Source organism: Halichoerus grypus, chromosome 10 (assembly GCF_964656455.1).
Source record: "Halichoerus grypus chromosome 10, mHalGry1.hap1.1, whole genome shotgun sequence".
Classification (NCBI taxonomy): domain Eukaryota; kingdom Metazoa; phylum Chordata; class Mammalia; order Carnivora; family Phocidae; genus Halichoerus; species Halichoerus grypus.
The window spans coordinates 131,180,222-131,468,579 of record NC_135721.1 but is presented as its reverse complement, the minus strand read 5'-3'; the positions used below and the strand labels follow the sequence as shown (position 1 = coordinate 131,468,579).

General features: G+C 40.8%; 1 protein-coding gene and 1 non-coding gene across 3 annotated transcripts; one reads left to right on the top strand and one right to left on the bottom strand.

Annotated features, from left to right (window-relative positions):
* Positions 1 to 9,781: 9,781 nt before the first annotated feature.
* LOC118522032 (U6 spliceosomal RNA) lies at positions 9,782 to 9,884 on the top strand. Its single transcript, XR_004910419.1, has one exon. It is a non-coding gene; the product is annotated as a U6 spliceosomal RNA (small nuclear RNA).
* A 51,239-nt stretch (positions 9,885 to 61,123) lies between these two features.
* On the bottom strand, positions 61,124 to 210,734 carry DOK5 (docking protein 5). 2 transcript variants are annotated; one of them, XM_036070852.2, is made up of 8 exons: positions 210,714 to 210,734; positions 140,649 to 140,756; positions 111,013 to 111,127; positions 110,808 to 110,927; positions 107,839 to 108,028; positions 94,589 to 94,724; positions 68,937 to 69,057; positions 61,124 to 61,606 (listed from the first exon to the last, which is right to left on the bottom strand). In XM_036070852.2, exons 4-8 carry the CDS (start codon positions 110,890 to 110,892, stop codon positions 61,542 to 61,544), a joined length of 597 nt encoding a protein of 198 aa, XP_035926745.1. In that variant the 5' UTR covers positions 110,893 to 110,927; positions 111,013 to 111,127; positions 140,649 to 140,756; positions 210,714 to 210,734; the 3' UTR covers positions 61,124 to 61,541. The 2 variants fall into 2 exon arrangements, with proteins under 2 accessions (XP_035926745.1, XP_035926742.1); XM_036070849.2 differs by lacking the exon at positions 210,714 to 210,734 and adding an exon at positions 210,003 to 210,378.
* Positions 210,735 to 288,358: the final 77,624 nt, after the last annotated feature.

The following is a 288,358-nucleotide window of genomic DNA, read 5'->3' as shown; positions in this document are numbered from 1 at the left end:
GCTTAGGTCAACATAAAAACCCTTAACCTGGTCTATCAGATGGCCCACATTCTGATTCATGCCCACCTATTCTCTTCATCTGTCTAGACTCCCCCTACTGCCTTACTCTCTGGTTTTTCTCATTTTCTCACATGAGTTCCTTCCAGACTCAGGCCTGTTTACTCTCTTTAATCTCTTTCACCTGGACAATTTCAATTTTTCCTACAATCTTGGCTTACAGTTAATTTACTTAGAAATTTTCTTTGGCATTACTAAATAATTAAAACTTCTCATTTAAATGTTAATTAAACACACTATATATTCTTTACATTTCCCATAATCTTTCAGTATATAGTTAATGTATACATCTTTCAATGTTTGTTTGCCCACTGGTGTTTAAGCTATGAGGTCAGGGCACTTGTTTGTTTACGACATGGTCCCAGCATATAGCAGGTATTCAACAAGTGTCTTTAAAGAATTAGTAAAATAAATGGCATGTCTAGAGAAGCGAAATAACTTGCCCATAGCACCAAAAATGTTTTCGATGTTTCCATTTTTTTGATCCATAGATTCCAATGACTCTCTGGCATTTGTTCTTAGTGGTAATGAGAGACTGACATATATGTATGTATAAGTCATGGATGTTTATATACACTGTAATTTCTTTTCAATTTTCTGCTAATTATATTAATGTGCAACTGTTTTAACAATATCATGTTATGAAATAAAATATAAAGAAAATATAACTGAAAGTATCAGAATGTACTGTATGTCATAAGGTGGATGTTATCTCATATACTGTTTTATACAGAATAGATGTGTCTATATTCTACATATATACACATACATATATATATACATACACATATGCAAATATACACATACATACATGCACATCTATAAACACATGTCTGCGTACAGTAAGTCATAATACAAAATATATTTCTCATTATGAATTTGCTTGAAAATCACTAAATTAGTCTTTCAATAAGCCCTTTTAGCTTCTAATTCTTCAAAAGCATTTTTTTCTCTAGTCCACCACCACACTTAGAAAAGTCACTATTGGTATTTTGGGGTGCCCGGGTGGCTCAGTCAGTCAGGCGTGTGACTTTGGCTCAGGTCATGATCTCAGGGTCCTTGGATCAAGTCCTGCTTCGGGCTCCCCACCCAGTGGGGAGTCTGCTTCTCACCCTTTCCCTCTGGCCCTCCCCCCAGCTCCTGCTCTCTCTCTCAAATAAATAAATCTTAAAAAAAAAAAAGAAAAGTCACCGTTGGTATCCTATCTTGTATTTTGTGTGCTTTGTTACCCAAAATGGTAGAATGAACTTGGGATTCACCGCCAACTCATATTCATGGAGAAAAAGCATGCATCCTCACTGTCTGAAAGCACCTTTCAATATCATGAAACCACAGCACGATCAGTAATTCAAAGCACATGTTCCTGAATCCATCCAAAGGCTTAGAAGTTCTAAGTTTTCTAAAAGAAAGTATAGATACACACACTCACACGCACACATGCACCACTGAATATTTTTTTTCCCTCAGTCCCTCAGGGAGTGGCTGCCCACAGAGAAACTAGTTCATAGCTCAAGTGAAAAAACATGGACCCGTAAGTCCGGGAAACAAGTCCTTCTTAGGTGAGGTTTGGGTGGGGGGACTCAACAAGGAACTTTAAACGAAAGAAGAACAAAATCCTGTGCCTGAAAATCTGTTAGGAATCTGGCTCGTATTCCCAATGACTCTTACGTCTCTGTTGTCTTTAAGAGCCAGGCTCTAGAATCTGTTGGATCTTAGTTGATCAATTTTAACCAGACCTTTAGTAGAGGCCAATATATGATGAAAAGGAAAGAAAATTAGCAATGGCAAAGAAGGCGTTTTCTAAGACCAAACTGCCTGAGTTTAAATTCCAGTTCTGCCACTTCCCACAAGGGAGCTCTTCACCAACGTACTTGAGCTCACCTGGTCTCAGATCCCTCATCTGTAAGGGGGACACTGTCAGGGCCTTGCCAGAAGGACAAGATGCGGGCATCCAGGGAAAATTATAAGCTCAGCAGCTGGCTCATAGAAGGAGCCAGTGTGTATTTGCTACTGTTGTTACTTCTGTTCTATTTATGGTTACCATTATTAAACCTAGTACAGTCTTCCCTGACTAAAACACAGCTCCTCTGATTTGTCATTGTATCTGCATATTTCAGTTTTATGTTCCTGTTTCTTCAGTATGTTGGAAGATCTAAGTTCCAATTCTATTCAATTCAACACCAGACATATTTGCTGAGGATCTACTATGTGCAAGTCAATAAGCAAGAGTATTAGTGATAAAGACATAAGAAGACACAATGCCTGTTTTCTTAAAGATTCCCTTTAACACTATATTCTTCAAAAACTTCTGGTATGATGGCTGATGGTACATACCATGTCCACAGTTTCTTCTCTTTCAGAAAGACTGACATTCAGTAAATACCACTGTAATATATTACCCATATAACAGTGTAATAATATTGATCAATTCAAAAAGTAAACAGTTGCTTAGCTACATTTTAAGCAAAGCTTTACTCACCACAAAATGAAATATACTCTGTTATCAAAGCTTAACTTCTCAAAATCATTAAAGCCAAATGAACAAATGAACATTTTTAGGTGCTTTCATCAAATTAAAAAAATAATAAAACTTGATATTTGAATTAAATTTTAATAAGAAACAGGACATCTGAAGGTGATTTTGCCCATTATTTGATTTCACAGAAATAATTCAAAGTTCATTTCTACAACTAGCTAATTTTTTTTTAAGCACTTATTTAAAAATAAAACTTACACAGTTATTTTTCAGTGAGTCATTTGAACTGACTGAGGGTTTCAATATCATGGGGTCAATCCACAATGTTGAAAGAATAAAAGTAACTAAGGATGGTAAAAAGCATATAATTAAATACATCACTTGCTTCTAGAAGGATCAGAAATCAGTCTGTCTTCAATAATTCTTTTATCAAATTTCCCAGGGGGAAACATGGTATGGTCTGCTCTGATTCAGAACACAGATGCTCACTTTTCAAATACTTGACCTCGTTCCCCAACCTGCATGTGGTATAACTGGGCTGGGTGTTCTGGAAAGGGAGAATGGGAAGACCAACATGTTGGAAACCCCAGCCCTAACCTAACTCAACAGCTATTATCCCACCTTACCAATGAAGCTGCTTGATAGATCAAAAATCTTGGCCATCTCTTTGTAAGTAAAATATGCAACATGGTTAGCCCACATTTTTACTTAAGATGATCCACTATTGGGGCACCTGGGTGACTCAGTCAGTTAAGTGTCTACCTTTAGCTCAGGTCATGGTCCCAGGGTCCTGGGATCGAGCCCCGCATCAGGCTCCTTGTTCAGCAAGGAGCTGGCTTCTCCCTCTCCCTCTGCCCCTCACTCGTGCTCTCTCTCTCACTCTCTCTCTATCTCAAATAAAGAAATAAAATATTTTTAAAAAAAGATCATCTACTGTTTTTGCAGTTACTATAGTTGGATTTTCTATATTCCTTAGCAAGGCTTGAACCTTTTTTGGAGCAGCCAGTTGCTGAGGGGAGGAAGGGGACAATTAATTAAGCTAGAAGTAATCACAGTGCAAGGGGCTCAGGCCAACTGGAAAAGCCACCAAGATGCAGAAGTGCACCACCATCCACACCAGGACTTCCCCCATGTGGGAAAGCCTCCAGCTGGAATAGACAAAGAAACCCTCATATTTACAACTAAACCCATTCCCTCTGGATCTTATCCTGTGTCCTCCACCCAAACTTCTCCCAAATTTCCTCCAACACCATTGGAGCCCAAATGCCCATTGCTCTACCCAATTACAATTTACTAAATTTTCATGTGGCCTTCTCTGGACCATCCTGGCATGAAGGGGTGGGGGAAGGGCATCCCATAACATAGACATAAGATCCCATAACAGAAACAAACAAGGAATGGGCCACACAGGCTCAGCTTCACCTCTCTTCCACCTGGTAGAAGCACTCTCTTGTCATCACAAGACTGTAATGATTTTGCAGTCTCTCCTTTTCCATCTTGCTCATTTTTCTCTCAGTGTTTACATTCTCTTTAATTCCCTTTTATTTCAATCAATTAATGTGTAAAAATCCCTAAACATATTTAATCTCATAATTACAAAATCTCATGATCTACAAAATCTCTTGCCAAAAAGGGCTCTATTGAGAACCCTACATGACAAGAACTGTTTTGAGAGCACCCATGTATTCAAATAATTACTTCTTACAAAACTCTCATGGGTAGTTACTACTATTAACTCTCGTTGTATAGAACTGAATTAGAGGCAAGAGAGGTTAAGTCACTCTCTCAAGGTCTCACAGCTAGTAAGCTCTGGTGCTGGGCTGCAAATGCAGGCATTTTGAATGTAAAACCCACACCCTTAAGTGCCATAATTACATTCCATATATTAAATTCCTTACTTCAAATACATAGGAAAATTCCAAATAGCATTATTCATCAAACAGTAGGGAATCACGTGGAAGGTGAGCCTTGGTACATCAGATGACCAAAAATCCAAATTCATGCCAGGTAATATCCAGACAGGTGGATTAGAGGCTGCCATAATCTCTTGCACTAATCACTGTCCCCCACTTCCTTACTCCTCCAGGGGAAGACCATTTCCCATCCTCTCAAAGGCTTATTCCCAATGGGCCCTGACAAGCAGGCAGAACCCCATCTGACCTCACTGCCCCAGGATCACCAAGGACTCCAGTTAGGCCCTTTAGATTCCCTACCCCAGAGATTTTGGAATTGGATTTAAAAGACTCACGTGGGCTCTGAACTTGAAAAGCTATGTACTGTAGGTTGGGATGGCCTAGCTGTTATAAAGACAGAGAACAAATTATATCTACACAGACAAGCAGAAATAGATTCCATTTGAGTCGTGAAAGATAAAGAGAGTAACTTTAGTTTTTAACTTTATAGTTTCTGGTTCCATTCTCTCAAATCTCTGTATATTTCCTCCCCCTGAGTTCTTAAGACACTCTGATCCTCCCAACATAGTTATACAAACACAAACATGTGCAAATATATTTTTTTCTAAAACTTAATCAAGTTGCATTAGGTTTCTGTCACTTGGAACCTAAAATTACCAGAAACAAGAATCAAAGTTATTATAACAAAAATAGCAATGAAGCTAATTGCTCAGTGGGTTCTACTCTTCATAAATAAAACACTAATATTTCTATACCGGCAATTCAGTCAAAAAAATAACCACATAAAAAATCTAACTCCCTATAATTTACTTTGGCACCTAAACTGGCCACATCTCTTAATGACCTTTATTTCATTAAATAGACAAATTTTATGTTTTCCTTGCATTGGTCCCCTGGGGCAGAGGTCTTTGGGTAGCTTCAGAGTCACAGATTAGGACTAGGAGGTGATACTGGATCTAGCAGATCATGTAAGAGTCATAAAATTCATAGGGCCAAGACCCAATAAGTTAGCAATCTGAAATCAGAGATCTATGCTAGCCACAAGAATCCTATGGCCCAATGCCCTGTGAGCCCCTGTGTGTATCTGGTCCCTAAGATGTTACTCACAGGTCACAAAGGGTTGTCTCGGGAGAGACGTGGTTTCCCCAGCGAAAAATGCAAAGTTCTCTTAGGACCCTGTGCTGCTCCTTCAGTCATTAAATGGTTCAGATCCTTGGCTGCATATATTCCTAGCCATGTGAGTCTCCTAAGACCAAGAAATTCTGATGTGGAACTAAATGGGCTTTCTCATAGTCTCCTTTGGAGAATGCCACTTGCCGTTAAAGTTACTGATGGGCCATTGTTTATTTCTTAAACAGTGTTGTCTGATCAGGAAAACGTGCTGATTTTATGGGGTGTAATGTTTGAGACCTGAAAGCAGGAAGCCTAACACCACTTAGCTTGTCTAAAAGACAATATTGACACTTGGCTCAGGTTGCCCTTGGGACCTACAAAACTGACCTCAGGGCAGGAACTCCCAGAGCAGAGAAAACACATAATTTTAGAGACAGTATCCTCCTAATGCTGTTGACCATGTTCAAACTTCACATTACACAACAGCTTTCCTGCATTTCCCTGTGTCATCCATTCATGTCTTGTGGTTAATATTTGTATCGTTTCCACTGTTATTCTGAAAACCAGGTGTGAGGTCATGTGGCAGGTACACAATGACATTTTGCTGCTTTAATCTCCAGCACATTCCCTAATTAATGTGAAATGTTTGCTCTGGGAGAGGACATTTTCTAAACGAAACCAGCGATAATCATTTCAGAGATCTGTTCTGAAGCTCATTTGCTTTATCTCTTTTGAATTAACTATTTGCTTTCTCTTCCCATACTGTTTCAAAACACAATTAATTCCTTTCTTGGGTTTGGCACAGTGGAATATGCATTCTCAATGTGAAAACTCCACTGTTGAGAAGCTACATAAATACGAATACCATCTCCATTCCTACCATTCAGTATTCATCTGCCTGCAACTGTTGAATCACAGGTGGCCTTCTGCGAGGTGGGAAACCCTACAGCGGAACAGGTGGACCAATGGGAGCAGGGTAGAGCTCCATGGAAGAATTCCATATCTGAAAAACAAACAATTTATCCCATCTCTCATCTCCACTTCTACGAGGACATCAACAGCAAACAACTAAGTTCTCCTTCCATTCAGAGCAGCTTATGTTTATGCAGAAAATGAACCAATGCAGAGTTACATCCAGGAACCAGAATACGCTATGACCCTTACTAAGGTACATCTTTAAAAAATATTAGGTTTGATGTCTCGTTGGATTAAACAGAGTGAATCCAATGTGCCACTTAAAGGATTCACTGAAGGTCAGAATTTAGGATTGGTGACAAGTTCTAAGAGGAAGAGGAGCTGGAAGCTAGGACTAAAGCTTGCCTGGAAATGTTAAAGAGGAATAGAAATTTTATCTCAAACATGGAGAAAATTAAAAGTATGTACCAAAGACGATCACCACTAGCTTTATTGCTATCACTCCTGAACCTATGGGCCAAAACTTTAAGGTGGCTTTACCCATGGACCCCTGATTATTTCATGGTCATTGTCAAGTGTTTGCAGCATAGCAAGCCTGCAATCTTTTCTCCCCTTTATTATGGATGTCTCAGAAAAGAAAGTAAAGTGTCCTGGTCAAATCTTGAAAATAACGCTGATGATCGATCAACTGGCAAATTCATGAGTGATATTCACTAGTAGGAGAATCTTTATCTATGAAATGCTTTCCGTAGAGTGTACCTGGTCTGTTTGGGGTTGTTAGTGGTAAACAAATCTGGACTCCATGGATCTATGGGACATGGTTCCCTGAAAAATGCTGAATGAGCTATGTAGCTATCAGAGTATAAAGAGGAGATGTTTGTGTAAGTCATGTACCCGCATACATTTCTTAGACACCTTGCATGTGAAATTTGGCTGGAGCGTGCCCAACTATAGCAAGAAAGGACCTGGGGAGCTACACTTGGCTTCTCCTTGCTTCACCTACACTTTATTTTTTTTTTAAGATTTTATTTATTTATTTGACAGAGAGAGAGAGAGAGAGAGTGAGAGAGCACAGGCAGGGGGAACAGCAGAAGGAAAGGGACAAGCATGCTCTCCGCTGAGCAGGGAACCTGATGCAGGGCTTGATCCCAGGACCCTGGGATCATGACTCGAGCCGAAGACAGGTGCTTAATCGACTGAGCCACCCAGGTGCCCCCACCTACACCTTATGATCACTTGTGTCCTTGAAGTAATCAGGAAAGCTTGATACTGAGTAAGACCTTAGTTTCTGTGCTCACTTAACAATTTAATCAATGCCTCAATATGCAAAACAATAATGCACTATTCAATAGTATAAATATCATTACTGTACTTTCATTAGTTGTTTTATATAAACTCAGAGTGAAATGCAGATTTAAATTATTACAGAATTGGATATATACTAAAATACCATTTATTAGAAAGTACACATGCACACACACACACACACTCTTATAAGTACTTGGGAAATATCAAACTATTATAAGTAGTGGCTATTGTAGATTAAACTGAGTGGAGGAGATTTAAGAGTCTCTTTCTTCTTATATTTTTCAAGTATAACCATGTATTATCAAAATAAAAATCTAATATAGACACATTTATTTATTTTTTTTTATTTTTAAAGATTTTATTTTATTTATTTGACAGAGAGAGAGAGAGACAGCGAGAGAGGGAACACAAGCAGGGGGAGTGGGAGAGGGAGTAGCAGGCTTCCTGCCCAGCAGGGAGCCCGATGCGGGGCTCGATCCCAGGACCCCGGGATCATGACCTGAGCCGAAGGCAGACGCTTAACGACTGAGCCACCCAGGCGCCCCTCTAATATAGACACATTTAAAGTAAAAGTATTTTATATGCAATGCAATGGCTTAGAAGAGCACAGCATATTTACATTGGTGCTTAGAAAAGGTAGCTCTAGGGATGCCTGGGTGGCTCAGTCAGTTAAGCGTTCAACTCTTGATTTCAGCTAGGGTCATGATCTCAGGGTCGTGAAATCAAGTCCCTCGTTGGGCTCCATGATCAGCATGGAGTCTACTTAGAGATTCTCCGTCCTTCTCTCCCTCTGCCTCTCCTCCTGCTGACTCTCTCTCTAAATAAATAAATGAATTAGTTAAAAAAAGAAAGAAAGAAATGGTAGCTCTAGTCTCCTATGATTCTTATCATCCAATTTATTTTTGTTTTCTGCACTGCATACCCTACAGTAGCAAGTCAATCCTGGGTTATACAGATAAGCAGATCCAAATGCTAAGGCATTTTTCAATTTCCTTTCAAACTTTAGTCTTCAGTTGACTCATTCAAAAGCATAAGAATGAGGTAGTAATCATATTTGTTTCAAAGTTAAAAATTAAGAATATCTAATAAATGCTTGATTTTGTAAGAATAAATATAAAAGTGAGACAAAGAAGTATAGCCCAGCAATTCCATTCTTACATGCGTACCCTGGAGAAGCTCTCACACATTTGCCTAAGGAGATGTGCACAGCCACATACCCACTGCACCGATCTTTGTACGAATGAAACATTGTAAGCAACTTATATATCCATCAAATGAGAGAAGGATAAATTCATTGGGATATATTCTTACAACAGTATTACTGCACAGCGATTAAATAAATGACATAGGGATGATTTAGTAGCCTGAATAAATCTTCAAAAAAAAAAAGTTGGGTGAATAAGGGAAATGATCAGAGGATGCTGCAGAAAGATATATTTAGCAAAATATTATTTACCTGGCTTAAAAACAAAAATATGATGCAACATTTTAAATATTGGCCTGTGGACCGTACATTTATGCTAAAACATTAAACTCAGAGATGTAGAAGATACACAGCAGCTTCAGAATAGCATTAACTGGAGGTGGGAAAAAGAGGCAGATAGGGAAGGAAATGGAACAGAGTAGAAGAAATTGCATCTGTAGTGTTTTGTTTCTTTAAAAAATTAAACAACTTTTAAAGTTAATATTTATTCTATCTGGGTAATACATACATAAGTGTTGATTATACTATTATCTGTATCTTTCTCTATTTTTGAGATATTTCACATCTCAAATGATATAAAATGGTATTTTATAGAATATATACATATGTAAAATACATGTATCTCCCACTATTTGTATGTTTATATATTATAAAACTATTACTCTATTGCAAATGTTCATATATTTGTACATATACAATATAGGGATACTTATGAAAGATACTTTACGTATAAAAGATATATAAAATATATAATGTATTCAATAAATATATATAATGCAAAATGGGAACATTACAGTGCTCACTTCAGTAGCGCATCTACTACAACTGGAACAATACAGAGAAGATTAGTGTGGCCCCTGAGCAAAGATGAAAAACTCGTGAAGCATTCCAAATTTATGAGTATACTTATCGTGATGAGCACTGAGCAATGTATAGAACTGTTGAATCACTATACTGTACACCTGAAACTAATATAATACTAGAATTAAAAAAATTTTAAAAAGAGAGGGAAAATGACATAGTACATAACATACATTACAATCAAATGAGAAACAACAGGAAACACCCCCAAAATAATATGATAGCATTCTGAGAGATGTTATACATTTCCCTGTGATCACCTGTCCTTGCACCAGTAGCTAATGATATATACAGTATCATATAGATAGGGTGAGGGCAGAGCTGCAAACTTTCCAAATTAATGTTGCATTTGCAAAAAGTTCATATAGGTGAATGAGATGGCAGGTTAATTCTGAGCTCTGCACTGCAGTAGCTGCAGTAACAAATAAGACCTGACATCAATCTTGTGTTTCCTATGCACCAGCCTGTTACCTATTTAAGTTCATTCACTTCTTTTTTTTATATATATACATATTTTTATTATTGTTATGTTAATCCCCATACATTACACATCATTAGTTTTTGATGTAGTGTTCCATGATTCATTATTTGCGTATAATACCCAGTGCTCCATGCAGAACGTGCCCTCTTTAATACCCATCACCAGGCTAACCCATCCCCCCACCCACCTCCCCTCTAGAACCCTCAGTTTGTTTTTCAGAGTCCATAGTCTCTCATGGTTCGTCTCCCGCTCCGTTTTCCCCCCCTTCATTCTTCCCCTCCTGCTATCTTCTTCTTCTTTTTTTTTTTTAACATATATTATTTGTTTCAGAGGTACAGATCTGTGATTCAACAGTCCTACACAATTCACAGTGCTCACCATAGCACATACCCTCCCCAATATCTATCACCCAGCTGCCCCATTCCTCCCACCCCCCCCCCACTCCAGCAATCCTCAGTTTGTTTCCTGAGATTAAGAATTCCTCATATCAGTGAGGTCATATGATACATGTCTTTCTCTGATTGACTTATTTCACTCAGCGTAACACCCTCCAGTTCCATCCACGTTGTTGCAAATAGCAAGATTTCATTCCTTTTGATGGCTACATAATATTCCATTGTGTATATATATCACATCTTCTTTATCCATTCATCTGCTGATGGACATCTTGGCTCTTTCCACAGTTTGGCTATCGTGGACATTGCTGCTATAAACATTGGGGTGCAGGTGCCCCTTCAGATCACTACATTTGTATCTTTGGGGTAAATACCCAGTAGTGCAATTGCTGGATCATATGGTAGCTCTATTTTCAACTTTTTGAGGAACCTCCATACTGTTTTCCAGAGGAAAGAGAAATTAAGGAGTCGATCCCATTTACAATGGCACCCAAAACCATAAGATACCTAGGAATAAATCTAACCAAAGAGGCAAAGAATCTGTACTCAGAAAACTATAAAATACTCATGAAAGAAATTGAGGAAGACAGAAAGAAATGGAAAAACGTTCCATGCTCATGGATTGGAAGAACAAATATTGTGAAGATGTCAATGCTACCTAGAGCAATCTACACATTCAATGCAATCCCCATCAAAATACCATCCACTTTTTTCAAAGAAATGGAACAAATAACCCTAAAATTTGTATGGAACCAGAAAAGACCCCGAATAGCCAGAGGAATGTTGAAAAAGAAAAGCGAAGCTGGCGGCATCACAATTCCGGACTTCCAGCTCTATTACTAAGTTCACTCACTTCTTACAAAGCTACATGGGTTAGGTATTACTACTGCGCCCATTTCCCAGATGAGGAAGTGTATCACAAAGAACACAAGCAATGTGCCCTATCACACAGCTGGAAAGCACTAAAGCCGCATCTGAATCAGGCCCTCTGGCTCTAAAGTCTAGATTTCCTAACTAAAGAGTTCATTTGGCAGCTTCACTCACTTTCACTGGGGCTTTCAAACTACCTTATGCAAGTTTTAAAAATAAAATACAGGGGGTGCCCAGCTGGCTGAGTCCAGAGGACAAATATTCCTACTTTGGGTTTCTAAGCTCCAGCAATTAGGACGGAGCACACCTCTCCCCCACCGCTCGGGCAAAGACATTAGAGCATAGGGGTGTGCCTCGGCTTGACCCCGGCCTGGCCATGTTCCAGGAAGGCAAAGCTGCGGCGCCCTGGGCGGCTTTAAGTGGATGACCCTGGCAGACCGAAGCCAACTAACTCGCAGGTGCTCACCGGGGTTTGGGCTCGCTCCCTCCAGCCGCAGGCCGTGGTCCTCCAAGTTCAATTCCAGCCTCCCCGAAGCAGCCCGGCGGCGCACCAGGCCCAGCAGAGCGGCTCGCAGCGCCTCCCAGGCCTGTTCTCTTGTCGGGAAAGCCGCGAGTGGAGGGGGCTGGGAGGTCAGGGAGGCGCCGTGACCACCGCTGACCCGCCAGCGCCGGGCATTGGAGGCTCCCGGCCCCGCCGCGTCCGTGGGGTGTGCGCCTGCGGGTTGTCGCCCTTGAGCCATTTTCAAGGTGAAAATGAGTGAGCGCCGCGGGGTTGAGGCCCTCTGGACAGTGGACATGGCTGGGCCGCGTGGAGGCCTCTGTAAACCTTCAGATGCTGGAGGGCAGCGTGGAGCTGAGATCTCCTGATCTCCCGCCCAAGATAAGCCTCTTCTGCCCGTTCCCTTGCGGCGCATCTGGAGTGGCTGCCTGTGACTTGTGCTTCGCCTCGCAGTGATGGGCTGCGCGGCTGGTTTCCGACTGCACCCCACTCCCACTGTTGGAACCAACACCAGGTTACACGAGGTGGAGCCGATGCCCCGAGGGAGGAAGGACGGCAGGTCCTCTCTTAGCAGGTCCGCAGAGCTCCCCTACCCCCGGGCCGCTGTGACTCCCACTCCCTAAGAAGATGCTCTGGTGGCTCATCTTCTAAGGACCATCCACTGCGACGCTGTCTCTTTTCCCAAGCTCGATCGTCGGCCTTCTCGCCACGTGCCTCAACTTTGATTCTACCCCACCGGTACTCTCCATCCCTCTCTGCCGCGACCCACCTTCCGAGGCAAAGAATCTGATGGGACCAGTCGCCACCTCCCCGACGCAGAGCATCCTTCCCAGCAGGACTCCTCCAGCCAGGTGGTCCCTGAGGCTCCTGCAGGGCTTCTCTCCTGACTTGGCCACTTCCGGGTTTATGTCGTCTTAGGAAGTTCCTTACACTCCCTGTTCCTCAGTTTCCTGTGTATGAAAGAGGAGTTATCACAGCATAGTTTTTCAAAGACATGATACATGGGGAGGTGTTCAGGTGGTGTAGGCTGTGTCCTGTGCCTGAACCAGGTTGTCCAGGCGTGTCCCAGGTCGTACCGGTCGCCCCAGCACAGTATTAGTGAAGCCTCTCTCTCTCTCAATATTAGCATAATTTTGACCATGCGTTATTTGGGCATCTTAACCTATGCCCATGTTATATTTACTTTTGGAGCAGACATCAGCCTCTAATCCAGGTTGAGATGGCTGGGTATCATAGTCCCATGGCTCAAAATCTGGCTAGCAACCCTGCCAGGTATTTTGTGCGTAAGGACCATGTAAGTATAACAGATTCTCAACATGTCAGACTCCTCTCTGTGACACCCATGAGTAGTACAAACCACTGATTCCAGTCCTCAAAGAACAAGCATTTTCTATAGAGAAGAACCCAAACTGCATTTATCTCATAGAATATATACGTTAGGACTTTTATTTTTTTTTAACGCCCTTAAACTTTTTTTTGTTAACAACAAAAAATAGGTGACCTCAGTTTCTCTTGGTTGATCTGAAAAATTATAAGCCATGCCTGGATTCTCTTGTTTTTCTGATAGATTAGTTCTGGCTCTTCCTAAGGCACAGCTAAGATCCAGATGACCTTTCTCCTAGCCCTGGGCTTCTACAGACCATACACGTAAGAAATCAAAAGCCGAGGAGAAAATGTAACCCGACAGTCTCTCCATGCAGAATGTCGAGAGGTACTCGGAGCTGCTCTTCAACTGTTAAAGGCTTCAGGATTCCAAATGGCCAGATCAGTGCAAGGCAAGTCTCATGCAGTACTTAGCTTGCCATGGTCCTTTGGGTCAAAAGAAATTTCCAGAGAAAGATCAACAAAGTCAGTGCCTTTATGCCAAGATTCAAGAGACCAGAGCGAACATAACCATCTGTACTTCTTTATTGAACTGGGGAAAGTGGCAGAAGGAGAGACTGGCAGCTACATCTGTTGTCTAGAATTTATTAAGCTCGCATACACATATAGAGAGTCTTGAAGTTAATTTTTTTCTTGTGACTGACACATGCTATAATGATATCCTACACTTACTAGAACACAATAGCAATGTTCACATACACCAGGAATGAATTTCACATACCAGACAAATTTCTAAGAGTGGAGAGATTAGACAAGCCCTGGAAGCAAGTATTCAGCAGCTAAAAGAGCTGCTAAAATAATTGAAATAGGGTATTTTTATGTCTCTTCAAGGAAGTATTGAAAACACTATGCATTATTTATTTTTTAAATGGTGTATTTTTTATTGTGTCAGCTAAAAATATTTCCTTCATCCTGCTGATAAAACAACAAGCACTACAACAGAAATGATCCTTCACAGAATCAAAGATATAAGGAACAGAGGAATCTGATTATGGTGTCTAGCTTTCAAATTCTCACCTACAGTTTGCACTTTGTGCTACACTTGCATGATCTAAGTTCAAGTGAACAGAAAGCGAATAAGAAGAATCACAAAAACTGGCTTTTGACCATTTGTTTTGACTTTGAGATGCAACCCTCCTCTGTGTTCATTCTATAGGCTTGAAGAATTCAAGCTAATAATATCCTTTAGAGGGAAACTGAAGAGAATGACAAAATATTAATATGGAAGTCAAGATGCTTAAAGAGGTGATGATTGCTGCACTATTTGAGATACTAAATTCCTGAAAGAAAAAAAAAACACCCCAAAATAGCAGTGGCTTAACCAATTGCTTGTGTATTTCTCTCTTGGTGTGTCCAAATTTCCTCTTCTTAAAATAAGGGTACCAGTCAGATTGGGTCAGGATCCACCTAATGATCTCATTTTAACTTAATCCCTGTTTCAAATACAGTCCCATTCTGATATACTGGGGGTTAGGGCTACAACATCTGAATTTAGGGGTGCAGGAGAGAGACACAATTCAGCCCATAATGGATAGGTACCATATAAGCACCAAACACGTGTCCTTGGCCTCCTGTTCTTCAGCAAAAGAATGGATTCTTATTTGGAGTCCACTTTCTCCCCTCTGGGTCTACCTGGATTGAGGAAAGGTCCAATACTAGCTTCAGCACACCATGTTCTCCAGGCCACAGTAATGGGTTCAGGCATGAATCCAATCAGAGTGGATCTCGGGAATTCTGTAGGAATGAGTGGGGGCTTGCTCTTTCTGGGTAGACTTTAATCTATGAGGTTGTACAGTAGCCAATTTGCCATCACTGAGAGAGAGCCTGGAATGGGGTGGTGGACAGCATGGTACACCACACGGACATTGACCATAATTTCAGTCCTACTGAATGAAGCAATGAGAGATCAAGAGAAAGTTCTATTGACATCATGTGAATCCTGAATCTGGCCACATGCCTAGAAGCAACAAGACCCTCAACTTTTCAGCTATGTTTTCCAAAGTGAATTTGAGTTGTTTTTGTTTTTGTTTTTGTTTTCTCTTGGAGCTAAAAAAGTCCTAACCAATCTAATAGGTACCCTACGTTATGGAGATGTTAAACTTTGAGTGGTTGCACGGGCATTCTCTTTCTTAGAAACAAGAGGAAAAAATTAATGACATGTTCATGTCATAGAACAAGTTTAGGCATTAGAAATGCTGCTAAAGTTCATTGAAAAATCACCTTGAGTTCTTTGAAGCCATGCCAGATCAAAAGCCCCATCTTTCTGGTAAGTAGCAAGCATCTCACCAGACTTGAACACATCTATGTCTCATGATACTGAGACATTCTGAGGACCATTTTTGCCATCCCCCTCAAATGGTCAATGATCCCGTGATTCTCCCTTGAGTGTTTATAATAGGCTACAATTCTCTACAAAGCATAGCATCATGTTGTTGTCTCATCCAAGGTCAACATTTTGGGCAAAAGGCTTCAAACACATTGAAACTACCATTCCAGCAACTTCAGAATCAAGGATACCTGCCTTAAAAATGAATGTGCAATATTGTGCACACATAACTAGCCTGTTGCTTTGGAAACTTAATGAAGATAAATGTCATTGTTATCAACTTGGTATTGCACTCAGCTGGCAAGACAAGCCATTCTGGTATAAGCCAAGCCCTGAGTGTACATTATGGGAGGATGTTTATTTATGATGCACTTCACCCCAGCCAGAATGCTACCTTGGCGTTGCTAGTCTCTAGGAGGATACCCCAAAGCAATTGGCCTCTACAGACTTAAAAGATAAAACAAAATAGAATAAAAATGAAATCCTAGAGTCTCTGCATAATATATGTCTGTGAGAGAGAAAACACCCCCATTAAACTGCAGCCTTTCAGAGCATGATGTCACAAGTCAGATCCTATTAAAGGAAGCAGAAGATGAATGTTTGCTCCAGGCAGCTGGAAGGAGTCAAAAAGAAAATACATTGTAAATCTTTCCACTGCGTGCCTAAATTGTAAAAGATGATTTTCAGCATCACACAGACTTCTTCCAATGAATAACTTCTTCCCAAGGAAGAAATTCCAAACAGTCAGTAAGTATAATATATGGATAGTCTGTCACCCAGCCACTCCATCCCTCCCACCCCCCACCACTTCAGCAACCCTCAGTTTGTTTCCTGAGATTAAGAATTCCTCATATCAGTGAGATCATATGATACATGTCTTTCTCTGATTGACTTATTTCGCTCAGCATAAGACGAACCATGAGAGACTATGGACTCTGAGAAACAAACTGAGGGTTCTAGAGGGGAGGGGGGTGGGGGGATGGGTTAGCCTGGTGATGGGTATTAAAGAGGGCATGTACTGAATGGAATATTGGGTGTTATATGCAAACAATGAATCATGGAACACTACATCAAAAACTAATGATGTGGGGCACCTGGGTGGCTCAGTCTTTAAGCGTCTGCCTTCGGCTCAGGTCATGATCTCGGGGTCCTGGGATCGAGCCCCACATCGGGCTCCCTGCTTGCCGGGAAGCCTGCTTCTCCCTCTCCCACTCCCCCGCTTGTGTTCCCTCTCTTGCTGTGTCTCTCTCTGTCAAATAAATAAATAAAATCTTTAAAAAAAATGTAAAGAAAAAAAAACTAATGATGTAATATATGGTGATTAACATAATAAAAATATATATATATGGATAGTCTGATTAGCAGAGGGGGACTTGTGTGTGATACAGTTTATTGCCCCAAATCAAAACCTGACTGAATTTTGAGGAAGAAGAAGATGATACCTGGGGAGGAACCAGGGAAGTGTTAGAATCCACACCAGATGAAGTGGATGGGTTAGAGCATCCAGAGTGACTTGATTCACACAGACACCCCAGCTGAACACATCATTTTCTCTAAGGGTGGAGATGCACTTGTGATATTTCCCCCCAACCAGACTATGTGTATGATTACCCCATCTCTCATGCAGGTGATTTCATGCAGTCACCTCTGGGAACCCAGAGCACTGGTTTCATTATCTGTAAATGATGTTAATGGAATTTGATTTGGAAAAGTTTTAAACATTAAAATTAAGAATGACATTGGGCCTGTCCTCCAGCACAATTTTGTGGGCACACATGGAGACAAGTATGCACCCTATACCACTAGTGTGTTGCCAGGGAGAAAGGAGGTCCTCCAGTAGCCCAATATATGGAGGAGGGAAGCCCTCTTTGGAATAGGACCAAGAACCAAAAATCAAAGCTACTGTAGAATTTCAAACTATCGCTAAATGTCTCTCGTATATTATACACACAGACATCTGCACACATCTGGGCAGACAGCCACAGCATATGTCTTTACTTCCATGAGTGCACCACAATGATATGTGCCACAGAGCAGCTTAGGTGAACGCAAAGTAAAGGCAACACAAAAAGAGTGGGGAGAGAAAGAAAAGAAACACGAAAGAACAAAGTGAAAAGGAAGTATGTGGAGAACAGAAGTACTGAGAAAAAGATATGGATGGAAAATGGCAGCGTTGTCAGTTTGCTTTATTAAGCATTGTTTGGCATGCCTCCAGATTAGAGACCCATACTCTACTGAGTTGAAATTAATGAATGACTGCCATATTGAATTGCAGAGGTATTGGATATTGGACAGAAAGTTAGTTTGAATTTAGAGTGGGAATTTAATGTTCCAATTTGTCATTCTAAGACAACAGAATTACCCTAATCCCCTAGATCTATTGATTGACCTTAACATCTTTTGGGAGGAGGAATTCTGCATTATAGATTTTCATATAGCATTGATTACAACTTTCTAGATATCCACCTTTAGATTTGAGAATGGCTGTTAAAAGATTCAGAGGGACTATTTTGCAAAACTCCCAAAGTTTAATCTAGCAAGTCTAGAGGTATCTTTCTAAAAATACTGATATTAGAACATTGACAAACTACAAGGATTTACTATATAATATTTGATAGAAGAGGGACATGTGGACAGATGCCAAAAAACAAAAGAGCAATGAGAATAGAATCAAACCCCAGATTTGGGAAATCATCTACAGACTCATGTGTGAAGGAACTCTACAAATCATCTCACCTGGGCATGACAGATATTCTTCAATTTCTATGTCAAATCCAATTCCAAGTCATTATCTGTGTTAAGAGGGATTCTGAGGCTAAATGGGAAAACAGCTGGCTTTCCTTTATTCACACCAATTCTGACAACAAATGTGTGGGTTTTTCTCCCACTGACCAATTTTTCAACACCAGCTGGGTGTCCTACAAATCAATTCAATTCCAACATTATCTACCTGGAGTTCGCATCAGATCTCACAAGTTAAGAGCTTAATGGCAAAAGATTGCCTCTATTTCAGATGTTAATCACAAGTTGGAGCCTCCCATACTTCTGACAGACTAGTTACAAATTGGAAGTTCCCAGGATCTCCTCCTCAGGTTACTATAATGGCTCAAAAAACTGAGGGAAACACTTACTTATATTTACCAACTTTTTATATAATACAGGAAATCCTAAAGATTACAGATGAACAAAAAGGTATTTAGGGTAAGGTCCAGAAGGGTGCCCAGCTCAAGACCTTCTGTCCCTGTGAAGTTGGGGTGCATCACCTTCCCAGCACATGGATGTGTTCACCAACTCGGAAACTCTCTGAACTCTGCACTTCAGGGATGTTCATGGAGGCATGACTGCTTATTAACTCAGTCTCTAGCCCCTCTTCCCTCTCTGGAGGATGGAGGGGAAAAGAGGCTGAAAGTTCCAAGCTTCTAATCATGCTTGTTCTTTCTGATGAACAGCTCCATCCTGAAACTACCCAGGAGTCCCCTAATTAAAACAAAAGACACTCCTGTCACCCAGGAGATTACAAGGGTTTTAGGAGCTCTGTGTCAGAAACCATGGTCAAAGACCAAATGATAAAACAAAAGAAGCTCCTAGCACCTCTATCACTCAGATTATAAGGATTTTAGGAACTGTGTCAGGAACTGGGGGCAGAGACCTATATATATAGTCATGAATATAGGGAAGTGACATCTCCACCTCATTCACGGGTGTTTCTGTTAGAGTTAAAAAAACCGAAGCCCTTATCTTTAGAAACATTAAATAATTTGTATAATGTTTCAAAGTGAATTGCTAGAAACTCTCTTACAAGATCCTAAGTTTCAAGATATTCTTACCATCATCAGTATAGCATTTGTTGCCAAGCTGTGTTACCTCCTACATTGATGGTCTGGTACATTTAATATAGAGTTGGATCAAAAATGTAATCAACTCAATACTTACAACAGCAGATGGTCCATTATGAGCAACCAAGTTATGAAAATTTAACCCAGCCAAGCCGTCCAAAACATGACCTCACTAGACAAAATGGCTACCAAGAACTTTTCTGAGTTATCATCTTGAAGAGGAAAATTCCCAAACCCAAATCAACTCAATTCTTCCTTTACTTTGTAGTTTCCTAAATTATAGTACAAGGAACTAGAAAGAGAAAAGGAGACGTACCACACATCTTCAAGCAAAAATGTCAACCCGTTGGCTAATTGTGAACTTGTGATTAACCAAAACCTCACCATTTTTCGAAAAATAACCTACACACATACAGACATCAAAGAGACAACAAAGGCAGTTGGGTTAAGAATGTGGCCATCTATACATGTTAATAAAAGGATTTGTTTTAATCTAATTGAACTTTCACTTTTATGCCTGTTCCAGGTGGTCTTTTTGGTTTGGATCTATCATTTTATAATCTGAGGTATTTTTCAATGTGATTCCATTGAAAGCCCTTGCTAAACTTAGGTCATTTAAAAATTTGAGAAGCATGGCTTTAGAATTCAAGTTGACATTCAGGTAAAAAGGCAATTTGGAATGCCGATCTGTCATTTAAGCATCTAATTTAGCATGTAGTATCATAAGAGATTAGAAGTTATCTCATACTATCAACCCAATGTGGACTCATCAATTAATACACATTGGCCATTGTTAAGATAATCACATCCTACGTAATTGTGCTATTATTTAGCCAATTTCTTCCTTCTGTCCAGTAGTATATGTTGAAAAAATTTTGCCAAATATTTTCTGCAATCTCAATATATCTTCTGTCTATGCCACTCATCTCTTTTAATAATTTGATTTACCATTTTTTTAAGTTTGACATTTATTTTTGTTAACTCACACTAGGGAGTAATCAATTCTTAGTGTGCCTGCTTGTTTAATAATGCATTCCAATATATTCCAGCGATTGATCGCAAACATTCTGGTCTATGGTTCCCAGAAGTGACAATTTACCATCTTTTAGAAAATTACTACACGTCTGTCTCCAAATTTGATCCTTCACTCATCCAATACCATCTGTTATGGATGGATGGCAGAGTGATTCCTTAGCCATGTGTCCAAGTTTTTCAGTATGTTATTATACTTAATAGTAGAGAATGTCATCTCACATTGAAAGTGACTAAGTAATCTCTTCTTTGAACATCAGGAAACTATGGCCCATGGACCAGCACGTATTTTTATAGTGCTCGACAACTAAACATTTTCTATAAAATAGTTCTAAAACATTGAAAAAATTAAGAGCAGAATGACCTTGCATGACATGTAAAAGTTACATGAAATTCAAATTTCAGTTTCCCTAAATTAAGTGCTACTAGAACACGGCCCCACTTACTCATTTATATATCCTATAGGCAGCCTTTCTGCTGTGACAGCAGAGTTAAGTAGTTGCCAGAGACCAGGCTCCCTAAGCCAAAACTATTTAAAAATTCTAGACCTTTCCGGAAAAACTTTGCCAACCCCGGATTTATTTTAAGTTGTAATATGTCTTTAAATGACTGAGCCACCCAGGTGCCCTGTAAGTTGTAATATGTCTTTAGTCCTCCCCTTAATGATGCTTGTTTGACACTTTCAGATTGAAGGTCAGATTTCTTGGTAAAGAAGATAGAGACAAAAATGAATGAATGTGCCACCATTTCACTTCCCATTACGCCCCAAGCAGATGTGCTGATTCCAATTTGTCTTCTTGCCTGACACATCACTGTGAAGCATTTTCCCCTTTAGATAATATTTCCACAAGGTTTAATGCATCACGACCTTCAGTCTTCCTATAGATCCTATAGATCTGTGATGACTTCCCCACTCTGCTCAAGTTCCTGAACACTTCAGACATCGACCTGCCCGCTCACATTGGCTTCTTCAGATCTTTCTTTCCCACATGACCAGATAATCACATATTAACTCTAAATACCTGGTTATCACCTTTTAGTGACAGTATGTTTTAGAATCTCTTTTCGAGTGATTGTCCGATTTCTACTTCTTTTAAATCTGATTTTGTACAGGCAAGTATGGGGATTGAACTTAGGTGACATCAGCCCTCCACTCTGTAATTCTTTGTACATCCCAGACATTGCTACAAGTTGAACATGCTATTCACTTAGCCCCCAGCCCCAATGTGATCTTAGACCTCTGATTGAGCAGGAGATTAAGAGACCAGTCAGAGTCTGGAAGCCCTGAGTTAATCTCACAGCCTGAGAAGCAGAAATCCCTCATTCAAAACCAGACTGATAGTATTTATTGAAAGTTGCAAAGTTTTTGAATTACACATCTGGTTCACTAAAGTTCTATAGCCTCAAGATATTAAAATATATATATATAAAGGGAAAATACCTGCTCAGGATTTGCTAAAGTGGAAATTGTAAAAACCAAAATGTATTTGTTAGGAATATAATCTCTATCTCTCAGTGTAAGAACATGAGAAAATGCAGTCTGATAAGAGACTTCTTCCAGATTGCATGTATATTTTTTTCCAGTGAAGAAGAAAGAAGGCATTTGAGGAGAAATTGATCCAGATTCTCAAGTTATTCCTGAGAAAAGGAGTAACCCAGCTGCCCATCTGAGCGATGTATCATCTGCCTTGTACAACATTCTGGGGGAAAAAAATGAATGATAAAGCTTCCTTTTTTCCTTTTTAAAAATTTATCTAGTATAAGTGGATGTGTGATACATTCACTAACAGGTATACAGAGCAAAAATCTCATCTATTAGCTGAACATATGAAATTACTGATATTTGACAATTTTTGATCATCACAAACTATAATTTCATGCTTAAACCTAATGTTTTAGAATGACCCAAGTATGAAACACAATCAAACCTAGAATCATTATGAATGGAGCTTGAAGTGAAAAATCCTGATGACAATATATATGGATTTTTTTAACCAAAGAATAACTTTGGAAGCTCTGCTTGCTACCAGTTTCTTTATTTATTAAGACCAAACAGACCCCTATCAGTTCAATTATTCCATATAATAGTTTTTAAAAATTAGAAAGATTAAGTTTATTTGGAGGCCCCTGTTTAGGTTCTTTGAAACATATCCTAAAAAAAGTGATAACAGGCCTTCAGGAAAGGATGTACTCTAATGATGAGCACCAATCATCCACCAAGATCTCCAAAGAAATAGCCCATGAAACAAAAGGCAGCTTCAGGATTGAAAACAAAGAAGGTTTGTCATCCAAATATGCTGAATCTCCAGAAATTACTATGAGAGAGTACATGGAGTTTCCGTAGTTTTACAGAATCCTCAGAAAACCATTCTCTTTCTGTAAAAGAGTATATTGCCTGGGATACACTAAGTGGAGATCCTGGAAAAACCCCACTAACATGAAGCCACAGGATGTGCACGCTGAACTTCACAACTTAAATATATTTGCTGGATGGAAGATGGAGAGGAGAGAGTGGTAGAGAGAGAAAGAGAGTAAGGTAGGAAGAGAGAAGGGAAAGGAAAGAAGTCAAAGGTTAGATGAATTATAACATCAAAAGTAAATGAAATCAAGGAGGGAAGTAAAATAATGTAAGATAGCTACATTAAACACTACAAAAGATTACTGAGATAAATCAAAGAAGAACTAGATAAATGGGTATATATACCACTATTACGGGTTAAATCACCCAATAGTATTACAACAACACCAGTCATAATTCTATTGGTTTTTGGTTTGTGTTTTTTTTTTTAATTGAGCTGAGTTTAAAATTTATATGGAAATTCAAAAAAAAATATCCAAAGAAGTCCTGAAAATTAACAAAGTTAGAGAACTTCTGTTACTTGACTTCAAAGCTTACCATAAAGCTAGAGTACCCAAGACAGTGCCATACTGTGAAACTCGATTATGATTTATTGGTCAATGAGCCATCTACCCATCCATTCATCATTTATTATAATGCATGCCCTGAATGCAAAGAAGAATTATACACGATCTAATTGTCAAAGAGTTCTCAGTTTAGTTGGTACTTTCAACATGGACGATATAATTAAAATACAAATATGTACACATATATAGATAAGTTTAAATACATAGCATTGTTGGAATATAGAGGAAATAGTAGAAATGCCTTAAACTGTGTCTAGGAAACTGACTAGGCATGTAAAATGTGGATAATGGAGAGAAGGTACCTCTGGAAGAGGAATGGGCGTGGGCAACATGACGGCCAGTGTTGATAGAGCAATGAGGAGTTTGAAAAAGGATTCAGTAGACACAAAGGAGACCAGGCTAATAGTAGGATGCGACCAAGACACAAAAGTTGTACACATCCTCAAAGAAGCTTTATGCAACAGAGAACCAGTGTTTAGTTTTTTTGTTTGCTTGTTTTGGTTTTATAAGTGGATGATATGACGTAGTTGGTTTTGTACAAAGGTAATTTGGTAAGATGAATCAGCAAATTTGCATGGAATGGTTAGAAGCAGGAAACCAGGTACTCCATTTAATATGTAAAAATATCCCCCGGATATATTTTCTCACTTGAACACTGGCAAGACAACTGATAACCACTTAGAACTTGGGAAGAATTTTATTTCCCTAAAATGTATTAATATACATTGCCATCAGTAAGTAGAATATTGAATGATTGGTTATAAATTATTCTGTCATTGTGCAGCCATCAGAAGGCATTTCTGAAGCATATTCCCATTTGGGGGCTCCTAACAAATTATTAGTGTGTCAGCACGCTGTGGTAGCCACTTTTTCCTCAAGCTCCAGTGAAATCTGTGTGATCACCATGTGCTTACTCTACCATTGATGCTTAGAGACCAATACCAGGGAAGAAATACAATATGAATGTAATTTCAAGTTAATTCAATTAACATTTTTCATTTGCCTTCTGGACCCAGATTCCTTTTTGCCATACGAAAACTTACATAAATAAGCAATGAAAACATCAGATATGACTTGGATCTATCACTCCCCTTGTAGACACTAGGGAAAGGAATTATATCTCAGGAGTCCCCTCAGTCCTGCTGGACTACACCTTCACAGGCTGTGCTCCTTAGGGGCTGTATTAGTCAGCTAGGGCCATCATAACAAAATATCACAGACTGGTGACTTAAACAGCAGGAATCTATGTTCTCACAGTTTGGGAAGCTGGAGGTCCAAGGTCCAGGTGCCAACAGGGTCTGTTTCCTCCGAAGAGGCCTCTCTCCTTGGCTGGCAGATCCTATGCGCTCACATCGTCTTTTCTCTGAGCGCCTGCATTCCTGGTGTCTGTTTTTCTTCCTATCAGGACACCCGCCCTATTAGATGAGGGCCCTTCTGGCCTTATTAACATCGGAGCTCAGGGCTTCAACCTAGGAACGTTAGGGGGTGGGCTGGAGGCGGGAGGGAGACAATTCAGCCCATAACAGGCACTTTACACAGATCAGCTTAAACCAACACGGGAAACATTTTACGACACATTTTACAGAAAAAGAAACAAAGACAAGGGCAACGAGCCTGTCTGCCTAACGTCCTACTGCTAGCAAGTGGGGGAAATGGGGTGAAAACTAGGTCGGGTTCCAAATTCTGCCCTCCTTCCTCTCCACGGGGCTGTCCCACCAGCTCTCTTCGTATTTTTCATCTGTGTAATATTTGTATTTTTCAAGTGTGTAAATAGCATAGTTACTCAAGAGTCCTAAGTGGAAGCAAGGGCATCAGGGATGGCATAGTCACTTCACATATCCACCCTCGGTAACCCTGTGTCAGTTTGGGACTTCTACTGTCACACGTGACCACAAACTCAAGGGCCTAGAGCAACTCACATTATCATCCCACAGTTTTGTAAGTCTGGGCAACTCTCAACTGGCTTCTCCGCTCAGCGTTCCACAAGGATGAAGTCAAGGTTCAGTCCGCTTGGGATTGTAGCTGAAGGCTCTGGTGGGGGGACAGGCCACCTCCAGACTCATTCAGGTTGCTGGCAGAACTCAGTCCCATGTGTTTGTATGACTGAAGTCCATGTTTCCTTGCTGACTGCTGGCCAGGAAGATTGCTCAGCTTCTAGAAGTTTCTGTCCACATTCCTTGACTTGTAGCCTCTTCCATCTCCCAAGCCAGCAAGAGTGTATCCATCCCTCCTCTTGCTTCCAATCTCTCTGAACTGTTTCTGTTCTCAGTCAGGAGAAAGCTCTATTTTAAAGACCCACATGGGGACACCTGGGTGGCTCAGTTGGTTAAGCGTCTGCCTTCGGCTCAGGTGATGATCCCAGGGTCCTGGGATCAAGCCCCGAATCGGGCTCCCTGCTCAGCGGGAAGCCTGCCTTTCCCTCTGCCTGCCACTCCCCCTGCTTGTGTTCCCTCTCTCTCTTTGACAAATAAATAAATAAAATCTTAAAAAAAAAAAATAAAGACCCATGTGATTACACTGGGACCACTCTGATAATCCAAGATAACCTCCCTATTTTAAGGTCAGCCTATTAAGGTCCTCCCTATTTTAGCAAACTTAATTGTATCTGCAAAGTCCCTTTTACCAGGTAACATAACATTCTCAGGTACAAAACTAGGGATATCACAAGGGCCAAAATTCTGCCTACTATACCCACCCAACACACAAACATACATGAGCATAGGTCTTCACCACTCATGCTAATCTCCAGCTCATGGAATTGATGATAAACTTGGAAATGCATATAAAACTACAGGGGAATGGATCACCTCTGTTCTAGAATTACTTTTTTTTTTTTTTTAATGCATACAGGATCTGATTCCTGGTATGAAGGGAATGCAGGGGGATTGTGTTAAGGTGGGAAAGGTTACGTGGACATGTGTGCAGTAATCACTCACTCCAAGAGGGAGGTAGATGGGTTTTGCAGAGCTTGAATCATCCACCTGAATCAAGGAAAATCTTGTATATATACAGTTCTAGAAATTTCCATAAAGTTTGTGGACCACAGGCCCTTCTGTCCAGAGGTACTTGCAAGAATAAGGTAGGTTTCGGGGCGCCTGGGTGGCTCAGTCGTCAAGCGTCTGCCTTCAGCTCAGGTCATGATCCCAGAGTCCTGGGATCGAGCCCCGCATTGGGCTCCCTGCTCCGCGGGAAGCCTGCTTCTCCCTCTCCCACTCCCTCTGCTTGTGTTCCTGCTCTCGCTGTGTCTCTCTCTGTCAAATAAATAAATAAAATCTTAAAAAAAAAAAAAAGAATAAGCTTGGTTTCTTCTCCTAACCCTAATTGCTATAGCCCTGGTATTATGGTAAACTGAATAATGCCCCCTACAGTTTTCCATGTCCTAATCCCCAGAACCTGTGAATGTTACCTTATGTGGGCAAAAGAGACTTTGCAGATGTAATTAAGTTAATGATCTTGAGATGGGGAGACTCCTGGATTATCCGGTGGGTCCAATGGAGGGTCAGAGACAGTGATGTGGAACAGAAGTGGAGGCCAGAGACAGAAAGATTTGAAGATTCTGGGCTGCTGGTTTTGAAGATGGAGGAAGTGGGCTTTGAGCCAAGGAAAGCAGGTGGCCTCTAGAAACTGCAAAAGGCAAGGAAACAGATTCTTTCCTAGGGCCTCCAGAAGGAACACAACCCTGCTGACACATTGATTTTCAAACTTCTGACTTCCTGAACTTAAGATAATAAATCTGTGTTCAGTCCCCTCACTGATGGTGATTCACTATCACAGCAATAGGGAACTAATTCATCTGGCCATATGTTTGAGCCATGTAAGCTCCTTGGCCTCTCACCCTCCATGTTTTCCTGTTCCAACAGAGAGATCTTCTTCCCTCTCGGGATAATATGTGAAAAGGAAATATTTCAAGGTAGACATCGGATAAAAGTCCATTCCCTTACCTGACAGACAGCCCTCCGTCCAAGAGAGGTCCCCTGCCTCTCCAGGCTACATTTCTCTTTCTTCGCAACTGCATTTTTAGGGAAGACACAAGGAATGAGAGGGGAGACAAAAGACTCCAGAATTTTGTCTCATTTATTGAAACTGTTTTTGATGGCTTCTGTCCTTTTATTTTGTTATTCGACATCCCTAAATCGGTAACAATATGAATAAGCGAAGATAGGTTTGTGCAAATGAAGTCGTGGGAAATTAACATTTTATTACACGTAAGAGCACACTAATGTCACATAAAACCTGCCACCTGAGCACTAAACATCTGTGCAAAGTACAGGATGGAACGTGGCAGGTGGACACCAGGCAGCTTACCTGGGAACACCATCGCCAAGTTCGGAAGCCGAAGCCAGAGAAAGAAACCATTTTGCCGACGGTGATGCTGAAACATCTTCCCGGACCCTCTGGTCCTGAAAAGCCTTTGCTGAATCCTGAAGACTCATTGAGATTTCATTGCTTTTTGTCCCCGCCTCCAATTTATGGTCCCCTCCTAGCAGAAGCTTAAGTGACAAGCTCAGCTCTTGCTATCCCACCTTCACATCCGGTGACAGCTGACAACCAAGAGCTGAAACTTTCTCACCACGAAGTTTATTCCCTCCTGATGGCTCCATTGTGTTTTAATGCACATCCAGCTGAAATCACAAATAGAAACGTAGCCCAGGTTCTGGGAAATGACATTTTATTCTTTGGCTCTTCTCTCTGGTAACTGTTTTTGTTATCCTATTAGCCAGATGCAGACAGACTCTGAAGTCATCTACCCAATGCTTATATTCTTGTATCATCTTTATGAAAACAGGTTTTGTTCCCTTTCTTTGTGTGAGGGAGAAAAAAGATTCTATTAATGGTTTCAGACACCTCTGTGGCAAAAATGCAGAGAGGCCACAATTAAACTTCAGTGGAGGATAATCATCGGGAAGTTGCAAATAAAAAGCAATGCACACCATCATGGATAAGGAACTGAGGTTGCAAATAATCTTCAGAAAGTTGCATTCTCTGTAACTTGGGCTAGACCGAAGCTGTGACTCAGTCTTCCTCATCCGGTAGCATTTCTTTTTTACTTTGATTTTGGCTGTCTGGTTCACAGTTGTAGTGATAACGAAAGCCTTGCAATTTAAAAGCAATGAAATTCTCAGTTGATAGGGCCTGGGAAGATATAACCAGCGAATCTGATTGTGTTACAAACAAGTTCACTCTCAAAAAAGGCAGCAGATGCCAAAGCTGCCCAGCAGCCAACCCAATCCCCACTGAACTCCACATCTACAAAGATAATTAAGCTGTAATTAAATGCTCTGTACCCTTTTAAGCAATGGATCATGCAATTTAAGCACTCTTCCACTGTGATGGGATAGTCACGTGTTCTGGGGACAGAAGACGACTTTGAATTGATTTTGCTTCACTGTGTAAACAAGTAAATGAAATAATCCATCTGAGAAGCAAATGGCGGGAAGTAACAGGCTTGGTCCACCCCAAACCTGGTCTAAGTGACATATGCATTGCATATGGTTGCCTAAGATCACTTGCAAAAATAAATGATAGAGTATAGCAGAGGAAATCACCCCCAGCCAGGGAAGGGTTGAGCTGGTTGACCCTGTGAACAGAATCTCAGTTTCTCAAGAAATTGATGGTAAGAAAAAGAATATTTCAAAAGTAGAGACTTAGGGCTATAATAACTTTCCCTCTGCCAATGTATGCACACACACGGACACACACACACACGATAACATACACACACACACACACACACACACACTTTTTCCCTTCGGTCCAGTGAGGATAGGAAGATGCTGTGATTTGCCTGGAATCACACTGCCCAGTTATGGAAATCTAGCTTCCCATCCCTGACCTCTGCACTCTGGCTCACACATTGATATCTCAGTGTCCATAAGCCTGCTTCTTCCAGCTCCAAAATGTGGGTGTTTATTGAAAGACTATCTAGACAGATTTGTGTCATTAATTATGAAAGGATACAAAAACTAGGAGAGATTATTGCAAGCATATCTGTCAGGTTCTATTCTTAAGACTTGGTATGCTCAGTTAATCCTCATAACAACCTTCCAAAGCAGATTTTGCCTCTGGTATTTACCTCCTCAGAGGGGCCTCCTCCAACTATCCTTTCTAAAATACTTCCATTCTACTTGTCCCTCTCCACTTCTCACTAACTGGTACCATGTTACACAAGTACTTGTTATTTCTTTATTATCTCTCTCTGCCAGTGACATCTAAGTTCCTTAGTCACGGACTTATTTTATTTTTGTTGAGTCGTCTAATGAATTATGATCTTTTTGCTCCAAAATGTGTAGTGCCAAAGGTAATAAAGTTAAAGTGGATCTAGGATTCCAATTGGAGTTCATCTGAATCTTCAGCCAATGTTTTAAATTACAAACCAGTCTTGTCTCCTTAAACATGGCCTGCCACTGCTCTGCATAGATATTACTTTCTACTAAATATGGTTGGAAAAGAATTGAGAAGCAAGATTTCAAAAGACCAGAGATCCAAGTACTATATTTAACTCATGGTCTTCTTAATCTCCCAAAGAGAGAGAGAGAGAGAGAGAAAAATAGATCCATATTTAAAGAAATATATATTTACTTCCCCAACTACATTAGTCCTGCCTCTCCTCAGATTCAATCTAGGGCATTTATTCCAGATGTTTACAATAAGCAAGATGGTTTCCCAAAACAACGACCCATAATGTTGGTCAAGAAGGTTTTCCCTAATGTTTATAATGATGCTGAAGGTACTACCGCTGCTGGCAATGCTGGGCCCGTGTCATACCTACCCATTCAGTACATTCAGAGCCATTTATCAGGCACAGGGTTAAGGAATTTACATGTATTATCCCATAAAATAGTCACAAATACTAAATAAGGTGGGCGTTATAGTTATAGAGAAAAAACAGGTTTAGAGAGGTTGAAAAACCACCCCCAAGGTCTCAGAGCCAATCAGTTGTAGAGATTCAATCAAACCAAGTCTGTCACTTGACCTATCAAGCACTAGTCTGTGCTATAATCCTTTACTTGGGGCTCTGAAGCTAATACATGGTTCTATATAAAATAAGTAAAACCCAACAATTAAAACTCTTAAATACCTCCAAATGAGTGAGATAGATAAATTAGAAAAATAGCAACCAAGGGCACTGAAGAGCTGATAGTCTCATATACTGTTGGTAGAAAGAGAAAATCTATAGCCCTTGTACTGTGTAATTTGACCACATCTTGTAATAGTGAATTATACTTACCATTTAACCTAGCAAGCTGTGGTGGGCACACCCTAAGTGACCCCCAGTGTGTCATGCCCTTATATAATTTCCTCCTCTTTAATGCAGGCAGATCATATGGCATGCTTCTCATCAGTAGATTAAAGAAAAAGTGATGGGATATCACACCCATGATTATGTTAACAGAGCAAAGGGAGAGAAATTTACCTGTTTACCTTGAAGGAGCAAGCAGCCATGCTGTGAACTCTATGTGTACAGGGCCACATGATAGGAGCTATGGGCACCTCTAGGAGCTAAGAGGGGCCCTAGACCAATAGCCAACAAGAAAATGAGACCTCGGTTCCACAGCTGTAAGAAAATGAATTCTACCAACAGTCTGAGTGAGCTTGGAGGTGGATCTTTCCCCAGTCCAGTCTCCAGATGAGAATACATCCCAGAAGATACCTTCATTGTAGTCTTATGATAGCTTGAGCAAAGGACCCACTTGACCCATACCTGCCCCACAGAAACTATTAGATAATAAATGCATATTGCTTCAAGTAGCTATATTTGTGGTAACTTGTTATGCGGCAATAAAAAACTAGTACAAACCCAATTTGGGGACTCTAACCTATAGGAATGAAGTAGAAGCACATGAGGATATATGTTCAAGGGTATTTGTGGCAACATTATTTATAATGGGAAAGGTGGAAATAATCTGAATATACATCAAGAGTGGAATGGTCGAATAACTTGTGGTTTGTTTCATATTATGGATTATTACATAGATTAAAAATCAATAGGTTACCAATTTCTATTGAACTGGAGGAATGCTTTTGATGAGTTAGTTTTAAAAGGGGATTTGGAATAACATTAATAATATAATAGTTAAGAAAAAGTGAATATTCTTGTTTGTTTATATTGAACATAGAGAAATATTTGAAAGGATACCCTCTATGCTATTAATATTAGGTATCTAGGTGGGATAGAGGGAAGCTAATGGAAAGATAGTGGAGGCAGAATATGGAGGTATATTTCATCTGTGTCACTCATTCATTATTACAACTGATATTAATTGAGCATCAATTATGAGCCTTGATCTAGGCATGAAGGTAACTTTAATCATCTTGCTATAGGAGGAGCCAGACAACCAAATTAGCAAATAAATGAGCAAGATCATATCAGGTAAGAATAGTTGCTATAGAGAAAATAAAATAATAAAGTGTGAATCAGATGGGATGGTCTCACTTGTCTTAGTGAATTCTTAGAACTCTTTCAAGGTGTCTTATGATGCTAAGCTTCCCACAGGGATGCCATTCAGTTTTACAATTTTGAGTTTATTTGTTGTCTACCTTTAGAACACAATTTAGGGCTGCCAAAGTTTTAAACATATACCCCAGAATTGAAGACAAAATCTCATTCCTGTCAAATGTTGCCTGTGCATTTACTGATGCATTACTGCGTCTTTGATGCTGAATGGCAACCATCTGAAGGTGTTGTTTTATGTCACCATTTGTGATAAACATGCTTTATTTGTATAGTTTTTAAGAGTCCTGTTTTTAGGAGCATCTGGGTGGCTCAGTCAGGTAAGTGTCCAACTCTTTTTTTTTAAGATTTTATTTATTTATTTATTTGAGAGAAAGAGAGAATGAGAGAGAGAGCATGAGAGGGGGGAGGGTCAGAGGGAGAAGCAGACTCCCTGCCGGGCAGGGAGCCCAATGTGGGACTCGATCCCGGGACTCCAGGATCATAACCTGAGCCGAAGGCAGTCGCTTAACCAACTGAGCCACCCAGGCGCCCAAGCGTCCAACTCTTGATCTCAGCTCAGGTCTTGATCTCAAAGTCATGAGTCCAAGCCCCATGTTGGGCTCCATGCTGGATACAGAGACTATTTAAATTAATTAATTAATTAATTAATTAACTAATTAATTAACTAATTAAAAAAAGAAAAAGTGCAGTGTTTTTAAACTAAGAAAAAAAAAAACCTACGGGAATGACAAGAAACGCCAACCTTGAGAATGTTGAACTAGAACTCTTCCTCAATCGCAGAGCTTTCCAGGACTGCCACGCACCTGCCTTCCTTCCTCCCACACATTAGGTCTGGTGACCGACTTGCATGCTCTTCCAGTTTGTCAGCTGTGTACATGGTAGAGCTGTTCCTCTTTTATTTTCCACCCCTTTTTACACACTGGGAAGGACTCAGACTGCTGGGAATGTTTCCTCACCAATACCTTTCCTTCTTCCCTAAATTTGTCTCTCCCTGATTCACCCTCAGCATGTAGGCATATCACTCACAGACGCAGGGCCGTGACATGGTTTTTTGTTTTTTGTTTTTTTAAGATTTTATTTATTTATTTGACAGAGAGAAATAGCGAGAGAAGGAACACAAGCAGGGGGAGAGGGAGAGGGAGAAGCAGGCCCCCCGCTGAGCAGGGAGCCCAATGCGGGGCTCGATCCCAGGACCCCGGGATCACGACCCGAACCGAAGGCAGACGCCCAATGACTGAGCCACCCAGACGCCCCTGTGACATGGTTTTGATGTCAAGATTCAGAGCCACAGAGGACTTCAGAGATCATCACAGGCAAAGGTAGCATTCTACAGAGGAAAGAAACAAGAACTCAACAAGCAGAATAAAAAGGTTGACTGTGTGGCCTTTGGATCCAGACCCTGAGCATTCCCATCTGAGTTGATCTACTGCCCACATGACCTTGGGTACCATTTGGTGTGTCGTGGATTCAATTCAAAATCAACAGACATTCAGTAAACACTGTGCTGCCATAGGAGGTGCACTGAGGAAAAGCAGATGGGCTCTTGTATGAGGCGCTTCATGGACTTTACCATCTAGTGGGTAGTGTAGTAACTGCCTCCTAGTGTGGCTGTGAAAACTAAGTGAGGAATATTAAGAGAGTATTTAGAGCAGTCTGTGGCATGTAATAATAATGATAATACAATGATTATAATTATACCATCATAATAATGAAAATGTTGTAACAACAATTGTTGCTGTTCTGTTCTTATTTAATAATAATAATGTATATAATCACCACATCATAGGGTCAGAGTGAAGATCAGATAAATAATTTCTGTAAAATACTTAGTAAAATACATCTAGAAATCATTCGATGCATTTTATCTATTATGATTATGGCTGTGCCAAGTGGTTTTGCCAAAGGCACAGAGTACTGGCAGAGCTGAGCTGAGAATTTCTGCCACAGGCTCAGGCCATTTTGCATACCTAACAGGCTGTCCTATGGTTAATTGATTTCCTGCCTGTCTCCTCCAGTCAGCCTTGAACCCTACATTTTCTCTGGCTCAGACTCCTCGTGCCAGGCCCCAAGTGGGATCTCCACTCACCACGGCCTCAGCATGAAAACAAACATGATCATTTTAGAGACCTTCTTGTACCTTTGGGGACCTTTTATCATTATTCATTAATTCAACATTCACTTAATATTTTGTGAGCTCCTAATCAGCACAACATCCTTCCAGCTGAAGTAAAACCCGAGGACTGTACTTTATTCCTCTCCTTGTTTTGGTCATGACCCTTACCAAAATTTGCAATTATTTTAATGTTCGTCTGTTTACGTGTTTCTGTCTCCGCAAAAGGAATAGAGAACTCACAGAGGGATGGGTCTCACGTATTCACAGACATCTCCTCAACATGTGGTGTATGATCAATATTCATGAACTGGACAAACATGCCAGGTCCCTGCCCTCGATAAGATTAAATTCTGGTAGAGGAACACAAACTTATTGATTTGATTCCAGCTGTGATAAGTTCTGGGAAGGGAGAGTTCAGGGTCCTGATCGCCTACCGCAACCGCAGTCTGAGGGCAGGAGGTCAGGAAGAGCATCTCTGGGAAAGGATGGTTTAAGTTGAGTTTGGTTGGGGTAGCAGAAGAATTATTAAGGGAAGGATAAGAGACACACGTTGTGAGAGGCTCAGGCATGAGAATGAGCGTAGCCGGAGCTCCAGGTGAGGCCAAAGAGGCCAAAGAGAGCCTGGGATGACAGCCACAAAGGGCCTTTTAAGGACTTAGTCATGTAAGTCATTTTGGACCACCACCAACGGCTGCAGTGTGGATAATGGGATTAGATCAGGCAGCTGGGCAAGAGTCCCTGCAAAGACGCAAGAGGGAGCTGTCCTTAACTTTTAGATGGCCTTGGTTTCCTCCCCTAGTTAGCCAACGGATGGGTTTTACATACTATCCCCATAGAGACTGTTTGACCAATATCCTGTTCATTGCTGGTTCAGATCACATTAGGAAGAAATCAGAAACATGTCTGCTATGCAAGTCAGATTTATAAAACATTTTTTTAAGATTTTATTTATCTATTTGAGAGAGAGGGAGCGAGCACAAGCAGGGAGAAGAGCAGAGGGCGAGGAGAAGCAGACTCCATGCTGAGCAGGGAGCCAGATGCGGGACTCGATCCCGGGACTCCAGGATCATGGCCTGGGCCAAGGGCAGATGCTTAACCAAGCCACCCAGGCACCCTATAAAATATTTTTAAAAGATATTTATTTTTAAGAAAGAGAGAAAGAGCATGAGCAAGAGAGGATAGAGGGAGAAGGAGATAGAATCCCAAGCAGACTCGTCACTGAGCATGGAACTCAACACCGGCTGGATCTCACCACCCTGAGATCAGGACCTAAGCCGGATGCTTAACCCACTGCACTACCCAAGTACCTATATATAAACACTTGAATCCAGACAAATTTGACTAGAGAACACAAGTTCATCACCTAATTGAAAGACTTCAAAGAAAGCCTCCTAGAATTTCCCCCAGAGCTCAGATAACCCCACCCTCACCAGTAAGCTGAAGCCAACTTTCAGGAGATGGTCCATTAAGAGCAGAACAATGGGAGAGAGCCCGGGTTTGCAGCCAAGCCTTAGAACTGTGGCCAAAGATACCAGGCAGATCCTTGATCTGGACAAGATACACTCCACAGACACTCACTCAGATACAAAACCAGATTACTTTGGTTGTAGGAGAACCAAAACATCCATTTTCAATAAGAGTTATTTTTTGAAGAACTCCCATTTAAAAAACATTACACACACATGCACACACACACACACGCATCCTATATGAAACATCCTGTGGTCTCATTATGAATTATTTCTTTTATTGTCCCTCATTCTTCCAAAAATACACACAGCACTTCATTAACGCCAGAAGGCTCTCTCTTGAGTCATTTTACATCAGTAGAGAAACAAGCATTCTGTGTAATGAGAGCACCAGCTTTTCCCAGCACATTCTTACAGAGCCATACAGTGATCAAGGACATCTTATAAATCATCTTCCCTCGCCTGTGTTTCATGTTCCTTATAGCCTTTCCCGCCCTTTCTCAAGCATCCCCACTTCTAGCTGCTGGTTAAGAAAAGGGAGGGTATGGGTCATCACTCTCTGCTAATATGTCCCCAGGGAGGATAGGTAGCGGGTCAGAACCTCAAAGCGGCTTCCACAATGACTTTCTTATTGCAAATTAAATGGATTGTGTCCCCAAATTGTACATATTTACATGTAACTTTATACACGTGCATATACACGTGCCATATTCCCCTTTAGAAAAACAAGGAAAATGGATGAGCCTCTTAAAATGTTGAAGTCGTATTAGATAACACCTCTGCTTAAAATCCTCCAGAAGCATCACATTTCACTCAGAAAGAAACGCAAGAGACAGGGTCTGCAAAGCTTTTTATGGCCTTTGTGATCCCCACCCTCATGGCACCAACCTCCTTTGCTACCACTTTCTTCCTACTTTGTCAGAGCCACACTGGATTCCTTGCTATTCTTCCAAAACATTCCTTTCACTTCTACCCCAGGACCTTTGCATGTGCTGTTCTCACTGCCCAAAATGTTCTTTCCCCAGAGAACTGCTTTGCTCCCTCCCTCAGCTCCCCACCAAATATCATTTCTATCACACAGCCTTCCCTTCTCACTACCCTTAATTTTCCCTCCTAACCTTATTGCCACCTGACACATTGTGTATGTGCCATGTATCCCCACTCTAATGAATTCTCCATGACAGCAGGAAATTTGTCAAACTCATCTCAGAGCCCCCAATGCCCAGAATGGTGTTGGGAGGCCCTGTAATGTTTGCTGAATAAATGAGGCTGGTTTGATCCCATTGGACTAGACTGTTGCCAATCACAAAACTTAGAGCTGGAAGGGATTTGGAAATGGCAACTCATGAACCCTGCCTGCCAGGATGGCAAGACCACACCCACCCATCACACCCAAGTGAACCTGTGCCCTGAAATCAAAGTCCTGAGAAACCCATCGCGGTCCTGAACGGGCAGCTCAAAGAGCCAGCTTCTAGCAAAGGGCCCTTTAAGCACAGACTCTGGGGAAGGTTCTAGATGTCACATCCTTACCAAGCCGGTCAGTGAGGTTCTCAGAGCTGTGGCTTAAATCTGTGGTGCCCAGCGAGGAGGAGCAAGCAGGGCTAGGTGGCTGCATGCTCCTTTGTAATAAGAAGTTTCTCCCTGGTTTTCAGGCTTGCTGTCTCTCCGGGCAGGTTGGGCTGAAACCTCCCGAAGCTAGGCCCACTGATAAAAAACCTGCAGCTTAAAAATCAACTTCAGCCAGCTACCCGCAGACCAGATGGAGTCTTACACACAAAGTGCATTGCAAAATGATATAGTCTGCTGAAGTTCACAGGGCAGACTGCGGCCAAGAGGAGGACGTCCTGGGCCCCCGGGCCCTACCTGTGATGCCCCTTCGGGAGGGAAGTAGCAGGCAGGCCACATGCGCTGCCCCCGGGGAGCCCAATGCTGAAAGCAGCTCTAGTCTGCAGCTCCTGCTCTCTCCCCCCATTTTTCTACCCCATCTCACCCAGGGTGGGGTGCAGTCCACCCCAAAGAGATGTTCTTTTATGTAGAAAAGGACCAGTCTTTGCTCCCTTTTTCATGGTGGGAAACCCAGGAGGTTTGCGGGCAATGGGTGCACACGATCACCTTCCCATCAACGAGAGGAGAGGAGAGATGCGGAGAGGCCAGCGGCAGAGGGCCGATGGAGAAGGCGGAGGAATGCGCCAAGAAAAAAGGAAGAAATGATTTATTCCCATTAGAGGAAGAGAGGCAGATTGTGAATGGACAGGTATGAGAAACAGAACTGGACAGCGGAGAGGAAGAAGGGACCAGAATTGGGGCGGGGTGGGGGGAGGGGGATCTCTGTAGAATAAATAGATTAAATCTATTAACACACCTTGACCTCCAAGGAGAAAGGGTTAACACTTGCTGAGCACTCCATACCTGCCGGCCACAGACAAGCATTTCACAGGCATTGCATCCTTCACTGGCTTGTGCACCAGCCCCTCGGGTCCCCACGATGATACGGACCGTTGTAACTCTCACACGGAGAGCTGACCATGAACTCCTATTGACGTGCCCTGATTCAACGCTGTCACTTGGGGGTTGAGGACATCTACACGGGGTCTACCCCCCCATCTATGGGGTCAAAGAAACAAATGAATAGTTTAAAGTCTGCCTGCTGGGTGTTCTCTCTCTCTCTCTCTCTCTCTCTCTCTGTCTCTCATCCTCCACCTTGCCCTCACAGCTCTGGTATTTGCACCTTGCTGACTGTTGTGCAGAAACAGCCATTCACTTCTGATTGGGTGCTTTTGTGCTGAGCTTCTCCAAATGGACAGGCTGGGGAAAAAAATCTTTTAAAAATGGTTCCATATCCCATCACTTTAAATGGCTCTTTGGGCAGCAGACCTTCTGTGGGAATCCACAGGTCTTAGAAAGCTGGAATGGAAGCTACAGCTTATTTTTTCTACCCTCATCCTCCAGAAAGTTCTCCAACCATCTATGTGCATGTACTTTTATTCTATTCTTTCACTTTTGCAGCAAGCTTCTAGAGAGGAGGCCCAGAATAATACAGACGTTCCCCCTTGTATACGGTTTGCATAGCAATTGCTACAGAATAAATATTATGGTCTTGGTGTGGCAAGGATCTAAGGAGAGTACCCTAAGATAAATAAAAAAGGAAAAGTGTGTAAGCTATTTTTACTTTATGAGCGATAAACCCTGGCTTAGGCAGGAATCAGAGAACCCAGCAGACATCATTAAACAAAAAGTTGCTCATGCTTTTGTTCTCTTTTCCTTTTTTTCCAAATGAGAACATCGCCACCTGCTGGGAAATTTCTAAATCGCCACCTGCAATTTTGGAAACCGTCCCGAGACAGAATTTAAACCCAAACCCAACCCCAGAGGTCAGCTGCTGACAGAAAGAAGGAACTGTAGATAATAGAAGGAGCACAGATTTCAAATTGCTTGCTGACCTTTTAGAGTCCCTTATATATGACTTATTCTCAGGAGATCGAACATCTTCCAAATCCTCCTTTGTTCTACAACTCTTAACTTCCCTGCACACGGTTGCCCAGGTCTTGCGGCATTCCTTGCTCCTGTTACTCAGATTTTCCCCACTATTTAATGCCTGATGCCTTACCCATCATATCAAAGAGTGCAGAGACCATCCCGGTGGTCCATGTTGGAGTTCTCCCACCTTAGGCTTCCCCATGGAGCTCATTCGCCATAAGACATACAACTTGACAAAATAATCTCATTATTTTATTGCCCTGGGCTGTTTCAACTTTCTCCTCAACTAAGGTATGAGCCCCTGGATCTCTTAAATGTCTATGCCAAGGTCTCTAACTGGGGGCCACAGAGACAATCCAGCCTGGAGATAAGTTGGGTTTTTGACAAGCACATTATAAAAACAAACAAAAGCCACTGTTTCAACATTAAAAGATTTCCCATAAGAATTTGGATTTCCAGGTTTACCAACAGAAATCTTAATATCTTCCAGAGCTGGGTCCACACGGAATAGGCATGTTCCTATTTTTCCACAGTCCCCACCCCACCCTATTGTCCCATTAATACCAGGTGTGAATTTCAGTTGCCACTTACCATTACGTTTGCTCTGAGTTTTTTTATTCAAGAAATATTTTTATAATCATGTCTCTATTAAAAGTGGGGAAATAAGTAGTAGCCCAAGCAGAGCATATATTCATAAAAACCAATGGCAGAAAGTATAATTCTCTGGGATCTTACCCATGTAATACACAAACATACAATCCACTTCATCTATTTCTGTTACTTGTCTGGCCTTTGTGAGCCTTGAATTTCTAATCTCTGGTTTGCTGTAAGCAGCTAGGTTTTTGCTCAACCCAAAATGCTCTCCCCAGTCAGCCCATCCATGCGTTTCTCTCCCTTTGCATATAGAACAGAGGCTGGGAAATCTTTTTCCTTAAAGAGCCAGACAGGAAGTATTTTTGGTTTTGTGGGCCATACAGTTTCTTTCACAACTCAACTCTGCTGTTATAGCATAAAAGCAGCCATAGATAATAATGGAAACAAATGAGCATGTGGGTGTGCCAATAAAACTTTATTTACATAAACAGAGAACAGGCAGCCAATCACTGCAATAGGCTCTCTATCCATCCTTGGATCCTCCTTTTGACATTATTTCCTCCAGCTTAGATCAGGCCTTGCCTGCAGTATGTTCTCAACGAAATAACTCTTGGTTTCAAAACTGTTCTTCCCTGCACCAAACCCCAAGGCCAGGGGCTCCCGTATCTGCAGGGCCATCGGCAGTCACAAGATACACAAGGATGGAGCTGAAGGAATGACCTTGAAGGACGGCAGGTGAGGGCTGGAACAAAGTCCAAAAAGCTTCGAGATTGTGATGAGATTGAAGTCGGCTGCTTCTCTCTCTGGTAACACATCTGAGCAGAAGCACTTCACAGCTGATATGGGGCTCCTCCCGCTGGATCAGGGACCCAGGCTCCCCCCAAATTGTAGTTCTGTCCCCTAAGACATGACACCCAAGGGTGTTGTCCAGGTGGCTGGACCAGTTCCCACCACCATGCTCGTGTGACAAAGCTTAAATTCCAGAGCATGTTTCCCAAAACATAGGCGAATGTCAGTGAAAGTACATGGAAGAGGTCATATCGTGAAACTCTGCCACAACCCTTTTTATTTTACTTACTCATTTGTCTATTAAGTAAATTCTCAATAATAATGAATTATTGTTACAATTCAAAACATGCCCCCACTTCAGACTTCTGCATTGTTGCTGCCTGGAATGTTCTTCAAGATTTCCTATGACTCCCCTCCCCGTACACCCAGGCAACCCCTCCCCCTCCCATTCTCTATCAGTTTGCTCTCATTTTTTTTTCATAGAACCTAACCTGATAGTTCTATTTGCTTATTTGCTTACCATCTGTCTCACATTCAAGAGTATAAACTCCATGAGGAAAGGGAGGGCCCGCTCCTTAGGAGCCCTTCAATAAATATTGATCAGTAAATGAATCACCAGGGGCACCTGGGTGGGTCAGTCATTAAGCGTCTGCCTTTGGCTCAGGTCATGATCTCAGAGTCCTGGGATCGAGCCCCGCATCGGGCTCCCTGCTCTGCGGGAAGCCTGCTTCTCCCTCTCCCCCTCCCCCTGCTTGTGTTCCCTCTCTCGCTGTGTCTCTCTCTGTCAAATAAATAAATCTTAAAAATAAAATAAAATAAAATAAAAATAAATAAATAAATGAGTCACTGCTAAAGAGAATTCCTAGTTCTATACAATTCACACAGAGAACTGAACAACCCAAGGCCAAGCTCACTCTGACAGTCCCGGTTTGCTTTGAGTCCAGCAAGAAGAGAAATATCCTTACTCAGATCACACCCACTGCCCACATCCTGTTGCCCACAGATCCTGCATTAGAGGTTTGCTTGTGACTGCTTCCTCTGCTAATGTGTGTGCGGCTGGAGTAAAGATCAATGTGTTAATCATCACAGGATTCGCTAGAGAACCGTGAGCTCGATGTTTAAAGAAGACAAATGTGTTTACTTATGTATATGCTCTCTCTCCAAAAAGGACATTAGTGGGATGTTGATTGCATAAAAGTGAAGAGTTCACAGAGATTAATTTCTTTGACTTAAATATATCCTCTTTTTAATGAGAGCCACCTCCATGTCATCTGTCTCAAACAGGGACTTCTAGCCTTGCCACAATTTTCTATTCGCCTAATGTAGCATAGAATTAGTAGAACCTGGACGTCAGAGATAAAATAAGAAGTGAAGCAGAAGGTATCTCAGCACTTCTTAGTGCTTTAACAGAAGACCCCAGGACCTTTGTACAACCCAGGGGAGGCACAAGCTCTGGTGGTAGCAGAGAAAGAGATTTGCCTATCAATCCATCTGGATGGGGCCCCAGAGAGAAATGTAATTGAATTGGAAGGAAACTTAGAAATGTCATATTACCTAGCCTTCTTGAGCTTGCAGACCCAGATCCATGCCTACCATCCAATCTGGTCAGGGAAGGATGTTTCCACGTAGCTAGCAACCAACCTAGCACCAGACTCATTCCTCTGCCACGCCAACAGAAAGCAGAGTACCAAGAGCAGGGATATCTGCACCTCCCTCGGGGAAAAGTACGTCTTTCTGTTTGCGAGGCACAGAGCTGTGAGCTGGGCTGATTGAAGGACAAATGTACCCAAGCAACCCCTCACCTGGGGGACCAGAGCCATCCCCTCACTGATCTCCACACTGTCATCCTTCTGCCCTAGCTTCTCCTCTCCACAAAACAAGGATCCTTTTAAAACGGGACCACTCTTCTAAAACCCCCAATGGCTTCCCATCAAACCTGGGAAAAAGTTACATCCTTATGGTTACCTTCAAGGCCTATGGAGGCCACCCTGGGCTTCCTGCCACAGGGTCTTTGCTCTCACTGTTCTTGCTATCTGAAATGCCCATCCCCTCAAAATTTCTCCTGGCTGTCTTTCTCACTTTATTCAGGCCTCAGGAAGATCGTTCTTGCCTAGTCTATTTAAAATAGCCTTTCTTTACCATTCCTGCCATACTCTCTGGTTGCCCTGCTTTACTTGTCCCATAGTAATAATCATACCTGACATGTTAATTATTTATTTGAATGTTGTCTGCCCTCTCTCTTAGAATACGGCTCTTGGAGAACAGGGGCTTGGTTTTGTCTACACTTGTTTCCCTAAAAAATGGCCTGACATAGAGAAGGCACCCAGTAAAAACTATTTAATGAGTGAATCCATCCATCTAAGCATCCACCCACCCATCTACCTTCTAGTACTTTGTTTCATCAATGGAATGTTCAAAGAGGTAGTGAGCTCACCATCACTGGAGGCATCCAAATGGTGTCTGAACTACTCTTGGCAGATTTTGTAGTGGAGATTCTGGTATTTGATATATAAGAGCACTGAGAGGAGGTTTAATATCCTAAGATGCATGGACATCTACATGAATAACCTCAGGGAGTCTGAGATCTTGTAGATTATCTCAAAGTTTCATGTGCATGGTTGGATTTTTCCAAAGAGAGAATTCTAGACATGTTTGCTGGCTATTCATCAGAATGGTCTCCCTTTGTTTCTATGGAGCTCTGAATGGTGCATAATAACGCGACTGCTCCAGGCGCTCCAAGCCCGGGGTCTCCCGGTCATATCCTCATGTCCTCATTAACTTTTACAAGGACAGATTCGGGAAATGCAGAAGATTCAGGAATGAACAAGGCAGACACAGTGGCTGCCCTCGTGAAGGTTCAGGTCTAATGGGGTCAATAGATGACAAAGAGTCCAAAAAAGTGCTTGGGATCCCTAACTGAGGAGTTCAGGGGGCCATGGCAGGAGCACTAAAATCAGTCTTGGGAGTCAAGGAAGTGACTTTTGCCTGAAAACACAAGAAACGATTGGACCAGCTCAGGTGAAGTTGGAGACCAAAGAGGTCTAGAAGAAGTGACCTGGGAGACTCCTTCCCAAACATGGCAGAAAAGCAGGCCCCAAATGGCCCCGTCAGGTGGACGATACTCACACTGTTTAGAGCTAACTCTCCTCGCTCTGAAAGGCAGGAATTATCATTTTCCTGCCAAAGTCTGTCAAGAGTCAAGACACCAAATAAGGCCTACAAGAGTGGTGCCCGCAGAAACGCATCATTAGCAATTAGCGCCACGGAAGATGAATCTGTCCTTGTGAAAGTTAATGAGGACATGAGGATATGACAGGGAGACCCCGGGCTTGGAGCGCCTGGAGCAGTCGCGTTATTATGCACCATTCAGAGCTCCATAGAAACAAAGGGAGACCATTCTTTGCTATTCCGTGTGAGTGCAGGGGGGTTATTTGTATGAAGTCTCCAGAGCCCCAGATGTGGAGAGCTTACCATGTGCTTAATGGACTCTCCAGCCCCTAGGAAAGGCTTTGCACGAAATGACGCCCTTCCGCTGGTAGAGGCCGAGAGGACCCACTGAAAAGAGTAGTTTCACGTGAACCTGTCAGAGCCTGGGGGCCTGGAGAGCCTGCCCTGAACTACTCAGTCTCCAGAGCAGTCCAATTAACTTCCTCAAGAAAGCCAAATGCGGGCGCCTGGGTGACTCAGTTGGTTAGGCGACTGCCTTCGGCTCAGGTCATGATCCTGGAGTCCCGGGATCGAGTCCCGCATTGGGCTCCCTGCTCAGCAGGGAGTCTGCTTCTCCCTCTGCCCCTCCCCCCTCTCATGCTCTCTCTCTATCTCATTCTCTCTCAAATAAATAAATAAACTCTTAAAAAAAAAAAGAAAAGAAAGCCAAACGCACTTTGTTTTAACCATCTCAATTGATAAAATCAAAGTCAGAAAAAAATGCCCCAGAAAAAAACCAAGAATCCATATTTTATAAATTTTAGGTTTTCCAGACTATAAAAGTGTTATTCCCTGCAGGAATCAGACAATATAAATGGACATTCATTAAAAAAAAGAAAGTTTAAATGTACACTAAACCCCTCAACCTAGATGTTAATACGTAATGTATAGGCTCTGTGTGTACCCTCTGAGCTGTGTGTGCGTACACATGGACTCATTGCATACACATTCATTGCCTTCACTACTCACACACATGAGGTCATATGACCTCACTGATATGAGGAATTCTTAATCTCAGGAAACAAACTGAGGGTTGCTGGAGTGGGGGGGTGGGTGGGAGGGATGGGGTGGCTGGGTGATAGACACTGGGGAGGGTATGTGCTATGGTGAGTGCTGTGAATTGTGCAAGACTGTTGAATCTCAGATCTGTACCTCTGAAACAAATAATACATTATATGTTAAGGAAAAAAAAAAAAGAATAAGAAGATAGGAGGGAAGAATGAAGGGGGGGAAATCGGAGGGGGAGACGAACCATGAGAGACGATGGACTCTGAAAAACAAACTGAGGGTTCTAGAGGGGAGGGGGGTGGGGGGATGGGTTAGCCTGGTGATGGGTATTAAAGAGGGCACGTTGTGCATGGAGCACTGGGTGTTATGCACAAACAATGAATCATGGAACACTACATCAAAAACTAATGATGTAATGTATGGTGATTAACATAACAATAAAAAATTTTAAAAACTACCGGATGTCTTAAAGCGAGTGCCCTGTGGGTTGCTAGGCACACCGAAGTCATCATCCTCATGGGTGAAATAAGGGAAAGGAACATCCAGCCGCCAGGATGGCCCATGAGGGTACATCCCAGGCTTCCCCACACAACAGGAGAGTGGGGAGGAGATTTGGCAATGACTGAGTTAACTCACTCCACATCTGCAAGGCTTCAGTGGAATTACTCCTGCCCCAGGGTGGAATCCAGTGCCAAACACCTCTCTCTGGCACGCCTCTTTGGGATTCCTGGGCCCCAGGGGACGGGAGGGCTGAAAAGGGGCACATTTAGATAGCAGAGGGAAGGTGATCTTGAGTCTCTATCTCCTGCAGAAAAGAAGCACTGCTATTTCTTACAGAGAATCTGAATAAGTTGGTACAAGGGAAATTTCCTCTTCTTCTCTACAGGCAACTTTGCATTAGGAGGTTTTCTTATCACAGCAGGATCTATCATGTGTTTGTCTCGAATTCACTTGGCGTGTTTTTCCGCATGCAATTGAAAAAATAAAGAAAACTAATCTTTTGTGTCAGATATTTGCATACAAATGATATCTGGCACTTTTATAACATGAATCTTCAAGGTGCTCTGATGTGTATAATCTTATAATGGGGAAATACACAGTTTTCTAATAACCAATTGCTTTCTTCACAGATGGATCTGTAAGGGAGATCACAAGGCAAATGCCTTTGCCATCACAAGGCAAAAAAACGAAAAGAAAGGAAAAAAATCCCACAACAACAAAAATAAACCAGCTCTGAAATTCTGACAGCTTCTTCCAATGAAAGGTAGTTAAACGGGTCTTTGAATTACCGGATCCTACACTGCGGCCTGATTGTCTTGCTGACTGTCTCGATGCTGCCCGTGGGCCTTCAAATCATCATGGAATAGATACATCAATCAGTCAATCTATTTTATAAAACCGATGCCCGAAGAAACTTGCCTGAAGTCGCGCTGGGGTTCAAACCCGGTTCTGCTGAACACAGAAGCCCTTTCTGGTGCCCCGGCTTCCTCTGTTGAATGAAGGCGTGTTCTTGTAGCCACAGAAGGAAGATTTGGGAACGGAAAATGAACAAGAAGCGAGACCAATTCCTTCTTGAAATGAAGAGATACCCCAGGTCACATGATGACTTTCATGGGCCTATAAATACTTCTGCCTTCGTGGGCCCCTTCTTCCATAAAATGGTATTAAAATTTATATTATACAACTGAGTTTGTAAAAAAAGACCAATATAAGCCAAGTTGGATTCTTCTTCTGATTTTAAAAGAGTGTAAAAGATTTTTATGTGCTTTTAAAAGTATCATGGGTCCCAGGCACCCCAGGCCATGTACCTACCGTGTCTAATAGAAAGGGGGCCCCGCACCGACAAGTAAAGACGCCATCAACTAGAAAACCCGCACACAAAAAGGATAGACTCAGCCCACAGGCCTACAGGTTTGCGATGCTCACAACGCTTGCCAAGCACCATGGAAATAAATACCTAACAGTTCAATTACGATTATGTTTGGTTCCAGATACCAGAGACCCATCTAAGTGGCTGCCCACACAGGAATTTTGCATATGAAATAATTCCAGGCAAGGGCCGTCCAGGGTTGGCACAGCTGCCCATGGGGGGTCCACAGAGGAACCATGTCCCTCTACTTTCCTCTCTGGCATCCTTCCCACGTGTCTTTGCTCCTCGTGGAAGGAAAAGGACGTCACCTACAGGCATCCCACCTAGATCCCAGGCAAGATCCAGAGGAAAGTGCCAAAGCTGAAGGATAAAAGGCTTTGTTTTACCGGGGAAAGGAAGCCTTCTGCAGGCCAGAATTGGGTTCTACGATGTTCCAGAGCATCTGGAAAGGTAGTACTTTCAAGTGGAATCATTGCTTCCCTCACAGGAAATCAGGTTCATAAGGAAAAGGGTCAGTAAGGGAGAAAAATGGAGCCCAAGCAGGCAGGCAGCAATGGTGGCTCCAATGGCCCTAATTTCTATAGAACAAAACTCTCTAGTTCCGATGAATGACCAAATCTTTGAAAATACCACTCAGGTCAGAAAGTTTGAGTGTAGCAGAAAACAGGGAGAGGTTTTAGGCTTCCGCTAGAAGGAGAGAATCCGGGCCACTCTGCCCTCCGTCAGCCTCCTGGGCAAAATGAGGAGGTGATGCGAGGTCACGCTGTGTATTTGCTAACATGTCTGCCGCAACCACGTCCCCAGGCTGTATTCATTTTTATAAATCACTTATTTGCCGGTACAAGACACTGGCGGTGTCTTTCTAGGCCAGTAAAAATAGGTGTGTCATTCGCATCTACTTCTGCCCGGCTAAATCTTACCGACTTGCTAATTTTTACCTCAAGTGCTATTCCCTCCACAGGAATGTTGCTGGATGCAGCCCAGCAGGCAGAAAACACCTCTGGGTGCTCTCCTGACCTAAGCTACCCCAAACTCAGCTCAGCGGGGCCTCTCCCCCTGGACAGCAAGACACACGGAACCCTCGCTACTGAACGCGGTTCTTGGGAATCAAAGCTCACGGTCAGGGTTGGTGAACTGAACTAGGAACAGGACTTGACAGAATATTCTGTTGTTCTGCGAGGGGAGGATTAGGGTAACCAACTGTCTGGTTTGCTTTCTTTCAGTGCTTCTCAAATGGGGGGATGCTCTCCCAGGGGACATGTGGCAACAACTAGAGATACTTTTGGTGGTGGGTGATGTTACAGACATCTAGTGGATAGTGGTCAGGGATGCTGCTAAACATCAGGCCGGCACAGAACTGTCCCCCCCACAATGAGGAATGACCCAGCCCCGAATATCCATAGTGCTGAAGCAGAGAAACCCTACTTTATTTGAATCTGCACAAAGTCTTGCGACATAGGAGCTGGAATCTGAGCAAGGCTAAGGGTCCTGTGAGGGTTGACATCAAGGGACCCATAAGTGGCAGAGCAGGGACTAGAATCTGGCTGTGAAGCCAAAGCCCATGCTCTCAACTACCCAGTTTTGGATGCCTTCCCGTCTTCTCTGCGGGCAGAACACACATCTGCTTCTGCCTGCTTTGACTCCTGCATCCGGCACAGGGCTTGGCGATTCAGAAGTAGTATTTGTCCATTAGCAGTTCGATAATCTAGGAGCAGCCAGAAATGGGGCTTTTTTTAAGTTATATTTTTACTCCTATTCTTTTCTTTCTTCAGTCCTAGCACCTGTCTAACCACATGCCCAGTGTTTAATCTTAATCTCCCACAGTTTGAATTTTCACTTTTCCTTCTGCTGGTTGTGAAGACTTGATCTTTGCTTCTGGAAGCCTCACTTCCCTCATCTGTAAGAGGCAGATAGGCCTCTGTCCAGGCTTGTGGGGAGGATTAAATGAGATAATGTGTGAGTTCTGTGCCTGGCACAGTGGTGAACACACAAGAACACATTAGCTCTCCTTGTTCCAACCTCTAGTCTTCTGGCTGAAAAACTGGCTCAGATGGCAGGTGAGATGGAAGTTACTTCCATGTATCAGAGAGCATTTTAAGGCTATTAGAGTAGGATTGGTTTTTTTTTTTTTTAAGAAGCTTTTTTTCTTTTTATTTTTTGAGAGAGAGAGAAAGAGAGAGCGAGCAGGGGGCGAGGGGGAAAGGGAGAGAGAATCCTAACCAGACTCCCCGCTGAGCATGGAGCTCAACGTGGGGCTCGATCTCAGGACCCTGAGATCCTGACCTGAGCCGAAATCAAGAGTCAGATGCTCAGCCAACTGAGCCACCCAGGGGCCCCAGGATTGTCTTTTTCCTTTGTTTTAACTTTGTTGATTCTGGCACATCGTGAAAAAGGTCGCTTAGGTTACGAAACAGGACACATACACACACCCCTAAAACAAAAGGTTTACATCTTATACTTGCTGTTACTAAATAGGATTCATTCTGATATTTTCTATTTCAGTTTTTTTTTTTTTTTAATGCTGGCTGTAACACATTACATTTATTTTACCTGCAAGTTAAGAATACTATATATTGTATGATTCCACTTATATGAAAGTCTAAAACAGACAAAACTATAAGGGTGAGAGAGCAGATACATCATTTCCCAGGGCCACAGGGGGAGCTGACAGCAAAGGGACTGGAGGGAAATTTTGGGGTGATGGGATGTTCTAGATCTTGATTGTGGTGGTGGTTATAGGACAGTGTAAATTTGTCAAAATTCATCAAACTGTCCAAATAAAAAGGGTGGATATTATGTTAACTGGAGTGCTATAAACACTAATTGTTTCAGAGTATTGGGATAGTTAAATGCCAGTGTTCTATTCTACTTGATTTGAATTCCTTCACGTTCATATGACATATTACAGGAATACTCATATTAACTATCTAAGAAGCAGAGAACCATGCACCTTTGTTGGCCAGCCATCAAAATAGCCATTGTCATCAAAACAGATACTGGGGCCTTATTAGCTCACTCAGTGATCACGACTAACTCTGAGTTAGAAGTTGTTTCAGTGATTTTAGAGAGGAGAAGACCAAGGCATGTACAGGTAACAACACCTGTCCAGGTTTATGTAGCTAATAAACGGTAGAAAGTGAGATTCAATCCTAGGGTCATCTGTGACACAATAATTCATGTTTGGTTTTTACCCAACACTTGTTATCTCCGGGTGATAGAGTTTAGGTGAGGAATGGTTGCCAGAAAGACCAAGACTTGATTAGAAGATTGGAACTTTCAGCCCCACCCCTGACCTCTGAGGAGGGGAGAGACTGGAAATGGAGTCCAATCACCAATGGCCAATAATCTCACCAATCATACCTATGCAATGAGACCTACATAGAAACCCCTAAATAACAGTATTTGGAAAGGGATTGGTGACCATCCTGTGGTCCCGGGAGGATGATGTCCTCCATGCCCTTCCCTCATACCTTGCCCTATGCATCTCTTCTGTTGGGCTGCCCCTGAGTTGCATCCTTTATAATAAACTGGTAGTAGTAGATAACATGCCTTCCTGAGTGCTGTGTGCTGACCTAGCAAATTACTGAACCTGAAGAGATGTCCTGGCAATCCCCGATTCATAGTCAGTTGGTCAGAAATGCAGGCAGCAAGCTGACATGGGGACAGTCTTGTGGGACTGAGCCTTCCCCCTGTGGGGTCTTCATGAACTCTGGGGACTCAGAATTGAATTGTAAGACAACCTGCTGGTGCCAGAACTGGTTTCTGGTCTGGAAAAAAAATCCACACATTTGGTATCAGAAGTGTTGAGAGTGAAAACAAAGCAGACGCTCTGATCCCATGGCCCGTTGTTTAACCCTCGGGGGCATGACCTCCCATATTGAGGCAAGTCTTTATTTTCTATTCCCCTCAAAGCACTCCCGGAGTCATTTGGCTTCAATGACTATTTGTCATTCTTAAATGTTGGATCCAATCTGCTGCTGCCTCTCGAAGAAATAGATCTTACATGTTTTGACAGATGTTAGATGTTCCATATCAAATAACACTCCAGCACCAAAGCAATATTGTATCAGTTTGATTTTCTATAAGAAGGCTGGTGAAGAACAACAAACACAAATTTTTTTCAACAAATTTAAGGGAAAGCAAAGACCAAGTTCCCAGCATTTGCGGTCTTTCCAGAAAACTGTGGTTTCATCACACTGGCTAGTTGATTAATAACGTCTGGACAAAGGTATTTACTGAACTGTCATGTCTATGACAAAATTTCCCATGCTGCCATTGCTAAAGAAAATGAATTAAGGGATTAGAGCTTTAAAGTCTCAAAAATGGCTCAGGGGGGAAAAAAGGAACAAAAATATTAAATACTTAGAAGAACAAGATTAAAGAAGAAAGGTCCCTGTGTCCTACCCTGAGAAACATGGTGCCATTTCCCCATGCATTTCAACTCTTGGTCTCTGTCCCCACTTGTAAGATTATTTTAGTAATAGCTAATAACCATAGTTAATACCAATGCAAACCCAATTTAATTTGGGGATTTATATGGAAGGTCTACTCTAGATTTTAGCTCATAGATTTTTTTTTTTTAAAGATTTTATTTATTTATTTGACAGAGAGAGAGACACAGTTAGAGAGGGAACACAAGCAGGGGGAGTGGGAGAGGGAGAAGCAGGCTTCCCGCGGAGCAGGGAGCCCGATGCGGGGCTCGATCCCAGGACCTGGAATCATGACATGAGCCGAAGGCAGACGCTTAACGACTGAGCCACCCAGGCGCCCCTTAGCTCATAGATGTTTATTTTTCCTTCTATCTTTGGACCTAGGAGGCATTAACCAGCACGGATTCTCTTTATATTGGCTTATATTAGTTTCCAATGTTTAAAAGCTGGGAAATTTCACAAATCCAGAGTTCCAGCTTTGAATTAACCAAAGACACAAAAACAAAAACCCTGATGATTTAGCAACTCTTGGCCTCACGTTTCTGCATGGCAACACTTGGCTGCCCCACTGAACCGGGGCTCCATTACTACCCAAACGTGGACCAACCTCCCTTATTGGCATTACTTGTCTGGCCCCCACAGGCATGTGAATTTGGCCTTCAGTTTAAATATGACCATTACTAATTATCTTAGTAAAAAAAAAACAAAAAAAACAAAAACAAAATCCAAAAAACTAATGCTGTCTCTTACTGACAGATTGTTCGATGAAATAGTGACAAGCCCACTTGTAATTCTCACTGGCATACTCTGGAAAGGCAGCCAATACTGTCCCATTGCACAGCAAGGAACACCAAGGCCAAGCAGAACAATGTAATTAATTGCTCCCCAGTGTACCAGAAACAATGCCTGTTTTAGAATTCTGACCAGCTTAATTCAAGGCAATCCCTACTCACCGGTTGTGAGAATTTAAATAATTCTGCTACCTCTCAGCTTCCTCTGCATCTCAGCTTCCTCTTCCTAAAATAATACCACTCATGTGTAGGTGAGGGTCAGACAAGATAGTTTATTAAAAATCTCTGGAAAATAGCAATTTCTCATTCAGTATTACTCCCTTTTTCTCTCTTCTACAACATGGAGGTCATGGTTGTCTCATAAATAAGGCCAGAAGCATCTTTCATTTTAAACATAGTCTCTCATTTCATGCCATCTTGGAGGAGAGGCACTTGATTTGGGAAGAACTCCAAAGTTTAAGTATTTTTACAATTTTCAAAGAATTTTGGCACCTATGACTTCTGGGGTCTTAACCAAATGGGCAGGAGAACTGGTGCTATTATTTTGTAGATGGGAATATTGGGTCAAGAGTCTGCATTTCAGCTATCTCTGGAACTTTTCCAGTTTGTCCTCTCTTTTGTAGTAGCCTGCAAGGCATTTTAAAAAATAACTTTTATTATTATCCCAACATCATTGAGAGAAGAATCCAAGAATCCTTAGAGAGGTTAAGTGCATGGAGCAGAGTAACACAACTACTCGGTAGCTGAGAGGCGCCCAGATGGAGATTCTTTCCTCACACCCATCAGTTCCTAAAATGGGGTCCTCACAACCCCAATCCTAAAGGATGCCCCAGGGAAAAGAGCTCTCCTAAATTTCAGAAACTACTGTAGTATCTATAATAAAATTTAAATTAGTAAAGACAACAAGGAGGGTGATACAGGAGGACGTTCATTTTAAGCTACACATTTCATACTTGCAACACCCTCATTGGAAACCTACATTCCAGAATTTATGAGCTGGGATCTGCAAAAAGAAGAAAACAAAACAAAAAAATACTCATCAAATCCCTCACTCCAAAAGCAGCTTCTGCTGTCTTTATGTCTGGTTAAGACCAGAAGTTTTGTGCATTAGCATAATGGATGTCAGAAGTGGTTTTTCGGGCGCCTGGGTGGCTCAGTCGGTTAAGCGGCTGCCTTCGGCTCAGGTCATGATCCCAGGGTCTGGGATCGAGTCCCGCATCGGGCTCCCTGCTCTGCAGGGAGCCTGCTTCTCCCTCTCCCTCTGCCTGCTTCTCTGCCTGCTTGTGTTCTCTATCTCTCTGTCAAATAAATAAATAAAAAAATTAAAAAAAAATAAATTAAAAAAAGAAATGTTTTTTCTTGCTGAATAAAGGGGTGTCTAAGAATCCATGGAATCGCTAGAAAAGCTGTAGACATTCTGATCCCTTTCAGGATTAGGCAGTAAGACTCCTGCAGACCCAAGAACCTTCACCTGGCAAAATGGTGCCCTTGCAGGCTTAGGATTCCCGACAGGTCCTCCTTTCGATTGATAGCTGGGAGACTCTCCCACCTCCCACTAGAAACTTAGCTCAATCTTGCTGCTAGAATATGGTCTCATCCACCTCAGTGAAATCTTTACCACAATCAGAGCATCTGAAAGTACAGGGAGCTCACCCCTCGGGCCATATCACTGTTTCTGTACCTGATGGCTAGTTACTATTAGTAGATGTTTGAAAATTTGGCGCAACTACATTGTAAATTGCTCTCCAATGGCCATGTGTGAGAGCGAGGAGACCTGCCTTCACCTACCTTTAGTCACTGAAAGCTGCTAATTCAGTACCAACAACAACCAGACAAACAGGTGTAAGTCCAGTTGCGACAAAAATTCTGCATCCGATCACCTATTCTAGACTATTACATTACGTTTACTCAATGTCCGGCTTCAAGTTCACAAAGTAAAAAAACTAGTCTGACTCTACATTTACCAAAAATTCACTTAAGGACAAAACTGCCCTCCTCCCCGCCCTCCCTCCCCCCCACCCCCCAGGAACCTGCATTGGCATCTCCTGGAATGCACTTGAGGAAATCCTGGTCAAGCCCTGTCTGACCCCTTCACTATTAACTGACATTTCCCCCAGGCAACGAAAGGACCAGAATTAGATATTGGGCTTTTATAACTTCAGAGCCCGTTCTTCCTATTGTTCTCTGCTCTTTTCTTCCTTCTCCAAGTAAATCACAGGATCATCAGAAACCCTATTGAAACCTTTCTAGGACTGCACTGTGATCTTTATCTTCAAAGCCATCCTGCTAGGCCTCTGGCTCATGATTTGCATGACAGCTAAAGGAAAGTAAATTTGGGGGCTGGCTTCCTTTGATAACCAAATGATTCTCTTTCTTTGTTATGAAGGTACAACTTTAAAAGGAATTCAGTGATGAGGAAAATAATTCTACAGTATTTAGCGAGGTGCAGTCACTGTGACTGGCTCGGGGCATTCGCTCAAAATAGGAACTGTGCCCCGTGTCTTCAATAGAGGTCAATTATCAAATGACTGGACTGGAAGCTTAAAAGGTGAGCACCAGTTCTGGGTGGGAGCCTCGTGTGGAAGCAGGAGAGAGGCCCAGAAAGACACCCGAACATAATCCGCTGTCCTGCTCACCTCGCCCTTCCTTCAAGGAGCACCTTCTGCACAGGACTGGCCACAGAATCTGTGAGACCAACAAAAATGCAGAGCTCCTTGTGCAAAAAGCAGAAGTGCCAGTTAAGGAACATGAAATGTCATGAAATGCCAAGCTCTCCCCTACTCATCACCATGTTTCTCACTTGCTATTAGGTCATCGTAGGAAAAATGAAAATTCTAAGTTATTAGCATGAGTTTTACTGGTCATCTTTATATTGTGCAGTGTCTGGCTTAATCCCTTGCTAAAGTACTTCTGCTTTTTATCAGAGCAAGTTCCCAAAACCCAGCTTCCCAAAAAGGGCATCACAGAAGTGAATTTAGTGTGATCTAAGGTGGAAATTGAAGAGCCTCTAGCCAGCAGTTCCCAAGGGTCCAATACATGTTGAGTACCATTGTCTCCTGCAAAAACTCAGTATACGCACAGCACCTCCGTGAGTTCACTGCGGCACCGCAGGGCACCTTAGCACACAGTCTGGGAAACCCAAGTGTAGAAGTAAAGAGTGTCGAAACTGGAGTTACACTGTCCTGGAGGCAAGTTGCTTTGAGTCTCAGTGCTGTAGGTTCTACTTCATAAAATGGGGGACAGGAGGTCACCTCACAGGGATGATGTAAGGATTATGTTCAGCACACACAAGTTCCAGAAATGTTAGAGCTTCCCGGCATGGACCTCTCTATAAGAGAGAGACTACTCATCCAAGGTAGAACCCATATGACGTATACCGTGATTTAATGATGCATCTGTTGTGGACTCACTTTCCATTTCTTTATAAAATGAGTATTTGTTGAGCACCCACTAAATTCACTGGGTATTTTGTTTAGTACCGGGAGTACAAAGCTAAGCCAAACAGACATAACACCTGCTCTCAAGGAGCTTGAGAAGCATGGAAAAGGCAGACAATCCAATAACCACAGGAAAATGTCATTCTAAACAGCAATGTGTGCTATGCACGAACGCTTCATAAAAACTTAGGACCGGTGACTTTGTCTGGTCTGGGGGTCTCAGGAAGGAACTCCGACAACCTGGTGTATAAGTTGAAGTCTCAAGGGTCAGTTTGGCAAGAGTGGAGGAAGGTAAGGTTTTTCTAAGCCAGTGGAACTGTAGAAACAATGACCTCTGCCATGGGGGAGGGCTGAGCACTCCCGTGCACGGAGAACATTCATTTCACAGGTAACACCGAAAATGGGAGACATGTGCGGCAGCAAGGATCCTAGCCATCAGCCAGGGGACAGCCGGGCTCATACAGAGCAGGACCCAACAAGCCTTTCCATACGGCCCTGTCACAACCACTCAGCTCTACAGGTGTCCCATAAAAGCAGCCATAGATAACACATAAACCAATAGGCATGGCCCTGTGCCAATAAAACTTTATTTACAAAAGCAGTTAGTAGGGGCGCCTGGGTGGCTCAGTCGGTTAAGCGTCTGCCTTTGGCTCAGGTCATGATACCAGGGTCCTGGGATCTGGGATCAAGCCCTATGTCGGGCTCTCTGCTCAGCAGGGAGTCTGCTTCTCCCTCTCCCCACCCCTGCTCATGCCCTCTCCAAATAAATAAAATCTTAAAAAAAAAAAAAAGGGCAGGATGTAGGTCGACTTTGGCCAGTTTGCAGACCCTTTCTAAAAGAGGGCTTCCACGTGCGCCACATTGTTTGGGCCTAGAAAGGGTAACTACCTACTGAAAAGACAAATGATTAAAACTGGTTCTTTGCCTCTTAGGGTTTCCAATGTAAACAAGCAAATAAACACAACATGTAAACAATACAGAGACTCAGAGCGGAGCCGTCACGGTCTGCCAAAGCTCAGACCAAAAACACTGATCTTTACCCATCTTCAACATCTTCAGTTCGCTCAAGCAGCTCCTGCTTTTCAGCAGAGGGAAATGCAACAGTACCAAAGGCCAAAGAAAAGCAAGTTGCTCTTGCAGTAAGGTTGGGAGAAACCTGGGGCAGGAGGAGGGGTGGGAGGCCGGCTGGCTAGTAGCTCAGCCCTGAGTCGTCAACAATAGCAACTGGACTCTGGCCCCTTCCTCACCCTGCTCATCTTCTCCAGTCTGTGCTTTGCTTTCACAGGTAGCTCTTGGGGGGCGGTTTCCTATTAAAAAAGAACAGTGTGGGAAGACCTTGCACTTCCGGCATCTTAGAGAAACAAAGAAGGTCAAACCAAGTCTCCTTATTAGTTGTTATAGCAACAAAGAAAATATCCCCGAGGCACTGAAAAGGCCATGTGGGAGCCCACATCCAGAGCCACAATCACAACACATCTCCCTGTCCTGTGGGTAGCCCACACGCAGAATCACATTTGTACCTCTGTGCCCGAATTCCCGCATCTCCTGGCATCCCAGCTCTTCCTCCTGACTTCCTGGCCATGTCCTGGTTAAGAACACCTTAATGATTGCCTCTAGGGGCCAAATCTCACCATTTCTATCTCCTCAAGGTTTAAGACGGGATTTTATACCACCTGCCCTAGAATTACCTAGAGACACTGATTGGAAATGTAGAACCACGGGCTCCCCAGTATCTTTTGCCAACATTTGAGAACTACAAGCTCAGAGAGTAGAATGCGGGTGGTTCCATCTTATTCAGCACAGCTGTAGGCAAATGATTATCACAAGGTCCTGCCTTGGCTGAATCGAATTATCACAGATTGAGCCAATGGGCTTACTCTGAAATCAGCCAACTGTTGACTTTCTTCAGAAGATGGGCAGCCTTACCTCCAATATTTAACCCAAAGAACTTAAAACCTCAATATGAATGGCAAGTATTGAGTTTGCTGTCTTAATGGGAATCTGAGAATGGATGTAGTTTTTTTCCTGGGACTAGAGGGAAGAAGATTTTGTTAACACAGGTGTGACCCTTGAGCAACACAAGGGAAAGGCACACTGAATCCTGCTCAGTTGAAAACCTGAGAATAACTTGATTCCCCTTAACTTAAAAACCTTAACTACCAACAGCCTACTGTTGACTAGGAGTCTTTCCAATAACGCAGTTGATTAACACATGTTTTGCATGTTGTATGTATTATATATTATAGTCTTATAATAAAGTAAGCTGGAGAAAAGAAAATGTTAAGAAAATTATTATGAGAAAATACATTTACAGTACTGTATTTACGGAAAAAAATCCACATATAAGTGGACCCACACAGTTCCTGTAAACTCCCCCACACAGCCTGGCACACCCAGGGATGATACTGAATAAGTACTTGGGAAATGAATGAATGACTTTCAGAAACCCAAATAGTCTTACCCTAGAAAGCATTTTTTTTTTTTTAAAGATTTTATTTATTTATTTGAGAGAGAAAATGAGAGAGCGAGAGAGAGCACATGAGAGGGGGGAGGGTCAGAGGGAGAAGCAGACTCCCTGCCGAGCAGGGAGCCCGATGCGGGACTCGATCCGGAGACTCCAGGATCATGACCTGAGCCGAAGGCAGTCGCTTAACCAACTGAGCCACCCAGGCGCCCCCTAGAAAGCATTTTAATAACTACTACATTAATCGGCCTCAAACTGAGTAAAAGATCTTTATATCACTGGCCCTGCATGCAAAGGGGACACATAGAACATATACTTTATTCACCAATCCTCCCATCCCACCTCCCACCAAAAAAATCGTTGCTTTTCTTAGTATATAATTAAAGCAGAAACAACAACTATGTCAAAGAAGAATTCTGTAGCTTAACCTCCAGATTCAGCTCATTTCCAATGTTGGCACGGGTGCTTTAGAATATAGTTTGAATCATGTACAAATCCACAAGGCTTTGAAAACCTCCCCCTTTTCTTACATTACATGGTCATCACCTGGGTTAGAGATTAGAAAAAGACAAAGAAAAATCAGTTCAAGTCCCTATTCCCTTTATTTAAGCTCCAGGATTAAGGTGTTTAAATTTTTCATGGTTTCGATCCCAAACCTGAAACCAATAAAAGGGAGTATTTGAGGTTCTTATAATTTAGAGTAGGGGTTGGCAACTACAGGGTGGGTGAATCCAGCCTGCCACTTGCTTTTGTAAATAAAGTTCTACTGGCACACAGCCATGCCTATCGGCTCATGTATTATCTATGGTTGCTTTTGCACAGCAGAAACAGGGACCATATGCCTAAAATATTTAGATTCTCACCCGTTAAAGAAAAGTGTGCTGCTCTCTAAGGCAGCACGTGTTAGGGCTCGATATAGTAGGCTCAGGAATCAGATTGCCTGGGTTTTCAAATATGAGTCTGCCCTTTAGTAGCTGTTAAAGTAATTAAACAAGGATGGGGTGAGGCTAAGGCACCAGTAGCCTCCATAAGCCAACCAAAACGCAAGCCAGAGTCAATGCATGGGAATCCTAGAAAATGAAACTCAAGCACAACCAATCACGAGACTTTCTCAAATAAAGCAACCACTTAAACTAGAGTCAATCAAATAATTTCTTTGCTTTGCTTCCTCATCTTCTCTATAAAAACCTCTCCCTGGCTCCTGTCTGGGATCCTGTCCCCAGAGCACCCCTAGCCACCTTTGGTTTGGCGCTGCCCAATTCAAACGACTATTGCTCAAATAAACTTGAAAACGTTAATATGTCACCGTTTACCTTTCAACAAAGCTAAGAGATCCTGGGCATATTATTTAGATTATTAAGGCTCCTTAAAGCTCAGTTTCCCCATCTATAAAATGGAACCAAGAATTATACTTACCTCGTGGACCCATTGTGGAGATTAAGTAATACAGGTAAAGCACTTAGAATGGTGCTTGACAATAAATAAAAACCATTAGGAAACCAAGTAGGACTCTAATTCTTTTTTGGTCGAATGTTTCTTTTTTAAAAACTCCTAAAGGAGCTTCTGATGTGTAGTTTACTACATTCAGCGACATTTCTTTACACGCTCATTAGGCTTTAGACTTGCTTCAGCAATTTTGACTTCATTAAAATGATAATTATTTCTTTAATTCCATTTCTTTTATCTCCTTCTTCAACATAAGCCCCCATGTTGGCAGCAAAGGCCCTGGGAACCAGGCAGAACCTCTTATGAGACAGTTTTAGAAGAGAAAGAAAATAAAAACAAGAGCCAGCTAGAGTTAGAATAATAAACGGTGAAGAAATAGTCAAATGTTTGTGGCGAACCAGATTTTTTAAAAGATGAATCTGAATACACCTGGGAGAAGGAGGATGAGCTAACATAACGTGGAAAGTAGCTACACAGAACACAGAGAACACAAAAGCATTCCAGCAAAGCCATTAGCACTGTGTCATGTCTGTGTCCCTAATCCGCTAATTCTTAGCTGAATTTAATCTTCCTTCCCCCTCCCCCGCGATTTTTTTCCACCTCCAAGACAAACACATCCTAACCAACAGTGTCCTTGGAAACCCCAACTAACTCAGATCCGATGGGGATTTTCGCTAGGCAGACCTGGATTTTAGCAGGTCCTTTGGGGTTTCATCGGTCAATCTCCATTTCGAGAAATTATGCACTTTTGGGAAGGAGCACAAATGAAAATGAACCTTTTTTATGGCCCTGAGTAAAACTCACTTTTTTCCTAGAAAATACAGGAAAGATTTTTCTGGGGAAAACTAATTTTAGAAGGGCCTAGCTCAGTGTCTGGCACTGAGAAAGTACACAATCAATATTAACTTGCCTCCCCTTATGGGAAGAATTCTATCGCCAGGATAAGAGTTTATTCATCTATCCATTCAATTATCACGTATTTTTCAAGCATGAGCTACGTGTAAGGCACAGGTCTAGAGCCTGGGAAATAGGACAGCCAGATTTAGCAAAGAAAAATACAGAGCATGCCATCAAATTTCAATCTGAGATATACAATAAATAATTTTTAGTGTATCTATATCTCATGCAATATTTGGGATATATTTACACTAAAAACTTAAATCATCGTATATCAAATTTAACCAGATGTCCTATATTGTATCCGGGAACACTACTGACAAGAGGGTAGTGACCGAGACACACACCATCCCTCCTTCCCATGCAGCCATAACCATTCTAGCTTCAGGACCTCCCAAGATGGAATTCCCATCTGGCAGATCCCAGTCGGAAAGCCTGGGGCATAGACTGACCACCTCTTCAGAGGCACATGACCACTGGGGACCCATTTAGCGGTTGTCACTCTGTATTATAATTGCAACTTTATTTCCCTGTCATACTCCTCTGCACTTAAGGTGACAGGGCCTTCGTCTCTTTAGCCCTCTATCCCTGGATTCTATCGAGCACAGTGTCCGGAACTAGAAAATGCTCCATCCAGACCAGCTGAATGAATAAGTGGGCGAATGTATAAATGGTCGCACTAAATCAAGGGCAATGCCAGACCGCTCATGGCTCCTAAGGAAGATAGTCACATACCTTCATAAATACCGAAGATAGAAGAGAAAACCAGATCACCAGAATCCAAAGAACATAGGGGTGAAGAATGCTCTTTTATTTTAAAATGTTTTACGAAGGGACTCCAAACAAAACAAAGGCTTTAAAAAAAAGGAAGGTAGGGGGTAGGAGGAAGATGGTGTGAGAGCAAAACTGTAACCCTGAAAAGAAGACTAAAGGGTCCTTGAAAGTTATTTCTTAACCTAATAGGTAAGAGCCAGTCAAAGCACTGATTTAACTAATTGGTAACGTCATAAAAAATAATTTCCCGTAGTTAACCAGAACCATAATATTACCAACTGAGGAATACGGTATCAACGAATAACAAATAATGAAGAACCATTTTATTATCATTACTGACTGTCGCACAATTGAAACACTCAGAAGGAAAATCACAAGAATCCACAAAAGGATAGATTCAGAGAAGTGCAAGGGACATGGTATCTACAATAGAAAATCATTCTGTGGCATCGACTCCTTTCTGTCCAGCTGTAAAAGAGGGAACAAAAAGTCGATATCTATAGAGCATGTTTCAATCACGCTAAGATTTTTTTTAAAAAAGAAAAAAGAAAGAAAAAGACAAATATTGCATTGCAGTTTCCCAATGACCACACAATTAGCCAGGACTTCCCGCCTCTTTCCATCGTGGCTCCCCTCGCTGTGATCCTGTGGCCTCCTGGTGGATCTGCGGCGGCCAACACATCACAAGTGTGTTACACAACGATTCTCGATTCTCGGCAGCTCCTGTCAGTGCTCCGATCGGTAGGCAGGAAAAGTCTCTGTCCGATGAAGCTTCAGAGGGCTGGTGACATCTTTTCCGAAAAGAATTTAAAACCGGCGGTTATATTTCAAGAAAGCACGCGATCAAATTAGCTAGCAACAGGTTTCTATAGCAGAGAAATAAGTAACATACAACATCAGATTTTGTTTCCGAGGGCGCTCAAATAAGAGTCAGGAGAGACTACATGATTAGCATCTCATTTGCACGTGGTCTTTGTACTGAGCTATGATCAGACTACTAGCGGTTACTTTCCTCCTTAATTTTTTATCTTCATCAACTCCTTGTTCAGGATATTGAAGGGAAATGAGAAGGAATCATAGGACTATGAAAACTTTTGTCTAGGACACTCTTTGGAAACCGGGCTAGAAATAAGGCAATACTGGGACGCCTGGGTAGCTCATATGGTTGGGCGTCTGCCTTCGGCTCAGGTCATGATCCCAGACTCCTGGGATCGAGGCCCACGTTGGGCTTCCTGCTCAGCGGGGAGCCTGCTTCTCCCTCCCTGCTTGTGCTCGCGTTCTCTCTCTGGCAAATAAATAAATAAGTAAAATCTTAAAAAAAAAAAAAGAAATATGCCAATATTATATTTACACTTAGGAAATTTTGTTGTAAGGACTCCTTAGGCTTTACTAATTTCAGGCTTGGACTCCAAGACAAGTGAAGAAGTCAGGAAGGCAACACAGAGGGCCCGTGTTAGCAGCCTCTGTGAGATAAGACAGGGGTTGGCAAACTTCGTCTATAAAGGGTCAGATACTAGGTATTTTAGATTTTGCAGACCATACGGTCTCACTGCTACCACTCAACTCTGCTGCCCGCAGCATAAAAGCAACCACAGTGAATACATGACGAATGGGCATGGATGCTCCAGCAAAACTTTGTTCACAAAAACAAGACAGTGGACTGTCTTTGGCCGGCAGTCCCTGGTTGGCCGATCCCGTAAACAGAGCACTTGATTTTATACAAACAAGAGGTTTTACTGCCACCTGCTGGCAGTAGTATTTAAACTCATTAACACTGTTTCTCTGTGTTACAGTGTGTGGGTATGAGTATGTGTGCAGTGGAAAGAAAATACAATGTGTTCAAAATGGTTAGGAGGTTGGGTTTGAGCCCCGTGTTGGGTGTAGAGATTACTTAATGAGTTTGAGGACTTCAGGTAAATACCCCATACATCTTTATTACGGTTTGATAAAAGTTCCCACAGGAAGCAGACAAGTGCAAACGGTATGGATGCAAAACCCAAATCTTCGGTCAAGAACAAAGCCCTTCCTGAACTTTCATTTATCACTGCTTAGATTGTAAAAGCATGTGAGAAAAGTGACTGATAGTATTCACTTGGGTCACATCAGAATGGAAGCCCCTGCAGCCTCGATCATCATGCTCGCTAACAGAATCTTTCTGGTTTGGTTTCAGTGCTATTTTTAGCTTAAAGCCAGGAAATGGATAGAATCACCTGCCCCATATTTTTGCAGGTCACACAAAGGTCATGAGCTGGGACCAGCCCGTAGACCCTATCTCGGCCCAGACTTCTTCTCTGGCCTGCACAGGTCATAAAACATTTGGAATTGATGGTCAATAGTTAACTTCAAACTTCCATAAAGGTGTCTAATTCCCTGTTCTCTTGTCCCTTCTTCTGCCCCAGGGTTCCTGGGATTCACCAGGGACCCCACCACGCCCATCCGTGCCCTGTCTCACTGTTTGCACATCCTCCCTGATCCTGATAGACATGAGAGCTTGAGACTTTCATTTATTTGTTACCCTTTCACATTTGCTCAGATCTTAATCTATTCTCTCTTAACTGATGCACACACCACATATGTGACTGTGTTAGAATTAATATTGAAAAACCAGTGTTGATGTCTCTGAAGTAGCCACTTGCTTCTAGGAATCTACCATCGTTAAAATAAACATGAAAATTGCATGAGCTGGAACCAATCCTCTGGAAGAGTTCTTTCCTTTCTATGATATGTGCCTTTGAGACACCCATGGTGGCAGAATTTCTTCTCACGGGTAAGAACATACGATAAAAGAAAGGAGTTTTAACGCTAGTCCCTCCACCCACTAGCCATGTGATCTTGAGCAAGTACTTGACCTCCAAGGGTCTCAGGTTCTGCCTTCATGGAAATGGAGAACACAGTCCTGCTTTTTCCAACTCCAAGTGTTGCCAGGAGAACCATATACGGCAACGTGAAGGATGTCAGCAAGATGGTGACACAAACATCTGGTGCCAATCTCTGATTTCCTAAAATTATCTAAAGTCAAATCTGATAAATGATACCTATTTTCTTCTTGTTTATAAACAAGGGACACTGTCTTCCAAGGCAATTCCAATAGAAGGATTCTGGAACTATTAAGCAATGGAGCACCTTTGAAGTAAAAGAAAGATTCCTAAGAGGATAACTTTGAAAGGGAGTGACAGAGTTTAAGAAGGGCCCCCACTGAAGAGGGACATACCTGCTGTCTCCTACCGCCCCCAAGCAGGTCTTTAAGAAAGGCTATCTTCATAAAAGATACTCATTCAGTATGTTTTGTCTGCCTTGTGAGGAACAAATCTAGCACTTCACTAGTGGTCTGTTCATGTTTATTTACATTAAAAAAGGAGAGAACAGGTTTCGTGTGCAAATAAATTTGCAGAGCTCTAGTTTAAACAAAATTAAACAGATTCTTTATGGCAGGACATCTCGAAACCTTGAAAACAGTGATTGGCATTCTCAAACTCCAAGAGGAGAATTTAACGTAACATGGAGCATTTCCCCCAAACTTACTGGACTACAGTACTGTTTTGGGAAAGAGCCATATCTCCTGGGGCTAATACTCCACGGAACACACTTGGGAACCCACCGCTCTGTGGTTATTTTAGGCGATGCATTCCTGAAAGAATCCTGTGAATACAGTGTTCAACTTGATAAATGCTTCTCTTTCATGAATTTCCTCCAGGATTCGTGATAAACCTCTTTCACATGTTGATTTTGTATATGCTCAACCCTCGAAGGCATTTCGATATGGAAACTGGAAATGGGGCAGGAGAGGCAGTGATGGTGGATTAAATCTGTCTTCACCCACCACGCTGTGTCAAAGCCAGCCCCTCTTCCCCACCACCGACAGTAATAAGAGAATAATTCCAAAACCAACCAGGAGGTGGCTCTGTAGGACTGAATTTGGAGAGGAATTGAACTGTTCTCCAACCAGATGGACCAATGTCCCTGTAAGGGTCTATATGTTTTCCAAGATTAACTTCCAGATCTGTCATCTGGAAAAGTCATCCTGAAATATCCCCCAGGTAAATGAGCTGGCCAGAGGAGTCGCAACTCACAAACACCATCAAACAAGAAGACATCGTGGGCCATGTAACCTCAATGTATGGCACACACAGGCAATGATGTCATTCATTTTCTTCCAGTTTCAACTTTATTCTGGGGGTGGGGAGAGGGGAAGGAGGAAGACAGGTAGCATATGCAGATCAACACACGAACTTATCCTATTTGTCATGTAAGTGACCACCTCTAATAAACAAGATAATTTTAGGTAGTCTGAGAACTTTTTTTTTTCTTAAGGTAACAAATTACTGGTAAATTGAGTCCCATACGACACATAGACCACATATTGGCCCTGTATGTCAATGAATACTGGTGACTCAAAAGCGATCCACAAGATAAAACAAATGTAGACAAATCAACGCAGAACATGTAGGTGAAGAAATCTCTCCGTAAACATTGGTACAAATTAAATATAAAAATAAAACACATTCACCGACATGGGGAACAAAAGTATGTAGAAGCAAATAATCTGATGGAGTAACTGGTACCAAAACATAAAGCAAAAAATAACTCTGTAACAATTATCATGCCATTTTCATGCATACAGATACTCTAAGATATTAGAGTATTCAGCAAGTATTATCCGTGTGCCAAACAGGGAAAAACTGTAAGAACTCAAACGGAAATTCATGTTCAATGAAGATCATAATGTGACAAAGAGCAAGCAAGAGAAGCTTTAATTATCATCTTCAAAACCTAGAACACAATCATCTTCAAAACCCTATAGATTATCAATATAAAGCTTGAGAATCCATCAGCTCTGCAGGAAATCTGTGGTATTCATTCTCATTGTGGTGGCCATTAATCTCACTAGAAATTAAGAAATCACTATCCTCGAATTACTGTTCCGGGACTCCTATGTCTGTGATCACTTGAAAAATCTATACCAAGAAACCGGAACCTGATTTTACAGTAATCTCTCATTATTTCTGAGTGATAGATTGTAGGGATAATTAATAATAAAAACAATAAAGGGAATAAACCCAAGTTTAATTCTGATGAGTTGATTTGTGACATGCTATTGTCGATAAAAGGAAATAATGGGAACTTCTCAAAGAATGCGAATTTCTTTCTTTGCTGTAATGCTGTGTATAGCTCTTCTCTACTTCTAGAGGTACCATTATCACTCCTATTACTTTGGAATTAGTGGATTACTAGTCTTTGACAATCATCCCAGACCCGTGAGCTGTGTATGGCCTTCCACCCTTAATATGGGCTTTTTGCGTGCAGGTGAATTTGCAAATTTTGTTGTTGTTCTTGAAAAAATGTGTCTGTATGCTGTGGAAATAGAGCTGTTTCCTTCACAGTAACCAGATGTAGATGTTGTCAGAACAGTCTTTTATACCTTGGGAGCATACAAACAGAGTGTAACAGTATCCACAACATCCTCTTTATACCTAAAAAGATGTTTTTCGAAACCCCAAAAGATTTTGTAAAGTATTATTATACCATTAGGGTCCTGATAAGACCCTTAGGCTTTGTCATTCCTGATGAATGTCTGCTCATTTGGGTTAAGGATAGTTTGATTAGTTAAGGAGAGGAAGGTTAGTACGCTCTTCATATGGCATCTTTTCTTAAGCTTTTCTTAAGCTCTGGGATATTCACTAATAAATTCTAAAACTGCAACATATCCTAAGTGTTCAGGTTATCCCACTGTCAGTGCATCTTTGCAAACATGCTATTCTAGGGAAATCCCACCATACATCACCTTTGATGCAAACCGACTTCTCAAATTACCACTCAGTATCTCAGGAATTAAGGTCACTTATCAATTTCCTCCCTATGAAGCCTACATCACTTTGGTTCCCAACTTTTCTTTGCAGGCCCGACATGCAGAATCTAAAATGACATGCTTTCTTGGTAATGATCATCTTGGTTAAGTGTAGAAAGTCAAGTTACAAAGCAATTTAATAGCTTTGTGTGAATTTATGTTATTCATACTTCTTTAAACTTTCAATAATTACTATTTATCTGAAGGGGGGGAATCGGAGGGGGAGACGAACCATGAGAGACGATGGACTCTGAAAAACAAACTGAGGGTTCTAGAGGGGAGGGGGGTGGGGGGATGGGTTAGCCTGGTGATGGGTATTGAGGAGGGCACGTTCTGCATGGAGCACTGGGTGTTATATGCAAACAAGGAATCATGGAACACTGCATCGAAAACTAATGATGTAATGTATGGTGATTAACATAATAAAAAATTTTTAAAAAATAAATAAAAATAACTGCTATTTATCTTATTGTATATTAAAAAACATAGCCAGTGGCTGGGCTCCTGGGTGGCTCAGTTGGTTAAGCGAGTGCCTTTGGCTCAGGTCATGATCCTGGAGTCCCGGGCTCAGCAGGGAGTCTGCTTCTCCCTCTGCCCCTCCCCCGCTCATGCTCTATCTCATTCTCTCTCTCAAATAAATAAATAAAATCTTAAAAAAAAAACACACAGCCGGCTGCTATAATAGTATAAAGGCAGTGGCATATAATTTTCTTTACAAAAAGGAATTTATTTAAGGAGACGGGACCGCGTAAAATTGAATAATAGTACAGGGGGTATGCATATGAGAAAAATGCTGATAACGTAATTCAAATATTGCAAAAATTTGTGAACATGCTAGGGAACAAATGGTCTTCGGGACAACCTGATCTAACCCAACTCTCTGTCTCTCTCTGTGGGTATGTCCTGGGAAGCAAGCTTGTTCACTCACACAGGCACTCAGGATATATTTTCTGAGCATCCACACTGTGCCATGTTCTCTGCTGGGGAGCAGAACTTACAGTCACAAAGACTAGAATGTAAGTACCCTCAGGACACATCCGTTCAACAAATACTCAGGACGGCCACTGGTTCAAGGCACTGGGGGGATAAAATGATGAGGACAAAAGCCCCAGCTCTCCTTGGCTTTACTGCTTCCTGGAAGATGAGTCCACTAGCCACACAATTCAACATGATGTGAGCACTGGGATAAGGACTCTAAAGAGGGGGGTCAGCACCCTCGTCTTGGGAGCACACATAGCCAAGATCCCACGCCAGTTATACGGGAGTCCGGGAGGGTTACCTTGGAGTCGGGAGTAAGACCTAGAGATGAAAAAGAGTGACCTAGGATGGGGGGAGAGGCCCAGGCTTCCAGGAAGAAAGAACGGGAAAAGCTCTCCGGGGGAGAAATGGCCACCAGGAAGGGCTGAAAAGGCTCAGTGACTAGCGAACAGTCAGTGCTATTTACGGCCACCTCTGTGGCCCTTCATTTGTTCTCAGATTCATTTATTTGACAGATTACTGCATATGGACTAGGTGCCGTCTCGCGCATGCCCTTCAAAGTTCTGGCGTCTTGCAGCTGATCATGCAAAGTTCTTCAGCAGGGGTCCCCCACAGAGGCCTATTTATTTTTTATAAGTTACATATGCACAAGCTATTCTTGCATACTGTAAACCATAAAAGCTGCATTTGAGAAGATAAGAAAATGTTTAAAATTTTTTTCCAATCATTTCTGCTGTCCCCACCATGGGCCCTTCTGTATCCTGCTTCTGAGCCCACTTTTCTGGAAGACAGGCCTCCTAAGGTTTGCTTAGACTTCCCGCAGAACCAGAACCCAGGACCCTGCCCCAGGGCATCCCCTTCCAACAGCACATGGTTCCTGAGCTTGGGCATTCGCGAGAATCACCTGGAGGGCTAGATGAACACACAGATGGCTGGGCCCCAACCCCAGAGTGCCTGATCCTGGAACTTTCAGGATCCCAGAAGGGGCCTGAACATTTGCCTTCTAGCAAGTTCCCAAGTGATGCCGATGCTGCTGGTGCCGAGTGCACTACTAGCCTGTTTTCTCGCCGCGTGGACCCCACCCTGTGCAGGTGTTTGATCAAGGTGGTTTGCTCAGCCACTTCCAGAAGAATCCGCATGTTAAACTATTTCCCCAGGACGCTGTGATCGAGGACGTGCCCCGGAGTGTGGCCTCGATGGGGGCCCTGGCCCCGGGGGGAAGGGGACAGCCAGGCTGACTGTGCTCCCCCCGACAGGGCTGCCAGGTGCACTGCCCGGGCACCTGGCCCCGCGCTTACCTTGCAGGTGGCAGAGCTGTCCAGCGCTGTGCTGTCGCGTGATATGCTGCCAGTAGGCACTACGGGGCAGGGGCACCATGGTGCTCAGGGAGGCGGCCCGCTCGCTCATCTTCATCTGGAGCTGCACAGAGGGAAGAAAGGAGTGTGTCAGCGACCCTGGGGCTGGAAAAGACTTGACTGAGAACTGGGGCACTGGGAGTCAGAACCTGAGAGCAGCTGGTGGGCAAATCAATGGGCATTTCCCCGCCGAGCCGCGGGGTCAGCTATTGTTTTTGCTTAGTTAGCAGCATCCGTTCTTCCCCCTGCTGGCAACAGTGTGTCCACTTTCCTCTGGAGAACCTCCCCCCAGCTCAGCTCAATCCATCCGGTTACAGGGCGCTGACCTCACCACTGATTCTAGGGGTGGTTGGTGACCCAAGTCAGGCCAGTAAGACACAACCCCTGGGAACAGTTATTAGAACTTTTGTGGAAGAGAAAATGAACAGAGGTAAGCCAAGGGTTTTTGCCTGTGTGGTTCACTGCTCTCTCCCCCAGGTCCAGAATATTTCCTGGCATGTGGTCGGTGCACAATAAATACGCGTTGTGTTGAATGAATGGGCTTCCTTGTGGGGCTGCTGGGGACAGGAGATGAACAGGAGCCTGCCTTGGAACAACGAAGGGAGAGCCTGCCAGTCAATGAACTGATTCCAAGGAAGACAGCCAAGAAAAGGGGGTGACCTTGGATCCCACCTAAACCTGGAAACTGGCCTTGGACTTCTCAATTATATGAGCCAATTATCTCTTTTCAGTTCAAGCTGATTTGAACTGGGTATTCTGTCACTAGCATCAGAACAAAACACTGTCTGCTCTTCCAAGCGCCTGATCCCTGTTCCAGATACTGATGGAGGGAAGGGGAAGCCGGGGCTCTTGGGCCCGGGCCCTGGGGAGTCGTCTGTGGCCTCTCTGACACACTGGCGGAACTGGCTTTACAAGGGAAGTTTCAGAGAGAAGGTGGCCTTGTAGGATGGGTAGGAGTTGAGTAGAAGGACAGGTACACAGGGACAACACAGCTGGAAGAGCATGAGTGTGATGTGAGGCAGCCCTCCCCGCCCCCCTCTCATCTCAGCCCCGTCTAAATGCAATCATGGTTTAGCTTTATTACACATTAACAGGAGAAGTGACTACTTGCAATGTTTGATTTCCCGGAGTTGTCTGAATATCAAATAACCCACCTCAGTTTTACAAATGTGCCCAGAAATACACAGATCTGCACAAGCTTATGCAGTGGGACATAGTTTGCAAGCATCGCCAACCAACCAGAGGCAGCTTGAGTCTCTGCTGCTGAGGACCTGGTTATTTGCACTGAGACACTAGGACATACTTAGCAACTGCAAACCAGAGGAAGGTAGATTCACGTCAACGAAAAAGGAAACATTTATATATTGTATTGTTAGGGAAATGGTGAGTTGCAGACCACTGTTTCTAGTGGAATGTCATTTTAATTGGTTGTATGAGAAGCAGTGACATTAAATGCCTGCCCACTTGGGTCGTCTTAGAGTTCAGTACCTGCTCAGCACCTGTCTAGCACAAACTAGGTACAGGAAAAAAACGAGGGATATAATCATTATTACTTTGAATTGCAAGGCCCATTTAGAGATTTTTTTTTTTTTAAGAAAACTCTCCATTCTACACACCTCATTAGTATGGTAGATCCAGGCCTAATATCTGTCCATTCATTCAGTGAAGCTGAAATAATAGGAGGATTCATACCCCAGTGACCAAAACTCATTCTAGTTGATGAGATTGAACTTGAAAAAAAGATTAGAGCCATTTATTCCAAAGATAATTTAATTTACACGTGTTGCATTTACATGCAATGGATTGAATTCTCCATCCTATCACAATAGGACAATTACCAGAATGCGTCCCCAGGTAGAATTAGTACTAGGTTTCATAGGGACATTTTCTTCCCCAAACATGTCCTGTCGGATCAAAAGGGCAAAGAGCCGAGCACAAAGCTAGTAGAAACGTTCTGTTTCTCTATTTCTGTACACATGAAAGTCTCAAAGCTTAAGAGCAAAAAACAAAAACAAAGAAGCAGAAACCTAGTTACCAGTGACTTCCGGTGACATTCAACCTCATTTACACGGAACACAAAAATAAATAAATAAATAAATAAATAAATAAATAAATAAAGGAAAAGAGCTGGATTTCCAAGGTCCTGATTATTGGATTTTCTTAATAAAAAGATATTCTATTTAATACAATAAAAAAGTTAATATAAAGAAAACATTCGGGAAATAGCCGTCCCTTCAACTTATTCACTGCAGTACCGTGAATATAGTCCTGCAGGCCAGTATGATTTGACTGTATTTTTAGAAAGCTTATTTAGGAACAAGAATGCAATGACACCAACATCATGTTTCATGGAGAACATTACACAGCCTGGCTCTCTCTTTCTTCCTCAACCCTTTGGAAGATTACCGTAGTTCATGAAAAAAGGGGCATCGTAATTGTCTCCAGAGAAAAATAATGAAAAAAAAAAATCTTATTTAACAATGCAATTCTTTAAGGGTGAGAAGTCATTTGGTGAGATACCTATCAGGGAAGTTTCCACCCTCATTCTTTATTGCTGCAAGGCACTCTGAGTCTTAGTCTCCACGCCCAGTGCAGGGGACATGAATGGATGCTCACTGACACCACAGCTGGAAATACAAAGTAACGCTACATTTTCGGAGGATTTAAAATTAGGTCATCTTGAGTACATGGAGAGAAAGGTTGCATTCTTCCTCCTTTTTCTTTTTTAACCTTACACACTTTTATATAGTTTGGTTTTTCTCGTTTATAAAAATCATAGTAATTTCACATTAAGGAGCAAAAAAATAGATGACCCCAAACCATAAACGTTTGAAGTACAGCTATTTCTGCTATAACGAGACACGGACATTTCTGAAAAACCTCCCCATCTGCAATTCTTTTGGGAAAATCGGCTTATGGGACGACCCCTCAAAACGTATGCTGCTTTCTAAGCAAAGGAATCGCTCCTCTGAGAGGCAGCTTGGAGGCTTAGAGGCTGGAGGTTTTGCAAGGGTTGTTTAAAAAAACACACACACAGAAAAACATTTGGTTAGAAATGCTGTCTTCAGAAGTCCGGGCTATGGAGATGGAATGTAGGCTCTTCCCCAAGGGTGTGCCCTGCTGGCTGTGTGGCCCCGTGAACAAGAGCTGGTCCAGAGCTGTACACGGTGGGGATGCACCTCTCCGGGCAGAGCCTTTGGTGCCTCTGCCAATTTCTTATCTTCTTAAACTCTAGCTGGAAGAGGCTCTGCTGTGCAGTAGTTTACTGAGGGCTTTTCCCTTTCCTGCTAAAGGTTATAATTCTACTCCTACTATTCTGGGCTTCCCTTGCCTAGAAAAAAGAAAAGTGGGTTGTTTTTTTGTTTGTTTGTTTGTTTGTTTTTTGCACCAACGCACTTTGATATTAGAATAAATCATTCTCCAATTTATCAAATGCATCTCAACTCAATGTGAATACGGAAATGGTGTTTGAAGTAGAACTGTCTACCATATCTGATAGTCTTGTTCCCACCTTTTCATTAAATAGGTATCCTTGAACTCTATATATATTAAAAAAAAAAAAAAACAGAAAAATTATCCAAACCATCCATTTTGCATCCTGCGACTATTAGGAAAGTTTAATACAGTCATGGAACACCAAACTACGGAAATATCCAGCCCAGTCGCCTGTGTTAAGAAGCCAAAAAATCGGTACCCGAGTTCACACAGCAAGGTGTTGGCTGGCCCCTTTGTCCCAGGACCTGAACTCCATCTCTCAGAACCTACTGACCAGCACCTATTTGTTCTCCACGTTTGTTCAAGTTCAAGGTCACATTCAAATCGCCTCCTAAAACCATGGCTGCCAAGTGGGGAGCAGTCTTTACATGTGCACATAAACATGTTAAGTTTGATTTTTCCAGAGATGATAAACTTACAAGGTTTGGCCACCTGAACAAATAAATGGAAAGAACATTTCTTCAGCTTATCATCAAATACTTGTTGATTTTGAGGCACAGTCTATAACCTCAAAGAGCTTGTGTCTAAGACAATACAGTAAGGGCAAAGCAGAGGAAATCTGGGTGCCCTGGGATGACAGGAAAAGGGCATCAAAATCTGAGCAGGAGGAGTGACAAAGGAACATAGCAATCAGGTAGGAACACAGATTAATCCCCAGCCATCTCCCCCGGGGTCACAGAGGTTCTGGTAGTTCCGCATCTTAGTACATCTCTCAGACTACCTCCAGCCTGCAGGAGGGCTGCAGGATGTCTGAGGTCAGACTAGGTGTCCTTAGTTGCTGCTTCTAAATGTTAGACTCTTGAGATGCCTGGATGTGTGCGCACTTGCGGCTCTGGGAATGATACACCCAGGGAGCCCAGACTGTGGTCAGTGCAAGACAAGGCTTGGAGACAGCAAAGGGAACATGGAGGCTCAAGGCTGGTTGGAAAGATCAGTGACTAAAAATCAGAATTTTAGAACCAGAAGGGAATTGTGTTCTTTGTTTTGTTCACTGAGGTAGTCTCAGCTCTCAGAACAGTGCCTGGTAAACAGTAGATGCTCGGCACACTCTTGCCGAGGGAAAGAATGAATCCAGTCAATGATGTGAGAGAGCTGGCTCGAACCAGCTTGCAAAAGCCAAGTATTACATTTCAGGCATTTTGTGAGCTGGTTGTTAAATGCAGCCATCAATAAAAATTAAATTATACAAACTTACAGTTAAATAAACTGTGTATATAACATATGCAATTGTATAGATGTTATTCAAGTCATAACAGATGTATTACTCAAGACTCATCACTTCCTGGGTATTTCACTATCATCTATGCTCTGAAATTATTTGAGTTGGTTACATCTACCTGGTAGAAACACTGTAAAATAGCGTGTTTCTCTATGTCATTTCCCAACTCTGTGTACACATGCATGCACTGTTTTTCAGAGAGCCAGTTATTAAACATTTGCGAGCACGTGAGTGAATCCAACCCATAAGGGTAAAGAAGGGCTTGCCAGCCAAATAGGGAGTACAGACAGGCTGTGTGTGGTCTGTGTGCACCCCATTTCCCCACTTCTCACCTGGTTGATGCCTACCTTCCCTTCAGGAGTCAGCTCAGGAACCCCTCAACATTTTCCTGACATCTCTTCTCCCTTAATGACATCTAGTGCTCCTACCAGATATCTCTAGGTCTGTTCTTTTTTTTTTTATTTATTTTAAAGATTTTATTTATTTGAAAGAGAGGGAGAGAGAGAGTGTGCACGCACAAGCATGAGTGGGGGGAGGGAAGGGGCAGAGGGACAAGCAGACTCCCTGCTGAGTGGGGAGCCCCACTTGGGGCTCCATCCCAGGACCCTGAGATCACGACCTGATCTTAACGGATGGATCCACCCAGGTGCCCCTCATGCTCCATTCTTACTCTCATCATCTCATTGTTTTGTTGATAGTTGCTAGACTACCCCAGCTCTACCCCAGACCATAAACTCTTGGAAAATGGTGAGTATATATTTTACCTCCATATCCCCAGCACCTCACTAGGGCCTCCAGCGGCTTCACAAATACAGACCGGATGAATGAATGCATGAACAAATGAAAGAACCCCACTTTTGCCCAGGTAGCAGGGAATAGTTTTCAGAAATCAATCCTAGTCAACCCAGCAAATGAGAAGCACTGTTAGCCCAAGGCTGAATTCCTGTGGAAGCTCTAGGTCCAGGTTAAATTAACTTGGCTTTCACTGGCTGTGGGGGACGTGCTAATAAGACTCTGCTCCATCCTACTTTGCTATTCAAGTGATGAGCTGCAGCAAGGCCTCAGGGAAAGACCTGCCTACATGCAGATGCACAATTGGCCAGGACAGTCCAGCAGCAGAGGAGTTCAACTCTACCCATTTATTCATTCTATTAGCAGTGTTAGCTCAAGATGCCACCAGGGAAGAAAGACAGGCTTCGTGAAAGTCAAACAAATGCCGTCTTGTACTTGAACACTTGAACTTTCTCCCTAAACAGAGGGATGCACATAGGTCTCTTCCTAACCCAGGCTAAGTGAGTACTGATGCTGCCCCGTGGCCAGAAATACTCAACCAATCAATGGTTGTAACTGATAGGGTTTCAAAGGCACAAAAACACTATGTTGCTAGGAAGAGAGATTGACCATAGAGTCAGAGACCATGCTCCAGTTTAGGCTGTGCTCTACGAGAACGGTGGGGTATGGGACACATCCTCCTCTTATCTGAGCCTCAAGGTGCCCTTTCTCATAGAACTTCCCTTTTAATGAGACAAACTAAACGCATAAAAAGTAATCAGATTGCAGTACAAAAGAATGAGGTCCTGCTACCTGCTATCACATAGATGCAGCTGAAAACATGATGTCAGGTGAATGAAGCCATTTGCAAGAGACCATTATGTTGTATGAATCCATTTATACGAAATGTCCAGAAGAGGTAAATCCAGAGAGAAAGAGAAGGTAAATTAGTGGTTGCCTATGGCTGGGCAGTTGATGGCTACAGGAGACAAGTTTCTTTTTGGGGTGCTGAAAATATTCTGGAGTTGATGGTGGTGACGGAGACAACTCTGTGAATATAGTGAAACCGCTCAAACTGTACAGTTTAAAGGGTGTATGGCATAGTATGTGAATTATATCTAAGTAAGCTGTCCTCAGAAAAATAAAATCAGATAGTAGTAGGTGCTATCCAGACTATTAAAGAATTCATGATATAATAAGTTAGTGGGTGATGACTTCTGGTCAATCAGTCCCAGGGGAAGTGACATTTAAGCTTGAGTGACACCTGGCCCAAGCATGGTCGCCCATCATTATCATTGTCAATAACAAAGACAGATCCTTTTAAAGACCTCCCAAGGCTCACAGTGACGGAAATGCTGATTGCCCAGGCCCTTCTCTCATAATGACGGGCAAAACATATCAACCCTCTTGGGAGAGAAAAAATTCTAATGACTGCTATTTATAGCTTCTTGGTGAGAAAAACAAACAAACAAAAAACTGCCCTCCTCGCCACCAATCACATTTTTGGTGTCTGTATTCTTCATTTGGTCTGGCTGACACCTGTTGCTTAAGCACTTCTTTTATGAGTGGGAGAACAGGAGTACAGAGCAGTGGTGAGTCTCAGCCGAAATACGCCACCATATTGTCCTTCTCCGGAGTCCAACTATTTTACGGCAGAGCATTGTGTTTGTCGAAATTGAACAGCACGACAGGATGTAGCTGTCTGCTGCTATGGTGGATCATGAATACCATATGCTGTGTCTGTGACATCGGTCTGGACCCATTCAGAAACAGGCACACATCATCACAACAGCAGGTTAGTACTTCAAGAACTCACTCCCTCCTCCTCAGGCTCTTAAACTTGCACAGGTTGCTCCTTCAAGTAACTACAGCGGGGGTGTGGCAAGAGCAACTTTGCATATGCAAATCAGATCGTAATTTTCCATCTCCTCCACCTGGGTCCTGAAGTGACAGAACCCAGGACACAGTTTTGACAATGAGATTCAGCTGTGAGTCAGAGCCGCCTCTCTGCCAGGATGTCTGCTCAACCTGACAGACTTCCAGAGCTCATGCAGTTCTGAGAGTATCCTCAGTTTAGGTATATATAAACCAACTTATTTTCTACAGATATTTTAAGCACAAAATGTGGGCAAAGTTGAGTCAGAGGGACAATTCAAGAGAGAAATAGTAAAACTGTGTTCCAAAAAAAGTCGGCATCTCAATGTCTCCTTTATTCCACTCACCACTCAGCTTTGGTAACACCACCCTCCCTGTTCACTGACATTCTCCATTGGGCTTCCTGAACTATGCCTTCATCTTCTGCCTACTTATTCTCCAGTGAAAAGAATATTTGAAAATAGGCCTTACCTACGCTTTCCAGACCCTGGGTCAACTGTTCTCCAACCTTAGCAAGCAGAAGAATCACCTGGAGGGTTCATTCAAATGCAGATTCCTGGGCTCCACCCACCAGGAATTTGCATTTCTACCAAGTCTCCAGATGGTTCTATCTTACTGGTCCACGGACCACACTTTGAGAACCACTGTCCTATGTCCTTTGGACCAATCATGCTAGGGGGGAAAAAGTTTTCCACTGTGGTAAGAGCCCAAACTTGGCCAAAAATTGGGAAAAAGTCTAGAAGCTGCCACTAATTATTGCATGACTCTAGGCCAGTTATTTAACCTCCTTTACTCCTTACTATCTCATCAGTAAAAAAGAGAGAGAAAAAAATAGCTTCTACTTTGCAGTTAATTTTAAGAACATCCATGGCTTATTGTGGAGTTCCATAAATTTAGCATTATTGTAATTAAGCCCATATCAATCAAAATATTGTCTTCAGCAAGAGTTTCTGAAAAGGGTCCTAATAGGAACATTCACATCTTTTTAAACCTAAATATTTGATATTGGACTGTTCCTGGCTTCACAACAGAAGCTTTAAAAAGTATTCAGGCAACAACCACAAACAAAGCTACCCAATTAAATAAAAAACACAAATATGTTTAGAGAATACATTTAATCACCTGTTCCCAGTCAGTACACAATGCATTCAATGAATAAGTATGAACAAAACTCTTAGTGTGGGCACATGGAATAACTGTAGGAAAAGGAGAAAATCCACAAGCTTTAGAGTCCCCCTAAAACAAAAGTCTCCCTCTCCCCCACCTTGGGGAGCTTAAAATCTCCAAGGCACCTCTACCTATACATCTGGTAGCATTTTGCTTAGTACCTAAAAGGGGGTGGGAGGGAGGTCCACATTTTGTTTATGATCCATTTCTTTAAAACTTGTAATAAATTGTATTCTTTCTTCCCTGGTACTGATATATTTTTATTATGTTCAGGAAATACACAAAAGAATATAAGGTAGATTTGAAATAAGCCCTATACACATCATCTAGGAAAAACAAAAGCAAAGAAATAAAGAGAACTTTTAACATGTTAATAATTACCTTCCGGTCTTTTTTTTTTTAATGTGCATACATAGTGTGTATTTAACACAAACTGCATGACTGTGGATATGCTGTTATGCCATCCTCTTTTTTACATTTCATATATTGTGAATAGACCTTAACGTTCCTAAACACTACTATCTTCTACATGGCCATTTTAATGTCTGTGTCACAGCCCATCCTTTGCCTGTGCCATACTTTATTTTCTCATTTCCTTAACCATTTCTAATTTACCAGATGAGATCGTGGAATTAAAAATTTTTTTTTTAAAGATTTTATTTATTTATTTGACAGAGAGAGACACAGCGAGAGAGGGAACACAAGCAGGGGGAGTGAGAGAGGGAGAAGCAGGCTTCCCGTGAAGCAGGGAGCCTGATGCGGGGCTTGATCTGGGATCATGACCTGAGCCGAAGGCAGATGCTTAATGACTGAGCCACCCAGGCGCCCCAAGATCGTGGAATTAAATTCTGACCCAATCTCCTTCCTAACATTTTTTTTCTGCTAACCACAATTTTTATTCTGGGACCCACTCTATCAACAACTATTCCAATAACCAGTTTATAAACGAATTTTAAAACTTAATTTTAATTTACATGTCAAATTGGATTTTAGAGTGACTCAAAAATTACTTTTAAATGCTACAACATCAGAAAAGTAGATGAGTTGATAATTTTGTTTTTATTCTTAAACAAAGCTGTCTTACCTTCACATTACTGTGCATCTATACAACAGACTAATCTGTAGCCATTAAAAAGAAAAAGGTAGGCCTCTGTGAAGTGATGTTGAAACAATCCTAAAAATAAGGAGCCACAATTACTTATCTATACACGCTCACAGGGAGAGCTCTTCACTGGGATGGGTTTAAGTATCATCTATCCACACTGTGATGATTCTCAAATGCGCATCTGGAGCTCCAATCTGTCCCCTAAACCTCAGACTTGTGTATTCAACATCCCATGTCCACCTACGTGCTTAGTAGGCAACTCTCATTTAACACGTCCATTCCTGAACTACCGTTTCTCACTGTCCACTCCCTGCAATCTCTTCCCCTTCTAGATAAATGGCTCTTCCATTCTACCTGTTTCTCTGCTTAAAGCAGAAAAAATCCCGTGAGGCGACCTTGTTTACTCTCTATCCTACAGGATTGCTTACCCATCAGCAAATCTGGTTTTTCCAATCTTCAAAATGTGTTGAGAACCCCCCACTTTTCACCATGTCCGACCCGCCATCTTGGTCCATGTCATGGCACTCACCTAGATGTCAATATGGCTGAAATAGCTCCCTAATGTGTCTTCCTGTTGATACTCTTATCCTACCTACCTGGAGTCTTTTCCAAATAGCTGTCAGGGAGATCCTTTTACAAGTGAAGTCAGCATATCTCACCTTTCTCAAAACCTTCAAATGACTTCCCAACCCACTCCAAGAAAAATCCAAAGTCTTTATCACAGCTACAAGGTCATATAGTGCCTGGCCTCTAGTTACTTCTAGACCAGACCCCCTATTCTCCCTCTCCCCACTTTAACTGCTTCAAAATCATAGCCTTCTTGACCTTGAACATGCAAAGCATAAAACAGCCTCAGGACCTTTGTACTTAAGGTCCCCTCTGGCTGGAACAACTGGCCCTCAGAAATTTTCAAGGCTCACTCTTTACTTCCCTCAGCTCTCTGCCACTGTATCACCCCATCAGAGCAATAAACCTCCATCGTTCTCTCCTGCTTTACACTGTAATGTTCTTTGTTATTCAGAGCATTCATAAACTCTTGATATAGATTTATATGTCTATTGTTGATTGTCTGTCTCATCCCCCACAACAATGCAGCAAATTCTTTGAAGACGAGGACTGTTTCTTGTTCTCTGCTGTACTCCTGCTTCCTAGAACAGGGCCTGCCACAAGGTAGATACTCATATTTGTAGAATGAATGAATGTATTAATAAATAGATATGTTTTCTATCTAATAAGTGATAACATATTCTGGAAGAATACAAAAGAATCTGGCAAAGACTTTGCTCCTGAGAAAGTAAACTGGGGGTCTGGGGTGATAAAGCATGGGAGAGAGACTTATATTACACTGCAGGTCCTCATGCAGGATTTGCATTTTACATCATGCACAAATCCAATTCTTAATCCAAGTCTCCTTTTGATACTAAATGCATCTAAAAATAAATCACAGCTTCCTCCCTCAAATACACCCTGTCCATTCACTAATTTAAAGAATTCTGTAGCTCTGAATAGGGTACTGAGGACTATGTGTAAGAACAGCACTCCTCCAAGATTAGGCCTGCACAGAGCAAACATCGCTCTGCTTCCGACACTTAGCTTTACAGGTCCTCCCCCTCCCCAGCCCTTACCCCTTTGGGTCTTCTCCAAATGAGACTTAAGAGAAAATGAAAACCAGGAGAAGTTAAAAGGAGATGAAAAAAGAGTTCTCGAGGAGGCTAAAACATAATTTCAGATCTCTAGCCAGAGAAAAGTACTTCAAATATCTCATGAATAGTAAATATGTTTTGAACTGAATCTCAAAATGTTAGGTTTATTCTTACAAAATCCAGACCAAATGTCTCCCTTAAAAGAGAACAGTGGTCTTAGACAATACTTAAAAAAAGAAAAAAAAGACATAAAGATCAAACATGTGTTTGTGGAACATGCAATCTGTTTACCAAGTCTGACAAATCTCTATTTCTGAGGTTTATCAAACACACTGTAAAGTTCTAGCAAATATATCTTGTACGGTTTGGTGCTAGGAGTCATTTATTGAGATAATTACATTTGCTGCATTCTGTGGGGTTCTTTCTGCTTGATGAAGCAGATTCATTTAATCAATACAAACTGCTTAAAATGCTAATTGGTACGCTAAGTGGTGGTAACCAATCCCTCCTGAACAGAGATGCAAATGCTGTTGAAAAAGTTCTGTAATCATTGTGGGGCAACCACATGGTGCATGAGAAGATGTAATTCATTCTCACGGTGGTGTACAGAGAGGCTCTTGTGCCCGCCTTCTTCCACCTGCTGGACAGGTACCCTTCCCTTTGTGTGGGAGGAGGAATGATTTCTTAAAATGGCCTAGCATTCTTCACATGTTGTTGCTTTCTTAAACCCTGTAAACATAGACCACCGATACACATGTAAAGAGTGGTTAGTGTCCAATAATTAGACAATGAGGGAACTATGCACGCATTGACACTCTGTTCCCAACAGAGGAGTATGCTCACTGCTCGGCTTATGTCTTCCCGATACAGAACATCAAGGCATGTGGTCCCATGCTGCGCTGTCTCTAGCTCTTGTTCCATTTCTTCCAGGGACCAAGGAGCCAGATTCTCAGAGTTACTTTAGAGCAGTGGTTCTCAAAGTGTGGTGCCTGGACCGGCAGCATCAGCATCACTTGAGAATTTACCAGACATTCAAATTCCAATGCCCCACCACAGACCTGTGAAACACTGGCAGTAGAACCCAGTGACCTGTGGTTCAGTAAGCCTTCCAGGTGACTCTGATGCAATCTGAAGGTGGAGAAGCACTGTCCCGAGTCTCCCTTCCCCGACTCTCTCGCCCTTTCCCCCCGTGCCCAGCCCACAAGCACACACTGGGGCCCTAGAAGTCCTCAGTTTTCTACCTACATAAAGTCCCCAAATTTGATCCTCCCTGTCAGTTCCCATTGAATCCATGTCCTGGGCTTGACATTCCTCTCCTGACTCTTCACTTACTAATTGTGAGCTACTGAGCCTCAGTTTCTCCCTCTATGAAACAGACCTAATAGTGCTCCCAATGAAATACAAAGTGCTCCAGTATTTTGGAGGCAATACAGCAACACCTATTTAAATTTAAAAATAGTTACAACCTTTAATTCAGCAATCCTGCTCCTGGGTTTAGAAAATTCATTTAAATAAAGTAACATTCAGAAACTCAGTTAAAGTTAACATACATAAGAGCATGTATACGAGGATGTATGGTGTAGAACTGTTTATTAGTGGCCCCCCAAAATCTGATATTACCATAGATAAGCTTAATAAGTTAGTGTCACATCGAGACCCTAAAATATCAAGCATTCCATTTAAAAGAATGAATAAGAGCAAGGTTGGCAACCTTGTCTGTCAAGGGCCAGATAGCAAGTAGCTTTGCAGGCTATCCAGTCTGAATCAAGCCAATGAATCAACTCTTTTGTTTCAGTGTGAAAGCAGTCATAACAACGTATCAATGAATGGGCATAGCTGTGTTCCAATAAAACTTTACTTACAAAAACAGACATAAGCCAGATTTTGCTCATGGGCCACAGATCGCTAACCTTTGGGTCAGACCTAAGCTATATGTCTTTTAAGTACTGTATTTCCATTAGGTATTTACTATTAAACAAGAAAACCAAGGGGGTAGTTTTAAAAATGTTTAATAGGACCACAATTTTATAATACAAACAATGGCTTCCAAACACCCATCTTACATATATATATCTACGTGTGTGTCTATCTATGTGTGTCTGCAGATATGGATTTTTGTATAGGATTATATGGATACAGAGAAAAACCTGGAAAAAGGAATACAAACTTCTGAACAAAAAATTTAGGAGTTGCTAAGGAGGGGAAAGGAGGGATTGAGATGCATAAATTATGAAGAGAGAAGATACTGTAGTACTAATCATCATCTATATGATCATATCTTTGCAGTTAGTTAAATTTCACATACATGTGTTTCTGTAAAAATAAACAGGATTCAAAAACCAACCCCCATGTCTTAAGAGAGCTGTGAAAATTAAATGAAATACAGCATTCAGATCCTCAGCACAGAGCCAGATGGAGCTACTCATTCCAATTTTAATTATCCCTCTATTAGACTAAGCCCCTTAACTTGGTTAGCTGCTTACACCCTCCCTAACAGCCCTTCCTCTCCCCTTACCCCTTTCAGTGGATTCTGTACTGAATGTTCTTCAGTTCTTTCACTTATTGCATCCATTTGTATGCTCTGGGCATCACCTTTAAGTCATGCACTAATGCCATGGGCTGGAAACTTAAAAATGAATGAAACACAGTTCCTCTGCTCCCCAGGATTTTATAGTAAATGGCCGGAGAGCCAAGGGCCAGCTTTAGTCATGTAGCCCGCCATCTGCCTCCACAATGGCACTCCTTCCTCTACAAAAGGGGAACAGACTCTCATGTCAGCCGAGTTCTCCTTCATGCAGGTGGGGGGAGGGGAGAAGACTTCTTGTATGTGCGTGTGTCACACGCCTGCGCCTGGTGCCTCCTGTCACACAGGAGGTGTGCAGTAAGATGCGGGTCAATGACTGAATCACTAAGCGAATAAGAAACCTCTATAATGTCTCACCCCCCCCTTTGCCATTTTATCCTTTCTTACTCTAAGTCAATGATAATAACAGCTCAGGTTGATTTGTACTGAGTAGGTGTCAGACACTATGTCAAGAAATCACTTGTCTTATCCCACCTGGCCAGGTAAGTATTAATAAAACCCCCCTTTATCGAGCGAGGAGCAAACACTAAGGGTGGTGAAGTCACTTGCCAAAGACACTGAGTCAGCATTTACAACCTGGCCTCTTTATTACTCCAGAGATAAAGTTCCTATCACAACCCAGTGTGTTGTAGAAAGCACTGAGGATGTTACAAAGGCCTTAAAAGATGGGCTCAAATCCTGTTCTGAATGATAAAAGGCACCTGAATTTTATTTCCAAACCTCAGAGAAATGGCCAAAAGTCTACGCTGCTAGGAGAGGGTAATGCCCCTGCCATCTTGAGCAACAGAATCTACCAGTGATTCTACCAGGCCCTCAGAGCCCCACTGTCCCAGGGGCCTTCTCTCAAGTGGAAATTAGCAATCTGCCAAACATGTGGTCTTCCTTGGCTTCCTAATGAAACCCATTCTCATGGCAGTCTGATCCTGATTCCAGCTCTGACAGATGTTTGGCATAAACCACCAAAAGAGCTCTTTACTTCCTCTAACCCCTCTCCCTTGTTCTGACATTTGCAGGAAAAGTGATGGGTATTCCCATCATCAAAATGTTACCGAGGTATCACAGAATATTACTGAAGTGTCAAGGAAAGAGAGCACGCAGAGGCTTACTTACTGAATGCTACAAAGAGAAGGAGAGACAGAGAGACAGAGAAAAGAAAAAGTGGGTAGGAGAGCAACACCACTTTCCTCTTAAGGAAAAATGCAGCAGAGACACTACTTGGTGTACAGAACTAGCTAAAACAATGCCTCCATTGTCACCCCCAGCTTTGATAAAGCAGACTGTTAGTGAAATCAACCATTTGGGGCCAAATTTCCAAGTGAAGCATTTTGCTGAACACCAGATGCACTCAAATGGTTATTTTCATGGGGAATGAAAGTGATTTGCATCAATTTATTCAGAGCCATCTGAATTCTCAGCCACATGCATAAAACAAAATCACTGCTCCCTTTGCTTCTGGTAACTTTTTATGCCTCCTTACTAAGGAAATCCTCTTCCTACCCGTACATCAAAATTGATATCCTTGGGGACTGTTTTCCACAACCTCTTAAAGCAGACTTGCTTAAAACCTGGGCCCTGGCATGGCATTAAGAGGGAACTGGATTTGGTATTTGGGCTTCATTTTTCCTTTTCTCTATGCTCATAAAATGACCTATTTGGCCCCCACTTTTGTTCATTCAACAAACATTTAGCAAGTCCTGTGCCAGAACCTGAGCATATTACAGACACATGGAGCCTAGCCTCTGCCCTCCAGAGGCTTCCAGCTTCTAGTGGGATGGCCAGTTACTCGGTCAGCTTTTGAAGCTAATGCACGAGGCAAAAATCCCATAGGGTCAGACTGAACTCAGCAGCTCACCTCAACAGAAGCAGGTGCCTTGGGGACAAGATGCAGGGTACATGCTAGAACTGAGACCAGGGAGCAAAGGAGTGGTTCGTGTTTTCTGTCTTATGCTTACTCCAGGCACAAACCTACTGAGTGGAGTGGTGGGCTGGTGGCCCAGGTGGGACATGTAGGTATGGTATACTCTGTTTTGTTGCACTCCAGAGTGGGTATAAACACTCTGGGCATATTTATGCAGCCCTGCTGAGTTCCAGCCCCTGCTGGAGCCCCACACCTAAGGCAGGGGCCTGACCTCACAATCTGATGCTGCCACGCATGCACAAACAGTACTGAATATCTTAATGAGACAACAAACAACAGTATTCAGCCTCATCACCCGATTTCCTGGAGTTGCCCGTTAACATTCCCATTGCTTCAATGTGAGTCTCTTTCTCCTGGCTTATCCCGTGCCAGTTTGTGTGAGTAAAAAGGGAATCATTACGGTAGCTCACATATGTTGACTCTTCCTATGTCCCTCCTAAGTGCCTTACATGTACTAACCCGTGTGAATCGCACCACATTGTGAGGCATAAACACTATTATTATCACTCCCATATGACATATAAAATAAACAAGGCAAAAGGAGGCCAAGCTACATAGCTTGGAAGTGACATTCAATCCCAGACACACTGACCCATCAATTTCTGGCCCAGCCTTCATGCAGAACCTGCCTATCTTTAGAACAGGGTTCTCAACCTCCCACTGTTGACATCTGGGATCAGGTTACCTTTTGTTGTGGGGGGCTGTTCTGTGTATTACAGCATGTTTAGCAGCATCCCTGGCCTCCGACCCTGGGCCCTGTGTTAACAACCAAAATGATTGCAGATATTGCCAAATGTCTCCCGGGAGGCAAAATTGCTAGCCACTGAGAATCACTGGTTTAGGGTGACCATACATTTCAGTCTTCCTGGCTGAATCCTGTTTACATCTGTTATGCAGGCATTACTCTTCATCAGGGCCAACTTCAAGGGCAGATGACCTGTGTAGTCACACAGAGCCCCATGCTTGATTTGATCTTCTGCCGTCACCATCTTGAAAAATCTTAGCTTTTGAACAAGGGACCTTACATATTCATTTTGAATCAGGTCTACAAATTACATGTCCAATCCTGCTCTTAAGAAGGTTGACCCTGACTCTCAAAAGCTCCCAGCTTGGAAAAAACTCCTATGGTAACCCTACTGATTATATGTAATAGAGCCTTTAAAAGCTCACCATGTGATTTTTTTTTTTTGCCTTATTGATTGAAAAATACAAAAGTCTGGTTTGCTCTTCTTTTTTTTTTTTTTTTTAAGATTTTATTTATTTATTTGACACAGAAAGAGAGCCAACAAGAGAGGGAGCACAAGCAGGGGGAGTGGGAGAGGGAGAAGCAGGCTTCCCGCTGAGCAGAGAGCCCGATGCGGGGCTCGATCCCAGGACCCCGGGATCATGACCTGAGCTGAAAGCAGATGCTTCACTGACTGAGTCACCCAGGTGTCCCTGGTTTGCTCTTCAGTAACAGGCTGCACAACTGGTTTTATTCACCAAGCAGCATATTCATGCTTACACATTTTGCATTTTCCATCATAGATTCCCTGATGCATATCCACCCTGACATTCTCCCCAGTAAGAGCCAGTCTTTGCGGGGCGCCTGGGTGGCTCAGTCATTAAGCGTCTGCCTTCGGCTCAGGTCATGGTCCCAGGGTCTTGGGATCGAGCCCCGCATCGGGCTCCCTGCTCCGCGGAGAGCCTGCTTCTCCCTCTCCCGCTCCCCTTGCTTGTGTTCCCTCTCTCGCTGTGTCTCTCTGTCAAATAAATAAATAAAATCTTTAAAAAAAAAAAAAAAAAAGAGCCAGTCTTTGCTACCAGGCAAATGGCCATGATCCTCCATAAAAAGATGTATCAAGGACACAGATGTCTTGCCAAAAATATAAGGGCAAGAGGTTTGTTCCCCTAAACCAGGGGTTACAAAGTTGAATGTCTACATGGGTCATGCAGGTAACAGGAATCAGTGAAGTCTTCTGGTTATTGAGACAACAAGAAACGATAAGAGCTATGCAACCCTGAAGGGCATTAATCCTCTCAAAATGGTAGCTGCTACTCAATTTTAACTCAAGCAGACACAGTGTTACCAGATATTCTCATTTTTCCAAAAGGTACAGCTATGTATTTTATGTGAAACCTCCCATCGTAAATGCTGGGAACTAATTTAATTTTTAAAATATCGCCTGTGCCAATACCTTGTAAACCAAACAAAAAGTGGTCTGCATGTGCTAGCTCCCAAGACCTGCGCTATCATCTTTGGCCATCTTAACTCCTTTTCCCTGCTCTGGCCATCTGGGGACTCTCCCAAAGTTTCCTTACTGCCTGAAGCTGAACCAATAGATAATTTTACCCCTCCCCCTGGCTAGTCACATAGTGGAGAAGGAATTGTATTTCATGCTTGGATGGGCTGATAAATATTTGGGTAGGTACACAATATGTAATCAATTTCCAGTTCCGCAAAAATAATCGACTGGATCTCCCTAAAATATTGAAACTCGCATAGTTGGTGACAAGAGTCAATCCTGACATCACCTTTGAATGCATTCTCTAGGCAATATTCTGATTGTCAGATTCTGGTCATACCCAACACCTTAATAGCATGAAAAAAAAAAAAAAGAGCCATACAAGGCAGAACACATCTGCTGGGGCAACCAAAAGCTGAAACCCCTGTTGAATGATCTCTTAAAATCACATAAATGGCCTCCGGTTTTGCTGACAGGCATCTGGGATTATTGCTTTGCCTTCAGTAAACTCCAAGGAGAAAAAGCAAATCCACATGGTGTAGAGGAGAGGGACTGATTAATAATATAAGCACATTTGTGTCTAACACCTAAAACCAAGGTGCAGAGGGGTTATCGGTGAACTACAGCCCAAAGGCCAAATCCTGGTGGCCTGTGTTTGTATGGCCCAGAAGCAAGACTGGTTTTTACATTTTTAAAGTAAAAAAAGAAGAGAAGGAGGAAGTCAAGGAGGAAGAAGAGGTGGAGGAGGAGGAGAACGCAGCAGCACCACATGTGGCACACAAAACATAAAATATTTACCATCTGACCCTTTACAGAAAATGTTTACCAACCCTTGGTGGAGATGGATACATCCCTCATTTCCTAACTTCTCAAAATCGATTAAAAATGGCACTGAAATGATCCGACTTGTCTCTCCATCCCCAACACCATCCCTGTCTCTTACCACCATCGGGCTTTCCACGGGCTGCCTACTTACAGAGCTGCCATCTTAAACATAGTACTAGTGTCAGAGTTTACAAACAAAGCTACAACCTGTTAGCATCATTCCTTTCCCTGTAGAGACACAGCCACCAGCTGACCATGACCATGACTAGGTCACAGGAGCCTAGCTACAAGGAGGAATTGCATAAGCATAAGCTAGGGCAGCACTTAATAACCAAGGAAAAGGACTACTAAAATCCACCACTGCATGTCGCAAGTTATTAAGTTATTATAAGAGACTGGAAAGGACCTTCTCCGAAAATGACATTTCCCCCCTAAATACGGAAACAAAAGTCATGGCAAATTTAAGGAAGAAACCTGAGTTTCATCTGTTTCTGTCCTATCTTTAGAGTAAATTCCTGGCAGTACTATTGCTGATAAAGAGATAAGTGAATTTAATTTTGATAAATAAGGACAAATTGTCCTCCAGTGAGATCGTAGCAAACTGAACTCACAGGATTATACCGTTGCATGCACTGAAAGGTATAAATCATAACTCCTTATCGAAATTTTAAGCTTCTGTAAAGATTCAATAGGGTTTTTTTTTAATGTTTATGTTCTCCATAAGACTTACTACAATGCTTTCTTTGCAAGCAGTAGATGGGTGTTCGCTAAAAGGTTTTTGAATCATAATTATTATGCCAGGATATAAAAAGGGTTTATTTGGGAGGGGAAAAAAAGCTGATAATTGCTTTAAGCAGAACACAATAAACAAAGAAACAAACAAATAAATTAAATAATGAATAAATCAATCCATAAGTTAACCCAATTAACCAGAGCCCACAAAGACGAGAAGAGATAAAACCTGATTTTTTTGAGGGGGAGTGGTGGGAACAGAGAGGCAGGTTGAGCTGGGAGAAGAGGGTTTATATACATTAAAAAAAAAAAAAAAGATTTAAAAAAACCCAGCAAGGAAGAGCTTACTTCAGTGTCTGAATAGTAATGAAATTGATTCTATGATTTCTTTGATTCTCTATTTTAAAAAAATGGAATAGTTTATGGCTTTTTAAATCAGGCTGAGTAAGAATTACTGTGGTTTCCAGAATTGTGGAAGAGTGTCACTTGAATTCTACAAATTCATTACATTTTATTTGCAAAACCAAGTTTGGAAGTGAACCTATCAATTAGGCAAACAAAAAAAGATGTGACAAAGAATGGTTCAGATGAACTCTCAAACCTGGGTGCCATCCAGGGCTCTAGAGCACAAGGGAGAAGTTGTGCCCTGGGGCTTCAATGTCACCTGGATGGAGCCTCACTTGCAGCCCCTAGGGAGAGCCTGCTAAATTAGTCTTTCTCCATTTTGTCACTCAATTTGCCTTGAAGGAAATTCTAAAAACGACAGGCCCAGGAGTGGAATGAGGAACATCCCACACACCGCCACTCCTTGGTCCAAAATTAGACTTTGTCACAGACACTGATCTCCAAGGTGGCAAAAATAGCAAAAGCTGCTCGGGGGAGTCCCGAGCTGTCCCTGCAGAGTCCCTGCAGCTTCTCCAGGAGGCCAGCTGGTGGCTGGTGAGCAAACAAGTTCTTGCTGCTCAGTCTCATTCAATAGTTGGTCTTTCCCTCCCTCCTGATACTCCAGCTACCCCAGCCTCCAGCACTCACTTAGAGTACAGAATAACAACACATTGCATTTAAAAAGCGAGAATGTTCGAGAGGAATTTTGAGATATAATATTGCTATTTGGTGCCAACACTACCCAAAGAAACGGGATTTCTTGTAACCGTGATCTTCTTAGGCATACTCTAAGTTGATAGATATTTCTGAAAGGCACTCTGATATTCAAGGTAATTTGCAAACACTAAGCCAGGTCTTAGTGGGGACATATGAGGGCTATAAGAGCTTTCACAGTCTCCAAGGGAGCAAGGCACTGTGGCCAGAGGTAGAGGTTTAGGAATCAGACAAAAGGATCTCGCATTCCTGGCTCCAGTAGTAAGGAGTTCCGTGGCTCCAAGTAGGTGACTGAACCACACTGAGAGTGAGTTTTCTCCTGTCTCTGATAGAGACTGTGATTCCTCCCAGGTCAAAGGTCATGAATAATACTCTTTTGAATTGTGAGCCCAATGAAAGCTTGAGCCTTACCATCCATTCACCACTATATCCTGGAGCACAGAGCGGAGCATGTCAGGTCCTCAATGAACATTCTTGAATGAACAAATGAATAGGAATGAATGAATGAGTCTGCCATCCAGTTAAGGTAGTGATGAGAGAAAGAGCAAGTGAAGTGCTTGGCATATTATAGGAGGCTTGGTAGATGGTATTGGCTGCTATGATGGAAGAGACTAAAGGAGGACAGCAGATGGCCGGTAAGTGCACGGTATTATCAGCAAAACACCCTCAAGTAGGAAATATTTACAAAGGTAAAATCAAAGCACTAAATAAATACTATTCCAGAAGTTTGTGCGGTGTGGCGACAAACACCAAGATGGCGGCCTCCAAGGTCTATTCCTCCAGGTGTTCACACTCTGTGTGGGCCCCTTCCCTGACTACAGGAAGGACTTGTGACCTGCTTTTAATCAGCAGAGAGGGCGACAGGATGTCACTTGCATGGTTAGGATACATAGGATTGCATGGTTTGCAGTCTGCAAGAAAGTCAGTGGTGTGTTGGGGGAGCCCACGCAGTAAAGAGCTGACAGTGGCCTCTGGGAGCTAAGGATGGCCTCCAGGTCACAGCCAGCAACAAACTGAGGCACGCAATCCGACTGTTACAAGCAACTAAAGCCACCAATAACCCCGCTCGCTCATGAGTAGATCCTTCCCCAGTCTAACCCTGAGATGCACCTGAAGCATCTGAGCCTTGTGAGAAACTTAAGCCACGCCAACATTCCTGGCCCACAGCAACTATGAGATGGTAAATGTGTGTTGTGTTATGGTGCATAGTTGTTGAAAACAACAGGCCAGACATTGATTGTCCACAGCATGGGTAGCCAACACGCAGAGAAGGACCACTTGCGGAGAGTAACAAAAGGGGGAGGTAGGGACTGTGGGGAAGTGAAGCCCCCCAATCTGCCCAAAGAGGGCAGACAGGACTGGGCTTATCTGATTGTTGTTGCCTTGTGGGGGTGTGAGATCAGTGCTGTCAGACCTTTTCACTTTTCAAAGACAGCATAGAAATCTGAGTTTTATGTGAAACCTCTCAATTTTTAAATGCTGGTCACTAATTTGGTATTTTTAGAACAGCAAGCTAATCTCATCAAGGACAAAGAAAACAGGTCGTGAGGAGAAAAGTGGGGGCTACCCCAGGACACCTCCTCCAAATTTAAGTCCCATGACTCCAAGCTGGTGGCCTTGGGCCTCCCATATAGCAGTGGTTGTAGGGTTAGAAAGCCCTAAAAATATTACTTGTTACAGAGTAGAGACAAGATACATATTTAGTGTTATGGATATCATTATTGTACTCGCTTCCTATGGCTGTGGTAACAAATTACCAGGACTCGGGGGCTTAAAACAACCTAAATGTATCCTCTTACAGCTCTGGGGGCCAGATGTCCAAAGTCAGTTCACCGAGCTGAAGTCAAGGTGTTGGCCGGGCTGGGTTCTTCTGGAGGTTCCAGGGGAGAATGTTTACCTTCTCCAGCATTTAGGGGCACCCACATCCTTTGGGTCACATCTCTCTCTTCTACCTTCAAAGCCATCAGCCTACAAACTTCAAATCTCTCTCTCTGTCCCTCTGTTTCCACTATCACATCACCTTCTGACTCTTACTCCTCCTGTTTCCCTCTCATAAGGACCCTTGTGATAACACTGGCTCACCTGGATGATCCAGGATAATCTCCCCATCTCAAGAGCCTTAACTTGATCACATCTGCAAAATCCCTTTTGCCACGTAAGGACACATTCATAGGTTCTAGGGATTAGGACACATCTTTGGAGCCACGATTCATCCTATCACTATTATTATTGTTGCTGTGACGGGACCCACAAGCCTCCTCTTTACAGCTGCTGGGTTCAGGTCACAAGTCTGATCCCAACCAATGCACTTAAGGCTCTAACTTCAAACTGGTACAGGCCCCGCGGGGAAGCATCTGTCTGTAGAGGGGGTCTTCGGAGTTTTACGACAGAGGCAGCCAACAGTGGGTCAGGACTTTCTAATGAGGCTAAGCCCAGAGATGAGCATCGCCATATTTCTCCATTTATGACCTTGACTATCTCAGAGAAGCCAGCAGTGGTGAACACTCAATTCCAGGTTGAGAATATAGCCAGATCTATGTGGATCCGTTCCCAGTTACCAGAAAACGCAGTACTGTAACCCTGGGAGGGTGGGCCAGCAGGGTTGTCTTCATTTGCTTCATTGTCATGGGGTATCTCTTTTCTCCCCAAATCGGGGACTGACTCACGTACATTAATTTTCAGCATTCCATAATCCCCACTTAACGTCCCTGAGATTCAGATCCCATTTTGAAGCTTACTCATTTCCATCTAAAACAGGATGTTGTTGCTTTAAAAATCATATTCATTTTATGGAACTCGTTAAGCATACAGCAAATTAAGAGCAAACAACATTATTTTCCAGTTAAATTTGCAAAGGGATAATCTAAATGAATTACTCGTATTCCTGATTAATTTTTAGTGGAAGTAATGAGGAGGTTGTAAATGGAAAAACATGTGCATATAGAACCTGCCTTTCAAGCACAAAGCAATTTATGCTAATTGATGGCTTTACCAGTAAGGTAATCTTGGAAAAACTCCTTCAGATGCTTAAAGGCATCTAATGGGACAGCTAAACAATTTTAATGCAATGACATGTTGCCCTGTAAAGTTCCAAGTGACTTGAATTCTACTTTACAGCCATCTGTCTGCCTGCCTATCTATCTATCTATCTATCTACCTACCTACCTACCTACCTATCCATCCATCCATCCATCCATCCATTCATCCATCCATCCATCCATCTCTATAGCAATATCCAGAATTGGTAAGCATATGGGGAAATGAATACCAAGACTGCATTAGTTAAAAAAATATTTTGAAATCGGTGGGGAGAAAATCAAGAGAATATTTCATGATGTGTGCAAATTACACAAAATTTGAATTTCAGTGTCCATGAATAAAGTTGCTTTGCAGCCAAGTCATGTCCACTGGATTATGTTTTTACCTATGGTTCCTTCTGCACAACAAGGGGCAGAGTTAAGTAGTTGCAACAGAGACCATCTTACTCCACAAAGCCTAAAGTATTTACTGGTTGGCCCTTTACAGAACGTTTTGCTGATCTCTGCTCTAAAATCCCAGACCACTGCATGAACAAGTCATTTGGGAATAATCTGAGGCTGCTCTGGGACAGATCATATTTCTGGCATGATTTTCCCCCCTCTTTAAATCCAACCACTCCACATGTTTAAATCATAAATTTTCAAACTACCCTAATCTTACCATGCCAACCCAGTTCCTTTTGGTTTTGCAGATTTCCTTCCAGATGTGAAGCTTTATGCATGTATTTGCAGCCACGATGCATGATTTGCGTTATTTAACTGTTATGCGTTAAGATTTCAATCCTAACTCTCTGTGCAAGTCACAGTCCCTAGCACAATGCAATGAACAGCGGAGGTATTCCCAGAGAGCTATACACTCATGTGTATTTGTGTTTGTGCTGTCTTTATATATCAATGTCCACGAAGGTTGATCAACCAGAGATGGGAGATGCATGGCTCTGGGCAGGATGGAGTCTCTGGACAGGTTTCCCTTGGCCCACAAAGTATTACTGTTTTGTTGCTGGTTTTAACTAGAATTCATTTCCAACAGTTACAAACTACAAGATATTATATACAGACTCAAATCCTTGGCTTCTCTGGAAAAAATCAAGAGCCCAGTACATGGAGCCCACAGTCTCATCAACAGTCTTCAAGACTTGGGCTTTTGACATTTCACCCCTCACCCCTCTTCTCTCTGGCCCCTGTTACCAATTGAAATGATAATGTCTGGTACAGCTATAAATATATATCTGTAGGTAGATCATCTATATAGTTGTGTCCACAGATATCCATATGCATCCAAATTGATTCTGATGAACATACTCATGACAGTGGACTAATGATGATGTCCCCTCCCCAAATTCATATATTGAAATTTTAACCTCCAAGGTCATGGGGTTAGCAGGTGGGGCCTTTGGGAGGACATTATGTCATGAGGGCAGAACCCTGACAATTGGGATTAGTGCCCTCATGAAAGAGACCCCAGAGAGCTCCCTTGCCCCATCCATCAGTGAGACAGAAAAGGTAGCCATCTATGAACCAGGAAGGTGGTACCACCAGACACTGAGTAGGCCAGCACCTTGATCTTGGACTTCCAAGCCTCCCAGTGAGAAATAAATAAATTTCTATTGTTGATAAGCCACCCAGTTCTATGGTATTTGCTGTAAGAGCCCAAACTGATGAAGACACACACAAGTAATAATCGAGGCACAAAGTAGATAAACAGGGATGTCCAGTTACTGTGCTGCCAGCTGGCTCTTGAGGCTTTGCAAGGATGTTATTAAATCCAAGTAATACACTGTTGAGTACAGGAGAAAGCCATCTGCTCAAATAATGCAGGCCATATTTTCAGCATAAAGATTCTAAGATTGCATTCTACAAGGGTATGCACTGGGTCATAAGGAAGACATTCCAGACGTACCATTGAATTTTTCACGCTTTGGAGCAAGCGATCGTGCTGCTCAGCTATTGCCAAGGCAGCAGAGTGGACCTTCTGGTAGATGGCCTCCCCATCTCGCGTTTGAAAGATAAACAGCCCTTCCCCAGTTTCACACATCCTGTGAAAACAAAAACAAAAAGCTTTTGAAAATCCAGCTCCAAGAACTTCCATGCACGGAGGACCTAGAATACTCCATGAAACCAGACCCCTTTATTTCATATGAGTTCAGGATTCTTGTCCACATTTACTAAACGAAGTTAACTAGAATCAAAATTTCCAATTAGTTGTTGTTAATATGGGCAGGAAACCATTCATTCTAGGCTAACATAGTGCTGATTTTTTTTTTTTTTTTTTTTGTCAAGAAGCAAAGATTAATAAAAAGCTGTTTCTTGATTCTTAGTATAATCCCAGTACTCTGGCTTCCCACTTTCAAAGAGGCACCTGAGCAAAACTGTGTTTTCATGACTGCCCATGAATCAGAAGCTCATCAGAGACTATGTCATCCAGCACAGAGGTGGAAGAAGGATTCTATGACTCCCAGATTCTGTTCTTTCCTCAGAGACAAAGGCTTTAAGGATTCTTTCATTTCCAAAATCAATCTGGATTCCCTTTTTTTTTTTTTCCACTTTATCCACTGACTTTTACCTTGGACACTTTTCCAGCAGCCAAAGTGGTCCCAAATGCCCCAACACTCTTTCCTCGTGGCCTTATGCTAACAGAAGCCAGCAGATGGAAACCCAGAGCCCAGAGAAGGTAAAATAATGAGTTTTAGTTGGGTCTTTCCTACGGCCTTTGTGAAGATAAGGATTCAGACATAAGAACATGGTGGCCATTACAGATACACTTAACAGTGTTGAATTTCCCCAGAATTACTTTGTCTACATGATAAGCCTGTCACTCCAAACCATGATTATGCAATTTAGTCAAGAATCTAGAAGACAATCAGGAGCTCAGAAAGCACTGGGAAATTTACTCATGCCTGCATATAACAAGTCTGTAACAAGGCAGAGTGAAATATGAAGCAAATCAGGATTCCAGACTGCCTGGCTGGGTTGTCCCCTTGCCAGCTTTGCGAGCTGGTACACGTTAGCCTCTCTACACCTGCATTTCCGTTTGTAAAATAAATAGAATGATAGTAACCGTCACCTAAATGTCCTGAAAGTGTTAGACAGGATTTGTGAGTACACAAAGGAAACCTTCACGTCCATTATTCCACTGGTAGGTAAGCTCCATGTAGACGAGATTTGTTCCTGATTTATTCACAGTTCCTCAACCAGTGCTTACAACACGGCTTGCCCTGTATCTGGCGCTCAATAAAGAACTGTAGAATGGCTTGGGAAATAGCAGGTGGTGCCAGGCAAAGGTTTAACGAAGAACTTGACCCTGGCTTCCTTGAGGAAGTTTTATTTAAATTAAGGTTTCACGGAGCCACCCTGGGGAGGGCAGGGCTCTGGCAGAGAAAGCAGGAAGAACAGTCTGGCAAGGAACTGCACACAGAACGCCTTGAGGTGGGACAAAGTTGAGTGACCCAGCACACCAGGGAGACGGTGGCAGGAGGGACAGCCTATGCTCCTGGAGCTCCGGGGGCTTCACTCTGCAGAGTTGCCACCTGAGGGCAACAGTTCCCAGAGGCACGAATGCCCAACTTTGGAAACTGTTCCCTCTCTTTGCCAATGACATTTCACACCAACATCCTGTATGAGAAAAATACTAATGGGATTGTAATTATGAAAACCAAAATAAATGACCTCATGGCAGACAGTATTAAGAAGCGAACTTAAGAGATCAGAATCCAAGTCAGTTCTACATTGCCTCACGGTCAAGATGTATTTTGTGCGTGGGCATGTGTGTGCGTCCCTGTGTGTTTAGAATTTTTGGACACTGTGACAAGCAGGATGTATCTTATACTCAACATGTGTATTTATGGTAATCTTTTCTTCTCTCCACCCCTGCAAAGTGGTTATTAAGTCAATGTTACATTTCACATTTACGATTACATAATATTTGAAAGAATACAGTACTTGTCAGACAAACATAAGGCAAATCATAAGAACAGCAGCAAGGGATGTAAAGGTAAAGACCTGGGATGTTTCTTCCAGGAGTTTACAATTTACTTGGCTAAGTAAGATCTATATAAGTGAATTGGTTCGAGACTAACATCATGGTACAATGAGCCTTAGTGGTCAGAGAAGCAGCTGATAAGCAAAGTATAGTTGGGGAAAGGGGTGGGCGTCGATGTTACATAGTAACAAAGAAAATCAGGAGCCAAAAACTTGAAAGAAATCGATCAGAAGCACCTCACGGAACAGACACAAAATTAGGAGCAAAGCATTGCAGAACGGTGACGTTGATTTGTCCGTGAAAGTGAGGTGAACAAATGGAGTGTGACCCTTTCCCCCCTGTGGCTACAGCGGGCCAGAGACACCATGGTAAGAAAAACAGACACACAGACATACAGAACGAAGTAAAGAGGCTTAACCACATGGGATCTGGTGGCTCCAGCTTGAAGAAAAATCTGGGAAAAGGTCTGTTAGGAGCTTGTAACTTAGAACAGGGGCTCTCTTCAATGGCACTTCGGCAATATTGTATGGCCAGATCACTCTTGGCTGTGGGAACGTCCTGTGTGTTGTAGGATGTTGAGCAGCATCTCTGGTGTCTGCCCACTGGCTGCCAGTAGTATCCTCAAGTTGTGACAACCCAAATTCTCTCTGGACACTGATAAATGTCCCTGAGGTGGCAAAATGTCTCCAGCTGAGAAGCACTGAAATAGACCAAACACAAGGGGTCGAGGGAGCACCGAACTTACAGGTTAGTGGTAGAGAGGTTATACACATAAGGCAGCTTCTGGGTTCAGGGGAGCTGCTGCTTCGCCACAGACGGTATTCAGGTCGAAGCAGAGAGTACACCCCCCGCCTGTGGTCTGTGTGGTCTTGCCCATTCCAGTCACTGGTGCCGCAGCCTAGTGGATCTCAGCTTGAGACGAGGTGGCAGGTGACCCTGCCAGTGTGTGTGTGTGTGTGTGTGTGTGTGTGTGTGTGTGTGTGTTAGCTGGAGACCAGGCAATCGGGGCTGCCTGCTAATGGGATGACTGTCCTGTCCTTTCCTGAGACCAGTGGGGTGTGAAAGAGAAATCAGTGTAAGACCCTACATGATGCATCACTGTTCCGCTCAGGCCGCCGAGCATGCGGCAGCTCTGCGGAATGTCAAGTCATTCTCGCACAACTTTCGGTCGTCAAATCTTTGTGCTGCCTATTTAATACTTTTAAAATCAACTCAGGTTTCTCCTCCCCTAAACAAATGTATTGTCCATGAGCCACCAAATCAATAATCATAAGCCAGTATGCTCCGCCATACATTGAAGGCAGACGTGAAAATGAATGCAATGAAAACAAAACATGTTATTGAACTCTGTCTAGGTCCTCTTGTCAAAGATCTGAATGGGACGTGTGCTCACTTGTTAGTAACACAGGCAAATTAGAAAAGTGTTAGAAGATGTGTTTTAGATGTGCTAGCACCCCACTGAAATGTTTTTTCTATAATTTAATCAAAAGGGTCAAAAAGGTAATTGGGAAGAAAAAGACTTCACTGCTGTGTGAGTCACATTCATTTAGTTATGCCTCTATCACTAAAATCACCCCACATTTGGGGAAATGTGGATGTGCTTCCTGGAGCCCTCCTCGAGGTGGGGTGGGAGAGAGGTAGGGAAGACAGAGTCTCCTCCAGTTCCCTCATATGCTGGAATCATGGTCAAGTATCCTGACCTCTCCAAGTTTCCACGACCTCATATCCCAAATGTGAGTAATAAGATCACCCAAACCTCTGAGGGTACTGGGAAATTATATTTTATCTTTAGCAAAGGATCTTGCATCAAGGTAAGCACTGAACTGGGATTTGTTGTTGTTATTTTAACCCTTTAAAATGTCAAAGCCAATGAGGACGTGGTCCTCAGGGAAAACTTCAGGAGGGAGGGAAAACCGCATTTTTGCCTGGAAGGAAACGCGGGAGACCACATCCCGGAACAGTGGGGAAGCGAGCAAAAGATGCCTGGTGGTGGAAGGTGTGTGGCTGGGGAAGAAAGTCTATGTTTGAGGCTCATGGGCTATGAAAACAGAATAATGCAAACTTCTTCTTTGAGAATGGAAATACGAATTCAGGAATAGGATTCTCCCATTAAGAAAACCAGCAGCTTTCACTAAATAAAAACTACAATGCAAATGACTGGGGGTTTTGTTTCTCCAGCCCCAGTGAAGTAGTATACTGTGTCTGTTCCAGAGTGTTAGCAACAACTTAAATAAAGCTCATCAGAACCATGAGAGACTATGGACTCTGAGAAACAAACTGAGGGTTCTAGAGGGGAGGGGGTGGGAGGATGGGTTAGCCCGGTGATGGGTATTAAGAAGGGCACGTTCTGCATGGAACACTGGGTGTTACACGCAAACAATGAATCATGGAACACTACATCAAAAACTAATGATGTAATGTATGGTGATTAACATAACATAATAAAATAAAATTAAAAAAAAAAAGCTCATCAGCCCAGTGAGCGAGGTGAAGATAAGGTCCCAATTCGGAGGGTGCACTGATTGTCACATGATGTCCTTTCTCCCGTGGCTTCGTTATCGGCATCACCAGACTTCCTAACGGTTCCCTTAAATGTGCACATTAGCACTTTTTAGATTTAAATTCTAACCCCATGTGTATGGACTTGAGAGTTTATGAAAACAAAACAAAACTAAGCTAAACTATCCAAAGTCATAAAACATGGCTCGTGTAAGAGACAGTGCTGATTTATTAATTTTATCTGTTCTTAATCACATAACAGGTAAAGTCAAAGAAACATCCCCTTTTCCCCTTTTGCTTCCCCATGCCCTGACCTAGATCTAGGGCGCCATTTGCCCCTCATTCTTCCTGCTGTAGCGATTGGAAGTGCCTTTCACAATTTCTAAACTCAAACACCATGTGTGGCTTTGCTCATCCCCAGGAGAATGAAAAGTTGGGTTAGCACCAGAGGGAAACCGCTGAACAAGCCTTGACGTTAATATACCCGAAACTGAAGTCCAATCATCCCCACACTGCCCCTCTTACCCCACCCCGGAGTTCCTCCGCAGTTTGAGCTGCTCCTGGAGGATCCTGACTCCTCTCTCTCCCAACTCATGTCCAGCCAGTCAGTACATCCTTTTGGCTTTAGCTTCAAAAGATGTCAGTATCCAAACACTTAAGCCTATGTTCATTGTCACCAACATCCTTGTAGTCATTCTTGTCCTCACTGTGAGCACTACAACATCTTCCTAATTGGTTTTAGCCTGAGAGTCTAGTTAAAAAAAAAAGTGAGACCATGTCACTTCTTTGCTTACCACTTCCTATGTAGTAAAGAATTTAATCTTGTCCAAAAAATCTTGTCTAGCCTTGGCGTTGGCGATTACCTGGGAGATCATTTTTGTTTCCCTTCTTCTGCCCCAGTCATGCCAGCCCAAGTGCCCACCAATGGATGAAATGCATAAAGAAAATGTGGCATATATATATGTGTGTGTGTGTGTATATACACATACACACACACACACACACACACTGTAATATTAGCCATAAAAAAGAAGTAAATCCTGCTATTTGTAACACCATGGATTATTATTAGCGCAGAAGGTCTCGGGGACTCTTTCTCTGAACCTTGCAGTGACCCACCTCTACCTGCCAGTAGCACCCCAACTAAGACTAAAGCCAAATTCTTTACAGTGGTCTTCAAGCCCCACACAGCCTGACCCTGTTGCATCTCTACCTTTACATACATTGCTCCCCCCTCCCTTATTCTGCCCCAGTCATGCCAGCCCATTGGCTCTTCTTTGCACACTCCACATATACCCCCCACCTCGGCACCTTTTCCCCACCTCCTTCTTCTGGCTGGAATGCTCTCCCCCCGGTTCTTCCTGGAGTTTTTGTCAGGCATCACTGACTTGGCAAAGCCAGTCCCACTCACCCTATTTAAAATTTCACTCCCTCCTGTGGCACTTTCTATTGAATGACTTTAGTTTTTGCTGTGGACTTAAACAATCTAACATCTCTTTTACTTTTTAAAATGTCTATTATCGTCTGTATCCCCTTTCCTCTACAGAATGAATTTCAAAAGGGCAGAACACTTGTATGTTTCATTCACTGCTACCGCACTAGGCTCTTAGGGTGCACTCAGCAAACATTTGATGTAAGACGGAAATGACTCATTTTTACTACACCCTCCTAGAATGTGAGGTACCATCACATATAAAGTGGTCACATACACTAGTGGATCATCGCCTGCAGGAAGATGGCTGCACCATACAAATGGCCAACAGGTTCATGAAAATACATCCAGCATCACTAATCATCAGGGAAATCAAAACCACAATAGGATATCACCTCACACCTGTTAGAACGGCTAATATGAAAAACGAGAAGAGATAACAAGTATCAGAGAGCATGTGGAGAAAAGGAAATACTTGTGCACTGTTGGCAGGAATATAAATTGGTACAGCCACGTGGAAAACCGTATGGAGGCTGTTCAAAAAACTAAAAATAGAACTGCCATATGATCCAGCTATTCTACTTCTGGGTATATATTCAAAGAAAATGAAATCACCATCTCAAAGAAATATGTGCACCCCATGTTCACGGCAGCATTATTTACAATAGCCAAAACATGGAAACAGCCAAGTGCCCACCAATGGATGAAATGCATAAAGAAAATGTGGCGTGTGTGTGTGTGTGTGTGTGTGTGTACACACACACTGTAATATTAGCCGTAAAAGAGAAGTAAATCCTGCTATTTTAACACCATGGATAGACCTCGAGGGCATTATGCTAAGTGAAATAAGTCAGACAGAGAAAGAAAAATACCATATGATCTCACTTGTATGTGGAATATAAAAAAGCCAAACTCACAAAATCAGACAGTAGAATGGTGGTACCAAGGACTGGAGGGTGGGGAAAATGAGGAGATGAGCACAGGGCATAAACTTTCAGTTAGAAGGTAAGTTCTGGGGATCTAAGGTACAGCATTGTGACTACAGTGAAAAATACTGTATTGTATACTTCAAAGTTGCTTAAGAGAGTAGAACTTAAATGTTCTCAACCACACACACAAAAATGATAATTATGTGGGGTAGTGAAGGTATTAACTAAACTCACTGTGGTAATCATTTTGCAATATACACATTGTACACTTTAAACTTAAACCATGTTATAAGTCAATGCTACCTCAAGAAAGCTAGAAAAATAAATAAATAAAAAATATACATAAAAATTTTTCTTAAAAATGATGGCCACAAGACAGGATGTACTGACGAGAGGTTTTCCCCAAAGGTCATGAGAAAGTCATCCTTTCCTTTAGGGATTTCACATGTTAAAATCACAACAAGGAGGTAGAAGGGACCTGGCTAAGCTTCTTATGTATGATGTGGCCTTGCCTTGTCTGTGTTCACACCCTCACACCTAGCACAGATCTCTTGAAGATGATTACTAAAAAGCTTACTCCATAGAGTAGAAAGGAGAGCTCTCTCTTCTCTTTCACACCTGCCTCCATTAAAGGAATATTTATAATACGGGTGCATTACCTTTATAATTAAAATTACTCTTGAGATAAATGCTAATGGGGAATCAAAGGCCACATAAATGGCACATCTGTAGTTGGCATTTTCTTGCAAAAGAAAAGAATCACACTTCTAAGCAAGCCCGTATTTTATGCCAATTTCTCCGCTCAACATGGCAGGAAGAATGGAGTACTTTTTGTTTGTCAATTTGCTTCCGATCATTTAATAAGAATGGGTATATGTTTCCTAAAATATTCAGGAATGAGAGATTACTAAGTAGCTTAGAATCAAAAGGAGAAATAGAGAATATTCAACAATTTATGTTAGAAGAGTGGTCCTGTAAACTCATCAATTACAGGGGGAAACAAACAAAAAAAGCCCAAAAAACTTTTCACAAATTTGTGCACTCCCTTTAAGAAAATAATTTGTACATACAATGTCGATTTTCACATATACTTGGCATACCTAAAAGTTTCTCTTAAAATGATGTCAAAAGCACAAAAGAGACTCTCTCTGGCTGGTAAAGAGAAGCCCTCACGCGTGGTAATTATTCAGTACCTTCTGCCAAATGTCACCTGAGCTTCTTTCACTCCTGCAGGTGCTAAACCCAGGGTATTAATTTAAATCAGTCAGGAGGTAAGGCAGAGCCTGACACTGGAGCAAGCTAACTCAGCAGCCAGCTATAAAATTAACAGGGGTACTTACTGGACACCTGCCACCTTTCTTTAAACAATCATATTTCAAGAATGGTTCCAAGGGAGATGTTGGCGCCGTTAGAACCTCATGTCAGTTGGATCTTCCCATAAAAAAAATCAGAGCCCCTGCCAGCCTGATGTGTTTCACTGAAGTTTCAGGGCTTCCAAGTGGAAAGAAACAAACAAAAGACCAGAAAAACCTCAAAGTAAGCAATATGCCTCTCAGCCCACCAGATAAACTAACAGTTCTTGGTCTACAGGGGCTAGGAGTGGCAATTAATCGTGCAACTGCACTTTATTAAAAAGCTTACATTTCAACTCTGGATTTCTTCAAGGAAAAAGAAAACAGAGATATGATCTGATCTGCTTCTATTGGGTGGAGAGGGGGAGAAACAACATCTAGAAGAGTCTAATGACCTATGATCATGATCCTGCTGTCTAGGAGAGACGAGCAATCCTGGCTCTATGCGCCTGTACTTCTAAAAGAATAGGAGGTTCCAGGAACTAAGAAAATTCGTACATTAGCACACATCCAAATGGTTTTAGGGCGCTCTGGTGATGTAAGAACGCTTTCTCTTCCCTAGCTCCGTAGAAGTTAGTGAAGAACTAGGCTCACCTAGTGGAATATGACATTTAGCCTTCCTAGATATCTGCAGGGTTTGGAAGTAAGAAGACCGGAGTGTGACTCCTGAATCCACCACTTCCTAGTCTAATGTCTCTGGACCAGTCATCCAGGTTTCCAAGTTTCCTTTTAAGATGAGAATGATAATATTCCCTACTTTATATGAGGAGTGAATGACTTAAATGAGACCGTGCATGCAAAATGCTTAGTATAGTGACCTTCACGTAGTAACAGCTCCATAAATATCAGTGATTATTTTCAGTGGCTGGCATGCCTGCTGGAACAGAGTTTTGCAACTGGCTAATTGGACCAGATACCTATTTGTCGTGGGAGGTGGTTCTGTGTAGTGTATGTTTAGCAGTATCTCTGGCCCCTCTACCCACTAGACGCCAATGGCATTCCTGTCCAATTGTGACAATCGAAAATGGCTCCAGACATTGCCAAATGTTCCCTGGGACAAACACATCCCTGGTTGAGAACCACTGTTCTGTATCTCTGCACCATTATGAGTGATATGACTAATTACAGTCCAATAGCTGCTTCGCCCTATTTGCTTTGAGCAATTATTAAATGCTGTATTGGACACATTCTGTTAGATTTTCTTTCGTTTTAAACCTTACATCCATCCCTCTTCGATGGCATCGGTACCCTCTTCCTGCTTTGGGAGAACCACCCCACTGTATTTGTACCCTGTGTGCTTTGTGTAAAGTCCCCAGTATAGTACTTGACCCCTAGCGAATGTGATGGTCAATATATGGTAGGAATTTCTCTCTCTTCTATTGGCTGACGGTGTGAGAAGATCCCAAAGCTCTTGGAAGCCACCGTGCGGAGCCAGAGCAAAGCTCTCCTAGAAGAAACAGGACTGAGAGATGAAACCTACGGTCATTTAGACTCTGAATCAAGTCAAGCCTGCTGCCATCTCTACCTCCTTGACCCTCAGTTACGTGAGCCAATGAATTTCTTTCCTGTTGTGTCGGTTTGGTTGATATGACTGTCTACTACATGCCAGGCACTATGGCAGGTTTTTGTGTAGGTCCTTCTTTAATATTCATGGCAATCTTCTGAGGTACATAGTGTATTGTACCCATTTTACAGGTGGCCAATAGAGCTTAGAGAGTTAGGTCATTCCCTCAAGGTCCAAAGCCAGTATGAGAGCTGCAATCTCATTTCATTTCCTCCACAATGCCCATCCAGTTTATTACACATGCCCCGGTGTCAGTCTTGGTGGGGTAGAGTGGGCCCACTGAGCAGGAATAACACTCAGTCTCAATTCTAAACAGAGGCTAAGAGTGAGCAGAACTTTGTCCAAAGTTTTTGGGGGAGATTCCTTGTGTTCTGAAGGGCAATATTGCAAAATCTTTGCAGACGCATGTTGGATGCATGAAAACTATTTGCCTAACTCCTCTTCATTTATTGACATGAGATAGGGAGAAAATTATATTAGTTAATATGAAACTGCTTTGTTTTGAACACATTCAAAAATAGCCAAGGAAAGGGGCGCCTGGGTGGCTCAGTCGTTAAGCGTCTGCCTTCGGCTCGGGTCATGATCCCAGGGTCCTGGGATCGAGCCCCACATCGGGCTTCCTGCTCCGCGGGAAGCCTGCTTCTCCCTCTCCCACTCCCCCTGCTTGTGCTCCCTCTCTCGCTGTGTCTCTCTCTGTCAAATAAATAAAAAATCTTTAAAAAAAAAATAGCCAAGGAAAAAATTATCTTCACTAATAAAGCAAGGCAGATATGAAACCTTCATACTTGAGGGAACACAAATGATCTTATTATCCTGAGCATCTTGATGGTAACTATAAAAATTCATCTTTATTTGAGTTTCAGGCAAAATGTAAAGTAGTAATATTACCTTGTGTTTAACACTGTCTGTATCCTGCAAACTCAAGTCCTACTCCAAAAGTAATCATAATAAAATATCAAAGACACTACTAAGGGGAAGCTCAGCACCCTTTCAGATCATCTGCGTGCATCATCACTGCTGTTATCCACAACAATCCTGCAAGGAAGTTATGACTTGGATAAACTTACAAGGGAAGTTAAACCCTTTGTTCAAAGTCAACCGCTAATAAAGAACAGACATTAAAAACTAAGGCCTCTCTGACTCCTGACTCAGTGCTTCTTCCACCCCACCGTGCTGTCTGAGAAATGAACAAGATCTTAAGAGCACCATCCCGACACTTTCCCTTCTGAGGACTCACTCTCCAGTTAGCACCAGCCCCACAAACTTAACCACTGAATAAGAATGGGATTCAGAAGTAAAGTGTTCGAAGTCCCTACAATATTTGAGACACAACACTGTGGGGTGTGGGTTGGAGGTACTGTAGTCATCTAACAGCTGGAGGTCTTGGACAAAGTACCCTAAAGGTCAGACCATACAAAGTACAAAGTCATGGAACAAAATGCTTTCATTTTCCGAGTCAGCACCTTATGGCTTTTGGTCAAAGGAGTATTTTTGAAATTTACGTCTCCAATATATCCATAATTTTCATCCATTTTTTTTTTACCTGAGCTACTGCAGTATCTCCCCATATGTACATCTGCCACCTCTATTCCATTGTCCACACACACACACACACATACACACACACAAACACACACACCTGCTTAAAAATCTCTATGGTTTCCTATCACACTTAGGAGAAATATCAGTCTTTAAAATAATCTCCTAGATCCTTAGCAGTCTACTAGACTAATATGAATAAATTAAACTTTTGCAAGATGTGAGTAACATTAAAACCTGAAAGATAATGTCAAAAAAAGTTTAATATTAGTCATGAGATACTAGAAAAGTTTACTAAGGTTTTAACTTTCAGAAATTATGATGGAAAGACATATTCTTCCTACTACTATTCCTATAAATCCAAGGAATAATTTAAAAATTTTAATGTTTGAATAAGGGCTACCCAAGATAGGCCCCAAATATCCTGATCAATGCAGAATTCTATTGTGCGTCGATACGAAACACAAGTGGGAGATGATATGAGGCATATAATCAATAGAAAAGTCTACTTCTATCACAAAACATTTTTCATACATAGATTTCACTGGTAATGATTAATACATAAATAATTTCTGAGACCCAAACAGGGAAATATACCCACTTTCCCAAACAAATTCTGATCTTTCTACAGAGATGTTCCCATAAGGATAATAAACAAGTAATTCTGACAAAAGAACATTGCTCTGAAGATATATTTTTTTTTAAGTTTTCTAACATGAGGACTTTTGTCATCTCTGGGAGATTCACAGACTCATTTATAACATTTCAATTTCCAGGTACTTAAAAATAAAACAGAATGGGAAAGAGCTGTTTGGGAAAGAAAAGCTTAAAAACTTTTGAGGATAGTTATAGGAGAATCAAATGGATCATATTTCTGAAAAGCAAAGCTTAAATAATTGGGCTTTGCTTATCACAGAATGAGCACACTAAGTTGAGTAGAGCATTATTGTTATATATTCACACAAATTAGGGTCTTACATGTTTGGAACTCCTGTTTTTACTCTCCTTATATCAAGTATTATATCCCTGTCGGGAAGAACCATCCACTTTTACAAACAAACAAAAGATTTTTCAAAGTCACAAGCTGACTGCTTTCAACTTTAATGTAAATGTCAGGCCATGTTACAGAAGGACTTGTATTTCTTAAAATTTAGTCATTTAAAATTCTAAAATACAAAATTAATCTTCGGCGTTTAAAAAAAAAAAGAGCCCAAATTCTGAGGGAGGAAGGGTGGGTGAGGGGGAGAAAAGTGAGATCCTGATTAGATGAATCTCTTTGTAGTTAATGATCAACCCAAATATTATTGGCACCCTCTTCCCTTTCCAAAATTGACTTCTGAAAGGAAAAAGGGCAAGCCCTAGAAGGGCTTATTGGGTATTGATTGCAATAAGCCAGCTCTAGAATCAACCTCCTAGTGTTAGCGCTATTCATTACACCGTGGATGGAACTCAATCAATGGCACCCTCAGAAATGAATGGCCCCTCATACTGATAATCTACCATAGTAAGCCAACAAGGAAACATAAACAGAATAAAAATATGGATGTTTTCCAAACCCAAGAAGCTGGCCTGTGTTCAGCATGACCCAGGAAATGGCACATTTTCAGCCTTTTTACCTAATTCAACTTCAGTTTGTGGTACGGAATCAAACCGTGCAATGAAAATTCATGTCACATTCATGAAACATTAGAATCCCACAGGGGAAATAAAGCCATATTCAATAGATGACTCCTTTATAATATGCCTAGCACTGTAGGGTCATAGCTCTCCACAGTTGCAGAAGCATGCTTCAGGGTGGATCTGATATGCAACCCTGGGGAAAGACAAAAAAGTAGAAGAACAGTCTTGAAACTCACCTCCCTGCCTCAAAAGTGAACCAAGCAGCATCTCGCCCATACCGCCGCAGGGCGCTTAGCGGCCAAGAGATGAGTTTGACTCTGGGATTCTGGACGTCCCAAAGACAGATGTGCTCATATGTAATCTGCAAGGCACATTCGCCATGTACATCTAAGTTAGGGGATGGCATCAAATACACATTGAATCTCTCTGGGAGAAAAACAAAAGGTTAGTCTAAAATCCCGGGAATAAAACATCAAAGACATTGTAGGAACAAAGAGGCATTTCAAAAATAATTCTAGCCCATATTCTAGGTTTAGGTTGAACATTCAGGAAGATAAACCTTTCTCATAAATTCATAGTCCCAGAAAATGAATTTTTAAATGAAGACCATGTTAAGTAACATAATAATGTCACAGTCTGGCTGTCAACATACACTAAACACTATTTACATGAGCAAAGACCATTTTTAGAATTTTTGATTTGCATAATAAAAAAATTTGTATGCCAATAAAAGACTAAAGCAATGAAACCATTAAAAACAATTTTTTCCTGCCAAGTACGTATTAATTACACCCACATTTTTGTGTTCACAAAAGATGCAGGTGCAAAATAATTGTCACATGATTTAATGATATTAAAGTTATACTGATCAACTCATAATTTTCATAACTAAATGAATAAAACTACATCCCAAATTATTTCAATAAAACCCCACGCTAATACCATGCACTTAACTGACCACCAGTTTGGGAAAAATCCAATGGATGTATTTGAATTAGTTTTAATAAGAACTCTCTTTAGCCAATTACAAATATCCATTTGCTTATTTGGATGACTGTTAATATTTAACCAAGATTACTCTCAATAAATGACTTGGCTTATTACTGCAACCAAATTTTCATCCCCACAGACTCCATCATGGTATTTCTGTTATATTTCTAGAAAATTCATTAATTTAGGACATTATGAGTCAAAACCTCTAAGCGAAACATGAGCAAAAATATTACTACACCAAACACATTTTCACCTATCCATCATTATGGTAGATCGCCCATTATCTGACAAAACAGTGTGGCACTGATCTTATCAGTGGTATTCTAAATTAATTATTTTATAATAAGGAAGTCATTAGAATTCTTGTTGATTTTAGCTGAGTTGAGTAAATGGGAGTGTCATGACTACATGATTTCATGGATCTATTTTTCCAAATTTTCTAAAGTTATTTCAAACTCCCAATAACTAATTATTTGCTGCTTTCTAGCAACTATTATTTTAAAAGTGTATTCTAATGGAGTAAAATCTCTCCCAGGGGAGTTCTAGAATAAGTCAGAAAGACTGTCATCATTAAGTAAAAAGCAAGAGAGACCATTACCAATTCATTCACTTAAAAGTTCTTCTATAACTCTACTTCACTCAAGGATAACAACAGTAACAGTGGTAAGAGTGACTGCTTAAGTTACAATTACTTGAAGTCACGCAAATTAATATCGTAAAGTGCCTTCAAAGACATAGATGAGCTTTGTAATAATCCTTCCTAGTTATGTACCAGGGATATTCTTATTCCTATTTGACAGAAGAGGAAACTGAGGCACAGTTGGCCCGGTAAAGGGAACACCTAGGCACAGCCCGTTCTTGGATTCATTTGCAGCACGATTGGGATATTGCTTCATAAATATAAATTTGTGAAAACCAGGTGCTGATATGAGCACTCTAGATTTTAAAAAAAATCAAAATCTATCATATTTTCCTCTTTATGTCTGGCTTCATATGCATCTGTCCATGAAACAGCACAGGTGCATCCTCTTAGCCCGGAGCATCCTGATTCAGTGAACTACACAAGTTAGAGCCCAGGGCTTGGTTGTATGACCTTGGAAAATGGCTTGGCTTCTCTACAGCTCAGCTTCCCAGTCTACAAAGAGACTTTTTTTGAATTAGCCAAGCACTTGTAAGCCTCAGTCAATAACATTTCCGTGGGGATGGGTTACGGCAGATACGGTGCATCCAAAATAGTCCCAGCCTGTAAAGGTGTCATGAAGACAGAGTTCCAAGTGAAAGCAAGGGCATTTTTTATTAACAATTGGAGTGTGCACCCATGGAAAGGGTCAGTACATTCCACCTCTGCCACGCTCATTATCAAGCCAGTGGACCCGTGGCCTTTTCTGGTGCATTCCATCCTCACAGATCAAGTCAATGGGCTACAAAAGAGCAGGACTCTGGGATCCAATCCGCCCTGTCACAAGGCTTGGTTATTTGGAAACGAAGAAATAATTCCTCACCTCCAGGCTCATACTGTAAACCAATATTGAGTTTTGCTGAAATGTTCATGGGTATTTTGGTCATTATTACCTAAAATGATTTAGCTCCATGTTGAGTGTTGAGCTCAAGGCGTTGGCTCAAGTGTTTAGTTAAAAAAAAAAAAAAGCACAGAATTAGGTAGGTTTGAACCTGAGAAAACAGTCATGAAGTTTGGATTCTATTAAAAACACTGGAAAGCTTTCAATGAAATACTTCTAATGAAAAACTTAAGACAAAAAAAAAAAACCCATTATGTGGTAAAATCAGTATATTATGAATACAGGTCCGGAGTGTATCCAACATAAGCTGTTGGAATTAGCGCAAGAGGTGTAGCTCTTCTGAACTTCAGTCTCCTCATCTGTAAAAGGAGGGAAGGTATGGTGTCTGCTTCATGGAGCTGCCGGGAAAATTAAATGACCTAATGCATCTGCCACAGAAACTGGCACATTGCAGGTTTCCTCAGATTCCTAGCTGACGGTATTCATACAGATACATTCATATTTGTGCACTGAAAACACATTAAGAAAAGAAACACATTGAAATAGTAACACAGGATCTGGGTCAACTAAAAGGTTCTTTTTACTTCCTTATACATTTTTTGTAACTTCAAAAATGTCACATAATGAAGATGTCTTATGGTGGGACAAAAACAGTGTTCAAGAGAGCAAAGGAGAGAATTTTCTTTACATACCACTCTGTTCTCTCTCAACCCCAGTAGCCAATAAGTCAGGCTCTCCGAGGCTGATGTCATTGATCCGCGTGCCCACACACTCCATCTGGAGTACTTTGCACCATTCATCGGCCTCAAGATCTGTGGAAATGTCCAAAAGATTAACATGCATGCCCAGCGCCTGCTTAAAAGCTAAAAGCAAAAGCCCTCCCTGCCTTGGACGAACCTGATTCACAAGCAAAGGTCTTGGAGGTATCATCATTGAAATAAATCCCTATGGCATGTTTCTTGGTGCTCTTTGGCAACCGAGCTACGTTCTTCACGTTGTTGAGCTCTGTAACCTGAAAAATGAACAATTGCAAATCTGATCACACTCCCTGAACGAACACGCCCAGTCAACACCACCACACTAAGGGAAGGCACAGTAAGTGGAAGGCACACCACACATGAACACCACTTGACCGAAAAGTGCATTTTTGAAAGCTGCGAATTATTTCTGTGTTATCCTTAATACATAGCAAGGAATGTCAGTGAATAACCTTCCTTTTTATATTTTCTGAAGCATATTAGGTGGCGTGAGCTCAAAACTTCACAGAGATAGAAAGCTCGTTTTGGTGTTTTTATCTCCCAGAAGATTCTCCCCAGTGAAGAGTTCTCAGAACTATATCCCCATCTCCATGGAAAGCCTTTCAAATACTCTAACCCCTCAGGGTACTCCCAGTGAAGGTAACTTACACCCATCCACCCCGAGAAAGGAAGGGAATGGTGGCCCAATTCATAACTGTGTCATCTCACTCTTCAATAATCAGGAATGGAGTGTCAGAAGTCCCAAAAATGCCCCTCTACTCGGGGTTCAAGTCCTATATTCCAAGACAGACAGTGACTTTGTCCCATGCTTCCCCACTCTCTGGCTTACTCCCAGCTTCTCAGTGGTTTACAGGGCCTCTGTTTTAGAGTCTGCATGGCATCACCTTTTTCTTCCCAATAGGGAAAGCTTTCCCCATTAGACATGCTCTCTTTCCTTCCTTTAACCCACAGTCACTTGGTCCCTGTTATAAACTTTCATAATGTTAACACTTTTATAAACTACTCCCCTCCCGCTAAGGGTATTGGCTTACTGTATTTCCAAAATGGCTGTCCCTCCTTCAGTTACATCCAGATCCCCTGCTGCATTCAAGGGTTGTGATGACTGGCTGCGTGAGAGACGGCACTGGTGGCCTCAGGGTATTTACAAGATAAATAATGCACATTAACAAATTTAACCTCCCCTTAGTATATCTCTTTTGTGTTATATAAAAGAATATATCTCCCATCAGTCTTTGCCTTTAGCACTATCTCTCATCTTATTCTAGATTTAAGGAATGCCTGGCTCAAGAAATAGGGGAGGAGAGAAGTCAATATCCTCCACACAAACCCTAACCTGATTATTTCATTCCCCAACTTCTTAACCTCCATTGGCTCTCTTTATAGTATAAATGCAAATTTCTTGGCATAAAATATCTTAACAGTTGTTACTGACCAAATGTTTGTGGCTCCCCAAATGTATATGTTGAAATCCTACCCTTCAAGGTGATGGTATTAAGAGGTGGGACTTTTGGAGGGTGATAGGTCTTGAGGGTGGAGCCCTACTGAACAGGATTAGTGTCCTTATAAAAGAGACCCCAGTGCACTACCTCATGCCTTCACCATGTGAGGACACAGCAAGAAGATGCCTCCTATGAACCAGAAAGCAAGTTCTCACCAGACACAAAATCTGCTGGTGCCTTGACCTTGGACTTCCCAGACTCTAGAACTATGAGAATTACATTTCTGTGGTTTAAAAGCTACCCAGTATACAGTATTTTTTTATGGCAGTCCAAATGGACTAAGACATCAGTGTCCCCGCAAAGCTGGCTAAAGCACTACCTACCTTAGTAGGTAACTTTAGTAGCTTGACACCACCGACTTTATTCTCTAGCTACTCCAAATCCCTCAGAGTTTACCAGATGCAACTGTTGATTTTTTGAAGATTTTATTTATGTATTTATTTATTTTAGAGAGAAGGAGACTGCAAGCAGAGGAAGGGGCAGAGGGAGAAAAAGAATCTCAAGCAGACTCTGCGCTAAGCGCAGAGCCTGACATGCGGCTCAATCTCAAGACCCTGAGATTATGACCTGTGCTGAAATCAAGAGTCAAATGCTTAACTGACTGAGCCATCCAGGCACCCCGCAACTGTTTATTTTTTGTCTACGTATTTTTGTGCCAATATCCCAATCCAACTACTTATTGGTCTCTCCACTTCCATGTAACCTCATTAATTCACTGTAAACACAGCACCCAGAAGATATTTTCAAACATAAGTCTGATACCAACATTTCTGTGCATAAAACAGAACACTGCAGTGACTTCTCATTGCACTTGGGACAAGCAGCCAAGCCCTTAGGATGACCATCAAGGCCCTCTGTAGTCTTCCTTAAGCTATCTTACCAGCCTCCTCTCTTACACCTTCCACATGAGTCATAAGTTCCAGCCACACTGGCTTTTGTTCAGGCCCCAGAAGGTACCATGACTCTCCTGGCACAGAGCCTTCCCTACACTCTCCTTATTTCGCTTACACCCACCTTATGGGTCTTAGTTCAAATCTCAGTTACCTGCAGAGCCCTACTGGACACCCCCCTATCCCTCCATCTAATCAGAGTCTCCAGGCTCTATCTTCTAATGACATCTTTGCCCTCACGCCCTCTGATGGCCATATAGGCTATGGTTTAGTGCCTGTCTTGCCTCTAGAATGAAAATTCCCTAGGTTTTTGCTCACCACTGTGTCCCCTGAATCTAATACAGAGCCTGCCACATAGTGGGAACTCAATGAATATATGTGGATTGATGAACAAAAGACCAAACACACCCACAAATTTACTTGCACAGGGCCTCTCCAAGGTGAATGCCTCTTTCTCCAGGGAAATTTCACTTTTCCTGCAAGGCCCACTTCCTTGGGGATACTTGCCCTGACCTCCGTGTGAAGTACTCGTTGCCTTCTCTCTGTTCCCATGTGTGCTGTATGAAGCTTTGTTCTATTATCTGTGATTATAATTAATCCATCGATCTCTCCAGCACCCAGCTAGACGTGAGTCACCTATCAATTACTGATGGACCAAATCAATGACAATCATCTGAGAGCCAACATTTATTGAGCCTGCTCCATATACCACATACTGTGCTTAGACTAGTCTTACATAATGTGTCTCATTTGATCTTCATAAACACCCTGCAACACAGATATTATTATCAGTTATTCTCCAGCTGAAGTAGCTGTAGATGAGAAAGGTCAAAGTCATGCACTCAAGGTCACAGCAAAAAAATGGCAGAACCAAGTTTTGAGTGAGGCAAACTGACCCCAATGCCTGTGCTCTTCATCCATCTGAAATACTAAGGACTGACTCTAAGTCCTTTCAGCCCATAGAATCTTCAGCCTGGAAAGTCATCACATATTTGAGGACTTCTTTGTTTTCGCTGGTGTAGAGGAGGGGCGGGGGATTGAGGGGGGCAGGTGAAGTAGGGCGTGAGTGCCCCAGGCTTTATTCTGACCCTCTACTGAGACATTATATAAAAGTAGTCCACCCTCGGGCGCCTGGGTGGCTCAGTTGGTTAAGCGACTGCCTTCGGCTCAGGTCATGATCCTGGAGTCCCGGGATTGAGTCCCACAATCCCCCGGGATTGAGCCTGCTTCTCCCTCTGACCCTCCCCTCTCTCATGCTTTCTCTATCTCATTCTCTCTCTCAAATAAATAAATAAAATCTTTAAAAAAAAAAAAAAAAAAGTAGTCCACCCTAACCTGAAGCACAGCAATGACTTTGAAATATGTCATTTCATTACACATCCATTAAAGGTAAAGAGGAAGGAATGTCACCTGAAAGGGTCAGAAAATGTAGGGTGAATTGCATGAGTCAGAACCCATTTGGGAAATTGGTTTAGATAATAAGCAACCCAACACCCCCAGCTCGGAGGAGGTGAGTGTTCACAGAGCAGGCAGGATTATGTTTGATGTGTCAAAGGGCTAGCAGGTTCTAACGCAGTTTCTGCCCCCAGTTCAGAACCACATCTCAATGAGCTCATGCTTGCCCACATCCCCACCCCCCACCACCCACATACACACTCCTTACTTTCAAAAGAATTGCAATCTATGCTCATCCATAATAGAGCCTTCCTCAAAATACACGCTAGAGTGAAAATTATAAGAATATTTGCAGGTATTGCACTCCTGGGTATTTACCCCAAAGATACAAAAGTAGGGACCCGAAAGGCTACGTGCACCCCGATGTTTATAGCAGCAATGTCCACAATAGCCAAACTGTGGAAAGAGCCAAGATGTCCATCAACAGATGAATGGATAAAGAAGATGTGGTATATATATACAATGGAATATTATGCAGCCATCAAAAGGAATAAGATCTTGCCATTTGCAACGACGTGGATGGAACTGGAGGGTATTATGCTGAGCGAAATAAGTCAAACAGAGAAAGACATGTATCATATGACCTCACTGATATGAGGAATTCTTAATCTCAGGAAACAAACTGAGGGTTGCTGGAGTGGGGGGTGGGGTGGGAGGGATGGGGTGACTGGGTGATGGACACTGGGGAGGGTATGTGTTCTGGTAAGCGCTGTGAATTGTGCAAGACTGTTGAATCTCAGATCCGTACCTCTGAAACAAATAATGCAATATATGTTAAGAAAGAAAAAAAGAAGAAGAAGAATGTAGCAGGAGGGGAAGAATGAGGGGGGGGGAATCGGAGGGGGAGAAGAACCATGAGAGACAATGGACTCTGAAAAACAAACTGAGGGTTCTAGAGGGGAGGGGGTTGGGAGGATGGGTTGGCCTGGTGATGGGTATTGAGGAGGCATGGAGCACTGGGTGTTATGCACAAACAATGAATCATGGAACACTATATCTAAAACTAATGATGTAATGTATGGGGATTAACATAACAATAAAAAAATTTAAAAAAAAAGAATATTTGCAGGTATATTTATAAGTCACTTTAAAACCTGTGTAAGGCAGATTTATTTCCACCATTGCTCCATTTTATAAATGAGAAAACCAAAAGCAGAATATATTTTTTTATTATTCCTTTTTTTTTTTTTAAAGATTTTATTTACTTGTCAGAAAGAGAGAGAAGAGAGCACAAGGGGGAGCAGCAGACAGAGGGAGAAGCAGGCTCCCCGCTGAGCAGGGAGCCCAATGCCGGACTTCATTCCAGGACCCTGGGATCATGACCTGAGCTGAAGGCAGACGCCTAACTGACTGAGCTACCCAGACATCCTTTTAACATTCCTTTTCACAAAGACATAATTTGCCCCTAAAGAATCACTTTTGAAGCACAGATTTTGATAAGGTCTCAGGTTCATGTGTAATATGAATGTTATTTTAAATGGGGGCTAATAAGTGTATCTGATCATCCTGAGTGGCTCAGTTGGTTAAGCATCTGCCTTCGGCTCAGGTCATGATCCCAGGGTCCTGGGATCGAGGCCCGCATTAGGCTCCCTGCTCAGCAGGAAGCCTGCTTCTCCCTCTCCCACTCCTCCTGCTTGTGTTCCCTCTCTCGCTGTGTCTCTCTCTGTCAAATAAATAAATTAATTAATTAATTAAATTTTTTTAAAAAGTGACTGCATTGGATCCTCAATACGACCTCAAAGAAGATGAGCTTTCAGGACCACGGGCAGGCAATACCTTCAGGTCACCTTCAGTTTGAATTTCTTGTCTTTTCCTTAGGTCTCAGATCCGAAGTTATTTCCCACCAAGTTCAAAACTTTTTAAGAAAACTCCCTCCTGAGCCTCTGTAGTCAGAGATTTTATTTTTCTTTCACAGTGTAAGAGAAAAGATACACCCTAAACTCTACATGAATTATACTATCTTTGTGTAGAGATTCACAAATAAAATGTAAAAATTTCTTCAAGGTGTAACAGCGTCAGGAGGGAGCGACTTAAACACAATTGTAGGAGAGCCACATTTCCTCTTCAAGAATCTTCCTGGAATCCATTCACTCATCAAATTTTTTTAACTCATTGTTTATTCATATTTATTTATTTATTGTTTATTCTTATTTAAAAGGAGGAAATAAGCAAAGAACCATTTTACCAGGCAGGGATAAGGAAGTGCTATGAGGACAAACAAAGGTGTGAAAAAGGATTTCAGGGGGCTCAGGAGATTCTGCTATTTTACATAAGGGGGTAAGGATGCCCTTTCAGAGAAGGGATCATTTGAGCAGAGACAAAAAGATCTGAAAAAGTGAATCGTATGAATAGCTGGGCCCAGCCACTCCAGCCACAGGTAACAGAAAGTACAAAGTCTCTGAGAAAGGAATTTACTTGTTTGGCAAGGATGAAGTTTGCTTATAGGTTTGAACATTTGACCTCCTGCCCTTGACATGTGCACTTAAGGATAAGCCTTCTCTGTAGTCCCCCTCCTCCCCCAGGCATCTCCCTGCCCACATTCCCCATAAGGCTATGCAGCTCATGAAAAGTCAGGGGACCTAAGGAGATCAATATCTCTAAGCTTTTTCATTTTTTTCCCCCTTTAATCTGGCCAAAATTTGTTTTCCTGAACTCACTGAGGCATCTTCATGATGATGATCTCAAATTCTTTCTCAGGTAATTCATATACTTCCAATTCTTTAGGGTCATTTTCTAAAGATTTATTTTGTTACTTTGATTGAGCTATGTTTTCTGTTCCTTCATGTTCCTTGTAAGTTTGTGTTGGGATCCACACATTTGAAAAAACAGCCAGTCTCTCAGACTTTGTGGACTAGTTTTGTATAGGGAAAGAACCAGTCTTGAGCTGAAGAATACAATAGCTGAATTGAAAATTCACTAGCAGGGTTCAGAACAGATTTGATCAAGCAGAAGAAAGAACCAGAAAACTTGAAGACAAGTCCTTTGAAATTATCCAGTCAGAGGAAAACAATGCATGAACAAAAGAATTGCATGTTTGAGATCAGAATGTTATCTCAGTACTCGGTTACCTGGAATTACTCCCTGCATATCTTAACAAAGCAAGGGCTTAATTCATTATTCGGATTTATGTATTACTTTGAGAGCCACACTCATTGTTAGAGTATCACAAGCTAAATCCATACAGTACACTTTATTAAGCCAAAATACAATTTAAAATATAAAATGTTAAAACACCATATTCAAAACAGAAATAGTTTTGTTAAACCACCATGGGAGATATAATTTATTCCCATTTCTATAAAAATAATGTTTATACATGCATTCTTGCACACATACATATTCTTGTATGTATATGTAGTGAGGAGGACTAAGGGTCTGGGTAGGCTTCTATTGTCTCTTTGTTTAATTGCTTTTTACTATATGCATCCAGATTGGAAAAGAAGAAGTAAAATTATCTGTTTGCAGATGACATAATCCTGCATGTAGAAAACCCTAAAGATCTCTCCATATTCTTGTATGCACATGTAGTAAGGAGGACTAAGGGTCTGGGTAGGCTTCTATTGTCTCTTTGCTTAATTGCTTTTTACTATATGCATCCAGATTGGAAAAGAAGAAGTAAAATTATCTGTTTGCAGATGACATAATCCTGCATGTAGAAAACCCTAAAGATCTCTCCATATTCTTGTATGCACATGTAGTGAGAAGGACTAAGATTCTGGGTAGGCTTCTATTGTCTCTTTGCTTAATTGCTTTTTACTATATGCATCCAGATTGGAAAAGAAGAAGTAAAATTATCTGTTTGCAGATGACATAATCCTGCATGTAGAAAACCCTAAAGATCTCTCCCCCCCCAACACACACACCTGTTAGAACTAATATATGAATTCAGTAGAGTTGCCAGATACAAAATGACACAAAAATCAATTATGTTTCTATATACTGACAGTGAACAATCTCAAAAAGAAATATAAGAAAACAATCCCATTTACAATAACACTAAAAAGAATAAAATACTTATGAATAAATGTAACCAAGGAAGAAAAAAATTTTTTGCACTGAAAACTACAAAACAATGCTGAAAAAAGTTAAATAAGCTACAAATAAATGAGAAGACATCCCTCGTTCATGCACTGAAAGACTTAGTATTGTTAAAATGTCCACATTTGGGGTGCCTGGGTGGCTCAGTCAGTTAAGTGTCTGACTCTTGATTTCGGCTCAGGTCATGATCCCAGCATCGTGAGATCAAGCCCAGGGTCAGGCTTCATGCTCAGCGAGAGTCTGCTTGATATTTTCTCTCTCCCTCTCCTTCTGCCCCTCTGAGCCCCCCCCCCCCCACTCATGCACACACTCTCTCTCTCAAATAAATAAATAAATCTTTAAAAAAACAAGTAAATAAAATAAGATAAAATTTCCATACTACTTGAAGTTATCTACAGATTCAATGCAATCTCTTTCAAAATCCCAATGCACTATTTGCAGATGTAAAATTCATATAGAACCACAAAGGACGCTGAATACATAGTCTAATGGTCTTGAGAAAGAATGAAACCGAAGGCTTCACACTTCCTAAACTTCAAAACATATTACAAAGCTACAGTAATCAAAACAGGATGGTACTGGCACAAAGACGGACATACAGACAGATGGAATAAAATGGAGAGCTCAGAAATAAACTGTTGCATCTATGCCAAAAATACACAATGGGGAAAGGAGAGTTTCTTCAACCAATGGAGTTGGGAAACTGGATATCCACATGCGAAAGTATGCAGCTGGACTCCCGTCTCACACAAAAATTGACTCAAAATTGATTAAAGACTTAAATGTAGGTCTTAAAAGCATAAACTTCTAAAGAAAACATAGCAGAAAAAAGTTTCTTAACATTGGCCTTGGCAATGATTTATCAGATATGGCACCAAAAGCGCAGGCAACAACCCTGAAAAACTGACAAGTGGGACAAAACAAACAAAAAAACTTCTATGCAGCAAAGAAAACAATCAACAGAGTGAAAAGCAACCTAAAGAATGGGTGAAAATATCTGCAAACCATATATCTGGTAAGGGCTTAATACCCAAAATATATATGGAACCCCTACAACTCAACAGCTAAAAAGCAACCCAATTAAAAAAAATGAGCAAATGACTTGAATAGACATTTGTCCAAAGACCTAGAAACTGCCAACAGGTATATGAAAAGTTGTTAAACATCACTAATCTTCAGGGAAATGCAAATCAAAACACAATGAGGTATCGCTTCTCACATGTTAGAATGGCCATTATTTAAAGAAAAACAATAAAAAGCAGAAGGGAAATTGAAAGTTTCGTGAATTGTTGGTGGAAATGTAAAACGGTGTAGCCACTATGGAAAACGGGATGGAGGTGCCTCAAAAAATTAAAAATAGAACTCTCACGTGATGAAGCAATCCCACTTCTGAGTATATTGTATATCCAAATATATAAAAACAGGATCTCAAAGAGATATTTGCTCTCCCATGTTCATAGCAACATTATTCACAACAGCTAAGATATGGAAACAACCTAAATGTCCATGCATAAATAAGAAATATGGTATATGCATACTATAGAATATTATTCAGGCTTAAAAAAAGAAGGAAATTTTACCATTTGTGACAACATGGATGAACCTGGAGGACATTATGCTATGTGAAATAAGCTGGTCATAGAGGGGCGAACACTGCATGATTCCACTTATACAAGGTATCCACAGTGGTGAAAATCAGAAGCAGGTACCAGAATGGTGGTTGCCAGGGGATGGGGAGAGGGGGAAGGCAGACGTAGCTGTTCAATGGGTACAGGGTTTCAATCATACAAGGTGAAAAAGTTATAGAACTCTACTGTACAACAGTGGGCATGTAATTAACAATACCGTACTATATACTTAAAAAGTTACGAAGGGGGTAGATTTCATGCTATGCATTTTTTACCACATTAAAAAAAAAAAGATTTCTGTAGCAAAAAGTAGTTAGAACTTAACACTATTTTCTTTCCATTGTATTTCTTTTTAAATGTTAATTCCTGTTCATGGCAGTAGATACTGGTCTTCTACTGATGGTAGTAAGAAAATTTGCTCTTATGGTGAATTTACTTAAATAGAGAAGTGAGCTGATTTAAAGCAAACGATTAAGTAAATATGAGTAGAGGTGTTACTGTGACAACAAACATTAATGAATAAATAACAAATGACCGAAAATTAAGAAAAACACCATAAACCTACTACTACTGATTTAATACTAGTATTATGAAACTGAGTTTCATTTCATTTCATTTTCTACTGAATCAACAGTCCAGGTGAATCAATTGACCTAAGGGTCCTAGAGTCACCCAGAAGGACTCTCATTGGCTTGGTAGAGGCATGACAAAGATTGCGATAGAAACTTGGTAAAGGCTTGGTTCCCACTTGAGATCCCAAAGGTCACCCATCTGAATAGCATCATCTGTTTTCCTTTTGCCTTTCTTGCCCATTTCATTGAATGCATTTCCTGAGTGAGGAAGACAATAAAGTATTTCAAGCCTCATGATCAAAATCTGAAATATCTCTGAGAAATATGATTTAAAGGATGAAAGAACTATTCCAAAGAGAGGTCTAAAGTTAGGTGAGATATACTTTTTCATCTCTAACAGAAGAGTTTTGATAGCAGAAAAGAAGTTGAATTTTGTGATTAAAAATGGTATATAGGGGTGCCTGGGTGGCTCAGTCATTAAGTGTCTGCCTTCGGCTCAGGTCATGGTTCCAGGATCGTGGGATCGAGCCCCGCATCGGGCTCTCTGCTCGGCGGGAAGCCTGTTTCTCCCTCCCCCACTCCCCCTGCTTGTGTTCCCTCTCTCGCTGTGTCTCTCTCTGTCAAATAAATAAATAAATAAATAAATAAATAAATAAAGGTATATAAATAGACTTTAAATATTTTTACCTACCCTTTTATATACTTTCCATGTTAAAACAATAGCAGATCCCAAGTTAGACAATCGAAATAACTTGTTTATTTGGGGGGCTGCTACCAGTCTGGTTACCTTTTCAAATTAACCTGTGACCTCTCAGTTTCAACCTTGCTTTTCATTTACTAGGATGTATTTAAGCTTACTGACTCCAGAGATTTTTCTCTTGAAATGAAGCTAAAAAACATGTTGCTATCAAATAAGACTGGAAATATCTGTATGGCTTACTGAAAATGTCGATATTAGGACCTTTGAAATGCTTGATTTTTCTCTAGAAATTGTTATGTTTACTTTCAAGAGCCCCACTTAGTGCCAGGCTTCTCCTGGGGCCATTTCTTTCTGACAGAAATTATCATGGACTAATTAAAAATTCACAGAAGATAGTAGCTTCTTAAAAATTCTGCTGGTAAAAGATAATGAACACTAAATAGGAAGTTCTCTGATGCATAAAGTATGCTTCTAAGCATGGAGGCTGGAACAGATTAAGCAATGATAAGACTTGGCAAAATGATTCTGTCTCTAGGATTTGGAGGAATTTAAAATAAGACCAAAGGTAAATTCTGCCCCTCATAGTAATCTTCATTTTCTACCATTTATTGAATTATTTTTTCATAATCATCCATTCCCTCCCAAGCCTTCTGATTCTTTACTAATGAGTTTGGACTTAGCCATGCAACTGACTTTGGCCAACAAGACATGACCTGATAGGCCATGTCCAAGTAGATGCTTTAAATGCATGCATAATTAGGTCAGTTCTGCCCTCCTTGAGCTTCAACCTTCCACTATGAGAGTAATGTTCCCCACCTTCCTGGATCTCTGAATGTACAGACAGATGGATCTCAACTGAGTGAAATTAATCCAGCTGTGCTCAGTCCACCCACAGCCAACCCAGACCCCTCATGTAACAAGGGCAGGAGACAAAGACGTGTCGCTATAGGCTACTAAAATTTTGGAACTGTTGCCACAGCAGAAGTTGGTTAATACACCCTCTATTCAATTTTCTTTTGGCCAGGAATTTTCTTTTTTTTTTTTTTTAAAGATTTTATTTATTTATTTGAGAGAGAGAGAGCACAAGCAGAGTGAGCGGCAGGCAGAGGGAGAAGCAGGCTCCCCACCGAGCAGGGAGCCCCATGCGGGACTCGATCCCAGGACCCTGGGATCATGACCCGAGCTGAAGGCAGACACTTAACTGTCTGAGCCACCCAGGCGCCCCCGGCCAGGAATTTTCATAGAGATTTCCTCTCAAATCTCGCTGTACAATAATGTTGCTTTTTGTACAAAGCAGAACAGATTTCCTAGTCAAATACATTATGAGTTACTAGGATATTGGTTATCAGTTTTACTTGGTAGTCAAATCAGTTGCTTTTTAAAATTTTTCAGAAGAAATCTTACACAGTGTCCCTAAGTAAAAATAAAGTATTTGTTAAATTAAAAGAAGACAGTCTGAACTAAACTCTTCTTTTCCTACTTGGACCTTAAAGTGTTGAAGAAAACTCAGCTTTTCAAAAACCACTTGCTTTTCTGTGGGTACATACAGCACCCGGTTTTATAACTTGGGCTACTGCTCAGTGCAATTCTGCTTGAGACACCCAGAGCAGGAATTTATGTACAGGTCCTGGGGATCACACACACAGAAAAGGACAGAAATCTTGAGAAGACAGCCCAGTGCATCTTTACGTGCATACACATCTGTGTAACCACCATGCATCCTGAGTCATAAAAAACATTTTAGTCACTATCACCACTTCCTGGGTCAGAGCTGCCCACAAATAAGATTCACTACTCTGATCTCTATCGTGGTTAGTTCTTTTAAAAAGCTTTTTATAAATGGAATAACATCATATGTATTTTTCCATGTCTTGCATTCTTTCACCCAACCTCACCTCTGTGAGATTCTTCCACGTTGTCTCATATATAAGAGGTTTTGGTTTCTGTATGGTACTCCACTGTGTGAATGACCATTTGGTTTTTAAATTTTTGGCTTGCTTTCATTTTAGATGTAGCTCTGGTAGAAATATGTAAGTGATTTTAAGAAGCATATAGTTGGAATATTACATTTTTATCTAATTTAATCCATTGTCTCTTGGTAATTAAAGTAATTTAAATTCTTATGATTGACATTTTGGGAATTAGTTCAGTCCTTTTTTTATTCTTTTTTTTTTTAAAGATTTTATTTATTTATTTAGAGATGAGTGGGGGAGGGGCAGAGGGAGAGGAAGAGAGAGAGAATCTCAAGCTGACTCCATGCTGAATGCAGAGCCCATCATGGGGTTCTATCTCATGACCCTGAGATCATGACCTGAACTGAAATCAAGAGTCAGACACTTAGCTGACTGAGCCACCCAGGAGCCCCTGTCCTTTTTTATTCTTTCCATCCCTTTTGTTCTGTTTTTTAAAACAAAAATTTTCTTTGTCTTTTGCCCTTTGCTTTTTGCTCAGGGCATTTTGTGTTCATCATTTTCTTTTCCAAAATTTTATTGTGAAGATTTCCAACACAGAAAAGCTAAAAGAATAATACAATGTGCTCCATCACCTAGAATCCACAATTATCAACATTTTGCCACCTTTACTTAGTTTGCTTCATCTCTTTTTATATTTAAATATGTGAGGGTGTGTGTGTGTGTGTGTGTGTGTACGCACACTTGCATACACACTTGGTTTGGGTTGAAGTATTTGAAAGTAAATTATATACAGAAACACACATCAACCCTACAACTTTGCAAACAGTTTTTACAAACACCAGGGATAATCCACATCACCTCAGTGCCATTTTCACAACTAATTCCTTGTATTACCTCATTTCCAGCCCATCTGCAAAGCTCCCTAAAAGTCCCCAAAATGTCTTTTAGAGCTGTGCCCACATCCCTCCGCCACCACCCAATCTAAGATCCAACAAAGATGCATGCATTGCATTTCTTCTCATATCTGAGTCTCTTTAAATTTAGAAGAGTCCCCACATTTTACAAATGATATTATCATTTTGAGAAGATCATGTCAGTTTTCATGTAGAATATTCCATGTCCTACGTACGTTTGTTTTTCCATGGTGACCTTAATTTTTCTACCCCTTGTACGTCTTCTGAAATGGAAGCTACATCTAAAAGGTTGATGAGATTCAGATAACATTTTTGTTGAGAATACTTTGGAAGGGATGCTGGTGGGCTTTACACCGCATCATATATCAGAAGATACATAATGTCAGAATGCCCCTCTATTGGTGAGGTGCAGTTTGATCACTTGGGGGTAGCCACCATTTCTATCATAAAATAGCAATTTTTGTATTTGTATTTAAGCTGGGTGACACTTAGGTATCATGTGAATGTTCTGTTCCTCAACCACCTGCCCGGGAATTAGCATCCATTGAAGACTCTTACCTGCAACAAAATGCTATTCTTTTTATCATGATGATCACATGATGTATAGAATAATGTATAAAATTGTTGAATCATTATATTGTACAACTGAAACTAATATAACACTGTATGTTAATTATATTTCCATAAAAATTTTAAAAATACTATTCTTTTTAATAATTGGTCTGTCACCCTAAGCCCATATCCTATGGGCTTCAAGATAAATATTGACTGAGGATGCTTTTCCTGTTCCCACCCCCATACTGCTTTTTATTAAAATAATCTGGAAACACAGATCACAAATATTACTAGAATTGCTATTCTTATTCAGCTATTATTTCAAAATTGTGTAACTACTGCATTTAATCAGGTGAGCAAGTTCACCCATCTAGAATTTATTCTGTATGTTTGGCTGATATAAGTCCCTACCATACACTCCTTATACATTTGGGCATCCTCATCCTTACTTTTTCACTGCGATTTGCCAATAGGTGAGTTGCCGTACACAACTGGGTAGCTTTATATGAAAAGAGAATCATGCCATTTGTGACCTGACACCATCATCAGTCTCTTCCCAGGCATTTCTGTGGGAACAACCAGCTAACTGTTAGCACAACTGCAAGTTCTCACTATAGTTAGTTAGGATCTAGGAAAACCATGCACAGGTGAATATGGGGGTTCATTTAGGTTATACTTCTAATGCCTGTTAAGAAGGGATATTGGTGATTCTTTGCTTCTCAAGCCTTTATTGGCACTTGCACACCATCTTATGGGGACGTCAAATCTTCTGCCTGAAATGAGGCAACCTTCCTTCATCAGAGACTCAAGGCAGATGGTGAAGGCGGTCCAACTTGCCTCTCCTGGACTGACACAGGAAATGACAGAAGGCTACCTTGTTGGTGGTGTGCCTTTTGGCTCCAGCATGTGACTATGTTGGATGGTATGGTCCGAAAATCAGTCTGAACAAATTTTGATTCACTTTTCTCAAGATAAATTCCAATCTTGTGTTTTCTTCCCACAGATTCTGGGTTCCTCTAAGAGAAATGGATTTCTTTCCATGGCTGGAAGAAATAAAGCTGCACACTGAAGTATCCATCTAAGTCCTGCTCATCTAATGGACAGTTCTTTGGAGCTTTCAGACTGTTCCTATACATCGCTCTGCAAATATAGTCTATTGTAATGCTAGAGGTCATTATACTGAAGGGACACAACTCTACCAAAATAAAGGCAGTGCACAATTTATTGTTTTCCTTAAACTAAAAGCCCAACTGAAGACCAGTTCATTTATACAGACTTTTCAAGTCCCTTCAAGCAGGAACACTTGGCACTTGCTTTTCTTTTGCCCAGAAACACTCTTCCTTTAGATACTTCCATGGCTCACTTCTGCCCCACCTCCAGCTCCTCACATACTATCTTCTCAATGACACCATTTCTGATTACTCTATTTGAAATTGCAAACTCTCATTCCATACTTCCTATCCCTTTTCCCTGCTTTAATTTCTTCCTTAGTGTTTATCAGTCACACCAACATACTGTATCTTTTACTTGTGTATTTCCTTTATGTCTGTTTCTTCCCCATTAAAGTAGGGGCAGAGAGCCATTCACATGGGAATCCATGAGAAGACCACCCCGTGGAGTTGAGCTGTGAGCAGCTGTCTTGCCCATACATGGTGGCCTTAGCCACAGGAAGGATGGCAGCATGGCCTGAGGGTGAAGGTGAGGTCTGGGGAGGCCAGCAGACAACCAGGCAATAAGTGGCGACAAAGTGGGGTGACTGGGTGATAGTCACTGGGGAGAGTATGTGCTCTGGTAAGCGCTGTGAATTGTGCAAGACTGTTGAATCTCAGATCTGTACCTCTGAAACAAATAATGCAATATATGTTAAGAAAAAAAAGAAGAAGAAGATAGCAGGAGGGGAAGAATGAAGGGGGGAAATCGTAGGGGGAGATGAACCATGAGAGACGATGGACTCTGAGAAACAAACTGAGGGTTCTAGAGGGGAGGGGGGTGGGAGGATGGGTTAGCCTGGTGATGGGTATTAAAGAGGGCACGTTCTGCATGGAGCACTGGGTGTTATGCACAAACAATGAATCATGGAACACTACATCTAAAACTAATGATGTAATGTATGGTGATTAACATAACAATAAAAAAATTTAAAAATTAAAAAAAAAAATAAGTGGTGACAAAGTCAGACCAAGAGAAATGAGAAGACAAGGAGAGATTTGAGAGCTTCTTGGCCATTAAGCAGTTCTTGGTTTTCTGAATATCAAAAACACAAAGTACTATGACTCCATTAAAGGAAAGAAATATTCAACACTCCCCTAAATTTCTGATAAATCTTTAAGTATGCCATCCAGTTAGGAATTCCCCCCAAAAAGACTGCCAAATTAACTTGGCTCTTTAAAGCCATGCTCCAGATGTGTTATTCATCATAAACGATAGCATTCATTGAAATACATGTTTAACAGCCAGCAATTAACAAAGTGGGCACACTTTAAAAGTTTAATTTGCTACTGATATAGTTTTGCATTAACAACTTGGAAAACAATCACAAATTGCACAATTCAATTTTCCAAATGAATTATTTTGTAATCAGATGGAGAAACTGTTGAAATTTCTTCTGGTGTTTCAAGGGAAGATTAATACAATCAGGTTTTTAAAAGCGCATACATTCCCTTGAGGAACTGGTATATTCCTGTCAGAATTATGTAATTAGTCAGCATTATATGGGAATATTAAGTATGTTTCTGGTGTGCTGCAAAGTCAAAAGCCATTTAGGAAAACAAGGATTTGATTTCCAATTTTTCTCCTTCTTTTGCTGAAGGTAATTTACAGATGATGATTTATTTATGTTTATAGAGTAAAAACAAGACCACTACCTAAAAGGCAGTTTTCCACCTTGCTTTTATAGGCTATATCCTAATTATTTTTCCCCTTGTGGGACTGAATGAATTAAGTAAGCAATTCACTTTGTATATGCAAATGGGAAAGCTCTGCGGAAGCTTCAAATTGCTTCATTCTCAAAAAAAAAAAATTAAGGCCATTATCTTACTGAAAATGAAGACGCATAAGCCCCTTTGACTTCTGTGGATTATTTTTGAAAATAAAAGCAACATGAAAACAATCCATTTCTGGGTCCATAATGTTTTCTTAAGTATTAATAAAATAACTATTATTATTATTGTGGTTATTACATTATTATTATCTGTTGAAAATGTTCAAAGTACTCTAAAAATACCCTAATAAACATTTGTTAAACATTTCCAAAAAATCTCTTATGACATGTTCCAAACCTTTTAACTTTTTTAATATTGTCTTTCCTGAAAAAGCACCAGTGTTTGAAGTTTCAGTGCCAGGAAGCAGGGACAGGCAAATAAGAAGGGATATGCTCAGTTCTAATCAAAAGTCACCATCCAAAACATCTCTCTGCCCACTAGCTTCCCCTAAGAACCCTGAACCTGGCAGTTTAAGCAAACATGTTATAAAAGATTTCTTTAAGAAAGAACCAGTCTAGACAGTTATTATCCCAGTCCCCATAAAGATGGTTTCATTCTTTCCAAAAGTACCTACATGCCCTTGGTCATTTACAATAAATTGGACTAGGGCCTGTCTGAGTTATAAATATGGACTGTCTCCCTGAAGAAGGGATCTTTATTTGTCCATGTGAAATAACTGAAATAATCCATTTGTTGCATCTTCCTTAAAAATAAAAAGCTACACACACCAAAAAAAAAGGTGCTTAAACTGAAAAGTGAACATGAAATTTATAAAGAGAATGGAATTTGGAGTGAAGGGCACTTTTCTACACTGTCGGTGGGTACGCAGTTTTGTCTCATCTACCTGGAGACAAGCTGGCAGTACCTACAAACATTTTAAAGGTGCAAGATGTTATCTGAAAATATCACTTCTAAGACTTTTCTTCCAAAAAGATTAGCATGAGCCCATAAAGACAGATGCACACGTTTTCCACCATGATAGAATCTGTATTAGCAAAAAATTGGAAACCCCTTTGTCCATTGATTTGGGTATTTTTAAACAGATTTGGGTCCATCAATATTTAAGTGTACTCTTAAGCTATTAAATTAATGAGGTGTAACCACTAAATACTGACTTGGAATTACAGTCAAAATGTGAGGGAAAGGATACTAGTATAATTAATGTGACCATTTAGTTTATCTCGTAAACCAGAATACTGTGAATGGGAAAGGAATTCCTACTAAAAGTTATGAAAGGACTTGAGGCTCACAATGAGTGAATGTCCTGGGGAAAACCGTATTTACAATCTCCTTAAACAAAATATGTATAATAGCATATAATGAATTACTCCATTTTTGCTTTAAAAATATCATCTGTGTATGTGTGAGAATATGTTTCTCTTTGTATACAGAGAGAAAAGAGACTGAAAAGTACACAATCTATTAGTACATTTTTCTGAGGACTGGGACTAGGGTCCAGGATAAGGTTCTTTTCTTTTCTTTTACTCCATGCACTTCAGAATTGTTTAAATTTGTTACTGTGTGATGTTTATAACTTTAAAAAAAAGAAGAGAAAAACAAAAGGAAGAAATCTGCCAAAAAATTTTAGATGAAGGAAGTGGATCTCCATCCTTTGTCAACACATCTCCTTCACTAGTGACTCACTTGGCCAACAACATTCTGTGATTTCTTCCACACCCAAAAATCATTTGACTAATTTTTCACCAACTTGAGAAAACCTACTTTTTTTCTTTTGACATCATTTATTGAGAGCTTTTGTATGCACCTAAATTACAGTCTAGTGTTTCCACACAGATCAAGTCCAAAAGATATGCTTCTAAGAAATTCATGTAAAAATATATATGCATGGGGGCAAAAAGCATTTATAATCAATGAAGTTTGTAGCTAATTTTCTATTTGTCTTGTCCTTATTTTGGTATGTGTATATGTGTGTTTCTTAACAATATAACTAAGTCAAACAAACTAATAATGGTAGAGTAAGCAGATTAAATTTTCATAAACCCTCAAAAACTGGGGACTCGATCCAAAATGGAAGGACAACTAATCATTTCAAATGATAAGTCAAATAACTGTGGGATAAGAAAAAAGTCATTTAAACGACATGATTGTTTTATCAGGTCATAGGTCCGAAATGACTGGTTTAAACAAGTTAAGTTTTTAAACCAAAAGGGCTTTAAACCTCATGCAAATTAAATGAAATAATCAGGTATAAACTCAACAAAACATGTATAGGATATGGAGGTGGAACATTACAAAATGCTGATGAAAGAAATTTTAAAAGATTCAAGTAAATGGGGTGACATACCATGTTCATGAAGTGAAAGACTTGACATAGAAGAGATGTTAGTTTTCCCACAATTTGATATATATATAGGTTTAATGTAATTCTTCTCAAGATCCTGACATGGGTTTTCTGTAGACACAGACCAGCTCCACTTAAAATTTTATGAAAAGACACAAGAATAGCTAAAACAATCTTGGAAAAGAGAATAATTGTATCCAATATTAAAGATTATTACACATCTACAGTAATCAAGAGGGTATGACATTTAGCAGAGAGATAGATATATGGCTCAATGGAAGAGAATAGAGAACTCAGGAATAGACCCATGCTAATATGCCCAAATGATTTTTGACAAATGTGCAAAAGCCAGTCAATGCCAAAAGAATAATTTTTTTTTAAACAAATGGTATTGGAGTAATTGGAAATCCATAGGTAAAAAGAATGAAACTCAACCTACCTCTGATAGCTTATACAAAAACTAAACTCAAAGTGATTCATGGAATTAAATGTGTAACATAAAACTATAAAATGTTTGGGGAAAAACAAACAAATGGAGAAAATGTTCAGCATCTAAAGCTAGGCCAGGGGCGCCTGGGTGGCTCAGTCGGTTAAGTGTCTGCCTTCCGCTCAGGTCATAATCCCAGGGTCCTGGGATCGAGTCCTGCATCAGCCTCCCTGCTCAGTGGGGAGCCTGCTTCTCCCTCTCCCACTGCCTGCCGCTCCCCCTGCTTGTGCTTGCTCTCTCTCTGTGTCAAATAAATAAATAAAATCTTAAAAAAATAAAAAATAAAATAAAGTAAGAGAAGAAACCATGGGAAAGGCTTTGCAGACCAAAGGAACAGCAGATGCAAAGGTCCTGAGATGGAACAAAAGTGCAGCAAGGTGATGAGTGGCATGGGATAGTCTGAGATGTGTGCTGGAGCACAATCACTCAAGGCCTTAGTTTGTGCTAATAGCAGTGGGTTTAGATATGATTCTAAGGGTGATGGGAAGCCTCAAACAAAAGATCCTTTAGAGGCATCGCTTTGAAACCAGCTTGTTTTACAACTCACAGATGATATAGGACCCAATGGCCAGGACGGACACCACGGTTGAAGTGTTACAATTTGGACTGACACCACCTTCAGTCTTGAATCAAGCATGGCTATGCTGCCTGTTAGACTTTTCTTTCTCTCTGATTTGGTTCTCTGTGTCTTCTTCTACTCTTGTAAGGGAGGCATACAGAATAAACCTATCTTTGACAGCTTTCATGGGTGTTTTGAACTAAAATAAGATCTCATGACGAATGTGTGTGGCTCTGATGAAAATCCTATTGTAGCTGAAGTGTTGGTGAAGTTTTTCATCATGATGCACATATATATATATACACACATAAGCCCAATATAAATAACCGAAAGGAAATAAGATGTTCTATTCATCACAAAGTATTATGACAGTTTTGTTTGTAGTTTATACATGCTAAAATAGTCGACCTACTAAGTATACTGTCTCATGTGGACTCCTGCAGGATTGTCACTTTATCCTTCTACTATTATTCAAGAAGTAACTCAAAGATTAAAAAAAGGTTTGGGTGGGAGAGCCTATGAGTCAGTGCAACTCAGAGAGATGTTTGATTTGGTCTATGCTGTATTTTACAAATACACTTAAATGTTAGAAGTTCTCACCAAAAAAAATCTGCATTTCCAGTTTCTCTTCAAAGAGTGGACTGCGTGACAACAGTGGGCTCCTACTTCTATAAGGCAGCAATAATCTGGAGTTGGATAGGATGGAAGCGAAGAAAACCCGACAAGTTGGAGCAGAGACAGGTAAAGGGTAGAGGAAAGAGCTACCTTCATCATATGAGGTTTTGTGTCAAGAAATACTTCCCAACATTAATGGGGAAAGGCACAGACGTTTAAGTATGTTATCGAATGTTGCAGATATAATCAGTAGTTCTTTAAAATAATGTAATCACCAACATTCATAAGGAAAAGGAAAGATTTGGTGAGGGACTGTGTAAGTGAGCCACATCATTAACTTCCTAACATGGGGAATCTGTTCATAATGTAGGAGGCTGACAAAATAAGAGAGATAAAACATATCATTTAGAGTTACAGAAACAACTACCAAGAAAATGAAAGCAAGTTACGAAGGTAGTGATTAGGCCTGGGGAGGTGTATGAGCTTCCTAGGGCTGCCATAACAAAGCATCACAAACTGGGCCTCCTGAACATCAGAAATGTCTTCTCTCTGCAGGCCTAAACCCAAAATCAAGGTGTCAGCGGGGGCGGTTCCTATTGAAGGCTCTGAGGGAGAATCTGTTCCAGGCTTCTCCCCTAGCTTCTGGCAGTGGCCCACAATCCCTGGCATCCCCTGGTTTGTGGCTGTATCATTCCAGTCTCTGCTCCCATCTTCCCCGGTGTGTCTGCGTCTTTTCTTACCAGAACACCAAATCCAGTAACCTCATCCTAAATTGATGACATCTACAAAGACCCTATTTCCAAATAAGGCCATATTCATAGGCAGCCAGGGTTAGGATTTAAACATACATAATTCAGCCCACAATTGGAAGGGAGAGATGAAATAAGCAAAAGTTAATTTTTATCATCAGCCCTTCAATATCATTTGATTTTTTTAACCTTGTGTGTATTTTATATAGATTTTTAAAAATTTTAGGTATCTCTACAACTGTGACAGGGCTGTCTTTATTATTAGACAGTCTTCTCTGTAAGACAAAACCATGCAGTAATTTCCAATGACCGAGAATTTGGCATGATCCACACAGCTCTTTTTATGCTCCATACACCAAAGGGTTTCCTAACATCTCCACTATACAATACTAGTATAGCTAGGCCACAGATCATTTCCTGGGCTCCCTAAGTGTTCCTGGGATCTAAAGCAGCTACTGTACCAGACACTATGGTGGGCCCCAAGGACACACAAAGCTGAATAAAGCACAGTTCCCACCTTTAAGGAAATCACAATCCAACAGAGAGGATCATAGCAGGATCCTCTTGGTTGTAACAGAGTTCCCTACCCAGAGTGCACTGGACAATGAGGAAAATGTATTCTATTGTCTCTACCAGTTAGGGTAAACTCTACCAGTTCTCTGCTGCACACGAGAAAAAATCCAAGATTATGAGGTTTGAATACAATGGGAGTTACTCCTCTCACATGAGAGAAACAGAGAGAGTCTAGGGCTGACCTGGTGTTCTGTGGTGCTGTAGGCTGAATATCTGTGTCCTCCCAAAATTCGTATGTTGAAACCCAATGCCCAGTGTGATGGTATTAGAAGTGATTGCATCATGGCGGTGGAGCCCTCAGGAATGGAATCATTGCTTTTATAAAAGAGAATCCTGGGAGCTCCCTCATTCCTTCCACCACATATGGACACACCAAAAAGTCAGCAATCTGAAACACAGGAGAGGGCCTTCACCAGAATCTGACCATGCTGGCACCCTGATCTTGGACTTATAACCTCCAGAACCACAAGAAGTGAATTCCTGTTATACGAATCACCTGTCTATGATATTTTGTTACTGCAGCCTGAACCAGACTGGGACATATGGCATCAGGGAGCACAGACCAGCCTCTGACATCTCTCTCTACACTTTTATGGGACATGTCCTGTTGCTTTGCCATCCTCAACCCATGGTCTTTTCCATTTTGTGGGCCAAGATGGCTAATGTCCATTTTCTAATCAACAGGAAAGAGAAAGAGATGAAGGACATATCACATTCCCTGCTTACACTCAGGCCAGGATTTAGTCATATGGTCATACCTCACTACATAGGGCTATTTTCTTTAGGTAACCTTGTGTTCAGCTAAAAATCAGCCATCCATCACCAAGGAAGAAAGGATATGATTAAGGGGTCAGCACCAACCAGACAGAATCTGCCACCAGCATGAAAACAAATCACTGCTTTCAATATGATAGGGGCATCCAGGCAGAAGGGGCCCAGAAGACAGGCTAACTTGGGGTGGGTCAGGAAGAGTCCCGAGGAGGTAAAGACACAGGAGGGACTTCAAGGGATCGATTAATGTCTGCCACATGGACCAGGGAAGAAAGGGTGTCCGTGCAAGGGCAGGAGTATGAGCAAACGTGGTGATGGACTAGACAAGAGAGGGCATAAGGAAGAGGGTGAATCTAGGACAATTTCTTGGCTTCAGACTTGATTAACAGAATGGATTTCAGTGCCTCACACTGAGACATGGAACTCCAGAAAGGAACCAGGCTCAGATAGGAAAGATAGTTAATTCAATTGTGAACATATTTCAGAAGCCTCTGGCACACTGGTGCATACTTTTATCTCCTTGAATACTTAGAACAGGAAAATGTGGTTTGGGTACTATAGTTAACCCCTTCTATCCACTCTACCTTTGCCTAAGAAATGTGGATATGGAAGCATTTACCATCTGGGAAAAGCTTCCGAGTAATAAGTTATAATTTAATCTGTGGAGATGTGAAGAGGGATGTACTTACTGGTGTAAGTGAACACAGCTTCCAGAACAGGGTCTAGTGGGTAGTTTCTTGCACAAAGAGGGAATGACTCCAAAGCTAGTGTGTGAGTATTGAAAAAAGAGGCTATGATATACGGTAAAATTTTGAAAAGATGTATCATAGACAGCTACGTCACAAGAGGAAATGTTTTAGAAGAGAAAGAAGCTGAGTAAACAAGAATGAGTCATTAGTACAGAAAACATCAACACACAGACACGCAGACACGCAGACACACACACACTAGTGATAAGCTGGTGGAAATTCTAGAGAAATGATTTTTAGGATGTTAGCCTACTGTGAAGAACCTGGAATCCTACTTTTGCAGAAACCAAGAACAAGGTCTAACAATGGGTTTGGGAGATGGAAAGTGACCTACTCACTTAGGAAGGACAGAATGACAGAACAAATAACTCTTGGCAAAAATAATAATGGCTATTACTCTTTGCAGTGAGAGGGTCTCCCATTTTTCTGATACATTCATGAACATGTATTCATTTGATACACAAGTTAACTCTATGATTCTGGTGAAGTAGGAATGACCATCCCCAGATGCTCACTGTTGAAATAACAACAGGCCAAGTGGACATTTAATAAACAAGGTAACACACATAAGCAGCATATCCAAAACTGTGTTCCTTAGAATTAAACTTATTTGTTCCATGGAACATATGATTTAAAAGAAAAAAAAAAAAGTAGCTCCATGGCCCAATTAGTTTTGGAAATGTTGACTCAAAGTTACTCAGGTGTCCTAACTGTAGGTCTCCTCAGAGGCTCTGATAAGCTACAGTGGATTAGGAATCTCAAGAATGGATGAAAATGTTGCAGTTCCCAAACTTCTTTGACCACAGAACCCTGGTCCTCCTGGAACTCCCTTCTTTCAGAGTCCCTGGAATACATTTTGGGAAACACTGTATTAGAGAATCAGAACTGTCCTTCTGGCCCAGAGTGAACTGAATCCTGCAGGCTCAGCAATGTGTGATGATGGAGAAGCCATGCTGTGACTTACCTTGGAGGTGTTAACATTAATTAAACAAGGAGACCATTAGACTGATGTGGCTCTCATGCCCTGAGAGCCTATGGAAGCAAACCAAATCGCGAGCCTGTAAATGCCTCAAGGTGATGAAGTCAAAATGTTAAGGACAACCAATCACAGCCAATTAGGCTTTAAGCTACAGCCAATCAATAACTGCCTTACTTTGCTTCCTCTTTTCACAATAAAAGTCCCTCCCCAACTCCTCTTGGTGGGGGATTCCTACCACTTCCAGTTTGGTGCTATATGACTTGAATCGATTTTTTGCTCAAATAAACTCTTAAAATGCTCAATATGTGTCTTTCAACAGAGGTCACCCTTACACAGAACTGAAGTAACCTATCATCCATGTACGGTGGCAAAGCCAGGATTAGAAAGCAGGTTTCCCAAATGTGGGTCCGGCATACTTCCCACACCACCATTTGGCTTGGTCTCAAAAACAGTAGATGGTCTTCCTTCCACTTAGATTGCCTTCCAATTGTTATTCATTTTGAAAAAATAAAATTATTCATAGAAACGCTCAACCCCTTCTGCTTGGGGTGAGCCACTTTGATTTCCTGAATGAAAACAGTGGAACTTGCCTTTAACAAGAAGGTCGGGAACTATATTTAAAGTCACTGGAGTATTAATATTGTTGCAATTACAGTTAATCAATTTCACAGCCATCTCTGACAGCAGTGGTGCTTGAGGGGAACCTCATGGAAGAGGTAAAGAAATGAAAAATGAATTGTTCTGTATGTGCATTATTCATGTATTTATTTTCCAATTTTTTTTCATGAGCTCATCTTTAGCTACATTTTCAGAGAGGAAGGCATCAAGTTTTAAAATTCTGCAGTCAATTTCCTGTTTTATAACTTCTAATAAGAATCAGATATGCAAAAGTGGCAATTTTTTTTCTTAATAATATCTCTTAAGAATGAAACAAAAGAAGCTGTGGTCTCATCAATGCTACAGATTTCCTCCACACCACCACTGTACTGATCAAAAAGCATAACGGACAGTTCCTCATTTCTTTCAGAAATTGCTTTATTTATATTCGAATAAATTCTGAAATCTGGTCACGGTGTGTTACTTATAACCTCAGTATTTTATTATCAAGATTCATAAATTACACAGCATTTAGATAAAAAATGCATATTGCAGAGTTATTCTGGCTTTTTATATGCCCCCAAGAGATTAATACTAAATGTATCAGATCTGAGAGAGTAAGGAGGATGAATGGCTACAGGAACTCATCAAGGGCTTGGAGGCTTAATGTAGATAATTCTTCCATTCTAATGCTTTGAACTTTGGTTAATGATTATTATAGATGAAAGAGAATGTGGCTTACCACAGTCCTCAAAGATTTACATATTAAATTCCAAAGCCAGCAGGTAGAAGTCTGAAATAGGACAAGTTTGTCCTCAATCTTCCCTTACTTGGTTCACATTCTGGGGGGATCATTATAATCCACTTTGGTTTTACATTTGAGTCTGTCCTCCTAAAACTTCCCAACCCTGGCTTTTTCTGCCCCCATCACTATCCACCCCATATCCTTCAAATCAAGATTCCTCTTCCTGGCTTCAGTCATCTCAAGTACAGATTTCTTTTGGTAAGCTAAGTAAGAATATGACACAAAGCCATTTGTATGTACTCTGTCTCATCTATTGATAATATTCATTGCTTCTCAACCAATAGTTTAAAATATGTCTACTATGTATTAGGCAATGATCACTGATAGTGAACCATGCCTCCACCCCCCCCCCAATAAAACCTGCTCTTGTGGGCCTTATTTTATGGTTGTGGTGTGGGGAAGACAGTAAGAAATAACCAAACAAATATACATGTAGTGATAAGTGCTGAAGAGAAAAACAGAGATGGACAGGGTGTGTCAAAGGATTCTATATTAAATAAGAGATCAAGGAACAGCCTCTCTTAGAGGAGGAATTTGAGCAATGACCTGAACAACATAGGGAAATGAGCTACATGGATATTTGTGGGGAGGGCATTCCAGAAAAGGAAACACCACACACAGTGCTCTCAGGAAAGCAGAGAGCCCAGGGTGCCTGCCGCAGAGTAAAGTGGGATGGGGGGACTGAGCAGATGAGGTGAAACAGGGGACAAGGGATCAAATCATGTGACTGTGTAGGCCATTATAAAGACCTGGCTGAGGGTTTTGCATGGAGTGCCATGATGTGATATGAGTGTTTTGAATAGACTCTAGAGGGCTGGGCATTAGGCAGCCCAGTGGCTTGGACCACAGCGGTAGCAACAGAGGTTGTGAGAATGTCTGGAGTCTCTACGCATGTTGAACACAGAGCCAACACCACTTGCTGACAGACTGGATTTGGGGAGTTCCTATAAAGTATTCCTCACTTGTCTTCTTTCTTCTCTTAGGTATGGGAAAGTCTGTAAGCAAAGCATAGCCCATTTCTTTATTTTTCTATATTCGGTACAGGGGATTGTGAGGAATCAGGGATTTCTGGGCTCTATTTGGAAGTCTGCCAAAACAAGAAAGGACTGATCAACATTAGCGGTCACACACAATGACTAGACAGGACAAGAGTCTGATGGTGTCTTAGTCCATCTGAGCTGCTGTAACAAATTACCACAGACTGGGTGGCTTATAAACAAGAGAGATTTGTTTCTCACAGTTCTGGAGCCTGGGAAGCCCAAAGTAGCCACTGGCAGATTCAGTGTCTGGTGGAACCACTTCCTGGTTCACAGACGGCTGCGTCTTCACACGGAGGAACGAAGGAGGGAGCTCCCTGAGATCTCTTTTATAAAAGCACTAATTCCAGCCATGAGGGCTCCACCCTCAGGACCTAAACACCTCCCAAAGGCCCCATCTCCAAATGTCATCACGTTGGGGGTTAGGCTTCAACACATGAATTTTGGGGTGACACAAACATGCCATCAGATGGTGAATTGTAAAGTTACAGACCAGCCGAGGTTCTCAAGAGAGAGCTGATGCAGAACCACAGCTTCTGGCCACCTAGGAGATGAAGCCTGTAGATGACCTTGTTAATTATAATGAGAAGGCGATAAAGAACAATAAAGAAAATAGTCAATCAGGGTAGGAAATCTGGTCACCAGGATTTGATGGACCTGAGACATGGAGGGAAGGAATCAATGCCAGTTAAGGAGGAGAAACCTGGAGAAGACTCTCCTTTTGTCCTATAGGTAAACCAAACACCTCCTTGGGCATTTTGAGCTCCCTTTTAAGGCAAGGCCTCTCAAGTAAAAATGAAGCAAGCCATTCCCGCATCATTGTTCACCATCTTACTATTAGTGAAGATACTGGGTACGTGTGGGATAACTGGGATATAATACACCTGGTCCAAAACGTCTGGACGCCAGGAGTTTCAGGTGTTATAGAAATACTGAGATTGGCTCAAGATTATTTGCAAGGGTTCAAAGGTATGCTATCACTGCCCTCAGGGATCACGGCTCCTATCTAATAGATTTGCAAGTCACCAACTCTTGCCTGAGGAGAAACACCCTTATCTGAATAGTGGACATCCGTGGCACCTGGAAGAGAAATGGTGGAGGAAATTCTAGACTCCTAAAGAGGTTTCCTTGGGTTCTCCCTTACGTTAAAGGTAGGCTGGGAAGGAAGCCGACCTTGGAATATGGAACTTCATTATGAAATGGTGGGGAAATAGTACACATGGAAGATATAACTCTTGACTCCCTTCCCTACTTATCTCAAAGTCTTGCTTAGTGCTTTTTCTTCCTTATGTATGTGCAGATGTGCCTATAAAGCACGGCATATGCTTTATTTCTCTAAATTGCAAAGGAATACAGCTCGCCCTACTGCTTTTCATTATTGGATAAACCAAGGTGTCAACACAGGCCCTTAATAAGAAGTTGTAAACTCACCACCTGTGGAGAATTTGCATAAAAAGGAAAGATTATTCACTTTCCATCACCTAGCCAAATTTCTGTGCTAATGAAGCTACTGGCTTCACATAAAATTTTAAATGGCAAGTAGCCCCACTCCTGATAAAATCTCACCAAATAAGCATCAGAATCTCAAGATAGAATACTGAAACAATTAAAATGTTCTGTCATAAAAATAAACAATTCCTCCATAGACAAGAGTAGTATTTTCCCCAAACAGAAACAACCAGCACCTTGGGGGAAAAAGAAGTTAACCACACATTTTTACATAATTTCATGAAAAGAGAAAAGACACAGGCTGCCCATTAACAAGGACCATGAAAAAACATTGCCCTGTAGAGGGAAAGACATGGCTAATTTGTAAATCCAAGTCTGCCTTGTATCTTCCTTCATTTTCTACTCCCAAAGGATGTATTTTAATACTCCATTACTATTTTTAGTGAGGAAAGCTGACTACCACTATTCAAACTGCAAGTCTGAATTAAATTTAGTCATCAAGCTTAAAAAAAATAAACTAATGAGTAGAACTTCCTCCTCCTTCACCATTCATCTGTTTTCCAGGTTCTTCCCCTCGTCCTCATCCCACATTCCAAGCACTGAATGAGGATCTAATCTAGATGTGCTAGATACATGGAGACCTAATCTTTACTCCCAAGGGGCTTCAACGTTGGGAGTTGGGTTTACTACGCAAAATGAAAATTCAAAAAGAACATGGTAAATTCTACACGAGAGATTGGAAAAACAACAACAACAAATAGTACAAAATCAGAAGAGAAACTTTACGGTAGTCCATTATTTTAAACAATTAACAAATAGTAATTTAGAGATGTTTTGTCCTTGGAAAAAGTATTAATTGTACTTTTGTTAAATGACCTAGACAAGTTTTTAGATTCAATGAACTCAGGTTACCTATTTGTGAACAGATTTCTAGAAAGCCACAACAATCAAGTTTTACCTTATGATAACACCTAAAATACGCAGCACGTTCATCGGAAAATTTCTCCAGTCTTTTTGGACCTTTGCTTGAAGCTTTCTTGAATACTAGCCAGCATCGCTGATATATCTGGGAGGAAATACAAAGACAGAGTTCAGCATCACCGACTGAGATATTACTGACATTTACATTTAAATGTTTTCTTTTTGATGTTTTCATGTGTAAAGTATTCATAAGCCATAAGTATCATGCTACTTCGGGAAAATAAAATTTTAAAACCCAAAACTGTTTCCACAACAGGCATATTATATCATTTGATTATTGGAATCAAATGCAAATAATATTTAAAGGCAAATTTCTTAACGTTTCACTAACAGTGTTAGTAGCAACATTTCAGAAAAAGTCCCAGAGATAAAAATCCCAAATCAGCACAAATAATATAGGCATTCATGGCACATGCTCTTATTTCAAATGCAATTAAATATGGAAACCATGGGCCCAATATATGCTGAAGACTTCACTGACAGCCCTATAAAGAGATGGCCCCTATGTGTCATAAGACATCCCTTATAACTGAGGGTCAAGAGTTGGGTGAGACACTAGACTAGCTAGTAAGTGACTGATAAACACCAATCAGATTCTCCCTCAGAATGTCCAACCCAGAGACTCAAAAACTACTGTCATACTGAGGCACAGGCTGAGTTGAGAGGTCAACCCTGGTAGGTTATAAACTGAGGTTGGCGACCATGTTGAATCACGTGCCTAATAGTTAAGCAGTGGAACCTGGTACAGAGAACTAGATAATTTCTATTCCAGACAGAAGAGACATTTTAGTCCTTTGTCATCTTTCTGTTGCTGACTTCTCCTGGTTTTCTTGGAAATCATCTGTGTCCATAGGAACCCGCCACCACCAACATCACTCTTAACTGAGTGAGGCTGAATAGAGCTCTTATCCGAGCAACCAAAGCTACTGAGATTGGAATAACCAATATAAATTAAATTAGACACTAAAATATTAATCATACCAAAGAGAGGAAAGTGCAAAGAGCTAATGAGTAAATGAAAAACAATGTTCTCCAAAAGCAAAATAAAATGAGATGTTTTAACCTAAAAATTAATAAGGATGTATATTAATGATAATATTCACTGATAGCAGAGATCTGAGTGGCACTCTTATACTCTCCTGGTGACCTCTAGAGGCCATCTGACAACAAATATGAAGAACCTTAAAAGAATAAGAATGTATCCTAAAGAAAAAGCCCAAATGCAGCCCAAAATTGACAGAGGAATTCTGAGTTCAAGAGCAGACAGGTGGGCACGTATTCAATCACAATTATCTCCCTGATCCTTAAATCACCTTCTAAGTACCATATTTATGCGGTTTTGTATAGTCAACCCATAAATAAATTTTACGCACTATAAAGTTTAAAGAACCTCTGAGCTAGTAAGAAGAAACAAAAAGTCCACATAAAACATTTGGCCATTCAAACCATACTCAATTTAAAATGCCTTCTACAACTTTATTAGTAACTGGCAGGTGGATGAGGAATTCAGGTTTGCTACTACTTGTCTGCAATGCTGAATAGATTCTGTTTTTCTCTTCTCACTCAGTAAACTAAACATTCATTAATCATTTTGTTTGGGGTGGTAAAAAGAACATGAACTCCACTCCACATTGAAGTTTTGCTCTGAATACAGAGGGTAAGATATGTGCCTCATCCTACTGAATGTATAATTCTAGTATTATTATTTATAATAATAATAAATAGAAACTACAAAAGCCTCAAAAATAAGGAAAGACAAAGTTAATGATAGTACTTCTATTATATACAGTAAGTATGTGGTACATAATATATATAATACAATATAGATGTACGCATCTGTAAGATAATATAGGTAGTCATTGTATTAAAAATGTAGTAATATGAATAGTACACACAATATATATAGTAAATTATGCTACACCAGTAATATATATGTTACCTATCTATAGGATACCATAGGTATATCATTTGAAATAAATTTCAGAAGGAATTTCTAATGACATGGAAAAGAAGGGGGGGGGTTGCTTGTTTTTGTTTTGTTTAATAAAAATTAATACTGTAAAATAAATGAAAGAGAATTGTTATTTCTTAAATATCCAGAGGCATCAGTAAAATAGTACAATTAAAATCGATTCTATTGGCTTTCATCTTGCATTGTTATTAAACTTATCAAGAAATAAAAAAGCAGGGAGACAGAAACAGAAAAGTAATTCGGCAGAGAAAGGGTAGCCTTTCAAACAACTGGCACTGGAATAATTGAATATCTGAAGGAAAAAAACAAATATAAAAAAGCACAATAAACAAACACCTTAACCTAAAACATTCATCTTAAACAAAAATAAAGTCACAATGGACTTAAATATAAAACAAAACTTAAGACTTTAGGAAAAAAAAAAGACCAAATTTGGGATCATGGTCTGGACAAAGAATTCTTAGACTTCATACCAAAAATACAATCCATAAAAGAAAAACTTGCCAAACTGTACCTTCTCAAAACTTAAAATTTTTGCTTTGTGAAAAACCCAATGAAGAGGACGAAAAGACAAGTTACAGACTGGGAAGAAATGTTTGGAAACCACAAATCTGGCAAAAGATTAGTATCTGGATACATAAAGAACTCTTAAAACTCAACAGTAAAGAATCAAACAATCCAGTAACAAAATGGAAGGAAAACAAAAAACAAAAACCATGAACACACATTTCACCAAAGAGGATGCACAGATGATGAAGCACAGAAAACATTATTAGCCATCAGGTAAACGTAAATTAAAACCAAAATGAAATATCACTACACATCTATCAGATTGGCTAAAATAAAATAAAAAAAAATACCACCACCAAGTGCTGAAAGGATGCAGAGAAATTGGGTCTCTTACACTTTGCTGGTCGGAATGTGGAATGGTACAGGCACTCCGAAACATAGCTGAGTAGTTTCTTTAAAAACTAAATAAGCAACATATGACCACAGTTGCTTTCTTAGGAGTGTATCCCGGAGAAATGCAAACTTCCCCACCCCCAACACACACACCATCTGAACATAAATGTTCACAGCAGCTTGATATGTATCAGTGCAAAACTGAAAACATCCATTTATTCTTCAGTGGGTTAATGCGGTCCATCTATATCATGGAATACTACTTAGCTATAAAAACAACTGAACTATCAATACTGCAACAATTTGAATGAATCTTCAGATAATTATGCTGGGTGGGGGGGCAAACCTAAAAGGATACATACTACATGACCCTATTTATAGCATTCTTGAAATGACAAAATTACACAAATGGAGGACAGATCTGGGATTATCAGGGGTTAGGGATGGGAAGTGGATATGTCGACAAAAGGGAACATGAGGGATCCTTGCAGCAATGGAACTATCCTGTATCTTGACTGTATTAATGTCAATATCTTGGTTATGATGTTTCATTATACTTTTGAAGATGTTATCACCAGGGAAACTGGGTAAAGGGTACAGGATCTTTGTGTAAGATTTCTTAAAACTGAATATAAATCTACAACTGCCTCAAAATAAAATACTTAAAATTTTTTAAATGGAAAAATGTAGGGATATTTAAGCAAAATCTTAAAATTACAGCCTAATCTAATAACAGTTATCTACATTCTTCACCAGTCCTCCTTCTGCTGCTATCAGACCACAGTGTAATTAACCAGTGGACTAAGGAACTTTAAGAAGCCACATTGTAAGAGCCATTGGTAAGAATTCAAACATACACTTCTCAGGATAGAGACCCCACCATGAAAATTAACATTTCCAGTCCTGTGGTTGACACATAGAAGTCTTACCAACATCTCACTCATGTCTGAATAGCAGATGAGACAACGGTCTCCCTGAAAATTTGACCACCACCACAGGACTGTAAATACAGTGGGAATAACTGTCACTCTGTTTCCATAAAAAGTGGGGAAAATAGGCTGTCATTCTACTATCGGCAACCCCTTTCTTTTGCACATGCCCCTGAAAATGTTTTAGAAATTGAGCATGCTAAAGGTATGCAAAAATATATCCACTGTAGCAAAACATTATTTTCACTTAGGAAGATAATTTATATTTCCTAATTATGCCTCAACTTTCAGACTCACTCTTAAATGATACCATTTCTAACTTCCTTTCATACTTGTTCATTTTCTTCACAATCAAACCAGTCTTTTCCTGGCTTATGTCCAAAGGCTATTCAATGAAATCTAAAGACTCCTCAAATTCAGCATGCCTAATGATGTCCACCTTTGATCCATCTGTAGCAGGTTTAGGAGATTTTTGTTTTTCATTTTTTGTTTTTCTTCTGTTTTATTAAGTAGTAAGGGCAAAAGTGCAATATTACATATAATTGCATAAATACTACTACATAAATTCACATGCAACTATTGGTGGGGGCATCACCGTGGAATAGATTACATCATGTTGGTTCATCAGGAGAGAAGGAAAACCAAAATTTGGCTTATGAAAAGGCAGCTCAGGATGTTTGTAACATACAAACACATGGTACAAAATAATGCAAAAGTTGGGAGCAATCGTACCATCGAGGCCATTCCTCATTCTGCCACACATCACGCATCAGTGACTCTCAGTGCTGGTCCAGCATTACTCAAGATAATTGTTAATTATGTAGATTCCTAGAGATTAGCCAAGGTCTACTGACTCAGAACCTCCTGGGGTGGGGGCCAGACAAATTTGCTCTTTAACATGTTCCCCAGGTGTTTTATTTGCAATTTGCAAAGCCAGGCCATAAATATTCATAAAGACACAGACAACACAGTGCTTCCCACTCGGGACTAGCAACAAAGAGTTCTCCAACAAATGCTCCATGAGGAGGGCCTCTGTGATGTGTACTTTCCCACAAGTGGTCCCACAGAAGGCTTTGAAGTCGAGCAGTGTGAGATGCTGTCATGAGCAGAAGAGAGATAAAGAAGCAGAAATAAATCTGTTCAGCTCCAGTGAACTCTCAACTTCACCGCTGGACACTCTCTGTCCTAAGAATTCTGGGAGAGCCACCTAGTACCTGAGGATTAAAAACTTACCCTAAATATCTCAATACTCTTCCAAGGGAATGAAACAGGACTCCCTGAATATGGTCACGGGCGACTCGTTGGGAGTAACACAGATGTTGTTAAAAAGATGACGATTTGAGAACAATCCCACTCAAGAGTTTACAGCAGTTTTTTATTTCCTTAAAATTAATTCATTCAACCATCTCCTTCGTATTTTATATAACACATCAACTTACCATCTGTAGTACTTATTTTAGTTAACGTTTTTTTGTCAATTGATTTTTTAACTAAATTTTTTTCTATTTAAAAGAGGAAACTGTTATTCCAAGGATAATAGCTAAGTGTAGTTCTCGCTAGACATAAAGAATAGATAATCTTAATGATAAATATACTGTTAGAGAATCTGATGACAGAATAAATTTCATCTTGAAATAGCTCACCTCCCGCACATCAAGGTTCCACAATCTCAGGACTAGTGACGTTTTAGGCAAGGTAATTTTTCATTGTGTGAGGGGGTGGGGTGTCCTGCGAGTTGCAGGATGTTTAGCAGCATCCCTGGCCTTTGCCAACTGAATGCCAGCAGCACACTCCCCCCAACCCAGCTGACAACCAGAATTATCTCCAGACATTGTCAAATGTCCCCTGGGGGACAAAGTCAGAACCACTCCTAGAGATGAGTGCACGCTGATTTGAGATTGCACATTCGAAAAATATGAGGCTTTGTGAATATCTTCAAAGTCCTGGATTTGAACAAGTTAATCCGCATAAGCCACTGCTGAAGCTAAAAAGATAAGCACATCACACAGTTCTGACAACCTGGGTGGACAGACACCAGATTTAGCAGTTACATGACAATTTCCTTCAGTGTGCACTTGCTAGTTATTGGTAGTGGCTTTATTACACCTAATTTTCAGCCTTAAATTGTGACCAACCCCTGTATGATTTGTACTGGTTTTTTTTCCCCATTTTCTTTAAAATTGGATACCCTTAATAACTGCATAGCTCGGGTTTCAAATCGCTGACACTTACTAGCTTCTTCTCCTAACAAGAAACAGTCTGGTAAATTCACCGAGACTCCCAGTGCCAACAAAGCAGCTGAAACAAGTAAGAATTTGTTTTGAGTTCCTAATTTTATTAGCAGTCCGTGACAATGGGTTGAACAACAGAGTCACAAATTTAACTTCTGGAGAACGCATGGACAGTTATAAAGGTGACAGAAAGCAAATTTTGGTCACATTTCTGTTAATTGGAAATTACATAATGCCTCCATGTACAAAATCAGAAAGCCTACGTAAGATGTGACCATTTAGGTCTCTATGGTCCATTGCAAGTGTCAAAAACTTTTCCCGTAAAGGGCCAGAGGGTAAATATTTTAGTCTTCGATGATCATAGGTCTTTGTTGGAGCTACTGAACTCTGCAGTTGCAGCACAAAAGTAGCCAGAGAGGGCGCCTGGGTGGCTCAGTTGGTTAAGCGAGGCTCAGGTCCTGATCCTGGAGTCCCGGGATCAAGTCCCGCATCGGGCTCCCTGCTGGGGGGGCGGGGGGGGGGGGGTCTGCTTCTCCTTCTGATCCTCCCCCCTCTCAAGCTCTCTCTCTCTCTCTCTCATTTTCTCTCAAATAAATAAAAATCTTTAAAAAAATTTTAGGGCGCCTGGGTGGCTCAGTTGGTTAAGCGACTGCCTTCGGCTCAGGTCATGATCCTGGAGTCCTGGGATCGAGTCCTGCATCGGGCTCCCTGCTCAGCGGGGAGTCTGCTTCTCCCTCTGACCCTCCCCCCTCTCATGCTCTCTCTCTCTATCTCATTCTCTCTCTCAAATTAAAAAAAAAAAAATTTTTTTTTTAAAAAGTAGCCAGAGAGTATGTATAAATGAATGGTGTGGTTATCTTCCAATAAAACTTTATTTAAAAAAATCAGGCAGCAGGCCAGGCTGCGGCTTGCCAACCTCTGGTCTATGGCAGTATTTCTCAACTGTTGAAGCTCACGTGACCTTTTGATCAACCTAAAAATCCATTTGACATGTCCCTCATGAGAGAAAATGAGGAGGGGCTATAGCCCAGGTGAGAAGCTTTAGATATTCCACATCTCCCCACAAGCCCAAATTTTACTTACATAAAATTATATTAAAATGTTGACCTGGTGCCTTTTCTACGCCCTCCACCACACTTCTGAGTCCTGTCCACTGTCTGGGATTTACTCCTCTGCAATGCATTTGAATGCTGTCCTAAAGAGAGCTCTCACAGGTACCGACACAGCATCCCATCTCTAGCCTTGGGATACAGTTAGCCTTTGATCATTATCTTTTTCTATGAGGTCAAGGTGCACTTTGGAAGATTTTCCATTTTGCCAACATCCCCTTTCTCTAATCAGGTCGGCTCTTCTCAAAGCATTCCCCCCAACTATCAAGATACACCCCCAGCCACACATTGCTAAATTAGCCTCACTGCTCACAGGCTAACCTTATTTTTACCTACTCTCCAAAACAAACCAAATGCTCTTCTCATCCAGGATCTTCATATCAACACCCAGTACTGGCTGCACTTTCCACTGCAGAGTGCCGGCAGGGCTCTTTTTGTGCATTCTTTTCTTTCAATTAACTCCCTCCGCTACAGCCCTGTGAAGCACGTGCTCCCCTATGCCCATTGTATAAGGACATACAGCCTCAGGAAGGTGACTCGCTAAGTATTACTTGAGGGCATGAAGCTAGCAGAAAGAAAGCCAGGATTTCACCTTTGGTTTGCCCTGCTCTGGAGAACAAGCTAACCACGACCCCAGGAGTTTCCCAGAAAAGTTGGACTCCTAGAGAGACACACACTTATGCCAAGGGTCGAGCCGTCTGTAAGAAGTTTATTTTCAAGCTTATCACAATCTAAAAAGAGACATTTCGTTGTAACCATATGCTCTTTCATCTGGACAACTTTAGAGCTTAGCTATTTCAGAGTGACATTTGCATTTGTAATGTTAAATTCTCTGGCACCAAGCGTTCATCTCCAGTGATGGTTTTTAATGGAGTATGTCGGCAACTGGGGTCTTAATATCCCAGGCTAGGACTCGAAGGTATCCTAGCAGTTTGTATGAAGTGTTTGCTTTTAAAAGAACTTCACATGCTCTCTCTTTAAGTGACAAAGTATTCTGTATCCTTGACCAAAGTCCAGAAACCCAAACGTGTAAAGTATTTCTAACTACATTAGAAGTATCTCAGTTTTTCTTGGCCTTCCTTGCCTTGCTAACAACCTGCAGCCCCTCTTGTTCTCAGTTACGGGGGCAGCTAAGAAACATCCTGACTAGCTGGCTTCCTGCGGACATATGCAGTCAGCTACCTGGGGCTGACCTGTCACTTCTCCAGGAGCGCCTGGCCCTCCACTTTGATGCACGACACATGGCCAGAGTAACCAGCTGCCCTCCTAGAGTCTCGGGCTCCTCTATTACTTCGAGACTGAAGAAATGCCACTATCTAAGGACAGCCCAACAGCCACAGAGAATAGGGCCAAACGATGCAATCTGGGGGTAGAGAGGAAGAGTCTTTAACGAAGACAAAACAGGAGGTAGGAATGAGCCCACCAGATAATCCCCACTCTGTCCCGTCTGCCAGGGTCTGCAAAATTCTCCTTCCACATCCAGCTTTGACCTGGATGATCTCTGAGACCAAGGTGGTTGTAACTTTCCAGTCCTACAAATAACGATCATTATGGGATTTCAGAAGGTGAGAGATGAAGCGTATACAAGGAGTTCTTTGGCATCTTTGAATGGTAACTTGTAGGCTGCTACCAAACGCCACTTCCTAAAATAATGAGTTGGTTCAGAATTATTTATTTCATGAAGGGAAAAAAATTTTAATGAGTAAACAACATGATCCCATGCCTATCATTTACATATACCTTTACTTGTAAGGAAGGAAATGCTAATTTGGGGAAGACTGCACAGTGGGCAGCAAGGTACATTTTAAATTCACTGCGAAGAGAAAGACCAGCAAGAACAGGATAATTAATCATAAAATAAAAGTTGTACAAAGAGGATTAAAAAGCCTTATAAAGCATCCACAGGCAATAAATTAGCTATTGTCAATCCTTTGTTGATGGTGAGGTAAATGAGCACAACCTTTCTAGAGGCAGAATTATGCCTACCCTCTGACCTGGAAATATTACTTCTAGGAACTTACCCCCCTAAGGGAATAATTACGGAAATATGCAAACATATGGGAATAAGGTTCTTCCACATAAAAATTGGAAACACCTTCAACGTTCCAGGGGGCTGGTTTAATTAATTATGGCATATCTGTAAACTGGAAATTGCTATCATTAAAAATGATATTGTCACATAATATTTATACCATAGAAAATGCTATTAGTAAATTATTAAGTTTAAAAAGTAGGCTATTCCTGCTTTTTAACCTGTTTCTACTCCAGTATACATACTCATTCAGCAGATAGGGCCCTGCTGTTTATGCAAGAAGATTGTGAACTATATTCGACCCTTCCCCACCAGCCCTCATTCACACACACACACACACACACACACACACACACACACACACACACTCATACATGCAATTATTGGGGAAAATCTGTGCTTTAATGGAAAACTGCATTCCTTAGCAAACACACTTGTGGGATTATCTGTTTTGGATTTTGTGGGAGCTATTCTACATCTAAATTGTAGATAACTCATAGAAATGCAACATAATTCTAGTCCACAAAGAGGCAAATTCTGTCCTGTGCAGCAAAGGTTCAAGTGACTTCCCTCCCCCACTGCCAATGAGGCACATTTTTGCCTCCTTTCCAACATTCATTTCACTTTGCCAAATACATAAATGTGTGGTTTCTCTGGGTTACCCTTTGAACTACTCATAATATTCTGCTTTGTTCTCTCATTTAACTGATGAGTTAAAGCAGAATGTGTAACATGTTCATTCTTCGTGATTTTACCTGCTTTGGAAAAATTATCTTTTAACACAACCCAGAAACCCCAAGTCCTGTGTACTTTCCTTCTAGCTAAGCCTGGAATGTCCTTACTGCTTCACTGGGGACGGCCACCCTGACCCAAGTCACCATCTCCTGAGCTTCAGAGATTCCCTGCTCCCACCTGGCTGCAATTCAGTCTGTTTCCCGCAGGGCATCTGGGGTGATCTTTAAAAACTTAATCTGACCACATCAATCCACTGCTTTAAGCATTTCTGTGGCTGCCTGTTGCCTCTGGGGTAAAAACCAAAGTCTTAAGACATTCCAGAACCTGCAAGAACTAGCCCCTCCCTATGATTTTAGCCTTAGTTTGTGGCTTTCTTCCTCTTACACTTCTTCAGTTGTAAATATGCAGATATGCATATTTTAGCAATGATCAAACAAGTAATACATTATTGTTAAAAATTCTCATGGAGGGGCACCTGGGTGGCTCAGTCGTTAAGTGTCTGCCTTGGGCTCAGGTCATGAACCCAGGGTCCTGGGATGGAGCCCTGCATCGGGCTCCCTGCTGAGTGGGGAGCTTGCTTCTCCCTCTCCCACTCCCCCTGCTTGTGTTCCTTTTCTCTCTGTGTCTCTCTCTGTCAAATAAATAAATAAAAATCTTTAAAAAAAAAATTCTCATGGAATCAATTATTTGCTACCAACAGTACCCATCACCAAGGAAACTCTTTGGTTGTCCGCACAGAGCTGGCCAGTGTTGGGAGAGCCAGCTCTGAGACAGAGAGTTATGCAGCCCTTTCCTTCTCTCTCCAGTTCCTCTCTGTTCTCCAGATCTATAAGGTGGGAGGGAGCTGAGGAGTGAGGAAGATGGAGAGGAAGATGAGGAACAAAAGAACTGCTTCAAGAAGCCATAAGCAGTAAGAGTCATTTATTTAGCTTTTATTTTTAACCAGCTTTTTAGGAAAAAAAAAAAACAAACTATCCTTTAAAAAAATGCTAGAAAATCTTAGCTACTGTATGGGCATGTCTGGGAGCTGTTATCCACCACTAATTCATGGGACAAATATTTGCTGGGCGCCTACCCCGTGCCGGGCACTGTCAGGCACTGACCAGGGCCACAGCTGTAAACAAAACAGGGAGAAGTCGCTGCCTTCGCTGGGCTTACAGAGCATCAAGAAGACAGTAAGATGCATGTGTCTGCTTCCAGTATGTGGATAATATAGCATATGGTATTACGGACCACGAAGGCAAATAAACCAAGGAAAAGTGGACGGAAATTGCTAGTGGTGAGTATTTTCAGTGGGGTTATCATGGAAGTTCTCACAGAGAAACTGCCATCTGAGAGAACACCTAGAAGGGGATGGAAGAGGGGAAGGAGTGAACAGAGTAGATATATGGGGAGGGGAGAGGCTCCAGGCAAAAGAAACAAGTGGGTGTTGAGCAGAGGCATGCTTGCATGCAGAAGAGAAGGGAGGCCAGTGGAAGACCAGAGAATTCAGGGATGATGGTGGTGACAAGTGCAGGTGGGACTGCATAGGTCTCATGGGTCTTCCTGTAAAGACATTGGCTTTTTCCCTGAATGAGATGAGAACTGAGCTGAAGAGTTTTGAATTGAAATAATATAATCCGAAGTATGGTCAACAGACTGCAGGGGTCTGAAGGCAGAAGGAGGGAAATGAGTTAGGAGCCTCTGCAATAAGGCTTGAAGGAGAGGATGGGGACCGGGGCCAGGACTAAAGTGAGGAAGGGGTGAGAAGTGGTCAGAATATGCATCTGTTTGGAAAGCAGAACCAGCAAGATTCACTGATGGGACTGGACATAGGGAGAGGAAGGAAAAGACTCGCAGATGATTCTAAGATTTTTAGCTCAAGCAGGTAGAAGTATGGAGTTCCCACCAGCTGAGCAAGGCTGTAAGGAGACCAGGGTTTGTAGAGATGATGTGGAATTCGGTGGTGAGTTTGCCATGCCTATCAAACATCTAAGTTTATAGAAACATTACATTATCAAACATAACGAATAGGCAGTTATGTGTACATTCTCTATGTGAGCCTGCATAGACAAGGTTTTATTCTATTTTTAAATGACTTAATAATCCCATCTTCCCTATAGGGCTGCTCTTAGAATTGAATGAATTAGTGCATTTTTAAAGTGCTTCCATTGCTTGGGAAGCACTCCAGAGCAGTCAGTGGCTCACACCACCCAACTAGGTGGTGATCCCCATGCAAACAAGGATAACACACATTTTGGTCCCTTCATTTACTCATTAATTTTGTGAATATTTACTGAGCATCTACTATGCGCTAGGCCCTATTCCAACACTAAAGAAATGGTAGTGCATGAAGCAGAGTCCACAAAGCATACTTTCTAGTGTATAGAGACAGAGAATTAAGTCTCCCAGCCCCTAGCACAATGCCTGGCACATAGTGATAATAATTAGACACTACGTTTGTGAACACTGTCATTTGGTAGTACATACCTAGCTAAGAACTTGGAGGAGTTAAAAAAGAAATGATCTCACTGTGGCTTCCCAAGTGACTTCCAGAGCAGTCTTTGAGTGATCAGCAAACCCACATCACCAAGACTAAGGTCCAGTTTCATAGCCTGGCCCTACAAAATCGGACCCCTGCCAACCTGCTGAACCTCATCTCCCACCACTTCCTGCTTCATGCATGACACACCAGCCTCCAAAATGTTACATGACTTTCTGACAAAGGATGAGAGAACTTGCCAGAACTTTTTCTCCTTGCTGTTCAGATAGCTGCTTCCTTTCATCGTTCAGGTCTTCAGTGAAATTTCTCTGTCACTTAACTATTGCTGCACAAAACTTACCGCAGAGCTTAGTAGCTTAAAACAATAACCACGGATCATTCCTCATGAATATGATGGCTGATCTGACCTGGCTTCATTTGTTCATCATGGACGGGCTTACTCATATGTGAGCAGTCAAGTCACAGATTTTCTTGAGTTTGCAAGGGGCGACTCAGCTCTGTCCCATGTAGTCTTGGGTTCTCCAACAGGTTAGCTGGGGCTTATTCTCCTGGAGCAAGCAGAAGTCCCAGAGAACCAGCAAAAAAATGTAGATGCTTATTACTTTTTAATCTATCTCTTCATTTGGAGATAATCATAGAGTCATATGCAGTTGTAGCAAAAACTACAGAGACATCCTATGTATTTTTTATCAGTTTCCCATGAAGGTAACATCTTGAGAAACTTTAGTATAATATCCCAGCCAGGATGTTGACATTTCCTTCAAGACCGGAATCCTCATGTTGCTCTTTTATGGCCATACCTACTTCTTTCCTGCACGACCCCCTCCTCAAGCCCTGGCAACATCTAATCTGTTCTCCATTTCTATAATTTTGGCATTATAAGAATGTTATAGGTGGGGTGTCTGGGTGGCTCAGTCGGTGAAGCCTCTGCCTTTGGCTCAAGTCATGATCTCTGGGTCCTGGGATCAAGCCCCGCATCAGGTTTCCTGCTCAGTGGGGAGTCTGCTTCTCTCCATCTCTTTCTCTCTCTCCCTCTTTCTCCCTCTGCCCTTCCCCCACTCATTCTCTCTCTCTCTCTCTCTCTCTCTCTCTCTTTCTCAAATAAATAAATAAAATCTTTACCAAAAAAAAAAAGAATGTGATATAAATTCAGTCATTCAGTGTGCAACCTTTTGAGTTTGGCTTCTCTCACTCCACAAACTTCTCTCAAGAGTCATCCAGGTTGTAATATTCCCACAGTACTGACATACCATAGTTCTTTCAGCCATTTACTCATTTGAAGACCAATTGGGTCATCTTAAGTTTCTGGCTCTTATGGATAAAGCTGCCATAAACATTCACATACAGACTTTTGAGTGAAGAGAAGTCTTAATTTCTCTGGGATAAACCTTATCACCCTTCACATACTTTCACTTCTCTGGTTTATAATTATATTTAAAAAAAATTTCATCAATATACATTGAGAACTATACCAGAGCAGTGTTATAATTTTTGCTTCCAACATAAAATATAATTTAGAAAACTTAAGAGAGGCAGGAAAGCCTATTGTATTTACCCATATTTTTGCTTATTGACTTTTTTCTTCCTTTCCAATGTTCAATTATTCCTTCTCTTATCCCCTCCTTTCTGTTTAGAAATCTTCCCTTAATTCTTTTAGGGTAGATCTGCTGGTGACATATTCTCCTGGTCCTCTTTCATCTGAGAATGTCTTGTTTCTCCTTCATTCCTGAAGGATACTTCGTAGGTGTAAGAATCTGAGTTGATGGTTCTTTTCTTCATCATTTGACAAGTGCACTTCCTTGTGCTACTTCCTGTCAGCCATTCTTTCTTCAGTACTTTTTTAGTTCCACCTTCTTTCTGGGCTTGGATGACATGAATGTTAGATCTTTTGTTAGAGTCTCACAGGTCCCTGAAACTCTGTGAATTTTTTTTCATTCTATTTTCTCTCTCCTGTTCAAACTGCGAATTTCCTATTGTTCTATCTCTCCTTATCCCCTCCATTCTGCTGTGGAGCCCATCCACTGAATTTTTTATTTTAATTATCATATTTTCTGTTCTAAGAGTTCTATTGGTTCTCTTCTCTGTGTTATTTCTTTTGGGGGAAACTATTTACTGAGACATTCTAATTTTTTCATGTGTTTCAAGCATGTTGGTAATTACTCATGGGAGAATTTTTATCATGGTTCCTTAAACATCTTTGCCACATAAATCTAGCATTTCTGTCATCTCAGTCTTGACAACCATTGTTTGAAGTCTTCCTGATTCTTGGTACACCAAGCACATTTTGTTATGGAAATGTGGACATCTGGGATGTTACAGGTTTCTGGATCTTAATTAAACCGTCTATTTTAGCTGGCTTCCTTCAACCCCACTCCAACATGGGAAGGGGTGGGAGGCAGCGTGTGCTTCCCTGTTACTATTGGTAGAAATCCAGGTTCCCCACTTGCAATCGTTGATACCTGAGGGGGCCCTTCATTACACCTGGGTCGGGATGAGAGTTCTGAGTCCTCATGTGATCTTCATGCACACTGCACTGGAGGTGGTCTCGTTACCACTGGGTAGTAGTCAAAGTTCAGACTCTCCCATAGGCCTCCTCTGACACCATCCCAGTGGGGAAAGAAATGGTACCTCACCGTAGAAGTCCAGGCTCCCCACGTGGTCTCTACTGCCACCATGATGGAGAGAACTAATTACCAGCCAATGGGGAAGAAAGTCCTGGCCCCTTCCTTGGCCTTCATAGATACCACTTCACAGAGCACCTTATTACAGATGAAGGGGATCACAATATACTATCCTAAAACATGCCACTTTGGCACAGGATTATTTTGAGCTGAAGGCAACTGAGAAATAGCAGACATAGGAAAAGCTGTCTGCGCTACCCCCTTCTGCCTAAGAGCAAGTCATAAATTTCCCTTTAAAGGTGACATAAACCTGCATTTTTAGGTGTTTCTGCATCTTGTGCCCAGAAGACCAGAGATGGCACTGAGATGAGTCTGTATAACAAACCTTACTAATCCTAACATACTATACATTTCCTAGTCACCTTCCCATAATTTACCACCCCTGGCAAGTCAAATCCCCTTTACCCTTTGTCTAGTCACTTCTCCCCAATTTATCACCCTCTGTTAAAATGGTATATAAGACTCCAAACCTAACCATTTCTTTGGATTTTTACTTCTTTTCTGTGAAGTCCCCATGCACGTAAAGTATCAATGATATCTGTATGTCTTTTCTCCCATACATCTGTCTTTTGTCAGCTTAATTCACAGTGCCCAGGTACAGCAATTAAGAGGGTATAGGAGAAGTTTATACTCTTCTACACATTCTCACAAGGGTTTAATTCCAGGTTCCTTACTCTGCCTCCACTGGCAGGGGCTGGGAAGTGGCCACAGTCTATTCTGTGGTGTTTGGCTAATGCAGAGTAGTTACTTTCTAAAAGTTTTCTGTATTGCTGGGCTGCCTCATTTCCTGGTCCTTTGGCCAGAAAAAAAAAATGTTTTTTGTTGGGGCTTTTTTTGTCTGTACCTGTGGGCATTTCTGGCTTACTCGCTTCTTTAGCTCTAAGCCTGGCATATGTAAGGCAAAAAGAAAATGCAGGAAAGTCAACACTGTGTTGTTCCTCCATCCAAGGTCCCTAGCTTGTCTACCTTCTCTCCACCTTTCAGGTTCTTAGGTTTGATTGACATATAATGTTCAGGATCTTAGTTGTACTTAAAGGAGACTAGGAAAAGGTATGTCTATTTACCTGTCCCAGAGCAGAAGGTAAATGTTTTTTGCAGCCTCTGAATAAAATACTTTTATTAAGCCTCTGCTTGTGTCAAGTTGGCTAATATTTCATTTCACATGGTCAAATAGGGCAGACAGGGACAACAAAGTTTCAGAGTAAAGCTCATGGAAGTAATTGAGACCATCAATGTACTCACAGTTGACCACAATGTCACCTCCTCAGAGACACCTTCCCACCTCCCAAATCTACAGTACTCCCATCCCCCAAACACGCAAACTTCAAATCAATATCTGCAATTATCTCCCTCATTGATTTGTCCACATATTTATGTTGTGCCTTCCTCCCTGGAATGTTAAAAAAAAAAACAAACCAAAAACACATTTTATCTGAATTATCTTGAATCCTCAGGGCCTAGGAAAGCATGAGGCTCTCATTTCTTTATTTTGAATGACTGAGTGAATAAATAAATGAGCAAATAAATGAATGGGAAAAAGCCACATTCAGAACTCAATAGATTTTCAGAATTTCATAATGGATCTGACATTTCCAGACCAGCCTTAACATCTTTATGCGAGGGACAAAAAAAAAAAAAAAGCCCAAGTTATTTAGCATACAAACATTAAAATGATATTGAAGGACAGTCTTTTCAAAGAAACAATCATATAATCACATTTTTTCCTTAAAAATTGCATTCCACAAAATGTTACTTTCTATGCCATGGAGAAAGACTCCAGTGGCTATTTGTCATGTCAAGTGTTTTCAGACATCAGGGGTTTTGTCCTAAAACCACAGAACCTCAAAATGACTATATTTCCCTATAGACTAAAGCAAATATATTCCTATAATTAGAAACAGGCTTTAACCAAACTGGAAAGAGATCTATCCACTATGGCAAAAATACATACATACATACATACATACATACATACATAAAAATAGGGGTTTTCATTAAAAAAAAATGCCTATTCTGGAGCTGTTACTGTAGTGATTTCAGAAGGAAACATTTCAACAAGGCTCACTCCTCCACATTTTTGGGACATCACTGGGTAAAAGTCATTCTGTGAGAAGGCTCAGTACAGAAAATTAGAATGTCACTCTCCAAGAAAGGAAGAGAAATGAATTCCACGGTTGAGAAGGCACTCCTCAAAAAAAAAAAAAAAAAAAAGCAACAACAACAACCAAAAAGCCCCACACGGAACAGATGTTGCCAGAAAAACGTAAAAAATCCTGAGCCAAGAACTGAAGAGAAGGAAACCCAGGTGGCCACTGAGAAATCCGTTACAGATTTTCATGGACGATTTACAACAAAGAAACATATTTGCAAAAATTATTCTTGATGGGAGGAGATGTGAAATTGACAGCACTGGCAAGGTTGTTGGTTAGTTTGTTTGGGCCTTTGTTTTTTTTGGGGGGGTGGGGGTTTGATTTTGTTTTGTTTACGGATGAGTGGTATTAAACATTGCCAACACATTCAATGTCTATAACACATCATCATCATCATCTTCATCAACCTTCGCTGAGCACTGGCTACATGATGGACAAGCATTACTCATGTATCACCCACACTGTGTGAGCTAGGACCTATTAATTTTCCCTTTCCACGGGTGAAAACACTACAGCTGAGACTGAAGCAATATTCCCATGGCCACACTAACATATTAGCTAATGCAATGTGGAGTCAATGTTTGAAATCAGGTCTGTCTGCCTCCCAGACTAGGATCTACACTCTGAGCTCCAATTCCCAACATCTGAACAAAAGCCACACTTCAGAACCATCCATGTTTTATAGCTGGTAGTCCCACCACACTGGCCAGTTTCTTTTCGAATTCATTCTTCAGGGATTGAAGTTACTCTTGACAATAAAGTGACACTTAGCTAAGCCGTTATCAGAGCAGTAAAAAATGAGATGATTATCAAAGAAGAAGTTATAATACAGGCACCGTCCTTAGACATTGCTGCTGAAAACAGCATCTGGGGGACTTACTTTCTCTAAAATTATAAAAGTCAATCAAAAATATAATTTTCATCTTTTAACTTTGACATTTCTTTAGAAAAAAATAACAATTTATCTTGTGGACTAAATCTAATAATAAAGTGATAAAAAATAAAAAATATTGGTTGTTGTATCATAAATTTACTATTAAGAGAGGTACAACTGAAGCTCTAAAAATAGGAAGCTTGGCATAAATTGCGATTAATAAAAATACCATCCGTCTGACTTTGAGCAAATAACTTACCTTTTTGAACTTACGGGTTTCCAGCTGTTAAATGGTGACACTAGTGCTTACTGCGCGGGTTTGTAAGGCAGCCTTGTAAGTGTTCAATTAATGTTATTATTATTTTGTTCTTTATATATTCACTTCTTAATTGTGTTTTATTATTTTATTATTACCGTTCATACGCATTTAATTATAACAGGTTAGAAAAAGATGTCCAAATCCCTGATTATTAAGATTCTGTGAAATGGCCTTTTACTAAATATCACCTAGATTATAAAAAAATATCTAGAGGTGCCTGGGTGGCTCAGATGGCTAAGGTCTGCCTTCGGCTCAGGTCATGATTCCAGGGTCCTGGGATCGAGCCCCACATTCGGGCTCCTGGCTCAGCAGGGAGCCTGCTTCTCCCTCTCCTTCTGCCTTTCCCCTCTGCTCATGGTCTCTCTCCCTCTGTATCTCTGTGTCTTAAATGAATAAATAAAATTTAAAAAAAAAATCTATATTTGAATGACAGAGGACTGCAGATGACAAACAACAGTCCGGTATGTTTAGATCAGTGGTTCTCAACCGGGGACAAGTTTGCCCTCCAGGGGACCCTTGACAATGTCTGGAGACATTATTTACTTGTCACGCTTGGGGAGATGTTACCAGCATCTCGTGGGGAGAGGCCAGGGGTACTGCTAAACTTCTTACAGTGTCCAGGATAGGCCCTCTATGACAAAGAATTATCTGGCCCCAAATGTCAATAGTGTCCAAGTTGAGAAAAAGATGACGTTAGATAAAAGTATTCTCAAAAGTAAAGGCTTTATCCCAGATTCAAGAGGAGGAATTGATCAAAGTCAGGTCTGTTTGATAAGGTAATATACATACCCAAACTATTTTTAAAATGCAGTGAAACCAAATATTAGTCACATTGGAAACCAAGCATCAAGATGACCAAACATTCCTGTTCATGTGATAGAATACTTTAGGGTCAGGTAGACACAGATCCCAGCAAGCTGAGACAAGCCCATAGTACCAGGACAAGAGATTCAAAACTTCAAAGAATTTTCCATATCAGGTGGCAGCAGCTAGTTCCAGACCAGGAGGTCTGGATGAAGGCTGAGGAAATGCCACCCAGACTGCAGTTGTCCAAGCCTGCTGGCATCTTGCCCAAGTAGGAGCCTGGCTAGAAGAGTCACTGCCACCCAAGATGCAGAAAACAAGAGGAAAAAGTGGTATGGTAAGGATTAATCAGTAGGAAAAGAAACACAAGAGGCTGTGGACAGCAATAATCCCTGCACAGAAGTCTCAAGTGTGAAGGTGATAAGCTAGGCACTTATCCACCTATAACCTTCCCCACCATCAGGTATCTTTCTTTGCCAAAATCATGCCCCCTTTCTTTCTTGCACCTGGAGAACACTCTTCCCATTTCATACCCTATCTTTCCTTTGTCCTGTTACTTCCTCTAGGAAACCTTCACTGATGCCTTCTCCCCGTCACCCCCAGGCCAGTATCCATACAGACCATACAAAACAGCACATACAACAGAAATCAGGAGCCCAGCCTCAAAAACCAGCCTGCCTAGGTTCTAATGTTCATTCCATGATGACACACTGCATGGCCTTGGGCAAGTGATTAACCTCTCTGGGCTTCATGGGATAACTATAATAGTACCGACCTCATTGGGGATCCAATGAGTTACGACATTTAAAGCCCCCTGGAACAGTGCCTAGAACATAAGAAACCTTTAATAAGTGATAGACACTCTTACGAAAGTGCAACCTCCATTAGTAGAAGGTATTGGTTTATGCTCTTGATTGTTTTATCCTCAGCTCTAGCACAATGCTGGTCATATGGAAGGGACTCGATAATTGCTAAGTAAATAAATTATCAGAGTCCTCCCTCACGTACGCCCAGAGCACTCTGACTTTCCATCATCATAAGCAAATGATGCTGAAAGGTAAGTTTTAATTCTCTCTTCTAGACTGTAAATTCTGTGAAGGGCAGTGCCCGCTTTATGTATCACTCTGATTGCTGGATGGTGGCAAGCACACAACAAAGTAGTTCCCAATGGGATGAAGAAATAAATGAATGCTTAAAAAAAATAAATAAGATTGTCAGTCTAGCCAGTAGCTTTCATACAAATTTCTTCTTTTTGCTTTCTTGGAAACGTGTCTCTACAAAGTTTTGCTAGAAATGCCTTTGCCTTTACAAAGAATATGAAGAAATGAGAGCTTTTCCACTAAAAACTAAAAACTAATTGGAACCACCTTCCCCAAGACTCTGTCTCCAACACTGCTATGTGGAGGGCAAGGGCTCAACTTTCATAAGCAAAAAGGAAACACTAACATAAAAATCTGTAATACCATTCCATATACTTACTAATGGTGGCAACGTAATACAAACTTGATGAGTTACGAGTCAATGCTCCGTAAGATGAAACAAGCCAATCACTGAGGAGAGTCGCAACCATTTTTTATATTAGATCCAGACAGAAATGTTTCCTCCAGGTCTTCACAACAGATGGAAGCACAGTTCAGTCAACTTCCATGAAGGCAATTTGGCAAGATATTCCCCCAAAATGTACATATCCTTTGACCCAGCAATTCCAGAAATTGAGCTTACCCTTATAGTCTTGTATGTGTGAAATAATGGGTGTATAAGAGTGTTCACATAGCATTATTCGTAATAGAAAAGCCTGGAAACAACTAGAATACCCATCATGAGATTGCTGGTGAACAAAACAAGAATGTCACAGACGACCATGCGGTTGTCAAGAAGTCAGAGGCTACTCTGAATCTATCAAAATGGTCTCCCTCAGGAAGGGATGCTAAGTGAAAAAGCAAAGTGAGTGCCCGGAAGAAATTAAAACATACGTCTACACAAAAGCTTTTACACAAATGTTCATAGCAACAGTATACACAATAGTCCAAAGGTAGAAACGACATGACTGCCCATCAACTGATGAATAAATAAAAGGTGGTCTATCCATGCGATGGAATATTATTCAGCCATAAAAAGGAATAAAGTTTCTCAAACATGAATGAAAGTTGAAAACATTAACAGTATGCTAGAAGAAGCCAGACTCAAAAGATCACATATTCCATGAGTCCACTTATACGTGATATCCAAGAGAAGCAAATCCATACACACAGAAAGTAGATTAATGGTTACAAGGGATTGAGGAGAAGGGAAAATCAGGGATGAGTGCTAATGGGTAGGAGATTTCTTTACGGACCACACAAAGAAGCATGTACAACAGAAGCTGTGGGTGCCATGAAAAAACATCATTCTCGGAAGGAAGGGAGCTAACACCTGCTTCTTGGGACAACCAGGTATTTGCAAATGTAAAGAAGCTTCGTGGAATTCTAAGCACAGGAATATACGCTTAAAATGTATCTTCACTTGGCAAACCATAAAACAGCTATTAAAATAAAATAAAATAAAAAAACTTTGAAAGCCATCATTGCCCGAGAGAAGGCAAATTCTTAAACATGGACCCTGAAGTTTGCCATTGGACCTTGACCTGCGGTTGCATTGCCAACATATATCTCCCGTATCATCCGAAGACCAAATCCACGTTTTTAGGCAAGTTGCTCAAATTGTCCATTTTAGAGAGAAATACTAATGAAAGACATTCTCTCGATTGCCCTTTCGGCTCCAAGTACAATTACTGCAGCATCCTTATCAGACCTGTACAGAAACCACGACTACTTTGCATCACTTTGCAGGAGAATAAAAGACCAGGCAAACTGGGCCTTCATAAACATTGTCCATGATAAATAAAATCTCATTATTTCACAGACATTACCCGTTTGTGGTAAGCAATTGATTTTAAAACATCTCTACCTCTGAATAAGTAAGTGTGCTTGTCTTTGACACTGGTGTTTGGGAAGAAAGAAAGGCTCCCTCCTGAACCAGGCGGTTGTCCTGCCTTCTCTGAGTTCAGACCCAGACGTGTGTATGAGAAGATATCTATTATTGGGAGATGGAGCTGCTCCAGGTATTTCTGAAATAACACAGTTTAATTTAATTACATGGCTCGAGGAGGCATGCTGCAATTGGACATCTTTTCTTGTGTTTTCAAGGTTTTTTTTTTTTTTTTATACCAACTGTGCTCGGTTTCTGCCAAATACTCACTTGGTTTATAACTACGAGTCAACAGCAAGAAAGTTCATTCCTAAGGAGACATTCATTATTTCTAGCGCTCTTAATACCCAAGTTGTCAGGCCCCACATTTCCTTTCACTTTCCAGCAGCAGCCCAGGGATGCCAGCTCTGGATCAAAGGGAACAAATCCATTTCTTTCCTGAATATTCACCAGCTAGAACTCCATGAACCCTGGCGCCAGACTGTCGGGGTCCCAGCTCGGGAGGGGGGAGGTTACCCCTCACAATGCAGAGAAAGGACACCCCTCAGACCGAAACACACTCTTGAAACATCCTGGCTTTATCCAACACCATCAACAGAAGAAGGAGAAAACTGTCAGGTTGGCCATTCTGAAACATGACCTCTTTGAACCTAAAAGAGAGGAATGTGGGGAATGGTGAAAAGACTCCTGGTTGGCTTTTAGGCAGACCTCTGGGCTAGAGATCAATCAGAGAAGGGGTTGGAGGCGGGGGAGGCAGCCAGGTTTCGAGTAAAACTCAGAGCAAGTGGTTAGAACAGAAAGGAAACAATGCAGCCTGTTCGGGGAACTGGCCCAGAAAAATCACCCACTGGAACACACACATTTAAAATAAAAAAGCAATTTGTTTCTTAGAGTTTGGCCCCAAATTTGCAGGCAAATCTTCAGAATAAATCAAGTCACCAAACCGGAAGCATGAGAAGACCTGAAAACCACGCCTAACAAGCCCCTCTGTGATTTCCATCTTTAATGAAAGGATTGCCTCAATTATGATGATGATACATTTTAAGTTGTAAAAATAGGCAGCACGAGTTTTATGTGGTTTAATTTCAAATGTATAATAACGGCCAATATTTAATGAGCACCTCGGCTCTGGGTTTTGACATAAACGGAGCCTATTTAACTCTGCCCACAAGGGTATTATGATCACTGTCTCCACTTTATTAATGAAGAAACTCCCAAAAGTTTACACGAAAGGCCTTGACATTTCGAGACCAGATCCACATCTAGGTTTTTCTTTATTCCCTCCCACCTCACACTCAGAAAGGTGTCCCACAATTATTATGAGCCCTGAAGAAATAAAATCATCAAAAACTAACCAAAGTATGTGTGTTACCTGCTCTTTTGGGGCACTTCAGCAAGTTTTTTTTTTTCTCTGACAGAAATTGTTCCCTGCATAAATACATTCAAGGGGCACACGAAAATGAAGTAAGAATTTTAATGCTCAAGTCCAAAAAAATTCCATTTGGGTCCATTCAATGAGATTCCTTATGTCCACGCAATATTTCCTCTGTACCCCACAGTCAACTGGGAAGACTCATGTAAAGTTTTTTCCAACCAAGAGAACAGGAATCCACCTTTTCCTGCCAGAGCTCAGGAGTCCGTTAGCCAGTCTCCCATCCTTGGGGAAACGCTTCCTTCAGGGCAAGGACATTCATAATTAGACCCACTATAAATAACCCGAGCTTTAGAGCAGTGCCACTTGGAATATTTAACACATGAGCAGGGCAAGAGTTTGGCCTTGCTCTCACACCAGACGGTGACCATCACCCACTCACGAACATACTCGAATAATGTTCTTCACCAAAGAGCTGAAAGCAAACTACAGCTGGGAACCACACATGAAAAGCTATAAAAACCTTTTCCATTTTCTTGTTAAGATCTGATTTTTAACCTGATAGAGATGTCAGCTACAAGCTCAAGAGCATGCTAATTATCTTAATGAAAATTAAGTTATCAAGAAAGATAAAGACAGCAGAGGGGAAATATCAAAACCCCAAGAAATGACCTGTGTTGTGAATTTGCATTGAGAGTGGCAGGGAGCGGAGTTTGAAATCCTCCCCTCCCCTCCTTCTACTGTGTGATCCTGGGCAAATAAATTCCCTAACTGCCTGGCATCTCAGTTTGCCCGCAATGAATAATGGAGAAAATACAACCAACACCTTCCTTCCTACTCCACAGCGCAATTACACGAGAGGGGCATGCAACGGTCTGTTTCAGTGTTAGTCACCGTAATAGAGATTCCTAAAATCAGATTATTCGAGGATAGTACACAGTCAGAAAAGCAGAATTTGGGCTTTCTGGGAGCTGTAAGGATTTCAAGGGCAAATCCTTTTAAGTTTCACTGCATCCTAATGAGGACACTTATCAGCAAATATTTGCTTAATGTTAGTAAGTGGAACATTACTAACATTAAGTAGTAATGTTCCCGTTACTACTGCCACCCTCCCAGAACCTTGATGCATTTACCAATCCTGAAGCTTCCCAAACCCTGTCATTTAGGGGAACTTCTATGGAGGAATCGTATATCAGTGAATCCTGACTGATATATGAGGCAAGTGGACAAAACCCTAAACAGAGCTGCCCCTTCACTTCTTCCTGCTTTAGCATTAACGTCGTGGCTCTTTCTCTAGTCCCAGACTTCCTTACACAACTTTCCTCCCCTCTTCCAACACACAACGTTCCTCGCCTCATCCCTCCACCACCTCAAAATGGGAAGACACTGAACTTGGGCTGATCTAAGAGGTGCAGGGGGCACGGTTGAGAAGTAAGGGGTTGAGGGTATTTTCATTCATTAGAAAATATTTACTGAGCACCAATTATGTGCCAGGCATATTTCTTTTACTTTTCAAGGCTTATTAGGGTTTCACTAGCCAAGGCACTTTGGCTTGCAACAAATGGAAAACCCATTCAACCTTGCCTAAGTAAGGGGCATTTATTTCCAGGAGACAGGCAAAGCTCATGGAACTTTCTAAGTTAAAGAAATAAAAGAGTGTCACAAACTCAAACCAGAAATCTCTTCAGAAAACCTCTCTCTTTCTTTTTCATGGTTCTGACTCTCATGGACCACGTGTTGACTCATCTCTGCCTCTCTCTGTCATCTTCCTCCATTAACTCCTGAATTAATTCACATTTCAATTTAATTCAATTAAGTATCTCATTCAATATATATATATATATTTTTTAAAGATTTTATTTATTTGACAGAGAGAGCACAAGCAGAGGGAGAGAGAGGGAGAAGCAGGTTCCCTGCTGAGCAAGGAGCCCGATGTGGGACTCGATCCCAGGACCCTGGGATCATGACCTGGGCCGAAGGCAGCCACTTAACCGACTGAGCCACCCAGGCGTCCCTCTCATTCAATATATTTATTGACTATTGACTGAGTGTCTATAGGGCATCGGACACTGTTCTGGGTGCTGAATGAGAGCAGTAACACAACTGGAAAAAGTCACCTGCTGTCGTGGAGTTTAATTCCAGCAGGTGCAGACCATCAACACCCAAGTGCAAGATGAACCAGGCTGGTGGGTGTGGTCTAAGAAATAGATATTTCATTTTTGTTCCCAATTCTTGGCACAGAGCTCCAGAAAGCCTTGGAATTTCCTGAGTGACTGGAAGGATAGGAGTTTTAGGGGCATCTTTTATTATCCATAAGCAGTTCCTTTCAACCATACCTAAATTTATGCTAATGAGGTGACTCTTGATGAGCCAGAGGAACCAACCAGGTGATGAGAGGCTTGGAACTCTTTGCTCCATCTCCCCACTCCCTCCACCTCTGGGGAGGGGAGAGGGGCTGGAGATTGAGTTCAATTACCAATGGCCAATAATTTAATCAATCATGCCAACATAATGAGTCCTCCATAGAAGCCCCTAAATGACAGGGTTTGGGAAGCTTCCGGATTGGTAAACGCATCAAGGTGCTAGGATGGTGGCAGGCCCAGAGAAGACATGGAAGTTCCACACAGGGCACCCCCCACCACCACCACCCAACACACACACCATTCCCTGTTCTAGGCTTCTCTTCAATTGGGCTGTTCCTGAGTTACATCTTTTATAATAATCTGGTAAATGCAAGTAAAATGTTTTCCTGAGTTCTGTGAGTTCTTCTAGCAAATTATTAAACCTGAAGATGGAGTCATGGGAGCCCCAAATTTGTAGTCAGCAGGCAGTTGTGTGGCTAGCCTGGGCATCCATCTGCAGTAGGGGAAGTCTTGTGAGGTAGAGCCTTTAACCTATGGGGGACTGTGCTAACTCCAGGAGTCAGCATCAGAATTGCATGGAATTGTTGGACACCCAATTGGTGTTGGAAAATTGGAGAACAAGTGTGGAAAAAGACATGAAGCCGGAAAATGGAGGATAAGGCCAATGGGAGAAGACATGTGCTACTTCAAAGGTTGCTCACAGGTCTCTCTGACAGGTGTCATTCACCCAGAGGGCTAGATGATGTAAGGGAGCAAGTTGAGCCATTTACAGAAAAAGAACAGTCCAAGTAGACAGTGAGTGCAAAGGCCCTGAGGCAGTGTGCCTACCATAATTAAGGAAAAGCAATGCTGTTCGTAGAGCGGATGGACAAATGGTCGAGGAGACCAGAGAAGGAGCCAAAGGCATGATTATGTGAAATTTCAGAGGCCATGGATGGACTCTGGATTTTATTCTTAATAAGATTTGAGACTTGTGAAATTTTGAGCAGAATCGTGGCATGCTCTACCTTACAGTCTCAAATGTCATCTCAACTAGAGAAGCAAGTAAAGCAAGCAAGGAAGCAAGCAAGGATTGAAGCAAGGGAACAAGTTAGGAAGCTGTTGTCAGTGTCCAGCCAATAAGATAATGGAGTTTTGACCTAGAGGGATAACAGTAGGGATACTAAGAACTAAATCTTAGATCTATTTTGAACATAGAGCTAACAGAATTTGCTAAGGGAGGACTAATGAAATGTGGGAGAAAGAGAGGAGTCAGAGATGACTTCAAGTTCATGGTCCATGTAACTAGAAGGATGGAGGTGCCATTGATTGAGATGGGAAGGACATATGAGGGGCATATTTGGGAGGTGGTCTAGGAGACTGACTGAGATACCTTTGGTCCAACTGACTGGAAGAGGAAGGACCCAATGACATGAGCATTACAATAAGAGTCCGATGTTCAGGGGCACCTGGGTGACTCGGTCTGTTAGGTGTCTGCCTTCAGCTCAGGTCATGATCCCAGGGTCCTGGGATCGAGTCCTACATCAGGCTCCCTGCTCATTGGGGAGCCTGCTTCTCCCTCTGCCTCCCCATCCCCCCCAACTCATGCTCTCTCTCTCTCTCTCTCTCACAAAAATAAATAAATAAAATCTAAAAAAAAAAAAAGAGTCTGATATTCAGCAGAAGCTGTAGGTCAATGAGCATCAGTAGGCAGGTATGTGCACTATGAAAGTTATAACACACTTGATTTTCAAAGACAAAAATGCTAAAAAAAAAACAGAATTCTCTTAGCAATTTGAAATAGTGTTTTACTAAAAGCCTATAAGTCAGATTTGCCACAGATAATATGCAATTTCTAATGCATCGCATCTCCCTGAAGCCAAAACAAGTATTAATTCAAAGATAAAATCAAACAAATTGGTTATTTCACAGCATAGAGCCAAATTCACAAATAGTTACTGAATGCGTCATTCACTCTCAAATGAACTGGTATAGCATCATGTTTAAACAACCCATTGCTCTTTCCTAACCGAATCTCAAGAGGATGGTGTTATAGACTTTATGAACTAGTTACTTGAAAAAATGAGTACAAGTCATATTTCAACTTGAAACTGAGACCTAAATGAAGAATTTGTTTCTGCCTTTCAATAGATATTATAGCAATCTTGTCACTCCCTCATCTTCACTGGTATGGGCACTGCTAATTTTTGTGTCTCTGTAGAGGAGAATAAATACTTTAATCATTTCTGGGTGGTTTTTAATGTTAAAGGGAATAATAGTAATGGAATAAAGATGATAATTGATAAGTAAAAACAAAATAAACCTAATGTTAATTAAATACCTAGTATTTACGCAGCATTTAGCCGGGACAAACACTCAACATTTAATATCTACTATATCTTTTTCAATCTTCATACCAGAAAATGCAGTTCAAACTGCCAGAGGGTGAGACATGGTACACATCAAAAGTCAGTCAAGTCTATACTGAAGTCCTATGTGTGCTAATTCCTACCTAGGTGAACCTGAACATGTTCATTAATGCCCCTAAGCTACATTTTCCTTCCTTTCCATTAAAACAAATGAGATGGGGGCACCTGGGTGGCTCAGTCGGTTAAGCGTCTGCCTTTGGCTCTGGTCATGATCCCAGGGTCCTGGATTGAGCCCCACATTGGGCTCCCTGCTCAGTGGCGAGTCTGCTTCTCCCTCTCCTTCTGCCCCTCCCCGCTGCTCATGCACTTGCACTCGCTCTCTATCTCTCAAATAAATAAAATCTTAAAAACAAAACAAATGAGATTATTATAGTACCTGCCATAGAGGGTCACAGAGGACACTATGAGGTGATGCACGCAGAGTGCTCAGTGTGGTGCCTGCCAAAAGCAATGACCTTGAGGCATTACCATCAACATCATCACTTTGCCATCCCAACCAGCACCTTCACCGTCATCAATCCTATAAGGGAAAATCTATTTTCATTCCTGTTTTACCAAGAGGGAAACTAATGCTCAGAGATGTTCAATAAATAACCCCAAGCCACACAGTTTGTGAACGTCAGAGCCAGGGTTTACGTCAAAGACTCATTCAAAGTCAAGTTGGAGGACTCCAGTGCACACAAAGGTGAGGCCAAAATGGTCTCACATGTTGCGGAAATCACGATGCTTCTAATTTATTTCAGAACTTACACCTGCTATGGCATTACTTTGTTTCTTGGAACTCCTACAAAATAGCATTTGATCCTTGTAAGAATCCATAGCTACGCCTGTTATTCAGGTGAAGAAACAGAGGCCAAGTTAACCCAAGTGAGTTAACCAAATGCTAATAAAACCTTGACAAGAGACACAGAAAGGGTTAGAACTCAAATCTGTTATACTCAGTGGTTTAAACATTGCACAGAGGGTGGGAAGTCACATTTGAACCAAGTCAACCCTGCTAATTCTTTAGGATTTTTGCAACACATATTTTCAAATTCTCAAACAAACAGAAGAAATTGAAAGAATATTACAAAACAAAGAAAATATGAATCTGATATATGGTTATATTTAAAAGTGAATGCATGGCTTTCAAGAAACCTGATAATAGGAGGAATTTTGAGCCCAGGAAACAGTTTGTAAAAGCAGAACTTGCTTCTGTGAAAAAGCTGTTTTAAATTCAGTGTTGCAGAATAAATGCAAAGGTGTTAAAGACTTAATTGCTGATTTAGAAGTGGGTTCCCCCTACCCTGTAAATTCTTTGAGGGCAGGAACGAAATTTAACTTCTACATTTCCCAGTCCAGCAAAAATTTTGATCTTTGTATTGTGATATTGTGATATTGTGATGTAATAAGGAATATGTATTTGGTCTTCATCCCTGTTTCTCAATACAGAGTTCTTAAAACCCTTTCTTGAGTGAAAGAGGTAAGGAGCATCTTTTGTTATTTATAACAAGTCCCTTCAACCACACCTGAGGTTAGGCTAATGAGGTGACTCCTTAGATTGGGAGCTGGTTGCCAGAGAAACCAACCTTGTGATTGAAGGGTTGGAATTTCAGCCCCATCCCCCACTGCATCTCCAGGGAGGGGAGAGGGGCTAGAGATTGAGACAACCACCAATGACCAGTGATTAGACCAATAATGCCTATGTAATGGAACCTCCACAAAACCCCTAAACAATGGGGTTCAAAGAGCATCCAGTTTGTGAATGCATCGATGTGCCAGAAGGGTGGCACACCCCAAATCCACGGGGTCAGAAGCTTCTGGACTCAGTACCCTTCAGGACCTCGCCCTATGTACCTTTTCATCTGGTTGTTCATTTATATTCTTTATAATAAATCACTAACAGAATAAAGTGTTTCCCCAAGTTCCATGAGCTGTGTTAACAAATTATTAAACCCAAGGAGGGGTCATGGGACCCCCAACTTGAAACCAAGTCAGACAGAATTGTGGGTAATGCTGGGGACCCACTATTGCAATTGGCATCTGAAGTGGTGGGCAGTCTTGTGGGTGAGCCCTTAACCTAGGGGGTCTGCACAAGCCCTGGATAGTTAGCATCAGAACAGAACTGCATTCTAGGAAACCAGCTGATGTCCAGAGGGTTGGAGAACTGGTTGGTGTGGGAAAACCACGTACACATTTGTCACAGATATGCTCTGTGAGTAGAAACTTATCATAGTAGTACGTGCCTATTTAGTAACTGAATGAATGAATGCCTGCGTTAATTTTCCTCACTTACTGTTAGGCTAGAGCTTGGGTCAGTGCAGAGCACAGATCTGGGGTCAAATTGTCTGAGTTGGATTCCCATCTCTATCATTTAGAGGGACCTGAGTTTTGTGAGAATAAAGCTCTTAGCACAGGACCTTAGAAGAAGATAGAGCTTAGACACCAGACCCAAAGAAGACAACAGAATGTCCCTAAAGCCACAGTATTCCCAAAGAGTTAAATGTAAATTATTTTCTTCCCTCACTTATAGCTTTCCATCTGCTGTAAAAGCCTCTTTAAATAAAGCAGGGCTATAGATACACATACACATACTGTCTCTCCTAGGAGGCTGTCATTTAAACAACACTGCTCAGTTCTTTTTAGACTGAATTAGAACCCTAATTTGAATAAAATCAACCTCTACATCATATTCAAATTTGTGGATTTTTTTTACAGTAATTAAATATGTATCTGTAGCTGACAATGGGTTCTCCACATGCATATTTAAATATAGCTCCTCTTCCCACTATAACACGGTTATATAACCAGACACGCTTCTGCCCACTTAAGGAATTACATACAGGGAAATGAGCATCTGGGAGCTGGATTCTGAGATGCTGTCTATCTTTAGCCTCAGGGTGCATGGCACACTGCAAGTGAACATTTTACTATTATACACACCTTTCTTTTTGCTTCCCCGTCCACTTTAAGAGTCAGAAGTAACGAGAGCTGGGAAGAGATGGGCTGTGTCAGGGACTGCTGTCAGCTATGACATTGCCCAGTTACTGCCGCATCGCAGATTGCATGAAAGCAAACTCTAGACATTGATGTCATCACGTGACAAAGCTGGCTCACGGCCAGCATCTGGACGCCTCTGTGTTACTAGCATACATTTCTGGGTAGTTAAGCATCTCCTTAGGAGGCACGGAACCCATCAGGGCACGCTCTCCTTGGTTGAACCATGACTCTTTTCATTGGCAACCAATAGAAGGAATGATTGGTCTGCTTGGGAAATAAATCAACTTTCTAAAATGGATTAAGCAGACAGAACCCAAGCTCAAAACTCTACAAATCTGCATCCGAAGGGACATGGGTAGGATCTTCCCCTTTATAAGATCTCAGAGGAAGATTTTAGTAATCAATAGCAACAAGATCTACTACAGTAGACAAGAAAGTATCCCCACAAAGATGCCCAATTTCTAATACCCAGATCCTGTGAAGAGGCTGCCCTCCATGGCAGAAGATACTCTGCAGATGTGCCTAAGAGAAGGATTTTAATATGGGGAAATTATCCCGGATTATCCGGGTGGGCACAATGTCATTACACATTTCCTTACAAGAGACAGGCAAGAGGGAAAAGTCAGAAGAAGGAGACATGACACTGGAATCAGAGTTTGGAGAGATGTGCTCTGAAGATGAAGGAAGGGGCCATGAGCCAAGGAGTACAGGCAGCCTCTAGAATCTGGAAAAGGCAGGGACACACTTCCCGAAAGCCTCCAGAAGAAACACAGCCTGCCGACCTCTGGATTTTTGCCCCAAAAGGCCCAATTCAAACTTCTGATCTTCAGAACTGTAGGCTAATAAGTTTTGTGTTCTTTTAAACCACTAAGTTTGGGGCGCCTGGGTGGCTCAGTCATTGGGCGTCTGCCTTCGGCTCAGGTCATGACCCCAGGGTCCTGGGATCAAGCCCTGCATCGGGCTCCCTGCTGAGCGGGAGGCCTGCTTCTCCCTCTCCCACTCCCCCTGCTTGTGTTCCCTCTCTCACTGTGTCTCTCTCTGTCAAATAAATAAATAAAATCTTTAAAAAAAAAAAAAACACTAAGTTTGTGATAATTTGTTACAACAGCAGTAGGAACATAATGCATATATGGTTTAAAAAAAATTTCAGACAAATCTTTTTAGGATTAATTTCCATTTCTGATAATCAAATCCACATAGAACTGTTTCAAACACTGAAACAGAAGTATTGTAACTTAACAAAATTACTTCTGATTCTTAAAAATGTATGTATGTCTTGGTTCCTCATTTATTTGTCCAAGTATAACACATTCATTTATTCACCCATTTAATATTTTTTTCACTTGTTCAACAGCCCTTATTGAAAGCCCACTCTCTGAGCTAAAGTAGATTAGAAGACACAAATGAAAATTTCAGCTCCTACCCTCTTGTCGCTCCCGGTCTAATAGAGGAAAAACACATGTCAAAAATTTCAGTATCGTGTCATAAATAATTTAAGGAAAAACACAGATAATAATGTATAGTATATAGAGAGGATCTCTCCAGTCTTATGTATAAATAAGATTTTAAAATAAATAAATAATATATAAATATATATGTGTATATTTCATTCTTTTTTTATTAACATATAATGTATTATTTGTTTCAGGGGTACAGGTCTGTGATTCATCAGTCTTACACAATTCACAGCGCTCACATCATAGCACATACCCTCCCCAGTGTCCATCACCCAGCCACCCCATCCTTCCCACCCTCTCCCCTCCAGCAACCCTCAGATTGTTTCCTGAGATTAAGAGTCTCTTATGGTTTGTCTCCCTCTCTGTTTTCGTCTTGTTTCGTGGTATATTTCATTCTATAGCTCCTTCATTCTTTTTAAAACTCTACAGGATTCCATAGTATGCATAATTAACAGCCATTTGGCTGTTCCTGTGTTAATGGAGAGAGATACTGTTTTTAATTTATAGCACCGTACAAGCTATAAATTAGTCATCCTGTTGTATCTCTGGTTATGCACAAGTGTTTCTCTGTAGGTAAGTAAGTAAAACATTCTGCAGAACACTCCAAACAAGGTATCATTTACATAAAAGAACACACATACCAAATAACGATATTTCTGGGGCTACATACATTTATGCATATTCCTGGAAACTATTTGTAATTATATTATGCAAATTAATAACAATGGTTACCCCTGGTAAGAAATTAAAGGCAGGATGATATTGCCAAGGGACACCAGCCTTGGCATTTATTTGCAATGTTTTAACTTCCTATAATGAGAATGTGCTTTGCATTATTCATGTAAAGTTAATAATGAAGTATTCCAGTGGCCTATGTTCCTGAAGCCGAGCAAGAAGGCATCAATGGGCAGAAACTGAGGAAGAGTCAGGCAGACACAGAAAAGAGAAGGACGGGTGATCATGGCATGGGGCTTCCAGGGAACACAAGAAAAAATTCAGAAGACAAGACAGAACAGGCTGGCCAATGATTCATCCAATGCCGAGACTCCAGAGAACATTTAGTGAATGAACGAGGTCATTGTCTCTGAAAGGTTAGATGGTAGCTAACTTTCCCTAGAACGAACTGTGCCTACAACATACCTAAAACCGCTGAATCAACCCAGCCCTTCAGTAAACTAGGAACTCATTTTCCCGTCCCTAAAAAACACTTCTTTCAAGTTCAGTGCCCTTCCACAGCTAGAAAGACTGAGATTTAATCAGATGGGAAGAAATGTTCTAGGGGCATGGTCCTTGCTTGTCTTGTTCATCATGCTGTCCTGAGGGAGTGTTCCTGGCTCAGAGATGGCAACTACTAAATATTTTTTATTCAAGTCTAGGTTCCCTGCATCACACAGTGTTAAGAGTTTCCTTCACTTAAGTTGCATTTTCCCTCAGTCTTCTTTCTTACAGGTCAAAGAGCGTTAAAAGAGAGGAAGGGAGGGAGGGAGGAAAGGAACACACCCTATCTCTGAATATGGGAAGGTGCACAGAGACTATTAGAAGTTCATAAAACTCTCATCATCCCCATACAACTCTGCAAAGTCCAATTATTTCAGCTCTTCAGCAAGTCAGTTACAAACCTTCACTGGCTCAGTAAAACCAGATGATGGTACCAACTATACTTCATCCTGATCGGTGATTAATTATCTCCCACCAGGTTAAAAGAAGCAGAATTAAGACAAGGAGTAAAGTCAGTTATAAAATCAGTTATAACTAACCCAGATCTCAGAGCCCAAAGTCAGGTCCAAAACACACTAACAGTATCCATGCTGTTTGTTATGGACTGAATTGTGTGCCCCCCACCACCCACCCACAAAGTTCACATGTTGAAGCCTCAAACCGCAACGTGACTGTATTTGGAAATAAGGCCTTTAAGGTGGTGACTCAGGTTCAGTGAGGTCAAAGGGTGGGGCCCTAATCCTATAGGACTGATGTCTTTGTAAGAGGAGGAAGAGACACCAGAGATGTCCCTCTCTGCACACACACACAGAGGAAAGGCCGTGTGAGTACAGCTGTCTACAAGCAAGAAAGAAATGCCTCCCCAGATAGCAACCTTTTGGGGACCCCGATCTTGGACCTCCAGCCCCTTGAACTGTAAGAAAATAAATTTCTGTTGTTTAAGCACCACCCCACCTCCCGCCGCCCCATCTGTGGTATTCTGTTAGGGCAGCATGAGCAGATTAATACACCATTTTAAAAAAAAGGAAGGAAAGAGGGCGCCTGGGTGGCTCAGTTGGTTAAGCCACTGCCTTCAGCTCAGGTCATGATCCTGGAGTCCCGGGATCGAGTCCCGCATCGGGCTCCCTGCTCGGCGGGGAGTCTGCTTCTCCCTCTGATCCTCCCCCTTCTCATGCTCTCTCTCTCTCATTCTCTCTCTCAAATGAATAAATAAAATCTTTAAAAAAAAAAAAAGGAAGGAAAGATGGACAGAAGGATGGATGGACAGAAGGAAGGAAAGGAGGGAAAAGGGGGGAGGGAAGGACAGACTGAGGGAAAGAGGAAGAAACAGAACATTTTCATAATTCAACTCTACAATACATTTCACTCAAACTATTCAGCATCAGCAAAGATAAAGGGGTAGCTGATTTCCTTGAACTTGCTCCTAATTACCACAGACAGGAACCTAGTGTTACATGCCCCTGCTAATATCAGTTTTGTGTGACCTCAAACCCCAAAGACACACCTTATTTTCATATTTTCATTAATTCCTCAACAAACCCTGTCTCCCTTTATTCTTCCCTGATCTGCCAATTCTGTAGGCGCAAAAAAAAAAAAAGCAAACTCCTCTTGCACAGCTAGTGAAGCTGTGGTTACTAGGCAACCCTCCATATATTTTAAAATAACTTGAGGTTCTTCAGCAAAAGGAAAGGGGATATTCAAAACCCTGTTAAGCTTCAAATTTTTAAAGCACACCTGAACCAAAGTTAGTAAGAAAATAGATCTACTGCCATTTCTGGAATCCTTGGAATTCCCCTTCCATCTGAAAACCGAAGAACGACCGTGGACTCTTAAAAACTCTTGACATCTTTTGACAAGTAGAAAAGGCAAATTCTCATGCTCAATACATTACTGGAATGAGAAGGGCTTTGCAGAGTAATTCAGAATAATGAAAGAGGACGAAAATGTCAAGTTGGCATCTGTCAAGCTGGAAGACGTGACTTCCCCAGGGGAAACTCCTTTTCTGTATCTCCTAAAGGAACCCTGTATTCAAAGCATGTGTCCATTAGCTGGAGCGGTTCTGGCATATGGGGGGCAAAAGACTCTCTCGAATAATCAGAATCTAAAATCACTCAGGACTTCGCAGTCCTTCCTTTGCCTTGCACCCTGCAACAAACAGCGGGTACAAAAAAGTTGGGTGTAGCAGCTGGACCCCTTCAGGAAAAGGAGGCACTGTCTCACAGTTCCAGATGTGGGGGGCACTCCAAGGTCCTTCTGATAACCTGTCTTATTTTTTAAAAGCCTTTACCAAATAAGGGTTCACAGTCTTTTCTCCTGTTTTATCTAAAACTTAGTAACTCCCAGTATCCAGGAAATTTTTCTCATATTCCTTCATAATTATTCTCCTTGAAAAAATAAATCCATTTTCTTTTTGTACTATTCTCTAGAAAATAAAGGATAATTAGTCAACATCAACTGCTTAAAATTCCTTCATATTAATTAGCCAACTCACAGCCCGAACTTGAATAATCTCAGTGTCTTTTACAACTTCCTTTGAAAGTCTTGTCCTCTCGCCCTTTTGTGACTCACTTCTGAATTACCCTCAACCTCTCCACACTCTGTGGAAGGAATAAATGGAATGATTCAATGATCTGTAGTGATGAAATGGCAGCGTACAAATGGGAATGGAGAATTTTTTGTCCACAGAGTGTTTAAAAAAAAAAAAGAACCAATATTTTACAATCAAGTTTCCCATAAAATTAAATTGCGATTTTGCTTTAAAAATTGGAAGAACTGACAAAGGTAGATCCCAGATGATGACCAGTTTTAAATCTGGGACAAAGGAATTTAACCAACTTCTCTGCTCTTTACCTGGCCACACAGAATATATGATTTCCATATTCTTCTGAAATTATGTGTAGTTGTGAACATTTCCTAGGAGGCAGACTGTTCACTTGTTTATTTAGCTTATATTTCATTCAGTTTTACCTACCATTGTCACCACGAGCCCATTATAAAAAAGCCAGCTTATATCTTGCTTAGGAGCAGAAGCTTTGCTGTGAAACAGACCCTTATTCACATGTAACCACTCAAGGACAAGTTACTTACAATCTCTCAGCTTCAGTTCCCACATTTGTAGAACAGGGATACTATTGCAATTATCATTAACTGTGGTTGGAGTAAGGATTAAATGAAATAATGAAATTAAAGCATTTGGCACTGTTCCTGGCAGACAGCACATCCTCAATTAAAACTCAATAAACCACCGTTAGTATTATTGTACTTATTAGGAACTGAGTAACAGAAAACCACTCACTGTGGCTTGTTAGCTCGTCGTCCCAAGATGGCTGCTCAACCTCGGGTAACGCTTCCTTGTTACGTTCTGAGAAAAGGTCAAGAGACGAGTTGCCAGAGGACTCTGCCCATTACTGAAGGGTTTTACTAGAAGCCCTATGGAGTGACCGAACCCAACCTGAGCAATGGAGTCATTTTAGCTGGATATACCATGACCCCAAACCAACCAGGGACCTGTTTGTTGGTAAATAAGAAGCAGAAAAGAGATATCAATTACATGCACAGCAGTGTCTACCAAGCAAATCTACATGATGGCCTTGTTGGGAAATAGTCGATGGAAAACTTCTGAAACAGGCTTCCCCCTCCACAAATCCATGCTCCTGCCTCCTTCCTTTATCCCCTTCCATTCGTGTTCTTCCACTTACAGCTGGTAGGTGCTCCTCTTATGACTGTCTTCCTCAGGACCATGTGACAGTAAATACACAGCAACTGAGGCCAAAATCTAATAATCATCACTCAAATAGAGTTGGTCTTTCACAGCAAATTTCTTTTTTTTATTATTTTTTATTGTTATGTTAATCACCATACATTACATCATTAGTTTTTGATGTAGTGTTCCATGATTCATTGCTTGACAGCAAATTTCTTTTGAAAGTGTATTTTGAAATAGTAAAGCAAAGTGCAGTATTTCAATAGGAAAGACTACTATTAAAAATGCTGCACTTTCTGGGCACCCGGGTGGCTCAGTAGGTTAAGTGTTTGCCTTCAGCTCCTGGGATCATGACCCACATCAGGCTCCCTGCTCAGCAGCAAGCCTGCTTCTCCCTCTGCCCCTGCTCATGTGCGCACGCTCTCTCTCTCTCTCTCACTCTGTCTCTCAAATAAATAAATAAAATCTTTTAAAAAAATGCCACACTTTCTCACCAAACCACTTTTACACTCTCACCATCCCAAAGGTGAAGAATTGGTGGGCCTATATTTAAATCATTGCCTGCTGTTACCACTGTTAAGTAAGCAGGGTATAAATGGCAGCATCGGATTCCCAAATCAACCCAAATAATGATGAGATTCACAATTCATATGTCTTACAACGTGTAATTGTCCAAGTGAGTCACTTCCTTAGCATTTCTGCTAATGACCATTAAATGTCATGATGGTTTGAGTATAACTGATGTGCCACAATATTCAGGGGACCCACAGAAAATATAAAAGGTTGCATTAGAGTTGGTTGTTTTCTCCGGAGGATGATAAATCTTTTTTCCTTCATTCTCCGAGTAAGCATAATTTGCAGAAAGAAAAGTTTAAGGGAAGTGAGAAAAAAAAAGGCAGGGAAATAGGTTTCTCTAAAGGTTCTTGGGGGAGTCTGCTCACTATTTATTAATTCATCTAGTGGATTTCTACTGGTTGTGCCACTTGGCATCTATCCACTCCCACTGGTAAACGGCACTCAGATTCTCCCTGTGAAACCACCTCGGCTCCGCTGGTTTGGGCAAGGTCGACCATGCTCATGTTCAAGACAGGAACCTGTTTGGCCAAAGGCAACTCGCCCACCCCATCACCTGAGCCACAGGATTGGTTCAATCATAGATCTATGATCTAACTCTGGCCAGGCAGAGCCAGGCTCAGAATGTTTCTTCAACTGTTAGGAGAGAAAGATGCACTCTGAATCTGAATCTGAAATCTGAAAGAATCTGAAAGGACATGAGCTATGGAACTGCCATGGCCACCTTGAAACCTCTTCCCATCAATGTCATCAGGCCTCCTGCCACAAGCCATCGCTCCACCTAGATGCACGCTGGCCTTTGAGTCTTATGAGCCAATTCCTTCCTCCTAACTGGATTTTCTGCCTGTTCGCCTCATAGCTAATAAAAACTCCAGCTATGAACCTTCAACTCGTATTGGTCAACAGGTGATCAGACAAAGACAAAGGCTGTTGTTGAATGCCCCAGGGAATGATGGATAACCTACTAGCATATTGGAAAAACATTTGTTTTTAAGTTATCGGCTACCTGGCACCTTTTCTATTCTACTTTTTTTGGTTCCATCGTTTGGTAAAACCAGAGGAAATATTGGTTGTGTGAGTATGAGCGAGTTAGACAGGCTGCTTCTCTTCCCTATGCCTAAATGTCCTTACTAGCAAAGCAAATTCAACAACTTTTACTGAGCACCTACTATGTACCAGGCACTACAGTATCCTGCTTAATACAACAGTTCTAGACAGTCACTACTATTGTTATCCCCCTTTTAAAGATGGGGAACCGTGTCCGTCCAGGAGTCAGGCCATTCGCACAGGGTCACATAAATGAGGAAGTGGTCAACACAGCGTTCATACCTAGGACAAGCACACTTGTCCTCAAAAGTCATGCCACATAGCTCACAAGGTCACAGTAAGGCTTTGTGAAGAAGTATATGAAAATGTTTAGCTGAGCACTGGGCACACAGAAAATGCCCAAGAAATGTTAGTTATTACTGTCGATGTTGTCACTGTTGTTGGAGTCTGGTGGCTCTGACTGTCCTCCCACGGAAATGCTATTCTGTATTGTCGCGTACAGCACAATGGGCAGCCACTGTTGGTCAAGCCAGTTTGGCTAAGCCCTCTGGCTCATTCCCATTCTGATGGGCTGCTCTTTCAACTCCAGAAGCCCAGAAGTGAAATCCAGTGGATGCTTTCGTAGACAGCGTGTGCTTCCAATGGCCAAGCAGGGAGAGTCATTCCAGCCCGGCGAGGGCACAAAGCCAGGCAGGCTTCCAATCCAGCCCAACCTGCGGCAATGTGAGTGAACTCAAGTGAAGCAGGAAGGGGATGGCCTAACTGGATTCTGACAGATCAGGAAGGAGAAATGTTCCCTCTCAAACTAAGCCATGGGATCCCATGCTGAATCCATTTAGAAAGCCTGCACGACATTTCTCTCATTGTTCAAACAATATTGTCTGTTTTCTCAATTAGTCATCAGTATAAAGTGATTTTCTGAGTATACATCTCTGGCTGTGGTTTAAAGAGATTAGCAACAAAACACCTCTCTTCACCATGACCAGAAGTTGAATATGAAAGTGTTTATTGTCTTTTTAATTCTGGTAAGAAGCTAAAAATCATACAACACAAAGTGTAGAAAAGGCTGTTCTAAATGTAATGATATTTCAAGTACATATATCTTAGGATTAAGTATAAAGTATGACTGTTCATTACTGAGTATTTGTGGATACTCCCACAGCCACTCTGACTAATCAAGAAAGGGAGAAAAGAGAACCCACAGCCAAGAAAAACAAACAGCTTTGTGTCTTACAGCAGCATCGTTTCCAGGACATTGGGTGTAAATGAGCAAAGAATGCAAAGAAAAGAAATGTAAATCGGTATTTTCAAAAGTGTCCGTACTCTTGCTGAAAGCTTCCGGTGGACATTTCTGAGTCTCCAGTATAAGTGGATGGTTTTTACTGGATCAGCCCTTAGACGGCCTTGTTCTTCTAGAGCCGCGGAGGTAGAGGTCAGGGTGAGCTGGCATGCGGGCTGTCCAGGAATGAAATCTCTCTCTGTGATCAAAGCTATAGTCTTTACCAGCATGAGTTTCCCACTTAGAGAATTTAATTAGAGCACTGGAGAAGAGGGGAAGGAGAATATTCTAGTCCATAATAAATAATCTTGCCTTAAACCCTTTCATTTGCTCTTGCTCTGCGTATGTTAGAGAAAAATAACATGAGAACACAAACATAAAGTGCTTACCAAAATGGCGGATACCCTCTCTTATCTTAAAGCCTGCCAGTGGCCTCACATCATATACAGAAATATGCCGACATCTCTCCGAGAGCATTATACACTCTCTGCACAGCTCTGCAGAAACAACCCTGAACACTTCCTCACCATCGCCCACCCACCTCCCTTTTAACACTCTTCCCCCCAGATGGGTTGAGCTGCTGCCATTCCCCACATGGGTCACGTGCTGTTATAGCCTCACTTCACCTGTGCCCTTCCCTCCGCCCACAACAGTCATTTCCAAACTGGGGTGCAGCCACGTGAAGGGAAATAATATGAAAACTTGTATTTGCTTGTGTGTGTGTCTGGAATAAATAAGAAAACAAGTTTACTAAAATATAATACTGTAATATATGGATTGATCATAGAGCACATGCATAATGAATAATGAAGTATAAAGTTATTAGGAGTTGCTTTTTTTAATTGAATGAATCATGTCATCAAAAAAGTTTGAAGCCTCTGAATCTAAAACACCCTCTGTGTCTTATAATCCCATCTCAACCCAACTGTGCCTGGAGAAGTCCACTTTATGACATCCTTCCTCCAAGCCATCCTTGAAGTCCCAAAGCTGGACTGGATGTATCTCCAATGCCTTGCTGCTCCCATTCTTGTGTCTTACCATTCCTCTCTCCTCATGGCAGCCTGTGAGAGCTTCATCATTTCACTTCCTACTTCGATCCTTCCACTGATTCTCAACACACTTAGAATTCATCCACACCCCTCACTGCGGACTCTAAATTCTACAAGATCTGGCCCCATGTTGTTCCTCAACCTCATATAACTGTTCCCTTTGTCCTCTGGGCTCTTGCCCCATTGGCCTTATAGATCTGTTCTCAGTTACCACAGGAAGCCAATTTTGTCCTAGGCTCTTTGCCTACTTCCATCTTCTACACAGAGGGCTTCCCCCAAATCTTTGCATGGCTCGGTCCTTCCTGTCATAAGGACTCACCTTTCCTCAAGCACTCAATCTACAGCAGACACCCACTCATTCTAGATCCACACTGTCCAATATGGCAGCCATTAGCCATGTATAGTTTCCAAGAGCTTGAAATGTGCCTAGACCACATGAAATGTGCTGTAATAAATAAAATGCCAGGTTTTGAAGACTTACTAGAAAAAAGAATGTAAAATGTCTCATTAATAATTTTATGCTTATTATATGTTAAAATGATAACATTTTGGATATATTGGATTAAATAAAATATATTATTAAACTTAATTTCACCTGTTTCATTTTACTTTTTCAATGTGCCATCTAGAAAATTTTAAATTACATACATGCAGCTCACATTATATTTCTATTGGACAGTGCAGCCTAGAATATATTTAATTTTTCACGTGATTCTTAGCTCCACCTACCGTTTTCATTTATTTACCATGTGTTCTCCACCCCTGCCCCCTAGGATCTCCTTGAAGGCGGGGTCTTCATCTGTCTTGTTCACACTCTACCATTAATGCCATCCAAGTTCCTGACACATGGCAGACACACAACAAACATTTTCAAAACAAACAAATGATTTTACAGCACGTTTTATACCAAGCTAATGTTTACTGAGCACTTAGATGCATTATAAAAATCAAGTTGATGTCTCTATTTTATAGATGAGGACAGGGATATAGAAAGACTAAGTAAGCTGCAAATCACTAATTTTATAAAAATCATGACTTGGATTTACGCAGAGTCTGTGATTCCCCCACACTGCCCCACACCAGTGATCTCACATAAAATTTCTGAGTATTTATCTGTCTTCCCACCAGCACCATGAAGACAGGGACAGGAACTCATCCAATGTTGTTTCTCTAGCGCCGACACATAATAAGTATATATATATTATATATATATAATACACACACACACACACACAGATACTGAGCTCTCAGTAATAACATCAGTCACAGCAGTAATAACAGTGAACATTTACTATTTACTAAGTGGCCGGCATCGTTCTAAGCATTTACATTCCTACCTGGAAGCCTAACAGGCACCTCAAAATTAACATGCTTGATTCTGAATTCTTAATCTTTGCTCCAAAACCTGCTCTAGCTCCCATTTCCCCACATTTCAGTGAATGGCAGTCTCATTCTTCCAGCTGACCAAGTCAAAATATTGAAGTCATCCCTGACTTTTTTTTTCTTTCTTTCCCAGGGCATTTCCAACCCATTCGGAAATCCTCCTGGTGTTATTTTTACAATACATCCAGAGCCTAACTGCTCCTCACCACTTCCGCAGCTATAATCACCATCCAGCATCTTCCCTATTGCTCAGAACAAAATGCAACGTCCTTGCAGTGGCCAAGGAAGTCCTACCCCGCTGACCACACCTTCTGCTCCTCTCCCACTGCTCCCTCTGCTTCGGGGACACTGGCCTCCCTGCTGGTCCTCAAACACCCCTCCCCACATGTCCACACAGCTCTGTTCCCCACCACCCTCAAGTCACTGTGTAAACGTCACTCTTTCAGTGAGGGCTCCCTGATCACCCTAACTAAAATCACAACTCACCCCATACACCACACACACACATACACACACACACACACACACACACCACACACCACACACTCGTTCTCCCTTTCCTGATTTTTTCCTCCATAGCACTGGTCACCACTTGATATGTATTTTACCTGTTTTTTGTTTTTTGTATTTTTTCGTCTTACTGTCTGACTCTCTCCTGGACTGAAAACTCCATAAGGGTAGGGATTGTTGCCTGTGTTTCTTCATTCCTGCATGTCTACTACCTAAACATAGTACCCAATAAGCATTTCTGAATTGAATGTATGTGTATTATTTAATCCAGGCAACAGTGCACTTTCTCAGGAAATATCTTAGGCTCTGTGGGCTATAAGGTCTCTGCTACAATCACTCAACTCTGCCGTGTACTGTGGAAGCAGCCAGAGACGATACATAAACAAATGAGCATGGCAGTGTCCCAATAAAACTTTATTCACAAAAATAGGTAAGGGACGGGGGGCACATTTGGCCCACGGATGAACAAAGTCAGTCCCTGATTTAAATCTCACAACTACCCAATGATTTAGAAAGCATAATATCCCTACTTAGCAGGGACTTGAAGTGGCTTGCCCAAGATCCCATGGCTGGTAAATTCCAGAACTTATTTGAATCCTTGCAGTCATATATGGATTTGAGGATTCTGGGAAACCAAAAAATGCCTGGGAAACACCAATGGGACAAATATGAAATGGAAGCATCTCGGCGAGAAGCCAGCCCCTGCTGCTTCCATTCGCACTTACAAAGGAGGTCCCTCAGAGTCTCAAAGTCATGAGGTTTTCTCAGCCACTCAAAGTTATCCAATGAGTAGAGACAGCCACCAAACCCTCAGAGATCTGAGCCAGGCTCTGCTTGTTTCCCAGCCACCCCCTCAAAAGCCAACTAGCCTTTCATGCTGATGACCTATGCACTCAAGTGTGTCCATGACAGGTCTTCAACGAGGTGGGTCTACAGGTGATAAAATCACATCTGGGGCTTTGCTCTGTTCTCTCCTGTCTACCACACTGTCCTCCCCCTTGCTGTTTCCTTCACTTAAGAAGGAAAAATGCAGAGACAAGTGAACAGAGCATGGCACCATCTCTATTCACCACCACATATTCCTTAAACTGGGAGGACCAGAAGGAACTGTACTGGCAAAGGCACTAAATAACATGGACTCTCACGGTGAGCAAGATACTCATTTTGTCATTTCAGTCCTTCCAAATGAGTCAAGGAGAATGTTCCAGTCAGTTGCTAGTAATGATTTTAAAACCTCTCTAAAATTTGCTAATCTTCCATTTCAACAAAGAGAAAGCCTCAGGATCAGTACCTCCATTGAGTGATGTGTCCAGTTAGAATTCAATAATATTGTTTAGTTTTCAATGCATTTATGTTTACAGTTATCTTTTGTGGTGGATTCATATTATGTCAACTCAGTTATGCTGGAAATACTTTTCAAAGAATTGCCTTCCCTGCACAGATAAGAGTATGGACTACAACATCTGGAAGGAGGACGTGAAGCTCTGTATTGTTTTTACACCTTGGAAGCTCAGTGCAGGGCACCATATTGACAGTCAGGCACATTGTCTGGGATCTGCTGGTTCACACTGTAGACATGGGGCAAGAGCGAGGCTGCAGTTTCTTTGGTTCCTGCCAGATCCTCCTTCAGCTCCTCAGGAACCTAGGCCAAGTGTCTGTTTAGCTCCTTGACAATGGGCACCATCTTCCCATCTTTTCCTGGCAGAACACCCCCACTGTTGAAGATGGTGGATTAGAGGCTTTGTCAATCAGAGGCTCCAAGCCCATCCTCATAGGTGCCAGTTTGTATTTGCTTCCTACCACTTCATGTCCATCTTTACTTCTGATGTCAAGCTCTAGCATCAGGCACACCCAGACCCTATAAACCAGATCCTGAAATTCGTTAAGAATGAATACTAAAAACAAATCCCCGATGAAGTACCTCCTCCTGGTTCTGCTTCTCTGATAGAACCTAAACTAATACAGCTTCTATGTAGGGAAGGTGACATTGGTTTTTCATATTTGGTACTTCTATAAAATGTAAGCATAAAGAAAAGTAAACCAGTCAAAGCTGTCCACAACTATGATAAAACTATGGAGGGGACATGTGAATCACTGAGGTTTGGGAAATACTCCATACCTTTCCATTGTTTTTAAGAGTCAGGGATAGAGGCAGCAGATCTCTGAGTTGGATCCTACCAGTGAACAAGATTCATGACCATGTGTACTTTGTGACTTCCCACATTTCGCTTGATGGTAGTACTTTCCAATAGCCCAGTCTTAAAAAAAAAAAAAAAAAAGCTGCTCATATCCATATATTGAAAATGGCAGTATAGTAGAGATTTACATTTCAATTTTTAACTTCATAGTTAAAATTGAAATTTTACTATTTTTATAAGTAAGACATTCACATGGTTCAAAATTGAAATGTCAGAGATATATACTGATTAGCCTGACTCCTATCTCTGTTTTCTATCCCCTGAACCAGTCCCTGTCACCTATCTGCAACTACAGTTATTAGTTTCTTAGGCAAACACAAGCACATACAGACAAATATTCATATATAGCCTTACCGCCCACTTCTTACACAAAAAATAGTACTGCATACACACTGTGGATCGGTACTTCCAGGTTATAATTAAAAAAAATATTTTTCAATGGCCCTAAAAATTCACCACTTTAAACTCACAATGAGACACTGAGAAAAAGAAAAATCTAAAGGAATGAAACCTATGCACAAAGACATTCTTTGCAGTGCTATTTCTAACAATAAAAATGAGATAATAAATCTTCTTAAGAATTCAAAGTTAATATAATATTTAACATAATGAAATACCATGCAGCCAGGAAAAAGAAGAAATGAGCCTGATCTTTAAGTAATGATGAGGAGAGGTTTTCTGAATTTATTAAGTAACATAGGGTAGGTGCAGAATAATGTATAGAGTATATGCCATAGATGTGGGAAAATGGAGTATACAACATAACACATATGGGAACTTATCTGCATGTGTGTATGTTGATATGTGCCTGAAATACAGCTGAATAAATACATAAGAAACTATAACATTGATTGCCTATTTGGATAATATCGTGTGGCTATAAGGAGAATTTTCATTGTGTATCCTTTCTAACTTTTAATGCTTGAATTTTCAGTCATGTGAATCCCATAAAAATTTTAAATCAAATAGTATAAAACCATTACAATAATATTAAAATTACTGATTAAATGAGTGCATTTATCACGAACATATTTTCTAGTTTATTCTAATTTACCACTTCTCTACTAGCACTAAGAATTGAGCCTTGCACATAGTAGGTCCTCAAGAAAAAGGAGCTGAATACATGAACGAATGTGTGAAATGCACGGACCCACAAATGCAAGTAAGTGTATTAAATATTTTAAACTACAGGAATATTAGATCACTGGTATAATGATTATGAAATAGGTCTCAATTGCTAATGTGTTTCTGGTACTGCTGTGTATGAACCACTCATAGCCAGAGGTACCCATTCGTTCAGGACACAACTTACTCAAAGGAGCATGCTCTCACCTTCCCAACTTCAGAGTGGATGCAGATCACTTTATTGATGGAGTATAATTAATAAAGGGCATAAGCCACAAAACCAAATTCAATGCTCTCCCCTGTTGGCAAGCATAACAAGAAAACTGCACTCAAAGTATTAACTGAGGAATCTAAACTTTGCTCAAAGTTCAGAAATAGATATCATGTGTCCTCTCTCCAGTTTTGGAACAAATGAAACCAAAAGTTCATTGAAATCATTTGGCGGCAGTTATTAATGTGCTGAAAGACAGCACAGCTCACCACTTCAAAGAGCATATTTCATTTTTCTCGGGTTATAATAAAATTCCTAAATGAGCTAGGGAATTTACAGAGGGCCTAAATTATGGAAGTCACAAAACACTGTATATATTCCTTTTTTTAAGTTTTTATTTTAATTCCAGTTAGCTAACATAGGGTGTCATATTAGTTTCAGGTGTACAATGTAGTGATTCAACAATTCTACACATTACTCAGTGCTCATCATGAGAAGTGTACTCTTAATCCCCATCATCTGTTTCCCCCACCCCCCATCCCCTTCCCCTCTGGTAACCATCAGTGTGTTCTCTACAGTTAAGAGACTGTTTCTTGGTTTGTCTTTTTTTTTTTGCCCCTTTGTTCATTTGTTTTGTTTCTTAAATTCCAAAGATGAGTGAAATCATATGGTATTTGTCTTTCTCTGACTTATTTTGCTTAGCATTACACTCCCTAGCTCCAACCATGTCATTGCAAATGGCAAGATTTCATTCTTTTTTATGGCTGAATCATATTCCATGTTGTGTGTGTGTGTGTGTGTGTGTGTGTGTGTGTGTGTGTACCACCTCTTCTTCATCCATTCATCAATCAATGGACACTTGGACGGCTTCCATAATTTGGCTATTGTAAAGAATCCTTCTATAAACATAGGGGTGCATGTATCTATTTGAATTAGTGTTTTTGTATTCTTTGGGTAAATACCCAGTAGTGCAATCACTAGATTGTAGGGTAGTTCTGTTTTCAACTTTTTGAGGAACTTCCATACTGTTATCCAGAGTGGCTGCACCAGTGTGTATTCCCACCAACAGTGCATGAGTGCTCCTTTCCCACCCCCCGCATCCTCGCCAACACCTGTTAATTCCTGTGTTGTTGATTTTAGCCATTCTGCATGAGGCGTGAGGTGATAACTCATTGTAGTTTTGATTTATATTTCCCTGACAGTAACTGATGATGAACATCTTTCCATGTGTCTGTTGGCCCTCTGTGTGTCTTCTTTGGAGAAATGTCTTTTCATGTCTTCTGCCCATTTTTAATTGGATTATTTGTTTTGGGGGTGTTGAGCTTTATAAGTTCTTCATATATTTGGGGTACTAACCCTGTATCGATATGTCATTGCAAACATCTTCTCCCACTCAGTAGGTTGCTTTTTAGTTTTATTGAATGTTTCCTTCACTGTACAGAAGGATTTTATTTTGATATGGTCCCAATAGTTTATTTTTGCTTTTGTTTCCCTAAAACACTGTATATATTCTTATGCTAAGAGCCAAAACATGTACTGAGGCCTATAGGTATGACTCTGTTTTATAGCTTGGGATCCTCAGCCCAGCCCTATCACCAGCGAATGGATGATTGCAAAGCAAAAAGAACGTCAGCTCATCTGTGGCATACTGCCAGATTTCTAGTCTTAAAAACTGGTCTTCGTCCCCTCAGACGTTGCTGACAGAGGTGTAAATTGGTGTGGCCCTTCAGGGAAGCTAATTCACAATGTATATCAAGAGTCATAAAAATATTCACTTTCTAGCCTCCTAATCACCTCCCTTGAAAGGGAACAATCCGAAACATCGTCAGTTACTATAAGCCTGAGTGTTATTTGAATTAGAAACAATTTAACTGTTTTAACCAGCAAGTAAATTAGGTACCTACTCAATGGAATATTGTAGACTTCAAAATTACAGTTTTTAAAAATTATGTAAACCCCTTGGGGAAATATTTACAGTATAACACAATCTATTTTAGAATATACACAGGATATGACATTGTAAATATGTAATAATTGCAAGGATGGGAAATTTTAGATGGGTATGGAAAAAATGGAAAGTATATATACTAAAATAACAATTTTATGTTGGGGTTTTAGGTTCATATTATTACAGGGAAAATACTGGAAAACCCAGCAAAACAGTAACAATAAAAAGAGGGAGAACATTTTATTGACACTGATGTAGTCTTTCCTATTTTCTTTGTGTCCAGTGTTCAAATTTAGTTTGAATGAGATGATCTTGCTTACTAAAATTCTTCTAAAGATTCTGCTTATGGAACCTAGCTTAGTCTAGTGGTCTCTTTTCTTAAGGAATAAATAAACTCACAAAGAATGCTCAGACACCCAGCTGTACTGTCTTTCCACTGTCTTTCAAGCCAGTTGTTTGACATTCACTTTGTCATACAACTTTGGTTTTTACTCAAATGCAGTTTTTAGTTCTTTTCCTCATTAGCAACTCTGATGTTTCTTCTGGTTTTCAGGGAATCAGGTAAATAAAATAGGTCAAGAAAATATCTAAAAGAGGCAGTCCTACAGTAGTATTTCAAGGTATTCAGCTTAGTCCCATTATTGATACTAAAATTACAAGGACTGGGTATAGAGACCTGCATTAGTGTAACAGAGATTAAGCAGAGAAAGACATGGATCTCAACTTCTTGCTCTTTTCATTCTTAGGCTGAGCCATCTTGAGTAGATTGATTCCCTGTAAGCCCAACTCCTTCATCTATAAATTGAGGACAAGGACAGTATATTGTAAGGGGCTGAGACTGAATTCAAACCCCTGAGGGGCATGATCCTCTCCTTCCCTGCTTTATATTATAGTCCTAAACAAAATATGTTGGTTACACAATTTATACAGATCATTGGGACCATGGCTCTCAAATAGTTAGTGTAATTTTGCTACACACAAGAGCAAACACCAACACTTGCAAAATAACACAGAAAACTAGAAGTGAACAGATTATCAAGGTAACTTGCAATTCCAAATCAGCTTGATTTGCTCTGAAAATCTGACCCAGCCTCCTTTTCCCATGTTCTCAATCTGACTACTGTCTCTCACTACCAAATCTGCCATATTGAAATATTTGAGCATAAGAACCCAAATCCCATCTTTCTCTCTTGACAAACTAGAGCTGCTTTTGTTCCCCTGATAATATGATATGTAGAAAGACCATTTAATCCTCTAATTTATGACAGTGAGTGAGATGTGGCTGAAACCCTGAGCTATCAATGCTCTTAATTGAAACAATATTAATAATGATCACTAAAGGAAAATATATTTCATTCTAATTGGGAAGATGTCATATAATGTTTCTAACAAAGCCATAATAATTATGGTAAGGTGCAGGAAGTACCGCTGCCTAGATAGCTCTCTTGCAAAGGAAAATACACAGTGAAAGTGACAAATGAATGGCTTTACATATGAATGAACATGATCCATTGCTGTCCAAAGCCCCAAGAGCTATATAAGAGAAAAGGTCAGTGCCATTACCGGATGATGTCTTTTAGGAAAACACAATATATAAGTATATGCCCTTACATAAAGAATGGATTTGCAATATATTTTTAAATAAAATGAGTTCACAAAAAGTCTCATCTCCCAACCAGTGTTCTTTGTCTCTAGCCAATTAAGGTCATAATATTTTTGTTATGCTACAAAAGATATGAATGTGCATTATAAAAATACATAACAAATAGATAAAGAAATTGAAAAGCATAAAAGTAAAAGGCAGATGACCACCCACCTCACCTTACCTCCCCCAGTCCCACTTCTTAGAGGAAAGCACAGTTACTTTATTTATTTATTTATTTTTAAAGATTTTATTTATTTATTTGACAGAGAGAGAGAGTTAGCGAGAGCAGGAACACAAGCAGGGGAATGGGAGAGGGAGAAGCAGGCTTCCCGCCGAGCAGGGAGCCGGATGTGGGGCTCGAACCCAGGACCCTGGGATCATGACCTGAGCCAAAGGCAGACGCTTAACAACTGAGCCACCCAGGCACCCCGCACAGTCACTTTATAATAGTTACTACCAGAAACCATTCCTTTCTTCATTTTTCGGTGCCCACACAGTAATATATTATGTGCACACATTTGCACCAAAATTCCTCTTTTTTTTCTGCCATTTGCTTTTTCTCATACATCACAGATATCAGGACAATTTTCCAGAAGATACAACAATGGAGTGAAGCAGAATAGAGCAAAACTTGAAGGCTTCAAATTTTCAGTGGGCAATTTTTCACCTTACAACAGATTACACCACCTTTCAACTGTCCACTCCTCCCTTCAAAGGATGCCCTTTACCAACACCTTAATTACATGATTTCACACCTTAATTGTAAGAGTTTGGAAATATATATTCAAAGAGTAAAATATCAGTATGTTCTTCAAGTGCAAGTCTATTTAAATTAACATTTTAAATGGATCACAATTTTAGCCTTGGTAATTCCACAAGGCCGTCTCTCCGTATTTCGATGTGTGGTGTTCACTCCTTGATTCATTAAGGACCCACGATGTTCCTGGCAGAGTCCTTGGCTTAAGAACCCATGTGAACAACCAGCCAGGCTCCCCAACTTCAAAACCTGCTTTTCAAAGTAACCTACAAGCCATGAAATGCACTTTATTGATTATTTTATGTAATTTTCACACACCCCTATGAGATGGGCACCGTAATTATTGACACCAATTAACTGAAAAAAAAAACTAAGAGAGATTAAGTAACATAAACAAAATCACAGTAAGTCAGTGGCCTAGAAAGATCTGTCCACCACCTGTCACCGAGGTTTATGCTCTTAGCCCCCATGTTGTAGACTTCACAGCTCGATTCCTGAGGGACCAGAGCTCTGGAGAAGTCATGAAATCTCTCATGGCCTCAGTTTCCCCATCAGTAAAATACAGGGATAAGATAAATTCAATATCAAATCAATTTTGTTATGAATATCTATTTGTCCTGGCCCTTTTCTCTATCCTCTGGTATCAAAACTTGAAGACGTTATTCTTTTTTATGTTATATTTAACATATCACATTTAACATATGCAACTTTCACTTGCATGCCTCTCTAGGTCGGAGAAGAGTAAGAAATATTTTTTAATAACCCTTATATTCTCCTTATTAGTCATTTTTCCAACCAATATGCCAATGCCTTTTTCAGCTTGAACCTTTGGAAGATGAAATGAAAATTGCTAATTTTTAACTCCATGTGCCTAATGCCCATCTAAAATCACAATTATAAGTTCCCTGGAATGCATGACCTGAACCTGCGGAAAGCTGACCCACTCTTTGAGTTAATATTAGAGTAATTAGTCTAACAAAAGGATTTTTTTCATCTTTGAAATATTCAACTTCATCTTTCTCTGAAAAATAAGCTTCAAAGTTAAACACCAGTAAAATGTCCAATCTTCTTCACACATACTCTATCCTATATCCATCTCTCTCAAGTGGATTTAACTTTAGAAATTTATTTCTGTATGATAAAGAACTTTTTCTTTATGTGTAAAACTGTCAATCTCATTAAAAGATAGACCAGCAGCGTGAGGAAATGTACTTCTTTCTAAATCTTTAATCAATCTCGAAACATCTGCCAGTCAGCATATCTTCTATAACTCCCTCTATCTTACAAATGTTCCCTGGAAATTCACAGTTGCCCAATGAAATTGACAATTATGAAAAAAAATCAAATTGTCTCCTCTCAGTGAGTGGGCTACTTGATGGCCAAACGCCCTGTTCAGGAATAAAGTAGGATCAAATCCACAGACAAAAGCATTTCTCTTCCCTCTGGCTACAAAGCTATAACCAGCGCTCTCCTTTTATGATGGTGTGAACAGGTACACAGGAAAAAGAACTGAAATCAGGACTTTCAGGCAAGAAAAGCCAAAGTAATGTGCATATAAATCTTGCCTACTGTTTATTTGGAGCTTCTTCCTCCAAGAAACAAAACAAAACAATCAAGGCTGATACTAATAATTTATGGAGTCCAGATTCAATGTAATAAAGTGGTTAAGGTATTTTCTTAATTCATTTATCAGCTGATTCTACTGAAGAGACTGGAGCATTTAACAACCTAATAAATGAAATAAGCCACCAAACTTTTTATGAAAATTAAATTAACGAATCATTTAATTTTGAGAATAGGTAAAATACAGAGAGAATCCATGGGCCAACAAATCAAGCAAAAACATATTCTTGCAAAAGATCATGGACCCTTCTTTGGAAGGCTGAGCTAAAGCTGCGAATTTTCAATTATAAATCAGACTGTTGCAAGTTGAGTTTACTGGGAAGCAGATTCTAAGAAGGAGATTCGAATTCTGGAAGTTCAATGAGAAGGGCTCTCAAGAGCAACACCTAGGAGGGAGTCAAGGGTGCAAGTCAGCTGTGACGCACTCTCTACAATGCCCTCTGAAGATCCACCATCCACCCAGAGTCATCCCAAATCGGGCAGCTCTTGAGTGTGGGCTGCACCCCATGGAAAGGGGTTTGGCTTTTGGCCAGGTAGCTAGCTCTCTTCGGCAGCAGCAGGGGGCTCAGCTGCAAGTTGTCAGTCTACACCACTCTGAGCACTCCCAGCTGGAGAAAGGAATGCTTCAGTTCCAAAAGGGGGCAAAGGGTTGGGGAAGGAGATCTGGGAGGCCGGCTAAGATGCCCACTGCGCAGGTCTAACCCAATCCTGGGCAACCTTTCGGGATAGTTAGGCAATGGATGCTGAAGTATCAAGCCCAATGGAAAGGTCAAATATGCCCGGATCATGATAGTATAAGAATTACGGTCCTGCTAAGGCTCCCAACTGAAATGTGCAGGGGACTTGGGTAAAGGCATGGAGGCTTCGGCCCCTTCCCAGAAGGTCTACTGATCAGTGAAGCACAACAATAAAGAGCTTGGAGGAATTCTTTAATTCACTCATTCATTCACTCACTCACTCATTCATTCACCAGTTATAGAACTTCTATAATGGGAAAAAGCAAGGAGCCAGACAAGGACAAGCTGTGCCCTTATGGCGCTCACAGACTAGTAAGGGTAAAATCATCAAAACAATATTCTCAAAACATGTATTTTGAAACAGCAATGAGTGTTATGAAGAAACATAAGGCAGCACTGTCCAATAGAATTCTCTACAGTGATGGAAATATTCTATATCTGTACTGCCCAAGATGGTAGCCACTAATGAAATGTGGCTATTGAACACTTGAAATGTGGCTAGTGTGACTAAGGAATTGCATTTTTTAAATTTTTATTTAATTAATTTAAATGTAAAGGGATACACGTGGCAAGTGGCTCCTCCCACCACGGAGATGGGGGATGGTGTCATAGTGTCCGGCAGGGGGGTGGGGGGCAAGTATGTCTAAATCAAAGACATCCTAGCTGGGATTTTCAGGATGAGAAAAAAGTAGAGAAAGTAAAAGGAAGAGGAAGAACTTTCTAATCAATGGAACAACAGGCGTATGGGCAGTAATGAAGGAAAAAGCCTGGCCAGCGGAGCAACTAGAGAGGGCATATTTGCCTTGAGCATTGATTTGGGGGTGCATTGATCTGAACACTGATATGCGCGGTATGAGATATGGTGGGATCTAGATCACAGAGTGTCTTGAGTACATTACAGAATAATTATTTGTAAGGGGAAGGCATTTGAGAATATTTTAAAGTAGAAGTAGGGTAGGATTAGGTTTGATATTTTTTAGGTGATCAATTTCCAGTAAGCAGAACAGATTTGGGGAGTGGGAAACTGAGCTGAGGAATGGAGGCAGGAGAATATCCTTCAAGAGTTACACACACACACACACACACACACACACACACACACACACACACACGTTAGGACTGGCAGAAACAAGTACTATACTCCTGAGCACTCTCAGTGGGAACATACCTGGTACAACCTCTTTGAAGGAAAATTGACTCTATTTATCAAAATTGTAAGGTACACCACTTTGTAAGAGAAACTCCTTTTTTCAGATTTACCTTAGAAACATTGTATCATGGATGCATACAGGTACGCACAAGGATGTTCACTGCTTTACTGTTTAATTAGTCAAAATGAGAAATTACCTTAAAGTGTCCACTAATAGTGTTAACTAAAGAAATTGTGAAACAGTGAAATAAATGAACAATGGGCATCCATAAAAAGTGCTGAAAAGTGCTCCAACATAAATTAGAAGAAAAAGGACAGGGTATACAACAACAACAATCCACAATATTAAAGATGAGCCCATATGTGCAAAATGAACTATACAAAAACACCTGCATTTTTATGTATGCCTATGCACACACATCTCCGCACAAATAGACAAGAATCTGCCCAGAATGGTATACCTGGGAAGTGAGACAAGTGTGGGGTGGCAGAGAAACTGCCTCTTCATTCTATTCTTTTTTGCATTGTTTTATTTATTTGCCACATACATGTAATGTAAAACACTAGTTAAAAAGAATTGATACATATACACACAGAGAGATTATTATAAAAGCAATCTTTTGTTGTAGAGTGGACTTCCTTCCTCCCTTTCCTTCCTTCCCTCCTTCCTTCCTTCCTTTCCTGCTAGATATTCAACTCTATTTTTTTGAAATTCGAGGTAAATAATAAATTTACAAAGTTATCTGGTTTGGTCTTGGGTCTGACCCAAAAAGCACAATAGAATCCAAGTTTTCTCTGCTATTTTCCACTCAGGAGGCCCTGGGAAGACCCACCTGGGACAAAACAAAATATTTCATGTGCTTGGACACGCTCTTCCCATCCACAACTGCACTTCTGGCTCGGAGGTGGACAGGTGGTGAGACAGGAAGGCCAGACATTAATACCTCCGTCTTGCTGCAACGGAAGCTGAGGTGTGAGAAGTTCAGTGACAAGCTCTGGTCACAGCAGATGGCCGGCAGCACCAGGACAAGGGCAAAAGAAAGGCCCTTTTTTTTTATGCCAGCCAGGTTTTTCCCCTCCACATGTCTGGCCTGCACTGAGGACTACAGTTTGGATCCTGCAAAACGGCTACAACCAAAAATCATACAATGGAACTCCACAAAACTCTTGGAGTTTCTTGGGATTTATAAATACGTATATACATTATACGTTAGGGTTACTGTCTGCTTCATAATTTAATATGCCAAATGTTACTTCAGGGTTTCATTCATACTTTAATGTTTGCCTAGCTCCTACTATGTGCCCAGACATTATTTTAGCCACAGAGAATTCTGCCATTTACAAAACTCAGAAGATTTTATCCTCTTGATGCTTAGAGGCAAGTGGGAAAAAAATGGGAGATAAAGAAATGAATAATTTAAAAAATAATTAAAAAAAAAAAAGGAGATGAGACCAAGAATACCTGAGGGGGGTGGGGGGCACCTTCAACTGGATGGTCAACAGTTCCCTGGGGAGGTGACTTTTGAGCTGATGACTGAAGTGAGAGCCAGCCACCAGGGAAGGGCATTACAGATGAAAGGAAGCAGTAAGTGAACAGGACCTGCATGACAAAGAGCTTGCCATGTGAGGAACAGAAAGGAGCTGGTGCATGGAGTTTAGAGAGAAAAGGAAAGAAGGAAAGAGAAGCTGGGGCACCTGGGTGGCCCAGCTGGTGAAGTGTCCAACTCTTGGTTTCAGCTCAGGTCATGATCTCCCGGTCCTGGGATCCAGCCCTGGATCGGGGTCTGCACTCGGTGGGGGGCTGGGAGGGGGTCTGCTTGTCTCCCTCTCTCTCTGCCCCTCCCCCTACTCATGCTCTCTCTCTAAAATAAAATAAATAAATCTTTAAAAAAAAAAGATGAAGAGAAGCTCAAGACAGTGCATTAAACAAGGCCTTGTGGTTCTTACTATCTAGGAACCACATAAATGGAATATTCAGAAATTGCATCTAGCTATCAGTAAAAAGATGCATCTCATCCCGCCTCCCAGCCAGACCCACTTGAAGCATCTTACAAGACTTGACCAGGTTAATAAAAATGTTAACCACATTAATCAATATATATGGGCTGCATTAGTCAATATTTATTTATTTGATTCAGTAAACATCTTTTTACCCAATAGATATTAACCAAATTTTCAGGTTTTTTTTAAAGATTTTTATTTATTTATTGAGAGAGAGAGAATGATAGAGAGAGAGCATGAGAGGGTGGAGGGTCAGAGGGAGAAGCAGACTCCCTGCTGAGCAGGGAGCCCGACGCGGGACTCAGTCCTGGGACTCCAGGATCATGACCTGAGCCGAAGGCAGTCGCTTAACCAACTGAGCCACCCAGGCGCCCTCAGTTTTATAATTTTATTTTTAGAATAAAAATTAAAAACACAGCCACAGTTAACATTTGATTTATTGTATCTTCTAAGTGAAAGACTTCTGCATAGCATTTCCCAGGAAGGTGCTTTTCTTAAAAAGTAAATCATCTCTTCCGTGTTTCTAAATCCTAGTAATAACTACTTCTTAAGTTGAATGTTACCCTAAAAAGAAAAAAGACTACAAAACTGAAAAGATTCTAATTATAAAATTGCCAAGAACTCAATCTCAGACTGGAGAGAATCTATACAAATGGGTCCGTCTCTCACCTGCTGGACTAGCAAAACCTTGAAAAGGCTCTCGAAGCATACTTGTGCAAAATGAGAGGAACTAGACATTCTCACAGATGGCAGGGCAACCTCGATAAAACTTTACATGTAAATACACTTTGGACGCTGAGTCCCACTTCTAGGAATTCATTTATCAGTAAACTCACCACTGGGTGAGAGAAGAGGTCATCCATGGCACCTCTTGTCACAGAGAAGAAAAAGAATTACTCAAACGTTCCACAACAGACATGCAGCTTGGATTCAAACTCAGGCTCTGCTGCACACCAGCTACGTGAATTGGACAAAAACTTATCCTCTCAGGCACTCAGTCTTGTGATCTGTAAAATGGGCACAAAAACACCTACTTCATGCCCACCTTTAACAACAGATAAAAGGAAGGAAGGAAAGAAGAATGAATAATCAAAGAAATGTACAGAATTTATTTATACACTGGAATCCTAATTATTGAAAAGCATGATATATTACTGAACAAGAAAACCACACCACAGAAGAGTATGTAATTATATATTGCACCCATGTGCACACACACATGCACACACAAAACTAGCTATACATAGACTATTCTGGAATATTCATAGTGGTTGCTTCTGGGAACTAGATTCCTGGGAATGAAGTTGAAAGGAAATCTTACTGTTCAATGTTTAAACTTTGTACGTTCAAATCTGTACCAAATATACATATTACCTGCCACAAGAAGAAATCAAATAAGATTTAATTTTAAGGGGGTCAATCTAAACCTCCAGCATTAATTGCTATATTCCCTGATACTCACTTTGCAGGTTACATACCAACAGCAATTACAAGAAATTCTAGAACAGTCGGCCACTGAAGCACAAAATCTACAACAAAATTAAGTGGGATATAATTTGAATATCTCATTCTATTATTCTGACCTGCAGCAAAATCATTCATTCATTTGGTAAGCAAATACTGAACATTTACTATGGGCAGAGAGCTGGGGGATACAGAGTGAACAAGGTAGCTAAGGTCTTTGGCCACCTAAAACTTACACCCTTGTAGGAGAAGAAATAACCTACAAAAACATGAAGAAAAACATCTGGCACAAAAGTTAAGAAAATCTAAAAATCCTATGCGTACTCTTAAATTAGAACGAAGTTCTAGAGGGATGTGAGGAGAAGACTTTTTAGATGTGATGGTCCTGGCAGGCTGTTCTGAGACAGGAATTATGAAGTTAAAATCTGGAGACCAAGAGAGAACCAGGCAGGAGAAAATCAGAGGGAAGAAGAGCCATTAATGGAGATCTATTCAAACTGATGAAGACCTCTCAGGGCAAACTCCCCGGGAAATGTTCCTTTCAAACCTCACTTCACACATTTTCCATCTGAATTCATGGATGTTGAGAACTAGACTAGTTTCATAACATCTAGATTTGGGGCCAATGTTGGTAGAATACAACTCGGGCTTAAAAAGTGGTTCTTTTGCAAATTAGCCAAAGTATCTGCATATTTACAGATGGAAACCTGGAGCCCCAAAGAAATTGTTCATCATATGAAGAGTTAATTTTGCTATGGGATTCAAAGAGGTATGATTTCTTGAAGGTTTTTAAAATAAATTTCTTTTATTGAGTTAATGTGTGGCTTTAAGATAATAAAATGCATTTTAAGACTTTATAATTGCTTTCCTAAGCAGTGAAACTTGTATTAAGGAAAAGCTCTGAACTCAAACTAGTGTTTTAATTTAATTTGAGTTAGTCCATTCATAAGACAGACTTCTTTTTCTTTCTGTTAACCACTAAAGTAGTCATTGTAAACATGAGTGAAGAGAAGACAAAATCAGGGTTTGGGCAAATCTGAGATAAATTTGTGTGGGGGGGGTTTAGGGTGAGAAGTGACATATACACTATGGTGATATCAGATGGAAGTTTCTTAAGAGGATGGTATTGAATACATGGGATATTTTTTCTTAGGACCCAATTTTTAAGATATTTGTATAAAATCAAGCCATATGGCCAGTATAAGTTTTACATGTAAGGGTTATAAAAACTATGGACTCTGAGAAACAAACTGAGGGTTCTAGAGGGGAGGGGATGGGGGGATGGGTTAGCCTGGTGATGGGTATTAAAGAGGGCACGTGTTGAATGGAGCACTGGGTGTTATACACAAACAATGAATCATGGAACACTACATCAAAAACTAATGATGTAATGTATGGTGATTAACATAACATAAAAAAAAAAAAAAACCTACTTAAGAAGAGAAGTATAATAGTCGTGAGTCTCCCAAGCTTGGTCATGCATAGGCCACCATTTGGATTTGTGCCATACTGAGTTCCACCACCTACCTTCCTACTTTTTGCCACTCTGTGGTATGATTGCACTATGAGTTAGTCATCCATTAAATAACTTTACTTTTTAAATTAAATAAGCTTATTTAAAGAGGAAGCTACACATTTTTATCTTAAATGGAAAACCAATATCACTTGAAGGTAAATGTAAAATTTAATGCAATATAAAGTTAATGAATATAATAAAACATAAGATTGTTACCTGAAACCTCTGCATCTAAGTAGGGTTTTCTCCCTATTAAAAGGCCTTCAGGGAGAGCCAGCCAGGCACTCAGTAGATAAAGCATGTGACTCTTGATCTCGGGGTTGTAAGTTTGAGCCCCATGTTGGGTACAGAGATTACATAAAATAAAATCTTTAAAAAATAAAAATAAAATAAATAAAATAAAAAAGTAAAAGGACTTCAGGGCATCAGTTCTTTGAGATAAGTTGATTAAGAAGTGGCATTTTTCTTAGGATTCAATGTTACTGACCTCCCTAATAATTATTTTCTCTCAAGTTATATAATTCCCACATTTGGGGGCCACTACTAGAGTTAATAGGCAAAAATACTGTGATCAGTCTTTTAATCAAAGGCCTGCTATTTGGACCAATATATTTAACTCTATATTTTCTAATATGGTGTTTCATGAGTGGCTCCTAAATAAGTCCCATATTACAAAAATGTATTACTAAAGTTAACAGCAAGAGGAAAATAAAATGCCTTCTGTTTTTCATTACCAAAGCCATGAATCTTCTGCTGAGATGAGTGAATTAAGTTTTAGCAGCTTATTTTTCTTACAGACAATGAACAACAAATATCACCTCAATCTTTCAACAATAAAAAAATAAAAATCAACATTATCACCATTCATTAAGTTCCTACAACTACGAGTCAGGCATAGGATTAAGAATTTGATATACTTATCACTTATGAGAAGTATATTACTATCCTCATTTTTGTACATGATGAAGCAAAATTTCAGAAAGAATAGGCAATTTCCTCAAAGCCATAGAGTCAGTAAGTGGTCAAGTTGAGATCCAAGCTAAAGTGTCAGTCTCAAGTATATGCTATTTCCACCACGGAAAAAATAATGCATCAATTCAGTTATGAAGGAAAGAAAGGAAGAAAGGAAGAAAGAAAAAAAGGAAAGGAGGGAGGGAGGGAGGAAGGAAGGAAGAGAGTATCCCAGCAAGATTTGTGGTAGCTACAGTCAAAATTATTCTAAATTTCATATCAAAAGGCAAAGGAACTAGAATATCTAAAACAATTTTGAAAAAGAAAAATAAAGTGGGCAGAATCAGCCTACCCTGTTTCAAGAGTTATTGTATAGCTATACATATAGACACATACAGACATACCGCTACATGTATTTGGGCACACAAAGCAATGGAACAGAATAAAGGACCTAAGAACAGAAACACATAAATATGCTCAATGGAGAAAAGACAGCCTTTCCACAAACGGTGCTGCAGCAATTGGCCATCCATAGGCAAAAAATGAATCTAGACCTAAATGCGCAACTTACACAAAAATTAACTCAAAATGGATCATGGGCTTAAAGATAAAAGGTAATACCCTAAAACATCTAGAAAAAAACACTGGGAATCTTGAGCTGGGCAAAGTGTTAGTACCAAAAGCATGATCCACAAATGCCAAAAAGAAATAAATTGGATTTCACCACACTTAAAAACCTTTGTTCTGTGAAAGACCTTGTTGAGAAGATAGGAAATACAAGCTACCTACTGAGAGGAAACATTTAAGAACCACATGTCTGAAAGGATTGAGATCTAGAATATATAAAGAACATTCAAAATGCAACAGTCAAAAAACAGACAATCCAATTAGAAAATGGGCAAAAGACATGAACAGGTATTTTATCAAAATGTATGTCCAGATGGCAAATAAGACATGAAAAGATGCTCAACATTGCTACCCAATACGAAAATGTAAATCGAAACCACAATGAGCTATCACCACACATACATCAGAATGTCTAAAATAAAAAATAGTGAGGACACCAAAACCTGGTGACAACATGAAATGCTAGCATGGACACAGAGAAACTGGATCATATGTTGCCGGTGTGAGGATAAAACGGTACAAACACTGTGAAAAGCAGTTGGGCAGGTTCTTTAAAAAACTAGACATGCAAATACCAGTACCACCCAACAGTGGCACTCCTGGGCATTTACCTAGAGGTCTGAAAACCTATATTCCTTCAAAGATCTGTACACAAACATTTATATCTGCTTTCTCTGTAACAGCCCCAAAATGGAAATCACCCTAAATGTCCTTCAATAGATGAATGGCTAAGCAAACTATGGTCCATCCATTCCATGGGACACTATTTAACAGTAAAAGAAGGAATGAACCATGATACCCACAACAATCACGACAATTCCAGAGAATTATGCTGAGTTAAAAAAAAAAGGGAAAAAAGAAAACCCAAATCCCAAAAGGTTACACACCATATGGTTCCATTTATATAATATTCTCAAAATGATAAAATTATAGAAATGAAAAACAGATTAGTGGTTGTCAGGGCTTTAGGACTGTAGGAGGGGGAGCAGTAGGGGAAGCTATAAAAGAACAACAGGAAGGACCCTGTGGTGAGGGAATATTCTGTCTCGATTGTACCAATGTCAGTATCTTGGTTGCAATACTGTACTATATACTTGAAGCATATTACCATTGGGAGAAACTGGGTATTAGAGACCTCTCTGCATTATTTCTTATAACTGCATGTGACTCTACTATTATCTAAAAATTTAAAAAAATCATTTAAAAAATGAGACAGTGGTTCTTAATCTTCTGGAAGTTGTAGAGGGTGGGAGGTGAGAGGCCTGAGGGCAGGGTGGTCCAGACCTCTACAAGAATCTGATAAAAGCTATAAAGCATCACCCCAGAAAGGTCACCTGCATTCTATCCCCAGAGCCTACTTAAAGGACTCCACTCAAGAACATAATACACACAAGCTAACATTTATGTTCTCTGGGAACCAGGGCATGAAGAGAGACTTATTTTACTGCTAGTAAAATAAAGACAGCCCCCCAAATGCTTGGCAAAGATCAGATTCCAGATACTTATTCAAAATTTAGCCATCTGCATCCTAGAAAGAAGCTATTTTAAAACTTCAACATTCACACATATCTGTGGCATTTCTAAACTCACAATTTCATTTTGAATTTCAAAGGAACAGGGGTTGCAGGAGGGAGGCATCATAATCTCTTCCTGGTTTAGAATCTCCAAAGGCTTAATTTCCACCCAACTGGCATCAAATTCCTGGAGTTAAGAGGAAAATCAAATTTGACCTTCCTCATTTCACAAAAACGGAACAAGGAGATTTCTGCAGAGATCTTTGCACTTCAATATTTTATCTGTTACTCAGACTAATTCACCCTTAAGTATAGGGAATATATTAATCTCATGTTAACAATACAAGTCCAACAACAGACTGTCAATTCCTTGAGGGCCGTGACTGGACCTGTCTTATTTAAGGTGGTTTACCCTGATCTTATACTAGTATGCACTCAAGAAATATTTGATGAATGATAAAACAAATGAAAGCAAATATAGCCCAAATGAAAACTAAATTCTTAAAATACCCAAGATAATGATTTCTCATAAAAATTACAAAGCTGCTTAAGAAATAAATATTTCTAGGGCGCCTAGGTGGCTCAGTTGGTTAAGCGACTGCCTTCAGCTCAGGTCATGATCCTGGAGTCCTGGGATCGAGTCCCGCATTGGGCTCCCTGCTCAGCGAGGAGCCTGCTTCTCCCTCTGACCCTCCCCCCTCTCATGTGCTCTCTCTCTCTCTCATTCTCGCTCTCTCAAATAAATAAATAAATCTTTAAAAAAAAAAAAAAGAAAGAAATATTTAATATGACTAAAAAAATACAGCAGATATGGGGCAAAATATGGCAGATATGAGGAAAATCATCCCATCAGTAATTTTGTTTATGTCTACACACAAAATCACTAAATTGGCCATTCTTTGCTTAAGTTGGTTTTGGGGAGGATGATTAAAAGCTGGGCTTCATACACAATTAATCATAACATCCACACAGGCCATCAAATAAAGATGACTAAAATACCAGCTGAAAAGCCCTTCTGACACAGAAACTGGAGAAGTCAATTCATCTGGGGGCAAAAAACGCTGAGTGGTCTTGACATAGGCATGTGTATTCAGTCTACATGATCATCAATTTTATCACTGCAAAGTTATCTCCAAAGCCTCTTTCTCTTGAGGATGAAAAACAGTGCTCCATGTATCTTACTGAATGGTTGAATTTTGATGTTAGGACTATAACTTTGTCGAGGTACTGTAAAAACCGTGGATCATCTATGGATCCTGAAACCCTAAAGGGACTATTATAGCTGCTTTGGCATACTGGGTCAGGTCAAACAGGGAAACAAAGGAGTGAGAAAATATTTCTGCCTAAAATCGGGCCATTAACTAACCAATTTTTCAAATCCATTCTCTACCACCCAAGAGAAAGACCCCCAAATTAACAGAAATACCTCCTAGTCTGATGCGCTCATTCAAACTGAAGTTTCATGGAGGTGAGTTTCTTCGTCTCTGATTATCTTTGTCATTTATCCCAGGGTCATGAAAAATCTTACAAAGGCAAAAATTCTTTCTAGACCTAGCATTATTGTCAAGCAATATTTGCATTTATATATTACTGCATGTGCATTGTTTGTTTTCCTAACTAAACAGCAAGTTCTTTGAGGGTGAGAGTTATTGCAGTAGAAGCAGTAAACATAATAGCCACCTAAGCATCATCATCCCTAACATCCGTGGTAGTGAGAAATGGTAATAATAAACATTAATTAGGTTTCCAATGTGTCAAGCATTGTGTGGAGCCCTTTATGAGGATCATATATTAGGTGGGTACCATGAGTCTCCTTATTTTTACAGAAGACCGATGCTTACAAATGTTAAGGAACTCACCAAAAAAGCCACATAACCAGTCACTGACCTGGGATTTTAACAGTCTCATGTCAGAGTGTATGCTCTTAAACCAGTTCACAATGATGCATCCATTCATTCATTCAAGAAGTCTTCATCAAGAAGACTGTCGAAGTGCTGGGCACTATTCCAGCACTGGGGTTCAGCTATAATTAAAAGAGAAGCCACAGACCCCATGGAGCCTCATGTGCTATTTGGGGGATACAGACAATCAACATGTAAAATAAACAGACCAGTACGTGAGGGGATGATAAGTCTAGAGAGAAGAAATGGAAGGGATATGGGAGAGGAGAAATAGAAGAAGATATGGGGGAGGAGGAGGAGGCAAGAAATAAAATTAAGTATCTGGAAGGCCTCAGTGAGCAGGTGGCATTTGAAGAAAGACTGAAGGAGATGAGGGAGCCACGTGGGAAGAAATACCAGGGGGAATAGCATTCCAAGCAGACGGAACAGCAAGAGAAAAGGTTCTGAGTCAGCAGAGGGCCTCTGAGCCCATCTAAGGCTCTTGCCCTGAATTGCATGGAAAGGCATTGGTGGTTTGAACAGCCAGGGGGACAAATTAGGAGATATTTTTTAATATTATAAGGAGGAGATGATGGGGACTTGGGCCAGGATGGTAGTGGCAGATAGTATGAAAGACAGATTGTAGATATATTTCAAAGATAGAGCCCATAGGATCTTGTGATGGATTGGTTGTGGGGAGAGAGATAAGAGCAGACAGAAATGCAAGAGAGGTTTGTTTGCTGTTTTTTTGCTTGCCTGATTAATTTTTACCAGGGCAATTAAAATGTTGGGACCTCTAGTGGCCAAGATGCAGACTCCAGGAGAAGCTGGTTTGGAAGAAACAATCAAGGGTTTGGATGCATTAAGTTTGAGACTCTTAGTCATCCAGATGGGGATGCAGGCTAGACTGGAGAAGAGGTCCTTGATGTACAAGAGCATCATGATGTGATTTAAAGGCGAGTAATCGAGAGACTGCATGTAGATTAAGTGAATAGCTCTGAATTTAAACTCCGAGGCATGCAGGGCAAGTATTGATTGGAAATGTTCTTTGTTGCAAAGGAAGAAACCAAGTGAGGACAATTATATGACACCATCTAAGCCATACACTCAGGTTAGTGATGTGCAAATCGCCTGATTCACCATCTCTCTAAGAAAACATTTTTAGTGTCTTTTGTGGATTAGCCAGATAATTGGAGACAATTGCTTCCTTTCCTCCCTCCCCAAGCCCCCAAAATTGTGGCACAGACATTTCTGAACAAACACTTTATCCAGGATGCAGCTTGAGACCTCCATGAACCATTGGAGCTCAAGCTGGAGAAGGCAGATGTAAAGGTACTGAGACTTTTGAGTTAAAGGAGTTGAATTTCATTAAGCCTTTTGATGTTTACAGAAAAGAGTAAGTCTGTATGGAAAATGATTGCTTAATTGCTTGAACTATATAGGATCTCAACTAAAAGTGACCATTTATCTTTGATTCATGTGAATGGAGCTAGTCTTAAAATGTCTCATGTCCCACTGTAAAATCACTTCAATGTATAGAATTTGTAAAAACTTCACTCAATGAAAACATCTAGATCTGAAAAGCCACTTATGCCATTGGACACTTCTGGACAGAAAGATATCTATAATCCCCATATCCTTCCACCAATCCTCACTCACCTTTGATTATACCAAACAAATAATACAATCAGAATCAATGTTATGCTTTCATTACATATTCACAGATATTATCTTAGTCAATACTTCCAACATCATGAAATAGTGTTCATTGTACAGATTAGAAAACTGAGGCCAAGAGAGGTCAAGGTCACGGAGCTCATGAGTAATAGAAGCAGAACTGGCTCTTTCCTCCTTTTCCAAATCTGAGGGAGCATTCCTTGGCACAGCAGCTGCTTACCATGAAATGTTGTTTTCTTGTTTAATTATAAACCCCCCCAAACATGGTTCTAATCCACAGACATTTGTTTGGATTCCATATGTAAAACAACTCTGTCATATTAGTTCCTCAAGAGGCTTATGAACTGCAAAGTCACACATCACCCTGTAGTTCAACGGGCACGTATGAGTGCCTACTTCGAACAGAAGTGATGCCGGAGCCCTGGCTGGAACTTACACAAGGCACATGCTGTTCTAGGCTCTACGCAGCCTGGGTTAATACCACTAACACTTCTTACTTTGGACAGAGGGTCTATACCATTCCCTGAAGCCATTCTTCCCTATTACTTGGGACCCCCATGAAAACTTCAGTTTGCAGTGTTTTCTGACAACTATGTAATCAGCCTCTTTCATTTATATAAATCAATCACATCTTAAGAAGACTTTTAAAAAATTAACGGGTGATAAAACCAGTATTAATCAATAAGACCAGATTTTACTGATTATGTCTTTGACCCTTCTCTCCATGAGCAATAACCATCATTCTATAGATATTCTAAAATCCGCCTGAGTAGTAATGCAGACAAGATGAATAAATCCTGAGAAAGTAGGCTGCTCACTGGCATCCAATATACAATATGTACAATATAAAATGAATACAAACTAAACTAAATTTCCTTTCCTTCTGCTTCAAATACCTGTCTGTAAACATTGGCACACATATAGGACCATATTATGTCAGCTGTAATAATATAGAAAAATAATCTGCATTACCATAAACTAGAAAGTTATGGTAACTAGTCTTTCAAAAAAATCACCAAGTGTCACAATTTGGCATACACTCCAACCCTTATGAATAATTCACATTTTGTGCATTAATAATGCATGTCTTCTTCCTATTGGAATGCTCCCTAACACAGAATGGATTTCTCTTACCAATTTCCTCAACTGACATGATGGAGTAAATCTAAAATTAGAATGGTGTTTTTAATGCTCCCTTTAAAACTGTAACAACTCAGCTGGCCCTTAAGGTTATCAAAAACATAAAGCTCCTATTATTTCTTGCCCTTTGCATGGGAGTCACTAGGTTAAGTACCCTAACAATAGTTACTCCTGCTGAGGAGAAGAGTATGTGCATGGCGGAAAAGATCAAAGAAACTTGCACAGGGCTGATAGGGATTGGTTAGTTCTGTTACAGTTCTTCCTAATTATATATGTATATATTCACAGTAACACGGGACATAATTGCTAAAACATGGTAACCAGCAGGGAAAAAAGAAAGAAAGCAAGCAAAGGGTCAAAACAAATCAGGCAAGAGTTTCTAATAATTACAGATGTTTCCTCTCATCCTCCCTAGCTGGTTACCACTGTGAAATTTCTTTTCAATTTTCAGTAAAATTATCTAGCACATAAAAAAGTACAAAGACCAAGGAAGAGAAAGGTGCCAATGACATGTTATTTGTGGGGAAAGACATTCAATTTATCACTGTAACTATACTCCCAGTGTGGTCATTGCACACCATTGCTGATATTATTTCAGACATCACTAAACTTTCTGCCCCCCAACCCCAACATCCAAACACACCCACTAAACAAAAACAGCAACAATATTTGACACAAAGCAAAGAGAAATGAGGTAGGTTGGAATCTGGGGGGGAAAAAAATCAGTCCAGTATCGTCCCCCTCTCTGGAGAATTCCTTCACCATCACTCCATCTCAAAGAGAAGCTGCATGAGTTCTGTCTGAAGTCCTATCAATGAATAGCAAAGGGAAAGGGGGCAAAAGAGGAGCCATCCCTATGCCAACATCTGTCCCCTACAAGTACCCTCAGGCTCATTCATTCTTTCTTGTGGTTCATATTTAGGGAGCACCTGCTCTGTGCCAGGTATTATGTTCCACCCTAAATAATCTTCCATTGGGTTTCCAATGTGTATTCCAGCAACAGAAATCCACCACCCGGGATAAGGAACAGAGAAAATTCAGATTCGGGTATCCACCCCAAGTTGGCCTGGCCAGAGGCCAGCACACACCGCCTTAGCCAACACCTGGGACAGAGGTGGGTCATTGTCCAGGATTCGATGCCCAAAGAGACCTTCCGCTTGGCAGCAATGTCTCCCTGGGGTCAGGGGGTCACTGACCTTGTTCACACCGAGAGCGCCTGCCCTCTTCCTCAGCTAGCCTCCCACCCCCTGGAAAAGTTAAGTTGGCGGCGAGTGGGAAGAGGGGCACCAGGGGCATCCTGCAGGCTCAGCACCCCCAGCCGGCTTTCTCAGCTCCAACTCCCTTGGCTACCGAGAAATATTTATTTCCAGTCGATGGGCTCCAGTGGCCACTGAAGCCGAACACGCGGCCACCATCAGAAAGCCAAGTCATCCGAGAGATAAAGATAGATCCATTACATACCTAGACCCGGCTTTACAGGGGCAGCCGCAGGCGATTGTGGATTTCGGCTGAGAAAGCCACAGTGCAATTCACCAGCGCGCAGCCGGGGAATCTCCTGCCAGCCTCCAGGGATGCTGGCGAAGGATGAAGACAATTGAACGCACGAACAGGGAAAAAAAAAAAAAGGATCATACTTACCCCTAGGCGTCTGCTCCGGATCCTCACGTACCCTTGTTTCACTATGTCATTAAAATTGGAAGCCATCCCGGACAGCCGGTGACCCCCCTCACCCGAGCACCCGCACCCGAAGTGGCTTTGGGGCGGGTTAAGGGCAGGGTCAGGAGAAGACGTGCGGGGAGAAAGTTGAAAAGGCGAAGCTGTTTCGGCTGCGGCTCGGCGCGGCTTTAGAAGGCGCACATCACTTTGTCCCCCAAACCCCTAAAAGTGGGCGGCCGGCTGGCAGCCACTTTGGGGGAGCGCGGAGAGCGCAGCGCAGCGCCGCGAGGCGAGGCTGGAGCGCCGCCGTCAGCTGACTCATCAGCCAGCCTGCCAGGAGGAGGAGCGGCGGCTGCTCAGGGCTCCAGCCCTGCCTCTTCCCGGGGCCCGGCAGGAGGGGGGGAGGGGGAGGAGGAGGGGCGGGAGGTAGGGAAGGAGGAGGAGGAGGAGGTAGAGGGAAGAGAAGGACGACCGCGGAGTGGTGGGAGCCCCCCCCCCCCCCACCCGCCGAGGTGGAGGAGCCGCGCGGGTCCCAGTGCCCGGCTGCGGCCACCCGGGGGCAGACACCCCTGAACGCGCTCGCACCCCTCCCCTCCCCTCCCCTCCTCTCCCGCCCACCTTGCCCGACCCGCTTCCCCTTCCGATCCCTCCCCGCCTCCCGGACCCCGAGCGCGCCCCAGCCCGCCCCCGCACCTCGCTGACAGCCTGCCGAGATAGCGCGCCCTCTCTTCTCGCTCTGGCGGCTGATTTTAGGATGAGAAGAAATTTCACTTTTTCACAGCCACCGCCTACCCCGCCTCTCCCTTCAGCCCCATCTCTTTTGAAGGGCTGATTTTTACCTCTGTTGTGCGGGTGTCCGGGGAGGCGGTGTTGCCCTGGTTTGCCTTGACCTTGACATAGGAGGGGAGGGAAATTGCCCTGGCTTAAGCTACATAAGAGCTTCCTACGGTTTCCTTGGCATCCTGGACCCAGCCTTCCGTGGTATCATTTGCTACATTTTCCTTGTTTGAGCTTGTCTTTCCCGCCCGAATGTAAGTTTCCCAGGGGCTAACCCTTGGCCTCATTAATATGTGTACCCCCAAAGCTTAGTCCGTAGCAGGTGCTTGATAAATTCTTAGTGCCCGTCAAAGCTCTAAGCCTCATGCACGGATTAACTCACTTAAACTCCCCTGTACCTATGAGATACGTCTTCCCTTATGTAAATACCAGGCCCATATTTATACCCCAGTAGCCTAGCATGGAGCTCTCAGAACCATTAAGGGATACTGCCTATAGAATAAGACGAAAAGGGGAACAGATTTTGCACTCGCTGCCCCTGAATGCACTACCCTCCTGAAGCATGCTTGAGTTGATACCCACTGACATTTATTGGGCACCAGGCTGCCAGACATGGTCCTAATCCTGTTAAAGGAATAATGAGATACCTACTATCCCGCACATTTACCAATGAGATACTACTATCGCGCACATGGAAACTGAAGCTCCAACAAATTGAGACTTGCCCCAGGTACCACAGGACAGGGACCAAAGGGAGATATGTGTGATACCAGCTTTGTCCTATAGCCCTTCTGAAGAGCAGACGTCATGAGGGAGGGAGCTTCCTTCCTTTCCAAGGAAGATCTTTCTAATCATTTGCCCTATCCGCAAAGGCACAAAGACAGCATCGGAAATGGACAGTTCTTGTTCATGGGAGGTGACCGAACCAAGGCTGGATGACCTGTGGTCAGAGCTATGGAGAACAAAGTTCATTTACTGAGTGGACTATTTGACCTGATGAGATTTGAAGACCTTTCAACTCTAAGATTATATCAATCTTGCCTTTCTGGCCAGAAACGCTAGCTTTTAGTCACTTTGGTTTGGTAGGTGTCAGATAAAAAAGAGAATCACCCAAGAATGTGTCGTAGGAGGACTGAGACAATCAAAAGGCAAATATTCTGGAAGGAGAATGCTTTTTGCTATCCAGTAAATCATTAGCTCTGACATTGTGTTGCCATTTGATATAAATGATGTTTTAAGTTTAAATCTCTCACCAAAGAAGGATGAAATGATAAAATCATTTGATTAGTTCTTTTTGAAGGCTTAGAACTTAAAAAAATACTGTCCATGGTTGCCACAAAATAGATGAGTTCATGGAAGACATTTGTCTAACACATCTCTGTAGACCAAATCAACAGTATCATTGAAACAAAGAATGAGGCATAAGGACCTAGAAGTGAATGGCTCAAGATAAAAGAATTACCGACAAAACCTGAAACTGAGAAATCCATCCCATGATAATTAATGTTGAGTATAATCTACATCCATAAATAATTAAGCCAGACGTGAGGAAACTAGAATCAAACTAGAAAATATCAAACTAGTTGTGAAGAGACAAGTGATTTTTTTTTTAACTGCAGGACAGAACCCAATATATGGTTTTATTTGTTTGTTTTTGGTTAAATCAAACCATTAAATGTGGAAAATACACAGACTGTACTATTCATAGGATGGACAGCCACTTGTTCTTGTCCAAAACGTGTAATACACAACCGTGGCAGAAGAGGAAAAGAGGAATTCAGAGATCTACAAGTATAAGTATGTGTATATATATATATATGTAGTGCTTATAGATTTGCATAGTGCACAACTCACAAAACTATACACTGCGAAACGGACATAGTCACACACAATTCAGTTTCACTGGGGATAAGGGTGACACACACACAGAAATCATTATTTGGGGCACCTGGGTGGCTCAGTCAGTTAAGCATCCTACTCTTGATTTTGGCTCACATCGTAATCTCGGGGTCCTGCGATCAAGCCCCACATAGGGCTCTGAGCTCAGTGGGGAGTCTGCTTGTCTCCCTCTCCCTCTCCCCCTGCTCTCTCTCTCTCTCTAAAATAAATAAATCATTTTAAAAAATCATTATTTCAATCCCTGTTTTTAACTCAATTTCCAACACTTTAAGCTTCTTATTTGTTTGTTTCCTCAGCATCCAAACTCCCTTCTGCCAACAGTGGTCATCATATTCACTTTGAGTATGCTTAATCCCTTGCTCTCGGTCTAAGCTGGGGGAATAAGAGTTGATTGCATTAAAATGAAATAAGTGTGAGATCAAAATGAATTACATGTAGTAGTACTTTTCTCTTCTTTGGACATCTTGTTGATAAGAAGCAAAACTGTGTCACGAATTGAAATAGAAGTTCATAACCATCATGTTGCAGAGCCAGAAATTAATCCATAGTTCCCCTACTCCGACATATTCGAAGTGGAAATCCACTCTAGCCTGAAACATGAATGACTCATGCCATTCCCTCTGTATTCCATTCAGCCCACTATTATTATTATTATAAAGCTCTTCAGGACAGAAAATTATGTGCAGAAATCCAGAGGCTTCTGCACTTTTCCAGAGTAGGTGATGGGTTCCCATGCTTCGCCCAAGAAGAGTGTACTTTCACCAAGTACCGCAAAGTACCAGGGCAGAGGCTGAAATGGCACTTGTCCAATATCTTTACCAAAAATAGCTTGAGCTTTGGCCCCATTGCAGGCTGCTCTCAGTGGGAGAGTCCAGAAACAGGCAGCCTTTCCCCTGGCAAGGGGAGACAGTGCTAATGAAAATGATTTGGCTATCACTAAGGAGAGAGGGTATTTGCTAGGCGGCCAGGTCCCCCTCCACCAGTCCTTACCCACCTAAAGAAGGATGGCTTGGAAGATGACACTGAAATCAGGTGAGAGAAAACCTGGAAGCAGGTCTGCTTCTGTCATTCATTGATTCCTTGTTTCCGTCCTGCCTTCAACAAATATTGACTGAGGACCTGCTATGGGTGGAGACTGTCCACAGTAAATTTTCACTCACACACACACACACACACACACACACCCCACACACAAACAAAATCCTTGTCGCCATGGGGCCTATATCCTAGGAGGAGAGAGAAAAAACAAACAAGCAGATAAACAGTTTAAATAACTATAGATGACAGTTTAAAGAACAGAAGTGGTATGTTATGTGGGGGGTAAAGGAAACCTTACTTTGAGTAAGAGAGAGTCAGGGAAGACTTCTCTGAGGAGGTGACATTTAAGCTAAGACACAAAAGATGGGAAGAAGCTATGGGAAATGTTGGGGAGGTGCATTCCAGCTAGAGTGAAGAGCACTTGAGAAAGCCAAATGCAGGAAAGTTATATATATTTTAAAGATTTTATTTACTTACTTTAGAGAGAGAGAGTGCATGAGCACAGGGGGAGGGGCAGAGGAAGAGGGAGAGAATCTCAAGCAGACTCCATGCTGAGCACGGAGCCCAACACAGGACTTGATCTCAGGATCCTGTGATCCTGACCTGAACCAAAACCAAGAGTCAGATGCTCGACTGCCTGAGCCACCCAGGCACCCCAGGAAAGTTATATTTTTAAAATATTATTCTGTCTGATGAATAAAAAATAGATTACAAGGGACTGGACTGGAAGTGGTAAGACCATATAAAAAAATCTACTTCTAAAGATCTGTACCCAAAAATCTTTAAGAAAAGAGAAATGAAGCTTCCATGGAGAATGTAAATTGATATCAACTGATACAACTGTTTTGAAGCATAAGTGATATCTATCAAAAAATTTTTAAAACTTTTATAATTGCTGATCCAGTTCTGGAAATGTATCCAAAGTCACAAAGGTTTAGTTATGAGAATATTCACAGCAGCATTATTTGTGATAATATGCATAATTATCTTCATATTATATATATATACAACTTAATATAATATGTATACATCTAAACATATATTTTACATGGAAGTGGGTACATACATGCAACCAAATTTCTGAAGGAACTGGGATCAATCGAGTATAATCTTTTCCCATTAAACTTTGCTTATTGAAAAGTTATTTATCTAAATCTGAATGAAATCTCCAGAAGGTCTCTGGCTTTTTTGGCTACTACTAGGTAATGAAGAGTCATCTCAGCCTAATAGCCCTATAACACTGAATATCATTCAATTACGTTTTATCCCTTACCCCAGTCCAGGACTAGGAGTGTGGGGGTTGGAGATGGCTTCTTCACTGGTTTTCTGCTCTGCCTCCTCTTCTATGTAATAACTAAAGGCTTCTGGCCTCCACGGGATTGGAGGGCAGGGGGAAAGGAAAGGAAAGTTTTGCTTGCTCCAAGTCTTTCCTTGGAGTTGATGCCCTCTGGGTAACAGGTATATAATGTTTGCTCTTTCTCTCAAGGAGCTTTTGTGAGTTCCTTAGAGACGCACCTGCTAAGAGCTCTATCTCCAATGCCCTTCTCAGGCTGGCTGCTTTTATTCTTGTGAAGACCCCAGGGTCTCATGCTCCAGGCCTATGTTGGGTTTTTGCCCTTCCAGTTGGTTCTCTGGTGGATCTAGTCTAAGACAAGCCCTACCTGGCCAGAGGAAGAACTCACTCAGTATTGCCCGTGCCAGTGAATGGTCAGCTCACTCCCAGGGCGGCCACTTGTTCTTAGCTCTGCCTTAAGTCAAGTCAACCGGTTGACCCCGGGCCTCCTCCTTTACAATATTAAGGAGTGAGTCTACCACCAGTCCTTGTGTCCTCTGCACTTATAGGGACTCATGTCCAGCCTTCTGAGTGATTCTCTTGAAAATCACTCCCTTGCTCTAAAGTAAGGGGAAAGATCTTCCCTCTTGTCTCATGGGGAGGAGAAAACCAACTCTCTGCCAAAGAATCTTCCTTCTTATAGCAGGAGGGGAAGAATGAAGGGGGGAAAATCGGAGCGGGAGATGAACCATGAGAGACGATGGACTCTGAAAAACAAACTGAGGGTTCTAGAGGGGAGGGGGGTGGGAGGATGGGTTAGCCTGGTGATGGGTATTAAAGAGGGCACGTTCTGCATGGAGCACTAGGTGTTATACGCAAATAATGAATCATGGAACACTACATCAAAAACTAATGATGTAATGTATGGTGATTAACATAACATAATAATAATTTAAAAAAGAGTCTTTCTTCTTTAATCTCTTGAATCGCAATGTCTTATTTAGGCTGGAGGTGCATCGTCAATGAATGCAGACAAAAGGGTTTAGAGCTGCTCTTTTTGCAATTTCTGCACAGAGATTCCAACGCCTTGCTTCAGAATGTTTTCTAAATGTTCCTCCCACTGGGCTTTTGAGGCTTCTGCTGAAACTGAGTCAATAGGAAGAGTCACATTTACCCTTTTGTTACAAACCCATATCAAAACTATTAAAATGCATATAAAAGATACTCCCTTTCATTCGTTCATCCAACAAACACTATCTGAGCCAGGCTTTCTAGGTGCTGAGGAGCCAGTGAGGCAGGCAGGAAAGGACCAGACTGAGCTTGTCAGGGTGATAATCCATCAGGAGCACAAACATTAAAAAAACACTCAAACATGTATCAAATTATGCACAGAAGAAAGTTACATGATGCTGTTTGAGGAAGGACTAAGAGGTCCTGACCCTTTTGGAAGATGGGGGGCTGGTGGAGAAAACAGGGATCTGGAATAGGAAGGAGAAGGAACTCTGGCCTGAGAGAGGGTAGAGAGGATGGTGGGGAGAAGGACAACAGGTGCAAGTGTCCCAGACAGAAGAACATATAGAACATCTAGAACATCTAGCACAGAAGGTGGTAAGAGTGACTGGAATTTGGAGAATGACAAGTGGGTATGAGGGATGAGCCCTGGAGGATAAGAGAGTTTCTCAGTGTGTTATAGATGATCTGTGAGGTAGGGCCTGGTTTTTAAAAAAATGAGTTAAAAAAAAAAAACTAAGGTTGAATATATCTACACTAAAATAGTAGTGGTAGTTTTTTGTTGTGGGGAGTATTGGAAATGTCAACTTGCTCCTGTGTGCTTTTTTTTAAAAAAGTAAATAAATCCTAAATGCCACTTTTAAAAAAGTGGATGACTATTTCTTTCTGCATGGGTGGACCTCATGTCTTGAGTTTTATAACCAAGGACACAAAAGCAAACCTAAACTTCTAGTGAACTTGATTTGGAATACAAAAAGAAAGGGAGTCCTGTGATCATTAGGCTCTCCCAGATATTCGAGTTTCTTTTCTGATGAGAAGAGCCCTCCCCTCTGTAGGTCAGTGCAGAGCCAACCTAGGAAGATCTAGGCCAACATATGAGAAAAAGACCAAGAGAAGTAGATGACAAAGGCACTTGGCATTTACAGAGCCCCTTTGCAAAATGAAGCATGTGTCCAGGATTGGCGCAAGAAGATTAGAAGGTCAATATTCCAGAGGTCTTCTCAGGGCTGTTCCCCTAATTCACCGAGTGACTCATAACCTGATCTGGAAAACAGAGATAAATGGGACCACCCTCATTGGTTCAGTCTGTTGAAGTCCCTGGATAAAGCGTGTGAAGAGGACAACGTCTTATGTTCAAATGCTTTGCCAATGTTAATTAATCCTCACAGCACCCCCAAGCCCTGTCATATTCTCCACATTTCGCAGCTGAGGGACCTGAAGCAGAAAGCCTGAATGCCTCGTCCAAAGACACAGAAGAAGCCCACGTCAGAAAGAGGATCAACCAGTGCCACCTTTTTCACTTCACTCATAAAATACAATTCAGTGAATTGTGTCTGGAATGTTTTTATTTTGAAAACATACTTTCTGGGTCGATGAATGATAAGGCAAGAAAAAACACCAGCCGCATGGACTAAAAAATATGACAGATCGGTTAGCAATTTTAAGGACTCCTTTCTTCAGCTGGTGACTGTAAAAGCTGCACACATCGATTCCACTTTTATCTCATTAGCCAGAGCTGAGTCACATGCCCTCGGCTTCACAGAGAGCTGGGGAAGTGGGAAAATGGAGGTTGCGTTCCAGGCAGCCATGAGCCAGGCTAAGTGGGGTAGTCTACAGCAAGGGCAGAGGGCTGTTGGCTTGAGGACTGGAGCAGAGAAACCTGAAGGCACGGAGTGACCCGTGAGGAAACTACGGGGGGGGGGGGGGGGGGGGCGGGTCACAAGTCATCCTGACATCCTCCTATCTTCTCATGGCTAAAAACAAAATTCACAGTCTCCCTGATGGTATCCCCCGCTAGTATTTCCTCTTTTGTCAGGTAGCATGTTTTTAGCTGAAAATAGCATAAAGCTCAGCCACCAGAATCTCAGACCAAAGGCACTTATTGCTGTAGTTGACGAAATCTAAGATGCCATTAATTTCAAAGGGCACCACCCCTCTATATACCCTAGTAAGGAAGAAAAATTACTACCAGCCTCGCTTTTCACGTCGATGACAAACCACAACAACTTTTAATGGCTTTATTGAGGTATAATTGACATACAGCAAACTGCGGATATGTGAAATGTAAAATTTCCTAAGTTCTGACATATGTGTACACCAGTGAAGTCATCCTCATAATCAAGGCAATAAATCTATCCTTCATCCCCCAAAGTATTCTCATGCCCCTGCTGTCTCATGCCACCATGCTGTGGGCTCTGGTGGTATCATTTTGCAATATATCAATGTATCAAATCAATGCTTGTACACCTTAAACCTACTCAACATGATGTGTCAATTATATCTCAATATAGCTCAGGGAAAAAAATCATATTTTTCTATACCTATTGTACCACAACTTACCTTTCCCCCTCCTTATTTCGTGGAGACCTGCACATTTGATCCGTGTAGATCTAGTTCATTAACCTGCTGAATCACATTCCATCATTTGACAATAATACGTTTTATTTCTCCTTTCTCTACTGATGGACATCTAAATTATTTCCATTTTATACCGTTATAAGCAACAGGCATTAAATTGTTATGCCTAAAACACGAAAGAAGATCATCACCATAATAATATCCTTCTTAAAAAAAATCAAAAATCACTGACAGTCATTGACACTCAATATCAAAATTCTTAAAACCTATAGCTGCTTGTGGGCTCTTTTTATGAAATCAAATACTCAACAGGCCTTCTAAGGAGCAAGTGCAATAAAGAAGTCTGTTTTGCAGAAGCTCTGCAGGGAGAATAAAAAACTGAACTAATATTTTTTTTTTTAATTTTTTTATTGTTACGTTAATCCCCATACATTACATCATTAGTTTTAGATTTAGTGTTCCATGATTCATTGTTTGTGCATAACATCCAGTGCTCCATGCAGAACGTGCCCTCCTCAATACCCATCACCAGGCTAACCCATCCTCCCAACCCCCTCCCCTCTAGAACCCTCAGTTTGTTTTTCAGAGTCCATCGTCTCTCATGGTTCCTCTCCCCCTCCGATTTCCCCCCCTTCATTCTTCCCCTCCTGCTACATTCTTCTTCTTCTTTTTTTCTTTCTTAACATATATTGCATTATTTGTTTCAGAGGTACAGATCTGAGATTCAACAGTCTTGCACAATTCACAGCGCTTACCAGAACACATACCCTCCCCAGTGTCCATCACCCAGTCACCCCATCCCTCCCACCCCACCCCCCGCTCCAGCAACCCTCAGTTTGTTTCCTGAGATTAAGAATTCCTCATATCAGTGAGGTCATATGATACATGTCTTTCTCTGTTTGACTTATTTCGCTCAGCATAATACCCTCCAGTTCCATCCACGTCGTTGCAAATGGCAAGATCTTATTCCTTTTGATGGCTGCATAATATTCCATTGTATATATATACCACATCTTCTTTATCCATTCATCTGTTGATGGACATCTTGGCTCTTTCCACAGTTTGGCTATTGTGGACATTGCTGCTATAAACATCGGGGTGCACGTACTGATTTCCCTTGTAAGCTTCAAACTATAACTCTTAACATCAGTCCATTTAAATCACTGCAAACATATAACCATGACTGATAGAGGCAGGGACAAGCAGGACATTGCATTCATATTTTAGCTCAAAGAAGGGTTACGTCTGGCCTTCCTCTTAAAGTGACTTCAGGAAGATCATGTTCGGTATGCACAGAGAATACAAGCCACACTCCTCCTTGTCCAAGTTCAAACATGCCCGTGGGTCCTCATGCACCTCCTGGACGTCAGCTACCTCTTGCCCCTGCACACTCCCCTTCCATCCACAAAGACCTTCTTTCCATTCCTGAGATACACCACACTCCCGCCTCTGCATCTTGGCATTCCCTTGTTCCTCTCTTTGCAAACTCTCCCTTCAGATTTTCACATGACTTACTCCTTCTTGTTATTATGTCTCAGCTTGTGTCACCTCCTCTGAGAAGCCTCTCATGATCTCTGAATCCCAATTCACACGCTCCTTCTAACCAAGTCACTTGCCCTCATAAAACCCTTTTATTTTTTTCAAAATACTCGTGACAGATTGACATTCCCTTGTTTAATGATATGTTAGCACGTCTCCTGTCTCTTCCCCACCCTCTATGAAACTGAGCGTGAGTAGGAACCTTTCTGACTTGTCCACTATGAGCCTCAGTGCCTAGGGCAATGCCCTGCATTGATGAATGAATGAATGAATGAATGAATGAGTGAATGAAATTAAAGCAACACAAACAGTGTCTGTAGGCTATTATTTATCATTACATGTGATATCATTACCTGAGATATTGAACAAATGGTAGACACCTAAAACAATGTCTGCCTTGTCTTCCCTGTATCTCTTCCTCTGGGGTGAGCCATCTGTAGGTAAACACACCTCCTCACTGCATTGCCTTCAATGAAGGCAGTTAAACATCAATGGACAGGACCCAAGATATACCTTTTCTTAGAGGTGTTGTACACTAGATAAAGAAAGAAGTCCAAGCAAACAAGCAAAAACAACCAACAACGATGGCCATTCGAGTCAAACAGAGTTGATCTGAATTCCCACCCCTCTACCTACTCTGTCTCTGAACAAGTATTCCCCCACCAGGACACTTTTGTCACCCAGGAGATACTTGTCTGGAGACATTTGGGTTGTCGTAACTCTGCGGGGAGAGGGGCTACTTGCATCTAGTGGGTGGAGGCGAGGGATGCTGCTGAACATCTTAGAATGCACAGAACAGCCCCACAACAAAGAATTACCCAGTCCCAAATGCCAATAGCACTACAGTTGGGAAACCCTGCTCTAAACAAATTACTTAATCCTCTTGTATTTCATTTCATTTTCTCATCTGCAAATTGGGCATAAATAATATCAACCATGTAGGATTACTGTGGAGATTAGTAAACATGTGCTTAAGGCTCATGTCTGGAGCATGATAAGTCAACAAGTAAACATTATGTTTATTATGAGCATCACATGTTATATTGTTTATCATTTCTCTTTATTAGTTACTAAGGCATGTGGCTCCTTCTATGGTTGGGGTTTTCCTTCTTCTCTTTGATCCTCAGTTCTTAACAGAGGGCCTGGCACTGAGCAGATGCTTACTTAATGTGGTCTTGATAAATTAAATTAAATATTGAATTGCCTAAAACATCTTAAACTTTGCTCATCTTTGGTCACTCCAATCAGTCTTCTCCCCTATATGATTAAATTTTTTATTATTTTCTCATGAATCATCTTGCTGGCCTCTTAAGTCAAAGATTAAATTATAAGACATGGAAATTAATGATCTGGACCCTTACCTGTCTTTGTCTGGATTATAGACAAAGTGGATGCAGCACACTGGCCTTCTTGTTATTTCTCGACATACCACCCAGGTACCTGCCTCAGGGCCTTTGCACTTCATTCTGGCTAGAATGCTCTTCTCTCTGGATATCAACATGAGATCTTAATGTTCTTTCTTTGGTGACAATGGGGTTGAGTGTTATGGTATTTTTGTTAGTGTATTTTAAGTAACAACTTTTTGTCAGTTGTGTTACAAAAACCTTCTGGCCTGAGTTTGTCTTTTCTTTTTCTTTATGGTATCTTTTAATGAAGTTTTAATTTTTAATGGAGTCGAACTTCTTGATTATTTCTTTCATAGTCATTTTTGCGTCTTTTTAAATAAATCTTTCAGTATCCTAATGTCATAAAATATTTTATAATATGTTTTTCCACCAGCTTGAAAGTTTTGCTTTTCACATTTAAGTCTTTAATTCATTGTGAATGACTGTGCCGTGGAAGATTGGAATCCAATTCATTTTTTCCATGTGAAACCACTGGCAGTAGACCTCTTTCCACATCAATCTATGGTGTCTCACCTGTCATAGATCCAGCTTCCCTATGTGGGTCAGCTTCTGGATCTTCAATTATATGCTTGTCCCAGTGCCCACTCCCTTATGATCATGGCTGCATATCAATTTTCTTCCCTCATCTAAGAGTGCTCCTTCTTTTTCTGTTTTTTGTTTGTTTGTTTGTTTAGTTTTTTTTTTCTTTCAGGCTCCTCTCCTTTTGCTATGCCTTAAATGCTGGTGTTCTTTGGGATTCAGTGGATTTCTCTCTTATTTTCCCATTCTACACAAATTCTTTAGGATCTCATTGCCATATGCTTCCCAAATACATGTGTGAACTATGACTTCTCTCCCAAGTTCCATAACCTGTATGTACAAGAACAATAGCCTACACATGCTGAGTACAGACCAGGAGCATACCAAGCACAATCCAGGAGCTTATGATGCATCAGCTCACCCAATCCACCAGCAACCCAGTGTGGCAGTGACTACTGTCACGATCCAGTCACCAGTGAGAGAACTGTGGTCCACAGGTTAAGAAACTTGCTCAAGGTCTCAGCGCCAGTGAGTGAGGAAAGGCAGGCAGAGAACACCAGGGACAGAGCAGAGCACACGCTCAGCCAGTCTGTTCTACTGTTTATTGGGGAGTTCTAGCTTGATGTCCCCAGCACATGTCAAACTCAGGGTGTCCCAATCTGAGCTACTGTTAGTGGGAGTTTTTCGGTGTCCTGAGAGGAATTGAGTGCGTGTATATGCACACACACATTCATACACTCATACACATGATACTTGTAGGAAAAAATTATTCAGATGTCTGCTTCTTATTTAATTTTGTTAATATTCAATTTTTTTTTGAAACTCACAAATTAAAAAAAACCTACTTGGTAAAAAAAAAATGGGTGAAGGGTACAGGGGACCTCTCTATACTATCTTTGCAACTTCCTGTAAATCCTTTAAGTATTTTAAAATAAAAGGTAAAGAAAAAATCTGGCTGTTCCTTTCAACTTTAACTGTAAAAAATGAGTATTGTGGGGGCACCAGGGTGGCTCAGTCAAGTAAGCATCTGCCTTCAGCTCAGATCATGATCCCAGGGTCCTGGGATTGAGCCCCAGGTATGTACTCCCTGCTCAGTGGGGAGCCTGCTTCTCCCTCTCCCTCTACCTGCTGCCCCCCCTCCCTGCTTGTGCTCACTCTCTCTCTCTCTCTCTCTCTCTTTCTCTGTGTCAAATAAATAAATAAAATATTTTTTAAAAGTTAATAATGTGTTTACTGGTTTCACAGAATCTGACTTTCACTTCTAAGGAGTCTTTGAATGATGTTTGGTTCATTTTTTTTTTTTTTTAATAGAGAGCGAGGAAGAGAGAGCATGTGTGAGCGTGCATGCACAAGCCAGGGGAGGAGCAGAGGGGGAGAGAGAATCTTAAGTAGACTCCATGCCCAGCTCATCAAGGAGCTCAGTCTCACAACCCTGAGATCATGAACGGAGCCGAAATCACAATCAGATGCCTAACCCACTGAGCCACCCGGAGGCCCCTGGTTCATTTTCAAACTTAAATACTTTTAAACATTTTTAACTGCATTTATGAATTTAATATATTTGATTTCCTTCTTAAGTACGTCCACTGTCTACTTTGACATGTAAAATATTCCCCAATACAAATAATTTTTATGAATTTTAAATGGGTAAATACTATGAGCCTAAAACTTTCTCAAATATCTCAATGCATAGTGAGATTTAAGTATAAGCCTAAATCAATTCTTCCTTTACTTCTTTTTTTTTCCTGTGGAGTTATAAAACTTTCACTTGAACAGATCAAAGTCTTTCAAATTTTATAAGTAAATTTTAAAAACTAACTATGTGACAAAATGTTAATAATGTGGTTTTGCAAGCTGGTACAGCCTCTCTGGAAAATGGTATGGATGTTCCTCAAGAAATTAAAAATAGAGCTACCCTACGACCCAGAAATTGCACTACTAGGTATTTATCCCAAAGATGCAAATGTAGTGATACGAAGGGACACCTGCACCCCAATGTTTATAGCAGCAATGTCCACAATAGCCAAACTATGGAAGAGCCGAGATGTCCACCGACAGACGAATGGATAAAGAAGATGTGGCTTATATATATACAATGGAATATTACTCAGCCATCAGAAAGGATGAATGCCCACCATTTGCATCAACGTGGATGGAACTGGAGGATATTATGCTGAGCGAAATGAGTCAGTCAGAGAAAGACAATTATCATATGGTTTCACTCATATGTGGAATATAAGAAACAGGACAGAGGACTGTAGGGGAAGGGAGGGGAAACAGAATGGGAAATCATCAGAGAGGGAGATAAACCATAAGAGACTCATAACTCTAGGAAACAAACTGGAGGTTGCTGGAGGGGAGGTTGGTGGGGGGATGGGGTAACCGGGTGATGGGCATGAAGGAGGGCACTTGATGGAATGAACGCTGGGTGTTATACAAAACTGCTAAATTATTGAACACTACATCTGAAACTAATGATGTACCAGAAGTTGGCTAATTGAATTTAAATACAAATAAAATAAAATAAAATAAGTAATGTGGTTTTGATTCTGCTGAAACTGTCTATACTCACCTGTCCATCTTCCTGTCCCCCAGGGGGCATGGAACAGAGGAAGGTATCATCAGCTGAGCGTACACAGGCTGGGATCCCAATACTGCTGAAATTCCAGCTAAGCCCAAAGCCACTATCCTTACGTTCAGATCAGTTCGGGGCTTGCCTATTCTGCTAGAGGTTCCTAAAGCCTGGGACACTGACTGATACTTTTCAGTAATACTTTCACTCATCATAAGCTCCACCCTAGAGTTGCTCCATGGTGGGCCACAGAAAATAAGAAAAGGTGGCCTGCCAGGTCACATGGGTCACCACTTTCGATTCCAATTACATTCGAGATCCTAATTCTGTCTGTCTGCTCCCAGAGAAACTCTGCTTGCACTCTTGAATGGAATCTGCATTTCCATCTGGGTCTGAATACCAGTGGATTTGTCAGGAATCCTGAATTCTTTTTTTTTTTTTCTTTAAGATTTATTTATTTATTTGAGAGAGGAAGAGTGAGCGAGAGAGAGAGAGAGAGAGAGAACATGAGTGAGCGGAGGGGCAGAAGGAGAGGGAGAAGCAGACTCCCCACTGAGCAGGGAGACCGAGGACCCCAGGATCACGACCTGAACAACAGCAGATGCTTAACGGACTGAGCCACCCAGGCGCTCCAGGAATCCTGAATTCTTGTACGTTCATTCTCTCCTTGGACCCCACAACTCTGTGATACTCAAAATGGCATCACTTTACACTTTGCTTTCTCACATTAGACTCGGGAGGCCATTCCCCTGACCCTTTGGCAGTCTTTCATCTTCCCTCCACACCTCTGCGACCCCTCCCCACACCCCACCCCGACTCACTCTCTCAATACCTGGTTTCTCATACTGCCCTAACCCTAAATTACACACTCTTCCTTAATTCCTCTTTCTCCTACGTTCTGCCCTCAAAATTTCTGATTTATATATTTCGGTGCCCTTTTATTTTGCGCATAAAATTCCATGACTGCATTTTTCGTTGATTTGTGTAACACCAAAATGAAACGAGCTTCCTTCACGTCAATAAATTGTGCCTTGAAATCTAATGTCTTAGATTAATATAATACACCCTTTTGATGTTTTTGTGATAGTCAGAGACATCACTGCCCATCTTTTATTCTTCACCTATAGGTATCATGTTAAAGTATGTTCAACTTCAGTTAGTATATGATTGAATGCACCTTTTCACTGGATAATGTAATTAATTTTCATTCTTAACATTTACTGGTGAGTTTGATCTTCCTCATGCCCTCTTAATTTTTGTTTTCCGATTTTATACTCCGTTTACATTTCATCTTCCCCCATTTTATATACAAGCTGTATTTTCTTTTTAATTTTAATAATGCTGATACAAAAAAAAGTTGTTGACAATGGCTATTATCTACATCAACACACTTTACTCTCTACATTACCATGACTTTATTATGCCAGGAAATTCTTGCCCAGAAAAATGAAGTTGCAAATAACCATATTGTTTGTTTGAGGAATTTACCGAAAATCCATTTATCTAAACAATAGACTATTCCCCTTGTTCCTTTCAGTACAAGGAACAATAGTCTCTTCTTCCTACTAAACAATAGATTGCTCAAGTGGATTCATCAAATTATTGTTTATTCTTGAAAGACTTACTTCAAGATGTTCACCTTCCCACATCCATCAGTCCTCAACGACATCACAAACTTTGCCAAATCCCAGTGAGGTCCCTGCACTGAAAGATCCACCTTAAATCAGACCACAAAAACCTCACAGACGTCCACTTTTGACTTTCCCCTCTAGAGATGTTACAGAGACTCTGCTGTCCCTTACTGCAATACACAATAAACTTGGCTTTGCTTGATCTGTAGGTTATTTAAATGGTCTCTCTGGGGAGTCAGCAGTCAACACTATCCTCTTTTTATTCCCTCTGGCTATTAATTTTACAATTTTGTGAATACATTTAAATCTATTTTTGAAAGTCTAACAATTTGTACAAGATAAAAAATTAAGCAATTTTTATTTCCCCTAGAGCCTCCCCTTTCTGGCTTTTGTTACTATGATATATGATGTAAGATTATAATGATAAAGATGGTAAGGAGTTTACAACACACGTGCTCTTTGAATAATTATTTTTGACCTTTGTATTAGGTTTTATAAGCATATAACATCTATGATGGAAAATTTAGCACATTGTTTTATATCATTCCCATCCTCCTCCTTCTGGTGTTATAGTGTATCTGTATAATCTGAGGTTTTCAGTTCACAGATCTATTATTCATCTTTTTCCCGCACCTTGTCAATCAAGAGTCATTTTTCATATGTACAATATAGTGACTCAACAATTCCATACATCACCTGGTGCTGTATGTTAACTAACTGGAATTTAAATAAAAACTTTAAAGAAATAATATAATAATATGGGCAAGCAAAACAAAGTTATTTTTTAAATTTTGTGTTCACTATTACTATCATATTTAATTAAATTGCACCTATTTTGATCAATGGCAGTTTTTTTGACTGTCATTTTCCTCCTCTGAAATTCTTTGACACATTCTTATGAATAGCAGGAGGGGGTCTTTGATTTTATTTTTAGGAAAGGTACTTACATTTGCTGCCAGTGGAATGACCTCATGAGTTTAAATGCAAATCAGACAAACGCCATGTGAAGTATACAAAATTCAACCGGATATAATTATCAACATTTCCATCGGTGGTACGAATTTGAGAATATATATTTAAAAAACAAGCTCATCCAACTGACAAGTCTTTATCCTTGGGTAGAAATTCTAATCCTAGGTTTTTAAAATTCCATCAAATGCATAAGTCTGAGTCAGCAAAGATCAATGTCATGTGCTTTTAAGATGGAAGGAAAAAGCAAAAGCAAAATTAAATCAAGTGACCAACTTGGGTGAGAGTCACAGAGCCTGTGAATAGACATGAATTAGTAAATGTGTGTGACTTGAATTTAGGGCAATAGGCTACTCAGCCACATCCTGGAGTTACAAAAACAGGAGGAGGAAATTAAAGTAGAACTCAGTGAGCCCCAGCAGGGTAGCCACGGATAGTCTGCAGAGTCTCTGGGTGAAGCCTCTGCTCACGGATCATTCTGGGTCGTGGGAATGATAACTGTATTCCTTAAATGGGAATAGATTTCTTAAACTTCAAAATTAAATCCAAAAAATTAGAGAGTAACAAAACCATAATATTGATAGTTTCTGTAAATAATACATTTGTATGCACTTTATATGTATGCATTTGAAACATATTAAGAGAATTAAAACTTTAAATTTTTGTGAGTTTCAATATTCATAAATTAAAAAGACTTGGTAACTATTCAGAAAGATGGTTTTTATTAATCTAGTCTCTTGGGGGACACTTAAGGAAAGTGAATATGTTAAATTTATAAAAGCTGTTTAAAATATTTGAGCCATTTAAGCTTGTAAAAGAAACGAAATATTTGTCAAAGATCCTGTAAAAGTGATTACTATATCAGCTGGATTTAAAATATATCGAGCTCACAGCTAAACTTAAAGCTGGAGAGCTAGTTTTTAGTTTTTCTTTCATAATTGTAACTTCAAAAAATTGAATACTATTTTTTAAAAAAAACCTCTTGAATAGTATTTTCTATATGTACAAGCATCCCCTGAGGGCACCAAAAAACCTCCCATAAATATATCCTTCCTTTCATACTGCTTTCTTAAGCATTTTTTTAAATCATTAAGCAGAGATTTATTGAGTGCCTATTATAATCCAGGTAATGGTCAAGACCCTGGGGATATAGTGAGGAATGAGGGAGGGTTACTAGCAATATGTTTACACAGACACATATTTTTGTGTTTTTCTATATTTTGTGAGTGAGGTGTTTAAGCACAGTTAAGTTAGAATGCTTCCTTCCCCACCAACTTCCTGCTTGTTACACATCCCTGTCATCAGGTGGTATTAAAGTGATTGGATCTGGCTAAGAGAAAGATGAATTTAAGACACAGTGTTTTTGGTTTTAGTGGGATATAGGTTTGTGGTTCATAATCATTGGTGTGTTCAGTTAACATTTTGCTTACTGTTCTGGTGTAGGAATTACTTCCTGAGAGATTCTCAGGGACTACTGGGTTGGCTCTCCCTCATAAAGGAACAAAGATGCAAGGACAGAAGTGGGATCAAAGTGGACACATGTTCCTGACCTCACAAGGATGTGGGCCATGGATGGGAAACAAGGCTTGGACTGTTCAGAGTCAGATGACCACCTATGAAAAATTCTGACACCAAAGGTCTCTATCATTGAGAATCCACTTGATAATATAGCATAAGTAACAACAAACACACCATACACTTTCATTCTTCTTGATGGGAATTCTGAGAAACAGCACTTCAGAATCCCTGAATTCATAGTGTGTAAGACACAAAAATCAAGTAGAAGCATATTAAATCACATCTCAGCTTATCTGACACATCTTGCCTTGATGAAGTCTTATGGATCTAGACGAAACAGCATACAAAATGACTCTCAGAACAGAAATAGCCAACCATTGTAGAAAAAAGACTGAATTATCTTTCCATTTTCCCTCTAGAAATAAAATTATGAAATCATTATTACATGATAGAATGATCAGAAGTTAGATCCATAAAAAATGTAGGGAAAAAGGAACTACAGAGGCATGACTCAGTTAACAAGAAAATAAATTCTATGCTCTTTTGCTGCACTTTGGACATACATGGCTTTTTTTTTAAATCAGCTTTTAAGTCATTTGTGATTTATGAATTTTAATCATTTTTTATTTCATATTTATTTTCTCATTCTAAGTAAATATTTGCTCTTTATCTAATTCTGTATTCAAAAACTTATATACATTTTCTTTTTAAGGAGTGCTCTAGTAATTGTAAAAGCTTCAAGTTTCAAAAACCAGGGTCTATCATTAACAGTGGATGTCTGGGAAAATGGAGTTTACAGCGCAATGGGAAGTGTCCACTGCCCTTAAGCAGTAAGAGTGATGGTTTGGGCCTAGATTCTTGTTTTTTTTTTTATCTTTTCTTTTCCCCCTCCTATATCTGTAGACTTCATTTCATTGGATTCTGGGTTTTAATATTGCAAAAGACTGGCAATGGGAAATAAAAGACAACAGGGCAGTGAGAGGTGGATTCATACATCACGGCATAAAAAATTGGGCTTCAGTGGAAGCCTCCACAGGTCTACAGCACCCTCTCTGAGTTAGCATATTCCAGCTCTTCTGACTCTGCAGCTGTAGATCACTGAGACGTGTGCAAAGTGTGTCTTCATGTGGGAGAGGTCCAAACTGTCTTCACTCCTACCCTTTGGGAAACACAGTGTTCGTCTTGGGCTACAGCTCATCTCAACATCTCTTTACTCTAGATAAATCTCTGCTGTTTGGACTTTCCCTTTGAACCAATCATAACATCAGTCTGGGTCCTTCGTATGCTTAAAATAAAATCTTGAACATGTGTTCATTTGGATGTCTGTAGGTAAGTCGTGATTTTACCTTTTCCCAAAAATTACCTTTCAATAATGGGCAGTGCTTCCTAATCCTCTTTCCCAGAAGGGAAGGTTGGAGCTGACCTGACTTTTGTTTCCTTAGAGATAATTTGGTTTTTCCTTCTAGATACTCAAGGTTTTGTTGTTGTTTTTTTTTTTCCCATCATAGATGAATATTGTTAGTTCACTGTGACACGATGAATTTAAAAATAGTTGACAGCCTCTAATTTAAGACAAAATAAAAAATCATTCTGATTCCCTTAACTGTGAACTCTCTGGTTTAGTGGAATTTGTGGATGTTATTAAATACTGTTGAAACGGCAACAAACTACCGATTTTTCACATTAAAAGCATTCAACCATCTTAGAATTAGACAAAGCCTAGAGGATATTGTACAAGCCTACACTCCTGTGCAGAGTTTTCATTTCATGTCCACTGGGCCTGTTTTGATCCAGCCTAATGGTATTATTATTATTTCAAGGATAAATTTTAAAAATCTGATATGCTATTTTGAGCCAAGATTTGCTCTCCAGACAGATGATTTGAGATGGTTATTATATTGTCAACAAAGCTTGTGGGGCTTGTAATGATGCGGGTTGTGCAGGTCTTAGGCTTAAAGCATCACGGGGTTAGCAAGCTCAGACTGGAAGTTTAAATAAAGAGAAATGCTTGTTTTTAGAAAATAAGTACTCTGCTTAAAACCTGACATTTTTACTCATCTACATCTTCTTTCTCAAGACACGTTCTTTCTCATTTATCACTCAAAATGCCCCTTCATTAAAAAAAAAAAAAAAAAAAGGAGCCGGTTATTTGATTTCTGTGAATCACATAATGAGTTGAAACAGATCAAAACCAATCAATTTGGGGCGCCTGGGTGGCTTAGTCAGTTAAGCGTCTGCCTTTGGCTCAAGTCATGATTCCAGGGTCCTCGGATCAAGCCCCACATCGGGCTCCCTGCTCAGCGGGAGGCCTGCTTCTCCTTCTCCCACTCCCCCTGCTTGTGTTCCCTCTCTTGCTATCTCTCTCTCTGTCAAATAAGTAAATAAAATCTTAAAAAAAACCAAACAAACAACAATTTGGCAGCGAGGAACGGTAGTTCTAAGCCATCTTGATGTTCTCCTAGATTGTAGAACCTCTGCTTGTTACCAGAGTACCAGGGTTTTAATGTAGATATATAACAACACTATGTAGAAAAAATTTCTTCCAGATAAAGTCCACGGTATAATGTTAAATGAAAAAAGAGAGAGACAGACAAAAGTATGTATACCTTAACATTATAATAAACTAAAATTAAAATAAATACATTATATTAAATTCATTGAATAATTTTTAAAAAGACTGAAGGACATTCATAAAACACAAAAAAATTTATCTCTGGCTATAGAGATTAAAGGTGATTTTAATTTCCATATTATACTTTCTGCTGCTTTAGGTTTTATATAACAAACTGAGATTTTTTTTTAAATAGATTTTATTTATTTATTTGAGAGAGAGAGAGCATCAGTGAGAGGGAGTGGCAGAGGGAGAGGGAGAAGCAGACTCCCCACTGAACAGGGAGCCCAACGCGGGGCTCCATCCCAGGACCCTGAGATCATGACCTGAGCCGAAGGCAGATGCTTAACCGACTGAGCCAACCAGGTGCCCCCAAGATGAGATTAATTTAAATGAAGAAAAATTAGCATTAAGAAAATAAAAGAAAATTATTACTTTTTGATGACCGAGTTTAAATATTTATGATATGGTCCCTGAACACGCCTCACACTCTACTCTCCAGCCACAGAGGACATCATACAGGACCTATACCACTTGGCCTTTGCACAATCACATTCCCTGCTTGTGTTGTTTCTGCTTCAAGAAAACCTTCCCTGATTTCCTTCAATGGCATCAGTTGTATCCACAGCATTTTGGAAATAACCTCTTTGATGGAACTTATCATATTATTCTATTTCTTGACATGCTTTCTCTACTTCCCTGTGGGCTCCCAAGGGCAGGGACCACATCTTATACATCTTTGCATCTCCCTTGTCCATGCCTGACATCCATGGCCTCTATATTTATGTTGAACAAATGAGTGAATGAGCAACAAAACCCCAAACAAGATTATGGGAGCTTTTTGTTTCCCACTCTCATGCCAACTTTACTTCTCAAGAGGTCTGAGCATCCTTTCTGTATCTCCATAAAATTACTGTCTGAATTGACATTCATTTCTACAAGTTCAGTGAAAAAGCCAAATATGAATGGTCCAGGCTGATGAAAACTTCCTTTCTTCCAGAACAAATAGAAGAAACAATCTTTTGCATCTCGGGGGAGAAACTGGTTTTCTCTTAAGAAGTGTCCAGTCCATACATAAAGGAAGCAATTTCTGAAACTTGCTGCAGAATCACATCTAGGTCAGAAATTATCATCCTTTTGTGTATACCTCACTTATTTTGAAGTTACTTATTGTTCTGGCAGGAATACACCTTGGGGAGCTCAGCTCTTGTAAAAAGGAAGTTGGTTGGGTGTGTAAAAAAAGAATTCTAGACTTCATAAAGCCTATCCTATGAATAAGTCCTCATCTTTTCGATTAATCTGTCAGTGATATGTTTAATAATTACAGAGTACTTTTTCCTCAAAGGACTTGAATCACATTATCCGCCCTGCAGTACCCCTATGAAGAAAGTAATCTTATCACAAAACCAATGAGAACATGGAATCCTAGTGTTATGGGTTGAACTATGTCCCTTGACCCAAGATATGCTGAAGTTCCAACCCCCAGGACCTCAGAATGGGACCTTATTTAGAAATTAGGTCATTGTCAATGTAATTAGTGAAGATGAGTCAAAGTAAAGTAGAGTGGGCTCTTAAGCCAATATGGCTGGTGGCTTTAGAAGAAGCGAAGAGACTCAATGGCAGAAACACAGGGAATAAACCTATGTGTCGACAGAGGCAGAGATTGCAGTGATGCATCTATAAGCCTGGGAATGCTAACGACTGCTGGTAAACAACAGAAGCCCGAAGAGGCAGGGAGGGATGCTCCCCTAGAGTCTTCAGAAAGAGTGTGGCCCTGCCAACACCTTGATTTCAGACTTCTGGTCTCCAGAACTGTAAGACAATAAATTTCTGTTGTTTAAACCCACACAGTTTGCAGTACTTTATTAGAGCAGCCTTAGGAAACTAATACATAGGGACAGATTCAACCCATTTCCCAGGATTTTGCAAGTTATTCATGAAAACAGAAGGAAGTCCACATCTTCTGTCCTCTGAATCCGTCTGTGGTCAGGTAGGAGACTATTACAACTCTCTAGTTATAATTCTCCTAGTTCTGCTATAAATATTGGCCATGAACTGTTGAGTCTTGTGAGTTGTAAAAGGTGGAACAAGAATTTGCAGAGAGACAGACTTGTCTTTCCCTTAATTTTCCATTTAACCTTTTGTAAGGCTGGTCTAAGAGTCAAGAACAAACCCAGTAGGGTTAAAGTAGGCTGTAATTTTGCATTATCTTTCACATACTCATTTATCTGTCCTGATGTACTGTGAAGTCAAGATTTCTGCTTATTAACCTTTTAGCAAAAGCAAGTCTGACTTTTCCGTTAGAAGCCAAAGTATTAGGAGCGATTACCTTAAATGGCACTGCATTTCACATCAAGGAATTTGGCCTTGTGGCTGTTCTTTTTTAAGTGGCCATTTGTTACCTAATAGAGGGAATGGAGATGAGAGCGAATGATGAGCTGAAATGAATAAAATGGATAGATTCGAACGAGGATTTCGTTGACATGCCCATAAGTGACCAACCTGTAATTCTCATGAAAGCAAATATATGACACAGGAGGCAGAAGAGGTCCACTTGGAGAGCAGAGAATATAGATTCAGACTTTCAGATTTAAAATCCTGGCTCCTCCATTCAGCAGCCTTAGGACCCTGGGCAAGTCACATAACCTCTATATGCCCTGTTTCCTCCTACATTAAGTGGGGGATAAGAAGAGTATCTCTTTCACAGGACTGCTGTAAGCATAAAAAGTTCTTAGTATCCAAACTCAAGAGAGAAAAATGCTGATGGTATTTTGACCCTGTCCATACTAGGAGCAAGGAATCACCGGAAGTGGTTTTAAATCCATCTCCAACTATCCACAGCAACTCAGCCTCAGACACTAGGCAGACCTGGAGAGCTAAAGGTGATCAATCCCTCAACTCTGCTTCTGAAAGCCCACCAATCCTTGAACTCCCCAGGTCCCCAAACCAACCGTTAAAGGCTCAGCTCTCTCGCTTGTTCAGAAACATAGGAAACCAGAACAGTTCTCCCTTCCTAGCAAGTGAAAAATTCAGCTTTTTATTTCAGATATTGAGTACTGGCTTCTTCCTTCAACACCGTAAGGATCAAATCCCTGAGTATATACATAGATCCCTTCGATAATGCCTGGTGTGTAGTAAGCAGTCACTATGTTCATTATAGTTATTAAAAAACTGTGGTGACCCTGACCTACTAGATGGGGCAGCAGAAAGGAGGGGCAGTAAGTATGGAAATGCAGTATTTGAAACCTAGCATTCGGGAATCAGGACAACCTGAGTTCAGACCATAGCTGCCACTTGGCTGCTATTGAAATGCAGGCAAATTTCCTTCCTTCTGTAAGAGAGGTTGGCAGACTGTACGTGGCTAAATCCGGCCCACTACTTGTTTTGTAAACAAAGTTTTATTGGAACACAGCTACACCCATTTGTTTAGCTGATGACTCTGGCTGCTTCTGGGCCAGGAAGTCAGAGCCTAAGAGTTGAAATAGACCCGAGAGCCACCAAGCCTAAAATATGTACTATCTGGCCCTTTACAGAGAAAGTCTGCCTTGATCTCTAAAGGTAAAGTACCGCATATGAAAATGATGTCAATTGCAGTACCTTCTTCACGGGGCTATTACGGATGTCAAATAGAAGAAAATACGGAGACTGTGTAGGAGAGCATTTGGCAGATTAAGCACCGCATCAAGGACTAGAAACCAGTCAGCTGAATCGGGGGCAAAGGCTACAGTTTTTGTTTTTATGTTTTAAATTGAATTCGAATTATTTTAGGTGGGGGCATGACTCTTGAGTTGGGCCACATCTCTCACTCTTTCTCCTGTTTTAAAAATGAGCTTGACTTCAAACACTGTTTCCCTGCCCGACTCCTGTGCCCATTTAAACAGAAGCACGCCATCCCAGATATTACCCATCACTAATACTGTCTCTCTTCCAAGAGATCAGCTATAATCTCATGAGGCCTCCCTGGGTTTAATTATACACCTACATATTTTCTTTAAAAGGGAATAATTTGCACACAGTAGAAGCATAATTCATGTGATTTAAATTAATTAACTACTGGCACCTGTTATGTGTTGGCACTGTTGCAGGCACTGGGGGAGAGTTCCTTTAAGTGGGGTCCATAAGAAGAGCCTCCATGAGGTGGAAGTGTTGGAGCTGAGCCCCTCATGGAAAAGGTAGACAAGAGCACACTGGGAATGGAAAGGCCTTAAAGCTTGGTAAGTTTGGCTCCTTGAATGAGACACAGTAAGACAGATGGGGCTGAAGCAGAGAGACAGGGCTCATAATGCAAAATGAGGACAAAGGCCTGTGGGGTTCATGCCCAAGGTAAGGGGACAAGGTTTCATCCGATGCATAAGAAACTGCTCAAGCTTTCCAACATTTAAGAATGTTTGTGATCTGCTTTGCTTTCTTCATAGACCTCTCTGGGTGCTCTTTGGAGAATGGACGAGTGAATGAATGAATGAATGAATGGTGGTAGACAGTTTTCCCTGTTCTTTAATAAAAAGTCAACAGGGGAGGGCTTAACAACTCTGCTGACACCAGGAGGCACAGAAAGCCCATCGGAACCTTTCACATGGTGAGTGCTGGTGTCCTTGGATGTGCTCAGTGCCACTGTGTGCCAAGCCCAGAAAGGAACACCGCCAACCGGGTGAGGAGCTGATCTGCAATGGCAGCAGGGAGTATAACTGTGCTCCCCAAACATTCTTGAAAATGTCTGTTGTGCAAATATTTAATTAAACTCTTGAGGTTCTAGCTAGAAATGTGCAGATGGACACACAAACATGTGGAAATCTTTCAGGCTCTAGTTTAAAAGAATCTAGATAAGGGATCCCTTGCCGTTAACGTGTTTTGTGAATTCTGGTAGGGCAGGATATACTTTAAAATCCTTCGCCCACAACACCTTGGCATTGCCTCTCAAAATAAATAACTAATATAGCCTGGAGTTCTTTGGCTCGGTCTAGGAGTATAATTGGTCTGCTCCCTTTTGACTGACATGCCTAATTCATTTACTCAATTAATATTATTCTGGCTAATACATGTTTTAAAATATTTACAGCATATGAAGTACTTACTGTATTAGGTACATATTGCATCTTATCCTCACAAATCCTTATAATCATTAGTATTAATAACAGTAAATGAGTGAACACAGAAGTGCTTACAACAGTACCGGTCCCTTAATTACTGTTAGCTGCTATCATCACCATCATTCTCATTATTGCTATAAATATGACTCTTGTATTTGCTATTAACTCAATCTATAAATCAGGAAACTGAGGCTCAGAGAAATTCAGTAACTTCCCCAAGCTCAAATGACAGAGTGAGAATTGAAACCCCAGAGTCTGACTTCAGAACCATACTCTGAGCCCCACCAGGCTACACCAGATCTATAATGATAATTATCTGGTTGAAAATATATTATTATTTTGGGGGCCAAAATTTGAACCAGTTGCCTATAGGATCCATCTGTGATGTCTGTTTAAGTTTTCCTACACACACACACACACACACACACACACACAGAGCTGTCCATATAAAAACATATTCATAGTTCTAGGTACACCTAGGATGGCTAATCAATTATAATAATGACTCCTTGTGTAATAAATGTGCTGCGTTTGTCAAGTCTCCCCCCCTAAAAAAAAGTAAACCTACAACAACCAAAGAGTTATTTTTTTAAAACCTTAAAACCACATATTACATACCTAACAGTGTAACCTAATTCTCAATGAAAAATATCCCATGATTATGATTCCAATTCCAATTTACAATAAATTCCCTACTGTTGCCACTGTCATTTCAATGGGTACAGTGCTTTACGTGCAAGAGCCTGGAGAAATTTCCAGAGATGTGTTCTGATTAATGCACAATTAAAAATTTTTTTTCATTTATGTGTTTGCTGTCTTGCTTAGCTCAGGTGTTTCTTGAACGAGGTCTCAGGGAGGCAACAAGGAAGGATGATTTCAGTGGGAACATAGGCAGAACTTAAAAACCTGCAAATGACTGTCAATATGGTGATTATTATTAAAAGGAGGAAATTGGACGCGGACTCAACCTGCGAGCAAGCAGGCCGGGCTGTGTCCTGGGCTACGTTCCCCGCTGAGAAACGTAGCATTCATTTTGCTTGTTTGGGATTTTTGTGACAGGTTCCAGGCATACAAACAGCTTTCTCTCCACTTCCTTCTGCTTTCGGCCCGTTGACAGCATATGCCGACAAGACCTTGTCCTCGTTCTATTCAGTGACTCAGGAACATGCAGGGCTTGAGTCAGATTATAAAATAATTCCCATTTGTCCTCCTTTGTGCTCTTTATTTAAAGTTCACTGAAGTGGAATTCTTTGCCAAGTTAATTGGCAGGCTCTGTGTCCATCTCCAAACCGGGCTGGCATGAATGACAAAATCCCTCTTCATTGTCACCCGTGGGAAACCACCTATAAAGCCACTGCTTGCTTTAGTGATTGTGGGATTCCAGGTCATCCTTCTTGCCCAGCGCCCAGGTCTAAATGCCAGAAAGTAAATGGGGGTGGAAGTGTGCCAACCCAAAGGCCAACACTTCCTTTTTTCCTCACAAAACCTCGATTGTATTCAAATACCTGGCAGAGGCCTCTCAGGAGAGAGAGGAGCAGACCACAATCTAGGGGTGGTTACGGGACCCAGGTGGTCACGGGACCCAGGTGTGGCCCTTGAGATATAAATAGAAATCCCCTGGGGACCTGGGAGGATGCGAGTTTTCACCCCTGACAAGAAGACGCACTGGAAAGGAAATGCCCTACGCCACTGGCCCTTGCTTTGGAAATAACTGGGCGAAGGACTCCATGCTCAGAAGAGTCAGGTCCATCTTGTAACGGTAAGTGGAAAGTTCAGAAGACTGCAGGGATGCTAATCTGGAGGCCAGATATTGTGGAGCCACCGAACCATCACCAACAAATCACCTGTTGCCAGAATTTCATTTTATGTGAGAAAATGAAACCCTCCTCCAAGATCCCGACAAGTGAACATTCGCTTACTTGCTGCCCAAATCATTCAAAACCCTTACACCAGTGCTCTGATTTCTTACGCATGTCCCTATCTCTTTCTACAACAGTGTAAGGGTTAAATCTGGGACAACTTCCTGTGTCAGTCCTGAGGAGGGATGGCTTTGTTCCCATTGGGATGAGCTGGTAGGGGAAGAGGAGGCCACCACAGGCCGTGAGTGTTCCTATGCATCACTGCTGAAAATAATGACCAGAATGTAAGGCCCCAACTGCCTGCTCTTTACTCAGGTCAGCTTTTAGGGTTCCATCAATAGAGAGCAACTTTGAGGGCTGTGGTGACATCTCCCCCCAGATAGCGAGCAGGCTTGCTTAGTTTACTGTAACAGCAATGCATTCCCTGAGCTTAATGTCCCTCACTTGCAATACAAATCCACCTGGACCCCTCTGCTTGAAAGCCTCCTTTTATCCTCTCCCGCAGGACTTGGAGGGCAAGGAGGGACTTGAAGCTTGTGCTGCTTGCTGTGCAGAAAAAAGTCCTTTGTCTCTTACCCAGGAGCCTCGTGTCTTCTGACAGCGTATATGAAACTGTTCACTTGCAAGTAGGATAAAACTCTCAGATCCTTCCCTGTTCTCAACAGGCCTGTGGAGCAAAATGTCCCCCTAGATGAGAGTCAGATACTCCCACATCCCAAGACTATGGCCTTCATTCCCATCATCCCTCGCATGAAAATCTACAATAACCGCTTCCTTGAAGTCATGATAATATAGCACTTAAGAGCACAGTCTTTGAAATTTGACTGACTCAGCGTAGAGTCTGCTAATTGTAACTTTTTTTAACCTCTCTGAGCTCCAATTTTCTCCTCAGAAAATTAGAATAATAACAGTACCTTTGCACAATGTTTTTGTTAGTTTTAGCATTCTTGAAGTGTGAATGCAATATCTAAGACATGAGCAGACAATCCTCACAGCTCCGGGCAGTCCAAACCACCACGGTCTCTTTGCTAGATGATGGTAATAGTCCCCTAGCCAGTTTCTCTGCTTGATACTCTTGTCCTGTTTCAATTCATTTCCCAAATAGCAGCCAGAATCACATTTCAGAAATCAAATCATGTCTTTCTGTCCCTAACCTTTCCAATAGAATAGAATCACATGGGGAGTCCTAATCGTGGCTAATAAGACTCTACATGTTTCAATCTCTGTGTACCTTTCTAATCTAATTCACCAATCTCTCCATTTTTCACTGTGCTCCTTGAACAATTCAAGTTCATCCCAACCTTTGGTCATTTGCACCTGCTATTACTGCTACAAGGAGTGCTTTCTCTATGGATCTTTGCAAAGCTCACCACTGCTCATCATTTAGATCTGCACACAAATGCACTCCTGTGGAAAGATTCTTTCTCTTATCACTCTACCAAGATGTTATTCCTTTGCTTTCATAGAACTACCTGAAATTTTATTTTTTGCTTCCATAGAAATGTTATTTTGCTTTTCAGGATGTGAGTTCTATCTTGTTAATTGCCCTTACTTTGCACCAAGAAGAGTGCCTGGAATCTAATTATACTGTTGAATGAATGAGTGGATGAATGAATGTTAGGCTTATATCATCAGGATATTAAAGATGCAAAAGTCTATAGCCAGTGACTGTCTTGACGTAAGACTCAATGACAAAAAAAATAAATAATAATCCTCAGGCCTTTCCCAAACCCATGTTTATTTCTGGAAATTCAGTGGTTTGTGGTCAATGTTATATCTTACCTTTTTTTGCCATGTTCAAACTAAATAAATACAATTTTGAGGAAATTCTTTCATCTTTAAAGGTCACCCTTGTGACTTTTGCAGAGAATTCCCTGGAGATGGATTGTTTTTAGTCACAAATATTCCCTTGATAAATATGCCCACAAGGACTCAGGCTCTTTGTGGGAGCTAAAACATTACAGAAATTGAAAGGCATCATGGTAGGCTTATAAAAGCCCACAAAGTATGTAGAAAAACAAACTTTATGTTGTTGACTTTTAGATATATGACTTTATTTTGAGAATTTGGGCTTTTAGACATTTATGGTTCAAAATAACATTTCCTATGTATAGTAATCCATTTCACAGGAAATGAGTAGTTTGGGGACAATCATCTAAAGTGCATTTTCCTTATCATTTGAAAATAGCATTTTTTTGTGGGGTGCGGGGAAGAATTTTTAAAAAGTATGATGTCCTACAGAAGCATATTTCAGGCTTGATTCTTACTAAATATTAAGTACAGATAATACGTAGCAATGATGTCCTTGGGGAAGTGTGGCTAGGTCCTTACAACTTCACTGCAATACTCAGGCTTTGCCTGCTGATATATATTAATATAATGAAACTGCACACTGTATTGTAAATGTCTTGCCAGTTTATAAGCAATCTGAAAGATTGCTTCTTGGCAGGTAGTATGTGTTTAACACAAATTTATTAATTTGTTGGTTGTAAGACTAAGGAAAAGATTTTTATTATGAAAAGGAAATATGTTAGTAGAACCTATCACAGTCTAGGACTGACTGGTATGGTGACTCTGATGGTCTCAGTTTCCCTATATTTTTGGTTTTGCTGTTCTTAGCGTGTGGCTTCCTTCTTAAGTTTGCTTCATGATAAGCAGATGGCTGTTGCTGTTCTAGCCATTAAAGTCCAGATTCTGGCCAGGAAACAGGAGAAAGGGCAAATAGGAATATGTGAGTTGAGGTTTTTTTTTTTTTTAGTGTGCTTCCCAGGCAGTCCCACCAAGTAACTTCCATTTACATCTCACTGGCCTGAATTGGTCATTTGGTGAGCCTTATAGTCATAGGATGACAGGAAAGGTAGACTTTTCGGTGAGTGCATTGCTTTCAACATCAAAATCACAGCCTCTTTTAGTAAGAAAGGTTGAAGACTTATTGGGTGGGCAACTTCTGCCTGAATAATGTATTATGAGCATCCATTTCCCTTGATTTTGGGGGACAGATAGAGAAGGTTACAGGTTCAGAGATGAAAGATACACTTTTTGATATGGACTAGTTTAGGACTTTCAATCTATGTATCCTGATGGATCTATTCTCAAATTCTCTGAAAACTTAAACATCCAAATTCAGGGGTTTTATCTAAAATGATGAAAATGCAAATGCAGCAGGTCAATAAAAATATTATTTTAACTAGTGAGTAATGATGGTTGTTGAATGCTAAGTGTTGAATAATAAAGCTATATGATATAGCAGATGCTACTAGATTATCAGAGATTGTGATATGCCTGATAAGCTTAAATAGGATTTTTTAAAAACCTATCAAACAATGAATCATTTAAGAGAGTCCAGTTTGAAAGTTGGCATTATAAATTCCATTACTGATAGGATGCTGCTGCTGATGGTTGGGGGGCGATAATGGTGAGGATGATGATGGTATTGGTGGGGGTGTGGTGGAGATAGTAGCTAATATAAAATTAGAGCCTCACGTGTGCCTAGCCCTGTTCTAAGCACCTGACACATTCCATCTTGCTGAAGACTCACATCCATCCTATAAAACAGCTAAATATTTTTTACCCCATTTTATAGATGACTGAAGAGAATAACTAACAGTCCAAGTGCATTTGATTAATAAGAATTTGAAGTCTGATCCAGAGTCTAGCTCTTAATTCTCACATTATACTTCCCTGGGGATAAGAAAAAGGAGGTCCAGCAGGACTCAGAAGATCTGAACTCTCATCACAATGCAAGTCTGTTACAATTGGCTTTATATCCATCTTGTTCTGCCTTTACCTAAAGACCCGTCCCCAGTCCCTTGCATGTCCGTGATACTGGAACAATGGGAAGCCTACAGATGAGTCAAGTCCAGGAGGAACCTGCGTTAGTGTGTCTACACCATCATGAAGGACAGAATGTAGGGAGAATTTCATCTGGGACTGAAACTGGCGAATAGCAGAACTCTATTATAGTTCTATAATATAGAACCTCTATTTCCTCTTTTATTGTTTACAATAACTGACAAACACATTTGGTCCCTTTTCTGGTCATTTTTAGATATCTATAACATCCAAAAATCAACTTTCTATCAATCAGGACACTACTGCAATAAGTATAGGTGTTGAACAGGGAGGGATATTCAAGCAAGGACTACTTTTTGAGGTAGCTTATTAATCAACCATTTTATATTACAATAACTTTTTTTTTGAGAGAGAAAGAGCATGGGTGCCTGTGCTCACGAGCACTGGGGGATGGGTAGGGGCAGAGGGAAAGGGAGAGAGAGAATCTTAAGCAGACTCCACGCCCAACATAGAGCCCCACAGTGCGCTCGATCCCATGACCCTGAGATCATGACCTGAGCCAAAATCAAGAGTGGGACACTTAACCGACTGAGCCACCCAGACACCCCAACAATAACTTTTCATTTCTCTTGAACCATAGGGTTGAGATAAGAAAATTTCAGATAATGGAGACCCCTCAGATGTAAGTGGGATAATATAATATAAATATAATATTGTTTTTGACTTGTTTTGATCACTTAACAATGTATCATGAATAGTTCCCATATTATTAAATATCTTTGTGCAATGTGCTTGTAAATGTATATATAATATCTTATTAGAAAGACATACAATATCTACCAGTGTGTATATACTACTGGATACCTCAACTCTAAAAATTAATTTATTATTAATAATGCTGTATTATATATATTTCAGTTAACTATTTGCACATATCCTTAACTATTTGAGATAATCAATTTCTAGAAGTGGTATTGTTACATTGAATAATTTTTATATAGTAGGAAAAATTATAAATAAGTACCTTTTAAACAGCATTCACCAAGAGGTTGCCTTTGCCAGCTTCCCCCCTTGCAGCCACATGGAAAGGTGATGTGGCCACAGAGGAGCTTGACTCCCACTTATATCCACTAGCTGTTCTGCCCCAGCTATATATTGTCAGTACTGAAATATGGAAGCTCCTCTGGCCAGCTATTCTCCCTCAAGTGTTTTTCATCCACATTTTGTACTGTGTTTCTCTACCTCCTTCTACTTCCCTCCCTTCCAAAACCTCCTGCTCCCTGGAAAAATCAGTTATGTGGTTACCAGACTCCCCTCTAGTTCCTCCATGTACGTCCTTGTCATGGGCGCTATCTCGTGGTATCAACTGAACTCTTACACCCTGAGAGCACTGTTTTTCTCTAGGCAAATGAAGAGGTGTTGTACTTTCTTGCATAGGTGTTTCCACAGGGCAAGGGATGGCTTAGCATGCTCCTGGCTTCTGACCACCTCTCTTTAGCTTCTGCATTACATCCTGAAGGAAAATACCCTCTGCTTTGGGAGTCATGGCATCTGCTGTCTGCCCAGCTTCTCACCTTCTCTCCCACCCACCTCCTTGCCTCACACATGCAGTCAGGGTAATCTTTTCAAAATATTTAAGTCAGATCATGTCACTGTTTGTCTAAAACCACCTAGTGATTCCCAATACACAGAGAGTAAGATCTGACATCCTTACTATGGACTATAAGGCCCTAAAATATTTTGTCCCATTCTCATTTCCCGCCTCTCCCCAAGCACATCCCACCTCAGGGCTTATAGGGCTTGTAGGTCACACTGCCTGGCACCTGGTTCCTCTCTCACCTCCTGCAGGTGTTGGCTCAAGGATCTTCTTATTACAGAGGCTTTCTCAAGCCAACACATCTAAAGCAGTGATGGGTCTCCTACTCAGATCTGATTCTCTATTTCCTATGTCTTCTTTGTTCTTCCTCATAACCTGTGCCCCTCTCATGAATGAAATGGCATGCACTGTTCCATTCAATGGAGAATCTCTAGCATCTTTAGTCTCTGGCACATAAGAAGTAATCGATCAATATTTGTTGAATGAATGAATAAAGAAATGATTATCCATTTATCTTTGGTCACTCCCCCATGCTTATTTTCACATACTTTCTCTCTCTATAGTACAATGTAATTATCCCTATTTTCCTGTCTTACAGACTCCCTGAACACTGGGCTTCATCCTACCTTTCTCTGTCTCTGTCTCATCTACATTTAGGAAGGACCTGACACATGACAAACTCAGGAAAATATTTGTTGAACGGGACCCTCCTCCCTTTCAGACCGCCTTCTTGCCTTTCCTATTGTCCCCATTTCTCAACTGGAAACAGAGGCCCAGAGGAGGTCAGAGAATTCCCCACACTAGTGAATGGCTGAGCCATGATTTTAATTCACGTATTTTTACCCCAAGCCTAGTCCTCTCTCTTTTTTTTAATCTTGTTTTTCCTACTAATGGCCTATCCTCCTCTTGATATACACAGAAGCTTCCAGCATTATGCACATGCTGTGAAAAGTTATGTTTGAGACCTTGGGATCCTTAATTTGTCAAATGTTTGGAAGAAAAATATACTGCTCTAATTATAGAATGCAGATGGCAATTTGAAAACTTACAAACTATGTCATTTAACAAAGTAGAACATGAGAGAATCATGCTTCATAAAGTGACCTTATTTTCTTAAAGGGACAATTTTTGAGAAGCTTACTTTGAAAGACATAAACAGGCTGCCTCCTCATTCCTGATTATAAGGATACCTAAAGTAAGCCCATTAAGTATCAGTAACAATAATTTTAATTATCAATTATAAAAGTGGGCCTTTCTAATTATAGGCAACATTTAGCATTTGGGACTGAGTTATATAAGTTGCAGATCTAACTAAAGCCAAATATACCCTAGCTGGATTTTACCCCACATTTCTAAATTTCTAATTATATTGTGATGGCATCAGCACTACCCTCTGCAAAAGTTTAAAACCTCATGACTCAAAAATAATCTGCAGGGAAACTTCCAGAAGCAAGGGAAAAACGTGAATGAGGACATGGCCTAGTATCAAAAGCAAATATCATGAGAAACAAGCCCTTAAAAACAGAGGTAGCTATGACTAGCCAATGCAATTCTTTATTCTTAAGTGAATTTTCTTGAAGTGACACATTCTCCATTCTGCCATTTCCTGCATGCAACGCACACTAACCATAAACCAGAAGAGCGCAACATAATATGACAATTCCCATTGCACCCCCAGAGCATGGCATGGAGGAAGAGAGCAATTAATTAATTCTACAAATATTTATGGAGCAGCGAATAAGACCAAAGATCACACTTTCACAGAGTCTATATTCATGTTGTAATTAAGACTGATTATAAAACCTACCCAAGAAGCTTTTTTTTTTAAGATTTTATTTATTTATTTGACAGAGAGAGACACAGCGAGAGAGGGAACACAAGCAGGGGGAGTGGGAGAGGAAGAGGCAGGCTTCCCGCAGAGCAGGGAGCCCTATGCGGGGCTCGATCCCAGGACCCTGGGATCATGACCTGAGCCGAAGGCAGACGCTTAACGACTGAGCCACTCAGGCGCCCCTACTCAAGAGGTTTTTAAAAATAAGCTTGTCAACTATCTGAGATAGTAAAAAGGACTCCTGCCTAAAGTATAAACTCGTTAATGTTTCCCCAAATGTTAGGTATGACATGAATTCAGGTGTTAAATTTTATTTTAAGTAACAATGCCTTTATTTGAATATGTATCGGAAAAACACTGTTTCTCAAATTAAACCAGTGACATAATTTATATGTGTAAAAATATATATGTAATATATAAACATATGTTTATAATTATATATTATTATATAATATGCTATATAAAATATATAATATATAAAAATTATATACTATAAATATAAATATATATGTATAGAGACATATGAACAGACATTATATATAATACATATTTATATATATATATTCCATATCTTTATATACATATTTATAGAAAAAGAAATTTTTCCCTTAAAGAAAAATACTATATAAATAAGAGAAATGGTACGGTAGACTATATGGCAAAAGTTGTGAAGGTGACATGTGATCAAAGTTTCACAAACACTAATCTCCTCAGAAAGTGATTTTTTTTAGAGAGGGGTAGGGGCAGAGGGAAAAGGAGAGAGAAAATCTCAAGCAGACTCCCTGCTGAGCACAGAGCCTGACTCAGGGCTCAATCCTATGACCCGACCCTGAGATCATAACCTGAGTTGAAATCGAGTCAGACACTTAACCAACTGAGCCACCTAGGTGCCCCAAAAAGTGATTTTTAACCCACATAATTCCAATTGTAGATGTGAAAATGCTTGCTATTAAGAATTGCTTAACTCTAGAATGTTTTATCAAACACATGAATTAATAGATATACATACGCATATATAATAATAACTGTGCAATAACAATACTGTTGATTGTGGCTTTATTACATTGCAGGCACTGCTCTAAGCATTTTACACATTTCATATCCATTCATACATACAACCCAATTATGGGATAGATAAATTTACTGTTTCATCTTATAGTCTACGGAACTGTGGCATAGTAAGAAAATGTAATTAGAGATGTTAGAATTATTAAAAAAAAGAAGTACAGCATTCCTATTTTCATATGACATATTTATACATCCAGGAAACTTAAACCAATCAGTGGAAAATTATACAAACAATAAGATAATCTAATAAAGTAGGAGGTATAAAATCAACATGTTAAAACCAATAGTCTTTACACATATCTAAGAAAATGAGGTGTAGAAGATATAGTGGAATGGGAGGGAAATAAAAATGAACAAATGAATAAAATACTTAGATGTACACTTAACAAGAATGGTTCAAGAATTATGAAGAAAACTATAAATTACTCCTGAGGGATCCCCAAATTAACATGGACAAAAGGAAAGACACGGTGTCATATGAAGATATGGCATCATAAAAATGTCAATTCTCTGCAACTTAACTGATAAATTTGACATTATTCCAGTAAAAATACAAAAGGATTTCATTTTTTTATGAAGTTTATTTGGCAGAACAAAAAGGCAAAGGAATCAAGAAAATCCTAAAAAAGTATGAATAAAGGTGGAGAATAGCTAGCCCTACCAGATATTAACACATACATAAAGCCTCAAAAATTAAAATGATGTGATACTGGCACACGGATGGACATGGAGAACAATGGATCAGAAAAAAAGTCTAGAGAGAGACACAGTTGTATATGCAAATTTAGTATGCCATAAATTCAGAATTGCAGCACAATTGAGCAGAAATGGACATTTTAGTAAGGGATGTTTGAATAACTGGACTGCTCTATGGAAAAAGATAAAACTGCTTATAATTCTCATACTGTACACAATAATTTCCAAATAATTAAAGATATAGATATAAAGAAAAAAATGAAATAATTCAAATATTTTTAAAAATTGATGAATCTGTCTGTAACTTGAGTTTGCTGAAAGCTTTCCTAATTTTAATTCAAAATCCAGATGCAATAAAGGAAAGGGCTGATGAATTTGACTACTTAAAAATAAACTTTTGCACCATAAGCAGAGTAAAAATGTAAATGACAAAACAGGGAAAAGGCATTTGCAACAGATATGAAAGGATTAATATCCCGAAGACATAAAGAGCTTCTAAAAAGAAATAAGTTCAACACTTCCATTAGAAAAATAAGCAATGAATATGAACAGATGGCTCAGAGGAGAAAATGCAAATAGATCTTCAACGAAGAGTAGGTGCTCAACCTTGGCTCACAAGAAGAAAGTGGGTAAAATCCCAGACATCATAGGAAAGAAAGCATTCATAGTGGACCCGTGACTCCCTCCTGCTCTTCTTGGGGTTAACTTCAAACAGTCTCCCTTTTCAACATCCCAGCATTTTTACCAGGATCCATTTGGTTTGTCTAGATTGCTTGTCATGAACAAACCCCTGGAATTTATTAATGTATGGAGCAGGGTTAGTTGGAAAATGGAAGTCAAGTCTCATAGAAGGGAAGTTGGCTTCTGCATGACCAACAGAGTTTAAAAAGCCCCAAAGTTGGCTTCCTCAGCTGATTTGTGCTGCACACATTCTCACTGAAACGTGTTCCAACGTGGATGTGTGAGAGTTTCATAAGACATATCTGATGGTATGGGGTCCCTCAGAGAATCATGCTGTGTCTTTGCCTCTGCTTGCCTCATTTTCGAATTATTAGTAGAGTCTGGTGGTAGGCGCGATCTATGATTTGCCTGAGTCAGCTCTGACAATTTGATATTTTGCAGTGAAGTAGTCACTATTTTTCACCTATGAGGCTGACAAAAATAATCTGTGGTGTAGCTTGTGGGGAAAGAAACATGTTTTTACATTGCTGGTAGGAAAACAAAATGATATGTGGAATTTAGCAATGTACAGAACCATCACAGAAGCATCTACTCTTCGATCTAGCTCTCCCTCTTCCAGGAGAAGGTATATCAATCCTAAAGATATACCAGCAAAAGTCAAAACAAAATAGGACAAAAAAAGGCAAAAAAAACTCCCAAACAACCCCCCCAAAACCTTCTATGCATAAGGCCATTAATTGCAGCCCTGTTTGAAATAAACAGAAGATCAGAAACAATGCAAGTGCCCATCTGTAGAGAAGTGATTCACAAGCAATAGAACATCCACACAATGGAGTACTATGCAACTGTTAAAAAAATAAGGAATACCTTAATATTAATATTAAAATTAATATTAAATAATTAATATTATTAATAATACCTTAATATTAATATTAATGTTAATAATAACCTTAAAATTAATATTAAAAATAAGGAATACCTTAATATTAATAATGCTAATATTAATAAATTGTGGAGTGGTTTCCAGAAAATATTGTTAAGAAAGCAAGGTTTAGAATAGTATATATAATATCTACATTTTATCTAAGAAGTGAGCAGTATACAAATGTATACATACATCTGCTTATATTATAAATAAAAAATGGAAGAATAAACCAGAAATGTTAAAAATAAAATGCTATCCACAGGCCAAAGGAGAAAAAAGGTTGAAGAGCAGGGATAGAAGCTAATGTTCTCTGGATTTCTGGACTTACTGATTTAACCTTTACATAGTTATAAAACAAAGATAAAACAAATTGTTTAAAAAAAAAAAAAGAAAGAAACTCCTAAAATGAAAGCAAAATAAAACCAAGCAATCTAATGGGTATTGATTGGTGGTTTACCCACAGATGGGAATTCTTTTTTTTTTTTTTTTTTTTTAAGATTTAGTTGAGAGAGAGAGAGCATGCATGAGCAGAAGGGGCTTAGGGAAAAGGTGAGTGAGAATCCCAAGCACACTCTGCACTGAATGTGGAGCTCAGCACAGGGCTCGATCTCACAACCCTGAGATCATGACCTGAGCTGAAACCAAGAGTCGGATGCTTAACCAATTGTGCCACCCAGGAGCCCCAGACAGAAATTATATGAAGTGACCTTACAGCACAGTAATCTGACTGCATATCCTTAGTAGGATATATTAAAAGGACAAAGCTATTTTACTAATAAGAGTGGCATTATGTTTCTCACTCACACAGACACACACACATAAATATATGCATGATTATTCATATATATGCAAATGATAATAGCAGTATTATTATTCTGACACATACACATTTATAAATATGTTTAAAAAGCAAATAGGTTAAAAAAAAAAAGCAAATAGGTAATTATGTTAATATTATTACTAACCAAGATTTTTTAGCACCAAAGTAAAGAGATTCAAATAAAAAAATCAAAGAAATGAAGTAAAAATCTTGTAACCATAGATTTAAATTGGTAATAGCAGGAGAAACTCATAGGTTTTTTTGTTTTAAGATTTTATTTATTTGACAGAGAGAGACAGAGGGAGGGAGAGAGCACAAGCAGGGGGAGCAGCAGGCAGAGGGAGAAGCAGGCTCCCTGCTGAGCTGGGAGCCTGATGCGGGGCTCAATCCCAGGACCCCGAGATCATGACCTGAGCCGAAGGCAGACGCTTAACCAACTGAGCCACCCAGACATCCCGAGAAACTCAGAGTTTACCTGTCCTTGAAAAACAAGCATATATCTTATCTCTGAACACTGAAAAGAGACTTCTTATGACAAAGTAACTCAGCACCAAGACTATGCTTCTCACATGCTGTGTTCTTCTCACAAGAACCACGGCTCTTGGGAGAAATGGCATCTTCCAGGTCTGAGGAAGCCAAAGGACAGCAGGAGTTCTAGGAGCATCTCACAGAAAGCTGTGAGAGACTCCTGAAATTGTGTCAAGAGGTCTCAGGAACACAATGAAGAAGCACCCTTGATCAAAGATAAAAAGAGTTAAGTCTCAAGAAAAGGGAAAAGAAAGAAAGAAAGAAAAAAGACTGTGTGGAAAAACAAATGTGTTACAAATACATTCAGAACACTACCAAAAATTAATACCAAACCCAGCCAAACCAAATAAATCCTTCCTGGAGCCCTTGTGGAACTCTAGTAAATATGGGGGAAAACCAAGCATTGTTCCTGCCAGATCTGCATGAACCGCACCACAGGGTGACCGTTTGTTAGATCAGGGGAAGGATCCAGCACAGAGGGTTCCAGGTAATACATGCGGAGGGACTGGTAAGAAAAGGCAATTTACCACTTACAATGCCTATTGAAATAATCAAAGATGGCTGAAGCCATTAGGTGGAAGGCCAGTATGGAACTCTCTAATGGATGGGTTGAGCTAACATGGCTTAACCCCACTGGTCAGTCATGACATCACACAAACAGCACTGGACATCTTATACCTCTTGACTGGATGCAAGAAGAAGTACACAGCACCACCTCCATCTATGACGTATTCCTGGGGTGGCAGGGAGGGAACTTGACCCAACTTATGAAACTATCAAATGACAGAGTGACTTCTTACATGATACCACAGGGTGCGACCAACAAAATCTACATGGCAGCTTTATGGAACAACCTGGTTTCTCCAACAAGTGGCAAGAGAAGGAAGAAAGGAGAAGGTGAACTTGTATCAATCAAGGTCAATGTGTGGACATTTGTTTGGATCCTGATTTGAAAGAAGGAGAAATTAGCTAAAAAGAAAATGTGTATGATATAATCAGGAAAATTTGAACACTGATGGAGAGTTTATAAAATTAAAGAGTTATGGTTATTTTGTGTGTGTGATGATGGTGTTATGGTTATATTAAAATTTAGAGGCCCTTACAGAATGCTGATAGATGAAAAGAATATGATGATATCCAGGATTTGTCTCAAAATAATCCAGCAGTTGAAGAGTAAGGGGGAAAAGAAAGACATTTAGATGAAAAATATGTTTGGCCATGGATTGAAAATTGCTGACTCTGATTGATAGGTAGTTGGGGGTCCATTACACGATGCTCTATATTTTTGTGTGTGTTTGAAGTGTTCCATTAGTATACACACAAACAGACACAGAAACAGGCACAAAGTGTTAACTACCTTGCCCATAGTCGCATAGCTAGTAAATGATAGAGCTATTAACCACTGCATAAATGGAAGTGTGTTAAAATTGTGAAAAACATGAGAGAGGGATTATGTCTCATCTTATTAAAAATCTCCAGGTCTTATGTATCATATGACTTCACTGATATGAGGAATTCTTAATCTCAGGAAACAAACTGAGGGTTGCTGGAGTGGGGGGTGGGGTGGGAGGGATGGGGTGACTGGGTGATGGACACTGGGGAGGGTATGTGTTCTGGTAAGCGCTGTGAATTGTGCAAGACTGTTTAATCTCAGATCTGTACCTCTGAAACAAATAATGCAATATATGTTAAGAAAGAAAAAAAGAAGAAGAAGAATGTAGCAGGAGGGGAAGAATGAAGGGGGGGAAATCGGAGGGGGAGAAGAACCATGAGAGACGATGGACTCTGAAAAACAAACTGAGGGTTCTAGAGGGGAGGGGGGTGGGAGGATGGGTTAGCCTGGTGATGGGTATTGAGGAGGGCACGTTCTGCATGGAGCACAGGGTGTTATGCACAAATAATGAATCATGGAACACTATATCTAAAACTAATGATGTAATGTATGGGGATTAACATAACAATAAAAAAATTAAAAATAAAAAAAAATAAAAATAAAAATCTCCAGGTCTTAACAGAGTACTTAGCATGTAGTTCCCAAAAAGCTTTGTTGCATGACCTATTGTTAATATTTTTAATTACTTATGCCCTGTTTTGCTTCAGAAATGATTAAGAATAAATGAGTGCTGTGAATTGTGTACGACTGTTGAATCACAGACCTGTACCTCTGAAACAAATAATACATTATATGTTAAAAAAAAAAAAAAAAGAAGATAGCAGGAAAGGAAAAATGAAGGGGGGGAAATCGGAGGGGGAGACGAACCATGAGAGACTATGGACTCTGAGAAACAAACTGAGGGCTCTAGAGGGGAGGGGGGTGGGGGGATGGGTTAGCCTGGTGATGGGTATTAAAGAGGGCATGTACTGAATGGAGCACTGGGTGTTATATGCAAACAATGAATCATGGAACACTACATCAAAAACTAATGATGTAATGTATGGTGATTAACATAACATAATAAAGAAAAAAATTAAAAAATAAATATCATTCTCTTAAAAAAAGAATAAATGAGTGAGTAAAGTCAATATGCAAAGCAGTATTATGAAATTAGGACCTTTGTTATGAAATGAGGACCTTTATTTAGATGTGATAGCCATATTTTGGTTGGATATTCATGTAATCTATCTTGAAAACACAAACTTCATTATTCAATTTTTTCTAACTTTGGCATTCAATAATATAATACTGATCCTACTATTTATTCAGCTTTTTAACATACTTGAATTTAATAATTTATTTAGGAAAGTGTTTTGCTAAATAAAGTACAGAGCCCTGATGAAGAAAAGCTACAGTGCTCCAAAGCTATTATCTTTCTTCATGCAGTCATTTATTCTTTTTTTTTTTAATTTTATTATGTTATGTTAATCACCATATCACCATACATTACATCATTAGTTTTTTATTATTATGTTATGTTAGTCACCATTCAATACATCATTAGTTTTCGATGTAGTGTTCCATGATTCCAGTCCATAGTCTCTCATGGTTCGTCTCCCCCTCCGATTTCCCCCGCAGTCATTTATTCTATAAACTCTGCTGAGTACCTATTGTATACCAGGTATTCTGCTATGTTTGTATTTAAAACCAGAGCTGCAGTTAAGAAAAGTGCAATATGTAAGTTAATCCATTTCTTTGAGATTCTAATTCCCCTAAACTTAATATGAAATACTACTTATTCTGTACCCAAACTCCAACTTCATCATCAAAGGTCCACACCAAGACTCGCCTCCTACAGGGAGCTTGCCTGGACTGTCTCAAACTAAGTTCTTCAAACTTAGTGCAGGATGCCTTATATATGTTAGCTTCCTGATTCCTCACCATGTGGATTCCTTGTCACTCCACCTAGGTCCATGAAGACAGCCCGTCTTTCATGTTTCCACTTCCTACAGTACATAGGATAACACCTTGCATATGGCGGAACCTCTGAGAATAGTGATATATTCTTCAACTACTGATAAAATTAAAGGCACTAACATGAACCTTGCCAAGGATTTACTTCTGGACTCTCAGTTCTATTCCAATGACCTACATGACTATCCTTACAGCAGCATTAAGCTATCTTAACTGTTATAGCTTTGTAGTAAGTTTTAAAATCAGGAAGTGTGAGTCTTCCGATTTGTTGTTTGTTTTTTTTTTAAGATTATTTTGGTCATTCTACATCCCTTGAATTTCCATATGAATTTTTGGATCAGCTTTTCAATGTCTACAAAGGACCCCAAAGGAACTGCAGAACATAGAATACAGAGACTATAGATTTTAAAACCTACTCTGCTTTGAAGGAGAAGCATCTCTCTTTGAAATGTCCTCATTGACAATAGGCATATATCTGGATCCCTATTTAATTAGAAGATGAGCCATGGTATTAAATTTTAGGGTCACCTTCTTCTTTGATACTCAATTGGTCTTTTCATCTTTCTCAAACCTCTCCTACTTTTGTATTCATCTTCCAAGAGAGAGAATTAAAATTCCAGCTTTGTGATATGGACACAAATCTTCTGGCTTTAGAATAAACCCTTTGGTTTCCGAGGCTCACAAGTATAATATTGAGTCAATATGGGGGAGGGGGAGGCATGACTTCTAGCTACAGTTTTCCTCCTGGAACTTGAATGATCTCAGTCTTTAGTTTAGACGTGACTAATGTAAAATGGTTCCTATGGCATTTAGCGAGAATTTAAAGTCTGAATGCACTCCCATTACTTTACAAGCTGTACAGCTTCACACCTCCTGACAGAGCCCATTACCCTAACATTAAAATTTAATACAGGCATTTCTCCTCTTTCTAATTTGATGTTTAAAAATGTAAGCACTCTTATAGTCAAGCTCTCTTTAAACAATCCTTTCTAGTCTCATAATACTGATGAGAACCCTGCTTTATGTGAACCTTTATGTGAACCCTGGAAGTTCTTTTTTTTTCCTTTAGAATACTGAGGTCGGTCACTGGTACCTTTCAATTTTGTCATCAAGAATAAAATGTAGGGCCATGTAATAATTTTCAGTGTAAGGTGCACACTGAGTTGAGTTTTAGGAAACTCTTCTGAAGGAAGGCATTGAATAGGAGAAGGGAAGGGAAGGTAAAGTGGTTTAATAATGCTCTTTCCCAAGGCTTGTTACAGTGTGCATAGTGTGATGAGACTCCACAAAAGAAAACACTGGAAATGTGAACAACTTTTGATGTCAATGGTCTTCTCAACTCCATCCCCAAGAGACAAACATTTTTGATTGTTGGTGGGTTGATTTTTACTGCCCATCACCTATTCTCTGCTCTTTAGTAATAGCCCATTTTTTTGTTCTGTGGAAAGAAATCCTCCTTAATTTAGTCAATACAGTTTATATAAGATTGAATCTACACACTTTGCTCCAGAAGTAATCATGTGAATCAGGAATGTACACAAGCCAAACCAATAAGACACAATCTTAAGATTTTGATGAAACCATTACTTTAAAAAAAATGTATAGTAGGGCTGCTATCCTAATAGGATGCATATCTAGAGCTACTGGAGGCCATTTTGCTACCATGCCTCAAGAGCCTGACTAAAGCTAAAATAGAAGAAAGCAAAGAGAAGAGAGAGCAATAGATCTCTAATGACAAAGTCACTTCATCTATGCCTGAAGATTACTCTGAACTTTTCTGTTACTTAGCCAATAAATTATTATTGAGGGTAGTTTGAGTCATATTTTGTCTTTTGGAACTTCCAGCATAGTCAAAATGTATAGGACAGTTGTCTGATTATCACTGGCCCAGCTTTGGGATTCCAGGAATAGGCCAGGTAATTCTCATGTTAAGGGCTCTAAGCAAGGATCTTCATGGTGTTCATTCAGAGCCAAGGGATTTTTCAAGAAGATCCACCAATAAGCTAGTCTTTTTAGAAAGATGTACTCTTATAAAGAGATCTAACAGGACACTGTCTATTTTCCTTATGTGTTGCATTCTTAGTGGACATTCAAAAGGAAATAATAACTCTAGAAGTAGTTTTCAATGACTCTAATCCATATCCAATTCTTCAATGCTATTTATTTTCTTTGCTCTATTTTTTATTTTTATTTTTTACTGAATTTCTGCTGCAGGTTCAAGTCAACTTTCCCAGAACACAAGATTGGAATATTGATTTAGCACACAGACAGGAGAGCCAGCTTTTTGCTAGCATGGCCAAAGCACCATCTGTGGCAAATGAAATCTGATTGCTTTGCACAAAGTCCTCTGGATCCCAGTTATGGACAAGGTACAGAGTCTCTGAGGGTGAAAATGAATCTAGAGGCTCGTCTCTCCTTAAATCACCCACACTCTTCGGACAATGAGGAAAAGAGAAGGAAAAGTCCACCTCCAGATGACAAATGATCAACACTGCTTGCTTGCTGAGTGAGGCTGACTAATCTATTACCTTTGAAATGATTTCAAGGTGTTACAGAATGAGCTTGGCTATATTTCACTTTTGTTGGGACATAAGGCAATAAATTCTAAGCATGCTTCATTGCCCTGTAATAAGTTACTCACATCATCTTCACTCTAGATGATTACTGATCAAATCATCAGGAGCTCATGATCGAGACTACAAGCACATTTCTGCCAAAGCATATGCACTGCAAAATGTTTTTGTAGCAGGAAGATTCAAGGAAATACACAGTTGGAAGTTCCCGAACTCTGATTTCAGTCGAATAACAACACTTGTTGTATTCAATCTCAGCACCTTATTTGCAACCTGTGTAATTTCCATGTACTTATTTATTTCTAAAGAACCCAAGAACATTCATGTTTTAACCTCATTGATCTCCATAATGATCCGAAGTGGAGAAAGGACAGGACTGACCGCAAACCTAACTCAAATCATCATGTTTTGCAAATTGAAGACCTCACAGCACAAAAAGTTGGATTAGTTTGCCCCAGGGCACTCACACACAACATATAAATTATCAAGACTCTATTGATTTTCTCCTTCAGCATTGAGTCTCAGACTCTGAAGTAGAAAAAGAAGCTAACCCTATTGGTCATGGTGGTAATTACCAAGCAACCCTTCTTCCTTCACATCATTTATCAACTTTTTGCTCAGAGATTTCTCAACAGTGCAGCTCAACACAACACACAGGATTTCTCATTAGCCATGTGCCTCCATCCATGTTATACCTGCAGGTGGAAATACGAATATACGAATAGAATGAATATATGTCCTCCAGAACCTGATCATCTGATGGGAGAGACATACAGTTAAACATATCAAAGTTTGGGTACTGTCTCTTATTTATTTAATAAACAAACAAACGAGCAAAAAAGCCAAATGAATAAACAGCTTGCAATTCCCATGTACTCGCTGAAGCTATCCTGTGAACAAAATTGGTATGGAATCTACATCGCCATTTTTTTGTGCCCATGTAAATGTATACAAAACTGTATAGGCTTTTCTGTTTATCTTCTAAATGGAATCCTATGAGACAATGAACACAGCAACCTGGTTTTTGTTTGGTTGGCTTTGGTTTAGTAAAATCATGGATATCCCTTTAAGCATATATGGAAAAATCTAACTTGTTAAACAACTATCTAGCCTATTTACAGATACACCACATTTTCTTCAACTTTCCCATAATTGGTAGACATCCAAGTTATTTTGCTTTTCCTCCAGTAACTTTTCTCCTCCTTTCTCTTCCCCTCCTTCTCTTCTTCTGATTCTTCTTTTTTACTGTGGCCACCTCCAAAGCAACGTGCAAGAAAACACGTAAATTGTACTGTTACTTCCACTGAAGTTTTCTCATTTCTGTAGAAAAGATTCATAAAAGTGGGATTTCCAGGACAAGATGTATACTTGAAATTTTAATGTCAATATACACGGTTATTTCATCTGAAGTACTTTTGTAAAAATAGTTACATTACAGTCTACTTGTTTATATTTATGTCTCTTCTTTTATTGAGTGATTTTTATAATAATAGGGGCCTATTGTAACAGTCCTGTGATTTTTAAAATTATGCTTATTATGCTGGCAAATGCATCAGCACTTAACTATTATGGCCCAGATGCTGCTCAAAAAGCTTTATTTCTGTCAACTCATCTTAATAACAATCTATGTGCCATTTGTGACCAGTTTACAGAGAGGGAAACTGAGGCAGAGATAGGCTCAGTAATTTCCTGGTGGTTGCAGAGTTCCAAAGTGCAAGAGGTAGAATTTTTTTTGGGGGGGGTCTGGTGATTTTTTTTTTATTATGTTATGTTAATCACCATATATTACATCATTAGTTTTTGATGTAGTGTTCCATGATTCATTGTTGGCGTATAACACCCAGTGCTCCATGCAGAACGTGCCCTCTTTAGTAGCCTGGTGATGGGTATTAAAGAGGTAGAATTTGAAAGCAGCTGAAGCCCAGAGGCTACACCAGGTTTCAGTAAGCACAGGAAAGGCTAGGAACTAGATGGTAGACAGCCTTCAGTTCAGCCATTGACCCATCCTGCTTACTAGTCTCAGAGCCTTGAGAAATTACCCATTATTTCTGAACTCAGTCTTCTTATCTTTAAAATGAGTCTAATGTCAACCTCTTGGGAGGGTTGTCATGAGAACTGAATGAGGAAATGTTTGTCGAGTGTCTAGCACACAGCTGGCTAAGTCTTTGTTTCTCTTGCCCCCTCTTCCCCTTTCCTTCCCTCTACGAGTTCCTTTCATTCTTTCTCTGTCTCTCCAGCTCTCTGTTCAGGCATGCAATATTCCCAAAACATATTATTTCTCTTCTTCTTTCTTTCTTCCCCTTGTTCACATCTCCTGCTCTCAACCTACTGCTTTTTCACTTAGAAGGCATTAATAATTGAAGGTTGAATTTGACAAACTTTGGTTTGCATTCAAATCACTTGGAAAATGTTTAGAAGTATGTATTTATGTACATACATACATACACAGAGAGGCCCATGCCCCAACAATTGAGAACTGATACAGTTGATTTAATCAGAACTTTAGAAACTTTAAAACTTCCTTCCCCAGGTGATTCTAATGTGCAGCCAGCATTGAGAACCATTGGTCTAATAGGAAAGTCTGTACTTTTAGCCATATTGATGTATTAACGGGTCTTAAACTTGAGGCACCTCAGAATTACTCACCTGGAGCAATTATTTTCTTAAGTTTTTAATTTTAATTCCTGTATAGTTAACATATAGCGTTGTATTAGTCTCAGATGTACAATACAGTGATTCAACAATTCTATACATTACTCAGTTCTCATCATGGTAAATGTACTCTTTAATCCCCATCATCTATTTCAGCCATCCCCCCCACCCAACTCTCCTCTGGTAACCCTCAGTTTGTTCTCTACAGTTAAGAGTCTCTTTCTTGGTCTCTCTCTCTCTCTCTTCTTTTCCTTTGATCATTTCTTTTGTTTCTTAAATTCCACATATTGGTGAGATCATATGGCATTTGTCTTGCTCTGACTGGTTTATTTCACTTAGCATTGCACTCTCTAGATCCATCCATGTTGTTGCAACTGGCAAGATTTCCTTCTTTTTATGGCTGAATAATATCCCATTGTTTAATATACCACATCTTCTTTATCCATTTATCTATCAATGGACACTTGTGCTGCTTCCATAATGTGGATATTGCAAATAATGCTACTATAAACACAGAGGTGCATGTATCCCTTCGAATTAGTGTTTTTGTATTTTTTTAGTAAATACCCAGTCATGGAATTACCGTATCATAAGGTAGTTCCATTTTTAACTTTTTGAGGCACCTCCATACTGTTTTCCACTATGGTTGCACCAGTTTGCATTCCCACCAACAGTGCATGAGGGATCCTTTTTTTCTACATGCTCATCAACACTTGTTGTTTCTTGTGTTTTTGATTTTAGCTATTCCAACAGGTGTGAGGTGATATGTCAATGTAGTTTTGATTTACATTTCCCTGATGAATAGTGATATTGAGCATCTTTTCATGTGTCTGTTGGACATCTGTATGTATTCTTTGGAGAAATGTCCGTTCCTGTCTTCTGCCCATTTTTAATTGGAATATTTGTGGTTTTTTGGCATTGAGTTGTATAAGTTCTTTATATATTTTGGATAATAACCCTTCATCAGATATGTCATTTGCAAATATCTTCTCCCATTCAGTAGGTTGTCTTTTAGTTTTGTTGATTGCTTCCTTTGCTGTGCAGAAGCTTTTTATTTTGAAGTAGTCCTAACAGTTTATTTTTGCTTTTATTTCCCTTGCCTCAGGAGACATACCTAGAAAGATGTTGCTATGGCCAATATCAAATAAATTACTGCCTGTGCTCTCTGCAGGATTTTTATGGTTTCATGTCTCACTTTTGGTCCTTAATCCATTTTGAATTTATTTTTGTGCATGGTGTAAGAAAGTGGTCCAGTTTCATTCTTTTGCATGTAGCTGTCCAGGTTTCCCAGCACTGTTTATTTGAAGAGACTGTCTTTTTCCCATTGCATATTCTTGCCTCAAAGATTAACTGACCATTTAATTGTGGGTGTATTTCTCAGCTCTCTAGTCTGTCCCACTGATCTATGTGTCTATTTTTGTGCCAGTACCACACTGTTTTGATTATTATAGCTTTGTAATATAACTTGAAGCCTGAAATTGTGATACATCCAGTTTTGTTTTTCTTTTTCAGGATTGCTTTTGCTCTTCGAGGTCTCTTGTGGTTCCACACAAATTTTAGGATTGTTTGTTCTAGTTCTGTGAAAAATGCTGTTAGTACTTTGATAGGGATTGCAGTAAATCTGTAGATTGCTTGGGGGTAATATAGACATTTTAACAATATTTGTTCTTCCAATCCATGAGCGTGAAATGTCTTTCCATTTCTTTGTGATGTCTTCAATTTCTTTCATCAATGTTTTATAGTTTTCAGAGTACAGGTCTTTCCACTTCTTTGGTTAAGTTTATTCCCATGTTTTTATTATTTTTGGTGCAATTGGAAATGGGATTGTTTTCTTAATTTCTCTTTCTGCTGCTTCATGATTAGTGTATAGAAATGCTACAGATTTCTGTATATTGATTTTGTATCGTGCAACCTTACTGAATTCATTTACCAGTTCTAGTACGTTTTTGGTAGACTATTTAGGGTTTTCTAGATATGGTATCATGTCATCTGCAAATAGCGGAAGTTTTAATTCTTCCTTACCAATTTGGATGCTTTTATTTATTTTGTTGTCTGGTTGCTGTGTCTAGGACTTCTAGTACTATTTTGGATAAAAGTGGCAAGGGTGGACATCCTTGTCTTGTTCCTGGCCTTAGGGGAAAAGCTCTCAGTGTTTCCCCACTGAGTATGATGTTTGCTGTGGGTTTCTCTTACATAACCTTTATTATGTTGAGGGATGTTTCCTCTAAACCTACTTTGTTGAGGGTTTTTATCATGAATGGATATTGTACTTTGTCAAATGCTTTTTCTGCATCAGTTGAAATGATCATATGGTTTTTATCCTTTCTCCTATTGATGTGATGTATCATGCTGATTGATTTGCAAATATCGAACCACCCTTGCATCCTGGGAATAAATACCACTTGATCTTGGTGAATGTTCTTTTTAATGTGTTGTTGGATTTGGTTTGCTGGTATTTTTTTTTTTTTTTTTTTGAGGATTTTTGCATCTATGTTCATCAGATATTGGCCTATAGTTCTCTTTTTCGTGTGTGTATTTTCTGATCTGGTTATCAAGGTAATGCAGGCCACATAGAATAAATTTGGACATTTTCCTTTCCCTTCTATTTTTTGGAATAGTTTGAGAATAGGTATTAACTCAACTACACCTGGATTTTTCCAAACAACTTTTATTTCCTCAAAGTCTTCCTTAATCCTATGGAACAAGAAGCTGCCACTGAGTAGGGCCCAGTATAGGGGTTTCTTTTCTAATCCCTCCCCCCAGTATTAAAATATAGATATAAAAAAAATATTTGGTTGACTTTGCCTGCAAAGCCATCTGGTCCTGGACTTTTGTCTGTTGGGAGGTTTTTGATCACTGATTCAATTTCATTGCTTGTAATTGATCTATTAAAATTTTCTATTTCTTCCTGCTTCACTTTTGGGAGGTTATATGTTTCTAGGAATTTATCCATTTCTTCTAGGTTGTCCAATTTGTTAGCATATAATTTTTCATAATATTCTCTTATAATTGTATTTCTGTGGTATTAGTTGTTATTTCTCCTTTTTCATTTCTGATTTTGTTTATTTGAGTCCTTTGTCTTATTTTCTTGATGGGTCTAGCTAGAGGTTTATTAATTTTGTTGATGTTTTCAAAGAATGAGCTCTTGGTTTTATTGATCTGTTCTATTGTTTTTTTAGTTTCCATATCATTTATTTCTGCTCTAGTCTTCCTTATTTCCCTCCTTCTGCTGGTTTTGAGTTTTGTTTGTTCTTCATTTTCTAGCTCTATTAGGAGAAATTTTAGGTCGTTTATTTGAGGTTTTTCTTGCTTCTTGAGAGAGGCCTGTATTACTATAAACTTCCTTCTTAGAACTACTTTTGTCAAATCCCAAACACTTTGGATTGTTGTGTTTTCATTTTTATTTTTCTCCATGTAATCTTTTATTTCTACTTTGATTTCCTGGTTGACCTATTCATTGTTTAGTAGCATGTTATTTAACCTCCATGTATTTGTGCTCTTTCCAGATTTTTTCTTGTGGTTGATTTTTTTTTTTTTTTGGATAGCATTGTGATCAGAAAAGATGCATGGTATGACTTGAATCTTTTTTAATCTCTTGAGACTCATTTTATGGACTAATATATGATCTATTCTAGAGAATGTTCTATGTGCACTTGAAAAGAATGTGTATTCTGCTGTTTAGAGTGGAATGTTCTGAATATATCTGTGAGATCCATCTGGTCCAATGTGTCATTCAAAGTCACTGTTTCCTTTATTGGTTTTCTGTTTGGATGATCTGTCCATTGATGATAAGTGGAGTGTTAAAATCCCCTACTCTTATTATATTACTATCAATTAGTTCCTTTATGTTTGTTATTAACTGTTTTATGTATGTGGGTGCTCCCATGTTGGGTGCATAAATATTTACAATTGTTATATCTTCTTGTTGGATTGTCTCATTATTATATAGTGTCCTTCTCTGTCTCTTGTTAGAGTCTTTGTTTTAAAGTCTATTTTGTCTGATATAAGTATTGCTATTCTGGCTTTGACATCCATTTGCATGATAAATGTTTCTTCATCCCCTCACTTTCAATCTGCAAGTGTCTTTAGGTCTGAAATGGATCTCTTATAGGCAGTATATAAATGGGTCTTTTTTTATCCACTGTGTCACCCTATCTTTTGATTAGTTCCTTTACATTCAAAGTAATTATTAATAGATATGTATTTATTATCATGTTGTTACTTATTTTGTAGTTTTTCTCTAATCCTTTCTTCTCTTGCTCCCTTTCATGGTTTACTGGCTTTCTTTAGTGATATACTTGGATTTCTTTCTCTTTATTCTTTGCATATCTATTACTGGTTTTTGATTTGTGGTTACCATTCAGTTGGTATATAACATCTTCTGCACATAACAGACTATATTAAGTTGATGGTTGCTTAAGCTTGAACCCATTCTTTACTCCTCTTCCCCCACATTTTTTTGCATATGGTATCATATTTTACTTCCTTTTATTTTGTGAATACTTTGATTTTTACAGATATATGTATTTTTATTGCTTTTGTATTTCCTACTTTTCATACTCTTAGTTATGATCTTTCCTTTCCACTCAGGGTAATGCGGGCCTTTGACATTTCTTGTAGGGCTGGTTTAGTGTTCATGAATTCCTTTAATGTTCATTGTCTGGGAAACTCTTTATCTCTCCTGTTCTGAATGATAGTCTTGCTGGATAGAGTTTTCTTGGTTGCAGATTTTTCCCTTTCAGCACTTTGAATATATCATTCTACTCTCTTCTGGCTGGCAGAGTTTCTGCTGAAAAATTTGCTGATAGCTTTACAGGGTTTCCCCTTGTATGCAACTGTCTTCTTCTTCTTTTTTTTTTTAAGATTTTATTTATTTGAGAGAGAGTGTGTGTGCATGGGTTGGGGGAGGCGCAGAGGGACAAGCGGACTCCCCACTGAGTGCAGAGCCCCTGCAGGACTTGATCCCAGGACCCTAAGATCATCATGACCTGAGCTGAAGTCAGATGCTTAACTGACTGAGCCACCCAGGTGCCCCTGTAACTGTCTTTTCTCTTGCTGCTCTTAAAATTCTGTCACTACTTCTTGCCATTTGAATCACTATATGTCTTGGTGTGGACCTCCTTGGGTTGATTTTGTTGGGGGATTTCTGTACCTCCCAGACCTGAATGTCTGTTTCCTTCCCCAGTTTAAGTACATTCTCAGCTATTTCTTCAAATAAGTTTTTTGTTCCCTTTTCTCTCACTTCTTCTTCTGAGATCTCTATAATGTGAATGTTATTATGCTTGTCGGAGTCACTGAATTCCCTAAATTTATTCTCATTTTGCATATTTCTTTCCTCTCATATGTTCAGCTTGATTACTTTCCATTACTCTGTCTTGTAGGTTGCTGATTCATTCTTCTGCTCCCCCAGCCTCCTATTTATTCCACCTCATGTATTTTTAATTTTACTTATTGTGTTCATCTCTGAGTGGTTCTTTTTTATTTCTTTGTTAAGACTAATGTCTTCCACTCTTTTCTTAAGTCCAGTGAGTATTTTATGATAATTACTTTAAATTCTTTTTTATTTCTTTGTTAAGACTAATGTCTTCTACTCTTTTCTTAAGTCCAGTGAGTATCTTTATGATAATTACTTTAAATTCTTTATCAGGCATATTACTTATATCCATTTCCCTCAGGTGTCTTGCTGTGGTTTTGTCCAGTTTTTTTCATTTGGGACATATTCCTCTGTTTCTTTATTTTGTCTAACTCTCTGTGTTTGTTTCTGTGCATTAGGAAAATCAGCTATGTCTCCTGCTCTTAAAAGTAGTGGGAAGGGTGCTTATTTTTAACAAGGTACCTCTGGTTCTCTTCCACCAGGTATGCAGAGGCCCTGCAGAGACTGGGGCTGGCCAGAGCTACTCCACAAAGCACACACAGGTGGGAGGGCACAGTTTTAACAAGGTGCACACAACCTCCCTGGGAAGTGACCAGCCACTGCCACTGGGACTGAGGCCCCACAAAGTGTGCAGTCAGACGACACAGTGTTGGCAAAGTTTGCACAGGTCTTCTGGGGGAGGGACCCACAGTGCTGGCACTGAGGTAGTCCCAGCTGGCGTGGGCAGGGCACAGTATAAGCAAGTTAGGTAGTGAATGCTGGTGCCATGCTGGTTCCTGCAGGGGGTCGTGTGTTTATGCTGGGGATCAGGGGTGGTAAATGGCACCTGCCAGCTCATTTGTCCCTGGACAAGTCCCTCAGTGAATTCTGGGATGAGTACATAACTCTCCCTCCCAAATGCTCCAGGAGTTTTTGAGGAAACTGTTGCTTCTATACTGGATCTCCATAAAGGGGAGGGACTCAGCTCCCGTTCCCAGAGCTGAGCCACTGATTTTTAAAATTCCAGGCATCAAGTCCCACTGGTTGTAAGAACTCACAAAATTCAGCCCCCTTGCTTCCAAAGTCAATGTTATGGGGATTTTGTCTTCTCCAGGCAGACTCCCCAGTGTGATAGTCTGTTCCTCGCCTTTCCCTGCACCCCTGGCTTCCCCCAGACTGCAGATAGCCAGGGCCCTTTTAACTGCCCCCTGCATCTCCACCCTCCCTATTCTCTTTGATGTAGCCTCTTCTGTACCTTTAGTTGTGGAGTTTGTTCTGAAAGTCTTTGGGTCATTTTCCAGGTTATTTATGCTGGAATGTTATCTAGTTGTATCTGTGGGACCAGACAAGCTTAGGGTCCTCCTCCTCCACCATCTTCCCAGCCTCCCAAAATCCTTGGAAGGCTTATTAGAACACAGATTACTGGACCCTTTCCCCAGACTTTCTGTTTTATTACAAGTTAAGCTGCTGATCAGGGGATCATATTTTGAAAAGCACTGTGCTATATTTTTGGTGACAGAGGGTGATGCTTCATTTTCCAGAAACTCTGTGTTAGAATCCCGAGCTGGGTTATAAACATTTTCTGTTTCCATACCACCTAATACACACTTAGCTTGTGCTTCCATCATAACATGTAGCATATTTGTTTCCCCAACTAGACTACACTCTTCTTTAGTATTGGAACCATTATTTTTTTCATTCCTGTAACATCTGAAGGTTAGCCTAGCCCTTGAACACAGTAGGAATTCATAAAATGTTGAATGAATGGAAGATTTCTCCCTAGAGTTAGGAGCAGTAAAGGAAGTGCTTGATTCACCATCAAATAGTACCTCACTTGCATGGCACTAAATTCAACAAACTTCCTGAGCTCAATTAGAAACGCATATGCAGTGGACAGAATAAAAATATCTGATACTACATCACATCCATCCAATTGCTCATTTTGCTGTAATAGAACCATAGTCAGCACCTCTGGCTGGGGTTTTCATATAATGAAAATCAATTTCACATCCCCATAACAGCAATGTTCAACTACTCCATATTCCTTGTTTCCCCCACCTACCCCATTTTAATTTAGCAGGTGTTTAATAGTACATAATTATATCTCACTACTGTTTGGAATAGGGAAATTAGGAATCCAATTTGCATCTTAGGAATAATTTGGAAACATAAAAGCTAATTATCTAAGATCAGATTTAGCCAAATGGAATAAGCAGGTTATAATTTGACAATAAACTCTGGCACTTACCTGAATAAATCCAAAAATTGTGCATGAACTCATTTATAAATTGATTGTTTTTAGATAGTATTCATAGTAGAATTAGGTAGTGTTCATAGTAAAGTAATCCTACTTTATTTTTTGCCTGCACATTCTGATCCCACTTCCTTTTAGGGATCTTCTCTCCCCATTTTTATGTAGTCTTGGCAGTAGGATAATCTTAAGGATTACCTTTTCCTAGGGAAGCTTGGGAGGGAAAAATACTTTCTTTCCTTGGCATGGGATAGGTCCTTGCTTGTGAGTAACTCCCCTCCTTGGGCACTCTCTCCCAGGATTTTAATTTTAACAACTGAGAAAAAGTGAGAAGAAAATGATGCTGACATCTTGAACCAGGATGTTCCAGATATAATACTATTGGTAACCTCCATGCATCCTTGATTTTGGGTCCTTCCCAAACCTGGTATATTTTAGTTTCCTCTTAATTCTGTAAGTCCTCCAACCCTATGGCCCTATCATTCATAGGGTTCAAAGAGAATCAATTCTCTTTGGTTTACATTTACCATATTTGCTTTCTATTGTTTACAACAATAAAACTCCTGCACAGATTGGCTCTGGCACAAGTAACTGTTGTTGTTTCCTGTACATGAATTCTTCCAATTAAGTCCATTTTTGTCATTAGCTGGGACTTTGCTTCCACCTCTCACATTTATATTAAATATCTCCAGTTTTTCCATAGCTTTTTCATTTTAAATGAAATCTCCCATCCAAATTTTAGGTGGCTTATTTTCATTGGCTACATTACTACATATAAGAGTTAAGTGTCATATTCAAACCTTGCGGTCCATAGTATGTTTTAATAAGAATATCCTTGTCCTTATAGCAATTGTTCTTTTCTTAACAGCAGTAAAACATATCCTGTGTTCCAAATGAAATAGCAGTTTCTTATTTCTAGAAAGCAAACTCTATGGAAAAACACCTGTGTCAGAGCAATGTTGGGCACATGCTCAAGGCATATTTTTTGAGTGACTAAATATTATTTCAAACAAGGATATTTGAAGGACATTAAAGTCAATGAGATCATCCCTTTACTTAACGCTTTAGAAAGTAAGGTGAGGAGTTGTTGGTTTACTTGTTCAAGGATACCCAAAGCCAACTCCACAACAAACATGATCTGTAGGAGCATGGACTTTGGATTCAGCCATATCTAGACACACATTACTGAAAACCTTACAGATTCAGTTCCCTCAAATTTATAAGGGGGATGATCTCTTTTAAGGTACAAAGGTTTAGCAGAATTGATCACATAATGAGCGCTAAATAAATAGTACCATTATCATTGCTGCAGTGAAGGTTTTAATCTTTCTAATATTTGATGCCTCAGCTACTTTTCATTAATGCCACTGCTGCATTTTTCCAAATAAGAACCTACAAGCTACTTTATTATGATGTCTTAATTGAAGAATTCTTCTTAGAGATGTTGGTAGTTCTTGGAAATACAAAAGGATTGCATGCCCAGGAACATCAAAGCAAACTTGGCAATTTCAAAATAGTACAACTGGTTGAATTATTTTGAAAGATGATCTTTTAACTCAAAAAGATATCTGCACTCTCATGTTCATAGCAGCATTATTGACAGTAGCCAAGACAGGGAAACAACCTATGTGTCCAGTGATGGATGAATGAAGAGGATGTGGTGTATACACACACACACACACACACACACACACACACACAGAGGAATATTATTCAGCCATAAAAATGAGGAAGGGGTACCTGGGTGGGTCAGACAGTTAAGTGTCTGACTTGGCTCAGGTCAAGAACTCAAGGTCATGAGATCAAGCCCCATATTGGGCTCTGCACTCAGCATGGTCTGCTTGAGATTCTTTCCCCCTTTTTCTCCTTCCCCCTCCACTCCTCCCCTGCTTGTGTGTACTCTCTCTCTAATAAATAAATAAATAAATAAATAAATAAATAAATAAAATCTTTTTTAAAAATGAGGAAATCCTACCATTTGCGACAACATGATGGACCTTGAGGGCATTATGCTAAGTGAAATAAGTCAGACAGAGAAACAGAAATACTGTATGATCTCACTTATATGTGGAATCTGGGGAAAAGATCAAACTCATAGAAAATGAGATCAAACTTGTGGGTGTCAGAGGCAGAGGAGTGGGGCGAGGGGGATTTGAAGGAAGGTGGTCACAAGAGTATAAAATTCCAGTTATAAGATAGAGAAGAACTAGGGTTGTCATGTACAGTTTCATGACTATAGCTAGCACTGCTGTGTGGCATATAGTTAAGAGAGTAAACCCTAAAAGTTCTCATCACAAAGGAAAAAAAATTTTTCTTTTTTTCTTTTTATTGTCTCTATATGAGAAAATGGATATTAACCTAACCCATTGTGGTATTCATTTCACAATATATGCAAATCAAACCATCATGCTGTATGCCTTAAACATTTATAGTGATGTACATCAATTATTTCTCAGTAAAACTGGGAGGGCAGTCAGATGATCTTTAAAGACACAAAGATGGCACAGGATACTGATCAAATTTAAGAGTAGGTAGGTATAGAAGGCATATATTTCTCAGACTGTGGGATAAAATAAAATGTATTATGTTTTACAGAAAATTCAATAGATCAGACATCAGCAAAGTATGGCCATACAATCTGGCCTAGCATCTGCTTTTGTAAATAAAGTTTTATTGGTGGGGCACGTGGGTGGCTCAGTTGGTTAAGCATCTGCCTTAGGCTCAGGTCATGATCTCAGGGTCCTGGGATCGAGCCCCATGTCAGGATCCCTGCTCAGTGGGGAGTCTGCTTCTACCTCTGCCCCTCCCCCCCCAGTGTTCACTTGCTCTCTCTCAAATAAATAAATAAATAAATAATCTTTAAAAAATAAAGTTTTATTGGAACACCACCTGGCTGGTTCCTGAACATATTCTCTGCAGCTGCTTTCCTGCAACAAGGGCAGAGTAGTTGGGTCAGAGATCGCATAGCCTGCAAACTCTAAAGTATTTACTAGCTGGCCCTTTACTGAAAAAAAAATTGCTGGTCCTTAAGCTAGGTAATTTGTCCCCCTTATTGGTGTGATAAAATTTCAATAGCCGTAAAATGCAATTTCTGTGAAATATTTCGAGGCCTAATTTAAAACAGTTGCCTTCCCCCCGTGCCTGCATTCTGCCTTTTACACAACATGTACACATTTCCTCTTCCGTATAGTTAATCTATCTTCTTACTTATATATGTATTTACAAGTCCCTTTCTTTCATTCTGATGCCTGTTGAACATCCCACAAATGGCTGGAGAAAACTAAGTATATTTGCAAACAGAAATAAGTGGAGAAGGCCTTTGGGTTTGGGGTACTTCTCTAGCCAACAGTCATTACACTGGCCAAAGTTGGCCAAAGTCATTATACACATGGAACACAACACTCTGAGAATGCTGAAAGCCAGGTCTCAGAAGAACTGGGCAAATTAGAAAAGCCAATCTGAAATTCACCTCAGGCGGTGTTGTTTCAAGGGACTGTGGCTATTTCACGAGAGTTGCAAGCACAGACCATGCATTGAAGGGAATTATTTGGATGTTAATCATCAGGCTGTGACAGTCGGAAAGAGGACCCTTCCGTATTTCCAAGTGGTGATGACTGGGGTGGAACAGAGAAAGACCTCCAAGGTACCAACGTGGGGGGAAGAGGTTGAACAGGAGGAGAAGTACCTGGAATGACAGAGGAAATGGTATATGGAAGAGGTGGCAAAGGGGAGGGCTGGAGGCTGTAGGCTGTAGGCTACAGGCTGAAAATCAATTCACCCAACATTCCATTTGCTGAATGACCAGTCTGCCCTAAACTCAAGCTTTTGGAGATTTAAAAAAAAAAAAATCACAAAATAAGGTGAGTAGCATTCAGGGCAGCTATTTGGACCCAGAGCCTAGGGTAGGGGGCACTACTCCCCTGCCTGCCCTGTGGAGTGTGTGAGTGTTCAGAGGGCGGGTGCTACGTTCTCAGGCAGAGTCCTGCTGGTCTCTCAGTTTACGTGTGGGCCGTGGCCATGGTGATCACGTGGAGGCAGGTCCCGGAGTGTGTTCCCTCATGTTTAGGAGGCCTGAACTGTGATCGGGAAGCAGGTACAACAGGATAGGAGGTGCCCAGCATGGACAGGCAGGAGCCCACACCCACTGTGCTGAAAGAGCTATAGCACCCCCACTGTAAAACTGAAATCTTTAGGGAATTAAAAAAACAAAAACAAAAACAAAAGGCTGCTAAAGCCATCCTGTAGGACACAAACTACCATGAACTTTAATCGCTAATCGAAACAAATGTTGGTAGAGATCTGCTCCCAAGAAAGGACAGCCAAGGCCATTCATGAGGAGGGGTGAGCCTGTGGGTCCTTGAGTGAGCAATCTGCAGTAGGAATTCAGCAATTCTGCTGGTGGGGACTGACCTCAAGAGCTTGAGTTTCTTTTCTTTCTTTTTCTTTTTTAGGATATTATTTATTTATTTGAGACAGAGAGACTGAGTGCACGAGCAAGGGGCAGGAGCAGAGGCAAAGGGAGAAACAGACTCCCCACTGAAGCAAGAAGCCCAATGGGGGGCTCCATCCCAGGACCCCAAGATCATGACCTGAGCCGAAGGCAAAAGCTTAACTGACCGAGCCACACAGGCGTCCCAGGTGCTTGAGTTTCTAAAACTTAGATACTGGGCCTAATTGTTCTGCTTCTAACTCTATTGGACACCTTCCTTGAGACACATTCTTCGGTGAATCACATTGGAGGGAGTTCCTTAAAGGCCCCTATCAGCCCACCCCTCTTTGGCTAAAGGTGACAGTTTTATACTGCTTTCGAGTTGATTGCCTGCATGGCCATGCACACGTCTGGTTGTTGGGGTGGATGTACAGGATGAAGCTCCCATGCTTCCAGCTCCAGGCAAATGGCCAGCCTCGCTTGGCGGATGTGAGTGCAGAGTTATGGGGCAACAACACCTAGAGGAGACTGAGAAACCAGATGAGTCTGCAACATTTCACAGAGTCCCTGAGTCCTTGCAGTCAGAAGTGTGACCTTCCCACCACTTTTCCATAGGTAAGGCCCAGACAACACTTGTGAACACAACAAGACAAACAGAACCCACGCAGAAGTGTGGCATCCTCTGGTTTCCAAGCCTTCCTCAATTCAATTGTCCTCTAGCTAAGGTCGTCATACTAGGCATGTAGCAAGTAGATACAGGATGCACGCTCAACTCTAATGAAACAATCTGAATACAGCTGACTAATTTATTCCGGTACCCATTTACCCTAGTGGACATCAGAGTTCATTTTCATTCCCCAAGAGCTCCATCATGCCTCCTTTCCACCCAAACTCCATTTCAACATGTAGCTAGTGTCTTCTGTGCAATGAACATATGCGGTATAATCACAGGGAATAACAGATTCCCTCTGAGCCGGGCACTGAGCTGTGTCCTACATGGATCATGCTTACTGAATCTTTACAATAGCCGTACGAGTGAGTACTATGAACATCCGCATTTGACAAGTGAGACTGATACAGGAGCTAAGCATGATCTTTACATTTTAAATGGTTGGGGGGGGAAATCTAAAGAGGAAACTGACATGTGTAATTATATTAAATTGAAATTTCAGGGCGCCTGGGTGGCTCAGTCAGTTAAGCATCTGCCTTCAGCCGGGGTCATGATCCCAGGGTCCTGGGATCGAGTCCTAAGTTGGGCTCCCTGCTCGGCGGGGAGTCTGCTTCTACCTCCACCCCTCCCCCTGTTCATGCTCTCTCACTCTCTCTCTCTCTCTCAAATGAATAAATGAAAAGATCTAAAGATCTAAAAAAATTTTTGAAATTTCAGTGTCCGCAAATAAAGTTTTATTGGAACCCTGATGTGCTCATTCATTTTCTTACCGTCTGGGGCTGCTTCTGTGCAGATTTGAGAAGTTGCAGTAGCGACCGGCTGGCGAGCAATGCATAAACTCTTTACTCTCGGGCTCTTCACAGAACGTGTGGTGACCCCTGCCCTCATCTGGACTGCGGACCCACAGTCAGAACTTTGTGAAATAAAATGTCAATAATGATTAAAAACAAAGACATCGTCTTTGGTCTTTCTTAGGCTAGCAAAAATTATAACCGGTGTACGTGCCTAATGTTTGAGTCTAGAGTTGCCACATTCTCACTTCGGGTTTACAACTCGCGCTCGCTTCTGTTCAAAGCCAAGATGAAGCGGCAAGGCTGCGGCTCGGCCGCCCCCTCTCTGGGAGGGCTGCTGTGTGCGTGGATGGCACCTTCATGCCACTGCTCCTGAAGCTGCATCCAACGGCGCAACTAGGAGAAAAGCTTAATGAACTGACACAGGAATGAGACTGACTCATCCTCTTAGCAACAGTGACAGCAACAATGCAGCGGCCGAGCACGAGATGGAGATTTCCTCTTTGTGAGACCAAACAAGATAGCTTGAAAACTGTTACTCTACAGCCCAGGGTTTGCCATTTTTCATTTTTTTCTTGGGTTTCCATGGAGAAACTGCTTAACACATAACGTCTAGATCCATTAAGAAGTTATGCCTTTAGGAGAGAGTTACAATAAAGGTCAACATATCCTGTGAGTAGCATCCCTTCTGGTCCTCCCTGGATCTGATCTTTTTTACGTCATGCCTATTAACAAACGTGCTCATGCTACCTGACCCAGGACTCTGCTGAGTGAATTGCCACTGACCAGCCAAGCTGATTGGAACTCAGGTTCCAATGAGTACGAGGCGATAGGTTACCTCTTTCAGATAAGTATTCTCTCAGTTTTATCTGTATAACGTCCACAGCCGTGGATCTTCTTTATTCCTGTTTTATTCTGTATCCCCGAGTAGTTATGCTTTTTTCTTTAAATTCGGCCCCACATTTTTAAAACTCTATTCCCAGGTATTAACCTTGTTGTGGTTGTTGTTGTTGTTATAGTTATAGTGAATAGGATCTTATATTGCATCGTATTTTCTGATGATTTTTAGCACATGAAATAGCTATTGATTTTTTGCAAATTTATTTTACTGGCCATCTTTTGGAACTTACGTATGATATGTTCCATTTTTTTTCACTTGGATTTTTAGGAAGAGAGAGTGAATCTGAAAACAATTATAATTTTGTCTTCTACATTCTAGTATACGTACACTGTACTTCCTTTTCCAGTCTCATTGTAAATGTGGATATCCTTAAAATTGGTCTCTATTATATGAAGCCTCACTCTATGGACTCTGGTAGTAGTCCATGTTCTTTTTTTAAAAAGTGAAGCCATATAAATAAAGCAGCAACTTCCGATCTGCAAAGTCATTTTGCTGATGTCATCTTCTGTGACTCAGATTCAATCTTTGTAAACTGGAAATGAAAATTTCTGATGTTATTTCACAGGATTATTGGGTAAGTAAAACAAAATAATGCATATAGCTTTGCTTAACACAATTACCAAAATGTCCATTCTATGGGAAAGATGTGATGTGCAAGGAATATTAAAATGACACTATTGAAGTGATGTCATTAACATGGCAACAGAGATCATTCCCGACTTCAGTCTCCTTCACAAGAAGACCAGCTAGCAACTCTCCATGGACAAGACATCACTGTGAAGATCCCAGAACCTGGGGACGATGCTGAAGCAGCCCCTGGGCCACAGAGACCTAGAAGAACATGATACAAGGGTAAGAGGAGCAGCTACGCTGTGACCATAGGCCCGCTCCCCAAGGCAGGCACAGCACTGCCCCTAGAGGGCCCCCTGCATCTAGCGTTTCTCCTGTGGCAAAAGAGAGTCCAAGGTGGTCATCGGGCTCCCCCAGTGTTGCAGGGCACTTCCGGGGAGGCCCACTAGGGTCTCACTGCATGGGGATCACTGGAGGAATCTGCAAGTCTCAGCCACGGGGGATCAGATCGTGATAGAGAAGGGGGCTGGACTTGCACTCAGATCTGGGTGGACTGCATTCCTGCTGGTAGCGGTGCCTAAGCAGAGATCCCAGCCAACACCTCTGCCCCTCTGCAGGACAAAGCAGGGGGCCCTGCCTGGCTAGGGAGTTCAGTGGACAGGTCTGTCTGATTTGACCCCAGGCAATGGCCTATGCTGGTCAGGGAGCCTGTTGTACTGCCACACCTAGGGAGGGAAAAAAATCCACAGCTTGGCTCAACTGCTGAATAGAGCCTCCAGTCCAGCCAGGCCAGGAAGCCTGGTCTGAGAACCTGGGCAGCTGTGGAGTCCATCCTACAGCCCGACTTAGGCAGGAACCAAGCCAGCAGCCTTGTCTAACAGTTTAGCAAAGCCTCCGGCCCCACATAGCCAGGGACCCTAAACAGTGACCCTGGGCAGCCTCAGAGCTCAGCCTATGGCCCTGCCCAATTGCTGAACACAGCCTGAGGCTGTGCCCAGGCAATGACCCTGTCCCATCATGGAGCATAGTCTATGACACCACCCATTGTGGGGCCCCGGACAGCAACCCTGCCCTACTGTAGAGAAAAGTCTCCAGCCCCACCCAACTGTGGGATAGAGCTGGAACCCCTCCTGACCAGAGAGCTCAGCCAACAAACTTGCCCAATAGTAGATCATAACCAGTGGTTTACCCAATTGCAAAACCCAGACTGTGGCCCTGCTCAACTTTGGGGCTGTAGCCTGTGAACAGGCCTAATCACACAGGCCCTTTCCAACCATGAAACCCAGCCCATAGCCCTGTCTGAACACAGTTCAGCCAGCAGCACCAACCAGGTGGGAAGAACAGCTTGAGACCCGACCAGATTAGGAGAGTTTGAAGATTCCATTGTTTTGGCTTTTCCAGGTTCATTGTATTTCCAATTTCTAATCAGATTGTCAATTCCTACTTAAAAAAAAATCTGCTGGAATTTTGATTGAGATTGCATTTAATTTGTAGGTAAATTTTGGAGAATGTTCATCTTACCTATATTTCCTCTTTCTATCCATGAACATAGCATACCCATACTCTATTTATTTTCCTTTTAATTTTTCTTGGTATTGTTTTTATGTACAAGTCTTATGTATCTACCATTAAAATTATCTGTTGGTATTTTGTATTATTTGATGTTTCATAAATGGTATTGTTATTCTGAATTTCATTTCCCAATTCCCCATTGCTAGAAATGGAATTAGAAATATGAATTTGGAAAAGAAGAATCAAACTGGAAGATGGACACTATCTGATCTTCAGACTTATTAAGACTTAAAACTTATTAAACTCAGATTAAATGTGATATTTGCATAGGAATAATCAAATCCATTACTGGAACAGAATAGAAACTCCAGAAATAGATCCACATACATATGGTCAGCTGACTTTTGCAAAGGTTGCAAAGCAATTCATTAAGAAGAAGACATGAACAGACATTTTCCCAAAGAAGACATCCAAATGGCCAACAGACACATGCTCAACATTGCTCGGCATCACGGAAATCCAAATCAAAACCTCAATGAGATACCACCTCACACTAGTCAGAATGGCTAAAATTAACAAGTCAGGAAACAACAGATGTTGGCGGGGATGCAGAGAAAGGGGAAACCTCCTACACTGTTGGTGGGAATGCAAGCTGGTGCAGCCACTCTGGAAAACAGTATGGAGGTTCCTCAGAAAGTTGAAAATAGAGCTGCCCTACGATCCAGCAATTGCACTACTGGGTATTTACCCCAAAGATACAAATGTAGTGATCCAAAGGGGTACATGCACCCCGATGTTTATAGCAGCAATGTCCACAATAGCCAAACTGTGGAAAGAGCCAAGACGTCCATCAACAGATGAATGGATAAAGAAGAAGTGATATATATATACAATGGAATATTATGCAGCCATCAAAAGGAATGAAATCTTGCCATTTGCAACGACATGGATGGAAGTGGAGGGTATTACGCTGAGTGAAATAAGTCAAACAGAGAAAGACATGTATCATATGATCTCACTGATATGAGGAATTCTTAATCTCAGGAAACAGAGTGTTGCTGGAGTGGTGGGGGGTGGGAGGGATGGGGTGGCTGGGTGATGGACACTGGGGAGGGTATGTGCTATGGTGAGTGCTGTGAATTGTGCAAGACTGTTGAATCACAGACCTGTACCTCTGAAAAAAAATAATACATTATATGTTTAAAAAAAAAGAAGATAGTAAGAAGGGAGAAATGAAGGGGGCAAAATCGGTGGGGGAGACGAACCATGAGAGACTATGGACTCTGAGAAACAAACTGAGGGTTCTAGAGGGGAGGGGGGTGGGGGGATGGGTTAGCCTGGCGATGGGTATTAAAGAGGGCATGTACTGAATGGAGCACTGGGTGTTATATGCAAACAATGAATCATGGAACACTACATCAAAAACTAATGATGTAATGTATGGTGATTAACATAACATAATAAAATTAAAAAAAAAAGAAAGAAAGAAATAGAAAGTGTTTTCAATAGATCATGATTGGAACATCTAGATAACCTTAATCTTTACCTCATACCATAGACAAAAATTAAACCAAACAATCACGATGGGTCTTATGCCTATATACGATAAATAAATATATAAAGGTTTAAGAAGAAAATACAGAATGATATCTTTGCAACCTGAGGTAGGCAAAAATTTCTATGACGGGATACAAAACTCATAGATTCAGCTTCATCAAAATGAAAAACTTCCACTCATTAAAAGGTGCCGTAAAGAATATGAATAGTAAAGCCACAGAGTGGGAGAAGATACTTGCAAAGGTTATATCTAACAATGGACCTGTATGTAGGATGCAGTGATATTCCTACAAGTCATTAATAAAAAGACAATCAAACCAATGAAAAGATGAGAAAGAACTTCATCAGCCTTTTTATGAAGAAAAATATGTAAATGGCCAATAAGCATGTGAAAAACTGCTCATTGTCAATAGTCAAAAGGGAAACAAATGATAAGTACAGGGAGATACTACCACACACACTCTAGAATGGCTAAAACTAAAACAACTGACATGAAATACTAGTAAGGATGTGGAGCATCTAGAAGTCTCATAAGTTGGTGATGGGAAGGGAAATTAGTTAATTATTTTGGTAAAGTGTCTGAAAATTTCATATAAATTTATATATACATTTACCATATGACCTAGTAATTCTCCTCCTATATACTTAGCCAAGAGAAATGAAAACATATATATGTAATAGATACAAAGAATATAATGTATATTATGCATCATGTATTATATACCTGTTGCTATATACCAAGTTAATGTAATCACATTTTAACCTTTTAAAATATATGGATTGTTACTTTATATTACTGACATTGCTAAGCAAAGTTATGCACGATGCTGGTGGACTTAAGGCAGTGTAGCCTTAAGGTAGCATTTGCCATCCCAGATTTAGCTAGTTAAAATTTAGGAACTAATTCAAGTACAAGTGCAGAATAGTAGAAATACACTTAGCAGAGTCTGATCTTTCTTTGATGATTCAAAACTTTATTTATTCATTTATTTATTTTTATTTATTTTATTTTTTAGAGAGAGAGCATGAGTGGGGGAGGGGTGGGGTGGGAGGAGCAGAGGAAGAGGGAGGGAGACAATTTTAAGCATGCTCCATGCCCAGCATGGAGCCTGACGCAGGGCTCGATCTAACGACCCTGAGATCATGACCTGAGCTGAAATCAAGAGTTGGATGCTTAACTGACTGAGCCACCCAGGTGCCCCTAAAAGGAACTTTAAAATATTATAAGACAATAGGCTCATCATCATGAACATCAGTTGTGGACCAACTAAAATTTTTTTGTTTCATTGAGTTCTGGGTAAGCAAACATTTATTGTAGATCAAATGGCTAGGTGTTTAAATAAAAGTACCTTTAAAATTGAGAGAGTACATACAGAGGGAAACATCCCCACTATTTTAGACAGCACCTGGCACTCGTGAGATTTCAGTAACATGAGGCAAGACTTCTACAGGATGAGTAGCATCCTAACAGTCAAATTGAATCTCTGGACATTGCTCTAAGCCTTAATGAGCATTACTTTATCTTCCAGGAACAGCAGGAGAATAACTTTCTTACTCCCCACATTTGCAGCTGTTTGAGTTCCAGATGTTGGGGGCTCTGCTCAGCAGGGTTTTGGCAGCTCCACACATTTCTTAACAGATAAGTCTGTCTTCACTGCCTTCAAAAAAAAAAAAAAATGAGTTGGCAAATTTACAATGCCATCTTTTCAAAGAAAATAAGAAGGAAAAATGAACTGCATATTTACTAAGCTGTTGGTTACAATTTTCATAATCTTTGCTCAGTTTTCAGGACCATGAATCACCAGGGAGGGAAAAGAATAAAGGGGCTGAATCCATGAAGCCCCAACAAAAATCTAGCATTTGGCGCTCTGACTTCAAGCCAGCAAATGTAAAACTGTACTATTGTATTGCTCCTTGGAGAAAAATCAGAGCTAGGTTATTTATCTGAAGGAGCCACATGTCTCCCATAACGATGCTTGCTTTATCAGAATGTTATTTTACTTTTCTTTTCAGAAACTCATCCCAATACAGAGCTGGGCTGGATGCATTAATAAAATCTCACCTCCTTTCCCTCTCTCTTCTCTATCTGGCTCAATATTTGGGACCGAAATTACAGAAAGAAAATCTTCTTTTCTTTCATACACTGCTTTGTGCGGTACAATGAAGCTGCTGAAAAATGACCAAATTTTGCTCTATTTAAAATCCCTGAATGTGAAAGATCATTAGGTAAACCTTCTCAGTAGGGTTATTGTGGAGAAGACACACAAACTTGAAAGACAAGCCAGCTGATTATGGACTTGCTTCCGACACTGATTTAATGAACCCAAGATGTATCATACATTCAGTGTGGGGCTTTAGGATCAGAGACCCTGGGGTAATAGCCCGGCTCCGGCACATCAGCCATGTGAGCTAATCTGAAGTTTCTTCCTCTGAGGATTAAGAATACTCTATGGCTGCCTTATAAAGGGTTGTCATAAGGATTAAAGAAGATCATGCCTGGAAAGTGCTGGTACAGCGCCTGGCCCAGTGTCAACATGGAGTAAATGTTAACCACTATTTGAGAAATTGAGCAAGTTATTTTTCTTTTTAGGGCTTCATTCTGTGTGTGTTTGGGGGTGGGGTGCACACACGTGCATGTGTCAACAGTACTTTCCATATGAGTCCTGAACACTCTGAGCGATAGTGGTGAAGCTCTTAATGGCTAGAAAGGTTGGGGGGATGTGAGGCTCCCAAGCCCGTCAACTAAAACTGCTCTTCTTTCGTGCTTCTACAAGCTAGGCTTCTGCTGAAGATTCAAAGAAGGCGGCAGAGGGCGGGGGAGCTTGCAAATCCTAAGTCTGTATTTTCTCTGCTTGATCATGCTGCTCATGCCTTTGAAGGCTGATTGCAGACCCACTGTGTGCCAGCCTCCCTAGCAGGCATTGTCTCTGAGGTGGCGGGTCCCAGCCTTGTTCTTACCCTGTTCACACCCAAGCGAGGAAACAAAGAAACAGAGAATTTCAATGCGAATGGTTGGAAAGGGTCACTAAAAGGAAGGGGTACTCCTGATTAAGAAAATTCAGGACAAATTCATGGACATGGTGACATGATAACTGTCTGTTATTAATAATGATGAATAACAGCAATCATTGAGGGCTAACCATGGGCCAGACATCGAGCTTGGTGCTTTACATGAATTATCTTGTTTAATTATCCCAATACCTAATCACCCACCCCATTTTAAGAATTCAGAAAGGTGAGGGGTGCCTGGGTGGCTCAGTCGGTTAAGCGTCCTACTCTTGACTTTGGCTCAGGTCATGGTCTTAGGGTTGTGAGATCAAGCCTTGCATAGGGCTCCAGGCTGAGCATGGATTCCCCAGCAGGGGATTCTCTCTCTCCCTCTCCATCTTCCTCTGCCCCTTTCCCCACCACCCACTGCTGGTGCACTCTCTCAAAAAAAACAAAAAGCAAAAAAAAAGAATTAAGAAAGGGGGTGGGTACCACTGCAGTCAGTGTTTGAGCTAGGTTGCTGGCTCTGACCCTGGATGTGTATTTACTTAGGTATACCATCCCCCTAAGGCAGTCTGACTTGGAACAGCAAAGACCAGATTTCATCAATTCTAAATGCACATTTTTCTTCCCATTTTATAGTTTCAAAATTGAGATGCAGCTTATATTCAATAGCATGCCACAGATTTCTTGGCAACATTCCTTCTTTCCTGGTGGCACAGAAATAATGGTGTTTCATAGATGTCAAAGGCATCTCGGATTTGATGAAGTGTGATGACATGTTGGCAGGAAGCTCAGGAGGTGGGACACCCCAGATAGATGAACCAGTGTGTGTAAAAAGTACAGAGGCATGCGCGCTGGCATGCTGTTCTCAAGGAATAGGAATTGACTGAGGGGATTGGTGGACATGGCAAGAGCTGAAACTATAAATGCAGAATCAGGGGACAGCAGGGCTTCCTAAGAAGCCCTGGTGCTTCCCCGAAGGAAAGGGGAAGTACAGAGGACATTTCTCGGTTGTCCCAATAGGGGGGATTCTATCAGCATTTAGTGAAGACGGGAGGCAGCTTGAGAAGCCAGTGTCTTGCAGTATGTAAGATGGTCCTGCCCATGGAAACACCATCCGTCTCGCCTTCTGCCTACCTTTCAGCCACCATTCACAGTGAAACACCTGTTCACAATGAGCTGAGAATAGAACCTAAATGCCATTTACATAGGAACACAATGCAATATTCAATGACTTTCACAAATGTGAAACTACTAGGTAAATTAAGGGAGGTCTCCACTTTGTCTTGTGAGATTGTTACCACCTTGTTCTCTTTTGCAAAATCCCATCCTGGATAACCGTGTGGACCACGGGGTTTGAACTGCTGTCCACACACCTGGATCAGCCTGTACCAGAAGCTGCCAAATCCAAGACGCTCCCATCTGTGGCACAAGCGTTAAGAGATTTCACTGTGACATCCCGTGTAGTTAAGTTCAAGCATTTGTGTTTTAAGAAACATATTATTTTATTGCAATTTACTTTGCTTTGACATCTTTTTAAATTATAGTTACCGCATTATGTCTATCTTATGTATATAGTTAGGTTATATTATTTATGAATTTAATTTCATAATTAAAAATATTTTACAAATATTTGTTATAAAAAGGTAGAGAGGGACTTGGATCTGTATGGCTGCAAACTACAGGGGAGATCAAGGCTTGGACACTTGACAAAGATTCAAATCTGACAGGCAATGAGAAGGAATCAGAGAAATTTTGACAGATACTAGAAATTTTGAAAAATACAGAAAAAATATTAGGAATAAAATACGAATCATCGATAAGGTAATCATCCAGAAATAAGCATTGTTCATTTTTTTTATCTCTCTTTACCTACCCACATATGTTTTCTTTTTTTTAAAGTTGGGGTTATATTGTTTTTAGTATTCTTTCCTATATGATGATCAATTATTAACTAATTATTAATTATAATCCTGCATGCTATTAATTATTCTTTTAAAACACCTCTTTCAGTGGCTGCATAATATTTCATGAAAAGTAATTCCACCTACTTCCTTTAGGACACTTTAGCAGAGCTGGTTGATCTCCCACTATGTTTTATAAACAGTATATAATAGCAGGGGGGTGCCTGGGTGGCTCAGTCGGTTAAGCGTCTGCTTTTGGCTCAGATCATGATCCTAGGGTCCCTGGATAGAGCCCTACATCAGGCTCTCTGCTCACCGGGTGTCTGCTTCTCCCTCTCCTCCTAGCTTGTTCTCTCTCTCGCTCTCTCTCTCTCTCTCTCTCTCAAATAAATACATAAAATCTTTAAAAAAAATAGTATATAATAGCAGGATTGTAGTGATGAAAGGAGCTTTAGAATTTGCCAGATTAGGGGCACCTGGGTGGCTCAGTAGGTTAAACATCTGACTCTTGATTTCGGCCCAGCTCATGATCTCAAGGTCAGGAGATCGAGCCCCAAGTTGTGCTCCGCACTCAGCGGGGGAGTCCGCTGGAGATTCTCTCCCTCTCCCTCCACCCCTCACCCCCCTTGCATGTGCTCTCTCTCTCTTCATCTCTCTAAAAATAAGTTAATAAACCTTAGAATGTACCAGATTAATCTCCATATAATACAGGTGAGAAAATGGAGGAGCAGAGAGAATAAAGTCACAGAGGCACACAACAAGAACTGGAGGCCTGGTCTTTATTCTCAGACTAATGTTTCCTTTGTATTTTTCTAAAGCTGCCTTCTCTGGGGCTCCCTCTTTAATGAATTGACCCATGACTGGCATCTCCATGCTGTATTTAATCACTTGTTGTAACTATTGATTTGGCTCTCAACACAAACAAAAGCTGGACGTTCAACGGGGTGTGCAGCTGACAGGCAAGGCTTCCTGCTTTGGGAGCAGAACATACACAAAAAAACAAGAAACCTCTCTCATTCTCAGTGCCCAGCAGCCACAGCAGGAATTCTTCATGGGTGAGACTGAAATACTGCATGACTCCAAGAGAGTTTTATTACCGGAAACATATGGGAGGATTGATTTAATGCCAAATCATTTTGAGCTATCATAAAGATGATAACAGCTTGACTTCAGACATGATAGGTAAACACATGGCTCTTCAAATTACAGTCAGCGTATGTGTTCAATGTAACGTAACCCATTATGCACACGTATAATGCAGATTCGGAGCAAAGAGCATTTATGCTGTTGAATTTAAATGTGGGATATGTACTTCCTGTCCATTCTGCAGATACAAAATAAGACCTCTTCTGGAAATGGTCAGTGGAGGTTCTCAGTAAGGGATAACTACATAGTCCAAGTTACGTGTAGGGAGTTGGGGAGGGGGAAGAGGCAGGGAATGAGGCCAAGGAGGATAGCAATTAGCATTAATCTCAGGAAAAAGTGAAAATGGTGCTCCTGGCAAGGGAAATCAACCAGCCATGAAAAGTCTGGGGCATTGATTATAGATCAAATCTTCTATCACCATCATATCTACCTTAAAAAGAGCAGTAGCTTCCTAGTTAGTTACCTGTTTCCATCCTTGGCCCCCACAGCAGTATGCATGATCCTGTTAAAACTGAAGGCATGATCCTTAGAGTTGGGTTGGGGTAAGAGTAGAAATAATGTCGACAGTTGCCAGGCCAACGTAGGTCAGAGCCAGTGTGCCCCCTCCATCTCCCTCTTTCTCTGCCTCAGCAACCTTGGAGATCCTATGGTCCAGAGGGAGTAAGGCTGCCTGACTGGCATTCGACTATGACATGAGTAACACATACACTTGCATTGTGTTAAGTCACCAAGACTTGGGATGAGGAGTATTTGTTACTGTAGCATAACATTGCTTGTCTTGACTAATACAGCTATTATTTTAGTAAGGCCATAGAAAGCCTTGGTGAAAAAATATTCACCTTGTGACAATATCTCATGTCCTACAAGGAAAACTGAATTGATTTTTCAACTTATATTTTGTTCTGTAAGATGTTAAGTGCATTATGTACAATTTGGGGATATGAATCCAATCACCATACCTCCCCAAATACATTATTCGTCTTGGCAATCTTGTAGATGCTCATTCAAAGTCCCTCTGAAATTCAGCTTTGAAGGATAAATGACTTTTACTCAACTGTTTCACTAAATGTCTCCGCCTCTAGGAATTAAAAAGAAAATCCAAAGATTTTCAGTCTGTGAGATACTTCACTTAACTACTGATGGGTGCAGTTGAGGTCCTGATCAAACAAATTAGCTCAGCTCTGCTGAGAAAACATCTTACTGAAGAACAAAACACAAATTCTCTACAAATCTTCTGTGGTTTGGATATGAACATCTGGGGGTGACCTCAACTGAAAGATGTGTGTATAGATGTTTGGACGGTTTGGGCAGCATCGATACCATTGAACGACCAGTGACCAAGAAGCGGGTACCAAGCTGGGCATCAGCCAGGATGGCAAGGTACAGCGATGAGGAGGACAATATGCTGAGCACAGCTGGCCATTTAGGAAGAATAGATATGATAATCATAGAATCATGTTAATAAAAGCTTGGCATCAAAGTGAGAGAAATATCTTGAAGAAAAGAAGATTCCAAAATCTGTAAAAATGGAACCTGACCCAGACTAGGAGTGGTGGGTACAGAGGTATCAGGAAAGATTTCCTTGAGGAAGTGGTGCTGGAGGTAGGACTGAAGGGTGGGGAAGGAGAAGAGTATTTCAGAGGGATGGGTGTGCGGAAAGGCCCTGTGGCAGGAGGGAGTGCACAGCACTGAAAAAAGAAAAGAAAAGTACTCAGAAGTCATGCAATTTGTGGCAGGAGGTGGATTTGGAGATTTGGGGTGCAGTGGGGAGAGGACATGCAGGCCTGCAGGAAACAATGCAAGGGCTTCAAGGGGGAGCAGGGAGGGGCGGGGCTATCTGCACCGCTTCACCCCAGAAGACTCCAATCCCAAAACCCACGCTTTCAGTCCAAGCCCCGTCTGGCCTAAGGTACAGGCAAAGGGGTGGAGGCAGGAGGGTCCTGCTTTTAAAGAGGACGTTCTGAAGGCATTAGTAAGAAGGTAATATCTGCATAAAGACCTGGAGCAAATGAAGAGAGCAGCTTAGGAATCAGACAGCCTCACCCTTGAGTCATGGCTCTGCCATGTCATTTCCCAGTCTCGGTTTGTTTGTCTCTAAAATGGGGGCAACAGGCAGATCTCATATAGCCACTGGGAAGATGAAGAGAATGGTGGAAAGTGCCAGAACAGATGTTATCCATGCCCTGCCCCCGTCACCTGGGCTATACCACAGACCCCCGGAGGCTTTCGTGATACGCACCTACGGCAGACACATCAGAAGCATCAGAATGACCGGGAGAAACTCCCCAGGAACCACTCTCGAATGATACCCCTGCTTCCTCCCCTCTCCGGGAAAGCCCTGGGGAGGTCTCCCATGGCAGCCCAGCAGGATGGAGCCCCAGTCGCCCACAGCAGTTACCAGACTTCAGTGCACACTGTCTGTCCATTCTTGCCTTCCAGCTCTCCTGTCTCCTCTGCCCTGTGCATCTGGGGATCAATCCCAAAGACACTGCTTGCACTCACCTGCTTCCCTCAGGGGTAAATAAGTCTGTGACTATGTAGAAAGCCTGGTACAAAAAAGCATTCAGTCAAGGTGGGTTTTTATAAGTATTGTTATGGGGGGAACAGAATTTAAAGAACTACACTCAGGATGATGAGCCCAGACAAAGGACAGCCTAGTACAGGGCTGGTTCAATGAACAGAGTCTAGAGAACTTCCAGGTGCTTTTGCTAGAAAGCTCTGTCTACACCAGGACTAACCAAACCTCAGACAGAAGTGATCTTGCCAAGAGAGCTGGAAGTCGTTCTGAGCCTGGAAGAAGGGGAAGGGAGAACTCCTGGAAAGGCAGAATCTATAAGAATCATGGTGAAGACAAATTTAACACCAAAGACATTATCCTCATCGATTAAGTCCTCTATAACGAGAGTACCTACCAACAGTCTCTCCGCATAGATAGTAAATCGATGACACAGTCACAATGTGTGCATGTGTGTTTAATGTATACTCAGGCATGGATGCACCAACTATAATAAATATATAGATATTCCAAGTGTCTGCTATGGGCCAGGAAACCATAGAAATGTTCTGACCTCCTAGAACTTGCATTCTAGAGTGTGGAGACAAACAATAAACAAAAGAATTAAGTAAGAATCTGAGCTTGTTAGATGGAGACACATTTTGGAAGCAAATTCAGCACAAGAGGAGAAAGCAGCGTTGCCCTTTTAAATAGGATGACTCTGTCAGCCTTAGGGAGAGGGTAACCTCTGCCTAGACAGACCAGAAGCAAATGAGGCAGAAAGCCACCAAGATGTTTGCAGGGGAAAACCATGTTAAGCCAAAGAAGGAGTAATGCAAGGGCCCCGAGCAGATACAGGGCAGAGGAAAGCACATTTTTTTCCGCAAAGGGCCACATGGTAAATAATTTTGGATTTGTGGGCACTATGCTGTCTCTGTTACAACCAATGGTCACAGATAATATTTAAGCAGATGGTTATGGCTGTGTTCAAATAAATCTTTACCTATGGACCCTGAAATGTAAGTTTCATATAATTTCCACACGACACAAAATATTCTTTTTTAATTTTTTTAACCATTTAAAAATGTAAAAAAAAGAAAAAAATGCAACCTTTTTTTAGCTCACTGGCCATGCAAAAATAGGCAGTGGGCTAGTTCTGGCTCTCAGGGAGTAGCTCGCCAGACCCTATCATCGGAACCTTGTGGGTCTGAAGAAAGCTTTAGCTTTCGCTCTAAGATGGGAAGGAACAGGGCTTGAACAGAAGAGCAGCACAATCTGACTTTGACCCAAGCAGAGGGGCTCTGTATTGTGTTGAGAGCGGGTGACAATGGAACGAGGTTGAAAGAATAGAGGGAAGCACAGAAATGTGTTGAGAGGCTTCACACAAGAAGGTATTAACTATCCTTTTAATTAAGGGTGTTGTGGTCGGAATGACCATTTGTGATTCCAAACACATATTTGCAATTTCCTCAAATGGACAATGAGCCCTCGTGATGTCCACCCATTATTACAGTGTTTAGAATAAACACATGCCATCAAGAAATATATCGCTAGATCAAATGAGCCACAGGGCAAAAATCCCATTTATATTTATATTTCATAGCATTGAGATGGCGTTATCATTGAGAAAGGGAGCTTATCTCTTACTCTGCATGTGCTTTTTATCTCTGACTTCAAAGGCAATGCTCTTTGATTGTGTTTTTCATATCATTGTGTTTGCATTTAACTCAAAATCAGAGCTGACAGGAAAGCTCTCGATTTGTTGGAAATGTATCACCCGGACACCTCTTCTCTCCCAACCACCCTCTTGGTGCTGGATTTTGTACTGAAAAGTAGGAGAGCTGTTACAAACATGGATGATATATAACTGAATGATTTCAGTCTGAAAACAGAATTTACCACAGAGCTATAAAAATGGTGCTATTAGGGCAGGTTGTCAAGAAATGATTAATACTTGTAACTGACCATCATTTCTTTAAGTCTTCACGCATGAGTAGGCCATTAATCTGAAATTGCTACCACACCACAAGTTGTCACTTGCTTTGGTTGTCCATAAGGCCCAAGATGTCTTCTTCAGAAAGGGGAAATAGGACTGGATTAAGGGTTGGGCTTAGATTTCTGCCTTAGTGTACAGGTAGTCTCTGTGTGTGTGTGTGTGTGTGTGTGTGCGTGCGTGTGCTGTTCCATGAGTGAGCACAGGAGCTGTTTCTGGGCAATTTAGTGATGTAACATTTTGTTAGTGCACTGATGTGGTAAATGATTTATATTTCTGTTCCACTGGACCAAGAATTGAAAAATGTTCATAAAAATTGAGCCTGGGGTCATGAACATTATTTTTAAATCTGCCATGAGTTAAGGGGGAAAAAAATCAAAGTTTATCTAAATATTTACGCTGACTTCCATTGAGACCTTTATTAATGAAGACTTCTATTAAAGATTTAACCCAAATATGAAATTGAGAAAAAGCAGACACTGCTTTTTCACCCTCCCTGGGTCCTCCAGTTCTGTGTGTGTGGTGCTCTTCCAGGAGCTATGAGCACATGAGCTATCATCACCACACTGCTTTGGAAGGTCTCACAGGTACAATCCCTGTGGCAGGCACCATGACGAGGAAGAAATTGGCAAGGACACACAGGCACCAAAAGAAATGTCAAACTTACAGTATTTCTAATCCAAATGCAAGAAAATTCATAAGGAAAAAAAAGTTTAAGGTAAACCCCTTTCCTAACTGAAATATAATAAAATAACAATACCCTAATAAAATGAAATTACGTATTTGCTCCTACCACGGTGAACTCTGACTTTTAAAAAGGCAGTGCATTTGAATGACTTCTCAATGATGCAAAAATGAGTGATGATGTGAGTCTGATCCAGGATATTTACTGAAAAGAATCTCAATCATCTCTGCCAATAGAGCAGTAAGAATAATCTGATTCAAAAGGCAATAGAATGAAATGATTTTTGTAGAGGT

Coding starts and splice junctions, on each gene's coding strand:
- DOK5 (XM_036070849.2), bottom strand. CDS start 210,068: ATGGCTTCCAATTTTAATGACATAGTGAAACAAGGGTACGTGAGGATC. Junction 140,757..210,002: donor TCCGGAGCAGACGCCTAGGG/GTAAGTATGATC, acceptor ATTTCCTCCCAG/ATATATCAGCGATGCTGGCT. Junction 61,607..68,936: donor ACAGCTCTGCCACCTGCAAG/GTAAGCGCGGGG, acceptor TTTTCGGAAAAG/ATGTCACCAGCCCTCTGAAG.